At 41.1% G+C, this 245,211-nt stretch overlaps 5 protein-coding genes across 5 annotated transcripts; 2 read left to right on the top strand and 3 right to left on the bottom strand.

The window, feature by feature from the left end:
- The first annotated feature begins 7,320 nt into the window (after positions 1-7,320).
- On the top strand, positions 7,321-57,006 carry CAPN9 (calpain 9). Its single transcript, XM_089529953.1, has 21 exons — positions 7,321-7,393; positions 9,379-9,617; positions 18,390-18,459; positions 19,638-19,756; positions 20,217-20,350; positions 23,401-23,569; positions 26,357-26,440; positions 28,125-28,210; positions 29,518-29,595; positions 32,109-32,269; positions 34,472-34,629; positions 36,567-36,775; positions 38,652-38,688; positions 38,937-39,017; positions 39,540-39,597; positions 47,417-47,481; positions 49,446-49,514; positions 51,652-51,730; positions 52,580-52,696; positions 53,612-53,670; positions 55,441-57,006. The coding sequence occupies exons 1-21, from the start codon at positions 7,363-7,365 to the stop codon at positions 55,465-55,467; spliced, it is 2,130 nt and encodes a 709-aa protein (XP_089386079.1). The 5' UTR covers positions 7,321-7,362; the 3' UTR covers positions 55,468-57,006.
- Positions 57,007-69,464: 12,458 nt separating this feature from the next.
- CUNH1orf198 (chromosome unknown C1orf198 homolog) lies at positions 69,465-104,643 on the bottom strand. Its single transcript, XM_089529954.1, has 4 exons — positions 104,255-104,643; positions 86,747-86,797; positions 75,819-76,364; positions 69,465-73,099 (listed from the first exon to the last, which is right to left on the bottom strand). The coding sequence occupies exons 1-4, from the start codon at positions 104,603-104,605 to the stop codon at positions 73,043-73,045; spliced, it is 1,005 nt and encodes a 334-aa protein (XP_089386080.1). The 5' UTR covers positions 104,606-104,643; the 3' UTR covers positions 69,465-73,042.
- Positions 104,644-108,071: 3,428 nt separating this feature from the next.
- On the bottom strand, positions 108,072-157,588 carry LOC149310887 (tetratricopeptide repeat protein 13-like). The gene is made up of 23 exons (XM_089529456.1): positions 157,378-157,588; positions 151,995-152,089; positions 150,510-150,585; positions 150,144-150,214; positions 146,781-146,846; positions 145,699-145,791; positions 143,965-144,081; positions 141,576-141,686; positions 135,777-135,859; positions 134,923-135,064; positions 132,406-132,580; positions 131,379-131,535; positions 129,390-129,520; positions 128,878-129,010; positions 127,502-127,594; positions 123,477-123,560; positions 122,115-122,199; positions 116,915-117,021; positions 114,638-114,773; positions 113,508-113,587; positions 112,051-112,129; positions 109,794-109,873; positions 108,072-108,220 (listed from the first exon to the last, which is right to left on the bottom strand). Exons 1-23 carry the CDS (start codon positions 157,586-157,588, stop codon positions 108,109-108,111), a joined length of 2,517 nt encoding a protein of 838 aa, XP_089385582.1. The 3' UTR covers positions 108,072-108,108.
- Positions 157,589-157,760: 172 nt separating this feature from the next.
- ARV1 (ARV1 fatty acid homeostasis modulator) lies at positions 157,761-181,464 on the top strand. The gene is made up of 5 exons (XM_089529955.1): positions 157,761-157,959; positions 166,602-166,721; positions 169,320-169,473; positions 173,433-173,657; positions 177,159-181,464. The coding sequence occupies exons 1-5, from the start codon at positions 157,852-157,854 to the stop codon at positions 177,263-177,265; spliced, it is 714 nt and encodes a 237-aa protein (XP_089386081.1). The 5' UTR covers positions 157,761-157,851; the 3' UTR covers positions 177,266-181,464.
- A 9,925-nt stretch (positions 181,465-191,389) lies between these two features.
- On the bottom strand, positions 191,390-203,953 carry LOC149310889 (protein FAM89A-like). Its single transcript, XM_089529956.1, has 2 exons — positions 203,643-203,953; positions 191,390-194,765 (listed from the first exon to the last, which is right to left on the bottom strand). The coding sequence occupies exons 1-2, from the start codon at positions 203,931-203,933 to the stop codon at positions 194,607-194,609; spliced, it is 450 nt and encodes a 149-aa protein (XP_089386082.1). The 5' UTR covers positions 203,934-203,953; the 3' UTR covers positions 191,390-194,606.
- Between the last annotated feature and the right edge of the window lie 41,258 nt (positions 203,954-245,211).

Consider the following 245,211-nt stretch of genomic DNA (forward strand, 5'->3'; position numbering starts at 1 on the left):
ACCTGGGCACAGAGACATGCAATAAAATCCATGCTTAAAAGTTTTCATCCCACGCAGAGGTCAGGACAGAAAAGGGCAGTGCAATAATCTCCTATATCATGCTGGCCCCCATAAAGTATTACACCGGTGTAAGTCACCAAGAGGGTCCTGGCCTTTGAATCTATTGAAATGGCATAATTTAACTAAGTAAGTCCTCTTGAACTCAATGGAGCATTATGTGTAGAGTTCAGGGATTCCACCTAAATATTAGGAAGAACTTCCTGATAGAAGAGCTGTTTGAGAGTGGAATAAGCTGCCTTGGGGTTTGGTAGAGTCTCCTTCTCTGGAGGTTTTAAAACAGGCTGGATGGCCATCTTCCGTGAGTTTGTTGATTATGTATTCCTGCATGGTAGCTGGTTGGACTGGATGGCTCTTGTAGTTTCTTCTAACTCTATGATTCTATAAGCAACTACAGAACTGCACACTAAGTCTTTGGAACACTTTCCCCATTCCATTTTAAGACAATTCCTTACCAAAGATTTGGGTTGTTCCTGTTTTTCATTTTGCCTTCACATATCATTAACTTCACATATCATTAAATTGGGTCTAAATGCTTAAGATATAAAATAAATGCATGTGCACAACTGTCAAGCCTTATAGTAAGTATATAAAGCAGAACTGGAGAAACAAAATGTAACAACAAGGTATTTGAGAAAGAGATAGCATATCATTTTTTATCAGCAAGATGAAATAACAAAAACAGCACCTAGGAGTAGTTGTAGCTGAACAATTAGTAATAATTGATAGCTTAATAATTATATTATATATTATATAACATATTATGTAACATAATAAAATCATTATTCTATTATATAAATATTACTATAAGTAATAGTAGCTCGACAAGTAAAATGGTAGAAAATGAACACACACCTCTCTTAGATTTGATATCTTGGGAAGACAATCTTGCCCTGTTTCTCGTGCTCAGAAACTGATTCCAAGAGACAATCTGGGTCCATATTTATTTATCCCCCCTGATTGCCTAACCTAAGTTACACATTAGCTGTCCCCTCCACTGTCTGACTTCAGTGCACAGTGTTCTGGGCTATGTGTTTTTCCATGTATTGGTAATCATTGCTCTTTCCTTTCCCAGTGAGAAAAGCAAATACTAGCCTGGGAGATAATTTCATCAGTGCTCTGTTTGCTACCTCCTCCAAGTTCTTGTTCCTCATATGTTCACACTTCTCTAAAATGGAAATTACCTAATTGCAGACCTCATTCTGCATGGCAAACAGTAAATTGTACCTGATATCAGGATGTTATATAAATAGTCTCGAGTACTCCATTTGTGAAGTGTAAATAGAAGACAGGAGAGATGATAGTGAAAGGGGTAGGGTGCCATATGGCTTATTATGGAGGTTGATATCCCCTACCAACCATACAACAAGAAACTCTCACCCCCAAACCGATCTTATAACTGCTGCAGCACCTCCCAACAGAGCCATTTAATGGCTGGTGGAGAAGTGTCTGCCAGGACAGTATGTATGTATAACTATATGCACAGGAATGACACAATCTTCTGGGGACTCCAGAGGACTCCTTAGGGAGGTCCCAAAGGATGTCTGCCACTTTGTGGTGGAGGCTTGTTGGGAAGAGGGCTGCAGCAGCTAAAAGAGGGGAGGTCAGAGGAAGATATTGTGTGGTTCTGCCTGTGGAACTTGAACACTACATCTCTGTTTTAACACAGTATACTGACTTCACTGGTCAGACACAGAGGAGTCCCCATCCCAAAGCAGATCTGAATCTTTGGGCAGGTGCATACAAGGAAAAGCACTTCCTCAAATTCTGAGGTCCCAAGCTACTGAGGGCTTTAAATTTCTAGGTTAAGGACCATAAGGAGGGAAGAGCAGGAGCCCTAAAGTTGTCCATTAGCACTTAGCACTCAGACAGCAGACTGAGCAGATGCATAGTTGGACCTGGTCACAGTCTTCCTCAAATATTGTAGTCAAGATCCTGCATCTCAGATTATGATGTGTAACTTCATGATGACAAAGCTACATCACTGATAAAATATACAAAGATGTTAGAGAACTGTGGTAATGTGCAACAGGGCACTTCACAAGATGTCCCATTGCACAATGGGGCTACCACTGCACAGTGGGACACCACAAAAGGTTGGAGACATTTTTACAGCTGGGTGTAGGGCATCTGTGGTTTACACAACTGTTCTGAATTACCAATGCCCTATGACTATGTTGGGGACCATTGCGGATCACTGAGCAAGGGCAGCTTGTCCCAGCTGCTCCCAGGGTGACCAGATGCAAGGGAGAAGCTTCTCCCCAGAGAGGAGGGACTCAATACTTTATCAAGGCAGTGAAAGATGCAGCCAGTGTGTGTGTAGGGGGTTTACAGAGGCCACATGCTCTGGTCTGGAGACTGCTATGGACTGGGAAAGGGAGAGATTTTAATTACAGGAGCTGCTCCAAGACAAAGGACTCTCCAATAATCTAACACAGATACTCCTTCCCCAATACATCATCATCATCCTTATCATTATTTATTGTATTTATACCCCATTCTTTAGAAATGCTCTCAGAGCGGAAAACATGTCTTCCCCACACAGCTTCAAGTGTTCACTCTCCCACACACACAAAACAGGTTTCTTCTGCTACCTCTTCTCTCAGCCTGTCTGATGAAAGAAAGCAGGAGCAACAGTGCAACTCCAACCTGTCAGCTAAGTCCCAGAAAAGCTTACAAAGCTTAAGCAGGGTCTCAAATTTGAAAACCCCTTTTTGCTGCCACTTCTCCTATTCCACAATGTGCTGTAACTCTTTATCCCAATCTGTCCCAAAATGGTGCTGTTCCGAGCCACAGAAGCGATGCCCTGTGCCAAGGCCTCATGAGAGTTTCCCAACTGCTATACTAGTGAAAGACGCCTGTAAGGGAATGAGCTCACATGGACAGGCAAACAGCAGAAGACACCACCACACGAAATGATCAGCAAGACTGTGTGGTGGTTTTTTGAGGACCCTGAAAAAGAGGTTTCATACAATCCTTATCCCCACTGTGGTTCTAAAGGCTGCTGGTTCCCCTTGTCTTTCTTGCACACCAATGCTTTGACTCAAGGCTCCCCTGCCACCCCATTTTTCCCTCATTACCCCCCTGGAACCTTCCACCATACCCTGGGGGAGGCATACCACCCTCTTTGGGCATCACTGTTTTAGATTATTTTAATTATTTCTCTGTTTTCAGTTTTTAGTTTTCAGTAGTATATGATTTTGCCTGAGATTCTTTGATATAGGGCAAGATGGAAATACTTTAAATAAACAAAGAAACAGACAAACGAACAGATCAGATGTGAACCAGAAAGCATTTTCAACAGATCCCTTTCCTTTGTGAAACAGGACATGTGGCCTCTCTTCTGTTAAAGTTTCCTTTTTAATTCTTTGGGGTTCTTTGGAGGAGAGGCTGCCAGAGAGTTGAAGCCTTTCTGAACAGTTAAAAAAGGTTAAATACATATATCTTAATAGTAATACCAATACATATGATTAATACATATTCTGTATTATGTGTCTTCAAGTCATTTCTGACTTATGGTGACCCTAAGGTGAACCTATCATAGGGTTTCCTTAATAAGATTTCTTCAGAGAAGGTTTGCCTTTGTCTTCCTATGAGGGTAAGAGAATGTGACATGCCCAAGGTTGCCCTGTGGGTTTCCATGGTTGAGTGGGAATTTGAACCCTGGTCACAAGCTGTGTTCTCTCTTTTGGCCCTTCTTCTCTTCCTCTCTCATCTGGCTCCATCTTTTCTTCCATTGTGGGGAAGTTGGGAGGAGGGAAAGGTTTCATATCAGACAAATGAGAGAAAGGATTGGGGAGAGAAAAGGAATGAAGGAGAACTCATGCACCAAAGGGGAGGGAAGGAGGCAAATTCCCAGCCACAAAGTCCATGTTTTATAGTAGTACCACCTCTTCCCTTTCAGGTACATTCCCGCTGCCACTTATCCCCTGTGGCTTGCTGCCACCTCCTCAGCTGCTCCTTGCTTGATTGCCAGAGCAAAGGCCCTGGTCATTCTGTGTTTGTGTGTGTCTTGTTCCCCTACGAGGGTGGAAGAAGAAGGAAGTCCAAGACCTATGCCACCTCTGCTATTGGGAGGGCAGAAAGAATGGACTTTAGGAGGTGTGTGTGTGTGTGTGTAATAAGCTGTTGTATTAATCTCACTTTTTATGAGATAGTCTTGCATGCATAAGGACAGCGAATCCAGGTGCTTTTAAACTGCTTAACTCCTGTTAGGCGTGGGTATTTTTATTTTTGTATTAACAAGGAAAAAGAGGGGCTTGCTTTAGAGTGGGTGAATGCCACCCCACAACACTCCTCTTCTCCTCTTTCTTTCATGGCAACATGCTCAAGATGGTTGTGCTTACAAGTTCTCTTAACTCCTCCCTGGCTTAAACTCTCCTTATTGTAATAATGGAAGATTTTTTTCCATCATTTTTCAATGTACATTTGCTGCTCTGAAGTGTGATTTTCTGTTTGCATAGTTCTAACAAGTAGAAGTGTTTGTAAAAGTATTTTGTTTTGAAGGAAAAGGTGAATATTGTTATCCTAAGAAACTGTAGGGCTGCCCTTGTACTAAGGTCAATGTTGTCTAGTTGTTTTATTCCATAAAAAAGTAATAAAGTATATTTTTTCATAACACCTGAAAGAAATCTACTTAAAAACCCATTTGGATACTCCAGGTATGTTGGTGTACCACACATATCTCATTAAAGACATTAAAATACATTAAAGGTAAGTTTCTGTTCATTTTACTTAACTTTTGTGTACGTGTATGTGTGCATACACACAAAAAATTATATATAATGTGCAATTTACATTTTCTGGGAAACAAAATCCATTTTCAAAGTAAAAACAAACAAACCCTGGGTTCCGCTTTTAACCAATTCTATCCCATGAGGTAAAGAGAGGCTTCCTGTACCTGGGTTAAATGAAGACACACATGTGAAGTTTTTAAATTGGATTTTAAAAAGTGTTATTACAGAGAAAGGATACAGAAAACATAGAAGAAAAGAAAGAGGAAAGGAAATACATAGCATATGAACACGGGCTAAGCCTATACACTAAGGACCATATTCCCCAAAATACATTTTCTGGAGAATGAGGTCTATAAAATATACCATCTAATGCAGCATGATCTTCTGAATACTGAACGATGGAGCGTGAATATTTGTCTTTCCAACTTGGAGAGCAAGGCTTTTTTTAACAACAGTATAAGGACACAAGATCCAACACCTTTAACCTTCAGTTAAATTCCACATCACAGGAATTCAGTTTAAAAGAACATGTGCATTTACAAATTTTTCTAATACAAATTTAATACATTGTAACACATCCAAAGGAATAATCTAAAAGGAGTAATCACTGAACATACCCGGATCATATGCCACTGTGAAGAATTATCTGCATTACACTGCCAATTTTTAGTTAAGTTGTAGAAAATAGTATTTTTCTAAAAGGGTGGCCAGTATATTCAAAAACATCATTTTTTGCAGGATCCAAGTTCTATGTCTAAAGATGCTTTAGATATTGAGGCTAGGAAGAAAAGCTACTGTTTTGTGGCACAAAAGATGATAATTAACAAATTATTTTGAGTGTGCAAAAATGCACATTTGCAATGGTGCTATGATGCCAGAACACCAACGACGTCATGTGATAGGGCATGACCACTGGCTGTGTTACTGCATCACTATGTCGCTATAACATCATGGTGTTATAGTGTACTGTACATGAGGTTGCCTCAAGAACTAAATATCCATCTCCACCTTTTTCTATCTGACACCAGGTCTCACTGGCTCATGATAGTGGTGGTTATATGCATGTTCTGTTTATACAGTATCAGCTCATAAAACTTCAGGAGCAAGGGAAGGGGGCTGGGGGGAGAACTGTTGGGTGCATACACTCAGTCACATAATGTCATTTGGAGCAAGGGAGGGCAGTGCTGGACTCACAAATAGTTATTTGCAAGCCTGATAAGAATAATTAAACTGAATAGTAATATTTGTAGTTACATCTGACATTATCAATATCAGTGTAACTGTGCATGTCCTTCAAGAAGTGAAGGGCATGTGGAACTTTTAAAATGTTGCATTACATGTTGTGAAAAAAATATGGACAAAAATAGGGCACATTATAAAAGAATATGTAAACAGATTTAAGCAGACTCCAACAGAGCACTGTTCAAAGGGATACAGAGAGATACTGGATGGAATTAAGAATTAAGTCAACTTGCATAAACACAACCTGGCATACTCACACACACATTCATTTATGCACTGATCTACAGAAAACAAATCTGATATAATCTCTCTCTCCTTCCCTCCCTCCTCCTCCTCTGTGGAGCTACAAGGGATACAAGTCCTTATCTTTTTAGCAACCTCTTCTTCTTAGATGAGACTGCCCCCTAGTGAAACTGACTTGTAAATACTGCAAATGGCTTTGTAAGTAATATGCCTTGTATAAAATTGGCAATTGCTGTGGCTGCCACACATTCACTATCTGCATCATGTTGAATGTGAGCATCTTTGGATATTATTTTTTTTAACCATTAATTTATAATGTGCTGAAAATTGATGTTAGTAGTAGTGGTGGTATTGCTATAATTTCATGGGGTCACCATAAGTCAGTAGGTGATTTGGAGGCACAGACACATAACACTTTGTGAAAAAAGACTTAAGGCTTTCCCCTGTCCAAGAGAACATGTCCTCTTTTAAAGAAGGATCCTAACAGGATCTGCTCGCCTCCTGGAACCAGCTCTGTCAGTGTAACCAGTCAAGGCTGAGCACAGTCTGCTCTGATCTAATGTGAAAGACAACAGTAAAATGACTCAGCAGCATGCCTTAAAGTTTATTGAGTTATTGTTAAGCCTCTCTAATGCTTACTTCTGGTGGGAGTTAGAGGTGAAGCTTTTCTCTGAAATTATTCTGTAATAACTGGCTTTCCCACATTGTCTAGGTCATTAGTGCAACTGCCACAGGGCTCTCTTCTTCTGCTTTAGAAAGAGGCAAGGGATGGTAGGAGTGGCTGAACCCACATTGGGGGCTAATGATGGCCCAGTTCTTCCTGATTCTTGGTTGATGTGTTGTAATGTAATGAATGTGACACACCCAGGTCTGATATGAATTAAAAAAAAAAAGCTTGCATAGTTAATCTGGCTCTGTTCCAGCCGTGTTTCTTTTTGTTTCTTACAGGGTAGGAAGCATGTGTGGCCTCTAGCCCCACAACAATCCTGATGTCAATCTTCTCAGAGATGCTGCATATAGCAGGAACACTATGGGATAGGAGGCTCATGAATCACATATTTCTCGGAATACAAAACTGGTACTGATGCCAGTGCTTGTTTCCATCAACAGCCAGGGTAGGCCACATGTGTCGTCCTGTCTATTTTGCATCCCTGCCATCTTATATATGAATCCACAGCCCAAATTTAGCAATGTTATAGTAGCAATGAAGCTGCTATTTCCTTTGAAGACAAACTTAGATAACATCCTGTTAGCAACCTATGCAAACACAAGTAGGTCAATGGATGTGGAAGTGATTTCCCCCCCTTTGCATAATGGTCATATGCAGCTGATGATGCCATTATGTTACACACGAGGTGTTAGAAAAACTCTTTGTTATGGGTGATGTCTCTTGCCCGGTGGTTCTGAACTGGTACCAACTGGAACAGATGCAGTCTTCCCTGGAGCTCAGGAACAAAGTAACTTCAACACAGATTTTCACTCATTTGAGGGTTTATTGACTTTGTTGCTATTTACACATTCACAGCAGGCTACTATACATCTATTCTCTTTCAGAGTCCATGCTAGAAGAAAAACTTGAATATGACATTGTTCTCTCAAAAGATCAACTTTCCCACCAAGTGGACACACCTCTTTCCCATGAAGTCACCATGCAACACAAGAATATAACAGCAACATATTTTGCTTATATTTTGTCTACATCGTTTGTCCTTGAACACTTGTTCTTCCAGGCCTAGACTTCCTGGCTTTCAACAGGAACCATTTTAAACTTTAGTTAACCATTGACACATCTGAACATTTTCAATACAAATAGAAATATATTTTAACATGAGGGACTGTTGGAAGAGTTGGAAGACATGTCAAGGGCCATCAAGTCCCATGCAAGAGGGTGTGCTATGTTGGTATTTAATATAGGAGTTGCATAACATAATTCTGCTGGTGGATATTTACACGGTGCTGAAGGGATGTATGATATTGCTTAACTTGCTTGATAACTTGCTTAATTTTGTATAGTTTATATTTTTCGACTTTTAGATTATATGCCATCGGCAGGTTATAAACTGTTTTGATAATGCCTGTAAAATGCCATGCATCATCATCATCATCATCAGCAGCAGCAGCAGCAGCAGCAGCGCAAACCTTGTTTTAAAGTGGGATGGCAGTTCTAGAAGCTGTCTGGAGGGGAAAACCTGCTTTTATTCAAGGCACATTATCTCTGGATGGCTTGTTTTCAAGGAAATGGAGGGCTTTCGGTTGCTGTCCTGTTGCCAAAATACTCTGCCACATAGCAGCATATTTAGCACTAGCATAATAAAAAGGTGTGCCTCTTGTAGATTACCACTACCCCCAGCTCCCAAGAAAATGTCAATCCCAGAGCTACATCTACAGTGTAGATCAGGGACTGAAGAACATGTTGTACTCCAGGCATCACTGGACTGCAGTTCCCATCTTCTCTAGCCAGTAAAGCCAGTGGTGCAGGATGATAAGAATTGCAGTTCAGTATCTGAGGTCTTGCATGTTCTCCAGTCCTGTTGCTGACCACACTGCTCATCCATGCCTCTGACAGAAAATGACAATCATGTAATGCCTACAAACACCTGAGACCTGAGATTTTCATGCCCTGTCACATTTTTAAAGTCAACCATCCAGCAAAGACAAAGACACCACGCCCTCCCTTTATCACTTGAACCTGAAGGCCTTGGGAGTGCCTCTTTTCTTGGTTTGGACACAGTGGACTCATAACCATGGTCAACAATGGAGCTATCTCTCTGCCACCCATTGTGGTTTCTGAGTTAACATGCCAGAGGGCAAGCATCCAGCAGCCAAACAAGTTTCCTTTTCTGTTTGTTCTCAGGGTGTTCCTTTTTGTTTCCTGTGGGTGAGACTATCAGCGTGCCATTCAGGTGCAAATAGAGAGGGCTGCTTGCATAGAGGTTTATGTGTGTGTATGTTTTTCTCCTTACTTCCCTGACAGTCTAGATCTTCTTGCTTGCTGCCTGGGGCAATTTGATCCTATCTCCCATTTTTTGGTTCTTGTTGTTTTCGAGAGTTGTCATCTTCAGTTTTTCTCCTCTCAATTTTTCATTCCCTGCCTCTTCAGTTACTTGCTACAAGTGGAGTACAGCAATGCCATACACCTACCGAGATGCCAATCCACGGGCTCTCCCATTGCCACAGAGTGCCCGTGCCACACATTCTACTGGCCAGACGTACAAGGAGCTGAAACTTGAATGCCAGCAGAAGGGGATACTGTTTGAGGACTGTGACTTTCCAGCCAATGACTCATCCCTCTTCTTCAGTGAGAAGCCTCCTGTCCCCTTTGTATGGAAAAGACCTGGGGTGAGTATAATAAAGATTTTTCATTTTCTTTTTGTCCTATCCTGTAGAATTTGGTTCAGAATCAGACAAATTTGCCTTTATTTTATTTTATTTTATTTTATTTATTTTAACTGCTCAGGTCATCTCTCCCAAGATAATAGTGAGATAGATTGGTGGCATTCACAAGCAGTGGCTTGGATCTTGTTGATTAGTCTGAGTTAGGGCAGATCCATTCAATTAATTGTGGAATGATGAGTCAATAAATAGGTAAATCCAACTGACTCAATGGTTCTACTCCTAAATGGCAGTGAATTGGGCTGTATGGCCCTTGTGGTCTCTGTCAATTCCATGATTCTATTCTAGTCAGGATTAACAACAACATTGACAACAAAGATCTGGAAACCATGCCTTATGAGAAGAGGCTTAGGGAGCTGGGTATGTTTAGCCTGGAGAACAGAAGGTTAACAGTTGACATGATAATCCTGTACAGCGCGCCCGCGCCATATGCGGGTGCGCCATACGCAGCCTTGAGCATACGCGCTCAAGCCACGGGCACGCGCGGGGCGGAAGGGGCGGCACGTCCCATTCAATTGAATGGGTGCGCACGCCCGTTGCGCCCTGCGCGCATCCGCGCCACCGCGCACGAGCCCCATTGTTTCCAATGGGGCTCGAGCATAGGCAGAATTCACCTTACACGGAGGGATCCAGAACGGATCCCCCGTGTAAGGCGAGGACGGACTGTATAACTATTTGAAGAGGTGTCATACTGAGGATGGAGCAAGTTTGTTTTCTGCTGTTCCAGAGAATAGGACGCGGAACAATAGATGCAAGTTACAGAAAAAGAGATTCCACCTAAAATTAGGAGGAACTTCCTGACAGTAAGAGCTGTTCGATAGTGGCACACACTGCTTCAGAGAGTGGTGGAGTCTCCTTCTTTGGACGTCTTTAAACAGAGGCTGGATGACCATCTGTTTGGAGGTGCTTTGAATGTGAGTTCCTGCATGTCAGGAGGTTGGACTGGGTGGCTCTTGTGGCCTCTTCCAACTCTGATTCTATGGGGCCAATGCCTCCTGTGTGACTACTTCTTTCACTACAGTATTTTGGTCACTATTCTGTACCCTTCACTTCTCTCACCCTCTGTCTTGCAAATATGTTGACCCTTGCCTTGTTTGGAAAATGTCCCAAATTCTATATTAACATGACCATCTCCCTAATTATTGTGCAAAAATTGAGCTTTCATGGTGTAGGATATGTATTATAGATGGTAAAATAGAATATACCTTGACAATGTTCCCAAATTTCCCAGAAAGATCAGGTATTTATTTATTTGCTGAAATATTTGTTTATTGCCTGCCAGCCTGCCAGAGAACTCAGTGTGATGCCCAGAAGATGAAAAGAGATGAAACTATCTTTAAAAATTAATCAAAGCAATAGGTTTTTTAAAACCCTCACCAAATTAAAGCAGTCCCCAAGCTAACCCTGCTTTTAGGAATCCCGCTCTCAAACTAAATAATATAATCCTGGCTGCCTGATGGAAGTCCAAGAGTTATAGAGCCAACATGACTTCGCTTGGGAAAGGCTTCCCAACTGAAGTGCTGCTCTTAAGAAAGCCCTATCACCTGGTAAAGAAACTGGACATAGTTGTATAATAAATGGGAGTCCCTCCATTTATCAGAACCTTCTCAAATAACAAAGGGTTAAATGTGGGAGGAGATACAGTCACATTTTAATGATGGTCTACATCACAGGTGATGAGATAGTAATTGTGCCATGATTGAGAAGAAACACGAACCTTCAAGATGGTTCTGAGAGGAAGTTTTTAAAGAGCCGAAAGCAGCACAATGCTTTTGTCAATCTGCCTTTGTTTGTGGCTCATGCCAGACAAACCATGAGGGGCTTCTAACCAGGAGCTCTGAAACTGGGAGGCTATGGAGCCAGAGAATGGAGTCCAGACTCCCAACTATCCAGAATAATAAGGACTACAAATCCAATCTGAGATGTGAGTAAGACTGGGAAATGTACCAGCCAATGGTGTTAGGATTTTTTTGTTTGTTTTCCTGGTTTGGCTGAATTGATTTGGCTCTGTAATCTATACTTTCTATCTGTGCCTGGAGGACAAGTTGGTCCTTCATGTAAGTGAATTGTTTTGCTATAGGAGTCCTTTACTTAGAATAAAGCCTTTCTTTAAAGTACTCTACCTCTCTTGCACTCCACTTTCACATGCCCTAGCTTGGCCTGGTTCTTCATTACGGTTGGCAAGGGAAGTACCAGTGAAATTCTTCAGCAAGGTCCCAATGCCATTGATAAGGTGGAAGCAGTGGAATCCCTTCCCAGGGTGTCACCCAATGTGGGGAAGCAGGGCTTCTGCAGTGGGGCCAAAAGGGCACTTCCTCCCTTGCTGCCACAGCACATAGAATCACCATTGGTGATGTGAAGTGAGGTATCTGCTTGGCCCTCTGAGCAGTCCCCTTGGCCTTCCAAGTCTTGCGTGGCCATGGCCGCATAGGACCCAGAAGGCAGCCACCTTCCACCCACCCCAGCCTTCCGAGTTCCATGTGGCCATGGCCGTGCGGGACCCAGAAGGCAGCCACCTGGTCCCCGCAGGGTGTACAAGTTCACCAGGTGACACCCCCCCCCCTCTGAGGTGTCACCTGGTTCAGTCCACAACATTGCATCCCCTAATAATGCCCCTGGCTGGAAGAAGTCAGTCATGGGGTGGTGATAGCGAGTTCTTTAGATAAAAGGTGGTCTCAAGGAATTCCATCCAGCTCAGGTAGGAGAACAGAGGGCGGCCCAGAGACCCCCTCACTAGCTGTGAAAGCCAACCCAATATTTGTATACAGTAGGCCCTCCCCTTACACAGGCGATCTGTTCCAGATCCCCCATGTAAGGAGAAATCTGCGTAGGCCTGTGCCCCACTGGAAACAATGGGGCGCGTGCTTGTGGCTGTGCAAGCCGTGGGCACACACGCCATTGCTTTTATCATAGTGTGACTTCTGTGTAAGCTGGAAGCTGCGTAAAGTGTGCCCATGTATGATGCGAGCGCACTGTACATTTCTTTTTATAGGTTTTTTTCATGCTTGTTTTATAGCTTATTCTTCACTGATTCTCAGTTGTCTTTCTTTAGTTCTTTCCTGGCCTTATCGGTCTATAGGCAAAAGAGATAAAGGAGACATAAAGGAATCCAATAGCATCTTTCAGACTAATTGGTTGATTATATCATTGGCTTTCACATGTATCAACCCACCTCCTCAATTGTACTGAGGGGCAGCCAAGGCAGTAGGGATTGTGGCCAGAGTGTAATAGGATCACAGAGATGCTCATCCTAGAATAAACCAGTTAGTCTCAAAAGTGCTACTGGACTGCTTTGTGCCTCTTTATGGTGAAATAGCTGGATTCTCCATCTCAAATAGGAGAAAGAGGAATAATCATTCAGTGCAAGAATAATTAAGGTATGAGGGAGGGCTAGATGCCTCGCTTCAACCCTCTGTGGCCTGGATGACATCCATGGGTGAAGGTATCCCTCTGACACCAGTGGTGTAGTCATACTCAGTGATGTCACTGCTGGACCCCTATGTGTGGAAAAGAAAGAAGGACAAAACTGTTCTCCACTGGCACTTGTGAAACACCAGCTGAGTCCCAGATTCAGAAAGAAACTGCCTCTTTATTAGGATAGCTTTTTCAGAATACACTAAAAGACCCTGGATTCCATAGAAAGGAGTTGTTATTATGTAACTTCAAGTTACATGGTAACTCTGTCATAGGATTTTCTTGGTGAGTTTTATTCTAAGGAGGGTTGCCAAGGCCTTCTTCTAAGGCTGAGAGAGCGTGACTTGCTTAAGATCACTCAGTGGGTTTCCATGGCCAAGTGGGTATTCAAACCCTGTTTTGAATCCCAGAGTGCTGGTCCAACATTCAAGCCACAGAAAGCATATTCTGGGTAATATATGCATTGTGACCAATTTCTATGGGTATTATATGCCCCCCCAAAAAAGAAAAATGAAATAGATAATAATCCAAGGGTCCAGAAAATGTGATGTAGAGGTAGAATAATAACTTTTCCCTTGTGTGAAGTCATGCTAGTAGGTTCCACATGTAGAGAGTGGTTGGATGTTGCCATTCTCTTCTGCTTGTTCTTGCCCACCCCTCTTGTTCTCACCCTTCCCAATGTGCAGTAATGGGCAAGACCCCAACAAAAGAAGGAAGGTGGGAGACGGACTGAAGGAGAATAAACAAACAACAACAACAAAAAAAAAAAACCCTGCAGCTCCCTTGTCTCCTGCTGAATCTAATTGCTGAAAGGCATTATGCAGACTGCTGAGTCAGAAGCTGCCAAATTTAATGGCCTCTCGTTTCCACAAAAGAGCTGGGATTTTAATAGCCCTAAACAGCGTAGAACCAGGTTACCTCTGAAAGCATCTCCTATGAACCTGCCTGGCCTTAAATATCAGCATCACCTGCTCTCCACCCTCTCCCTATGTGAAGTTGGGTGGATGCAGAGCTTTGAAAAGTGACATTTTTAGATAGCAATATCTTGAATCACCCAGCCTGTAGCACGGTGGTGACTATAATGCATAGATGGGCAAAGTAGAGCCCAATGGTATCATTGTGTGTGGGTGCAATGGTGCAGCCGACACTGAATAACACCCCAGAAGGGGGGTGACACCCAGTGAGGCACTCCACCCACACTCCCCCCTTGCGCCTTCCCCATGCATGCTCCCACCCTCCCAATGCTTTCCTATGGTCCTCCATGCATGCTCCCACCTTTCCCACACTCTCCTGTGCATGCTCGCACCATCCCCATGCCATCCCACACTCCTACCCTCCACACGCTCTCCCATGCATGCTCCCACCCTCCCTGAGCCCTCCCATGCTCTCCCATGCACACTCCTATCTTCTCCACACTCCCCCATGCATGCTCCCACCCTCCCGGTACCATCCCAAGTTCCCCCGTGCATGCTGCTACTCTCCCCATGTTCCCCCCCACACACTCCCACCCTCTCTGTGCCTTCCTCACACTCCCTCACAAGGTGGCATGGGGGAGGGAGTATACATCCCTGGAAGCCCTGCCCCCAAAAGCCCCACTCCCCGCATCGGGTGACACCCAGTGCCGGGACGCCACTGGTGGAGCCTTGTGGACCACTTGCACCTCTTGGGACCCCTAAGTGACTGGAAATTTGGAAATCTGAATCTTCAATTCTCTCATTGACTCACACTAGGAAACCAAAATAGGCTGAAACTTTTTTGCAATTTTCTTTCCTCCCTTCCTCCTCCCCATGTACCAGAACTTTAGAAATGTTTTATAACAGTGTAGTGTGAGAGACCATAATATTTCTTCAGAGCAAATAACTGCTGGCAAACTGCAGACAGTTCCAATGGAATTTTAGTTAGCTGCCTTGAAAGTTTGCTTTTATATTTAAAAAAATGAAAGTTGTTTTTAAAAGCATGTACAGTCAATTAAGAGTTCGATCTGCCAATTTATGCTACTTTCTGCACTCTTAAAAAAGAAAGAAAGAAAGAAATACAGAGAGACAGAAAGAGCTCTATTATTCTACACAATTATTGTGTTATGGTTCCATCCTACAGGACACAGGCATTTGCAGTTTAGGGAGGAGCACTCAGAATTCTTAGCCAGAGAGCTCTAATATTTCCTTACAAATCCCAGGATCCCATAGGATACAGCCATAGGAGTTAAAGTGGAATTGTAGTACTATAAATATCTGTGTGAAAGAAACCACTTTCCATATTGGTCCTGATCCATTTTGGATTGGAATCAAGTGAACTCAATCCAATTCAGATCTGATAAGAATCTATCAGACACAACCTTATTGGTTTCAGAATTTATGATTTATCGGAAAACATTCCACAATCTTCTTATGAAGGGTTATGGGAGTCATAGTGCAGAACATCTGGTAGGCACCAGTTTGCAGGAGGCTGTTATAGAAATGCAAAGCACCAGTGCTAACTTAATCCCTTCCTTATCACAATCTTCCCACATGATTATATCCTCAAGGCAAACAAGCACTGCCTTTGCATTGTACAGCTCAGTTACAAGCTCCACATGACTTGGTGTGTTGAACAAGCAGGTAGTGCCAGTGATGAGGACCAGGCTGGTTCACTTTGTCTTTTGTTCTCTCTCTCTAATCAAGACATGCCCAGCATGGTCATGTTCTCCCCCAGAAAAGGCCTAGAGCAGCAGGAATGCAGCAGGTCAACCAGCCCACCTGCTCTCTGACATTTCCTTTGAATCATTCAAAGTGCTCTTGGTCTGGAAGGGCAGGGAAAATGCCAGTCGCTGCCCCGTAGTCATTTCTTAAATTATCCATGGCTAAGATAAAGCTGGCAGTCTCCATCAACTGCCTTGGCTGCCAATGGACATTTCTCTGTATCTTCTGTTGCATGGCCATGATTGCTCTTCCTTTTCAACCACAGTGAGGAAGGTTCTAGCCCACAAGCAGGTTCCTTCCTATAGTCAGTCCACCATATCCATGGATTTAACCATCCACAGCTTGAAAATATTCAAAAAAGTTCCAAAAAACAAACCTTGATTTTGCCATTTTGTTTAAGGAACATGCCATTTTATTATGCCCTTGTATATAATAGGACTTGAGCATCCTTGGATTTTGGTATCCACAGGGTGTGCCAGAACCAAATTCCAGTGGATATCAAGGGCTCACTGCATATTGCTCACTTGGGATATAAAAGTATCCCAATCTGAATATTGTTGTATTCTCCAAATGACCCCTGAAGTTTTTCCCCAGCTTTGATTCATATTGGGTTGTGAGTCCCCTCCCCCCCACCCCCTGTTCACAAGGAAATGTATGTGCATTCATTTTCTGAATTTTTGTTTTTAAATTATATATTCATGCATATTTTTAAACACCAAGGATTGTATCCTTGTGTAGCTCCAGAATATTTTTGTAGTAATAGGGATCACCTACTGCATTCTAACTTTTAAAGTGATTTTCTTCATATTAAGTACCATCTCAGTATATTTTGGAACTAAAACCCCAGCTTGGTCCTTGATCTGGGCTGCCAGATTTACATCTGTCTCTAAATCAGCAGATAATGATTTAACCATGGTGTGGCTGGGAAGTATTAATTAGTTGCCATTGCTCAGCAGTGGCCAAGTGAAAGTGTGACTCATGCCATAATTCAAGAGAAAGCAGCAGAGCTTGAATCAATACGACGCAAGTATCTGGCACCGCACACTGAGGTTTGTGCCTGGTGTCGATGCATGGCTGGTCTTTAATGTTTAGGCACCTCCCAGTAAAAACCTGGGGCACATTTTCCCCATTGCTTGTTTTAGTCAGCAGTGGTGCCCAAGATCCTGTTTGACACTGGTGAAGCATAATATCTACCAGGCTACTTAAGCAGGAGGTTCTGAGGGTGACAGCTGCCAACCAATGGCAGCTCAAGGTAGCTCTCCCATCACACACCACTGCCAAGCAGTAGCTGTCTTGGTCACTTGTGGAGTGGTATCCCTTTGTTGTCCAGCAGCTATTGCACAGCTAGAGGAAGGCGATACATACTGAATACCTCCTTGCACAATATTTTAAACAAGGATTTCTGCTAGTAGAAATCACCAAGAGAATTCCAGCCATTATGTCCCAGTGGATCAGTGGATTCAAAGGCAAGGGACTGGGTCCAGATTTAAAAGAATATAGCTGGACATTAACCACTTAATGTCCCTACAGGGTGCACAAATGTAAGTTGCAACAGAGATTCTGAGGTATTCTCTGTTTCTACTAAAAACACATACAACTTTATAGGAGGTGCATTGGGCTGTTGTTTTTTGTAAAACAGGTTAAAAACCTGTAACTAGTGTGAAGCCATCAGAACAGCAAGAACAAAACTAAATAAAGGTTCTTCATCCTATATTACTTTGTTTTGGAGACTGATAGTTCCTTCTAAAAGTGTTGACACTTCATTTGCCACAGTAGAAGTGTATGCACTGTGACATTCTCAGTGGAAAATCCAATAATTCAGGATCAGGGCAGTAATTCTCCATAATCTTCCAGGGCAGAGAACAGCAACACAACACCCACCATTAAGTAGGTGGAAGTAAGGGTGGAAAGAATATTGAAATATATATATATATATATATATTGAATGATTGGAAAATATGTTTCTTCAATATCAAAAAACCCTGATGAGAAAAATTCTGGATTGACTAGAATCTTTACAGTTCAGAACTTCTTCTGTGTGTGTTTTGTGTGTGTGCACGCACATGCACAGAAAACAGATTTTTATGTGCAAGAAACAGGATTTTCTTGCACATAACACTTTCTGTGCAGTAAATAGTATTTGTGCTTGGGCAAGTCACATGCTTTCAGTTTCAGGGGAAGGCAGTGGCAAACCTTCTCTGAATAAATCTTGCCAAGAAAACTCCATGATAGGTTCCATAAGTCAGAAACAACTTGAAGGCACACAACAAAAACTACATGCACAAAATGCTGTCCCTTGCACACAGAATGTTGCTTTCTGTGCAAAATACTACATGTGAATTTTGTACAGAATAAGTCCTGAAATGCACAGTTTTCAAAGACTTCCTCACAGCAGTAAGAATACCTATAAAATTGTTTCCATTGAGAAAGAAATGAGTGAAGAATTACATCTTTAGTCAGAATGGCTTTGTAAATTGTGCCATAGAAGAGTTAATAATAGAGCTTTGCAGCGGTGAATGACTGTTGATGACCCCTGGTATGGCCTGCCTCTAGGATAGATGTTATGTTCTAACTAAATTAGACTATATTCTGTTGGGATGACTTTTCCTCTGTTATATTTTTCAAGGAAATTGTTAAAGATCCAGAGTTTATTCTTGGAGGCGCCACAAGGACTGACATTTGTCAAGGAGATCTTGGTAAGTGTTTTCCACTGAAATTATTCCTGCGTGAGGCAGGGTAAGGACTTTGAAAATAATGTTGCTACTAATTGTGTTCATCGTTGATATTATGAGTAGTTTTACTGTTTCAAGGCAATAAGACCCTCCCTGCATTAAGAACCAGGCTGAGTAAAAAGAGACAAACAGAATCAAGACTGAATCCAGCAGCCAGTCTCAACTACTGTAGAGCCATCAAAACAGTGGTAACTTGGAAAGTTAATTCTTACATAAGTTCCATTGATTCTAAGGGTCCACTCCAGGAGGGGTTGGCAATTGGGTTTGGGCCATAGAAATTTAGAGTGGGAAGAACCTTAGTGGTCATCTAACTCAACCTCCTGGCTCAGTGCAAACATTGTACAACTGCAGCCTCACTGGCATGCCATTTATTTATGTATTTAGTTTCTTGCTTTTTCATTAAATATATCTAATGCTGTATGCATTTGCATTTCATCAACAGGGAGGGGGGGAAGGGTGTGCAGGATCCCACACTGCACATTCCACTTTGACATACACATGGCCATTTATCTATAGTTCCTTGGATTTCCCCTCCTAGTTAAAAAATCACTTGCTTTGTCTGTGCAAAACTACATCCAGCAATGACAAAATATAGGCACACTGTAGAGTTTTATGAGTTATCGCTTTTTGCCCAAGAAAGTGGCAATCATTGTGCAAAGACTTGTGTGGAAGAATGTGAAGCCTTCTTGTGTAAGGCTTCTTTCACAGAGCTTGGTAAAATTCTAAGGAGGAATCTGAAATGGAGGCCGAATAGAATGGCTCTCCTTACCCGTGAGAAAACACAATCCTATCCATGTCTCTTCAGAAGTGAATGACATTGAGTTCAGTGAGAATTATTTTGAGATGAGTGAATAGAGGATTACAGCCTAAACCTCCCAAATAAGGTTCAATATACAGTGGGCCCTTAATATCCACTGGTGTTTGGTTCCAGAACCACTGCCTCCTCCATCACCCCGTGGATACCAAAATCTATGGGTGCTCAAGTCCCATTATACACAATGGCATAGTAAAATCAAGGTTTGCTTTTGGGAGATGATAGATAGATAGATAGATAGATAGACAGATAGATAGATAGATAGATAGGATTGGCCTTTTTAGTCATCGACGCGCTAGAAATTTTCATTGCTATATTTGATTTCCAGGTGACTGTTGGCTATTAGCAGCTATAGCATCACTTACCCTTAATGAAAAGGCATTAGCCAGAGTTGTGCCACAGGATCAGAACTTTGGACCAGGTTATGCTGGAATATTTCATTTTCAGGTAAAGCAACTCTAGTTTTTAAAACAAATCTTAATGTTCTACTGTGTGGAAAGTACTGTACCTAAATCTTCTTATGATTTGGAGGCAATGGTTATTTTATAGTGTCTAATAATATTATTATATTATATTGAATCTTTGGACCTTTTCAAACTACACAGACATAGAACTATTATGCTGCTTTAATTGCCATGGCTGTATCTTGTGGGATCCTGGGTTTTGTTGTTTGGTGAGGCACTTGAGCTCTCTGTTTAAGAATTCCAAATTCCCCTCCTGAAACTGCAAATCTCATAATTTCATAGGATGGAACCATGGCAGTTAAAATGGAACCACAGTGCTATAATTATATAGTGTGAAAGGGCCCTTTGTCTCCCTGGCACTTCCAGCAATTAAATGGTTCACATCAAGCAACATATCAGAAACAAATACTTTGTTAATATTATTCCCAATTTGTTTTTAATAGTTTTGGCAACACAATGAGTGGCTGGATATTGTTGTCGATGACCGACTGCCCACCTTCAAAGACCGTTTGGTTTTTCTCCACTCAGAGGACCACAATGAGTTCTGGAGTGCACTGCTGGAAAAGGCTTATGCCAAGTAAGTCATGCAAACCATATTGTTCTTTATTTTCCCAGCTATAGTAACTTTTACTTTGTTGCTATCTAAATTCTTCTTTTACATATGATCTGTGTGACAGGTGAAAACATTCTGTCAGGAGATGGATCAGGACCCAACTAAACCCTGGTTTGGTATCTGTTGTTAAATACAAGTGGAGGGAGTTAAAGATGTGTAGGAAGCTAAACAGTTTTTTAATGTGAAATTTGCACCATATCAGGGGAGCTCCACATGTCCCTACATTAATCTTGGGATTACATCAGTGTACAACTGTTTCAGTAGAGTGCATTTTTAGTTCAGGAATGCTTTCTTTTCCTGTCATGTTGCTTGTAAGAAAGGCACAAATGATATGTTCGATTGATATTGAGATTTCTAGTTTAGATCAATTGATAAGTCCAGATCAAGAATTTGTGCCATTTGTAATACTGCAGTCCAGTTATCAGTTATTCATGGGTTGTTTGTTGTTGTTAACTTCCTTTGAATCAACACTGACTCATGGTGACCCCGTGATGAGAAATCTCCAAAAACCACTGTCTTCAACTGATCTGCTTAGGGTCTATAGACTCAGGACCGTGACCTCCCTGATTGAGTCTATCCATCTGGCATGTGGTCTTCCTCTCTTTCTAATGCCCTCCATCTTCCTTAGCATTATTGTCTTTTCTAGTGAGTCATTTCTTCTCATGATGTGGACAAAGTACGACAGCCTCAGTTTAGTCAGCTTGTTTTCCAGGGAACTTGTCTAGTTCTTTTGTAGTTGCCCTCTTTAATCTCAGTCTTCTTCTAATTTCTTGACTGCATTCTCCCTTCTGATCAATGACTGATCCAAGATATGGGGAAATTTTTAAGATCCGTGAACTTAAAAATCTGTGGTGTGCACACCCCCGTCAAACCTATAGGGCTTGAATACGTGCGAGCCTCCGTTTTTGCGGGGGTGGTGGTGGTAGTGGTAGTGTCTGGAACGTATCCCCCAAGAAAACAGAGGACCAACTACTTTTGGAAACAGCCCTTGAGTTCTCGGGGACTAGCTAGTTCCCTTGGAACAATTACTAGGAAAAGTTAAAGAAGAAAGTGCAAAGGCAGGGTTACTGCTGAACATAAAGAAAACAAGAATAACGTGCATGGAGGATCGATATAAATTCAACCTAGACAGTGAGGAAATTGAAATAGTTAAAGAGTTCCTGTACCTTTGTGCAAACATTGATCAGAAAGGAGATTGCAGTCAAGAAATCAGAAGGAGGCTAGGAATGGAAGGGCAGCTATGAAAGAACTAGACAAGATCCTAAAGTGCAAAGATATATAGCAATAGCAATAGCAAGTACATTTCTATACTGCTTATCAGTACACTTAAACACTCCCTAAGTGGTTTACAATGTGTAAGCTAATTGTCCTCAACAAGCTGGGTAATCATTTTAGTGACCTACACAAGGATACAAGGCTGAGTTGACCCTGGAGCCCTCCCTGGGATTGAACTCACAACTTTGTGGCTGTGAATGCCTGCAGTACGAGCATTCAACCATTGGGCCACCAGGGCTCCTGGTATACAACTGAATACTAAAGTTAGAGTCCTTGTATCTTTTCTTTGGGGCGCCCCTCTTACACAGACCCGTGGCGAGTTCACCATAGAGTATTATTTTTGGGAGGCGGTGGTCCTCCATCCTAGAAACATGTCCTGCCCAGCGCAGCTGTGTCCTCAATAGCATGGCCTCAACGCTGGTGATCCCTGCTTGCTCAAGGACAGCAATATTCGTCACATAGTCAGTCCAGTGTATATTTAGAATTGTGCATAAACAGTGCTAATGAAAGCATTTGAGGAGTCGTAGGTGTTGGCAATAGGTGACCCATGTTTCAGACCCATAAAGGAGAATAGACAGTACAATGGCTCTATACACACTGATTTTTGTGCTTCGCCTCAAGTGTTTGTTACTCCAGACTCTTTTGTGAAGCCTTCCAAATGCACTATATGCCTTTGCTAATCTGTGATCGATCTCTTTATCAATCTGGGCATCTGAGGAGATGATACTTCCCAGGTAGGTGAACTGCTCAACAGATTTAAGCACAGATTTGCCTACAGTGATGTAGGGATGATAGTGTTCTTCCTGTGGTGCAGGCTGATAGAGAACTTCCATTTTCTTCAGACTGACTTCCAGCCCAAACAGCTCTGCTCCCTGACACAACATCCCAGGCTTGGCCAAATTGATCACCAACAATGGTCCGCCCTGGCCTTGCATCAGGAGGCATGGAGACACACTATCCACGATGCTGCAGCCTTTTTTGAAAACACACGCCGAACGAGTCTCGAAGAGAAACAACAACGCAGAAAGAACCACAACTTGGAAACATCACCCAAGGAGACATTTTGCTGTGCCTTCTGCAACTGGACTTGTTTATCTCATATCGGCCTTTTTAGTCATCAGTGCGCTTGTAGAAAGTGTGGGATGAGTCCTTCCTGAATCTTTGTTTGCGAAGAAAAGCCAGAGAGAGAGAAAGAATAGTCCAAGCCAGTGTATTCCCCATCACCATGTATGGATGTAAGAGATTGACAGTGAAGAAAGCAGATGAGAAGAAAATAATCTCATTTGAGATGTTGTGCTGGAGAAAAGTGCTGAACATACCATGGACAGCCAAAAACAAATGGGTCCTTGAACAGATCAGGCCTGAAATCTCCTTGGAAGCCAAGACGATCAACTTAAGTCTGTTGTACTTTGGCCACATCATGAGAAGTTAGGATTCATTAGAAAAAACAATAATACTAAGAAAGGTAGAGGGTAGTAGAAAAAGTCTACATGCCAGATGAGTAGACTCAATCAGGGAGGTTATGGGCGTGAGTTTACAGGACCTAAGCAGAGCAATGGGGAACAGGGAGTCTTGGAGACATTTCATTCATGGGGTTACCATGACTTCAACAATTTCCCCAATATTATAAAAAATGGATACTGCCATTACAATTTTCCATGATACTTGGATGAGTACAGGAGACCATGTTTTGTATGGATATGTGAGCGCATTTTTAAAAATGGCCATTGTTACTGTAGGTTGAATGGAAGTTATGAAGCTCTAAAAGGTGGAAGCACAATCGAAGCCATGGAAGATTTCACAGGAGGTGTTGGAGAAATGTATGAAGTTAAAAAGGCACCAGAAAACTTGTATGAAATTTTGGAAAAAGCTCTTAAAAGAGGATCAATGGTGGGCTGTTCTATTGATGTAAGTAAAACAGTAAATCTGGTTTTCAGTTTTGTTTTTTTGTTTGTTTGTTTGTGTTCAGAAATGCAAATCTCAGTCTTGAGCAAATTGTCTAATCCCAAGACTGCTTTGCAAATGTGATATTATTTAATGTATCATAACATTTGTTGGCATGCTGCTATGAAACATTAGTGAGGGCCAATGGGGAGAAGTGGCTTGATTGCTGGACTGCGATTTGAGAGATACAGGTTCCATCCTCTGTGGAGTCATGAAATTCACTGGCTAATACCGAGCCAGTCATCTTCTCTCAGGCTGATCTACCTCACAGGGTTGCTGTGAGAATAAAGTAGCAAGGAGCGCAGCCATAGACACAAGCTAAATGGAAGAAGGCAGGATATAAACATAATGAATATGGGGAACCAAGAGCCCTTCCATATAGCCAATTCATTTCTTATACTTCATTTAACACAGTCCTGTTATATACTAAGAATCAGTTCTATGTGCTTCCCAGACGCAGTGAAGAGAGTGTTTTCTTGCATTCTCCTTAATGTTAAATGTGTTTGCCATCTGAAATTTATAGCATAGCTGTGACTTAATTTACACTGCCTAATGTGGCAAATACTATTCAGATCTGTGCAAGAGATTATTTCATTTGATCTGTTGCTACTCTGGAGATTAAAGAGCCATGCACAGAGCTAAAGAGACTAAATGCATCCCTTTTGCTCTTTTCTTTTTTTATTAATGGAAAATAAATTTATGTAGGACAACAGTAGGACTGCAAGGCCAGTACAGAAATTAAGTACAGTACTATTTAACTCTATTGTCATTGAACCACTGGTTTTAATTTATTTACAAAATCAAAACTATTAAAATTAATCACACAAAACCAATAAGAAATACCAGTTAAAAATGAGTCTTGTTAATTTTGATGGCATTGCCATATCCATACTATAAAAAGGAACAGGTTACAGAACAATTCCATAAAATCAAAAGTTATTCCTAGGTATTCTTTGTACAAAAGAACAAAAGAGGCTTTCTCTCAGTCCCACCAAGATAACAGGCTTTCCTGGTAAGAACACTTGAAAAAGCCTTCCTGATGGTTGCTCCCACCCTCTGGAACATGCTTCCTCAGGAGGCTAGGCTGGCCCCCTCCCTGCTGGCCTTTCACCAGTAAGTAAAAACATTCTTATGCAGGCAAGCATTTTGTGTATAATGCATAGCAAGGTGGTTTTTTTATGGAGCAGGTGGTTTTTTAGTTTGTTTTTAACTTTTGTATATTTTATGTTGAGTATAGATGTTTTAATTGTTTGGAATTTTATAGAGATTTTAAATGTTTTATCTGTGAGCCGCCTTGGGTCTCTCCAGGGAGAAAGGCAGCATATAAATGAAACAAACAAGCTGTGGCGCTAAACTGAGAGCATTATGCTCTCAGGAAAAAAAAAATATTTTAAATGTTTAAAACACTACAATAGCAAAAGAACAAATATCAGTACCTATGTTGGAAAACATATCAAACTGGCCATGTTGGATGTAGGAATCAGGGAAAGATAATCCACAAAATAAATTTTCACATTGACTGTTGGTGAAAATTATTTATTACTGTTGTTGTTATTATTGTTGTTCTTATTTCTTACCTCCCACTCTCCAAGGCTCAAGACAGGGTATAACATGGATACAACACATAGTTTGTTGTTATGAGTAACTAAGGGTGTATTCACACTACAAAATAACCTGTGTGCAAACCAGGTTATTTGTGTGGCATTCATACTTGCCCCGACTGCAGTTGGGGGGGGGGGGGGCTCAAAAAACCCCACTTAACCTGAGTCCCTTACTGTGTCTTTTTTTTTTATTTTTGGTGCTGCAATGATCTGGATCTTCAGTAGTGAGAATGCGCTACCAGATTGATCTGGATCGTACGGAATCATTTCCAGAAATAGAGGGGCCTCCATTTCGAAATGATCTGGTGCCAGTAGGAATGCCAAACTGGGTTTAAATGCCACAGAGAGATCCAGACATTTAAATCATAGTGGGAATGGTGAACGTACAATGAATTTGTTTCAGAATTTAGGATTCTATCCCATCCATGTTCCCTACTGATGAAACAACTTCTCTTAGTTGAGGGCAAGTCCATACTCACAAAGCATTGGCAGTCACCTTTAAGTTGCTACACTGTGTTGGAAATCTCTCTTGAGGGTACACAATGATTCCCAGGTCTTCTTATGAAAGGACTTATTTGCAAAGTCATTGGGTGACAAGAATTAACAGATATAATGGACCCTTGGTATCCACTGGCATTTGATTCCAGGATCCCCTGTGGATGCTAAAATCTATGGATGTTCAAGTCCCATTATATACAATGCAATTGTAAAATGGTGTACCGTATATAAAATGGCAAAATCGTGGTTTACTTTTTTGGAATTCTTTTTAAAAATATGTTCAAGCTGTGGGTGGTTGAATCAATGGATGCAGAATCTGTGGATACAGAGGGCTGGCTGTAACTGAGTGTTATGCTTTGCATGTTAGGTTATGTTCTAATATCAAATTATGGCCTAAATCTTGCTGTTAGTTTCAAATAGGGTAGAGCCACTCACTCCACTGGGTTTACCTGTGTGTTCAGCTGTTGACTGAATGTGTTTACTTTGGTTGGGACTAACCAACAGGTTTCTAGCATATTTGCATCTCCCATTCTTAGGTGAAATACCCATAAGTTAATTCTATAGTCAAACAAACTGTTAATTGCATAATAAAGTTAATTGAATAAATTAATTCAAGAGCTGTAGTGTGTTGAAATCTATTTCCATATTTTAGACCAGAAGTGCAGCTGAGACAGAAGCTCGAACCCCATATGGCCTTATAAAGGGTCACGCATATTCAGTAACAGGTATTGATGAGGTAAGTGGTTTTTTGGTGACTTTTCTCACTAGTAAGAGAGAGGCAAAATAAAACAAAATAAGAGGAAATGTTTTTAATTGAATAAAAGGAATGGTTGGGGGTGTCACTGAAGCCTGCCTCTCCAATTCTGTTATGTCTCTGATTTCTGTCATACTATCAGAGAAGTAATATTATATCATGCTTTAAAATTGCTGAGGTGTAGAAACAAGTTTTATTAGATTACTCATAGTGCATGCAATTTCTATAGAGTAGGAGCTCAGATGATCTTTGACTGTAATCCTGCCGGGGCATTATGCTAGCAGATGCACTTTCTTCCAGATCACACAGTGGTGACAAGGAGAAACAGATAAAATCTGTTGGCTCCAAACAGACTACTTCACCAATGTCTCATTTTTCTTCATTGCTGCTGTACCCACAGTCTTTATCATCCTGCTATAATCTCAAAAAAGTATCTCAGAAATGAACCATAGAATTTGAAAGACTACAAGGGCCTTCTGGTTCAACTCTTTCTATGCAGGGATATACAAAAGCACTATTAAGTAGAGGTCATCCAACCTCTGCTTAAAAACCTCTCAAGAAGGAAAGTTCACTATCCTCTGAGGTATTATATTCCACTCTCAAATAGCTCTTATGGTAAAGAGGTCCTTTCTGATGTTTCTGTGGAATTTCTTTTCTTGTAGTTTGAATCTATTGGTTCATGATCCAATCGCTGCAGCAGCAGAAAGCAAGCTTCCTCCAACATCTACATGATGTCCATTTGGGTACTTAAACGGAACTATCATATTACCTCTCTACTTTCTGTTCTTCAAGCTATACACACCTAAATCCCTAAGCCATTGCTCACAAATCTTGGTTTCCAGGCCTTTTTCCATCCTAATTGCTCTCTTCTGAACACATTCCTGTTTGCCAATATCCTTCTTGGTTCCCAGTAGTGGCATCACTAGGGAGGGGGTGGTGAGGCCTGCACTGGGTGACCCCTTTTCTGGGGAGTCACCTGATCAGACCTTCCCCTCTGCGCATACCCCGCATGCTCTCCTTCCCTGTCTGCTCCCCTGTCTGCCATCCCTGCGTGCTCCCCCCTGCACACTTTCCCCACACACTCCCTGCCATGGAAAAGGACAGGGCGGCAGAGGGGGAGGGAGTGTGTGCTGCCCCAGAAGCCCCTCCACTGGAAGCCCCACCCCCTGCACTGGGTGACACCAAGTGTGGGAACACCACTGGTTCCCAGCATATGAAGGTGACAACGTGGCACTGCCAAAATGTCTCAAACTCTTTCACTCCTTTTTACTGTGTGCCACAGCTGCCACCACTTATTTGAAGGTAGGACTCACTCACCCAACTATTCTTCTCTGATGGCAGTACAATGCGTCTTTTTACCCCACTACTGTCACCAATATGGTGAGACTTGAACTCAGTTCTCACCTATAGTGCCACCTACACTAGAACTCTATTCTGATGCCAGCCCTTTGGGATCCAAACTTCCACCCCAGCTTGGCACCAATTATTCGTTAACACCCTATCTGGTTTGTCCTTATTAAGAAAGAAATTATTAACTTTTGGTAGCATTTTACAGACGTTTCTTTAAATCACTTCAAGCAACTACACATTGAACCAAAACAACGGAAAATTTTATCCACAAGATAGTTGCTTGCTTATTGATTCGTTTTGTTTTGGTTCTTCCTAGGTCAACTACCAAGGACAAAAAGTGAAGCTCATTCGTATTAGAAATCCATGGGGTCAAGTGGAATGGAACGGTGCTTGGAGTGACAAGTTAGTATTTTGAGAACTTTTAAACTGATACAAGCTCTGTAGAAGTAGTTCATGTTGTATTGGGTGTTGTATTGGAGGGAAAGCAGAAACTGTCTCCTCCTAGAATTTCTTTCATCAGATGTATCTAACTGGATTCTGATCTGTGTTCATAAATACATCTTTTAAGATATACAGAGATAGAAAAACTCTTGAGTTTCTTAGCAGACTTGTAACTGTAGAAAAATCAGTGGGATTTACTTCTTGATATCAGTCTGGTAAGGGAACCATACTTCATAACTAATAGGTTGGATCTAGTCTAGTGTTGCACATTCATACCTCACTGAACATTTTGCTAGTGAAAAACAAAGTAACCAAGGTTACTTGGGATATTATCACACAGGGAAAAGGACATCCTTTTCCCATTCTTTTCCTATCCTTATTGCACAATTGTGCAAAGATTATCAGACAATGTTGCACTTATCTGGTAATTATCCCATCTGTCAAGTGGAATTTCCACGATCGCATGAAAGATTATCAGATGACGTCATGCTTATCCCATCATTATCCCATCAGTGAAGCGGAATTGTCCTGTCATTTTTCATTAACAGGTATTTTCAATATTCAAAGGTGACAGGACAATTCTGCTTCACTGACATGATAATGATGGGTTAAGTGCAACCTGTGTGATAGTATTTCATGTGATCGCACAATAAGGACAGGACAAGGATGGGAGCGATCCGCTTCACTCCTATCCTTCCCTCCCCTCGTCTGATAATCTCATTGGAGGATTTGAGCTTTCTGAATTTCAAGGCCAACTGATCCAAACACACTTCCTGGAGAGAATGTAATTATCCTTTGGATTGTGCACTTCTCTAAATTTTGCTGCACACTTCTCAAGTAAAAGAAAATGTACCCAAACTGTATTTCAAAGAGTATATGTTAGGGTAAAAATCTTTCAGCAGTGCATAAAATATTTTTTATAAATGGGTAGCTTGTGAGAAGATATAGTTTAAAAATACACATTTAAATACAATTTTTGCAGAGTTTTAATATTATTAGCACAGTAAAGCAGTGGACCTATGAATGAGCACATGCAAAACTGACAACGAAAAGAAATAGATCCTCATATCCCTCTCCAAAGCTAGTAAAATGAGACTTCCAGTATTTTGTTAAAATATGAAGATGTATAATGTGAAATATTAGAACCTCTGTGCAGAATGAAATTAAGTATATCAAGTTTGCAGAGAAAGGCAGACTATATGCAGCAGAAATTTTTATTATTATTAACTAATTAATGAATGAAATAAGATTGCCTTTTTCTCTTTAAGTTCTCCAGAATGGCGTTCTGTCAGCCCATCTGAGAAAAAACGTTTGTATCAGACAGCACTAGACGACGGAGAGTTCTGGTAAATGAATATGCTCATTAAAATGATAAATGTGTTAAAGCAAATGCTCTCTATTGGATATTTGCTTAACTAGATCAGGAGACATACAGAAGACTGATTTAAATCCTTCATTACATTCATTATAACAAATCATTTTTACCATATCCCATATACTATCAAAAGTACTTTCTTGGCCTGTATTATTTATCAGTTACTTAAGTATACTTAACCAAGTAATCTGGCCCAACCTCCCCAAATGTGAAGAAAACATCATTCACCGGCACTCCCCATGCAGCTGATATGCAGTAAAGTAGGTTGGTGGAAGAGACAGTTATGACCATGGCAGTACTGTACTATCAAAATTGTGACTAAGTAGTGACCGTGAATACAAAACAGTTATGAATGAGTAAATCTTTTAACAGTTTCATATTCATGATCACTATATAGTCACAACGTGACTGCCCACCACACCCCCCTTTACCAGCATTAGCTGCTTGGGGAAGAAGGAGATTCATTCTGCTGGTGATTGGAGCATGGGTGAATGACAGTTCCGTCATATTTTGCGGAGGTGGGGTCAGGTCAAGAGATGTTTCTTAGTTAAGTATACTTAATTATACTTAACTAAGTAGCTGGTAAAGAATATAAGCCATCATTTTAAATTTTAAAATGTTTTAAATTTGTTTTTATTTTCTTAGGTTTGTAGACACCCCCCCCCCTTCCCACTCTCAGCCAGAAGGCTTAGCAGTAGCTCTACTAGTATTGGAAAGCAAATATGAAATATTTTTAGCTCAATTTCTTTTAGATCTGGAATACTTGAATTTTACATATCGTTAGTGGGCAAAGAAACTGTAAGAAAGCCTTTTAAAATCAGAATGTAAATTCTAGCTAAATTAGCTTTTAATTCTCATGCCATATTGACAGTACTGTCATACTGAGGCTAGAACAAACTTGTATTTTTCCACTCCAGAGAATAAGGCCTAGAGCAATGGATTCAAATTACAGGAAAAGAGATTCCACCTCAACATTAGGAGGAACGTCCTGACAGTGAGAGCTTTTTGACAGGGAAACACACTCCCTCAGACTGTGGTGGAGTTTCCTTCTTTGGCAGTATTATTATTATTATTATTATTATTATTATTATTATTATTATTAAAAACATAATGGCCATCTGGCCAGGGTGTGTGTGTGTGTGTGTGTGTGTGTGTGCTTTGATTGTGTATTCCTGCATGGCAGGGGGTTGGACTAGATGGTCTTTGTAGAAATATTGTTTCAGTTATTTAAGTTCTTAAGTGATATAAATGATTGTGCTCTTGAAGACTGTACTTCTTAACAATGGTTGGAAGGGTAATTTTTTTGGTCTCAGTGGCCATGCCAATTTGAGAATAGTGAGAATTGAAGTGAAAATTACTATCAAGTTGAAGGAACTTTCTCCCAAACACTGTCTGAATTCTTTCAGTATGTTTTAGTCACCAGTACTGTTTGAATTAAAGTATGTGTATGCAACACACAGCCTCTGGAGGTGTGTCATTGTTGGAGACTGGAATAGAAGTGTGCCATGATTTGGCTGCACTACCAACCCTCCCCCATCTCTTGTTCTCGCTTCCTTTTCCTTCTGGAAGGTAAACATTTCTCATGCTTTCTTTCTTACGCTCTTACACTCTTCTGTATCATAGAAATCCACCACAGTTCTTGCCAAGTTAAAATGGCAATTGAAACAATAGGGGAAACCTCAATGATGGCTGCCCATTTCCCCCCCTGATAAACATACGCATTTTCCAGTCACCATGAAATTGCGCACTCCTATACTAAAGAGTGACAAATTGAGCAGAATAAGGGTTATTATTAATAACCACTGTCAAAATTCCTTACAGGTTGAAGTGAGGATTCTACCCTAGGGAAGCACACTGGACAAGACTATGCTTTCACCCTGAGATTCCTCCCAATCACCCTGAGGAATGGAAAAGAAAACCTAGGCCCTGATTTCTGGGAACTCTACTGAAAACCCGAATGGGATTTCTCCAGATCAGTTAATTCTGGAAAAGGAACAATCTTTTGAGAAAAAGCCCATTGAGACCTACACATAGAAATTACACTATCATAATCAGTCTTTAGGGGTGAGAATGTGACACCCATGTAAACTGCCATAATTTTTTTTCTTAAATACCATCAGAGCTAACTTACAGACCCATAGCTAGTTGAGTGACCTTAGTAGTTTGGAAATTGATGTATGTTGCTGTTCTGTGCCTTCAAGTTGTTGCCAATTTATGGTGACCCTATGGCACCCCTATCACAGGATTTTGTTTTTTTGTTTATTGTCTTTGCAAGACTTGTTTAGAAGGGGTTTGTCTTTGCTTTCCTCTGAGGCTGAGAGTGTGTGTTGCCCAAAGTAACCCCACTGGATTTCCAGGGAGGAGCAGGGATTAGCACTCTGGTCTCCAGAGTCCTAGTCCAGCACCCAAACAACTATGCTTTTATGGCTTGTATACCTGGACTATAATAATTCACAGAATGATCTCTCTTACCATATCACATAGGATGAAGTTTGAGGATTTCCAGACCCATTTTGATAAAGTTGAAATCTGCAACCTCACACCTGATGCCCTTGAGGACAATGTTACGCATAAATGGGAGGTGACAGTCCACCAAGGCAGTTGGGTCAGGGGTGCCACTGCTGGAGGGTGCAGGAACTTCATAGGTATGGACATATATATTATTATGATGCACTTGTACTCATAGAGAAGATGCTTGAACTAGACAACTGAGGGAAGCAGGAGGGCTGGTCCATTCTTACAATCCAGGTTATGTTCTAAGCCAGGGATGAAGAAAGTGACTGTTTCTCCACATATAAGACTACCTATGTTTTGAAGTTTCCTGGGGAAGCCTTTGTCTCTATCCCATCATCGTCACATCTGGTGGGAACATAGTAGATGGCCTTCTATGCAGCTGTTCCCCAGCTGTAGAACTCCCTTCCAAAAGAGGCTAGACTTGTGCCCTCCTCAAGGACTGACTTTCAATAAGCAGGTGAAGACTTTTCTCGTCAAGGACTTGTCAAGGCAAAAGGGCATTTCATACTGTGCTGTAATCTATCTATTTCTTGTTTAAAATGGACATACAGTATTTTAATTGTGTTTAATTCTACTTATATTTTAAATTATATTTTAACTCTTGTATGATGTGCAACTTTTATTTGTATCTATTTTAACTTTTGTTAAATCTCAAGGCTGAGAAAATGGTGGGACATCATCATCATCATCATCATCTCCCTCTCTTTGTCTTTGATCCTGTTGTCTCTAATGGTTGTTATACCTATAATGAGACTTGTGTAGTGGTTTGAGCGCTACACTATGACTTTGTAGATCAGAGTTTGATTCCACCTCTCAGCCATGGAAACCCACTGGGTGACCTTGGGTGAGTCACACACTCTCAACTCCAGAAACCCCCATGATTGGTTTCCTTTAGAGTCACCATAAGTCAGAAATGACTTGAAGATACACAAAAAACCCAATGAAAACAAAAAGGAGGAGGAGGAGGGTCTCAGTCCACAGTCTACCAAGTCTTAATGACAGGAGTTTTGGACCATCAGTGATATGGATTCTGTCCAAGAACCTAGGAATCAGTGAGGTATTGTCAGATGGGAGATGTCCCAAGTAGTTACAACTTGTAATTCTGCCATGGTGATCTTATCTATGCTGAATTAATGCAGGCATGCTGTCAGTATGTTTGGAATTGCTCCCACAGCCCTGATCACAATTAGAACAATAGTTCCAGTTTACTTTGGATAGTAATGCCATCTATGTAAAAGAGAGAGAGAGAAAGAGAGAGATTAAATTATTGATAACCTTAGTTTGTGCAGAAAGATTTCACAATATGAGAAATGCTGCAGTACAAGGATACATTGGAATTGATGCAAAAAATATGATTTACCATCTGTAAAGAACTGATGGGAACTGACTCCTCAAAAATGGTTCAAAATAGTCAAAAATTTATGGGACTCTAATATTGAAAGTGATAAACAATTAGAGATTACTATGCCAGATATAACTGGTTGAGTGAAAGAATGTTTGGATTACATGTGACATGCCTGGGGATAGCAGACCTGAAAACTTTGAGGGGAAAGATGGTCCAAATTGCCATGTACACTGAGGGCATTATATGAGCACATGGTGGTGGTGGTGGTGGTGGTGGTGATAGCTAAAATCCTATTGGGGAGTTACAGATGTGTAAGGACTGTAGTTGTGGTGCTATGAAATGAATCCATCCCCATCCCCCAATCTCCACTTTGCAGGCATCAGCTGCTGTGATCAATTGAGGCCTGTTCCTCTATCACTCAGGAAGCAGTGATTGACATTCCCATCCCCTCCCATGAGCAACTGTGGTGTGACAGGGAGAACCAGGGTCCCCATTGCAATTCTCTCTCATGCCAGAAATTGCTTAGGGGCAGGAGGGAGACTGCCAATCTACTGCTACCCAGTTGGCAAAAGAACAAACCAAGACTGCCATGGTGATCTTATCTATGCTGAATTAATCTGAATTATCTATGCTGAATTAATCTGTGCTGAATTAATGCAGGCATGTTGTCAGTATGTCTTAGTAGCTGCTTCCCAGTAAGTGGGGATTGGGGGGACTTTTGTGAGCCCTATGTATCCCCTAAACTAGGGGTTATGTAGAGATTGTGAGTACAAAAGAGGTATAATTGCCTAACTCTAGGTTATGCATTTGTATCTGCCCAACAGAATTTGGCCAATAATAATAATAATAATAATAAAATCAAGATCTACAAACTGAGATTCAGCTCCTCTGGAAAAGAAAACAACTATAGTTCACATGCTGATAGGTCCTCTGGGAGGAATTCCAAATTAAAAGCAAAACAAAAAACTTTTAACTTTCTTATTTCCAGAAACTTTTTGGACGAATCCACAGGTCAAGCTCCAGTTAACTGAAAAAGATGATGGAAAAGATGGCTGCACATTTCTAGCAGCTCTCATGCAAAAAGACCGCCGTAAACTAAAGAAACTGGGTGCTGAAATGCTAACAATAGGATATGCTATCTATGAGGTATTTCTTAATGTATGAGGCTTTTGTGTGTGTGTCTTCATGTCACCTGTAGACTTCTGGTGGTGACCCCATGAAAACCATAGGGTTTTCTTAGGCAAGGAATACTCAGAAGTGGTTTTGCTATCTTCTCTCTAAAATATAGCCTGCAGTACCTGGTATTCATTAGAAATCTCCCATCCAAGTACTAAGCAGGGCTGGCCTTGCTTAGCTTCCAAGTGGAAACAGATCTGGTGCCTTTAAGATATTTAGGCTATCATATGAAGATTATTTCTGCAATAACAGGGTTGACCAGACACCTGATAAGCTATGGCCTTGCATAGTGGTGGTCTCTGAGTCCCTTTCCCAAGGTCAGTACAAGATATTTTTTATTGCCTATGGCAAAAGGCAAGATAGCATCCCTGCCCTTATTTACACATGCAGAAACTGTCCAGACTACAAGTTGAATTGTACTTCAGTATTGACTATGAAATAGCAAGACAGAGAATAGTTTTTTGTGGGTTTTTCAAGCTATGGGGCCATGTTCTAGCAGAGTTTCTTCCTGACATTTTGCCAGCATCTGTGGCTGGCATCTTCAGAGAAAGATGTCAGCCACAGATGCTGGTGAAATGTCAGGAAGAAACTCTGCTAGAACATGGCCACATAGCCTGAAAAACCCACAAAAAACTATGGATGCCAGCCATGAAAGCCTTCGACTTCACGAAGACAGAGAATGTTGTCCCATTAAAAGAATTGAGGTAAAATTTAACTGGCCAGTTCAGTCAGGCTGAGTGACATACAAAGCTCTGTCTTCCAAAAGAGGTGATGAGCCCAACGGCTCAGAAGGAACAGCCAAGCAATTGTTCCTGTTACTTCGCTGCCAACATCTGTTGTCTTCCAACAGATGCTTCACACTACAATGGGCCCACTGTATCTGGGGTGTTTGGTTCCAGGGCGCCTCATAAATACCAAAAAAGTCCTTGTACATCAAATGGCATAGAGCGGAAGTTTAGGCAGTGCTAAACACTGGCTGCTAGGCACACATTCTTTGTGTTCCCCTCCATCCAGGTAGCCTACCATCAAACCACTTCTGCCTTCAAGGCTGCAGCTGCAGTATTCCTGCTTGTTTATTCTCAAGGTGGAAGTGGATACCTTGTGGGTTCCTTGGAGGTGGGAAAGCCCAAAAAGCATGTGCCTGGTGGCTGGGGCTTGCCACCACCACTGCTGGTGTCCTGGGACTACTTCTCAGCCTGGTCACATTAGATCTCTTGTATTTTTTCTCCACAGTTGGTTAAAGCTGTGGATCCAGTACCCGCAGATATAGAGGGGCTATTGTATACAATTATAGCACTTTATATGATATCACTTTAAAACAGATATGACTGCATTCTATAGAATCCTGGGCTTTGTTGTTTGGTGAAACAGTAGAGCTCACTGGCAGAGAATTTGCAATACTTTACGAAACTTCAAATCCTCCAATTCCTTAAGATGGAGTCATGGCACTCAAAGTGCTATAACTGTGTACTGCACTGTGAAAGAAACATTTCAGATTACATAATTATTTATAAAAAATTGTGCCTTCATGTGTTCAAAAAGGATATCAGCGATGAACAAAATTCTAGTAAATAATTCAGCACACTGGATGTTGAGTTTTCACATGTATCTGTTTCCCACTTAATGTAGAAATACATATTTCCTATTCCTTGTGTTAGATTTAAAATCAGTGTATGAGAATACAGCAGTCTACGGGCCAATATAGGTGGGTGTTTTGGTGGGGTTGGGGACACAGTGCAGGCTGTGGAGGTCACATGTGGTCCACAGATCGCACCTTGCCCATCTGTTGCAACACACAAAAAATAGTATTTGAACTCATATCAATATATCCTTCAATCCAAAAGATAAAAAATATTATCAAGTTACATATGCCAAGCTGACAGATGCATCTGATCATCTAATTGCAGAGCCCAGAAAAAGATGAGCAGTTGACAAAGGACTTTTTCCGCTACCATGCGTCGAAAGCCAGGAGCAAAACGTATATAAACTTGAGAGAAGTCTCTGACCGATTCACTCTACCACCTGGTGATTACATTATTGTCCCTACCACATTTGAGCCACATCAGGAGGCTGATTTCTGCCTAAGAATTTTTTCTGAAAAGAAAACACTTACTAAGTAAGTATTACCAGCTATCTTATCCAGCTAAGAGACAATTTCACAGAGAAGCATGCATTTGCAAGTAACTCCCTGTTTCCATCATGGCTGTCCATGATGGAAACAGAACCTGGGAAATTTATTTTCACTTGGAAAAGTTACATGGTCAGCAGTCAGGCTGGCTGGAGGATTCTGTGAGTTATAGTTCAAAAGATTAATGTTTCCAAATTCTGGAGGGAAATTCTTATCTGGAGGCCCTTTGAATAATTTAGCCTCCTGGAGTATAGTGTCATGCTGTCTGCTGTCTGACTAGGTGAACAATAGTCCAAACAAGTAACTTTTCTAAGCTATGTCTTGAGAGATGGTGTCTAGCTTATTAGCTGTCACACCCTCTTGTCCTGTTCCTACATCCCTGTTTTTCAAACTCAAAGTGAAAAAGAAGCCGAAGAGCCATTTGAAAAGAGAACTTCTTCTCTCACTAGGCCACCACTCTTAGCATCATGCATCTTGTTGCATGAGGCAGAGCAGCAAATGCCTCCCCACTGCCCATTCCAAACAAGATGCATAATATCCAAGTTGTTTTAGCACCTAAGCTAGAGAATCTCACAAGTGCCTCTTCCTCTCCTTGTTAGTAAACACCCAATTAAATTAAATAAAAATAACTTACAATGTCTACCTAGTAGTGTAGCTACAGTAGTTCTGGTCCATCCATTCCAATTGCTTTCTTTCTTGGGAGGCTGTGTATTAAAAGAAGGTAATGCTTGGTAAGGTGGGAGACAGTAGGAAAAGACTGCATTACAAGTGGATAGACACAGTCAAAGAACTATGGCTTTGAGTTTGCAGGATTTGAGCAGGGCTGTTGATGACAGGATGTCTTGAAGGTCTTTCATGAAGCTGACTTGATGTCAGTTAACAAGAAGACCTGCTCTTGGATTTGTGATGTGGTGGCCATGGCCCGATAAACATGATGACCATGTAGTGCTTCCCAATCTAACTACAAGAAGGGAAAGGTGTGAGAAGAAAACAATGGAGTCAGTGTAAATTGGACTAATTTCTTATGGTGGTTTCCTTCGTTTGGTTGCCCTTCTATGGGTGCATTCCATGCTGATCCAGTAATGGAACAATGGAAACACCTAATGAGACTTGTAGGCTGATATTGAACAGGAATGAGAAAATCTCTGGGCCTCCAAATATTTAGGACTATGACCCCCACAGTGCCTTCCCATTAGCCATACTGGGAGATCATAAGCCAAATATCTAAAACATCTGAAGTTCCCCACACCTGGTGTGGGATGAACTTTAGTGCTGCCTGTTCTGGCATCTGCTATTAATATGATCCTGCACTTGCCACCTACTTTCCACAGGGTGCCACAATTACACTCTGTACTGAAATGAAGGGAGGGGAAATGCATGTGGTTCTAAACTCTACTTTTGCAGAATGCAAAACTCCCTGAGTCCCCCATCAATCTTTTTAGCCTGATTATCAGGTGAGTTTTCTCCCTGAAATGTCAGAGAACATCCAGCAAATGTGGCTTTTCCACTCCCAGACCTTCCCACCCTGTTGTTTTTGGCCAAAATGATGTCGAGAACTGATATGACCTCCTGTACACTGTAAGGCACTGGTTCAGCCTTCAGGAGACAAAGCATCAGTCTCTGCCCCTCACACTGTTGGCAGAACCCTCTGTGATGTGAGAATTGGGCATGGGACACACTTACGTTCATTTCCCTTCTGGACAGTGTACCTGATTTTATTTTCATGTATTTACTTACAAAAGTTCAAAACAGAAAGTGTGATTTATTTATTTATCTATTATTATTATTATTATTATTATTATTATTATTAACCTTTATTTATATAGCACTGCAATTTTACTGGGTTCTTGTTTATTTTTCATAGGGAGATGGATGGAAATGTTGACATTGATCTGCCAGAGGTAGGTCATGGAGTTTAAAACAAGCGTTGGGCAACTCATCACATTCCAATTCACTATTTTTGTACTGAGATTAATTAAGATGACTTTTTGTCATCTGAGTATGACAATGCCAATTGAAAATAATGACTGGGTTTATGACACAATATTTTAATAATGTGTGTCTTAATAAGAAGCAGCTGAATTGTAGTAATCAGAAATACTAATTTACTACTTTAAATTTCCCCATTCATAATTTCTGAATTGTTTAGCTTCCAGAACCAACACCACCACAAGAAGAAACAGATGAAGAGAAGCAGTTCCGAACATTATTCAAACAAATTTCAGGAGAGGTAACGTTTCACCAATAAATTAGAAACAAAGCCATAACCCAGAAAATAACAACAACTCTGGATGACTGGCTAGTACAAAGTTCCATATGGGACATCTCCAGATAAGACTAAGAAAGATATTTGCTTGAAATCAGGAGAGCCACTGCTAATCAGTTTAGAAACTATTAAGCTAGAAATCCCTATGGCCTGACTTAATTAGAGCAGGGGTGAACAAAGCCGCAAAAGTCAAAGCCACAAATGTGGAGGGCCAACTGTACTTACAAAACTTGTGTATAATCAAATGCAAGATCTAATGAAGGAATGTGGGGAGCAGAAAGTGGCTGCATGTTAGACTGATGCAAGAAAAAAAAGGGGGGACTAATCTACAGGGACTCACCATAACTATATGCTGTGCCTATAGACTGACATGCAAACTAGCAATTAGTAAATATAGGTATGAAAAACTTGTTAGCTCAAACAAATTTAAGCAGAATGAATGTCAAGCCCACAAATATGAGAGCTATTTCCTTTCTTCAACTGCAGGACATGGAGATCAGTCCAGAGGAACTTGAATATGTTCTGAACGCTGTATTGAAAAAAAGTAAGTGCCATAAACACCTGTTTCCCAAATGACAAGCAATTTCTCATTCCATATTGTGATGAAACATTGATTGGCAATTCTGTACAGAACATATTAAGCAGTGGTAATTGCATTTAAGATTAATTACAGTCCCATCATATTGGTACTTAGAAATAAATTTGGTCAAATGCAATGAGATTTACAATTAAGTGTGTATGTGTCAGATGATGATGGGGACAGTGGGGCCTGGAGCCTTAACCCCTGATGAAATCTGGCCAATCGATTGGTTCTAGATAGGACCCTCTGGCTTCCATTATGAAAACTAAATCAGTAGTAGTATCACTATAAAATCCCTGACTTAAACACTACCAAAACACAGGCATGCAAAAGGAAACTCTATGCATGCATAGTTATGTTGCAAGGAATCCTTGTTAAGGATTCACTCTAACCTAGACTCCTATCTAAAGTCTTGTGACTAAACCACATAAAGATTAATTCAACACAAGAATGAGGCTTTTTGCTTTGGTGTGGGACAGTGAATTCTCTTTTATTTTTTTTTTTTTTTTTTTAAATTTTATTATTAAAATCAAATACAATTATTTACAACACAAAACACCATTAACTCTCATACAAATTAAACATAACAACAAGAGAAAGCAAAATTCAAAAAAAAAAAAAATAACTAAAATAAAAATAAAAATAAAAATAACCTCAACACAACACATTCTATATTACACTATACATAATGCCTAATAACTTATACTAAAGTATACACACAAAAAACTGAACTAAATCAAAAAATAAAGAGAAAAATAGGAAAAAAAGGACCATACACAACCATACACATTTAAAACATGACCTTCCCGTCCTTTAAGCTGAATATTTATAATATTTCACATATTATGACTTTCCTTTACTTATTCTTATATTTCTTTACAAAAGTTACTTACTTTTCTTTTAATTAAATCTTCTATGTCTTTCTTAAATGTGTAAATATATAAATAGTATTGTTTATACTTTTGATATCTTTCCTTAGTGTACTATTATCTTAGTAACTTTTATTGAGTTCTTAACATTATTTTACTTTTACAATTACCAGTATATTCATAACATCTTTTTTCCTTAGCACTTTAGCATCTTCTTAACAATCCTAAATACATCATACACATCTTGAGCAGGTTTCATTTTTTCCCCTTCTCTGATAAATATTTCATAATTGGTTCCCATTGCTCTTCCGCTCTATTAGCAAAATCATTCCTAAGTAAACATGTCAATTTATCCACAATCATCATATCGTAAATCTTGTCGTACCATTCCTCCACTGTTGGGTTTTCTTTACATTTCCATTTCCTTGCAAAGACCATTCTTGCCGCAATTATCAAATAGAATATCAGTTTCCCATACTGTCTTTCAATATGCTCGTCTGCTATTATTCCCAACAAAAATAACAATATATCCTTCTTTATTTTAATATTTAATATTTTCTCGACTTCCAGATGTATTTGTTTCCAGAATTTTTTTGCTCTCTCACAATCCCACCACATGTGTTTGAATGATCCTACATTTTCTTTACAGTTCCAACATTCTAGCCTCTGCTCTTTGTTTATCTTACATATTTTCTCTGGTGTGAGGTACCATTTATATTGCATTTTATAGTAGTTCTCCTTTATATCAACACAGAGTGTATATTTTATTCTTTTGTTCCAATTTTTCTCCCAATCATCTAACATTATTGGCCTGCCGATATCTTGTGCCCAAGTTATCATATAGTGTTTTATTGTTTCATTTTCCATTTCCAGATCTAATAGTAGTTTGTATAATTTGGATATTTTATGTTCATCATCATAGATTATTGTCTTTGCCAATTGTGTCTCTTCCATTTCAATTTGTGCTAATTTGGAATCTAATTTATATCTTGCCCCCATTTGCATATAAAGGAACCAATTACATTTCAGGCCTTCTGCTAGTAGTTCTTCCATCGTTTTTAATTTATATTGTCCTACCTCCTTTTTTAGTAAATCTTCATATGATATCCAATCTTCTTTTTTCATTTTTTCTCTCCTAAAAAAAGCTTCGTTAATTGACGTCCATCTAGGAATTTTTTGTATAATGTGGGGCTTATATTTTGTCCAAATTTTAAATAAAGATTTTCTTACCAGATGATTGTTAAAATTTTGATTTACTTTAATTTTGTCATAAATTAAATATCCATGCCACCCGTAGACATTATCGAATCCCTCTAGTTCTAATAATTCATGATTTTTGATTTGTATCCAATCTTTTATCCAATTAAGACAACATGCGTAGTAATATATCCTGAAGTTTGGCAATCCTAGTCCTCCTTTTTCTTTTCTATCTTGCAAGACTTTCAATTTGACTCTTGGCTTTCTGTTGTTCCAAATGAAATTAGATATGTCCTTCTCCCATGTTTTGAAGTGTTTATCATTTATAATTATTGGGATATTCTGAAATAAAAAAAGTAATTTAGGGGTTACATTCATTTGTATAGTCGCAATCCTGCCTAACCAAGACACATTTAAATTATTCCATTGTTTCAAATCTTTTTTTATCTCTTTCCACAGTTGTTCGTAATTATTTTTGAAAAGGTCTGAGTTTTTTCTTGTAATTTGTATTCCCAAATATCTGATTTTCTCTTTTATTTCACATCCCGATATTCTTTGAATTTCTTCTTTATCTTTTTTAGTCATGTTCAATGCCAATATATTTGTTTTATTTTTGTTGATTTTAAAGCCCGCCAATTCGCCAAATTCTCTAATAGTGTTGAATACTAAAGGTATTGTTTCCGAGGGATTCGATAATGTCAAGACTAGGTCATCTGCATATGCCTTTAGTTTAAATTCCGAATTTTTAACTTTTACCCCAGTGATTTTTTTGTTTTTCCTAATTTTATTATTCAATATCTCTAACGCTATAATAAAGAGTAGAGGTGAAAGTGGGCAACCCTGCCTGGTTCCTTTTTCAATTTTGATTATTTTAGATTTTTGTCCGTTAATTAAAATTTTTGCATTTTGCTCCTTATATATTGCTTGTACCCAATTTATAAAGTTTTCCCCCAATTTCATTTCTTTTAACACGCTAATCATATATTCCCAATTTAGGTTGTCGAAGGCCTTTTCGGCGTCAAGAAAGACTAAAATTGCTTGCCTGTCCTTTCTTTTTTCATAATACTCAACTATGTCTATAATAGTTCTAATATTGTCTTTTATTTGTCTTTTTGGTAAGAAGCCCGATTGATCCCTATTAATCCAATTACCCAATACTTTTTTTAACCTTTCTGCTAAGATTCCTGTAAAAATTTTGTAGTCCGAATTTAAAAGAGATATTGGCCTGTAATTTCTAACATCCTCTAGATTTTTTTCTTCTTTTGGAATTAAGGTTATATATGATGTTTTCCATGTCTCTGGTATTCCCTTTTGCAAGATTTCGTTCATTACAATTTGGAGTGGTCCTATTAATTTCTCCCCTAATTTCTGATAGTATATAGCCGGCAGTCCGTCTGTTCCAGGTGACTTCCCTTTTTTCATCTTATTAATCATATCCATAATTTCTTTTACCGTTATCTCCCTGTTTAGCCCTTCCCTTTCTTCCTCCTTAATTTGATTTACTGTCTCTTTTTTCAGAAATGCATCCAAATCGTCCTTGTTTATCTCTTTTTTTGAAAATAATTTTTCGTAATATTTTTGAAATGCTTTCTTGATTTGATTTTGTTCTGTATGTATTTTTCCACCCTCCTTAATCTTCCAAATTGTATTTTGTTCCTTTCTTTTTTTTAATTTCCAAGCCAGCCACTTTCCAGGTTTATTTCCAAATTCAAAATATTTCTGTTTTGTAAATCTTATTTTAATTTCCATCTCCTCTACCATAATTACTGAGATTTGTTTTTGAAGTTTGGCTATTTCTCCTATTATTTTTTTATTATTTGGGTCCTTTTTGAGTATTTTTTCTTTTTCCTTTATTTCTTGTAAGACCATATCCATTTTAGCGCCTCTTTTTTTCCTCTTTTCAATGCTTTTTTGAATAAAGAATCCCCTCATGTATGCTTTGGAGGCATCCCACACTGTCCTTGTTTCTACCTCGTTATTTAAATTGAGTTTAAAAAACCATTCTAAATTTTCTTTAGCCTGTTTTAATACCTTTTCATCCTTTAATAAATTTTCGTCTAATCTCCAATTGAAATCTTTGTGGCTTCCTTTCATTTCCAGAGATATAGGGCAGTGGTCTGAAATTAATCTTGGGAGTATATCTACTTTATTAACTCTAGGCGCCAATGCTGATGTAATAAGAAACATATCAATCCTAGACCACGATTTGTGACAGTCCGAATAGAAAGTAAAATCCTTTTGTGTACCCGCTTTTTCCCTCCAGATATCAATTAGTGCCAAATTATCTTTCATGTCAAAAAAAGTCTTGGGTAATTTGCCCTGATTCTTTTTTATTAATTTGTCTGACCTCCTGTCTTGTTGTGGATCTATTACCCCATTCCAATCCCCTAACAGAATCATATTTTCATAGTCCAATTGGTCTATCCTTTTTTTTAAATTTTGAAAGAAATTTTCTCTATTTTCTGTTGGTGCATAAACCCCCACGATTAGAATTTTTCCCTGTTGGCAGTTTATTTCTAACCCTAAATATTGTCCTTTCTGGTCTTTAAATATTTCAGTGGCTTTTATTTTTTCCTTAATATATATCACTACTCCTTTTTTTCTCTTGTCCCCACTTGCTACATATTCTTTTCCTAATTTATTACAAATTAAATATTTTTCTTCTGTTTTTTTTATTTTGGTTTCCTGCAAACATATTATATCACTTTTTAATTTGCCCAGATAATAATATACTTTCCTTCTCTTCTGTGGACTGTTAAGTCCTTTTATGTTCCACGATATTATTTTCATACAACTATCCATCTTCTACCCCGTTTTCTTCTGAGCTTAGAGCCTCTGCTTCCGGTTCTTTCGCTTCTTCTCCTGTCAGTAGATTTGTCTTCGAATTGGTTTTCCCTCCTTTATTATCTTCCTCCTCTTCTTGTTCTTTATCTTTTGCTAGGTCTTCCAAAAATTCTTTTGCTTCCAATAGTGTTATAATTCTGACTCTTTTTTGTCTGTAACGAAACGAAATCCCTTCTGGTACCTCCCATCTATATCGGATTTCATTCTCTCGCAGTGTTTTTGTCAGAAAAGCGTAATCTCTCCGTTTCCTCAAAATTGCACCAGGGACATCTTTCAGTATTTGAAGTTCCACCTCATCAACAACAAGCTTCGCTTCGAAATATCTTTGTAGTATCGTTTCTTTCATTTGGGTCCTCACGAAATAAATAACAATGTCCCTAGGGAGCTGCTTCTGCTTTGCCACCCAAGAGTTCACGCGAAAGACTTTGTCCAGTTCCCTTTCCATCGATTCTTTGTCTTTTCCAATGAATTCTGCTAGAATTTCCGTCATATTTTCAAAGATTTTTTCACCTTCTATTTCTGGCAACCCTCTGATTTTCAAACATCTTTCCCTCATCTTCTGTTCCCATATATTCCTCTCTTCTTGCATCTCTTTCCTTTTTTCTATTTCTTGTTTTAGTTTATCTTCCAATTCCTGATTTTTCTTTTCCATGACTTTCATTTTTGTTTTAACCTGTCTTACATCTGAAACAATTGATTTAATTGCTTGATTAATCTCTCCTATCTCTGTTCTGATTCCTTGTTTTATTTCTGTCTTCATTCTTTCCATGTCCTGTTTCAAGTCTTCCTTGTCCCTCTTCATATCCATTTTCAGATCCTCCTTATCCCTTTTCATGTCCTGTCTTATTAATCTCATTTCCTCCAATAACAATGTGTTTGCATCTTGAATTTTTGGAAGCTCCAGAGATGGCCTTCTTTGTATTTGAAGTTGCTGTTGCTGTTGTTGTAGTTTTAGTTGTTGTTGTCTTGTTCCTGTGGACATCTTCTCTTGTTAGATTTTACTTACTCAGCAAACTCTTTAATTCAGTGGAGGACTTCTACCCTACAGTATCTATCAATTCCCTATCTATTTTTTTTCCCCCCTATTTAAGTCTTTACTTATTTTCTGTACTTGCACCTTCACGCCACCAGGGGTCGCTGCTGAACTTAGTTTCCTTTTTCCTTTGCTTCACTGGTCTCTTCCTTAATCTTTGTTCAGCCTTTTCCTCGCTTTCTCTTCCTGTTAGTGTTTTAAAGGGGAATGGTCTTTACAAGAAAATGGAGTGCAGGAAATAAGATAAGTAAATACAATTTACAGGATACAATTTATATCACACCCGCTTTCAAACCCTTCCCAACTATTCACTCCACCAACTTCTTCAGTCCCTCTTCCCCCTTTTATGCAGGCTTCGTTTAAAGTTTAAACTGTTCTCCGTTTTACTCTCTGCTTTTCCCCTCAAGCCTCTCCCTCTCAGTCTTCTAATTCCTCTCCACGCTCCCCAGCCTTTCTCTCCTCTCCACCCAGCCCTTCCCTCCCTCACAGTTCTCACTGCTCTTCACTCTCTGGATGTCTTTCACGCCGTCCAGCCCACTCCCCTCTTTTCTCTCTCAATCCTCTTTGCTCCCCTCCCTCCAAGACTCCTCTGCTTCTCCCTGCCCAGCCTTCTCCCCACTTCCCACCAAGCTGGCCTCTTTCTTCGTGTCTTCTGCGTTCTCTGTCGTTCTCCAGTCCAGGCTCCTCACTCCTCTTGGGCCTCTCTGTTTTTTGCCTTCTGTCTCTCCTTCGCGTCCTCCAGTCCAGTCCCTCTATCTCCAACCCTGTCTTTCCTCCGCACTCTCCAACTCTCAGGCCTCTCCACTCCACTCCCCGTCTCCTCCTCGCATTCGCCGGTCAGGCACCTTGCTTTCCCCAGGCCTCTCTGCACCTCACGTTCCGTCTCTCCACCACTCGCACCGTCCTTGTCTCCTTGTCCCTCTCCAGTCCCTCCACTCGTCTCTCTCTGCTTCTCTTACTCTTCTCTCCACTCAGGCCTCTCCAGTTCACCTCCACGTTGTTCCCCTTACACTCTCTTCGATTGGTCTGTCAGTCCTCTTAAACTTCTCCTTTCTCCACTTTCACCGTCCCAATCTCAGCCACTGTTCCCTTTTCGGTTCCAGCAGTCCTTCGCTTTTTACAGTCCTCTATTTCCTCAATTCAGATCTCTAATTGTCCTCCACGTCCTCCACGTTTTTGAGCACGTCCTTGTATTCTAATCCTTTGCAGGCTTCAGTAGTTTTCCTTTTTCCTCTTTTTAATCTCTATCTTTCTCAGTCTGCTCTGTCTAAAGCATCCAAAACACTCTTTTCTTTCTGCAAATCCTTATTTCTCTCTATTATAGACAATTCACTGTATGGTATCCTGGTATTTTTAGTCCAGTTCGTGTATTCAAGAAATAAAGATGTATCAAATTGCAAAAATGTCTCAGGCAATTTTTACAGTTGAAAGTAAATGTATCAGCTTCAAGGTTTTCACGATTGCTGTGGATTACCGTTCACTTATAGTTGGCTGCGTCTGTGAGCCCAATGGCGGCATCAGCGTGGTCGCAGTTTGTCCTTCGGTCTCCTCCACTTCTCTTGGCAATTTAGATGTTTATCCTGCCTTTGAAGTGGGAATCTGACCCCTGTAGGACCCGTCCGCGTTTCCCCTCCGCAGGGATGCAAAAATCAGCTGTCTCCTGTGTCTTTTTGACAGCTCTTACCACGCTGTGCGAGCAGCTCTCAGCAGGACGCTAAAAGTTTGCTCTTTTCGGCGCCATCACCAACCGGAAGCTCCGTGAATTCTCTTTTATATTATTATTATCATCATCATCATCATCATTATTATTATTATTATTATTATTATTATTATCTTCCAGCAAACAACATAAAATTCAAGAAAATAAGTCTCCTTTCATGTAAAAATATCATTTCCCTAATGGATGTATCCTTTTTTGTGTGTGTGTGCTTCAATGGTGAAACAGATAATTTTTATTTATTTAATTTTGCAATATTTGCTGCCTCAAATGCAAAGAAAATAAACTGTCAGCTATTTCTATGTTTTGGCAAAGGACTAAACAGGACATGCCACAGAAGACTAGACAGCTTTCTGGGAAAATTATATAGAAAGATCTTGTAGCACTTTTGACACTAACCAAAGAAAGAAGTTGGCAGCATGAGCTTTTGTAGACTACAGAATGCATCTGAGGAAGCTCATGCTGCCAAGTTCTTTCTTTCAGTGAGTCTTTAGGGTGCTACAAGTTCTCTCTACATACTGATTCTGCAGACTAACATGGCTATATCTTTGAATTCGGGAGAAATTGTTAATGTGTGTTTGCTACACCTCCAAAATTGTGAAACTTAGATACCTGCAACTTGATGTATATACTAAAGGAACTCTTGAGGGTTCACATCTTGAGGTTATTTTGATGTTTAAAAAATGATTTATGTTAAACTATTAAAAAGTCTGTGGCCTGCAGTATTACATTAAGTCTGCCAGTAGATGGCAAACCCCAGACACTTCAGAACTATGAGAGTTCATCGAGATTAAAGATTTTCTCAACAGCAGGAAACCTTGACAACTTTTCCTTTGTGGGGTTTCAAGTGAACCTAGAGCCAGACACACACACACACACACACTCAACTACCTATTGGTTTGTATACCTTTCCTGTGTATATCAATCAGAACTCGGAAAAGATATTTGTCGTATAACTCCTAGAATCCCCCATCCAGCATGAGTTCTGGAATACAGTTTCAAAAGTAATGTTTTTAAATTATGTTATTGATGTGAACCTGGATTTGGAGATATGGATATGGAAATGTGGCTACCTAAATTTGTGGAATTAGAATATGGCAACCCAGAGAGAAAAATGTGAAAAAGAGAAAGCCATTGATTGACTAGAGATTATCAGACAAGGGACAAAACATCCTTGTCCCATCTTTTCCTGTTCTTATAGCACGATCATGAGAAGATTTTCATATGATGTTGCACTTATCCCATGATTATCCCATCCAGAAAGTGTGATTGACCATGATTGCATGGAATGACTTTCAAATGATGTTACACAGATCCTGTCATTGTCCCGTCATTGAAGCGGCATTGCACAGCATGTTGCACTAATGGGAGTTCGCATTAATGCAATGCCATTTCAATGATGTGACAATAGTGTTGCAATCTGAAAGCTTTTCACAGGATTGCAGTCAAAGATGGGCTAAGGATGGGAGAGAGATCCCATCCTTATCCTATCCATGTGTGATAATCTCCTAAGGGTGTATGCACACTATAGAAATAAAGAAGCTTGACACTACTTTAATTGCCATGAATCTATCTTACAGAATCCTGGGATTTGTAGTTTGGTGAGGCACCAGACCTTTCTGACAAATCAGGCTAAATACTTCACCCAACTATGAATGCCAGGATTCCACAGGATGGAGCTGTGACAGTTAAAGTGGTGTGAAATTGCTTTATTTCTGCAGTGTGAATTAGCTCAAGTGACTAAGGACTTTATCTGACTGGCATAAAAGACGGGAGCATCTTGGTATACTCCCGTCAATATCGCACAATAATGCAAAGATTATCACACAACTTCATGATTATCCCACAATTATCCCATGAATAAAGAGGCATTCTAGAGCTTCTTTTTTGGATTTGTTTTGGATTCCTACCAGGGGCCAAATGACTCCATCATTTCACTGTGAGAGAAACCCTGCTCTAGGATACAGGGTATCCTAGTACCAAACTAAGCCAGATATGTATAGAATGCCACTTTAGGTGACGTAGTAGGAAGGTATTTTTTTCTGCAGCAGCAGCAGCTAACACTAATCCTTAGCAGCAGCTTGGATAGTCATGAAATGATAAATATAGGTAGATATACTGTACTTGTTTTCCTTAACATGAACTACATCAGTCCAGTGGAAATGGAAAATTAGATTTTGGCGAATTCAAAATTTTCTGGGACAAATTGAAAAAGTGGATTGTAAGCATGTTCTTCCTTTTTTTCTTGATAAAATTATGAGAATGTTTGGGAAAATGATGAGACTAAAACTAACAGAGTTCTCCTCTTAGATTTTTCTTTGGTTTTCTTAGGTACTTTTGGAAACAGCTATTTTTTGAAGCCTAACATTTTCAGTGTGAATGTTCTTAAAAAGTTATTTCAGGAAACATGTTTTGTTTTCTATAGTGCAAACTATAGTAACTTACAAGAAATATTAACAACACTTTTTACCACTTTTTTTTAAATATATATTTTTGAGATACTGAATGTCAGAAATGTTCCTTAGGGTGAGGCCTAGTAAAATCAACCTTGAATGTATTACATTACTGTTGGTACAAAATAGAAGAAAATGCTGATTCATGATTAGGAGAAAACTCTTGAATTCTCAATAAGTGACTGGGAGCCTATACAGACTGGCCTGAAAGTCCAGCCTGTGGGCGAAGTTGGGGCGTCGCGTCCAGCTGATGCATGCACTGACTCAACCCGCAGGGCGCCATAATGCCATGCGCTACTCCACATGGCGCATGGCATCATAGAGCTTCTCTACCACTACGTCCAAATGATGAAGTGCTGAAGGAGCGCCATATAGCCACGCTGCTATGGCTATGGCGCCCTTTTGAGGGTGCAAAAAAGAAGCCGCTCTTGTGGCTCCTTTTTGCTCCCTCCAAAGGCCAGATCCTTTCTAAAGGATGAAGCAAAGGAAAACAATGCCAAATAATTTACAAAATTCCAGCAGGTATAACTGTTTCTGCTCACACTCGAGGCTGGATGGATGTGAGAGTAGACGAGGGTCAGTGCTTCCAGGACAGAATACATTCTTGCTTTTCACTAGGGGATGGTTCCTTTTTAAATAAGAGTTAAAGTACAGTACTTACAATGACCATGGATAAGTTGACTCAGGTTTTGGAGGAGGGGGGTCAATTTTTTGACTAACATTTCTAGACTTATACATGAGTATATACAGTATTTCTATCTAGTAAGTTAGCAATTACATATTTTAATGGATTCAGTGGGTGTATCCTAGCTGGGACTAATACCTGTAGTTGAGTTTAGCTGTTCTGAGCTGAATATTTCAAAACAGTATTGCATGATAATAAAACAGTTCACAGAACTAAAATAGAGTATTCATATTGCCCATTAAATAGAAAGTTGGGTTGTACAAGGAAGACTTGCAAAAGTAGGTAAGTGGAAAACATAAAACAGCCCTAGTAACCATGCTTGGGCATGCTTGGGCAACCACATAATAGTCCCAATGTTTCAGCTTCATGACAGTCACTATGTTCCACCTCGTGTTGTAAGAAGAACAATGTAAACAATATTTCCAAATGATGATAGCCATTATTCCAGAGTGCCCTGAGTCCACTGAAAACTGTATCTGGAGGAGGGAGAGAAGGGGCACTTCAGCCAGAAGAAATAGATGGTTGTTGTCTCTATTAATGCATTATATGTGGGGTTGTTGTTTTTAAAGAATGCTTTTTTTTTTGGTATACTTGAAAATGTAATATTTGATCAACATGTAAGGGCAAACATTGTTCTAACACATGTATCATACACTCATTAGTCATGGCTCCCTGTTAAATGTATGCTCAAAAGCAGAGTTGATATGGTATAATATATTATGGTTCCCAGGTCCATGAGATAATTAAATGTTTTGCAGATCTACTGTCCTTCACCCAAAACAAATAAACAAACAAAAATCTCAGCATGGCTTTAGTTGATGGTCCCCCAATTCAAAAAAAGTAAAGATAGCACTTCATATATTCTAATCCAGAATTAAGGTAGAAAGAGTTTGAATTTGGGGTGCTATGTTTTGTAATGCCCAGCCTGATTAAGAATTCTGAAGATAAAATTGTCTTTTAAAAAAAAGATAGTTTCCTAGTCCAATAAAGAATTATTCAACTCTGAGTTTTGAGTTAATTAACTTTTTATTTATTAACCGTGTGTGATGGGATTTTCCAAATCTATTACCTCTGGTAAAGCCTCTACTGTTATTAGCAGATGCTACGAAAATGCAATTTCTGAAGAAAGTCCCCTAGAAAATGAAAATATCTTAATTCACTTGCTTCTCACTTATATGTTTATCACTTGCAGAATTGTTTTCTTTCTTTCTTTGGTTCAGGGTATCTACCTCCATTTTGATTCAGATCGCTCTGGCACCATGTCTTCCTATGAACTTCGTCTTGCTTTAAAAGCAGCAGGTATCATTTTTCTTAAAATCTGGCCCACCCAGTCAGGGGTGACAGCCACCCTCTGGATATTGTTGAATCTATTAATTCCTGTCATCCTAGCCAGTGATGAGAGTCATGGGAGCTGAAGTCCAACAGTATCTGGGGGGTCATATGGTCCCAGTCCCTACATGAAGTGAATGCTTAGGACAGCATAGTGTTAAAGGCAAGAGAAGAATCATAGAAGCAAGTCTACCTGCAAGAAATTCTGGGGATCTAGTGAGTGATCAGCAGCAAGCTTTTCCAAAATGACTCCCACTAAAAGATAAACTAATTGTAACTTAACAGACCCATTTATGGCCCATCCATGTATTTCACTCCTAAACTGGATAGGAGTTATGCCACTGGGGAAGGGGGTTAATCTGTTTCCTCATGCTGCTTCCACAATGTAATATTCACCATAGAGAGGGAAAATGGAAGAAAATGCATCCCCTCCATAGCTAATGGCTTCTTTGGGGAGGCAAAGATACAATTTTATCTGTGGCATAGCACAGGAGAAAATCTTAAGCATCCATTGTTTTTGGAACCAGAGCCTGGAAGACACAAGCTTGGGAAATCTTAGTGGATTGCAGCTTCCAGTATCCCACTGCCAGAATGGCCACAGGTCTGCTCTATATGGCTCTGATGTTTCTACAAGGCAACACAAGCAAGTTTCCCCTGAAACATGAACTTAGGCTCATTTTCAGAATGAGAAACAAGGTTGTCAGGATGCTGAATTGTTAGTAGAGCCTAAATTTAATTGAGAACATGTTAAAACTCTTGCCTGGGAGACTGGCAGATGCAAGAGCTTAATAAAGAAACTCAGATTTCTCTTTCTTTAAGGGTTTCAGCTCAATAATTATCTGCTTCAGTTGATTGTTCTCCGGTACGCTGATGATCAGTACCAGATTGAATTTGATGACTTCTTAAACTGTCTAATTCGCTTAGAAAATGCCAGCAGTGAGTATTCTTTCATGCTACCTTTATTAGTTCCCTTGAAAGCCTTTTAATTCCCATTAATATATGATGTCTGATGAGAAATAGCTGTGATTATGGGGTCATTCTAACTGTTTTGGCTTTGTTCATCTTTTGCTTTTGTAAGACTTTCATCTCCTACTAAATATTCTACAATTATGGGCTATGAGTTTGAAACCATGTTTACCTCTAAATCTCTGACAATATGATCCTTATCTTTTAGTGTCATTGGGCCTGAACAGACAGGTCAAAATAAAGCTGCTTCGGGCCACTTTGGAGGTATGCTGTTTAAATGACACATGCATCTTAAGAGGCCCACAGCTGCGCCAAAGCTGCTCTCCAGTTTGTAGGACTGGAGCGTGGTTTTGGTGCAGCTTCCAGCCTCTTAGGATGCATGCTTCATTTAAACAGTGGCCTGAAGCAGCTTTATTTTGGCCTGTCTGTTCAGGCCCATTGTTTCCTCAAAATCAGTGTTTTTACTCTGCTAAGCAATTATATATGGAGTCACTAAAGACAAAAATTTGACAAATGCTGATATTTACATGTCATACTTAAGATTTAAAGAGTTCCATCAGGAAACACTAAGAAAATTCACGAGCTCAAAGTAAAGCCCAAAGCCAAATCAGATCCTTCAGAAAATGTCCAAATATCACCTTCATGTCAATCATTTACTGGAGCATAACATTCATCATGTGACAAATATAAGTTATAAACAAACCTCCAAGGCATAAATATTTCTCAGAGATCCCACCAGGAGTACTAAACTCTCCCTAGTAAATGGTAACTGTCCCCATTTTTGTCACAGTTTCTGAAACAGTTTAGCTTAAAACCATGAACATATCAGTGCTGAAGATTGTATTAGGGTAATATATATCCATCGCATTCTCATTATTATTTCAGGAGTGTTCCAAGCATTAAGTATGAAAAACAGAGACTTCATTAACCTGAATATAAGTGAGGTAAGCATCTTAAAGCATAAAATACTTTGGAAATCTTGGGGGTATAGGGTTTTCACTTTTTCAGTTCTCTTTTCTTTCTTCTACTTCCCTCAATTCACTTTTTATGGGATGATTTTGCTATCAGTATAAATGAATGTAACCAGCAGTAGAAATTTGCTTCCTGGAGCTTTAAATGACAAATTACTTGACTCTTGGACAAATCTACCTACTTTTCTTTCTGTCTAAATAACTTTAGGCTAAACAAGTGACAGGGGACAGGGAAGGCTCACATGTGTCTGACGCTAGACATAAGTATCCTGAGTGGAGGCAGGGCCTCGTGGGCACCATCTGGCTGCCAGTTTGTTGTCAGGAAAAGGGAGGAGTCTTGGAGGGTGACAGCAGTTTTTCCTTTTTCTGATGGAAACTGGTGCCTGGGAACCCTTCCTCACCAGATCAGCTGTTCTAGGACCAAGGAACTGGGATTTTATGTAGAGGACAGAGAAGAAGCCCCATGGAAGAGAAAATCATCCTTTGCGTCTAGCCTGTTTGCATGGAAATCAGGTTGACATATTGCTTTCTCATCAACCTGGTGTAGTAGATTAGACTGAGAGTGATATAGGCAAAAGCAACCCAGTGAGCTTCAAAAGGAAGCAAGGGATACAACTTGGGTTACTCTACCCACTCACCCCCGCAGAGTATGGCCATCTGGTCTGACATGCCACTTTGATCTCATGGACAAGTCTGTCTGATCTTTGGCTGTTTTCTTGCATCAAAGCCAAAAAATATATATACAAAGAACTCGGAAGGTCACACAAACACCCCTGCTGTGAACAGCAGCAGACTTCACAGATTACATACCTCTGGAGTGGGAAGGGGAAACTGCCCATAAAGGGATAAATTGGATAATATTAGGAAAGTCCTTTCAAAGCCTCTACTGTTATTTACATGTGTGTCAGCAGATAAACCCAGCCAAACCAAGGCTCTAAGTTCATTGTGCCAGTGATGGCAGGCAGACAGACTGTGAATCATTATGTCGAGCATGCACATCCTAAATAAACAAAATTTTACTTTATTACATAACAATACCAACCCTAATATATGTATGTATGAAGTGCATGCACAGGCATATACTGTATGAAAGAAAAGCCCTTGTCTTTGTGAAAGCAGAGCTTGAAAAAGTTTTTTGAACTAAACTGATTTTTAAAACCAAACCCAAAAAAACCCCATCTCTGTCAAAGACAAATGGCAATGTCGGATAGAATTATGGTACAGTTTGCCTTAAGTTTGTTAAGGTGATAAAGTGCAGAAAGGATCTTTCTTTTGTTGTTGACTACCGTCAAGTTCACTTTGACCACCTTTAATCTATAGCTCCAATCATACTGGCATTTTATCAACAGAGAGTTTTGTGTACTGTAACTCTCTAAATCTTGAAAATGCCGGGAAGTGGGAACATACTTAACTTTTCAAGATCTGTGATGCATCATCCATAGCAAAAAGTGGGTTGCACCCCATAACTCCTAGACCCTACTGAATAAATAACTGTCAGTGCTTCTGCTTCAGTGTGCCTAATATTTCTGTGATTCTAATCTGAGTCTTTATCTTTGTCTTTCTTTTATTTTCCTACTACAAATCAATATATACTTTGTAATCATAATACCTCCCCATACCACCAAACCACCCCATATTAAAGAGAGAATATGTAGAAGCCAAAATCTTGGCACCAGAACTGTGACAAATTGGCATCATCAGCTATAACATTTTCTCTCTCTCTCTCTCTCTCTTTCTTCTTAGTTCATCAACTTGACTATGAACATCTGAAGAAATCCAACCTGTTTTCAGCCAAATCCCAAGATGCCTCTCATATCAAGTCTGGAATTTTTCCAAGATCTCTTGGAAATGACTTACAACATTTTGCTTTTGTGTCTTCCACCCTTTGATATTTACCTTGGTATCAGTCCTGTTAAAATGTTCTTTTATTTAAAAAAATATATATAGACAAGTACTTAATTGAGAGATATGTTTACTAAACTGATATTTAAATAGATACTGGACCTTAATACAGTTTTGATTACACAGAATGAATAGTTCTAAGCAATCACTGCCATTTTATGAAGCATGGTTCTATTGATACCCAGTAAATTTGCCAAATAGATAAATTACTTTGTGTTCTCATTTTGTCCCCCCCCCCCCCCATCTTTTGTATAGATGTTAAATAGTAAAATGAACTGTAGATGGGGGGAGTGGCCCATTCATTATGGGCTAGTGGATTTTGATGCCACTGAGGAAAATAGCCAGATGAAACAAGGTGATCATGTGATTGCACCTAGTCATACAAATATAATGCTATTTTGGTTTCTTTAGGTAAGCCAAGTTCACTTGATCAATCAATGGGAATTCCCTATCTGGTTTGTCAACTTTTCTCATGACACATGTCACTGAGCTTGTGGACAACCTGTGGCACTCTAGGTGTTGTTGAACTGCAATATTCATAGTTCTTTGGCCTTGGTTATGCTGCCATGCCAACATCTGGAAGGCTGGAATTTGTGTACCTTGTTGTACAGATAGAATTAGCAAGGGTTTTTTAACTCCTGATGTATCTTTAAGCACTTAACTGCATGCACCTAGAATACTTCAGTTCATCCATTCTTACTTGTGACTAAATGCCCCAGACGTTCTATTGTTCCTTTTCCTAATCCGCAATCCTGGGCCCTAAAATTGGCCCCAGACCGCCGCTTTTAGGCAGTCTGTACCGGGCCATAGAGAAGGGAATATGTTCCAATATATCATAGAATTAAAAAGAAACCCACTTGAATGTGGGAATAAAATGTTGCAGCTGTTGCCAGGAACTCCCAGAAAATAGTCTGAGAGAACAGAAATGTTAGGATATTTTTTTAAAACAACAAAAATCAAGAACTGCAACAACAATATCACAACCTCCTGATACATTTGCCCATACAGAGGAGTCAGAGAAATGTATGGTGGAAAGATTTCCTTTATGACCTGCTTGCAAGAAAGTGAAAATGTATCTCTTCATCAAAATTAGGATCAAGTCTTACTCTAGAGTAAACAGAGAGCCCCAATTCATGGCAAAGAATTCATATATGGTCAACTGACAAATATGGATCACTTTTTGGCAATAAACATTACAGGTGTAGTCCATCCAATTTGGGTAACGGTGGAGAAGAGTTAGAGAGTCCTTCTACTCTGTCATTAGAGTGCCAATCTTGATCAAGAGTTTCTGCTAATTATTGATAGAAAAGAAGAAGATAATGCTTCCAGTTACACTTTTAAAGTCTAGTTTTGTCCTCAGTTTGAAGATTATTGGAAACTACATTTTTAGTTTGTATGAACCCCACAACAAGCAATACAATGATACAGTCTTCTGGATTGCTAATGTTATGAAATAAAACTCCCAGAGTAAACTGGAATATGATTAGTTCTTTGTGCTTTCAGTAATGAACTTCTGAAGCACAGATTACAGACAAATATCCAGGCTGGAAACAGATTGCCTTGTGCCCAAAAGAAGTGGATTTGCTCATAATGCCAATCTGATTCATTTCCTAGAGGACAAGTGTGACTGAAATAGAAAGAAGGTCAGATTAACAGGTCATGTCAAAACCACAACTTCCATGTGTTTATGTTGCTGGCGGGCAGGATCATATATTTCTTCTAGGGGAAAATGAACTGAAAGTTCTGGCGAGCAAATTTCAATGATAGGCTGTATAGAATAAACAGCCAAAAACATGTAAAATGTGGCAAAACCTTGTATTGAACATTTGAGCATTATCTCTGTGTGAATGTAATTCAAGTTGTATGAATACTTATGGCAACAGCATGAATTTCATTAGGGTCTCTTAGGCAAGGAATTTTCAGATGTGATTTTGCCAGTACCGTCCTCAGCACATAGTATTCATTGATGGTCTGCCATCCAAATACTGACCAGGGCTGACCCTGGCTAGTTTTCAAGATCAGATGAGATCTGAAGTCTTTAGCATTAACATTTGTGAAAAGCATTCTCATCTTTGTCAAAATGCCATCAGAATTGTCAGCCATATACAATCCCAGTAGGCAAATTCAGCCTTTAACTGTATCGTGTATTTACCTATTCCAGTACCAAATATGTGGGTTTTATGCTGGATGAATGTGTACCACCATTGAATTCTGGCTTTTGTGCTGTGCATTTTCCATTCTAGAAGCAGTATGGGAATCTAGGCTGTTGTTTTGCTTCTGGCACAACTGGCACACACACTGAACCCAGGGATGAATCTATCCAGCCTCAGCCGCTATAGACCATAAAACAAAGGATTAGGCAATACATTCTCAGTTCAAGCATTTGGCCAGCCCACTCACGAAAAAAATCACGCAGAAGACAAGCTCATTCAAAGCAGGGGTGGGCAATTTCCAGGAATTGAGGTCGCATGGGACCCCCCCCCCCCCAACTTGGGGCTATTCCACTGCCATGGCCATTCAGCAGTTTCTGCTGTCAAAATTTGGTGGCATCAGCAATGACAACTAGTCCCAGGCCCTGGGACTGAAGGATGCCCCTGGTAATGTCATTAAATATTATGAATCAAGTATCAGCTATTATTGCTCACAGCTGGTCATTCAAACACAAGCACACACACGCATGCATGCACACAGTGATACACAGGACGTATTTTTCATGTTCAGAAATTAAGATAGAAATCTTAACTAAAGTGTATGTTCCCAGATCAAAGTGAAATGAGATTTTTACCTCTCATTACTTTGAGAGATGGGGTAAAGAATATTTCATCTAGCTTACTTGCTCCTATCCAGAAACTGGATGCAGAACCGAGTGGAGATTGAAGCCTGGTGCCACAACAACTGGGAGGAAAGGAGGAAGCTAACTAACTAGATACATAAGCCCCTGGTCTTTTCAAATTGCAGCAACAAATCATTTAAGCCCTGCAAAACTGTAGCAAGCACAGCAGCTATCCTAGTTCATCTGTAGATTTGCACATAGCCTTTCCTTTTGCCCAGAGCTGAGCTCACCAAAACTGGAGAATTTGCACTGTTGTGTGCCACCTGGAGATGACCCATGAAAACTGGAGATCCAGGGCAACCTGTCATGCCCTGTCTCCAGGACCCTGGGATGGATTCTGAGTCTAAGAATTGAGACTCTGATATAGAGTCTGAGAACCCAGAGGACATGCCAGGTCTGCACTCATAAGAGGAGAGGCTCAAGCAGCCACAGGAGTAATGTTCCCAGCAGTCATAGAAACAGAGTTTCCAGTAGTCACTGCTCTCAGAGGAAAAGCCAGATTTACTAATACCTACCCCTGCAGAAAGACAGCAGGACAGAGAAAGAAGCAGATGTTCATAGCATTTATGTAGGCAGTATGCAGTGATTATGGCACACCTATGAGACCCAGATGAACTATAAATAACTGAGCACCTCCTCCAGACAAGCCTGGCTGACAACCAACCTTTGCCTTGATTTTCAGTAGTGCAGGTGTCAGTGGCAACTTGGGAGGTAGTAGGGCTCTGCAAAAGCAGCTGGAGGCTCAGCTGGTACCCAGACCTACATACTACCTGTTACCCATTCACGAATCCCTTCCAAACTACACAATTATAGGTCTATGATTCCACTTTAACTGCTTATGAGATTTGCTCTATAGGGAGGGGAATTTTGAACTCTTGTGCCTTACCAAACTATAAACTCCAGGAATCCATAGGATGCAGCCATGACAGTTAAAGTGGAATCATAATAATAATAATAATATGTTTTATTTATAGACCGCTATTCCGCGATGATCATAGCGGTGTACAGTAAAATCGTAATACAATACAAAATACAGTTAAAGGAGGGAGAAGTCTCGTCCTTCAGGCAGTCCCTGATGTTGCTGGGTCTGCCTGATCGCTCCCTCTGAGGCTGAGATGACAGTTGAGGAGGGAGGGGCCTCTTCCTTCAGGCAGTCCCTGATGTTGCTGGGTCTGCCTGATGGCTCCCTCTGAGGCCGAGATGACAGTTGAGGAGGGAGGGGCCTCTTCCTTCAGGCTGTCCCTGATGTTGCTGGGTCTGCCTGATGGCTCCCTCTGAGGCCGAGGTGACAGTTGAGGAGGGAGGGGCCTCTTCCTTCAGGCAGTCCCTGATGTTGCTGGGTCTGCCTGCTGGCTCCCTCTGAGGCCGAGATGACAGTTGAGGAGGGAGGGGCCTCTTCCTTCAGGCAGTCCAAGATGTTGCTGGTCTGCCTGATGGCTCCCTCTGAGGCCGAGATGACAGTTGAGGAGGGAGGGGCCTCTTCCTTCAGGCAGTCCAAGATGTTGCTGGGTCTGCCTGCTGGCTCCCTCTGAGGCCGAGATGACAGTTGAGGAGGGAGGGGCCTCTTCCTTCAGGCTGTCCCTGATGTTGCTGGGTCTGCCTGATGGCTCCCTCTGAGGCTGAGATGACAGTTGAGGAGGGAGGGGCCTCTTCCTTCAGGCTGTCCCTGATGTTGCTGGGTCTGCCTGATGGCTCCCTCTGAGGCCGAGATGACAGTTGAGGAGGGAGGGGCCTCTTCCTTCAGGCTGTCCCTGATGTTGCTGGGTCTGCCTGATCGCTTTGAATCATAGGTTGAATCATAGTGCTATAATTGTGCAGAGTGAAAGAATCCCTGATTTGGAAGGATTATAGTCAAAGCTTGAAAATATACAGTTTCTTCTCATAGTGGTGAATGAGTAAAATTATTTATTTGCCACAGTGAAAAATAGCTGTTACTAAGGTAAAAGAGTTATAGACAGAGCCGTTGAACACATCCACCATTACTTTTGGAGTGCTCTCTTAAAGGCTGTGCACAGCAGGAGCATCAATTCATGAAAGATGTGAGATGATTTGGTATGATCCAAAATACACGTTATTCCTAAAGTAAGTATTTTTTTTTTAAAAGTTTTGCATTTACAGCTCTACCAGCATCATGTCAGTATCCTCTCATTTAAAATACCAACTGTAACCCTGCAGTAACATTTCTTTTGCCAAGAGTCTACACTTTCTCCACCCCTTCCAAGGGTTTATCCAAAGTGAACTGTGACTCATTTGTTCAGAGAAGTGGGTTTTACACCTGTTTTTGATCAAGCAGTTTAAACTCAGCTCCCTTTGGCTCAGAAAAAAGCTTTTTATGTGCTCAAAATTTCCGGTATCTGGAAAACATAAAAACTGCTCTGTAAGACAATACAGGCAATCCTTTGGGGAGAATAATAACTGCATTCACCCTCACAGAGAGACCTTTCAAGAACTTGAGACTTGGTTAAAAAAACAAACAAACCACATTTGTATACTCTTACAAGTAATAGCATATTGTGGGGATGGGAATTGCTGTCTCTGTAGATGTTACTGAAGTGCAACTACCATCATCCATTACCAGTATAACCAATAATGAGGAATGCTGGCAGGTCAACAGGTTGAATGATGCCCACCACCAATGGCTGGATTGTAGACTAAGAAATACAATACTTCATGAAGTGACTATATTTTTGTTTCTGCTCAGATAACACAATTGTCAAGTACTTCTTTGTGTTTTATTGTTCTGTGCCAAATGGATTCCCCAAAATTCTGGTGATCAAAGTAAGTCCATGAACAGGCTTTCAACATGCAAACTGCAAAATCATCATCATCATCATCATCATCATCATCATCATCATCATCATCATCATCATCATCATCATCATCCCAGCTGTAATGGGAGCAAAAGGAGATAGATTAAACCTTTTATTAGAGAATGTTTAGAAATACAGTTTAACATAAAACAATAAGTAATACATATCAAATCCAAAGAATGCAATTGCAAATAAAAATACGTAGTAATATGATAATATATAAAGAAATTAGATATAAAGGCAAATTTCATTCCTAGGATGTGTTAAATTATTAAAACATATTTTAAATAAAACAGAGCATACTAAGGAGACCAAAATATATATCCTTTGCTTTCAAATCACCAATGGCAATCACTAATATATTCAAACTGTTGCATACCATAAAGGGAAAGAAGAGAAAAAGAAGAAGAGGAAGGAGGGGAGGAAGAAGAGGAGAGGGAAAAAAAAGAAGACTGAAACTTCACCGTTCCTTTTCTACCAAAACTGTAGCTGGTTCCTCATATTGGCGATGGCCCAAGATGTGCTCGATGTAAATGTCTCTGGACCATCTAATGGTATCTGACACCATTAGCTTGTGCATGAGTTTTGCATAGTGCTTTCCTACTCTGCAAACTCTCAGCACAGCTTCATTTTCTGGATCCCAGGTACCCAGGGCTCCAACAAGCAATGCATGAACAGAAGACCTCATACCCCTTTTGTCTCAGGACATCAGCCAGAGGGGTGCACTTTTGATGTTTCTGTTCTCTGGCCTCCCTCATGGCTGGCTTCCTGTTTTCAAAGGGGATGGTGACATCCACAATAGTAATCTTGTGATCTTCATCTGTGATTACTATGTCAGGTCTTAGTTGATTGTCTGTCCAAGGCACAGTTCGATTTAGAGAGCTGGTGCTCATTGAAGCTGGGATAGCTTTGGCCAGTCGATTTATCACAGCATGTGCCGATGTTTCCAGGATGTCAAGTGTGGAGGGCAGTTGCAGAGCACATGTGGAAGTGTATCGTTTGGATGGTCACAACGGCGGCAACGTTTATCGTGGTTGCCAGTTTTAACAGCACCGTTGAGAGGCACAACATTCAGGCGGGCTCGGTGAACAAAACGCCAGTCAGCAAAACGGGTGAAATCTCCGTGTGGTATAAAGTGATTGCTTGAGTCCCATTGCGATGTCACCTCGAAGACCTTGCCCTGGTTAGGCTTGCTCAGAAGTGCGATGGTATATTTCTCCCTTAGGAGTTTTTTCAATGAACTTTCTAGCAGATGTCTTATTTTATGGGAGAAGCTCTGGACCTCTGGGGGGTTCCCCTTGGTGACAGTGAGCTGCATTCCGGGTGCGGGTGAAGAGGGAAGAGAAGTCACTGCCATCATGTCCAAATTCATTTTCCAGCGAACCAGAAAGATAGGTTGCCAGGTCACTCTCAGATGGAATTCTAGCAATGCATTTTTGGACAACTTCTTTTAGGGTATCTAGAGCAATAGATTTTACAGTCTTGTCAGGGCAAATGAGAAGACGATATGCATGAATGATGGTTTCAGCATCCCCTGAATCTCCCAGCTTAGGGATTCCTATTCCTCCATGTCGCTGAGCAATGTACAGAATGTCATTGGTAGCACGCTTAGGGAGGCTAAGCCATTTCTTCAAGGAAGCCGTAATTGCTCGGTCGACTCTATTAAGTGCTGTTTTCTGGACTGACGATCCTTGAAGAGCAAAGTCAATCCTTGGGAGGAGGAAAACCCTAAGCGCGTCGATCTTTTGTCATGGAGCTAAGAGAGATGCATCAATCTTCATGGCATCCATCACAATGGCATGCAGTGTAGCCTCAGGAGTCTGGCAGCTTCGGAAGCCCGTTGGAGTCCCTAGGTGTTGGTAGATATCTCCTTCTTTAAGATGGATCATGGGTTTCCCTTGGATGGTAAAAGCTGTTGGCAGAACTCGATCCTTCAGGCTACATTAATGTGGAGCGCTGCACAATTTTAACATTAAACTGCAGACCCATCCAATCTGCCGCATGTGCAGTCGCATTTATCATTTGCTAGAGTACAGATTTTTCAGCTACCAAAACTAGGTTGTCAGCATAGGCCAAAATGCTCACTTTATTGCCATATAGCTTGAAGCCACCAGGACTGTAGATAATATAGCAGAGGAGAGGCTCCATGGCCAGGTTGAAGATGATTGGGCTAAGTGGACAGCCATTTCACCCCACGGTGAACTCGGATTTCCGCTGTCTCGCCTTCTGCAGTCTGCACTGTGGTGGTACAGTCGTTGTAAAGTTCACGGAGCAAGTCAAGAAATGTCGAAGGCATAACTGTATTATAAAATTGTGTTCGTAACATTATTGATTACAATAATCAACATTCCAAAACCAGGAGAAAAGGATAAGGATAAGGATATGTACAATAAATATCACAACAAACTTTATTAACTTTCCTGTTCCACCATCTTTTGTTTGATTTGTAATTTCAGTTCAGACTCTGTTGGGGCCATTTGCAGGACGCATGTCAAGTTGTAGGTCAAAGGCATAATGAATCCATTCCAGATTTTAATACGAACTTTGAAAGACTGATTATTCCAGGCAGTGAACCCTTCCCCCCAAAATATGCAACCCCACACCACCATTGCTAATCCCTCTCCTTAGTTTGTTGAAATTTTCTGTAGGAAATTATCCTAAGGAGAACCAAAGACTCATGGATTTGGAAGGGCCTGATCCAGCTGCTGTTCTTAAAACCTAGTGATCTAGTGGCAGCGTGTGTTTAAGTTGTGTTTATTCTGTTCCAAATGACCAGAAATGTCTGGATGCTGGTGTTAAGAGCAGCCTGATTGCTACTTGGATGGCAGACCACCTACCATGACTGTCCAGGTAAGAAAGAATCCTGCTTGAGGTCCTGCAGAGCTGCTGCAGGTTGACAATACTTAAAACACAGGCATTGTGTATTCTTACTACTACTACTACTACTACTAATAATAATAATAATTTTATCCCTCCTCTCTGTGTAACACAATCGAGGCTTACAGCAATTAAAACATACATTCCCACATCTCAAAATCCCACCCCCATTAAAATACAATTAAACCGTTTGGAATTAAAATGCCTTTTTCCATTTTAAAGTATTTTTCTTGGACTCTCTCTGCCTCTCTCTCTCTTAATATATCAGTAGTTCTAGTTCACATATGGTTGGCACTTGGCTTTCTTGCAGGCTGATGCAGATGTGTTTTTGTTCGACTTGAAAATAAGCCTTCTGAAGTTGCTAAGGAGGAAGAAAGAAAGAGGAAAGAAGCCTATAAAATATTATTTCAATCGTAAGGTCACAGTCTGTTTAATAGCTTAGACGAAACACCATCTTGTAAGCTGCAGGCTATTCAAAACTGAGATTTTCTAAATCCCTCGTGCTCCAATTTTGTTATTATTGATAGAACTATTTCAATATCTAGCCTGCTATCCTTATTGGATAGCAATAATGTCTGACATTTAGAATAATGCTTCCATTAAGTAGTAACAATCATACAAAATGGAATAACACAACATGAATGGAATGTGAAGTCGAAGGCTCTCACGGCTGGCATCCATAGTTTTTTGGGCTATGTGTCCATGTTCTGGAAGAGTTTATTCCTGATGTTTTGCCAGCATCTGTGTCTGGCATCTTCAGAGAATGCTGGCATGGAAGTGAGTGGGGTATATGGACAGGTTGCTTACCTGTAACGGTGTTTCTTCAAGTGGTCATTTGCAAAGAAGAAATATATATATATACTGTGTGACCCTGGGTTGAGAGTAAGTGATTTACATGTTAATCTGTGTGGTGTTCTGTTGTTGAATGGCAAGGCCTCAGAGTGTCCATTTAATTAGTGATCCATTATCTGCTGGAAAATCCCCCTGACCCTGGGTGGTTTTCATTTGCATTTGCTGGGTGTTGATTTTGACTGGTAGTCAAACTTCGAGCCAAAACAGACAACCCTGAAGGAGCAGCTTCACGCCACCCCTTTGATTGCTGGATTGGGGCTGTGGCAACCACATGCCACAACCCCGTTTCAGCTTTTTGCCAGCCCCAAAAGAAGTGGCAGCAAACCACTCCTTTTTGAGCCAGCAAAAAGCTGGTTTTTGCACCACCACTTTGCAGTGCTCCTGCGTCATGTGGTGTATAAACACTGCACTGCTGGAGTGCCACAAAGCTGTCTGCCGTGTGGTCAGGTGGACGGCTTCACAGCAGCTTCTTGCCGGCTTGGGTGTGTGTGTCATCTAAACGACACACACCCCAAGCTGCTGGAAAGCCGCCGCAAAGGAGCCATCTGTTTTGCCCCTATGTTTACTTTAAGGGCTTCTTCTTTTCTGTTGAAGTTGTCTAGGTGTTTGTGGATTTCAATGGCTTCCCTGTACGTTCTGTCCTTATAGTTTTTGGTATGGGCCAGAATTTCAGTGTTTTCAAATAGCATTTTATGCCCAGAATGGTTTATAACATGCTCTATTACTGCGGATTTTTCTGGCTGACCCAGTCTGCAGTGTCTCTCGTGTTCCTTGAAAACTGTGTTTGATGGTCCCTATATAGACTTGTCCGCAGCTGCACTGTGTTCAGTAAACAGGGATGAGATTACTTTGGATACAATCCTTTCCTTACTCAAAGGACCCGAAGGGCTTTTGGCTTTTTGACTACAATAACCATAGTCACAGTTTTCTTGTGATCTTCTGGGCATTGTAGTCCAAAAATATTTCCAAGCTCAAATCCCATGTCAGACTATTTTTGTAATTGTTGTATGTGTATCTATGTACCTTCAAGTCATCTGTCGACTTATGACAACCTCATGAATTTCATACCATGTTCTTAGGCAAGGAATACTTAGAGGCAGTTTCCCCTGAACTATAGCCTACAGTATCTGATCTCCCATCCAAGTACTAACCAGGGCTGACTCAGGTTAGCTTTCAAGATCAGACAAGGTCTTGTGCCTTTACGATACTTAGTGCCATAACTTTTATTCTGACATTGGTTGTCAAGGGTTTCAGGCTTGTTCTGTATTTAAAGCAGGTGGCTGAAATCTAAGGGCTTTGGAGACTCTGTTACGATCATTACACTTTAAAATGCCAACAAATTTAAACTGACAAAACTCAGCACTGTCTCCTCCTGATGTAAGCAGACCACTGTGTTTTCTTTCCTTAAATTTATAGAGTGGTTTGGTCATTTTGACCAGGATGTTATTTTTATTGGAAAGCAAGGAGATAGATTAACAGATGTGCATTTGTACAACAATCTAGAAAAAATAATTAGCCATGTCTTTTTATAGGTTGAAAACAAGTATCTTGCTTGCTTTAACGTCTGCCTTTTCCACTAAAGGCAGACTAATACAGAATCTTCATGCAACACATGTCCAAATAGATTTTGGTTAAAGAATACACTAAAACAATGGTTCTGGCATCTGTACTGGCTCCCTATTAACGTCTGGATGCATGGAAATGCTTGACTTGCAGTGTTCTACATAGTTTAGTCCTCTCCTATGGATTGACTGCCTTGTTTTCTTGTGAGCTTTAGATTCAACTTAAGCAGTTTCTTGATTTTATCTTCTATGAACCAAGTCAAAAGAGAAGGCAATGATTTGAAGGCCAGTGGTATTCATACATTTTTGAGCTAAGTGAGTCTGGCCATTAAGCAGACCCACATAAGTTACTTGGGAGTATAGGTGGTATAAAGGTAAAGGTATTCCCCATTTACAAGGGTGTCGTGCCTGACCATAAGGACGGTGCTCATCTCTGTTACTAAGCCAAAAAGCCAGTGTTGTCAGATACTACTCTGATTGTGTGGCCAGCATGACTGCACAGAACACTGTTTACCTTCCCACCGGAGTGGTACCTATTTAGCTACTTGCATTTGCATGCTTTTGAACTGCTAGGTTGGCAGAAGCCAGGTCTAGTGAAGGGAGATCACCCTATCATATGGCACTCGGGCCTTGAACCCAATGCTAAATGTAAGCCCCTAAAACATAGATAATGAGTTCAGGAGATATTATATCTATTATAATTATATATATAATTATTCTAGGACTGGAGGATATTTTAACTGAGGGTATAACAGCTGACACATGAAACTAGAGAAAGAAAAATGGAATTACCACTGAAGAGCCAAAATAGCACCGGAAGTCCATCTGTTGCTCATGAAAATACCATTGTACCTACAGTCCTGTGTATATTTACTTATGTTATGCTAAATATAGCAGGGCTTACAGCTGAATGAACTCACATAGAATTAAGCCAGCACTCTGCAGTTTGGACAGCCTTTACAGCTAAGGCCTTCTAGAAGTTAGTGGACTCCCAACATCCCCAGAAATAATGCCCCATGCACAGGGATGGTGGGAATTGTAGTTTAATGTTTAGAAGGGACAGGTTCCCCACTGCTGACCTGAAAGTTTATGCTGGATAGTCTAGGTGCATGCATTGAATTAGAAACTCTGTGTTCAGAGCCATCTGCAGAAGCTTCTTAGAATAATCATATTTCTGCCCTTTTTCCTCAAAGGTAGGAAATATACAGGCCTGGGAAGAACTTATTAAATATTTTTCATAACATTAAAGATTTGTCACGTTACAAGGCATCCAAGACTGCAGTTCTCTGAAGGTTTACTCTGGAGATCTGCTCATCTATTAGACAAAAGACTGAAATTGTTCCCCACTTTTCTTAGAACCATTTAAATGCAATAGTCAGTCCAAGCTAGTCCTGCCATATTTCCTTTATGTTTGTTTTTCACCCTTTCACACACACACAAACACATACACCAATATATGAGATATAGGCTGGAATCCTCTATCATGGTATATGTTACATAACTTTACATATGCTTGGATCCCATTTTAGGGAGAAACTTTTCCCAATACCTCACCATGACGCCTTGAAATATAGTCGGCAATGGCAATTTTTGGATATAAGTGTAAATAAATAAATAATAAAAATATACTACATAGCTAAATAGCAGAGGTGCTAAGAAATTAGGGCGGGTTATAGACTGCCTATTTGGGGCGGTCTGCACCCGCCCCTTTCCCCGGTGTATCGGGGCCTCAGTGTGCAGAGCGGCAGCCGCTGAGGCCCCGATCCGCCGCTTTTCAGGCTGCGGGGAAGCAGCAAAACGCCGCTTCCCCGCAGCCTGAAAAGGGGTGTCCCTGGGGCTTCAAGACCCAAGGACACCCTGCGGCAGCGGGGAGAAGGATAAAGGGGCCGCTTGGCCCCTTTCTCCATTGCTTCGCTGGGCGCAGCCGTCTGAAGGCTGTGCCCAGCAAAGCAAAGCGCCGCTGCAAACTAGGAAGGAGCTCCGAAACGGAGCTCCTTCCTGGTCCGTGGAAAGGGCGCCCTAGGCGCCCTGGTGCGGACCGACGACGTCACGTCCGCACCGCCCCATGTAGAGGCGGCGCGGTCGTGACGTCGTCATGGCGGCCCCCATGTGGAAGGGGGGCCACCATTTTGTACGGACTCAGTCCGTACTAGGGTTAGTGGGGTGCGGAAGCACCGCACCTTCCTAACCCTAGTACGGACTGAGTCCGTACTTTAATGGCGGTTTGTAACCCGCCTAGGTTAGTGAATTGCAAAGATGTGGAATGGGACACCGGCAAGATTGTGCCAAAGAGCATCAGCAGCCTCTAGCCAATGTCCCAAAGCTTAATGGGATGCTTTGGGACACTGACTGGGGGCTGCTGATGCTCTTTGGGACAATCTTGTTGGTGCCCCATTTGTGCATCAGTTCTGCTTTGCATTAGTCACTTTGCTGGCTCTCCTATGTAGTAATATAACAGCAGCCCTTTACTTGATATGGATGTTACAGAACTGTCTAATTTTAATTCCTGTGCAGGCATAAGTCCCTAATTCTAGTCCTTATATCTAAATTATTTGCCTATCATGAACTTAAGAAAAGCCAAAATGGATCAGGTCAAAGGCCTATTTTGTCCAGTATACTCTTTACAGTTATGCTGATGGAGAGGACATATTGCCCAAAGAAAGATCACAAGCTTCTGCACTCTACCAACTCATATACAGAGACACAGTCCGTAATACTAGAAGGAATATACAGCCATCATGGCTGACAGACATTGATGACCTTATTCTCATCTTTATTGCCTATGACTCTGACAGCTAATTAAAAAAATCCTATTTCAACCTGAAAACAAACCATGGGTTACCAGTGAAATAAAGAGGCCTTACAGTACCACATCCAGAAGTCAACATCACAATCAGGAATGAGATTGCAAATACAACATGAGACAGATAGTGAAATTGGTCTATGTCAGTTTACTTTAATTAAGAATCATATATAAAATGTGACCAAATACAAGTATGAATAAGAATGCCAGTAAAAACATATGTAAGAAAGGGAGAAGCATCAGATTTTAGTCAAAGCACAGTAAGGAAGAGTGAGCACAGGTTCTGCAGCATACTGCTGGCTTGTTCCAATGGGTACAATCCATCAAGACATTCTCCTGCACTAACTTCATTTTCATGAAAAGGAGCTACAGGCATAATAGCAACAGGTGTCCTAATCATTTAAGATAAAATACATAGAGAACAAATGCTGATCCCATCTGTTAATTAATTTTCTGTGTGTAAAGCAAAGAGCTTAAAAGATGCTCCCCCTAGGCTTAGGGCATTCTTTTCTGTGAGTCAACAAACATGGATAGTTTACTGTAGTGTTTGTCTGTTGAAACTGATTCTTGCATTTGTTAACACAGAGAAGAGTACCTGATCTGGAGCATTCATGTTTTTTTACATTATTCAGCTTTGATAAGATTGTAAAAAAAGGCTTCCTTCCAAACCTCTAAAAGTGCAAATCAGAAATGTTTTCCATAAGGAGAACTTGTGCTCAACCTTAACCTTTTTTAAAAGGATAGATTTGTTGCTTTTTAAACAGCAATTTATTTAAATACAATCTCTTTGAATGTCTTTTACAATACTAAAGTGACTGGGGGGGGGGACCTGTAGCATTAAACTATGTTCTCAAACTTCCACCCACTCTAGGGGTTTTATTTTGATGAAAATCTCTCTTCAAAATCATGCCGTTTGGAACTGTCAGTTATGTACATCAAGCAACCCTAGCGATGTGAGATTGTCACCTGCATTTGTGAGCCAATTCACATTTACACAAACCCACAGTTGAAAAGCACTGCAGACGTCACTACAGTATTCACAATATATTGGCTCCAAAAGTATATCATACTAGCGTAAAGCCAATGAAATCAATCAAAGTTAAGTGGGATTAAGTCATGTCTAAGGATGAAAAGAGTACTCACAAATTTTCTTGTCCTTCATAAGAAAGGGTGTCTTGACACAATGAGACGCCCTTTTTTTAAAAATGGACAACTACTGTGAAACATTCCAGGACTTATTGTCAACAACATTTTTGAACCAAAAACATGGCATTATCCATAAAAACTGTTTTCTCCCCCCAAAATTACATTTTTTTTTGCAAAGAATCATCAAAAATATATAAAACCTGTTAATCACATAGAGGAGGGAAACTTTAGAAATTCTTTGATGTTGCATCCAATACAAAGTCAAGTTTTACATCTGGACTTAAGCTCCATTGATTTCAAGATGCTTACACTAAGTATGGCTAGGTTTGGATCCGATCCACTGTGAGGATGAGATCTGCCTTCAAACATGCCACAAGGAGCTCACGTTCCTTGCTAAGTGTCCACCACATACATGAATGCTTGGAGAGACACCCAAATCCTGTCCGCTGCTTTACTACAAACACCTCTGTGTGCACAAACATGAATTAGTGAAAGTATATAAAAATGTGATTCCATTCAGCCCTAAAAAAAAAGCATTTATTCACTTATCTGCTACTCCCCCACTTTATCTTCTGTTAAAACAGAGGAAACAAAGAAATTGCCTCTTAATTCACTGGGAGCATTACAGGAACATATATTGCTTGACCAAAGAGTACAATTAAGAGAGCAGCAGTATAACTAGCAAGTGGACTGAAATGGAAAAGAACACAAAATTTAGGCAGATGTAACCTGAATCTTCAGGTTTTAGTCACACTAGTCAAAGGTCCAGGTAATGGAAACCTTTTAAAGTTATTATGGCCTTATCTTATAGTAGCTAGGGAGGAGACTGCTAGTAACTAACAAAGACAAGGCATATGCTTTGCTTTTTGACATACAGCATAATTCCCTGACAAGGTGCCCCCCAGATGTGTTGGACCACTGCTTCCATGACCCACAACCTACCTAGTCAATTTACACACATGCAGACATGTGCACCTGTACATCCCAAAGCAAACTCCATCTGGCACTGAAAACCACCATGCTCAATGAACCACTAGAGCAGATCACTGAACTGGAAATCCCATTCTCAAGGTTAAAATCCTGAACGTTACTCACCTTTGGCACTGGGTAGGATGGATCAACGTTTGTGCGTAAAAGGGAATTAAGGCGTGACGGTGTGGAGGACTGAACTAAGTCATGATGGAAAGCTAAAGTACACTTTTCAAGATGGACTTTCAACCGACATAGCAATAATACTTGTATCTTAAACATTAAACAAAAACCAAACCTGGTCTACAAACGCAGCAGAAAAAGGTGGTAGAAACCTGAGTGGTAGGTTGGTAGTTTTTTCAAGCTACAGCTGGGAGGGTGCCATATTTGCATGTTCCCCCTCATGTAAAGAACTCTCTGTAAGTAAAATCAAGAACAAAAATAGCACACCAGGGTACATGTGACAAGTTGGAGTTTTGCTCCTAGAAGTAGCACCAGAAATTATTCATGCCTTTTCATGCCTTCAAAAGATGCCATTTTTTAATGAAAACAATACCACCACATGATGGTGGAGGGCAATATATATTCTTGTAAGGGAGAAAAGGGGAAAATCTACTATCCTGGAGATTATGGTGCACTATTGCAATGACACTGTTCTAGGAATTTCAAGAGGCACAAAGACTATCAGTTATCCTCTGAAGTTTTGTTCCCCATCACAGGATTTTGTTTTGTAGTGATCTTTTCAGTCTGTACAAATAAACAAGTTGCTTTGCCCTATATATTTCTTTTTTTAGGTCCTTCTTACCGTTCTCGTCCTCAATTTGCTTCATTGTTGGCAAATTATTGTCCCAAATACAGCCATGCTTCTGTTTTGAACATCTCCCTTTAGCTATGCCATTTCCATATCAAAACTATTTTTACTACGCTACCAGGTAATTCTGCTCAATTTTAATTTTTTATTTATTTTTTGGTAAACCAGTAAGCAGCAACAGAAATAAGCCTGGCCAAACTAAATATGCATATACAAAAATTTAAAAATGTAAAAGGATGTCCAGCCTTATTTACTGTATAATTTATTTGAAGCAAACATGGTGCATTTTGGTATTTAAGCATTGTGCTTTAATAAGTCGAGTTCCCCCTCCCTCCTGCATTCTGCCCCTCTTCTCCTCATTGTAGTTCAACAGCTGTTCTCATGAGTGTACAGAAGAAAAATGGGTGCTGAAGAGGCATCTTCAGACTCTTTCTCTCTCCAGGGTCAGCTATCCCACCTTGTCCTTAATACACATACAGTTATAAGGAAATATATCCTGCCCATCCTGATCATGACTAGTCACCATATAGAGTAATAATAATAATAAAATAATTAAAAACACTTCTAACACTTCACCATTTCAAAATACAAATACCATCTGGTTTTACAAAAAGTGTTAGTACAAAGGCAACATTTAAAGAGAGCTGGAAAAGATATTATTTTTTAAAGAGAGACTAGAAATCAAGAATGAAGCAATGAGAAAGAGAGAGAGAATAGAATAGAAACAGAGATGCTCCTTTTCTTTCTCAAAAAGTGATCTGGCGCTACTTCAGTTTTTCTTTACCAGTTGTCCAGAAAATCAAATCCCGTCTTCAAGATAACATTACTTGTATTGCTCTGTAGAGACACAAAATTTAGACAAGTTGAATATCTGAAAGTAAGAAAGGACTAAACTTAAAATTAACCAGTTAAGAGAAACTCCAGTACAAGCAATAAGATCCAGGCCCTGTCTTTCCTGAACAGAAGGTATTTTTCTATCCAAGAAAGGCTTTTGATCTAGCAGAGTATTTCTGTTGGTTGGATGGAGAAAGAAGGACAGTTGTTATTCCACTCCCTTCACTTGCATATCATATCTGCATCTGATCCAGATAGTTGGGAAATCCTCTGACAAAGCATGGAAAGTGAAGGTCAGGGATGAAAGAAATAAACAAGGTATGTGTGTGCCTCTATAAATCTATCTGTCATTAAGGCAGGTGTAGGCAACCTTTTTGAGCCGGGGGCCGGGTTGCTGTCCCTCAGACAACTGGGGGGACGAAGCCAAAAAATAAATAATTAAATTTTAATATATATATATATATATATATATATATATATATATATATACCAGGACAAATGTAGGACAAAATTTTCAAATGGAAGACACTTTTTAAAAAAAATGGAGGACACGTGAAAAAATTTGCTGATTTTTAAAAAAATGTTAGTATAAATGCATGTTTCTGAGGCTTCTATAGACAATTGCCCCCCAAAAGGCCCCGGCGGCAATCGGCGGCAGGACCGGGCTGGGGCCGGTCCCAAGGCCTTGCCGGGCCGCATCCGGCCCGCGGGCCGCAGGTTGCCTACCCCTGCATTAAGGAGAAGAAATAAATTCTTATTTAGAGTGTAGATATAACCAGCCTCACAAGGGGGTATAAAGAAAAATTAGAAACCAGAGAGCAAATAGAGGCAAAACAATTTCATTTGCTGGTAGGCAAAAAACTTTTGACTCCCCAGAATGGAGTTTTATGTTGCAAACTCTGAAATGGTTTGGCTTCAGCTTATGATTCTATTATCTGGCACAGTGCCTGAGGACGAGAGGGAGTCAACATAAATGTAAAATTCTGTTATATGCCTATGATACCCTGTTCAGAATCTATAAACATTAAATGTTACTGGTCATCAGAAACAAATTACAATAGAGGTATTTACCAGAGTTTCAGTGTATAAAAACTAAACTAGGGTAATGTTGGTAGCTGCTTAAGTTCTATTGGCAAAAGCTTGGGAATCAGTCCAATACTATTAGTAAACTAATGGGAAAGATAGTTATGGACAACTGTTAATTGTTTCCCAACAATTATAAATGTGGTGAGTATATTGCCCTTGTGCCCTAATCATGTCTCAGAAGGCTCAATTGATCAGATAGGTATTTTAATTTTTTTTTATTGCTTCACACATTTATTTTATGATATTCCATCTTTCTCCCAGGTTGGATGACCCAAGACAGCTATATTCATGAGATTTGTGCATCTGCATTAACATCAAAATGATGAGCTAGTAACAAACTTTGCCTATAAGGCAGCATTGTCCTCAAGTGCCTCACATTAGGTTTCCCTCCGTTCCAAATGGCTACCAGTTGAACATAATCAAGGGGGATACAAATCAACTTTTTCTTCTGGGGATCACAAAAGACACTGTACCCAAGTGATAACATGAACCCAAGGGAGCCCTGGTGGCACAGTGGTTAAATGCTGGTACAGCAGCCACAACAATGTGAGTTCAATCCCAGGGCTCCAAGGTTCACTTAGCCTTCCATCCTTTTGTAGGTCAGTAAAATGAGTACCCAGCTTGTGGGGGCAATTGGCTTACAGATTGTAAAAAGTGTAAAGCAGTAGTCCCCAAACTGTGCTCTTTAAGGGATTTTGGACTTCAGCTCCCAAAATCCCAGACTATTGGCCATCATGGCTGAGGCTTCTGGGAGCTGAAGTCCAGATTCTCTTAAAGGGCACAGTTTGGGGACCACTGGCTTAGAGTGCTGAGTTCACTGATAAGCAGTATAGAAATGTACATGCTATTGCTATTGCTAATGATCAAACCTCCAATATACAAAAGCCTTTTCTTTTGGAGACTACAAAAAAATAAAAAAGGGGAAATAAAAAATTTAAAAAGTTTTTTAAAAAAGTGGGGGAGGAGATTCATAGTCCCTGCAGAAGATCAGGTAAATTGTCAGATACAATTAAAAATCAACTTATTCCACACCTTGATTAGTCATACAGACATGAATAGTAGTGCCTGGTCATGCAGAGAAACCCTCTGTAGGTACATTGCTATCTGCACACAGGAGATTTTGTTGCAACCTCCAGCCCTGCACATTTGGCCAGGACATTACATGAAGTTATGCTTATGTAACAGGTTAAAGGATTTCATGCAATTTAAATTCAGCAAATACATGCATCCATCCAATCAGCTACTTATCTATATAGGAAGTGGGAATGATGGCCCTTCAGCTGTTGTTAGACTGCCTATTTGAGCTTTCCTCACCACTGACTGTTCTAGCTAGAGGTGATAAAAGTGCATCATTGCCTGCCCTGCCCTGACCTATATCTCCCTGTCTAAATAGGTATCTCAGTCCCACTCCACTCCAGAAATGGCAGTACTGTACATTGACAATAATGCGAGGACTAGATTATTTCTCCAATCGACAGACAAAAAAAGAAAGAAAAGAAACAAGATTAGTTAGGTCTTAGGATGCTTCAGTGTACCTAATCTTCTCAAGCAGGATTTGGGAAAGGATGCATTTTTGTTGCTGTGTTTCATAAAGCACTCTAATAAATAAGGCAAGGGATTAAATATTGGCCTTTACCTGACCAAGTGTCTGCAGGTCTGAAAGAAAACCACTATCAGTGTCTTCACTTTTGGTCTCAGTAGCTGATGGTGTTTCCACTGATTCAGGAGTATCATCAAGGGCACTAACTGAAGGTGGAGCAGGTTGGAATTTTTCCCATTCTACTGACGTTGCAGCAAGAACTGGGGTGACCCCCTTTTCAGATTTATTAGCACTCAGCTTCTCTGTTTTAGTTGCCTCTTTCGGACCAGATTCTTGTCTGTAGTAGGGCTGGAGGATCTTCTCTCCTTTCTCCATTGATTTGATCTGGCTTGGGGTAAGAGAATAGAATGGAGACTGTTCTCCCTCACACTTGGAGCGCTCAGCATTTATCTTCCAGAATGAGGATTCCTCCTCTTTCCTAGCTGGTATAAGCCCATCTGAGCCAGGCGTTTTGCCACCTTGTGAGGATTTGGGGGCTGGAGGAGCTGGAGCAGTTTTGGCAGGTTGTTTCTGTTCATTCTGTAGTGTCACTCCACTTGGTTCTTGTATTGACAGAGAAGCAATGCTGAACTCCATCTGACTCTGTTTGGAGATTAAAACAAATAAACAATGAATTCCTAATATTTTTCTATGGGAAAAGTACTTGGACGATAAGATCAAAAAGGCAAACACAGGAATTGCAAGGGTCACAGATGAGGGGGATGTATCTGGTTAACTGCCTGGCTGACTTAGAGTCTGCTGTAGGACAGTTGTGGGCAAGATTCAACACCTGGTAGATTATACTAAAGATGAGCACAACTTGAACTTTACATATAGAGAAGGGGAGAGACATTTATACACAAGGTGCAAGTAACACAGATTTGTAATATATTTGTTTATTAATGTTGTAATTCATTATCCTTATTTTATGGTCATAGGATGAGAAACCAAGCAAATTTATTATAGAGAAGGTCTTCTAGAAATCCTTCTAGCTAATTTTGACATATGGTCCAAACTATTACTGTTACTTTAAAATATAAAGCACACATTCACTAGGAGCAATTACACAGCAACGTGCAACAAGCACATCCTATATGAAAATACATAATATTTTTTCCAGTAGTAAATTCCTTCACTCACAAACCTATTTGATCATGTGTCTATATGTTCAATCCAGCCCTCACACTAGTCTGAACATCAGGACACACCCCACTAGGCCATAGCTATAACAATTCTCCATAGAAACTTTCCAACGGGATCCCATCTTGCCTCCTTTGCTCTTTAACATGTGCTTGTAAGCTGCCTCGATTGTCATTGACAGAGAGGCGTGATATAAATTAAAGTTGATCATCATCATCATCATCATCATCATCTTCTTCTTCTTCTTCTTCTTCTTCTTCTTCTTCTTCTTCTTCTTCTTCTTGAAACTGCTAGGTGTGGTAATTAAGAAACTTGGGGCATGGTGCAATGAAAATGTTCCTGACACTCAGCTCTATTTCTCATTTCCATCTAGATTTCTATGGCTTTCTCTCTTTGAGCCCCAGGCTACATTGTTTTTCTTTCTCAAATTATGGAGCAGAATCAAGAGGCAATTATTTACCTGAACTGATTTATTTCAGATCTCTAGTAGACAGCCTGATTGCTTTGAAGCTACTGTGCGGAAAAGCTTTATGACTGCCACTGAGAAGGTTAGGGTAAACCTTTCTTCCTAAAATGTTACATGGAAGGACAGAGTTTCTGTCCACAACAGGAAACTGTACAAACACACCAACCCCCATTTTCAAATGATACAGCAAACGGGGTGGGGTGGAATTTGGTTGGGATGTGATTTAGGATGTTTGACAATTATTTACATAAAATAAAACTGAATCAGGATAATGTCATTCTGTATAACTTGTTTAAAAAGCAGTTGAATTAAAATATTTTGCCAGGTGGAAAAACCCCCGCAGTACACTTAATTGGCTAAAAACAGTACTCAAAACAGAATACGGAGTTGAGACTTCCTTTTCCAAAATGCTTGGTATCATACATGTGTTAGATTTTGGAATATCTGTACTTGCATATACAGTGTGCCCTTGCCTTACGCGGGGATCCGTTCCGGACCCCTCCACATAAGGCAAATCACGCGTATGCTTGAGCCTCATTGAAAATAATGGGGCTCGTGCATGGCAAGCTGTGTGGTGCGTGTGCCATTGTTCTGAAAGCCACATAAAAGGTGCCGATGTATAACGGGGGCACACTGTACATACATAATGAGATATATTGGAAATGAGACCCAAGTCTAAACACAACATTCATTTATGTTCCATATAGACCTTATATATGTATAGCCTGAATATTTTATACAGCGTGCCCATGCTATACGTGGGCTCGCCATATGAGGACGGTGAGCCCTGGTTTTATCAGTGGTGCATGTGCTTGTGGTGTGAGTGCAGTGCAGCACACAAGAGTGCACCACCATTGAAAACAATGGGACTTGAGGTGCCGTGGTATTTCTCTTATGCTGGGGGAGTCCGGAACAGATCCCCCACGTAAAACAAGGGTCCACTGAACAATATTTTAAATAATTTTGTGCATGAAACAAAGTTTGTGTACACTGAACTATCAGAAAGCAAAGGTATCACTATTTCGACCACCCATTAAAATTTTTTGGTGTTTGGAATATTTTGGATTTCAGAATTCTCGATAAGGGAGACTCAACCTGGACTCAAATCAGATTCAAAATCTGTAACGGGAAGCTATTTTACTCAAATACTTGATACTTGGAGAATATCTGAAAACACAACAACTCAATAGCACAAGCCTCCTTTACAATGGAGTGAGCAACTGAAGCCCTTGATCTCTCACTCAACTTCCAAGTCCCCTCATCAATGGCTCTACTGACTAGAGTTGCAGTACATGTACAACCAACAGCCATATTTGCTCATGCTGGCTTATATGGTATAAAAAGAAAAGATGAACACATACCTATTTTAAATACAATGCTCTTGGGAATGGTAAAAAACATGCTTCCAAAGATAGTCACCTGAAAGGTTTACATGACAATTTTGAAACTACTTTACTGGACTGGCATTTTATGCACTCATGAAGTAAGTGCCATTATTTTCTGGAAACTTTTCTACCCCACGTCATTGGGTACAGTGTGGGTAGAGCTGATTTGATCCAAGCTGACTTTGAACATATAGTCGGCCCTTCTTATAAACGGATTTCTTATACACGGATTCAAGCACATATGAAACCTTGATTTTCCATTTTTACCATTTTGCTATGTCATTATATTTAATGAGACTTGAGCATCCCCAGATTTTGTTATCCATGGGGGACCTTGGAACCAAACCCCAGTGTATAACAAGGGTCCACTGTACTAGTGTTACCCATGCTGCTTTATATAAATTTTGGAATCAATGATAACCCTTGGATGACCCCTGGCCAGACTCCAAGCCTGTCCACCATTACTGGCAAGGCGAGAGGACATGTACACCTCCCCTGAGGAGAGCAGCCACATTAACATCTTAGAAGGTCTGGGAAGTCACATGAAGGGATTATCTTAAGCAAGGAAGAGTAAAAAGGTTTGCCTTCCCTGAAGCTATCACCCCCTCCTCAAGTTTGTTGTCCGAACAACTTAAGTCATTGGTATTATCAGATCCAGACATCCAGGTGAAAAGAAAACAATTTAACACCTTTGTTCCGGCCAAGCCAGCCTCTTTGCCTCAGGCCAGATTTGGCCTATAAAAAGTCCCAACTTTTGCTGCTCAGCGCGCCACCCCAAAGGTCTACTTACTCCACGTCAGTTAGACCTCTGTTCTGGTAGCCGGCATTTCTGCTCTAACCCAGGTTGCGGAGCAGACTTGTCCCACTATCCCACATCCCATTCGCTTCCCGGAGGAAGACTACATCTTGGTGAGTATACCATTAGCAAAGCCTAAAAACATCTTTTCCATATTTCCAACCTGCCTTCCTGAGCCTTGAATGTGTGAGTGAGTGTGTGCATTGAGTGTGTTCCCCCTGTTTCCAATAAAGTAGACATCTAGTTATTGCAATCTGTCTCAGCTTCAGTTATTGGGACACCCTGGTCTCTTGGTATAAATATCGGGAGGGCGATCCTGGAAGGGGCTGTCGTAGCAGGCCCCACTCTTGCAATATTTGAGCTAAACCATAATAATAAAATTCCCCTAAACGGACCCTTGGCTACACTTGGATGGGATAGATTGTCAGGGACTGCCTTAGACCAACAGAGAGATGGCTACCAGTGACCTTCTTAACAAGGGTATGAGTCAATAATTCAGGAGCTATTCATAGTTTTGGAGAAAAAGCATGCAGAAAAGATTGTTGAGGGAAAGTAAAAAGAGTCAACGAAGCCTCAAACTGCTCTTCCAGACCAAAGTGTACTAAAACTAATAAGTGAAGAGGGGGTAGAATGCTTTCAACCTAGAATACCTGGGAGCTATTTGTGTCTCAAACAGATTGTGTGCCCTGTTCTACTCTATATAGTTAGGCAGTAGGAGGTAAAGTAACACTTAAGGCATGAACCTTCCAGCCTACTAAGATTTTCTTAGTAAAGCAACTGGTAAAATGGAAGATTACCACACAGTGATACAGTGGGTTTCTTCCCAGACTGGATATTGATAGACAAAACATTTGGCACACTGGTTAGCCAAGAAATTACCAAATTTAAATTCACTGGCAGGAACCCAATCCAGTCCTTTCATAGGCACTCCAGTTCCAACAGTGAAATGGGAAGAGACTGCCACTTCTGCCTTCCTCACACCCCAAAATGGCTTCAGATGATTGTAGAATGCTACAGGGTTTTTGAAGGGCTTCATTGTTGAGGGGAGAGGAAGAAAGTCCTATTATGTGTTGAGACTTTTGCTTAGTCAACACTGGATTTCATCCACTGTTCTGTTCTTTCTCAAAAATTTCTGCCTGAAATATTTATTTCATTAACTTTACTTGCTTCCACTCATATTTTAGGATAAGACTCTTTAAATTTAAACACATTTCATCTTGTCATAAACTAGCTTTGAATGTTATCCAGATATCGTCACTCCCCAAAGCGAACACACAGCTTGTAAAAAAAGTCATTTCACCTTTGGAGAATTCACAATGGAAACAGCTTTTCTATCTTCCAAAAAGTTTCCATCTAGGTATATTTGTATGCTTTAGACAAGGCCAAAAAAATCCAAGGGATCTAAAGATTAGTGTGGGTTACTAGGAACTATATATTGTTACTGCTGCTCTTTTTCCTCAAAGATAATTCAGGGATCTTCTGCAGGGGCCTGGTTGATAAAGAATGATGGCTATCTGAGCTCTAGATCTTGTATTATGCATATTCAAATGAGCATTTACTATTAAGATATAGGCATATTTCAAAATCTGCATGTATAGCACTAACGTTAATACACTGGCTCACCATGAAGACCAAGGGTCCATTCACATTACATAATTATAGTGCTATTATTCCACTTTAACTGACATGGGTTCTGTCCTATGGAATTCTGGGATTTGCTGTGTTGTTGTGCACTTTCAAGTTGTTTCTGACTTATGGCAACCCTAAGGTGAACTTATTTTCTTGGCAAGATTTGTTCAGAGAAGGTTTGCCATTGCCTTCACCCTTGGCTGAGAACATGTGACTTGCCCAAAGTCACCCAGTGGGTTTCATGGCTGAGCAGGGAATCAAACCCTGGTCTCTCCAGAGTCCAACACTCAAACCACATTCTTAGCCAGAGAATTATAGTGCCTCACCAAACGAGAATAACAACTAAAGTGGAGTAATAATGTTTTAACTGTGTAGTGTGAAAGGGCCCAAAGATTTCTCTTTTCTGTCTCTCTTAGAGATAGCTTCAACCACCACCAGAGAACCAGTGTTAATTTAATTATCACTATTTTCATACCACATTTCAATAAAATTATCAGCAGTACTCACAATCGAACTAACTCTAGGCTCTCTCATTTCCATGTAGCAGTTACCTAGCTTACAAAGGATAGCTCAGCTCCATATAACAGCTTCCTAGTTTTAAAAATCTTCTTGTTTCTGACCAGATATACAGCAGAAGGAACTTGTGGGCCAGATGAGGACACCCATCAAAACGTATTTGTCCCTCCAGCCAGAGGATCCCCATCACTGCTTTAAGAGTTACTCAGAAGAAGCTTCTGGCTTTTCCAGAAATGCCCTTTGGAAGCTATGTGCCCAACTTCTACTGCCACTGCAAAGAGGTGGCAAAGGCCACATGAAACCAAGCAAGTATTAAACTGACATGGCTGAGTCCCCACAAAATGAATCCAACTAGATCTGAACTGACAAACACTTGACTCTGCACTAAAAACAGAAAGGACCACAAGAATCCACAGAGTTATTTTTGTATCTTATTCACTTGTTGGGAATGTAGAGTATTTCGTTAAGCAGATAGCACACATAGCCAAAACAAGCTGTTTGGCTTGGCAACCTTAAAATAGGAAAAGTGTGAGTGTATAAATACTGAAATAAAGCTTCTAGGATAAATTTACCAAAAAGACAAACAAAGAAATCATAAGCTCCAGCAAATCCTACTGTTTCTAGAAGCAAAGTCATATGTAGTTCATTCAAGAGATAGAAAATAAAAGTTTATACAGCTGCTAGCACTGATAGAGTATAGCATTAGGTTTTGGCCTACAAAACAGTCATTGAGGTCTGAAGAAGATAGCGAAAATTCTAAAGCAGAGTATGCTCTGCTTTTAAAAAATCCTAATAAGGAAAAAACTGAAAGTTCAGTTAGAACTTAGATGTTCACAGGAAAACAAGATGTCAATGCATCACTAAAACAGTGCACAGAACAGCTCCTGACTCGCTCTTGGTGCCTTTTTGATACATGGCCTATTTGGTTGCATCTGCACTGCAGAAATAATCAAGTTTGACACCACTTCAATTGGCATGTCTCAATGCTATAGAATTCTGGGAAATGTAGTTTGTTGTAGCACCAGAGCAGAGCAGAAACTCCAGTAAATGAGTGCCAAACTGGATTATTTCTACAGTGCTGATGTAGCCTCAGTCACAGCAGTGAAGAACAACATAGCCCAACCTTTCCACAGGTGGTATGCTTTGTAGACATGTTGGTAGGTGCAGTCAAATCACTTCAAAAAAGCATGTATAGATTCCTGGAAAATCTGGAAGTCTAGTAGCTGGATCCCTAGATTCTAATAGTTATCATAGTAATGCTTCACATACTGTTTGCATTCAGATCCCCAAACTGAATGAGATGTTGAAGTCTCTCTCTCTGTGCTGAACTCCGGTTGCTCATGCAAATGCAAGCTTGGGGATAAGCAGTGAAGTGAGAATGGGGATCTACAGCTATGGATCCTGCTCATACATGTGAATCTAAGAAATGGTTCTGTCAATACAACTGTCAGACTAAGACCACTTCAAACTGCCTGTACAAGCTATAAACTGGTTTTATGTTCCAATTCTTCATGCAGTCTGAATACCAGCACATGGTTAGTTCCATACTACTGCAAACTACTGCTAAGAATGATCAACAGCAGCAGAGACAAAGGCTGATCTACATGGCTGGTGCTTCAGCAGATATCACATTCTGAAACCTGAAGATGCTAAGACAACATAGTCTGAAATTTTTTTCAGTTACTTTACTCAGAAATGCTTCATCACTTTGTACAGTCCTCTCTCTGTTCTTGCGGACATAGGATTTGTGCCCCTTGATTATCCGCAGGTGGCGAATGGAGAGAGTTAAAATGGGGCGCCTGCCCCCCCACACACACAGCAGCACGCCTCCATTCAAACCAATAGGGCTTGAATATGCACGTTTTTTTCATTTTCACAGGGGGTAGTGGTGGTGGAACAGATCCCCATGAAAAAGTAGGGGTGACTGTATATAGTTTTCAAACAGATTCAAAAAAGTCAGGGAACTGCTTGGATCCCATGTACAAATGCGTAATGCTGTAGAGAGAGAAGTTTCCATAAACAACTACCACCGGTCCTCTGTATCCATGGATCCAATCATCCGCGGCTTGAAAATATATTTTTTTAAAAATACAAAAAGCAAATCTTGATTTTGCTGTTTTGTAAAAGGAGCACCTTTCTACTATGGCATTATATATAATGTTACTTGAGCATTTACAGATTTTCATATTCACAAGGAGTCTTGGAACCAAATCAAACCCCAGGAATACCAAGGACCCACTGTATATATAAACTCTCTAGGGTTTGTGGCAGTGGTCTTCCTCCTTACCTGCTTCAGTGCTCTATTAAACTGAGAGAACAGCAACTGAACCTTCTCAAGACTAGAAATGGGTGCCATCAATGAGCTACAGACTGTAAAAAAGATCCCTTTTTTCTATTTTCTATCCAACCTGGCAGTCACTTCCTCTTTTACAAATTTCCATTTATTCCTGTAGCACGGTCCACCCGAAATGTTAATGTCACTGTGTCATCTTTGACATATATAGCAATCTCTTAACTATCAGGCGGATCAGCCATTGAGTTTTGGGAGCAGTAGCACAGCCAACAAGGAGCAGAAGTCCAACAGCATGTTTTCTCAAATGTTAAATAAAAATGCTATCTTTAGTCCACCCTATTTTGAAAACTGCCAACATGACAAAGCTCCTAAAATATGGAAAGCTAGCAGTAATTATGGCTTTGAGATCACGACTTTGTTACCTTCTCAGACCTACGTTTTAGGACCATAAACTGGAAAGCTCTGGAATACACAAACAGTGGACCCTTATTATACACTGGGGTTTGGTTCCAAGATCCCCCGTGAATAACAAATTCCATGTAAGTCCCATTAAATAGAATGACATAGCAAAATGGTGTCCTTTATAAAAAATGGAAAATCAAGGTTTGATATTTGAAATGTATACTTTTTTTTGAACATTTTCAAACCGTGGATGTTTGAATTCATGTATAAAAAATCTGTGTATAAGAAGGGCTGACTGTATAAGGGTAATAGCCTGGTAATACTGCCAATAAGTGGCGTACCAGGGCCGATTCTAGGGTTAGGGCCCGCACGGCAACCACATGGTCCCTAACCCTAGTACATACGTACAGCGTAACAATGGCGGCGCCCTGTGACAGGGGCACTGACATTGTTACGTAAGTGCCGCATGGCATCTGCATGTCACTTCACGTCACTTACATAATGAATGTGCCACTGGAACACTTGTTATGCTGCCCCTGTGGCTTTAAAATAGCCTGCTTTTCTCGGGTTCTTTTTTCTCCGCAGGGAAGCTGCACGGTTTGGCAGCTGCGGCTTCCCTCCAGAGGGAAAAAAGAACCAGCAGGCCGCCATTTTTTGGCGGTCTTTACTGCGCCGTAAAGTTGGCCTTCCCTCCCTGCTGCACTTTTATTCCAAATCCCAATTGCTGTGGCTGTTTCACAGAGGATCGTCATCTCACAAGAAAAGCAATAAATAGCTGCTTGTAATGTTCAGATGTTGTGTGCCTTCAGGTTGTTTCCGACGTATGGCAACCCTAAGGTGTGGTTTCCTTGGCAAGCTCTGTTCAAAGAGGGTTTCTCATTGCCTTCCTCTGAGGTTGAAAGAGTGTGATTTGCCCAAGGACACTCAATAGGTTCCTATGGCTGATTCAAACACTGGTCTCCCAGTGGCCTAGACTATGCTAGATTCAGAGCATTCTAACACTGTCTCAGCTTAGATCTAGCTATACAGTTTCATGTCACCTCAAGCAAAATTCATTCAGGACAAGCAAGAAATACATTCAACAGTACTAGCCACAAAGCTACACTAACACACACACTCAAAACGCCTTAGGAAAGATGGGGGAGAGAACAAAAAGAATGTAACATAACAGATGAAGCTGTTACATCCACCCTAAGACCAAGCAAAGATGAGGGAAGAGTAGAGAGTGAAAAAGAAGGGGAGCTCTCAGCAAAATACTGTAAAAATGTCACTGAGATAAGTAGCATGGAGCTTTTCATATTGAGTAGACTTTTGGATTCTCCCTGCCAACACCACAATTATTACAATGCTGCATGCAAATATTCCAACAAGATGTGTTGGGAGATTGCAAATGCAGAATTAACGCTTCCCAATCTGGTACAGCCTACCCTCTCTTCCCCCAGATCTTTCTCTCTGTCCTCACCACTGGCTTCTTCACCTGTAGTGCTGCTCTTATAGCAGGTAGAGGAGAAAGACATGCAGAGTAAAAAGGACTCAGGGAAGAAGTTAGGGGCAGAGTGAGGAAGTGGGATAACATCTGTTCCTGCTGTAGCAGGAAATTCAAGGCCCTTCTACAAAGAGCATCCTGGAAACACATGGAAATTTAAACTGATGATCTTCTCTAACTAATTCACTAATTTCTTCCAGAATTAAACCCACTGGAGTGAGCTGTTACTTTATAAACTATATCACTGGCATTCTAGATACCTTCTTTCAACACTATGGCCTGTTACAGACTGCCAAAATAAAGCTGCTTTGGGTCTCTTTGGAGGTATGCTATTGAAATGATGCATTGGTCCTAAGAGTCCGGAGGTCGTGCCAAAGCCACACTCCATTCCTAAGCACTGGAGTGCAGCTTTGGTGCAGCTTCTGGATTCTTGGGATGCATGCATCATTTAAATAGCATACCTCCAAAGAGACCCGAAGCAGTTTTATTTTGGCAGTCTGTAACAGGCCTTTTCCTAACTGGTTCAAGATCCTTCTAGTTACTGGAAGAAAATTTCACAGAAAGGACAGCAGATAGCATTCTACCACAGGAGCTATACAGTATTTTCACTTAAAAAAACCCAGCTGCAATATTATCACCTTTTAATTACTGAAAAAGTAATGAAATAGGCTACAGTTACACAGAACTTTGACTACAACTCCCACAATACCTCAGCCAACATGGGCTTCGGTATTTACTTTGTATTATGTATTCACTTTGAACAATTGATACAACATGACTGTGGTGTCAAAACTACTAGTGTTAGTCCAGGCTGCTAAAAGTCCCAAAGTGAACCAAAATCACAGAGGAATAAAACAGATTAGCAAACTTACTTTGGTTTCCCATGAGAAAGGAGCAGAGTGCTCATCTTGCCAGGTGATATCCTGAAATAAAAATAAGGGATAATTATGTACAAATAAGCACAATACTTGTAAAGACCAAAGAGATGGAATTGTACAGTTGTCTGTAAGACAGAAGGATTTTACGGAACACAGTTTATTTTGGATAAGAGTCAGGAAATGTAAGGTGGAATAAAAGTGGGATAAAAGTATAATAAAAATTTAAAAGCAACACTTTGGGATGTGGAATATTTCCCAATCAGTCCCAAAATCTACCCAATGAAAGTGATTTCAGTTTCCCTTAAATAGGGGCAACCAACTGACAATGAGAATGGTTCACGTCTTTGCTGCCTCATAGGATATTTTATGTTCCAATATATAATATTGGCTGGGACATAAAAAGTATCCCGATAGCAAAATGCAATAGATTTTGGGGGAGATTTTCTGTCCTAGTCACATTTTGTTTGTAGGGGAAAACAAATGTACATGGCAAGCAGTTTAAACTTGTAATAGTTCACAACTATGCAGATTAACATAGCTAAAAAGAATGCATAAATGGTTAAGTCTAGTTCTGTGTGAATTCTGAAATATAGTATCAGATTTGCCTCATTACAGTGGACAAGGTTTAATTAGCTAACAGATGAAGATACTGAAGGTAGGAGACCCTCTTAACAGGCAAAATCTAGAAGAGATAGGATCTTACTATGTACATGACCTTAATAAATAAATCCAGAATTTAATGCAGACTGGAAATCCCTGAATGATGAGACACATCTTTTTGGAATAGTATATCCACTTTGTTCTAAAGCTGATGATATATAAGAAGACAGTTGACATCTCATTCTATATCAAATAACCCTTACACTGAAGGACTGTAGGATTTATGGACATGGACATTTGAATAGCCATCATTTCATGTTTATTACTTCAAATGCCTTTCAGAGTTTGCTCAGTAAGTGAAAAGGTTTTGCCTTTGTTTTTAGCCTCTTTAAGCAGAATCCTTCTGTGTTATATGTAACTCAGAGGTCATCCACAGGTGAGCTAGTCAGAACCGATGATAATGATGATAAATGAAGCTAGACTGAATTCTCCTCTGCCCGGTGCTGAAAGGAAGAAAGCCATTTCAGATTTATATTTTGACTCTTCAAATGTTAGAATGCTCTGAATCTAGCATAGTCTATTGCATTAACATGCAGAAGCCTGCTAGATATCACAGAATTACAGTACATCACAGTGAAGCTACAACTGCTGAAGAACACTTTCATTAGGTGCATACGTATACACAGCAAGACAATTTTATTATGGACACTGCACAAGTCCTTTTTTGTATTACACATGAGGATTTTGTTTGGTTTTGTTTTTAGCACATTAGTGTATTATTTTAGAATTTTAAAACATTTTTAGTGTGGTGTTTTATCTTTCATTTTTGATTGTATATGTTCTGATGTATTGCCCTTTGGTGGAAAGGGGTTATAAATAAACACTGCAGAAAATATGCAGGAGTAGCTGTGTGGCCATTTAACAAATCAAAACAAAAATCCATCAGTGATACTTTTATTGGCCAACCGAAATGCACATTATACTTGCTGCAAGCTTTCGAAGCTCCATGGGCTTCTTCATCAGACAAGATGTTACAAACCAAACAGGAAGGAAAAACCAATTGGAGAGGTTAGATGCCTGCATGTTGTTTCAATCCTTAGTAAAGATGGTATGCTAGGGAGGATGCCTTTTTTGTTAAATGGCCAACACAGCTACCCCTGCATGTTTTCTGTATTGTGAGATACCACATTGTAGCTGCAACAGGGAGTCATGAAGAGTGGCCTGTGGACTGGGACCTCCAACCAAGGTAAAACAATTTTTTTCTTCTTAAATTTGGTCTTAATTCACATGTTTTACCTCTACACCACCAAAATGTTCCTCATGCAAAAACATGGAGACCCAGAGGAGTGAAGACAAGAAACCACCCAAAGGGAAGGTAGAGTGAAAAAGACCAGTGAAAAAGTGCATCACTCAAAAAGGGAGGAGAAAGAGACTGAAAAAAGTAAACAGAAGGAAAAAGAGCACCAGTATTGCAGGGCTATGGGGTTTCTAACCCTTGTTGAAGATGGATACTTTAGAATAAATCCCTTAGGATATTTGAATAATCAAAATGGGTTTTTCTCTTGTCCCCAACATGCAAGAAGTGGAGCCAAGGAATTTCGCTTTTGTTTATCCAGCAGTGTATTTAAGGAGCTGGAGCCTCCCTGTTGGCTTCTGCGCATTTGAGTTCATGACAAAAATGCCATGCACAAACAAGAATTCAGTCACAGCGCTAACCTCAGCAGCCAGCTGTAAAACATAAAAATTCAGAAAAGTATGCATTTAGCACCGACATCCAGCAGCCTGTAGGGGGAAAGGCACTGGAATTTTAAGCTGAGGGAAGACACTGGTATCTTTCTTTCCTGATAGCAGATGACATAAATCCCAATCAGATCAGCCATCACAGCACTGAAGAGCCAAATAGCTGCACTGTTATCCAAATCAACACAAAAGATTTCTCTGTTGGCAGCTCCACAAGCCTTACAGTAGCAGCTCTATCATGAAACAGGCATTTTCTAATCATATTGTGGAAAGAAAGAAAATACAGAGACAAAAAGAAAAGAGATGGAAGCAGCTTTAACATGTCAAAATCCTCAAGAAATTTTTATTTGGGGGGGATGGGGTAGGGTGGAAGCATCCTCAACATTTATTTCAAGACATCTTTTTTTGTCAACTGGGAGGCATTACAAATTACTATAAATAACTATGTATATGAATACATTACTGCAAATGTGCAGTGGGAAATATGTAGCTCATGCATTATATGCATGACATACAATTATGCAAGCACTTGTGTGCCAGGAATATGCCTGTTACAATCATGTGTGGGGTTCCATTCTTTTATGTTCCCATAGCAGTCCCACACATTTTGGAAGGCAAACCTCCAAAACAAACATAGAACCTTGATTATACAGAGGTGATAACCAACAGTCTCCCTGTTCTGTCTGCCTTCCAACACATGGAGCACAACAACATGGATGTGACAGGAAGTCGAATTAACTTGAATGCCCCCATACTCCCCTCAAACAATCCTAAATGCACAAGGAAGGAAACACCCAACCACCCAGGTTTACTGAGTTTTAATAAATGCTCAGTTATTAGAACTTCCCAACCAATACTTGTTTTGCCAAAAGCACAATCTGCACATACAGCAGAATATACCTGCACTGAGCCTTTGTGCGTGAAGATAAGGCAGTAGTACTGGGAAAATTACAATACAATGATGATATCATCTGGCCTTCTCCCCCTAAAATTCTGCAAATGGCGAATGAGAATTGTGTATTAAAAGCCTCACCCAGAAGCACACTAATTTGAGATAAGGCTTCCCAGCCAAGCCAAAAATGAAGATCACCAGGTTCTTGTTCCTGCCCCTTTTCTTTCAAGGAAGACCTCTTTCCCTCTCTCCTTTTGGATATAGCAGATCAGGAACAAGCTAGAAAAGGTCAACTGTTTGCCAGTTTGGTAGCTCAAAGACAAGGGGGGCATCCACACTATGCAATTATAGTGCTACGATTCCATTTAAACTGCCATGGTTCAGTCCTGTGGAATCTTGGGGTTTTGAATTTAGGAAGGAGCACTTAGGTCCAAAACACACTGCAGAAATAATCCATTTTGAGACAGCTTTAGCTCTCCTGGCCACTACAGCACTATAATTTCTTAGTACAAATAAACCCAAGCTGTGCTGACTGACATTTTACCTCCAAAAAGACAAGGCAGTGTGATATAAGAATGTCTTCAAAAGGCAGAGACTACAGGGATATTGGTCAACTTCAGCTTTCCTACCAACTGGGATCTAAGGAGGGATTAAGGAAGATTTCTATCCACCTTGGCCACCATCCAACTTCTTCAAATTAAATACAGTTGTCCCTCCACGTTTGCAGCTTTAACTTTTGTGGATTTGATTATTTGCCGTTTTGATTAATATGTTCTCTCTAGGAATCTCTAGGTCCTCCAGCACAACTCTGTGAGAAGTTGACCATAGAGTTGTGCTGAAGAACCTAGAAGTTCCTAGAGAAAACACTTCTCTAGGCATTTGTAGGTCCTCCAACATGATTCTATGGTCAATATCTCACAGATGTTGACCACAGAGCTGCACTGGAGGACCTAGAGATTCCTAGAGAGGTGTCCTTTCAGGTAAAAAAAAATGTTTTTTTTAATTTGCGGTTTTCCACATTCACCCCAACCCCAGCGACTGTGGAGGGACCACTGTACAACCTTTTAGATAAATGATGAAAGCCAAACCTTGACTGAATTAAAGGTGCTGGTGATCACATTTAAAGCCATAAATGATTTCCATACTTGAGGAAGCCTCTCTCCTCATATATATATATATATATATATATATATATACATACATACACTTGGCCAAGAACTGAGGTCTGCTGGAGGACTCTTCCTTTATGATTTTCTGGTGGGGCAGCACACTGTGGGAGGACATAATGGGGTGCAGTGGCACCCCATTAATGGAATATCTTCCCCTTAGAAGGATGCCTGAAACCAATGTTGTTGTCATTCTGATACCAAATCAAATCATGTTTTTTTATGAAAGCCTTCAGGGTCTAATACATTTTATCCTACCTACAGATGTGCTATGGCTGACAGTATTTTAAATATTTTTAACTGGTTTTTAATAGTCTTTAAGTACTAAATTTAGTATATTTTTAGCATTTTTTACTATCATTGTTATTTATTGTCCTAAACAAATGTTAATGTTCAGTGTTTTAACTTTATAAATTTAACTGTTTTTAAAAACAACTTTTATATTTATACTGTACTTTTTATTTCAGCTTTTAAACCTGTGCTGTTTTAAAATATGTTGTTAACTGCCTTGAGTCCCATTATTGGGAGAAAGACAGGATGGAAATGATATTGATAATAACAATGATTTTAATTGTACACCATCCTGAGATCCTCAGATATAGAGTGGGATACAAATATTTTAATAAAAATAAATAAAACATTGACAACAGAGAAGGAAAGTGACCAGTCCATAAGATGCAAATGGAGTTCAGTGTTTTTGCCATCTGTGAATTCTTGAAAATTTAGGTAATCTGATGGAGAAGCCTGAAAAGTAATGGCAAGCAAGAATATCATTCAACATGTTGACAGCATGGGACAGGAGAGATGCAATCTTACCCTAAAGCAGTGCTTCTCAATTATTTTCTGTCATGCCCCCCCTAGGAAGAAGAAAACATTTCGCGCCCCCCGCACGACTGTAAATAGTATCATTTGTCTATAAAATTGTTATAAGTACACCTCTGCATAACACTGTATCCTGAGCCTCGTGCCCCCCTTTACGGAGCCTCACGCCCCCCCTGGGGGGCCCTAAAGTAAGGTTCAGAAGTTGCACTTCCCATGTGCTTAGATCAATCTGGAATTAATTACAAGTGTCACTTCTTTCAAACTGTATGTGGTTGCAAAATTCAGATGGAGCTAGCTTGCCATATGTCTGGATACTCAGGAAAGCTGTTTTGACAGCCATTGCCTTAAAGGAGTGCAAACCTATCACAATGATGCTGCATAACATGAATCTCATCATAGTTTTCCTCCCAAAACCCTGCTTGACCATATTTTTAAGCAGGATTCTGCAATAACAGAGAGGGATGAACCAGTCTGTGGTGAGAAAGATGAGCACAAGGTTCCCTCCCAGTGCTTGGAATTGAAGGAGAGATGGGGAAAGAACATTTTAAAAGACTATAGTTCCCAGAATCCTCAGTGGCCATGCTAGCTAAGTGATTATGGGAGTTGTAGTCCTAAAAAGTGTTTTTTCCTAAGCTCTAAGAAAAATATCATGAAGGGGACAGGTAATCTCTGTTCCCCAGCCTGTGACTGGCCTTAGCTCTGTGTCTGCTGGATGGAGGCAGTGCCAAAATACAGCTCTACTCCTTTCTGGTTCCAACTATAAGGGAGGGCAGGTACAGACTGGTTTCTGCTCCTGTAAAACTGTAAGACTGCTCTGGTAAAGTCAAGCTTTTGTGCCTCAGCCACCTTGCACTGCCTGTGAGCTAGAGGGTGAGTGGTAAAGGCAGTTTGGTTTGTTCTGGTCAAACCTGTCAGGCTGTTGGAGCTTCAACCACTTGGTAGATGCATATACAAAGAAAGTCAATCCTGTTTGCCACCTCATACTAGATCTGAGCTGGAGTGAAATGGTTAGGGTGCATGCCGCTGTTCTGAAACTTGTACTATGAGGCAGCCATGTGTCCTGGGGCCCTTTCATGCTACATGGTTCTAGTGCTATGATTCCAATTTAACTGCCATGGCAATATCCTATGGAATCCTGGGGTTTGCAGCTCAATGAAGCAAACCTCTTTGGCTAGGAATTCTAAGTTTGTCCATGCCTTCAAATCACCAGTCAACGTATAGAGATCCCATACATTTCATAGGGTTTTTATAAGGCAAGGAATACTCAGGAGTGGTTCTGCCAGTTCCTTCCTCAGAAATATAGTCTACAGCACCTGGTATTTGTTGGTGGTCTCCCATCCAAGTACTAATTTGTATCTTCCAAGTTCAGATGGGAATTGGTGCCTTTAGGGAATTTAGGCAACTGAGAATTCCAAGTACCCATCCCTAAACTGCAAATCCCAGGATTCCACAAGATGTTTCCTTAATGGAATTATAGCACTACAGATGTGTAGTGAAAGGGCCCCTGGTCACCACAAATTTGGGTTGTCCATCAAAAGTTTATCAGGCCTCAGTTTTTATTTTATTCAAATGCGCATTTCTCATCTGGTGACTACACAGAATCATAGAGTTGGACGAGACCACAAGGGCCATCAAGTCCAATCCCCAACCATGCAGGAAACCACAATCAAAGCATCCCTGACAGATGGCCATCCAGCCTCTGTTTAAAGACCTCCAAGGAAGGAGACTCCACCACACGCCGAGGGAGTGTGTTCCGCTGTTGAACAGCCCTTACTGTCAGGAAGTTCCTCCTAATGTTGAAATGGAATCTCTTTTCCTGTAGCATGTGTGTTGAAAAATCATCCTGACCAAGGCCTCCAACACTCTGCTCTAAATCTGTTAAGTTTCTGTAACAATCTACAGGCATACCTCAGTTGATTAAATAAATGGAGTTCCTTGGTGTTACTGTTTACAAGAAAAATGGGTGCCAGAGGCAGAAATAATATGGAAAGAATAAGGATAAGATCATACACTACAAAAAAGAAAAGCAGTTGAACATGTTTTATTCAAAACTAGCAATATGCATGTGTGAAATAAAACCATCAGGTTAGGTAAGCCTTGTAAAAGTAAGGAAAACAATTTAAACCATCTGGAGATCACTTAAAAAGCTTCTTCCAAAATGCATCCATGATTTTTTTTCTTCACCAGCCTCTATTTTACTTATTTTCATTTTGGTAGGCAGAACTATAGAGCTTTGCTCCCTTAACAGGCTGGTCAAGCTAGTGAGGCAGGCTTATTCGTTTTTCCCTTTCTCTGTTTTGCTGTTCACATATACTCAATAAGGAATTCTGGAGCCATCTCCTGTTTACTTTGCCTGATGTAGCGGGACACATACAGCTACTGTAGGATCAGCTAGAGAAGAACCCCATCCTTTCCCAGGTGATGATCAAGCTTTATTGCATTGCTTGGTGCAGACATGCTGCTGCATCCTAACACAGAAAATATGTGCTTCTCCATGTTTCCTTGACCATCTTCCCAGTGACAATACTGCTATTAAGAAAACAAAAACCTTTCAGCTAGACAAAGGACAAGGAGGAAAAAAGGGTGGGCAGATGAAAAAAGACTATAAAAAGGAGCTTCTTTGTCAGAGTTAAAATAATTGTGATTGTCACCAAAACAAACTAGAGTGACCTCACTTTGTCTGCATCTGCACTGCAGAAATAATCCAGTTTGATGCCACTTTACTATGGCTCAATACCATGGAATTTTAATTGTAGTTTTGTGAGTTTAGCCTTCTCTGTCAGAGAGCTCTGGAGCCACAATAAACTACAATTCCCACAATTCCACAGCACTAAGCCATGGCAGTTAAAGTGATGTCAACCTGGATTATTTCTGTAGTGTGGAGACAGCCCTTGTCTCACATTGTTACTGGATAGTTCTTTCTGACCTTTCTCCCTGGAAGCATTTCAAGAAATTGCAAAAGTTTTTCTTTAAAAACCAAACAACAGTCCTTTCCCCACTGATAGTACTGTCTCACACTCTCCCAAGAATTCCAGTCAGGTAACTAACTACATTGCCTCATGGGAATCGTGGTTTAGTTGCTGAACCAGCAGTGTGTCAGGCTTGGAAAGGTTACCTTTTCAGACCACAACTCCCAGGAACACTCAGACAGTATGGTCATTGCTGTTGAAGGATTCTGGGAGTTGTGGTCCAAAAAGTCAATGCCAACATACTAATGGAACAGTAAAGACATGGAAAGCTTGTTTCTGGTTGCTGATACATGCTAGCAATAGCATTTACATTTCTACATAGCTTCATACTGAACTAAGCACTCCCTAAGCAGTTTGCAACATATAAGCCAACTGCCCCCAACAAGCTGGGTACTCGTTTTACCAACCTACAAAAGGATGGAAGGCTGAGTCGACCAAGGAGCCCTTTAGGATTAAACTCACAATGTTGTGGCTGAAGTACTAGCATTTAACCACTGTGCCACCAGGGATGCTACACATTCTAGTTTGCTCATGTGTTCATTCCTGATTTTAAAACTGTGCTCACCTTTAAGGAAACAATGATTTCATCAAGCTTGATATCAAATTTTGTTGATCAGAAGTACTGTTTTGTATCATTAATTATTCACTATGCAGGCACAGGATTACTGTATATATTCATGTATAAGTCTAGAAATTTTAGTTAAAAAATGATCCAAAGCACTGAGTTGACTTATCCACAGGGCAATCTAAATACTGTACTTTAACTCTTTTTTTTTAAAGGAACTATCTCTTGGTGGAAGACAAGAGTAATCTGTACTAGAAACACTAACCCTGCTCTACTCTTTCATCCATCCAACCTTTAGTGTGAGAAAAAACATTATGATTGCTGAAATTGTTAAAGTTCTTTGGCATTGTTTTTCTTTGATTCATCCTTTTTAGGGTTTTTTGTTACACGCTCCTAGGTTTTACCCTCAGGTTATCCATGGGTCATATCAAAATCCTTAATTTTGGTCCCCAGAATCTGCTCTCAACTTATGCATGAAGTCGATTTATAGTTGCGTATATACGGTACAAATGCAAGGCAGAAATAATTGAGACAATTCTCTCCAGCCAGTTGTTTTACAGAGGTTGTGGCAAGTCTCACAAGGCTTTAAAGCAAGCTTTAGGGCAGGGGTTGGAATCATGCACCCACTCTCAGGTCAGGCTGCAAGCTTTAACAGCTCTAGTTAGCATAACCAAAGGAGGAAAAATGCTGGAAGCTACGGTCCAATAAAATGTGGAAGGGTGCATAATTCTAACCTTACTTTATAACTTCCTACAAAAAAGGAATGCATTATTTTACCATTATTCTATGGAGAGGGTTTGTAAAATACCCACACTCTGTGGCAGGACAATGGTGCAAACATGATTTGCTTTTAAATCAATACACACTATCATTGGGTAAATTACATGGTCTTGCACACTTTGAGAGAAAGAGAGAAAGCAAGCAAGTCACTCATAATGAAGCCTGGTGTCTGTTCATCACAGCTCATATAAAGAGCTGTGTGAGATGTAACACTGCTCCTAGTAAATAGCTGGTTTTGAACTTCTGGTCTACTGAAAGCAGGCAGAGAAGCATATTAATATTTCTAAATATTGGGGGGGGGGTGACAAGAGGGAATACATGCTAAACTTATGCAAGTTCATATTCTGAAGTTTGGTAGCACCACTGGAAAAAAGTTATGCTATAAAATATACAGTGTCGTTTAGTCAAGGAATGGAATAATAAATTAAGAAGCCTACTGGGGGAAATTACCTGGTTTTCCACAGTGGTAGAAATGCAATGTGCATGATATTTCCATAGCGATGTCTCAGATTGCCCCCTGAAGGGAGCAGCTATGATGGTGGGTGGGTGTGCAAAATGAGGGCACTGCTCCCAGAAAGTAAGAATTCCTCTCCCCTAAATGAATTTCCCCCAAATTTTCTGCACTGCAGTAACTTTAAAGGCTAAGTTATGGAGGGGATGCAAACACAGCAAATATAACAGTTCTATGTGTCGATTATTTTTAATGTCCCATTCTCTGCAATGCAAGGTATGAAAGAAAATTTCATTTGGGGACACAGAATTCTTCCTTGAGAAGCAAAGCCCTTATTTTGCTCTCTCTGCAGCTTCATCCTTGCACCTTTCCACCTCCTTCCAAGAGCTAGAGCAGGGGTACACCATGTTCTGACTACTGGAAGGACATTTTTTTGTGATCTAGACCTTAGCAGGCCACACCAGTGTATTCGGCTATTCCCATCAGTCAGAAATCACTTGTAGACTGAGCTTTTTTGGAAGGGGGGGCATAGTCTGTTTTCACAAAAAGCCTCTGCTTTTTCTCAAGCAACTTTTGTTTTGTTTTGTTTTTTCAAAATGAGTTTCAGGAGATCCAGGGGGCAAGGGATGTACAAGCTCTACCCCAGTGAGCAGACATGGCCCCAGAGTCCCACCTCTGACTATAGTATGTATTCAGAGATAGCCATGATGGCAATACAGCAAATTAAAACAAAATCCAAAATCCACAAAACATTGATACCCTTATTGGCCTGCCAAAATGTATAACACACATAATGCAAGTTTTCGAACCACCACTGGCTTCTGCATCATGCAAAAGATGTTATGAAATCATACAGGAGAACGAGTGATACAAGTATATACTAATACACACACACACACACACACACACACACAAGATACACTCATACAAGATTGACAATATTAGAGTCACAGGTTCATATTTTGTATAGCTGTATAGGATATTTTGTATTGCTGTAGCTAAAACCTTTTTTTGTTTAGGCTATACTTGGCTGAGGTTTACCTATATAGTGTGTAAAAGTTTTTCCAGATGTAACAGCACAGAGACCGCTTGAAGAATTCAATGTTCTTTACGCAAGAAAGGGGCCTGTGGCTTCACAAGGGACACCGCAGATCCCAAGAGGAGTTACTTTACTGATGTTCATGGAGTTTAAATTTTATTTTCCTTTGTCTTGGTCACCACATGGGCAAGAAAGGCATGGTCTTGGCCTGCACTGAGATCCCTCCAAACCATCTGATGTACAAGAGAGACAAAATTTAGGCCTGTGACTCCAACGCCATCACTAATTTTTCCTCCTGTATGAATTTTAAGCATCTTTTGCCCAACTAAGAATCCAGTAGAGCTTCAAAAGCTTCCATTATGGGTTTTGTGCATTTTGGCTGAGCAATAAAGGTATCACTCCTTTGTGGATTTTGTTTTACTCTGACCTATAGGTTTACATCATTTTATAATCTTAAGGCAAAGATTCCACATCTGATGCCACATTCTAGTCAATGGTGCAACAGCATCTAGGGAGAATGCCAGTGACTATTATTAGTTAGAAATACTAATCTAACTTTAAAATTTTGCTATATCGGATCTTACACTTTGAATCTGACTTGCCAATAGAACACAGAAAGTCTCCTGCTCAATGTCAAAACATTGAAATCCTTCTAGAAGTGTATGTGTTGTGTTATGTTCTGGATAGGCCTGTATCTTAGCCAGTGCTTTCCTATCCAGGCCACAACTAATGCAAATGTGTAGCTGGGTGGGCTAATGAAAAACACAGTGGATAAGTTAAACATTTTTTACACACTTAGCAGCAAAGCTTGGCAATTCAGTGTAAGCCAGCCTGTTGAAGAAGTGGCCACCAGCCAATTCACAAGCTCTGGTTCAGTTTCGGTAAATTGAACAGAGTAGGGGGGTTAAACTACAAGGGCAGCATCATCCTTAAACCAGTAGAACAGGCATAAAGACTTGTTGCATTATGCTAGTTGTTGTACAAGAACTATCAAAACACTTCACCTAGTAAATTAATAGTGTGTAAGCAGAATCAAAGTCCTCGGTGTGACACCTGAGCAAAAATGAAAATGAAATTTCTGCATGCACTAAAACTGACATGATGCCAGCAAAACCCTATAATAATTCTAATGGAAACAAGCCCTGCTACAATACCAATGATATGTTAAGGAGAAATGGGCACACTGACAGTTATTTTCCATGAAAGCCGCTATGTTGGTACACTTTCAGCAAGAATATATAGCATCATCATCATCATCATCATCATCATCATCATCATCATCATCCTATATATAGAGGCATGTGTTCCATTTTCTAGTGCTTTTGATTCAAGGATCAACCACGAAGAGCTAAGAACAGGAAAACATAAAAACCATTTACACATAGGGCCATTACATTTTATTTTCCACACTCTTGTTTTTCCTGGCTCCAGAGTATCAGTGGAAAACGTGACTTATTTTTTAGATGATGTCTTAAAGAACATCAGAACCTAAAATGCTCACCATTATTAAACTACCAGGTTTTCCTGAAGAAGCACAAAATGGGATGCCAAATTCCTTTAGACAAATGTAAACATTCCGGCAACTCTAATTTTAGCAATAATTTCCTATGGTCTGTTGCAAAGTATGTTTGCTGTCAGTGGACCCTCTTTATAAGTTATCCTGTGGGTAAATGTTTTGGCTAATGAGAGTATATTCTTTTGTTCACTAGATTTCCTCCCAGCCTCGCCCCCCCCCAAAAAAAATTATCTATTCACATTTTTCATATTATCTTGAATGTTGTTGTTAACTGCTGTCAAGTCGACTTCAACTTGTGGTGACCTGTGACTTAGAGACCTCCAAGTCCCCCTATTCTCAACAGTCCTGATCAAGTCTTGTAGACTCAGGCTTTCTTGACTGTGTCTATCCATCTGGAATGTGGTCATCCTCTTCCTACGGCCTTCTGTCTTAACAATCATTATCGTCTCTTCTAGTAGATCATGTCTACTTTTGATACAATCAAAGTATGACAATCTCAATTTAGTCATCTTGGCTCTTAGGGAGAGTTCAGGCTTGATTTGGTTTAGGATCCATTTATTTGTCTTTTTAGTAGTGCATGGCATTCGTAGAACTCTTCTCCAACACCACATTTCAAATGAGTTGATTTTCTTTCTACCAGCTTTCTTTACTGTCCGGCTTTCACAACCATACAGAAAAATGGGAAATACAATGGCATGAACAATCTTTAGTATTCGATGATGTATCTTAACACTTCAGGAGCTTATCTAGTTCCTTCACAGCTCCCCTTCCAAGGCCTAGCCTTTTTCTGATTTCTTGATTGCAGGTCCATGTTGATTAATGGCTAAGCCAAGGTATGGAAAACCTTGAACTATTCCAATGTTTTTATCTTCAACATTTCTTCCTAGTTCACACCATCTGACTTATCTCACATTCAACAACTATAACTGGATATCCTATTTCTTGAACTCTGGTGGTTCTACTCTTTCCCAAAATACAACTACATATTGGGAAGAATATCCTACCAAATCAATTGTTGCAAGCTGTGGTTTGGGGAACATAGGGATTTGTAGGAATTGTATAAAGAAAAAGATCCATCCCATGGGATGACCAGCTCCTCAAAAGGTAGCTTACATGTGGCAACCCAATTCCCCTCACAACACACAGTCATGGGAGGGCCTCGTATATCAGGCTCAACAACAGGGGGGAAAAGTCCAGCGTCACAGCCAATATTGTAAAGAGACTGAGCACACCAGATAACAGTGTCAACATGCTGGAAAGTTTGAATTATGCTGCTCTAGTAGTACTGGACATTTAGAAATGTTAAAAAGACTAGCCATGCACAGGGTGTATTTAGCTATACTTGCAGTTTCATTTTACAATGTTTTTCTCTGCATCCCACAGATTTAAAAGGAAAAGGGGTGATAAAATTTGTATTTCATCTCTCAATAGCCATTCCAAGCCTTTATACAAGTTTTTACATAGCACAAATAGACCACCAAAGCACAAGGTAAAGGTTTGGGAAATTATTTGGAACAGTGGGGGACAGAAGGTCCCACCTGGGTGTAAACATGCTCAATGGACACAGATCACTGTGGAAAATTAACCCAGAAATTTGGAGAGTCAGGGAAGAGCTGAACAGAAGCACTTCACATGCAAGTTTTTGTTGCAGATCCCCTCCAATCTTATATGTAAAAATATTTTAGCCTGTCTTTGACTATTGAATACTGTACTGCAAGTAATCCCAAGCTCTTCCATACTGGGCTCTTTTAGATCAGTTGAAACTCCCGAAGCCTTGTTTTAACAAGCAGAGTAAAAATGCAGCACGCAAAACAACAACAAATATGTGGAACACTATCTTGTTAATGCAGCTTTTCTGCTCTGTTCAGTTTGGCTAAGCGACCTTTAACTCTCGTGCTAGAAATGTAGTTTGCTCCCTCTCTTCTCCTTTCATCCTCCGTCTCTTCAAACAAGCATTTTTAAAAAGTGTTAGAAATAGTCCTACCACATTTTTCAATGCATTTCATGTCTCTGATGCCTCTGAAAAGACGAATTCCTACATTGTGATCCAACTACCTATCTCTAAATGACACAGAAGTAGACTGAAGACTATGAAAGCTCATGCTGCCTATTTCTTTCTTTCAGTGAGTCTCAAAAGTGCAAAAAGATCTCTCCACATAGTTTACTGTGGTTTTTAAAAAAACACAGCATGTCTAGGCTGCCACTTTGTTCATTTTCAGAAATTTAACACATGGTCAATATCTTTGCCACTCTCAGAGGTGGCAATCCTAAAGAAACACCCATAAAAAACAATTTGCTCCTTCTGTTCTGATCATGACCTCCTTTGTACACAGCTCTTTTGTTCTGATCATGACCTCTTTCATACACAGCTCTTTTGTACAACTGGCTGAAAGTAACTTTCACAAGAGATTATTTACAATAACAGCTAAAAGCTATGATACACAAGAAAAGAGATCCTGTAATAAAAGTGAGTGTGCATCATCAGCAATAAAAGGAATAGTACCAGAAGAAGGTTTTCAAAACCAACAGCCTACACTTGCAGCTTCTATAATCTTTGTTGTTGTATGCCTTCAAATTTCCAACTTATGGAGACACTAAAGTGAACCTATCATAGGATTTTCTTGGCAACTTTCTTCAGAAGGGGTTTGCTATTGCCACCCTGAGGCTGAGAATATGGGACTTGCTCAAGATCACCCAGTGGGTTTCCATGGCCAAGCTGGGATTCGAATCCTGGTCTCCCAGTGTCCTAGTCCAGTGCTCAAACCACTACACCACACTGGTGCTTCTACAACCTACTGGGGAGGAAATTTGGAGTACTTTTAGTATCTGTATAAGTAGAAAGTAAAGTTACTCTATAGGCTCTGGAATCATCAAGAACATACATGAATTTGCAATCCTAGGCACTCTTTGGTCACAGTAAGTCCTTCTGTAGGACTTGTTTCCTCCAGAGTACCAAATAATGGTGCATGTCATCTACTCAAGAGTTGTTGTTGTGTGCCATTAAGTCCTTTTTGATTTACGGCACTGGGTTTTCTTTGCAAGATTGGTTCAGCAGGGGTTTGCCCCTGAGGCTGAGAGAGTGTGATTGCCCAAGGACGCCCAGTGGGTTTCCATGGCCAAGCAGGGAATTGAATATTGCAGTTGAATATTCACATCACTGCACCACGCTGGCTTGGTGTATATGTGTGTGTTGTGTGCTTTCAAGTAGTTTCTGACTTATGGCAACCCTAAGGCTAACCTATCGTGGGGTTTTCCTGGCAAGATTTGTTCAGAGGGGATTTGCTCTTGCCTTTCTTTGAGGCTGAGAGTATGTGACTTGCCCAGGGTCACCCAGTGGGTTTCATGGCCAAGCGGGGAATTGAATCCCAGTCTCCAGAGTTGTAGTCCAACATTCAAACCGCTACACCACACTAGCTCTTTAAGCATCTCTTATTAGTGACAGCACTGTTGCACAAAGAGTGTGTGTACAGCACGCCCGCGCCATACGCAGGCGTGCCATACGCGGCCTTGAGCATACGCGCTCAAGCCGCGGGGCGCGCGCAGGGCGGAAGGGGTGGCGCGTCCCATTCAATTGAATGGGCGCGTGCACCTGTTGCGCCCCGTGCACTCCTGCGCCGCTGCGCACGAGCCCCATTGTTTCCAATGGGGCTCGAGCATAGGCAGAATTTGCCTTACGCGGCGGGATTCGGAATGGATCCCCTGCGTAAGGCGAGGACGGACTGTATATGTGTGTACGTATGCATGTATATACACACACACAGAGATCCCTAGAGTTGTGCTCCTATATATATATATATATATATATATACACACACACACACATACACACACACACACACACACACACACACTTGTCCCTCCATATTCGCTAGGGTTAGGGAAACAAGACCCCCGTGAATATGGAAAAAACGCAAATAACAAAGGCACTATGTCTTTACCCGAGAGGACACCTCTCTAGGAATCTCTAGGTCCTCCAGTTCAACTCTGTGGTCAATGTCCAACAGACACTGACCATAGAATGGCACTGCAGTAGCTACAAATGGTCTTTCAGTGCAACTTTTAGTTAAAGTTGACCACAGAGTTGCACTGGAGGACCTACACAGTCCTAGAGAGAACATATTAATGAAATCCGTGAATAATCAAATCCACAAATATCAAAGCCGCAAATATGGAGAGATGACTGTATACACAAACACAGTACACACACACACACACTGGTATCTAGAGTTGTAGCCCAACACTGAAACCACTACATCATACTGGCTCTCTATATATCTCTGACAGCACTGTTGCACAAAGTGTGTGTGTGTGTATTTATATATATATATGCACATATAGACACCCTGGTCTCTGGAGTCATAGTCCAATGCTCAAACCACTATGCCATGTTGGCTTTCTAGACTTGTCTTAGCCCTGACAGCACATGTTGCACAAAGAGTGTATGTGTGTGAATCTATGTGTATATATACGTGTGTGTGTGTGTATAAATGTGTATATATATGTGTGTGTGTGTGTGTACACGCACACACTCACTGGCCCTGGTCTCTAGAGTCCTACTCCGGCGCTCTACCCACTGCCCCTGGCTGCCTCTAGTTATATTACCCCTAAGAGCCATGAAGAGGGGCTCTCTCTCGATGCTTGAGGCGGATTGGGAGACCCAGCACTCTGCATACGCCCCGGAGAACCATTTCTCGCAAGAGATCTTTAAAAGAGGAAACACTGGTTTCAAAGCGCATGGGAGAGATAATCCGCTTTCATGCCGGTTTAACTTACGTCTCCGCGCTCTGGAATTCTGGGAAGTGGAGTATGTTGTGGGCCCAGAGCGGAGCTCCGCTCCACAACATACTCCACTTCCCAGAATTCCAGAGCACGGCGACATGTCAGTTAAAGCGCTATGAACGCGGATTATCCCTCCAGTGCGGATGCAGCGCCCCACTGGACCCCGGCCGGCCAAGGCCTCACCTCCTCCCCGAAGTGGACCACCTTCTGCCCGGTGTCGAGGCGGAGGCTGGGGAAGGGGTCGGGGGTCGGGTCCGGGTCGGAGGCGTCGGGGCGGTGTTCGTATCTGGCCCGGACGTGGGGCTGGACGAGGCTGCGGTCGAGGAGGCGCTCCTGCTGGGCGGGAGGGAGGCTCTCCCACTGGGGCCCGTATCGCTGGCGGACGCGCTCCTTCTCGGCCATGATCTTCCTGGCCATGGGGCTGAGGGAGGAGAAGTAGCTGAAGCGCTTCCTCTCCCGCTCGTCCAGGGGACGGTTCCCCCCGGAGAGCACCGCCGAGCGGGACGCCGCGATCGCCGCCGCCATGGAAGCCATCGCCAGCAGAGCAGAGCGGCTCCGACTGGCTCCCTCCCTCTGGCTCTGAGGGAAAGAGGGACAGGGCGGGAAGAAGGAGGGCGCGCAAAACAACAGCGCCGACCGCCTTCGCTCCTCCCTCACTCCCTCCCTCTTTCCTTCCTTTCCTTCCTCCCTTCCTAGGCACCCTTTCTTTGCATCCACACGGGAGAAATAATCCGCATTGACACCATTTTTAACCGCCAAGGCTCAATAGGCTAATAAATTCTGGGAATTTCTCTCTCGAGGTTCCTTCAGAGCTGGGAGGCTGAGAGAGTGTGACTCGCCCACAGGGCTCCTTGGTGGGGCTGGGATTCGAACCAGGGGCTTCCTTAGGGCTGGCGTCACACACACACACATCCACACTGACCTCTTTCTCACTCTACAGGCTCCTTAGTAACGTTTTTTTGTTCATGAACTCAAAGACATAGCCATGTTAGTCTCTGGAATCAGTACTCAAGAGAGAGATCTTGTAGCACCTTTGAGACTCACTGAGAGAAAGACGTTGGCCGCATGAGCTTCCCTAGACCTCACTCAGATGCATTTGGTGGAGTAAGAAGCCAAGAGGCCAACTTATAGTCGAGTATATATGGTAGGCTAAACTTCTTAGGGCTGCAGATAGATTTTATTAGCTATTGATGTCTTCTTCCTCCTCCTTCTCTGCCCAGCCCTCTCCTCAGGAGAAAGCCAAGCAGTAACATACATTACAGATTCACAGACACTGTGAACTAAAATGAAAATCAATTTATTTAACAAAGACATCTTGACAGCTTCCACATCAGGACTCTAAAGGCCTCTAAACTCAATGAGCATCTGAGGGAAACTGTTCTCTCCCGAGACACTTGAAGAAGCCACTTTTAGGATGAACATGGATTTAGCCAATTGAATCAATAATTTAAAGAGGATGTCAATCGAGTCAGTCCTTGCCATTCCACCTTTGTTTTATAGTACTACTTTTTAAGGCACATGTGTGCTGGTTGTTGCAGTTATTCCATAGGTCAGCCGATGGCTACAAAACATACCTCTAAGAACCTTTATTATTCCAGATAATCAAAAAGAAATTCAGAAATAAAGTAGCTACCAGAAGGTAAAACTGCATTGCACATGTCTGCCACAGACTCTGTGCAGTGAACCACAGTTTTACTGTCTGTTTCATCCTCTGCCTTAAATACCACAAAGACACACAAGAGAAGGATTTAGCAAAATAGATCATCACATAAGTCCGTTTTTGTTACTTGGATACAAACATTAAATATCCACAGGTAGCAGCTGCAGTCTGATAGTTTGCCCGAACAACAAGTGAAGATCTGTTCAAACTACACCTTGCCTTTTAAGAAATGGTTAGACCAAATAGAACTTATTTTTGCAAGGTGTGCATGAGGATAGACTTGTATTTTCTCCTCTAAACTGCTTATGTGTACATTCCAGAACAGAGTAGAACAATTTGTTCTACTATTTGTTTATTTCAAAACTTGAGCATTCATAGTCAAAATAAATAATCCCTTCCAGCTGGTACCAGTGAGATGCTCACTGAACTATGCAAGGATAGCTGTGTGGGCCATTTAGTAAATTCAGACAAAAATCCACCAAAGTGATACTTTTGGTGGCCAACCGAAATGCACAATATACTTGTTGCAAGCTTTCAAAGTTCCACTGTCTTCTTCATCAGGCAAGGTGTTACATACCAAACAGGAGAAAGATTGGAGATGTTAGATGCCTGCATTTTGTTGTTTCTGTCCTTAGTTAAGATGGTCTGGCCCCTCCTCCTCTGGCCAAGTGGCAATAGGGAGATTTTCAAAGTCCAGGAAATTTAAAGGTCACTTGCATATCAACAAGAACACTTCAATATGTGTGTGTGTGTGTGTGTGTTGCCCCAAATGATTGCGTCTTCATATACTCCAAAAGTCAAGAACACTCCCTCCCCCTATTTGCCAAAGCTGAAAGTGATGTGATGTCAATTCTGCTCATGTCAAGTGTTTTGGTGTAGCCCACGGGGGGGGGGGGGGGAGGTGCATTGTTGAAAAATGGCCCCTATCCCTTCCACCTGCACATTCCCCTTTTAATTAATAGTGCTTCTTCTCTCTATAATCTGAGCTAGTCAGGGATCACGTAGACTGCACATAATTTCCCAGAACCACTGACTGCAGTTTGGAATACTTGGTAGCCTCAATTGCGGGCATACCAAGTCCACACTTTGTATGATGATACAGCCATTGTCCCAGCAACCAGACCAATATTCCCTCTTTTGCTACACTGTGCTAGTGGCTTCATTGCTCTCTTGGCATGATGAGATTCCCCACAACCACCAACCCAACTCTAATTATGCATGGCAAATTAAAGAAGACAATGGATGGGAAAACACTTAGCTACCCAACTAGGGTAAGGGAGAGTCAACCATTTTACTTCAGTAACAACTATGCAATTCCTATTAACCTGCAGACTTATTACAGTTTTTTGTGGGTTTATTGGGCTATGTGGAGTTTCTTCCTGACGTTTCGTCACCATCTGTGGCTGGAAAATTCTCTCTCTGAAGATGCCAGCCACAGATGCTGGTGAAACGTCAGGAAGAAACTCTTCTAGAACATGGCCACATAGCCCGAAAAACCCACAAAAAACTATGGATGCCGGCCTTGAAAGCTTTCGACTCTTATTACAGTATTAGCTTTGATTGTGTAGGGCCCCAGAAAATTGCTTAAAGAGAGAAAGTATGTACTATGTAGAGGGAAGGAACATTAAAGAAACATCCTCTCTGACTCAGAAATGGATTACAAACTTCCTTCCAAAACCTAACTGTTGCAGCTACCTTCTAAACATACCTGTATTATTTTTATTTTTGTAGGCAAAAGTTAGAATTTTTGTCTGTCATTTGTAACTAACATGCTTTTTTTTACAAGAAAAGTACATCGTATGAACATCTGCATATTTCACTCAAATGTATAACACTATATTTTCATAAGCTAACTTTTACAGCTTTTATGAATATGTACATGGGGAAAAAGTAAGAACATTTTATCTGAAAACAAATACTTGCTACCATTCAAAGATATAGCCATGTTAGCCTATAGAATCAGCATCCATGTCAGGGTAATTCATATTTCTGTGATATTCTCAGATTTGCCCTCCTCTCCTACTTTTACACAGAGACGTCCCAGTGTATTGCAACCCCAATGTTTGATTTCATGAAGAGGTGTAGATTGACGGTAACAAATTTAGGAACACATCACTCTGTATAAGGTAGGGTTGTTAATATTTTAAATATATATGTTATTAGAAACAACCTTATACATAGAACAAATCAGGTTACTATCCATTCTTCAGTAATTATTACTGGGAAAAGTACTTTTTTCTGTTTAATTTGTAAAAGGAAATGATTGATGCATTCAGCTTTTTCTTAAAAAAATCAGAAGAGTCATCATAATATTGTAAAAACAACAACATACAAAAAAAGTGAACATTGCTCTTTATTGCAATAAGTCACACAGCAACTAAAGCCTTTTCAGGCAATGCGATGAATCTGTACTTAGTACTTCAATCATGGTTCGTAATGTTGGGAAGGATTCTGATACCAATGGAAGACTCTTGTAGGAAAGTGAAATGCTGACAAAGAAAAACACAAAGATCACCATCCATAGATTTTTTGAAATAAATTAATATTTTGCATTTTTGTTAAGCACTCCAAAAATGTTAATTTGACACATCAGTACTCAAATTCAGTGTCAGTGTCTGGGCTAGAGATGAAAAGATCCAGGGGTGGGGGGGGGGGAGTAACACCCTTGAAAAAAATCGGGGGGGGGGGAGTTTCATCCCATTTTTTCTGAAGCTTTATTTTTCCAGAAAATTGAAAAAGTGATTTATTTCCTCTTAGAATGAAGTGAGTGGGGTATATTTTGTGTCTCTGCAGCACAGCAGAAAGGTTAATGAGCAGAGCAGATATGCTCTCCTGGTCCAGAGTTTTTCCAGTCTGCGGGTGTCCATCTCTACGGGGAGAAACTGTTCCAAGACACCGGAGACTAGGAAAACTCCAGATCAGAAAAGCACATCTACTCTGTTCATTAACCTTTCTGCTGCGCTGCAGAGACACAAAATATATCCCACTCACTTCCATGCCACCACCCTCTGAGGATGCCAGCCACAGATGCAGGTGAAACATCAGGAATTAATTCTTTCAGAACGCGGCCACATAGCCTGGAAAAACCATAGAAAATAATGCTGTACATTGTCAGATCATTGTGATTCCTAGTCATGATTTGCTTTTCTGTTATTAAGGGATTGAGCACTTTATGTCTGCTTGACACTATGTAATTATTTTCTGAATAAACTGCATTTTTAACATTTCCATCTCCAGTCTGCGTTTGTTGGTAAAGTAGCCATAAAATGGTTTTGTTTTCAGAATGAAATAATGGCATCTTCCATCCTTAGGATATGGAAACTTGCAAGAGTGTAACACTCCTCTAGTGTTTAATGGTGTTAAATACACTGCTATCGTGAACATCAAGGAAGGAATCTATAAACAAATGCTTCTAATCCAGAGTACCATAAAGAAACTCAAACTCAGGTTCTATTTCTTTCCCTTAATGTTTAAAATTCCAAACATACTAATCTCAATTATGTCTTTTAATTCAATGATGTCCTGAGCTCGACTCAGGCTTGCATCCTTCCGAGGTCGCTAAAATGAGTACCCAGACTGTTGGGGGCAAATTAGCTTACTTGCTAATTAGCTTACTTGCTGTTCACCGCTATGATCTTTGGAATAGCGGTATATAAATAAAACAAATTATTATTATTATTATTAAATGTTTATCATTCTCCTTAAGTGAGTAATGCTTTTTCAGGTGCATAGCTTCTTTTATGTTCAGCACCAAAATCAGAGTGAAATTAGAGAATGGTATGTTTTTTTTAATACCCTACACTTGAGTCATCTCACAACCATCTGACTATATATGCATATCTGCAGTGAGTGAAATATGAGAACTGCAATGTATTAGAATTGTTAAAAATCTAGATTATACCAACAGATAATTGCACTAATGGAGTGTATGGAAAGAATAATTGCAAGAATTGAAAGTTTCCAGTGAAACAAATTTTCAGCTTGCCTGTTGAAAGATGTAAACACTTTTCTAGGACACAATGACATAAGCATAATCAATATCAATACTACATTTCTTTTTACCTTTTTAGATTCAGCCAGTCTTTTGCTTCTTTACTGAAGGCCTCTGAACCAGATGCTGTCATGGCTTCGAAATCAACCAACTAGAACACATAAACAGTTACTTTTAATCTTAGTTTTTAAATGTAACTCCCAGGGTTGCTAGAGCATACTCATACATTAAGCACTATCAACGATGTATACTAATGAGAGTTGGAAGATCATTGAGTCTGATGCTACTGTCTGTCTCATGTAGGGTGCTACTTTAACCCCTTGCAGGTTAACAGTGCAGATCAAAGCTTCTAGTATAATTGTGGCAGGAAATGTCTTTTAGATTTCAAGATCGCTGCCACCAGAAGGAAACAATTAACTAGTAATTCTGTGGCAAGGTACCAAGAGAGACCATTTGAAGTTTTCAAACTATAGAAATGCCATCTGATAATAAACAGAAAATGTCATACTACTGTCACAGAAGCTTTACAATGAGGCCATGCTCAAACCCTGCATCATTTCTAGCATTAGCTGGAGTATTACAGAAGCATTTCCCAAGAGCTTGTAGAATGATGGACTATGACGGCAAATACCACTGAAGGACTGATAAGTACACATTCACAGTGCAATCCTAGGTATATTTACTTGGAAATGAGTCCCACTATGTTCAGAGGGGCTTTATGTAAAAAAAAAAAATAGGTTTGAAGTCATTTAGCTGTTTCCTGGGGCTGCTTTTCACCTTGAAAAAGGAATGTCTTTAAATCTGTATCAGAGAAAAATATGTCTATTTTTGGACAGGTCTAAGTACTTGCAAACAACTTACAGGCTCTTTGCCTTACTTCCATCATAATCATATACTTTGAGAAAGATTCTGGACACAACAGTGGAGTCGTTCCCACTTACCTATAAAGCGGGTCATGATCCGAATTTAGGGTGCATCGTTCCCACAGAAGCCCGAATTAAATCTGCCTTACCCCTCATTCATTCCCACCGCATTTTGAATCAGAATCGAATTAAAATGTTTAAACCGGATTATCATCCTATAATTTGGTTTAAAATAATAGTAGTTTATAACGCGGGTTATTTTTGAAAGCGGGGTACAATTCGCTGTATCTGAATGGGAATGAAAGGGTGTCTGATTCGGGAACCTGGAGATGGGAGGAGCAGCGCTCAAGGGGCTGGCCTGGGGGTGTAACCCTCTTTGTTCTCTTTCTGCATCGCCAGCGCCATTTTCTTCAATTCGCATAGACTTTCCCCCAGTGGATTGCAAGCTCCCCTCTGCTCCTCATTCATAGACCGATGTGTGAGGAGAGCCATTGAACACCATTTTAAACTATTCTTTTTTCTTTTTTCACCTCTGCCTGAGCAGCAGATGGGCTTTGCAGTACATGCCTGCTTGATCGCCCCACAGAAAGCCCAGTGAGCAATGGGGGACACAAAGCGATTTTGGGAAAAGGAGGCTCCTTCCAGAGGAACTATGGGATGGGCTTTGCAGTACACGCCTGCTTGATCGCCCCACAGACAGCCCAGGGAGCAATGGGGGATGCAAAGCGGTTTTGGGAAAAGGAGGCTCCTTCCAGAGGAACTATGGGATGGGCAATGGGGGACGCAAAGCGATTTTGGGAAAAGGAGGCTCCTTCCAGAGGAACTATAGGATGGGCTTTGCAGGACATCCCTGCTTGATCGCCCCCCAGACAGCCCAGAGAGCAATGGGGAAGGCAAAGCGATTTTGGGGAATGGAGAGCCTGGACGCCCAGGGACCTGAGGGGGGGGGCTCGAGCCTTATCTTCTCTCTTCCCCAAAGATTCTCTCCCCAATAATGAAGCCCGCTGCCTTCTCCTCCTTGATCCGATTTGCCAAGCCTCATTCTAGTCTGGGGAGACACAACAGAAGAGCCTTGGATGCAGCCGATTTTCATTGGCTGCCCCCCCCCCTAAAAAACCCAAGACTTGTGACGTCTGAAGCCTACACGCTTGATTGACAGCTTGTGGACACAAATGGGAATGGGGAGCAAGTTAATCCGCTTTAAAATAAAGCGATTTCAAATAAATGGGAACGAAAACAGGGTCTAAATGAATTGAGGTAATTTGCCCCTTTTGGTAATGGAAACGATGGAAAAAAATTCGAATTATTCCCGGAACATAATCCGAATCAGAATCGCGACAATATAATCCATTTTAACTGCCAAGTGGGAACACCCCCAGTGAGATGTACAATTATTTGGGTGTTGCAAATCTAATGCCAGAAGCTGCTCTTACCTATATTTCTACATGCTTTTTGCAGATCATACCTTTCCTTTGGGAATTTTTCCTGACACTTCTTTTCCACTTGCCATCAGTGCTCCCATGACTACTGAATAAGCTACTACGCTACAAAACAAGAACAAAAACAAAATAAACACAAAGCATCACAGTGTTTTGAAGCATCAACACACATTTTACAGTTTCATACACAAAAGTGAATGGACAGCCAATGGAAGAGGAAATCACTCCTCTCCTCCACTGGCAGGTCAGTGTGTTTCTGTGCTGAATATGGGAACACAGCATGATGAACATGCAGAAGGAGAGCAATATGCTTTGGCATTGCCAGCTCACCTCATGCTCTATGCAGCACAGTCACAAGAAAGGGTATGCAAGGATGTGAAATAAAAAGCGTATGAAAGGGCCCATACAGACAGGCCAAAATAAAGCTGCTTCGGGTCAATTTGGAGGTATGCTGTTTCAATGATGCAGGCATCCTAAGAGGCCATAAACCATGCCAAAGCCATGCTCCAGTCCTAAGGACTGGAGTGCAGCTTTGGTGTAACTTCTGGTCTCTTAGGATGCTTGCATCTTTGAAACAGCATACCTCCAAAGTGACTCGAAGCAGCTTATTTTGGCCTGTCTGTATGGGCCCAAAGCAAGGAGAGAGGTGATGGAAGAAAGGTAGCTGCAGCCTTCTTTTTACTCCTGAAGAACCTAGAGTAAGAAGAACAAAATTTAACACACACACACAGCAAAAGTCTCTTTTTCCTGGAACAATTTGGCACAAATAAGCTCTGATTATAAGACTAAACAGAATCTTGGGCAGAATAATTGTCATTCAAGACCATTCAGGGCTTTCAGGCCTACTTTATTATTATTATTAACCTTTATTTATAAAGCACTGTAAATTTACTTTCATGCATTTCACCAGTTATCCCAACATTCCTTGGTCACATCTGGCTTCTGCTATTCAGTCCTAGTTGGGCAGGAAAAGGTTCCTGATGTATAATGTATATGACTGCAGTCCAAAACAACATTTTAACTTCTCAAAAACAAAATGAGAAATTGGGGTACAGTGCTACCTCGGGTTACGAAATTAATTCGTTCCGCGGTGCCGTTCGTAACCCGATAAATTTCGCAACCCGAAAAGGCGCTGGAAAGCCGCTAGCCGCCCACTAGCCGCGCTTTCAGATTTGAATTTCGCGCCGAAAAAAAATTCGTAACCCGAAAAAATCTTCGTAACCCGGAACAGTTTTTTCCTATCTAACTTTTTCGTACCCCGGAAATTTCGTAACGCGAGCAATTCGTATCCCGGGGTACCACTGTATTTATTTTCTCATGAAAGATCCAAACAATAGTATGACTAACAGTTTTCATGTCCAATGTTAAGAAATGAGAGGGAAGGGAAAGCCTGCAGTTATTGATAAGGTGAAAGTTCATGCCAATCCATGTACAGAATGTGGGCAGCTAAAGATACATATTACCTATGAAGAAAGATACTAACCTGGAACCTCTGGATAGAGGCATTAAGTTATAGAAGTAGTATGCAAGTGACAGGATTAGATTGTACACAGCGTCAGATTCCTAAGTAGAACAAAATGACATATGTAACATGTTTTTTAAATGAGACAATCATGGATCTTATCTAGTGTTATGGGAAAATGTACATGGTTTTCAACAAACAACATTTTGCTACCTGATTTATTCTTTATTTTTAAAAAAGTAGTTGCAGCATGACAAGAAATAGTTGGAAGGCAGGATTAGCATTGATGCACTGTACATAGTTTAAGGTAAACCATGTAAAGACCTTTTCCATTTCCCCCTTTAAGGGCTTTTTGTTTTCTAACCAATACTGTTGCCTGTTGAAGCTGTGGTCTATTTTTTGAATGAAATCTGTAAATTATTTACAGTTTCAATATTATGTTTAACTTCTGCTAGGTTTTGGACCACCACATACATTCATAGAAAGGAAAGAGATTTTTTAAAGATGAGTTGAATCTAGAGTTCCTATGAATAGAACTACCACTGGAAATAGTGAGGAGATAATATTTCCCCAGTTCCTCCTTTCCTCTGCAGCCCCATCAAAATCTGCTCCAGAAGTTTGGGGCAGTGTCATGGAACAATATGAGAAATGCATTTGGGAGCCTACAGGGGGGAACTTCAACTTCCTTCCATTATTCCAGTAGGAGCATCCAGCTTCCCTGGATCTTAGTATGTTACATGAATAGGAGAAGCCCTTCCTTTCCCAGAAGGAATCAAACCCAATAAAAGAAAGATGCAGTCTAAACAATAAATTAATAATATTTAGGAATTATCACTTAAATATTATTATTGAGATTGATTTTTAAAATCTTAATTAATGTATTTAATTGATATACAGGTTATGGACAGAAACCAAAACATTGCTTAGTTTCTACAAGTCCAGTAGTGTTTTTTAAACATTTTTCTTTTAGTAGCTGACCTCAACCTACACCAAGGGCATCTGAAATTTCCCTTTCAAACACAGATTGACAAACAGAATAAGAAATAGATTTTGGAGAGGGGTAGAGACTGAAGTTCTCTTCAGTCTGTGGAACTAGTTCCATGCTATTTCTGTCTTGGTCTTTAAAATAATTATATGACAGAAGCCTTTACCCCAGGTTCTGTAGATGACACAAGTAATTTCCCTTTGGCAGTTAAGTCTTTATAAAGAGCATCTATTTCTGCATGATACTGCTGTGTTCTTTCTTCTGTTGTCTGTGTTTCAATTGAAAACAAAATGCTCCCAATCCTAAAAAATAGAAAAGTGAGAATCAACATATAAGAAAAGCCCCATATTTAATATTAAAAGGATACAAACCACTCAAAAAATAATTTCAACAAATGAATTCAGCATAACTAATCCTTTCCCTTTAGGGCCAAAATACCAACATTCAGAAATATAAAAAACAACTTTAATAGCTTGATAAAGTATGATACATACACATACAGACACTATAAAGAACAAATAGAAGTGTGTGTTCATGGACTGCAACTTACACAGTAATACTGTGTCCATATAAAAAGAAAAATATAGTGCTATCACTCAAAAGGGGAAATGCATGGTGTAGGGGGGGAGGAGGAGAATATTAGCATGCAATAGTAAACTACTACATGAATGGGTCCTCCAGTAGGTCTCAAAACTGATGTAATCATTTTCCTGCTGGCTATGGGCATGCATCCAGATCCCCAGAGGCAGATTCTGCAATCCTACTCATTCCACATGAAGTAAGGAATGGCTGTGTATGGGGGCTTCAGAGGCCATTCAGTAAGACAGAAGAGGGCAATATGGTTCAGCCTAGCAGAGTTGTGCCTGAAGACTTTACACTACTCTAAGTCAAATAAGATTACAGCCCTCAATTGCTTGTGGGAATCATTTAGTCCTCCTGGTGTTGTTGGACTACAACTCCTGGCCGCACTATATTTCTCTACGGAATAAGAGTCCACATGAGGCTAGACAAAAAGTATTGTACAAACATATTCATTGATGAGCAGTATTGTAGTCAGTACAGTCTATAAGTACTTAATGAAGTCAGACTTGAATGAAATGTTGGAGCACTTAACATAGTTGTGTAGTTGCATGGTTGTAAAGAGATTAATTTAATACTTCATTAAAGCACAAAAAATGCAGCTTTGCAGTGGGAGAAGTAGACATTGGTGGGATACAGACTGGCAAAAAGGGGTGTGTTCATGACGTCATGAAGGTATAGCCTTCAGACAGCCCTTACCTGAATGCCGCCATGAACACGCCGCCCGCACGCCCCAAGCGGGAAGCGGCATTAAAAAGGTGTTGCTTTTCCCCGCTTCTTTTCTATATACTGCGCAACTGCGCAGCTCCGTCTATAAGCTGCTGCACCGGTACGCCAGAATTGTTACGCCGCTAATTTAAGTTGCCCATTTAAAAGCTCCATGTCTGCTGCGTCGCATAATGAGTCGGGGTCCTGGAACATGCACAGTTTGCACCGAGGCTCTAATTAGAGCGTCAGATGCCATGCAGATGTGGAAGCTGCAGCACAGCTGCACTCTATTTTAATGCTCGTAACCCTAACCCTAACCCTAACCCTAGAGCAACATGTACGCATGCGCTGCTAGAATTGGGGAAAGTTTGGAATTTAAAGTGAACCCCTACACACATTCCTGTGCCATTTTCACCTAACAGTAAAAACCCCTAAAACTTTAAATATTTACATATGTACAAGGGAGGTGATGGGGGATGGCAGGGGGACAGCGGTGGCAGCGGCGACAGCTGTGGCTGTGCATTGCAGATTCAGCAGGAGCGTGGGGACCAAAGGAGAGGAGGCATCCATGATGCTGGTGACACTACCAACGTGCAAGCGGACAAGGATGCCAACACCAGCTGATCACCAGCTGGCAGGAGACCACCATTGTTCTTGGGCAGGGCGAGGGAAAAAGTTTAAAGGGGCCTGGGCGCTTTAAATGTGCACATAGGCTTTCTGCCGTCAGTGCTGAGCGCCGCAGCTGCGCAGCTGCGCATCCGCCAGCCGGCAAAAGAAAAAAAAAAAAGCCCCGTTTTTGGCCACCCGTGCAGAAGCTGCCTCTCTCTTTGCAGAGTCCTCTGAGGCGGCGGTATGGAAACTGCGGGTCAGAAACGGCCCCAGGTGAGGCGTCTTCACTGCCCCCCATGTGGAAGCCCCATACACCTGAGCCACGCCCCCGGGGCGGTCGGTCTAGAGGCTCCGTATTCAGCAGAATACACCTCCAAGACGTCTTCCCCTGCCCGTCTGTACCCCGCCATAGAATCTTTGAAATTTTACATTGGCTGTAAAAAAAATTGCTCCGATTTTTAAAACATTAATTAAAATAAAGGCTACGTGGTAAGCATCTCTCTTCTTTACCTACAGTTAAGTGACATAAAATGAAAGCTTAACATACTTATCTCCTGTTATGGTAATAGTAAATCCATCACATTCTTTCCCTGGCTCTTTGAGACTTGGGACTTTGGTGTTGACAGTGAATCCATCTCTTGTTTTACTGCTAAGCTGCTTTCAAATCATCAACAAATGGAAAACAAAGTTGACATTTAATATATATTACAATCATATTTAATAGTTTCAGCTATCTTTATACAATGTACTACATACAGTGATGCCTCATTATCTGCAGGCTTGCCATCCACGGATTCAACCATCTGTGGAGGGCAAGCTCCCATTGTCGCCAATGGCAGCACATGCACACAGCCGCACCGCCATTAGGGACTATGGGACTTCGGGTAAGCCCCCATCCCATTGTCCCTAAGGGCAGTGCAGCCATGTGCATGTGCTGACTTTGGGGACAAGGGGATTGAGGTCTCGCAGAGTTTGGTATCTGGGGTGGGTAGATCCTGAACTGATCCCCCATGGATACTGAGGTCCCACTGTAATTAAGGTGAAAACAATCTAAAGAGGAGGCAGTTTCCTTTCCTTAGTGGGGTCTGAATTATGGTAACATCCAATGGGTATTTTTCCCCTCACAGCTGGGACTATTTCAATTTCAATATCTTTAGGGCATCAACAGACAGAGAATCTGCTACCTTTAGACAGGATCATCCTAAATAAGGGATTAGTAGTTTATGGCTCTATGCATGCAGCCTAAGACCTAATTTCTAAAGTTCCCTACACAGAAAGTCTGTGGACTGCTAAAAAGACAGATAAATGCATTTAGAGCAAACCAAGTCTGAATCCTCCCTAGAGCCAAGATGATTAAACTGAGATTGTCATACCTTGAACACATCAAGAGAAGGCATAACTCACTAGGGCTGCATCCGCAGTGCAGAAATAATACAGGTTGACATAACTTTAACTGCCATGGATCAGTGCTATGGAATTCTGGGAGTTTTAGTTTGTTGTGGCACCAGAGCTCTCTCACAGAAAAAGCTAAATGTCTTACAAAACTACACTTCCCAGAATTCCATTGGAGTCATGGTAGTTAAAGTGGTGTCAAACTGGATTATTTCTGCAGTGTGGATGCAGCCTAGAAAAGACAGAAGACAGTATGAAAAGAGGAAGGCCACATTCCAGATAGATAGACTCGGTCAAGAAAGCCATGGCCCTGAGTGCAAGATCTGAGAAAGCTGTTGACAATACGGTGACTTGGACGTCTCTCATTCATAGGGATGCCATAAGTAGAAGTCAATATGATAGGAGTTAACAACGACAACAACAACAATACTTCGTTTTCTTATTCAATTGTTTCTTCTATGTTGAAGTCAGTATTTGCACAGGAAAATGTAATTTATATTATTATACAATGAGTGGTTGATACTTACCGAGAATGCTCATTCTCATGAGACTGAAGGAACAGTCCACAACACTTGGGTTTATTCCTTGTGCCAACCATGATCCTCAAAATTTCAAGCCATTATTACCATTGCTTCCAACCCTTCTCTTCTCAATTTTGTTTCATAGCTTTGTTAATCATTCAGGACAACATTCCTACTGTTACATAATCGGGGCACTACTTTCTTAAAACAATCACTACTGTCATTACCAACATTAATACTACTATTATTTACTTTGAAAATTACTACTTGCAGAAATGGAAATTTTCCTATTTATTTAACACTATCATACTTAGCTTTTATGAACTGTTTGTATCTCCCTGGGTGGGGGTGGATCATTCAGTCTCACGAGAATGATCATTCCAGTAAGTATCAACCATTAATTCTCTGTGAGACTTAAGGAACAGTCCACAAGGCATCACACTGTTGACTCATGTTCAACTTGTGGTCTACTAGGACTCCAAGATCACTTTCACGTGTAGTCTTGTTAATCCAGGTGTCCCCCATCCTATATCTATGCATTTCATTCCCCCTCCCTCCCCAAGTACTGTACCTTACATTTCTCTGAGTTGAAATTCATATTGTTAGCTTTCTAATCTATTAAGGTCATCTTGAATTTTGATCCTGTCCTCTGGGGTATTAGCTGCGGCCTTTGCAAGGCTTAAAAAGAACCCACCATGCACGGGGCACCATTGGTGTGCTTGTGTGCAATGATGACATCCGTGTGGCGCTGTTTGGGTGCTCCGCTGCATGGATGTCATTGTTGTGCACCCCGCATGGACGCAATCATGGTGCCTGCGCGGCGACTGTAGGGCTGGGAGTGTGCAGGCACCCAGCCCTACAAAACCCTAAAATCAGCCTAGGCCAAATATGTTAAATAGCACTGGACCCAGGACAGAATGCTGTGGCACCCCACTAGTTGTGTCCTTGTCTTCAACCAGCACCTTACTTAATGCCTTCTTGACCAACATCAGCTTGTCTGGGAATGGTGCATAGGCCAAATTTGTTCTAGCTTTGTGGTCTACATTTCAGTGTTTTAACCACAGAGATCACCTTGTAACTGCTACCGCAGCAACTGTCCTTGCTGAATATGTCATAGAATCGTAACGGATATCTTCAATATACTGAAGCAGCTTGTCCATCCTACACAATATTTTTTGCAATGAGCACAGTGATAACTCCTCAGAATCATGAACATTCTGCACCCACAGCATTCCTGACCTCACTGAGGCCCTAACAGTCAAAACTGAAGTTTCATGAACTCGCCTTGAGGCTAAATCTATCATTTTTTTAACTTGCTCCTTTAGAGCATTGTCCCCTTCATCTTGAGGTAGTATTTGCTTCAATACTGCAGCCAATTGACCAGCATTTTCCTAATCTAACAAAACTTCCTGTTCAGAATGTTTGCAAAGAATTGGATTTAAGTTATCACCACCAAAGTGTCATTGAAGAAGCCTAGCAGCACAGTGGTTAAATGCTAGTACTGCAGCCACAACGTTGTAAGTTCAAGCCCAGAAGAGGGCTCCAAGGTCCACTCAGCCTTCCATCCTTTCGTAAGTTGGTAAAATTAGAACCCGGATGCTGGGAGCAGTTGGCTTACACATTGTAAACTGCTTAGAGAATGCTAGTTCACTGATAAAGGGCAGAGAAATGGTACTTGTTATTGCTATAGTGTGCTTTTTTTTGTCCACATTTTCCCTGAAGATTTCCTGTTACATCTTCTTTCTCTGTTCCTTCACATTATCAATTTGATTTTTATCTGTAGAATTTGCAACATAAAATTCATTAGCTGCTCCATCACTTAAAGCATGTATTACATTAGAATTAATATGCTGAATCAATGAATCATTTCGCAGTAACGTATTTGATTCTACATTATGCCACATGCTAAATGAATTCATTCCTTCTTCAATCTCTGCTCTAATTAAAAAACATAAAATTTCCAATGAAACTCTCTTAAATTTCCAATACTATTAAATCGTAACTTATTTGATTGTATTGCCCCAAAGGTGATGACTATTTTATTCAGTCCTTGGTAAACTTAGGGCCAGTACACACTGGCGGTGAAACGCCACCTCTCTTTGTGGTGCAGTGTTGCCGTAGCAACCAAACCGCGGGGCAACGCTGTGCAGCAAAAAAGAAGCCACTTAGAGTGCCCCCATATGCCACTTCCTGCCAGCGATGTCTGGTCACTGTACAGCGGCGGTGGCATCATGGTGGCCCCCATATGGATAGGAGGCTGCCATAATGCTGGCATCCATATGTATTAGGGTTTGGGAGCATGCAGTTGCTGCGCGCTCCCAAACCCTAAAATCGCTGCTGCCACGCCGCAAAGCACCCGTGTGTACCAGGCCTTAGATACCATCCCTCTATTTCTTAATGCTAATTTATCGTCTAGTTAACTGAGAGGAGGGAAAGCTTAATGCCTGACCGATTGGCAAGGCAGGAAACCTAAAACTGAGGAGAGGGCTTGGAAACAACTTGAATTACCTGTAACTTTGGAATTTTGAGGATCCTGCCTGTCAAGGATGACACAAATGATAAAGCCAAGTGTTGTGGACTGTTCCTTAAGTCTCGTGGGGAACTAGTGAATTCTTTTGCTAACTCCCTTCCACAAATTGCAACAGCATTCAGTAAATGAAACACAATAAACCTCAGGGGGAGGATAATATTTCAGTTAAAACTATCTCTAAGTTGGAGAAGTTCTCCCTCATTTTAACATCACCATCCATTCTACGAAAAAGAAGCCACTGAAGTTTCATTCAGATAGTTACCTCTTTGATTCCTTGCTAATTATATTTTGGATTTATAAAATATAATTAAAGGAAATGTTCTTGTTAACGAGTAATAGGTAAATAGAACAGGCTACTGAATAAATCCCAGAAAAACATCTTACTATTTCTTGTAAAATAGACTAATATCAAATACCTAAAAAACTAGCAGAATAGGCAAGTGAGAATTTGCCTTCAATATTACCTTGCCAATCAGTAAAGCCCCATACCTTCTGTTCTAGTTTAAAATAATAACTTTGGGTCCATTTCTCCTTCATGATGAATTTATTACATTTGAGTGTCTATCTATATATTATTTGGGATGCCACTCATAGTAACTGTTAAAATTTTACCAAATAAGGTGTTCATTTACTGACTTACAAAGCAGCTTTTCACATCCCTTTTTTTCAATTTTGTAATTGAGAAGTCACTGGAAGTGTAAGAATTGCATACTGATCATTGGGGGATGAAGGCAGAAGGAAACTGTTTCCTGGCACACTACACACATTTCAACACTATCTAATTCTCCATCCTCATGACCAGTTATCACATCTCCTCTCCAGGTTCCCACACAACATTCCAATACTCACTCATATGGTTATCTACTGCCTTAGGCTTTAGGCAACATCCTTCCTCTTGCCTTTGTCCCCTAAGGACCATAATCAAAACTTAACTTGTCACCTCATCTCCATACCCATAAGGATTTGAATTTCAACTGACATTCTCACTCATAACCAGCTTATATAGGTCTGAAGAAGTAACCTCAAGTCTACAGTTTCTTTCCAAGGTCCCTTCCCATACCATTTTCCAGACTAACATGGCTACGTCTTTGAATTCACTCTTTCAAAATATCATCATGTCCAAATGCAACCAATATGTGTCTCTTTGTGGCAGTATTGGAAAGGGCTCATAGGAAGGGAATTAATATCTGGTAAAACATTATGGGTAGCTTTTCATCTGTCATGTTCACCGTTACGCTTTCATGATCTTACCTCAGATATTACCAAAAATGAGCTGCAGGTGAAATGGGGTGGCAGGAGATTACCTTCATTATTGGGAGAAGGTCTTCCACGTTATGCACCTGTTCCAGTGCTTCTCGTACTTCCAAAAGTTCTTTATGGTTATTTGCACTAAAAAAAGTTTAAACCATAGGTTTTATTACAATTTCCCCTTAAATATATAACTTGGTGGTACCTTTACATTAAAAAATAAACACTAGCTAATATTTTTATATTAAGTATTGTAACCAGATGGCTCATAACAGATACTCTTTAGCCTGCCCAAGCTAAGTTGTTGATATGATGTCTGTATTCAGATGCCAAACTAAACCATAGGTCAGTGCTATGAGAACAAGGCTTGGCCTTGAGCTCATGCATGCTTATCTCCTTTTAATCCCGATGCATCTGTGAAGTGATGCAAGCATTTGTTTTTGTTTTCAGTAAACCAGTTTATCATTATTGACAAAGTGGGCCAAACAGCTGTTAGCTTTCAACTGAGTTTTAAATCAGTTTATTGAGATGAATTATAATTAAAAACTACCGGTAAATGAAGCTTGTTCTGATTCAACCATAATGTTTGCTGGGCTAATGTTTTTTGTTGGGCTGCACTTAACAAAAACTATAAGAAGGCAGCAGCTGAAATGCTTGTAGGAGCTAGGCATCTGGATTATGTTACATTTATTCTGCATTTATTATTTTCTCAGTCCAGTGGCATTAGTCTGTGTGTTTGGACTTTAAGATCTGCATCTAAGGTTCTGCATTTCAATTCACTGGAAAGAACGGTGAGATTCCCAAGCATCAGGGCATTGTCTGTAACATTTTGCTGTTCCTCCTAGTAGCTAGTTTCATTATTTAAATATCAAATATTGTTTTAGCGTTTGATTATGTATTTTGCATTTTTAGCTAAGCTGTAAACCATTTTGTGAGATTTGCACCTTGAAAAGTAGGCTATAAATACAACAGGGTTAAATGAAAACACTGTAGAAGCAAATCCTTCTAATCTTCTCATAGAAAAGAAGGGCAGAAATGCAAGCCCAAGATTTTCCAAGGTTCAATCTATGGGACAGTATAAGATCCTGCCTGTCTTTTTTCAGCAACTCTATCCTATCTGCATTTTCTTGTGTTATATTCTTTCATTTTGTTATTGGAAAGAAGGTGTGTTACTACTTCTCTTCTGAAAGTTCTTCACTCTTTGCTTCCTTCTTGTCCATACTTTTCTCTTTTTCCTCCCACCTTTCTCCACCTCCAGTGGTGGTGGGGTTAATGCAACTTCCTAGCCTCACATACTTGCCTGCCTCTTGTTCAGACTGTAAACTAGTAGATACAATTTTAAAATACCGACAGTTATTAAGATGACTTACATTTAAAAATTCCAGTATTAACAACACAAAAATGGAAATGGTTTTTACCTGTGATAAATAAGAATTCTTTCTTTGATAAAATGAAGCATCTTTTCAAAATATTCAAGGTATCTCATGTTAATCACCTGTCCCCTGGGGATATAAATATTTTAAAAATTGGATAGTGAACATTTTGATAACATTTATACAGTGTTAATCTAAGTATATCCACAGCTCCTATGTAGCAATAGACTGGAGCACACACTTTATGCAAAGAAGATATTTCAACACATCTCTTTGCTTAACACAGATTTCCTGTGCACTGCAAAGTATTCAAGGTATGATACAATACACATATTTGCTTTGTATTTACCCATCATCACATATGAATTAGGTATGTACTTATGGGCACACCTGTGATTGTTAATTGTGCTGAACATTGATAATGGCAAACTATGTTGAGTATATAAATGGCAAACTATGTTCACTATAGCTAATTAACTTGCAAATCCTGTGATAAGCCTCCAGTCTGAAGAAAGTAGCTGACAAAGCTCTTATAACACCTGCTGGTGTTAGAATGGAGAGGAACTGCTGCTTTGCTGATGAAGAGGCGCTCTATTCATGGGGAAGGCACATTATCCTGTAGGCCCCCTTATATATCCAATATTCTGTGACCATAGTCATATCTGATGCTGAGACAAAAGTATTCATGGAATGACCTTGAATCTGTTGGATCGAAAGCCTCTTTGCCCCCTATGCTAACCTGAACCTGCTACAGTTAATTTCTCTCCAAATGCACATCAAATGCACATGCACCAGCCAGTTAACACACCATTGTATTGTGCTGTATGGAACTGTATTGTATTAGGTATGTTTGACATGTGTGATGACAGAATGTACATTTTTATAATTTGTTTTATATGCATTAATAAAATTAAAACAACAACACACACACCCCAGGTATTCCTCTTTTCCCACCCTTCTGGCACAGAGCTGGCAGAGCTTAGGAATAACTCTTCTGCTACATAACTCTCCCCACTGCTGCAATCCAGGACCATTCTATATTTTCTGTCTCCAAACTTTAAATGTACTTGGTAAGAAGGAAGAAGCACTAGGAACAACAGAACATATGTGAGTAAATATACATAATTTTGCACTGTTGATCAAATGCTTTTCAAAATAATAATAAAAGAGGATCAGAAGATTCTTAAAACTGGCAAATTGTGCTGATCACATACTACTTTCAATAATGGGTGTATTTAATAAATACTGTATAATAAAAACAGACAGTATGTCTTATTGTTTAAAAGAAAATATAATTGTAGGCATTTATTTTAAAATATTTTTAAGCAGCCTTCCCCAACTTAGGGAAGTTCATCTAACCCTCCAGATGTTTTAAACTTCAATCTCATCATCCCCTATTAGCTTAGTCACTACTAGCTTAGTCCCATTGGTGGGAGTGACTGGGACGCAGAGAGAGTGAATGGCTACTTCCTGATTTTGATGAGAGAAGCCTTCTGCTGGTGAAGACAATATTAGGCAGATTTCATCCAACCATTCCATATAACTTGTAATTGAAGTTATGGCAATTTCTGAAAGAAGAGCTCTGAGTGGTGATTTGAACCCTGGTCTCCTACTATTCTAGCACTCAAATCACTATACCACACCGCCTCATACATCCAGATAATGTGGTTAAATAAAGGCACATGAAGGGAGAGTAAAAACAAAAACAAAAGAACTTTACTGGGAAAAATATTAAGTTAATATAACATCTTGTACATTGAAATTCACAGGATTGCCATAAGTCAGCAGATGACCTGACATGTACACACTGAATGGCTCTTTTAGTAAAAATTACCCCACAGTACTATTAAAAATACCACAGGAATGTGTTATATGGTTAAGATAAAGATGAAAGAATTGTTGTGATACTTTCTGTTCAGTCCCTCAGTTCTGACATTACACTTGAGAAGTATTTTTGTTGTGTGCCTTCAAGTTGTTTCCAACTTGTGGTGACTCTAATATGAACGTATCATGGGGTTTTCTTGGCAACATTTGTTCAGAGGAGGTTTGCCATTGGCTTCTCCTCAGGCTGAGAGAATGTCACTTGCCTAAGGTCACCCAGTGGGTTTCATGGACAGGTGGGAGAGGGATCGAACCCTGGTCTTCAGAGCTGTAGTCCAATACTCAGATCGCTATGCTACGCTGGCCACTATTCTTATATGATCTAATCATAGAATCACAGAGTTGGAAGAAACCCCAAGGGCCATCCAGTCTAACCCCCTGCATTCACGAACTCACAATCAAAGCATCCCCTCACAGATGACCATCAAGCTTCTGTTTAAAGATCTCCAAAGAAGGAGACTACACCACTCTCCAAGGGAGTGAAAGCAATGAAAGTATGAATGAAAGTAATGAACCATCATGCAGGTTTTGTATCATTGTAGGTTGCACCTATAGGGATTATATAGTATCTTCCCTAACCCCACCCCTACCCCTTTAATAACATTTTTATAAGTAATATTCAAAGCAAGGATTCAACAATTCTAACTAAGAAAAACAGAAACTTTGTGAGCTTATGCATACACCCCTCAGCCTAAGCTCTTACAATTGACAAAAGCATTTTGACTTACCAGAAAGTGCTTTTTGCAGCTCATGGCAGCAGGTGGGAACACGTTGGGCACCATGTTCTCCTAGTGTCAGCACCTCCTCTTTCCCAGAGTCCTACATGGTTTCATGGGCTCTGGGAAAGTGTAGGGAAATCATCTTATCAGGTGCATCCTGGTTGGCTGTGGGGCAGGATCTGGTGAATCTGATGTGCATATTCTGGCAAGCCTCAAGGTGTATATTCTGGCAAGCCTCAACCTCAGCACCAGTTCTTTTGGAACTCAATCCCACCCACTCTTGCTCTCGCGCGGTATGTTGTTTGTATTATAATCCACATGCCACAACATTGGGTTGGTTTTGCCATGGGCCTGGATCTAGTTCATTGAGAAACAGGACTGGTATGCATACCATATCTGGTTAGGGGACCCTCTATAGGACTTCTTCTTCTTAAAGTTTATTTTTATAGCGTCGTAGGTTTACATGGCATTTTACATAATGAACAAGCAAAATAAAAAAAATAATAAAAGCCTGCCTACGGCTTATGTTCTAAGACCTTAAATCAAGACAATCAGAGCAGGCCAACCTTAGGGGAAAGACATTGCTCTGCACTCAGGTAATAGATGAACCACACAGTAGCTTTTCCCCATGAGTCCCACGTTTGCCATTCCAGTTTCGCCCAACAGTCGGGATGGATATTTTGATTTTCACTGATTATCAGGCAGGATGGCCAATACATGGATTGGAACCCACGCAAGAGCCAAAATTAAAGGTCTAAGTGTTTTATTCGACTTCTGAGAGGAGTCTAGATTGAACCTGAGCCAAGAATAAGTTCTCCATCTTTATTCCTTTGTGTTGCTCCAATGCATGCAAAGGTGTTTTGTTCCACAGGAGAAGAGGAGATATATGGCAGTTGCTCAACTGCTCTTCTTCTTATAATGAAGCACATAACAATACAGTGGGGCCTTGCTATCTGCGGGCTTGTCATCCGTGGATTTAAGCATCCATGGACGACAAGCCCTGTTGCCCCCCCCCCCATGGCAGTGCATGCATGTAGCCACATGCATGTTGTGCTGCCATTAGGGGACCTTGAGGTCCCCTTTTTCCATCGGGGGGGGGGGGAGATCCCTGCGGATATGCAGGTTTAACTGTACTACATTCTCTATGCTGGATGTATTGTCCACTAATAGTTAAGGAGTTGCTGGCAGAAAAAAAACGTACTTTAGTTGTGAAGAAAAAGCAACACAAAATATCTTGAGGCTAATTAATTGAGATCAGTATTAAGGTGGCTCCAGCCTTTCTATAGTGGGGCGCTCTAATTTAGTTATAGGTTGCAAAGACACATTAGTTATTCATTGCTAGAAAAAATGTTACTGACAAGATTTTTTTTAAAAAACACATACAGATATTGTGATACAAATGTCATAATGCAAAATACACAATTCCAGCACAACCTCTGATGACAACAAGATGTTACTGAAGTGCCATACCTGATTAGATTGATGTGATTATTAAAGCCTCTACTAAGACTTCGAGTTGGCATTTGGTCTAACCATAGTACTGGTTGGTCTGGGTCAGCTATCCTGTAAAACAGACACCATAAATTGTATAAATTGAGATTTGCAGCGAGGGGTTGGGGGGAAAATTTGTTTCTTTCCATCTTCCATGTACTAACTTTTGGAACTGCCTGAGTGAGATTACATGGGAAATAAGAAGGACTGAGATTCTTTTGGTAATATGTTTTTACAGACTGGACCATAAAAGAGGTAATTAAGGGGAACATAAGGGCAGCCCTGTTGGAGCAGGCTGAAGGCTTATCTAACCTAGGATCTTACTTCCCACTGTGGCCAACAGAATGCTGAAAGAAAGCCCACAAGTAGGATGGAAATCCTTTCCAGTATATGTTCTCAGAAGTAGTATATAGCGAGCATGAATGGCAGCTTTATGTTCCAGGAATGTGTCTAATATCCTTTAAAGGTCTGTAAATTAACAGCTATTGCTACTTCCTGTGGAAGGGAATCCCATTTAACTAAGTAGTGTAAAGATATACTTTTCTCTGTTCCAAACCTGTTCTTCTCCCATCATTCAGTTGTACTGCATGACTCAGGATTCTAGCCTTATTTAAAAAAGAGAAATACTACTCCTTATCCACTCTTTATTTTATTTGCTCATCCTTTTCCCCCCTAAGCTAAAATGCTACAAATGTTGTAATCTTCCCTCGCGGAGAATTTGCTCACTCCTGCTAACCATGTTCTTTTCCAACTCTACGGAGTTTATCACGTGAGGAATTTCTCTTAATTTCGAATGAAAAGAAAGTGAGGCCAGAACGCATTCACGTAAAGTTGCTAGTTTAGTGAAATTACATGAATGCTCATTGCATTCAAACTGGCTCCTCATTGCCCAAAAACAGCATGCCATTGCCCGAATTTGCGTGTGGGAGTCTATCACGCAATAACATGAAACCCCATGATTGCGCTCGGACTGATTTCCCATTGCCCGAATTTGTGTGTGGCGGTCTATCATGCAATAACATTAAACCCCATGATTGCGTTCAGATTGCCATTGGTTTATACTTCCAGTTTCCCTTGTCTGATAAACTCCTACAATATCTTTTTAGAAATGCAGTAAACAAAACTGGAAATATAGAACCACAGGGTTCTATATTTCTAACCTCCTCAATCCATCACAGCTGCGTTTAAAAAATATTCTACAGTTTAGGCCTCTTAGTACTGATAACTTATTATTATTATTATTTATATAGCGCTGTATATTTGCACAGCGCTGTACATACAAACAATAAATAGATAAGAGTAAACCTGACCAAGTCCACAAAGTAACAGTTCAACAAATTTCCTTTTTTTATTACCTTCGCCATTTCACAGCAATGTCAAACATATCTCTCCACTGCATCAGCCTGGTTTTCCCATTCATCCGTACTTTTGAGTTCACCCATGTTCGTTGTAGAGCTTGCATTACTTCTAGCACAGCCAGACCCATTGCTAGACAAACAAAGCAAGTTACCACCAAAACCCCATTCACCTTTATACTTCATGTTTAAAACTCACAACATCATCCTAAACATGTTTACTCAAAGTTCCAATGTTTTCATTAAGGCTTTCTCTCTATGCACAGGAGTGCAATCCATAATAAGAGATGCAATTAAGATATCATTATTTAATATCGACATCTTGGTTTTTACAAATTATGATAAATGAAAGCTTATTAAAAAATATAGCATGTTTATTTAATTAATGAAGGAGTTGAACTAAAAGTCAGAAGAAAATTGGTGTTATAGATGTACTTAAAATGTCCCTGTGTAGTCAGAGACAGTAATACCATATTTTATTTCCATATTCAAATAAAAATTTCCCAGCATACCTCTATGTATTCTCTTGTTTGGAAGAAATCCAGGCATCTCATATTGCATTAGTGACCCCAGATGATCAGATATACATATCATCTCTTGTATTTCAGGTTTATAATTTTCAAATTTCTGAAGTACCACATCCCTTAAAAACATGAACAAAGCTCTGATGTTAAATAATAAAGTCATTCATGGTAGTGTGCCTTCAAGTTGTTTCCAACTTATGGCAACCCTAAAGTGAACCTATCACAGAGTTTTTTGGCAAGGTTTGTTCAGAGGGCCTTCACCTTCCTCTGAGGCTAAGAGAGTGTGGCTTGGCCAAAGTCACCTGTGCGTTTCCATGAACAAGTGGGGATCCGAATCCTGGTCTCCAGAGTTCTAGGGCAACACTCAAACCACTACATCAAACTCTCAAGGTCATTCATATGAAATTTTAAATCTTTTTTTTTTTGGTCTAAGTGGCAGTCAACAACACGCATAAATTAAAAAAAAGGTTTAAGATTGAGTGCTTTCCAGGAGACGAAGTTTCCAAGAAGCTTTTGTGCTTTCCCCCCATGCATTCAACTACTATTTGGGAGAGTTCATTAGTGTGTTCTGTGGTTATTTCCTTACTCAGGGGGGCTGACAGCTACCACAGAAGGACTGACTGCCCCCAGCCACCTAAAGGACTATGAACATTGATCCTTCTAGCAAGAACACCAAGAGCACAATTTTGCAGCACCCTCTCAGTAGCCAACTGCTAAGAAGCTATTGAAAATCAGTCTAATAAATTCTGTTTGAAAAATCAGCAGCTTACTTTCCAAGAAGCTTTCCTTAGTATGAATGCAATGAACTAGTTGGCCCTCCGCTTTCGCGGACTTAACATTCCCGATTTTGATTATTCATGAATGTTAAGCCCGAGTGGGTGTACACTCCTCCTCTTCCGCCTCTTAGGCTTTTTCCCGCAAGAGAAAAAAGCACAGGAGAGAAGAAACAGCCAAGAAGAGTGTGCACCTCTGCCTCTTCCCTCCTACCCCTTTAGCTGGCTTCCGAAGCCAATTAAAAGAATGGAAGAGCAGGTAGGGGTGAGGAGAAGGAGGAGCATGCCTGTGCTTCTTTCCCCCAGCATTTCCAGGGCGAGCGGGAAGAAGGAAAGGAGCATCCCATTCCTTCACCCCTCCCACCCTGAAAAGCCTTGAGGGATGATTCCCAGGGTGGGAGGGGTGAAGAAAAGGAGTGCTCCGTTCCCCCACACCAACCACCTTGGAAATGGCTGCCATGGGGAGGTGGGTTATTTGCGGTTTTTCCACATTCACAGGGATCTTGTTCCCCTAACACCCGCGAATGTGAAGGGACAACTGTACAGAGATCACTCAGCTTCTGTCTACTTCTAGAAACAGAATTCTCAGCTAAAGTAAAAACAACCAAATAATTGTTTTTGTTTAGCAAAATACCAGATCCAGATCTATGCTGCATGCTCAAATTTGAAATACTGTGAAATAATGACTTATTTGCAAAAACTCTGTAATACATACTGATATACCATAAATCAGTACAATTTCTTTATGTGCTAATTTTTCAGTTTTTGAACCACTAAGCACAGCTAGGACAGTTATTTTAATGTTATACATGGCTTTCCAGAAAATATGCCATAAAACATAATATACCGTAGATTACACCCAATAGCCAAGCTGAAGAGGTATATTTGAAATACCCTTCCATAGCCTTTATTCGTTATCCACAGATTAAACCATCCGTGGCTTGAAAATATTCCAAAATATATAAATTCCAAAAAGGCAAAACTTGATTTGCCATTTTACAAAAAGTGACACAATTTTATTATGCCATTGTATTAAATAGAAATGGAGGATCCACAGATTTTGGTATTCACGGGAGGGTCCTGGAACCAAACTCCATCTGATACCAAAGTCCCACTGTAGTATAAGGGCTTCTCCTACATGGATTGTTCCAAGATTATACATTCCAGCATAGCATGCTCAATAACTCATGTTTTACTCACTCACCTTATATGCGGCTGTAGTCCTGGCTGTTCTTCATAATCTTCTATAAGAAAAGGAAGATTTTTTGCCCAATGATCTTTAAATTTTCCAGGAAGATCCATGTCTATATTGTATTCAGTAAGTGGGGTATCAAGATGTGCGTGCAAATAGCGAGAATACTCTGTGAAGGAAACAAGCAAAGTGAGCCATTTTCCCCCTCTAAGCCAACACTCAAGATTCTCCACAAAACATGATATGATTACAGAAAATCATGTGTATAATTACCAGTGACTGTCACTGTTCATATGTCATTTCTAAGTATTCCCATCCAGCAAATTCCTTACAGCTGAAGAAAGTGTTTTGCAACAAATAAGTCTCTCTCTCCCTGAGTTCTTCCCAAACATTTCCCTCAACATTAGCTCCTATTTGTAGAACCATTTTAGTAAGAAATGTGCACCACTGCAGCTATTAAGGTTTGTTGTTTCACAAGACCACAACAACAACGTCCTTTCTCAAATCATACACTTTCACTTGTCAAAATGCATCAAACCTTTCCAGGTACATATGGATAACTGAACAAATTCAACCTTTCTTAAGGAAAAAATACCTCAAACCTAAAGCCACATGTGGAAGTGTGTATGTAGAAGAAATGCACAAAGAGTACTATTGACACAGCAATGAAAAGAAATCTGAGTAATGACAGATTATTATACCTTACTCTTAAAATAAGTAGATTTTATACATCATTATATCTTTATTTTTAAAAACAAATATACAGAAAATGGCTGGACAGTTATATCAATAATAGCAACCATTCCCTACAAAAAGTTAAACAGATGTCTCTCTCTCTGTGTTTAACATACATGTGCAAAGATCAAGTTATATTTCATATTTCTTTTAGATGAGGCCCAAGATAACTGTAAAGAATATACACAGAACAACAGAGGCAAAAACAGAAAGAACAAGCTTCTTTTTAAAAATGTTTGCACACGTGATGCTTAACTGTATGCACATCTGAACACAAGAGAAGCAATATTTGTCTGCAACTTACCTCGGAGGTATTTTACTTTTAAGTATTCTGTGCTGGCTTTCTGACCAGGCAGAGGGTCACTCAGCATGGCTTTTGTCTGAGCTTTGATTCCTTCATAAAATTGGCCCATGGCAACGTGACTGAGACCTTTCATATACTGACACACTTCATTATATGGCTCCAGTAGCAGACATCTCTAGAAAACGGGGTGGGGGAAATAAAGGGGAAAGAGATAAATAACAGATCGACTAGATCAGGGATGAAATAATATGGTCAGCCAAATGTAGCCAAACTGCCACTCCCAGCATTCCTTATCAATGGTTACGCTTACAAGAAGTCTGTACTATTCCCACTTCTATAAGACGTGTTTAAGATTTCAGTTTTAAGAAACACACACAGAAGTTATAGTCCACACTGCAGAATTAAAGCAGTTTGACACCACTTTAACTGTCATGGTTTCATCCTGTTGGGATTTGTAATTTGGTGAGACATTCAGACAGACATGTCAGAGAGCTCTGGTGCTTGACCAAATTACAAACCCCAGGTTTTCTATTATGTAAGATAGAATAATGGCAATTAAAGTGGTGTCAAAGCACTTTACTTTTGCAGTGTTGATACAGAGAGACAACCTTTGTTTGCTTCTTATTCATACACATTTCAAAGAAAGAGAAAAACAAATTAATTATTAAATGAAGTTGATTTCCTGAAATCTATTTCAAACAACCTTCTTTCCATTTATAAATAAAGCTTTACCTTATACAATCAGGATTATGCCTTCTATAAACCAAAGAAAGACCTGCTCACAGACAGTTTCCATCCCAATAGCATAAGCAATCTTGCTGGTTCCAATCAGGGGTCCATTTACTCTAGCATCCTGTTTCTAGATTTTGGCAGGCAGAAACCTCTTGGAAGATCCCATAGAATTAATAGTTCATCTCAGAACATAAGCTATTTTAAAATCAACAAACCTGTTTCATCATGAATTTGTCTAATCTCCTCTGAAACTAGAACTTGGAAGCTTCCCATACTAGCTGAGAGACTGTGGGACATGTAGCCAAAAGCTCTGGAACTCCCTCCCTAGGGCTCCATCCCTGCTGTCCTTCCGCTGGCAGGCCTTTGTAAACTGATAAGAACTGGGATTGTTGTGCAATGTAAATTTAAGGTTTGTATTTTTAATATATTCTATTTTAATTCATAACTGTTGTAACTTTTTAAATGGTTTAATTGTTTTTTTAACTTTCATATTTATACATTTTAATGTTATGTTTTGAAATTATATTGTTTTAAATCTGCTGTTCGCTGCTTCGTGTCCCTATATTGGGAGAAAAGCAGGATAAAAGATAATAAAATAATAATAATTAAAAAAAACTTTTCCAAACCCTGTTTAAAACCATCTAAGTGTGGTCTTCACCACAGTGTGGCCATGAATTCCACAGAATCATGCACTCTTTAAAGAAGTAGTGTCTTTTTCAAATATTGTTGTTGTGAGACTTCAAGTAATTTCCAACTTATGACAACACTAAGGCGATGTTTTTGTGGCAAGATTTGTTCAGACGGGAATTGCATTTGCCTTCCTCTGAGACTGAGACAGTACGACTTGCCCAAGGGCAACCAGTGCATTTCCATAGCTGAACAGGGATTCAAACCCTGGTCTGTACAAGTCACAGTCCAAACCATTACACCATGCTCAAACTTCTTCATATATGCCAGTTTCATTGAACAATCCTGTATTCCATGATTATTCCACATATTTTGGTTGATCCCTTTTCTGTACTACATTTTTAAATATCGAAGTTTCAGATATCATAGAGAGAGTGTTTTAATAGCTTGATAATTTTGTTTGCTTCTTTCTCCAAATTTTTTCAGTTTACAATATTATCTTTTTTTTAAGACATAGCACCCAAAAAGTGAACAAACTCCCCTCCAATTTCATACAAAGGATAAGTATATTGGTATTGTTATATTAAATCCTTTTCTTTGCTTCATAATTTGATTTTTGTCAACAAATGTAAAACATCATGTGCCTGATGGAGTCTAGTTCACCAAAGCTTATGCCACAATAAATTTCTTAAGTCTTTTGTACAAGGCTTTCTTGTGTTCAGTAGCCATGAACAGTTTCCTTTTGTGGGTGTGTGTTTTTAAGTTGCCTGTCAACTTATGGTGACTCCGTGAATTTCATACAGTTTTATTAAGCAAGGAATACTCGCAGAGGTGGTTTTGCCAGTTCCTTCCTCTGACACACAGCCTACAGCATACCTAGCAACCAATGGTTCACAGATAAGCACAAGTCCACAGTGCATTACTTTAAGTAGCCCTGATTTCCATGCTAGACTATGGTTTATCATGGCAGCCAAATATGAATACTGTGTGAAAGACTTTACAAGGCAGAGCGTACATATGAAATATAAAATATGATAACATATAAAGTTTCTAAGTATCCACATAGGGTACCACCAATACAATAACTATTTATAAATAGATGTTATTAGTCAGTATTATATAGAGGTTGTAGTATGTCCCAAGTGCACATGTGCTCACTTTAAAGTTCTTCAGAGCTTCATCTGGGCTTCCATGATGATATAGCATCATTCCCCCAAGTTGTATGGTCTGAACATGGTTTTGATTTAGCATCAATGCCTTCTGGAAGTTTTCTGTAGCAGCTTCAAAGTTACCAAGTTCCCTGATGTCAAACATAAGTGACAAATGAACAGCAAAAAGCAATAATTAACCTACACAAACAAAAATTCAGTATTGTATAGATGAACCCAACAGTACAGTTTTAATTATTTCAGTTGGAATCATATGCATCAAAGGAAGATCTGTCTAATTCAGGGGTCGGCAACCTACGGCCCGTGGGCCGGATCCGGCCCGGCAAGGCCTTGGGACCGGCCCCAGCCCAGTCCTGCCACCGATTGCCGCCCCCGCCGCAGCTTCCGCACCACTCCGGGCGCCATTTTGAGTTTGGCCCCCCAGTTGTCTGAAGGACAGCAACCCGGCCCCCGGCTCAAAAAGGTTGCCTACCCCTGGCCTAATTCATTGGAGCTCACTTTTGTTGAGATTGCATCATACTGCTTTATCAATCTAAAATACCTAAGATTTATAACAGAAATACAAAATACAAAAACAAACCTATCACAGAACAAACTTCTAAATACAAAATTATTTTAACCATTATTTAGTCATCATAAAACATAATTCTGCATTCAACTGTTAAAGGTAAGTTGCAAACTCATGATACAAAGGTTCTACACAAAAACTGATATAACATCTGAGAAACAGAGCATATCAGTGTAATGCAGTCTGGCTGAAAATCACCATTCTTCATATGACTCAGGTAGTGGATGGACTTTGCCAAACTCATATTGAAATTAAATGATTTTGAAGTTGCTTACCGATATGCCTGCCCCAGACTTTTATATGCATCTACAAAATCTGCTTTCTGCTTCAGGGCTTCTTTGAATGACTCAATGGCTTCCTGTTTAAAACACAATAGGTAATTATTGTTAATTATTTCAATTGAGATAAACTACTCCTTATGGGATTTAAACACAAGGCAGCCAGGACTAGCCAGGATTTTGGGAAAGGAGGGGGGGTCCAGACTAAGTGCCACCATTTTGAGAGGCTAAGAACCCCTCCCCCAAGACACAAAAGGAGGGCCGAGCGTTTACCTCATGATGGCACCACTTTAACTTCCGTTATGGCTCCGTGCTATGGAATCTTGGGATCTGTAGTTTTGAGGAGCTGTTTAGCCATCTCTGTCAGATGCCACAACAAACTACAAATCCCAGCACTCCATGACATGGAGCCAAGGGCAGTTAAAGTTGCATCAAACTGGATTATTTTTTCAGTGCAGTTGCAAACTGAGTCCTTCCTCTGAAGGTGTTTACATCAGATAAATTCAGCTTGATAAAGCAAAATGCAGCTGCTCAAGCAATGAGTGGCAGCCACCCTGTTCATGCTCAGAGACACTCTGTTCATGCTTTGAAACACTGCATTCCAACTTCTGAGCTGAGCTAAGAACTCAGGCTGCATCCACAAAACATTTCATTCCCACTTCCAAGAGGGATTTTTAATTCCAAGACACACACACAATTTTTAATTCCAAGACTCATCTATCTATCTATCATCTATCTATCTATCTCATAATTTTAAATTCCAAGACATTATACCTTCCTTTCTTTTTATGAAAAACAAACCCCTTTAAGAGAATCCTATTTTGGGAGAAAGGCAGGATATAAAAGCAATCAATAAAAAATTATAGTGCAATAGTCCATCAGTGCATGGCTTGCATTATAAGACTTTATAATTTTAAAACTTTATACATTTAAAAACAATTAAAATCACAGTAGGCTCAGAGTGCTATAGAATCATGGAATCGTAGAGTTGGAAGAGACCGCAAGGGCCATCCAGTCCAACCCCATTCTGCCATGCAGGAAATCCAAATCAAAGCATCCCCAACAAATTATGTAATGGGGGTGTCTACCTACATTGTAGAAAGACATACTTTATATTAATGCTATGGAAAATCACTGCCTTGAGTCTGTATATTGGGAGGAAGGTGGGATATAAGAAAATAATAATAATAATAACAACAACAACAATGTCTGGATAATGTAGTTTTGTGAGACATTTAGCATTTTTTGTCAGAAAGCTCTGGTGCCACAACATACTACAAATCCCAGGATTTTCCATAGCATTAAAGTGGGGTTGAACTGGATTATTTCTGCAGTGTGCAGCCTTATTAGACTGCAGTTCCCAGCAGTCTGTGGTGCTGCTGGATGATGGGACCTGCAGTCTAGCATTGCCTGGAGCAGGGCCATAGGACTCAACAGCCCCGATTCATCATCTGGCAGAATTTGGGGGGAACCCCTATAAAAAGGTGAAAATAAGGAAAATAAAAACTCCTTGCAAAGTAAAACCCAGAGGTCTGCCAATGGATTTTGCTTCCAAGGCAGGAGGGCAGAGAGGCCCAGACCTTTGCAGCCAACCTTTCATTGGCAAACCACTTAGATTGATTCCTTATGTTAATGAATTAATCATAGAATCATTGAGACCCCAAGGGCCATCCAGTCCAACCCCATTCTGCCATGCAGGAACTCTCAATCAAAGCATTCCATTGACACACTGAAAAGGGGCCAGCTAACTATATTTTATTTGTCTTTTAAAAAAGAGAAAAAACAAGGCTGGAAGGAAGCCTCTTGCTTTTTGAATCACAGACCCTCCTCTTTTTTGTTGTTGCAAAAATCCAGAAATGACTGTTTTGAAAACCTGAGTTCATGATCAGAAGAAATGTACATAGTAGAGTCCGAGTCTCCTTTATCTGGACTTCTGAAATCTGAATTATTCCAAAACCCAAAACTGACCATGAGAGCATCTGGTCTCACCCCACCTCAAAGAAACTTGGGAATCCTGAAGGTTTAGAGAAATTACTGGATTATTGAATTATACAAGGAATAGTTGTCTCAGGGTTTTGCTGACTGCTCAGTGTACAGAAGCACAACATTATTTAAAAAATATTGTGTATTAAATTACCTTCAGCTTATGTCTATGAGATGCATAAGAAACATTCATGGCTCTAAGGGCTGGACTTGGGTCCCATCTCCCATTATTTCCATATACACACACACACACACACACACACACACACACACACCAAACTCTGAAAAACTCCAAAATCCAAAATACATCTAGTCCTCAGCATTTTGGGTAAGGGAGACTCAAGTTGTAGTTGATAAGATATTATTATTATTATTATTATTATTATTATTATTATTATTATTATTATTATTAAAAATATTCTATATGGATATAACTGCTGAAAGTCAGAAGTCACCTTTTCTTTCTTTTATATTTCCTTTTAGAAGCTTCTTTTCTTCCTTTTCCTTTCTTTCTTCCTTTCTCCCCTTCCTCTTCCTTCCTTTCTTTTCCTTCTTTTCTTCTGTTCTCCTTTCCTATCATTCTTCCTTCCTTCCTGTCTTCCTTCCCTTCTTCTTCCTTCTCTCCTTCCCCAGGAAGAGAATTTTATTCTGGCAAAAGCACAGGGGAGGAGGAGGAGGAGGAGTGGAAGAAAGACTCCACGAAAGGGAAAGAAATCACAGGGACCCCCGCCCACTCACTCCCTCACCCTCCCTTCCTCTGAGCCTGCAACTTTTGTCTTTCCCATTTTCCCTCTCCATCTGAGCCCTCCGTGCTTTTGATGGAGGGGAGGAGGGGGGGAAGGAAGGAGCTTGAACGTCCCCAGGGCTGAAGGGGGGTCCAAGCCCCCCTACCCCCCCCCCCCGGCTACATCCCTGAGGCAGCACAGAGATGGAAAAGATTTCTGAATTTCATTTTGAAATGAAATTCTCTTTAAAAAGTAAAATAGAGAATGTCAACATATAGTTTTTTAAAACGTTTTTCTTAAAGACATTTGCAAAAAACATTACACATGGACTGAAATATACATGGCTAAGCTAATATAACCCAAGTATAATAAAGTTAATACCTTTTTCTTTACGCAACTGCAATATTTGTAATTCAAATGTGTCATAATATTTTTTTCACTATGTTTTAACACTATAATTTGGGTAGCGAAGGAGGGTTGTATCTGTTTTACATCCTGTTGTAACAGTTGTGAGTACCAGTTATGGCAGAAAGATGGGATATAAATTAAATATACACATTTCACACATTTGCCATAAAATCTAATGATAAACTTACTAAAGAGGTCACATCTAATACAGGAGGCAAATGGTCTACTAAGTACCCATATTATTTTTGTACACTTCACTAAATATATCTGTCAGTGATGTTTTTATACTGGACCCCAAATACTCAAATAGAAATAATGCCAACTGAAAAATTACATAATGTCATATTCCAGTAAAATTTCTATAATGTATCTCAGGCAAAAGCTAAAGTAATTACTAATGAAACATTCTGAAATGTTTGATACTTTCCATCTTTCTTCTTCAGTTATATTACAATTAAGAAAACTAAACATAATTGCATAATCCAAGTGAGGGAAACACTAAATGCCTACACACATGGGCCTGTTATAGACTGCCAAAATAAAGCTGCTTCGGGTCTCTTTGGAGATACGCTGTTTAAATGATGCATGCGTCCTAAGAATCCGGAAGCTGCACCAAAGCTGCCCTCCAGTGCTTAGGAATGGAGTGTGGCTTTGGCGCGACCTCTGGACTCTTAGGAACCATGCATCATTTAAATAGCATACCTCCAAAGAGACCTGAAGCAGCTTTATTTTGGCAGTCTGTAACAGGCCATTGTCTCCTGAAATGAGTGGTACCCAGTGATGTTGGAAGGAAAGTAACACAAGCTGTATCCAGACTGCAGAAATAATCCATCTTGACACCACTAACTTGTTAAGGAAAAAGCAACATGGGACATACAGTGATTGAAATAAAACATGTATGTGAGAGTCAAAGTGACTCAGCAGAAGCAAATCAGAAGCCACACAGGTGTATAAGGTAATGCAATTAACAAGTCCTGCATGCCAAGGACAGAAATGTAAAGTGGATAATTGAAAACACCTGAGAATTGTTAAGTGGTCAAGGCTGAGATGATGAAATCACTAATTCTGGATAGAAACAAGAGAACCAATGAGAGTGGATGTACACGCCCACTGGGTGGATACTGACAAGAGTGGGTGGTATGATCCAAGGACTATAATAATGACTATGATTCCCAATGTATTTCGTGGGTAGTAGTTGGGTAGTAGTAGTGGATAGTATTGTTGTGTTGGATAGTGTTGGAGCTGTATATAGTAGAATAAAGTAGATCTTTTATATAAGACTACTGAGTTGTCTGGTGTCTTGAGACAAGAGCCAGCTGGATCCTGAAGAAGTGGGAAGACTTCTGTGGAAGCAAGAGTGAGAAGGCTTGGAGAGTTTGTCAGGGTCTTCAGCCTATTCTCTGTAACTCTGCTGCTTTAGAGCAAAGCTTTATCCACTGGCCAAAACTGGTCAGCGCCGGTGCGTAACAAGGTGGTGAGTTCGAGCCAGAGGTGAAGAGCTACAACTCCCATCATCCCTGACATAACTGCCATGGCTCAATACTATGGAATTCTGGGATTTGTAGGTTGATGTGCCTCCAGAGCTCTCTGACAGGGAAGGCTAAATGTTTCAGAACTACAATTTCCAGAATTCCACAGAATTGAACTATGGCAGTTGTGTGGTGTCGAACCAGTGGTGTCGAACCAGATTACAGTATTTCTGCAGTGCGGATGCACACATAGATGACATATCAGTAAACTAGACACACAGCAAAAACTAAATAAACACTGTGGTAACAATGAGATTAAAACAAAAACAGTAGTTTTGAAGCAAATGAATGGCAATTTTTTTAAAAAAAAAATATTAGGTAATATACACAGTGGGCCCTTGGTATCTGCTGGGGTTTGGTCTCAGGACCTCATGTGGATACCAAAATCTGTGGATGCTCAAGTCCCATTATGTACAATGGCATAGTAAAATGATTTCCCTTACACAAAATGGTAAAATCAAAATTTGCTTTGTGGAGATTCAAGTATATTCAAGTTTTGGATGGCTGAATCAATGGATGCAGAATTAGTGGATATTGAGGGGGAGGAAGGCAACTGTAATTTTATTTTTCATTGAGCATTTTAAGAAGTAACAATAGACACTTGGCTTCAGCAACTCGGTTCATGAACATAAATCATATACAGTGTGCCAGTAACAAGAGCCTGTGTAGTGTAGTGGTTTGAGTATTGAACAAAGATTCCAAGAGACCAGGGTTTGAATCCCCACTCTGCTATGGAACCTCACTGGGTGACCTTGGGCAAGTCACACTCTCTTAACCTCAGAGAAGGCAACAGTAAACTTCCTCTGAATAAATAATACCTAGAAAATCCTCTGATAGGTTCGCCTTTGGGTTACCATAAGTCAGAAATTACTTGGAGGCATACAGCAAGCCATCTAGTGACAAACATTAAACAGGGAGCACAATTCAAGCATACAGCTTGTGTTTTCTATACAAAAGGCAAACCTCCAAATTCAATCCTTGGTATTGCCAGCAAAAATAATTTTGATGGAAAAGATCCCCGACTGGATCCTTGGAAAGATACTGGTTTGGAAAAGCAAAAGAAATACATAAAGCAGACTCTACTAACTTCAACATTATGCAATTGTATAAACACATATGGTGGAAATTCCTCAGTCATTCAAAATGGTTACCTTTAGAAGTCCTCGGTGAAAAAATGTTAAACCTTTGTACAGCATAGCTATAGGCTGGTTTCTGTTTAACTCAAGTGAATTTTGAAAGTCTTCATAGGCTGTTGCATAGTCCTGTTTCAAATAAACAATTTTTATCACATGAAGCTGTTAGATCTGACTCATAAAGACAAATCCAAAGTTCAAAAATCATACTTTGTCTGCCATAAAAATCATAAAATTACTAGCAGTCTAACTATATACTAATTTCAGACTGGAAATGTGGAACCTACATTTACCAAGGAGTTGCAGAAGACAATATATCCCATTTATTCTTATATGTGCTGAAAAAAGCTGTAGGCTACAGTTTTAGCAACCCAAAAGAGCAGACTGATAAGTTATGGAACATCCCTAATAATAATTGGTTGCAATAGTAGGCATTTGCTATTTCTCAGATTTCTGAAGTAACAGTATTTGGAATGAAGCCACACAGTTGTATCAGGGGAAAAACAGCATTCATGCTTTTTATTTGCCTAACTACCTTTGTTGTAAGCTGCCTTGAACATTTTAATGGACAGGTGGAGTATAAATGCCTTAAAACACAAATAAAATACTGATATTTTTGCAAATTTGTCCTAATTTTAATTAAAATGCCTTTTTATACCTTTCCTGTAAAAACAGGTATTCAGCTGGTGCTATTTTTGGACCTGAAATATTATATTCTTTTTTCAAGCAGCCTTATATGTAAGTTGTATAAGTAAACGTCTCTGCAATATATAGGTCAGAAAAGAAATATCTGCTCTAACTCCCAAACAAGCTTCTCTATAAGGATATACAGTGGGCCCTCTCTATCAGCAGGCTTCTGATCCACAAATTTGACCACCTGCAGATCTCTACACCCCATATTAATCAATGGTGGTGATATGAACGTACCAACACTGAAGAGTATGTATTCAACTCATACGGAATAATATGGGGTGCAATTGTATGTGTATTTTGACATCTGTGCAGGCCTCTGGAACTGAATTCCTACTGACATGAAGGGTCCACTGTATGCATTAACTCTCAGCAAGATTATGATATGGATTACTGAGACTGATTCATAGAATCATAGAGTTGGAAGAGACCACAAGGGCCATCCAGTCCAACCCCCTGCCATGCAAAGCATCTCAGTCAAAACATCCCCGACAGATGGCCATCCAGCCTTTGTTTAAAGACCTCTAAGGAAGCAGACTCAACTACACTCTGAGGGAGTTTGTCCCACTGTCAAACAGCCCTTACTGTCAGGAAGTTCCTCCTAATGCTGAGGTGGAATCTCTTTTCCTGTAGCTTGCATCCATTGCTCCGAGTCCTAGTTTCTGGAGCAGCAGAAAACAAGATTGCTCCCTCCTCAATATGACATCCCTTCAAATATTTAAACAGGGCTATCATATCACCTCTTAACCTTCTCTTCTCCAGGCTAAACATCCCCAGCTCCCAGAATCTTTCCTCATAGGGTATGGTTTCCAGACCCTTCACCATTTTAGTCGCCCTCCTTTGGACACGCTTCAGTTTCTCAATATCCTTTTTGAATTGTGGTGCCCAGAACTGGACACAATACTCCAGGTGAGGCTTGACCAGAGCAGAATAGAGTGGCACTATTACTTCCCTTGATCTAGAGACTATACTTCTATTGATGCAGCCTAAAATCATATTGGCCTTGTTAGCTGCCGTATCGTACTATTGACCCACGTTCAACTTGTGGTCTACTTGGACTTCCAGATCTCTTTTGCACATAGTCTCATTCAGCCAGGTGTCCCCCATCCTATATCTGTGCATTTCATCCCCCCCCCCCCCCCCAAGTGCAGTACCTTACATTTCTCCGTGTTGAAATTCATTTTGTTAGCTTTGGCCCAGCTTTCTAGTCTATTGAGGTCATTTTGAATTTTGATCCTGTCCTCTGGGGTATTGGCTACTCCTCCTAGTTTGGTGTCATCTGCAAATTTGATAAGTATGCCCCCAAATCTGTCATCCAAGTCATTGATAAAGTTGTTGAATAGCACTGGGCCCAGGACAGAACCCTGTGGGACCCCACTGGTCAGTTCTCTCCAGGATGAAAAGTAGCCATTGTTGAGCACCCTTTGGGTTCGGCCAGTCAACCAATTACAAATACATGTAACAGTTACGTTGACTAGCCCACATTTCACTAGTTTGATACCAGCCAAAAGAAGAAAGGTGATGCATATACAAAATGCTGTGTCTACAGATAGGGTTTTTACAGAAGGTGTCATGAGTGCTCCTAAAGAAAGACTTATTTTGTAATATCTTCACAGTCTGAATAAACCTTTTCCCTCTTCATTTGGACATTTCATCTATTCTTTCCCTTGAGACCTCTCCTAACACAATGACTAGCAGTGTCTAATTGAAAACTAACCTCAGATATGAAGTAAAGAGTACCTCTATGCCGGTAAAGTCGTGCCGAGGGCTTTAGCTGAATAGCTTTAGTAAGATCAATCAGTGCTTCCCCAATCCGACCCAGAGGGGACAATATCTGTACATTCAAGATAGTATTTTAGTCTGGCAAGAACACAAAAGTAACTTTTCCTTTTTCAAGATAACTGAAGATCATAATATGTAAGATCTGTATACAGACCTTTAAATTTAAGTTGAGAACACAAATAACTAATAAATCCATCACTGTGTAGAGAGTGCTTTACTTTCACCAATTAATTACATCTCTTTGATCTTTAAAAAGTAGACTAACATCTCTTAAATATATCAGACATTTAGGGATTCAGATAATAAAAATATGTTGGGAACTTTTGAAAAGGCATTTCTTAGAACACAAAATTGTTTTCTGCAATTTATTGAAAAGTCTTGTGTCGCTTATAATATGCATATTTCATTATAACAGCTAAAAACAGTCTCATAGTCTTTGAACTGGTAACTACAACCACATATTTAATTACTGGTATGCTGTTCAGTTCCTTCACAAAACATTTTTAATTAAACAGACTTCATGGCTAACATTTTGTGAGGATTAAAAAACTATTTTGCAGACAACAATATTCTTCCTTAGTGCACCGAGAACTGTATATCAGCTTGAATCAAAACGTAGTTCACAGTACATTTTGGGCCCGAAGAGACAGTCCAAAATAAAGCTGCTTCGGGTCACTTTGGAGATATGCTGTTTAAATGATGCATGCGTCCTAAGAGGTCAGAAGCCACGCCAAAGCCACACTCTCATCCATTCATGAGCTTGGACCAGAATCTAGATGAAAAAATTGGGGGGGAGGGAATTGGGTGATGTTGAGGAGGGGTTCTGGGGTATTTATGGCAAACTGCTGTGTTGGGGACAATCTGGCAGGATTTTCAGGCAAAAATAATCACTCAAAAATTGTGTCACAATTGGGGATCACAATAGTGAAGGTCAGTGGCCACATACGGCCCATGGGACAGACTTTTCCTATCCCTGTTTTAAAAATAAAAACTTTCAAGAGTAAACATACAAAAAAAAATAGCTGGAAATTATTAGCAAGCAGAAACAAGAGACCACCTATTTGCACCATCTTCCGGGTGACTTCAAAGCGCGGTGTTTTGACGTCACATGCTCTGAAGTCACCTGGAAACCGGTGTCATGCTTCCCACCCGCCCACCTGCCTGTACACGGGCCAGCTTCAGGGCGCTCAAGCGACACGGCATTTAATAATGATGATGATGATGATGATGATGATGATGATAATAATAATAATAATAATAGGATTTATTTATATGCCGCCCAATAACTGGGAATCCAGGCGGCTTACAACAGAGGGGATAATAGACGGTTCCCTGCCTTCAGGCTTACAATCTAAAAAGACACGACACAAAAGGAGAAGGGAATGGTGGGGAGGAGGGGATCAGGTCCAGCATTCTTCTCTCCCTCTGAGGCCTGGACCAAGGCAGATGGACCGGAGGGAGGACCCTTCTTTTTCAGGTGGAGCTGGGCCTGCCTGGTCAACTCCCTCATAAGCCGCAGGAGTGCCATAAAGCCACGGTGGGCAGAGAAAAGACGGCTTCTTGACAGCTCAAAAAGAAGCCGGATTGGGGCCAAAGAATGCAGTCTATTTCACCCTTAACTAAATGAATATAGACAGCAAAACGTCTTTTAAAGGTGAAAAAAAGTTACCTCTGCTCGCTGCTCAAACACTTCAGGATGATCTGGTGCCAGACTAATTACTCTGCTTAGGTCAAACAATGCAAGCTCTGCATTTTTTACATCCTTAAAAAAATGAAAAAATAATCTATGTAAGCAGCAGTACATGTTTGATCAGAGTGAGGCTACAATTTAAATTTAAATGGAATAGTGCCAAGTAAATCAAACCAAATGCTTTTATCATGAAATATTTTGGTGCCTCTAAGCACAAATATAGCTCAACAACTTGGTTGCAAAGCAAGGGAGAAACTGAAAACAGCTCTTTTTTTGAGAGGTAGCAGTTGTCAAACATGTTTTCTTCAACTGAAATGTGTTTATTTTTTGGTGGCTGTATGGATGCAGGAAAGGCCAATGCAATGCTGTCAAACATTGTATATACAGTGATGTTACAAGGAAAAGAAAACAAAGAGACATGGAAATGTAATTTTTACTTAAGCTGTTACATACATCTGGCTTCAGGAACACATCTGACCAGTGATTCTAATCTCAGAATTCTAGCTTTCCTGGGTGATCCTTATTTTTTATTTCTAGTATTGCAAGAGAAGTGGAGGGGGGGGGGTTCCCCCTATTCACTTCCTGCAAACTAGGTTTGGTGTTATACACCACCCCTCACTCAAACACAGTACTGCATGATGTAGCAGTTCAACACTGCATCAAAAGACTATGCTTTCCATACAAAGATTAGTAAAGCTTTGTACAAACAGCATTTTTGCATTTTCCCCTTGGAACTTCGTCAAGGGACTGGTAGCTGGCACCTATAGTTCTTACTTCATTTCCTCTTGCTAATTCATCGTGCAAAAATCTTGCATATTCATTATCATAATGATAACTTAAAAATTTCAGCTCTGTATAAACAGGTCCCACATAGATCTTAAATTGTACCTCATCAAAATCCAATAGCTGTGGTTTAAACACAGTCGCAGCCACAAATACAAAAGACCAGAGCTAAGGGCAAACTGTTTCAGTTGATCTGGGCCTATATTAGATCTCATTGTGCTTTTGACTTCAGTGTATTAGTATAATATTGTATAGCTTCAAAAATATTAGATACTCACATGTAGCCCTTTCTTTCCATATGCTATCCCTCGCCCATAAATTGCACTAACAAGCTCTGGTTGTTCCTATTCAGAGAAAAATAAAAATTACCTAAGAAGGTTCAGTGCTCTAGTTTTAATAACAAATATCAGATCTTGACCTGCCCAGTTTTTTGACCTTGGGGAAAGTCCCGTCCCACCTTTGCATTCTGTCCTGGGGACAGCTGGACTCCTGGTTCTTGCCTCTCCATCTCAGCCTCCCCTTCCCAAAGCAGCCTCCGTTTGTGTTGGAGAGGCTGCACCCAGGCTCCCAGCTCCTCCATCACCACTGGCCAGGCATGGAGGAGGAGGAGCTGTTCATTCACCCCAGCAGAGACTACAGAGAGAGCTGTGAAGGAGGCAGGCGGAAGGCATGGTTTTTTCAAGGCTCGGTAGGCTTCTCTCTGGAGGGTGAGCACAGGGGAAGGAAGGGTTTGCCATTGCCATCCCCTGAGGTTGAGTGAGTGTGATTTAGCCCAGTGGGGTATTTTTATGTCAAAGCAACAGATCGAACCCTGGTCCTTCTCTACCACTGCCTCCTAATGTCCCTTAATTCTATTATTATTATTATTATTATTAACTGAAAGAGTCTGCTTCCTCAGATACATTTAGTCTTAGAGGTGCAACAAGATCTCTATGATATAAGGATTTATATTAATGTGTTTTTTAAAAATATATATTAATGTTTTTTTTTATTTTAGTTGGTTGTGTCCTCCATTTTTTTGAATGTCCTACATTTTGGCCTAAATTTTGTCCTACAATTTGCCCTACATTTTATTCTTGATTTTGTCCTACATTTTTCTACGTTTTGTCCCGGTTTGGTGGTAGTGAATTATGGCAACCCTATCTTGGAGTCAATACAGATTTGTGTGTGGCTGGGTTGGTTGGTGCATCTATCCCTTTTACCTTTGCACTATAATATTTCAACTGCTTATTAACTTCAGAATATTTTCTACCTGATGGCAATTGATTATTTCAGACTATTTCTTTGCAATGCTGCAGGTGCAAATCTCATGTCTTTAAAATATATGTGTATATTTAGAATATATTCCGGTAATTTTAATACATTAATCTTTTAATCATAATTACACAGAATTCCCATGAGGCAGAAGGAACCACTGTCAGTATTCAGGTGCAAAAGCAGGACAGTAGGTTTCAAGTCAGATAATTTCAACTCTTTAAATCCCAAATTATATGTGACACGTTAATAATGTATTTTTCTGTTGGTATTCTATCCTGCTTCCTATCTAGTAGCACAAAATCACCTTCAGGAACCTGTGTGTTTGAGGAGAGGAATGGAAAGGTTATCCAACTGTTTCGTTTACAACCATTTTCTCCCATTGAAATAACACAGAGAGACAAACACAGCTACTATTCTCAGGGGAAGGACAGACACAATTACTCAAATTTTTCCCTATTGGAAAAAAATACGGTAAGCTGAAAGCTTCTCAACATATAAATGGGGGAGCAGGAGGGCAGCAGCATTCATCATTTCCAACCCAAGGCTGATTGTTAATACTGCACTGGGGGTGTATTGTAGGTTTGATGATATGCCATATAGAGTTCCAACAAGAAATTTTACACCTATTTGTTATAGCCTTTATAATTTGTTATAGCCTTTATAATATTTTTATCACTCTCTTTTTTTTGTCTGTGATTCAAATTAGACATATTTTCCCATTTATAGTTTGCAGTTTTCCAGCTTCCTCCAGAAGCTGAACTGATACCTTCCATAACTTTTTAAACTTCAGTCTGTAATATTCTGGGGATTCTGAACTTCTGAAATCTTCTAATGATGGTGTACTGCTTTAACATTACCAACAACAAATCCTACAGCTATAAATCACCAGTTCTCCAGCTGAAGGCTAGGTTTAATAATGTATTTACATTTTAAAAGTAAAAGTAACCTGAGTTTATTCACATACAAAAAGCTTCAGTTTGGAAAGAAGTTAATAAACAGTAAATATTTGATTTTTCTTTGGCCAGTGAACTCAGACTGAACTAGACCATGTGAGATGGACAGTAAATGTATGCCTAAATAATGGTTAAATGTCTTTTAAATCTCTGAATCCACCACATGGATGAGGCCAAATGTTTTAAATCTTCTGATAAGACACTGCTTTATCTAAATAAAAGATTTTGTGCTGGCAGAATATAATACTTTTCTGTTATTTATTTATTTATTGTAACAAGAATTCTCTTTGACCAACTTTTTCAGGCTACCCATGAGATGCTCCCAGTCCATAATACTACATCTTAGGCACAAAGAGAGGTGACATCACTGCTGTTGTTAAAAGAGTTTTGCCCCATCAATCCTGCATTCCTGTCAGTTTAGTGAAAAGATCCTTGTATGAACCTATGCTATATTGAGCCATACAAACTCTCCCTGACTTACAGATAAGCATTTAAAGCCATTCCATGCTTCTCAGTGAACAGGCAAGCTCACAGAATTCTGTGGCTACATCCTCATAGCCAAATGTGAAATAATCAAAGCAGCACTAAGAACCCAGAAGGATTCTGGCAGATCATTTATGTGTTATGTATTTTATGTAATTTTGTAAACCGCTTTGATCTTTTTGGAAAGGCAGCATATAAATAAATTTATTATTATTATCTCAGCACTGATATTATTTCATATTTGGCTACGGTCCTCACATAGTGAGGCACTTCTCCGATCCTGCCTTGTCACTGAGAAGCATAGTATGACTGTGTGGAGTTGGCATGGAGGGCTCTTCAGTAAGGGGGGTGTTGAGCACTGACGAGGGAAGGGAATACCAAGCCCCATGATAACTAAAAAGGACATCTGTACATATAAGGGACACTTACATACAAGGATGTCCCTAACAGACATCTGGCAATATGTTTTTGAGGGTTGGACTATGATCCTGGAGATCATGGTTCGATTCTCAGCTCGACCATGAAACTCATTAGGTGACCTTGGACAAATCACATGCTCTTAGGCTCAGGGAAACACAAAGGCAAACCTCCTCTGAACAAATCATGCCAAGAAAATCCCATGATAGGTTCACCTTAGGGTTGCCATAAGTTGGCAATGACTTGAAGACAAACACAGACACATACAATTATTACTATACTGAAGGCACTGGAAGCAGATTAAACAGTTTTCCCCTTCTGTCATTCTTTCCTAGGAAAGTAGGCCTACTGTTTTGGGAAGCTCCATTACATAAATATAGAATGCAGTGACCTTAGGGATTATAGGATTTGTGTTTGTTTATTGTTATGTCAAAGTCTGTGTCTGTACGTGTTAACTTTGAAAATTATTAATCAATATAATTTTAAAATATAAATATAGAATTACAGTGTTACAAAGAAGTGGAAAGTTACCTGGAGCATTGTTGAGAACTGCTGTATTGCTTCATAGTAAAGGCCACTGCCAATTAACACATAAGCGATAGCTGCCAAAATAGTGCTATAGGTTACTCAAACAAGCTTCCATGAATTTCACTTTTGTCATGTATATAAGAATGGAATATTCGCTAGGAGAGCTAACTAGGGATATCTGTGTGCCGAAAACTAAACTTTAAGAAGACCTGATTTCCTAAATTGCCAACATTACTACCACAAGACTCTTTCTAACCTCTCCAGGATAAATCTATCCAAAAATATGTATGAAGAAGAAATGAAAGAGGGGGTGGGAAAATGTATATCGCATCATATCCATTCCTGGTCTATAACCACTTCTCAACTTACCTAATTCTTCATTTGTATCGTCATCATCTGTTGCAAATGGAAATCTTTTTTGTTCTGCAAGTAATTTCGCTTGGCTCTGGAAAAAATTTAATAAATTAACCTGACAACATTGAAATAAAAAATAAGGCAGTGAACCTAACTAAGTTGCATCATCAGTTGTAGTGCATGAATTCTTAATCATGTGTTTGGCACCATAGCACAAACAAACATATCTGAAAACTTAACTCTAACTGGCTTTTGTCCAAAATTCATAGCTTATCAAAACTGAGTGCTAGACAAGATAAGGCTTGACTCCTCAAAATATTCAGATTTTGTATTATCTGTGAAGTCACATTTATTTTTAGAAAACAGGTTTGTACAGTTTCGGTGACACTCACATGCTGAAATCTTTTCAGTACTGCAATACGTATGCTCTTCAAATAGTCCAACAAATCAAATAAGTTTAGATTTCCATAGTGATGATAATATATCTCTTAAAAATCAAGTTCTAGTGATAAATATTGAACTGGGATATAGTGGTGCCACTGGCAGGGTGGATCACACTGAGTGACACCTCAGAGGAGGAGCAACACCCCATTGGGTCTTCTTCCCACTGCGGGAGTGGGGGATGTGGGTGGGCAGCCAGGCAAGTGAGAGAGTGAGTAAGGCAGAAGGGGATGAGAGCCCTTATAAGGTCTGGTGAGGTGGCGGGTGGCTGGGCAGCTGGGGAGGGGGTACAGGTGAACAAAGCAGCAGGGGGTAGGGCAGGGCAGGCTGCCACCACCCCATCCCTGGCTGTCCCCTGCACCAGGTGTCACCAAGGCTAGTGACACCACCACTGGGGCAGCTGTATCATTAGGCAGGTTGAGACATCTATTTCAGTCAATAATAATTTGAATATCCTTGAAGGACAGCAAATTGTTATTACAGCCAGCCCTCTGTATCCATGGATTCTGCATCCATGGATTCAACCAACTATGGTTTGAAAATACTCACAAACAAAAATTCAAAACCCCCCAAATCTTGATTTTCCCAGTGTATATACAGTTGGCCCTCAGTATCTGCAGAGGTTTCGTTCTGCCTCCCCCCCCCCTCCAATGCAGATGCCAAAAACCACAGGGCCTTGTCCAATGGTATTTAATGGCCATGTGCAAGTGCCACCATTAGGACCAATGGGGCACCCATGGTTGGGGCAGACAGGCTGTAACCCCAGTAGATACTGAGGGCCCTCTGTTTCCTATTTCTGATAAAACAGGATTATCTGTCTCAGGTGCCAAAACAAACTGACTATTCCTACTTACTAGGAACTTGACATGGATGAGTGTAGAGTACTGTCTGCTGCTCTGACTCAGGCTGCAAAATGTTTGGGGTTGTCCTGAATGTATTATAATTAACACAAAATTCAGTTGTCACCAATAAAATTAAGATAAGAAAAACAGCAAAACAGCTACTATTCTAGCTATACTTTGGCATTCTTTTCTCTAAATAGTGAATAGATAAACATACCAAAAGCTTTTCAGTATTGAGAGAAAGCATGGATTCACACGACAGAGATCCGTGCAGATCACAGTCTGACTCATGAAAGTGTAAAAAAGGAGAGTCTAAAATGGAAATATTTTAATTGTTAATTGGTATGTATGCCTTAAAATAGTATCAATTAAGCAGAATTTAAATGAAGAAAATACAGTAATGTTGATTAACAACAGATTACATGGAAAGAACATTTCCATCAATTGTTAAAACACTGATCACTCCCTTAAAAACAAAATTATAACACTGCATTTGTTCCAAGGGTAAATTAACACTAAAGATGTTCCAGTTTTGAAGACTGTAAGCCTGCTGGGAATAGACAGTGTGTCACTTGCATTCTACTTATGTATCTATTTAATATTTACAATATAGTATGTATAAATCACCCAGAAACAGTTATTCTTTGTGTGATATTTAAAAAAATTAACAAAAAAGTAATAAATGAACAAAACACAGTTCAGTAAAACAGCATAATATCATTATAAGTGAGAAAATTAAAAGATTATACCAAGCAGCAGATAATGTAAAACAAAAAAATTCCAATGGGGAAAACAGCCAAATTAAAAAAAAACATAATATTATGGGCTCGATACTATATTTTGTACATATGTTGAGAATGTAAAGCCCTGAAACTTGCATATTAGATGATGAAAAGGAAAGAACTGTGCCACGATCTTCACAGAGTGAAACATAAAGAATCTGTATGCCATACATCAAAGTATTAATTGAATGGGTGACTGCCAATGAATCCTATGTGCAGCATACTACATTTCAGAGAAAAGAAATGACAAATCACCTCAAAGTAATCCTTGCCTAAGAAAACCCTATGAAATTCATTGGGCAGCCATAAGTCAACAGGCGACTTGAGGGCACATACATACACACATACTACACACACCCATATATACTATTCTAAGTTACAGTAGTCAGAAATGCATCAACAGCTGGAGCAGGTGGTGCAGATAGTTATCACATGGTACAACTGCTATGCCCTACCCAGTGCATGGATGGAAATCCAGTTGGTGAAGTTACTAGGTCTTCTTTAAAGACAACCCTGTGTAGAATATGAGATAACAATCCAACCTAGACATCATACAAATAACAGATGCAGCATTCATCGTTTCAAACAGATTTTCTTCTAATGGCATACTAACCTATGCTAGAAGAAGCACATCTGATTACTACCACCAGCTGAGTTTTCCCATTAGTGCAGAATCCAGGAGAACTTGCAAACAGCCTACAGGACTTTCAACATACCTTATATACTTGACTATAAGTTGACCTCAAGTATAAGTCGAGGGCAGGTTTTGGGGCCAAAATTATAGAGTTTGATCTGACCCACGGATAAGCTGAAGGTAAAACTTAAAGGCACGTAACAAAGGATATAAAGGACGAAGCTAAGGAAAACGATGCTAAAGAACTTACAAAATTCTGGCAGGCATAAGTGTTTGGGCTTTTCCAACCCAGGCATTCAAAAAGGTCAGAGGTAGAGCCATGGTGGAAAGAGTAGAAGGGGCTGGTGCTACTTTTAGGTGCTCCTGGGATGGATTAAGCTCTCACTTTTCGCCATTCTACTCAGAGAAAAAACTGGTTCCTTTTTTTGACCCGTAGCTTTTGGAGATCAATTTTTGACTAAAAGTTCTAGATTTATACATGATTACTGTATATACAATAAACTAGACCAGTGATGGCAAACCTTTTACAGACCGAGTGCTCAAAATGCAACTCAGACCCCACTTATTTATTGCAAAGTGCCACATCCTTCTGGCTTTCTAGTAAGAAACTCTGGCAAACTCTGTGCTAGGGCGACAGCATGTGTGCCCACAGAGAGGGCTCTGAGTGCCACCTTTGGCACGCGTGGCATAGGTTCGCCACCACTGAGCTAGACAAAACAAATCTCAGGGTAGTCACTCTCATCCATCCTCAATGTGTCCCCCGATACTGATTCAAGAGGTCCACAGCCTCTTGTCTGGAACAAGTTGAAAGAAACATAAGGAAGAGCCAAGTATCATTTCTTGGAGACATTTCAGTCAAACCTCCAGTTGACTTCTCCCAAGAGCTTAATTTATATGTGGAAAGGCATGTAGAACAAGACAGAATTTTGTGACACACTTTGGGATGAGTGCCATGGGATGTGGAGCAAAAGTTTCCCATGCTCTACCTTCTCAGATCATTCTTTCAGGGAAGATTAGATCCACTGTGACAGTATTCCTCCCGCTAGAGCAGCGGTCGGCAACCTCCGGCCCGCGGGCCTAATGCGGCCCGCGGACGCGGCGGGACCGGCCCGCGCTCGCTACTGCCGCCGATTGCGCCGCCGATTGCTGCTGCTCCGGGCGCCATTTTGTTCTTTAAAGTGGCGGTGAAGTCTAGCGCGATGGGAAAAGTCGCGCAAGAGTTCGCCGCCATTTTGATGAACAAAATGGCGGTGCCCATCTAAGAGGCCCGGTGTGCTCTCTGGAGCCTTGTTTGAGGGCTTCAGGGCCGCACCGGGCCTCCAAATGGGCACCGCCCTCTTCCCTCCTCCTCCTCCGCCCTCTCCCTCCTGTCTCTACCCTCTTCCCTCCGCCCTCCGCCCACCTCCCTCCTTCCTCCTGGCTCTGCCCTCCTCCCTCCACCCTTCTCCCTCCTGGCTCTGCCCTCCACCCACCTCCCTTCTCCGTCCTGGCTCTGCCCTCCTCCCTCCTGGCTCCGCCCTATAACCCTCCTTCTGGAATCTGGAAGAACGGAGGAGAAGGAGGAGGAGGCGGCAGAGAGCCAGAGCGAGACCCAGAGCGAGAGCCAGACCCATAGCCACAGCCACGAGAGAGGTTGGTTCATTGGGGGGAAGGGGGTTATCGGAAGAGTGTGTGCATGTATTTCCTCATTCTTTTGTGGCTTGCTAGTAGCTTCCCTGATGCAAAAACTGTTGTTATTATGCATGTGCCTTGGTATCTCTTTCCAAAACCACCCCCCCACAATGGGATGCTTGCACCTTTGTGGGTTGAGAGAGTGTGCATGTATTTCCTCATTCTTTTGTGGCTTGCTAGTAGCTTCCCTGATGCAAAAACTGTTGTTATTATGCATGTGCCTTGGTATCTCTTTCCAAAACCCCCCTCCACAATGGGATGCTTGCACCTTTGTGGGTTGAGAGAGTGTGCATGTATTTCCTCATTCTTTTGTGGCTTGCTAGTAGCTTCCCTGATGCAAAAACTGTTGTTATTATGCATGTGCCTTGGTATCTCTTTCCAAAACCACCCCCCCACAATGGGATGCTTGCACCTTTGTGGGTTGAGAGAGTGTGCATGTATTTCCTCATTCTTTTGTGGCTTGCTAGTAGCTTCCCTGATGCAAAAACTGTTGTTATTATGCATGTGCCTTGGTATCTCTTTCCAAAACCACCCCCCCACAATGGGATGCTTGCACCTTTGTGGGTTGAGAGAGTGTCGCCCCGCCCCAGAGGCTGGAAGCTCCGCCCTGGTGTGTGGCTCCGCCCCCAGAGGGTGGAAGCTCCACCCCAGCATGCAGCTCCGCCCCCGGAGGGTGGAAGCTCCGCCCCAGTGTGCAGCTCCGCCCCCGGAGGGTGGAAGCCCCACCCCTGACTTCGGCCCTCCAGTTGTCTGAGGGACAGCAACCCGGCCCCCGGCTCAAAAAGGTTGCCTACCCCTGCGCTAGAGAAATGATTCAGAAGAATGCCATAGTTTAGGACTGGGGAGAAAAGAACTGCAAATTAGAAACTATGTCAGTCCACCTACTTAATCCATGTTCTCAAATTGCACAAAGAGATTGCAATCTCAGGTTGCACAAATTAAAAGATATTCATGATAATATGACTAGATGGTGCACTAGTCTCTAATGGTCAATACAATGGCATGTAGATAAGCATGACCATGAAATCCTTTATCTGCACAATGGTTCACAAAATCATCATGATGGACTTTCAAGGATTTAGGCTATTGTATTGTAGAGTCTACTACATCAAGGAGACTTCTTCCAAAATTCTGTTGGATGACACTGAGCAAATATGACAGCAGAAGACCATGGCTTCCCGCATGCACTTAAGACTGGAAAACCTGCATATTCTTTGGGGAACACTGTCCAAACCTTTCCTGTTATCAGATATAAAAACGTTCGAACCTTACATGTGATATATATTAAAGCGAGTGTGTTATTTATAACTTTGCTCCCTTTCTGTTTATCGCCAGCAAAAACAAGTGATTAAAGTGTATACGTTACAAGCCTGTTGTGACAAACAAAATCTAAGATGGTGGATGTGGCAAATCATGTTGGTAATACTAGAAAGACATGTCTGATCGTTATTCATTGGATAATGAAAAATTAAATGGTTTCTGTACATGTTTAATACTAAGAACAAAAAATGACCAGAGAGGCCAAAATAAAGCTGCTTTGGGCCACTTTGGAGGTGTGCTGTTTAAATGACACATGCGTCCTAAGAGGCCAAAAGCCATGCCAAAGCCATGTTCCAGTCCTAAAGAGTGAAGCACAACTTTGGTGCAGCTTCTGGCCTCTTAAGAGGTGTGTGTCATTTAAACAGCATACCTCCAAAGTGAACCAAAGCAGCTTTATTTTGGCCTGTCTGTTCAAGCCCTAAATCATCATGGTCTGGTCAGGCCCCACCTGGAATATTGTGTCCAGTTCTGGGCACCACAATTCAAAAAGGACATTGAGAAACTGGAGCCATGTGTCCAGAGGAGGGCGACTAAAATGGTGAGAGGTCTGGAAACCTTGTCCTATGAAGAACGACTCAGGGAGCTGGGGATGTTTAGCCTGGAGAAGAGAAGGTTGAGAGGTGATATGATAGCCCTGTTTAAATATTTGAAGGGAAGTCATATTGAGGAGGGAGCAAGCTTGTTTTCTGCTGCTCCAGAGACTAGGATGCAAGCTGCAGGTAAAGAGATTACACCCCCCACATTAGGAGGAACTTCCTGAGAGTAAGGGCTGTCTGACAGAGGAACAAACTCCCTCGGAGTGTAGTGGAGTCTCCCTCCTTGGAGGTCTTTAAGCAGAGTCTGGATGGCCCTCTGTCAATGGGGATGCTTTGATGTGGATTTCCTGCATGGCAGAATGGGGCTGGGCTGGGTGGCCCTTCTTGGGGTCTCTTCCAGCTCTATAATATAGCAACCTATTCTTGCAGAGAGGAAGGCTTTTTCTTCCTTGGGAAGCGTTTGATTCAGCAGAGTTTTCTCCTGACTTACTGTGGGAAGGATCCAATGCCTGCTGCTCCCTCCCTCCCTTCCTCCGGCCACAAAGCCCTTTCTTCCCTGACAGCCTGCTCCTGAGGAACGGGAGAATGCTTCAGGGACACAGTCGGAACAGCTACTCAAGATCCAGCCATTGTAACCGGAGCCTTTGCAGTACTCACCGCAGTCTGCCGCCAGGAGCTCGGGGCCCGGCTGGCGGTGGATCTCCTGCTGCCGCCTCAGCAGAGACAGAGGCGGGTATCGCTCGCTCAGGGCCAGCGCCGGCCGAGTCCTGGCTGCTGCTGCCGCCGCCCAGAGCCACAGCAGCGCCAACCGCCATCTCCGCAGAGAAGCCCCGACTCTCAGCCGGCAGCACCTGGCGGCAGGGGCCATCTTTCTACCGCGCATGCGCAGCTTCACTCCTCTCCTTTCGGCGTTCTGGCGTAGCGGCGCGTTGCTTCCTGGGAACTGTAGTTCCGACGCCCCTGGAACGTTCCTGTACAGTCTATTGGACGCGGGACTACATATACCAAGATGCTCTTCGGCTTTTCCTTCCTCCTCCTCCTCCTCCTCTCGGAGGAACCCGGAAGTCCGTTTCCGTGGCAACGTAATTGAGGCCTACTGGTCCCTCTGAAGCCTAACTCCGGCTTCGAAAGATGGAAAAAGAGCCTGGGGCCCCCTACTACAGGTGTATTGAGTGCAACGGGGAGGCGACTGAGCTGTACAAGGACTACCAGCGCGGGGTGCTGCGGCTCTCGATCTGCGTGAGTTCGTGGGGTGGGAAAGGCCTTTAAGTTAAAGTTAACGGGGCGGGAAAGGACCGCTTTAACTCTTTTCTGGCTCAAGGCTATGGAATTCTGGGAACTGTAGTTTGTTGTGGCCCCAGAGCGCGCTCTCTCTCAGAGAGAAGGCTCAGTGTCTCACAGAACTACAGTTCCCAGGATTGCCTAGCACTGAGCCAGGGCAGTCAAAGCAGTGCCAAACTGGATTACTTCTGCAGTGTGTTCTGGACCTAGGGGAGTTGGACTGGATGGCCCTTGTGGTCTTTTCCCACTCTATGGTTCTAGGTCTTCTTTAAAGACAGCCCTATGTAGAACATGGCAGTATAATTCAAGATGGCTATCATACAAATATCAAGTGCAGCATTCATCAATTCAGACAGATCTCTTCTTTTTTATTAATCTTTATTTAACAAAACATTTTAAAATACTCAAATTTACTTTACACAATATACAAAAACATACCTTCATAAAATGCACACCTAGCACAACTTCCCTGGCACACCAACAGGAATTAAATCAAACAAACAAAGGAACAACAACAAAACAAATATAAAAATAGACTTCCTTGTCCTGAATTTCTTCTCCATATATAAACTTCTTAATAATATAATTTATTTCCACCCTGCCTCTCCTATAAGGTCGAGGTGGCTTGCAATAATAAAAGCCATATAATACAATCAAATAAATCCCATTATCCCCTCCTCCTTAAAACAAATCAAAACCATGATTCCAACATAATGATAGCTGCAATAAAAATACAATTAAAATCAATTAAAACAATCAGAGACAGGGAACAGAACATCTTGGGATAGTCACTAGAGTAGCCCATATCTATCCATATCCATATGCAAAGCTTTTTGATACACAATGATTGTAATTTTATTATTACCATACCTAAACAGTCTAGCTGAAATCTTATCTTTTTCAATGAAACGAATGTGTGTTTGGAATGTCAACCCTTGATCTCTTGCAAACCACAGTTTCAAAACAGGGATCTTCAAACTATTTTTCCAACATAACAGGGCATTTCCCCTTGAAAACGGGACAAAATTGACATATTAAAATGACGTGACAGTCTGGAAATATAAAACAAATGGTACTGTCCTGTTTAAAACTATACGTATGGTCAGCCTAGTGAGACATCTCCAAGCCCTCCATGTCCTCCACAGCTCTGCTCAGTTCCTGTAAATTGATACCCAGGACTTCCTTGATAGAGTCCATCCATCCACATGCAGCTTTCCTCTCTTTCTACATCTCTCCACCTTTTTCTAGCATTGTTGTCTTTTCTAATGAGTCATTAAAATAGACAAGAGGAAAATTAACTCATTTGAGATGTGGTGCTGGGGAAGAATGCTGAGGATAACATGGACAGCTGAAAAGACAAGCAAGTGAGTTCTTAAAAAGATAAAGCCAGAAATTTCCCTGGAAGTCAAGATTACCAAATTAAGGCTGTCCTACTTTGGCCTCATCACTAGAAGGCATGACTCATTAGAAAAGACAATAATGCTACGATAGGTAGAATGCAGTAGAAAGAGAGGAAGACCACATGCCAGATGGCTAGACTCAATCAAGGAGGTCATGGGCTTGCACCTTCAATACTAAACAGAGCAGTGGAAGACATGGGGGCTTGGAGAGGTCTCATCCACAGGGTTGCCATGAGTCAGGGACAATTCAAAGACAGTTAACAACAGCAACAGTTGGTGATGCCTTCTCATGATGTGGCTGAAGTCCAACAGTCTCAGTTTCGTCATCTTTGCATCCAGGGAGACTTCAGGTTTGATCTGTTCTAGCACGCATTTGTTTGTCTTCTTGGCTGTCCACAGTATTCTCAGTGCTCTTCTCCAGCACCATGTCTCAAATGAGTTGATGTTCTTTCTGCTTTCTTTACTGTCCTGACATCCATACATGGTGATGGGGAATACACTGGCTTGAACGATTCTAACTTTAGTTCAAGGAATACTTGCACTTAGGCAAGGAATACTCAGAGGTGGTTTTGCCAGTTCCTTCCTCTCATATCAGCCTACTGGAATTAGTTGGAGATCTTCTAGCAAAAACCAACAAATACTTGGAACAATTACTAAGGAAAGTTAAAGAAGAAAGCACAAAGGAAGGCTTACTGCTGAACGTTAAGAAAACAAAAATGATAACCATGGACGATCTATATAAATTCAAATTAGATAATGGAAAAATTGTAATAATTAAAGATTTTTCATACCTTAGAACTGAGATTGCATTAGAAAAGTCAATAATGCTGGCTGGAAAAGTTTGAGGGTAGTAGAAAGGGAGGAAGACTGCACCAGATGGATAGACTCAGTCAGGGAGATCATGGTTCAGAATTTGCAGGAACTAAGCAAATAATAAGCAGGAACTAGTGATCCTAATAAGCAGGAACTAGTGATCTTGACAGTGTCTCACTCCTGGAGTCGTCATGAGTTGAAGTTGATTCGAGGACAGTTAACAACAAGAACAACTCTCATTCAAGTATTAACCAGAGTTCACCCTGCTTAACCTCCAAGATGAGATGGGATCTGGTGCCTTTAGGGTACTCAGGCTACTATGAGGATGCTATGCAAGGATGTCTAAAGGGATGAAGAACCAGGCAAGGCCACTCCACACTTTATCTCATGGTCAGTCATGAGGAGGATTTGGAGGACGATGAGGAGGACTTGGCCCCTCAGATGCAGGGGGAACCTGAGGCTGAGCCAGGCCCCAGCTCTGCCCGGCCAAGTCCCAGCTCTGCTCTCCCAGTTCCTGGAGAGTTGGCTGAGCCAGGCCCTAGCCCTGTTGTATCACCTCCAGTGGATCTTGTGGTTCAGCAGCCCAGCCTTTCCCTAGCAGAGGTTCCAGGCATGGGAGAGATAGAGGAGCAAGATACTGGGGTATCTACCTTCAGCCAAAGAAGGACTGAATGGGCATGCCTTCGGCATTCCCGAAGGTTAGCTGAGAAACGCTCATTAATCACTCAGCAGCTGCGATAAGGAGCTGGTCTAATATAAACACCTGGCAGGCACCGAACCTCTTTGTCAGAGTTTGGTGAGTGATTAATGGTTTGGTTTGCATTCTTTTGGTGAAAGCTGCTCTCTCTGACTCCTTTGGACTTTCTTGGTGGATTCCTTGCTTCCTAGGCCTCGGATAGACCTAGATCTCTTGACCTTGACTCATTGACCTGTTCTCTGGCACTCTTGACCCTGGACTGGATTTGTGGATCTGCCCTCTGGAACCCTGGACTGGCTTTTGGTTTTGCTCCATCCATCGGACACTGGACTGATATTTTCATTTCAGAACTGCTTCTTTGCTGCTATAAAGCCTTGCTTTTGTTTACCTTTGCCTGGCACACTCTTATCAGCAGTCCGTTGGCAGCTTTCCAGGACACTTTAGCTACTTGGTAGAACAAGGCAGCGGTTTTGAGGTGCTATGAAAAAGTATTATTTTATTTATTGTTTTGCTGTCACAGATGGCTCCCCAAAATTTTTGTGAATTATTTCCTGTAGGGGAGGGCTGTGGCTAACCATAAAAGCCATGCACCCTGTGTTCTGTGACAGGGGCATGGTTCTTTTGACATGTTTCTGCTTTCCCCCAGGTAGTTCTTGTTCCAGAAGAGACCTGTATTAAACAAGAAATCAACTTCTGGTTAAATCTAAGAAACACCAATAGAAGCCAAAAAATGGCCAAATGTCTCCTAGGGAGTTGTGGGCAGGCAGAGCTGTTTGGGAATCTATTTTTTTAAACTCTGGAGTTGGGGGTATATGGTCCTCTGAGGTCCTTTAGGGGGCCTCCTCCCTAGTAGTTTCCCACCCATGTTCTGGAATGATGGTAACTTATTTGATAGTAACTTTTCTCCTCCCTCCCACTCCCTGCCCAGTACTATAAAAGTGCCCTGAATAATCTGAGAACATTGGGATAACTAAAATTCTGTCTGCATAGGATTAAGCTCACACGTGACTTAGCAGGAATAGACAGAAAGAAATTGATAATTAATTTTGATAAGTGAGGTTTAGCTAATGTTATTTGATATTAATGTTCTTGTTAATTGTACAGTATTTACATTTTAAAAATAGGTTTTTTTTTCCAGTTTTGTATAAATGATTGTCTGTACAGTGAAGATAAGATCTGAAGATGAGTGGAGGGGGGCTTCCTTGGCGTCTTAAATCCTATGCCTGTATTTGATCTATGTTTTTTCACAGCAGCCTTCTAATTTTGGAAAGTCAGCACAACAGTATGACATTATCATTATAATAATCTGCTTCTTCACACTGTGTTTAACATATCTTTTGCTCTTCTCTCTTATTCTACTTTGATTCTGTACAGACTATTGGCTAACTGACTTTATCTTTTTCAATTTTGTTTTTAACTTTTTCCTAGATCAGCCTTCCAGGCTCTCACTACTTTTTAGTGGAGCATGTGTTTGTAAGCTCTTTGAGTCTGTCATTAATATTATCTCTTTCTAGCATTCAGATCTCAAAATGTCCCAGTTCTAGCCAGCATCGCTGATTCAGTACATTGATATTAGTGTCAGGGCATCTCTTGAGCATCTGAAGAGTAGCTATGGGAAGAAGAGGAAGAGGCTGAGTGGTTATATGAGCTTCTTCCTGTTTCCACTGCCATTGAAGACCACTTTGTATGTGCTTAAAATATGAGAGAGAGAGTTAACTTTAATAACTACAGCACATGGCATAGTTGATGAAAGAGCTAGATGGGCACTGCAGTGGGAATAAAACGTTTTAAGTGCTGTTACATCTCTTCAGTTTTAGACTATCTTTCAGCAGCCATTTATTGTCGTCTAGCCAGTACATCTTCTGTTCCTAGTGCAAAAAAATAAAATGGAGGTGATATTTTGTAGTCTTCACTGTATGTTATCTGTTACCTGAACAAAAGCAGTTTTTGCACCAACTGTGGTCAAACGCAGCAGTTAGTTTTTACTTACATTTAAAAATAGCTGGCAGTTGGAATAAATGAATGAGTGGAATTGGAATACATGAATGAATACTTGAACGATTTGTTCACATGGTTTTCATTCTCTAATTAGAAGCAGCCATTTTTGTCTATTTTGTACAATGTCAAATGCAATTTTAAGATTTCAGCCAAATATTACATTAGGAAGTATTGAGTTCGTTCCATTCAATACACATTGCAAGGTGATTGTGCAATGTGATACTATCCAATTAAGCATTAGTCTCAGAGTAAATGACAGGCTGGCTGTTCTTGACATTACAGTTAGTTTGGGGTTCTACTTGATGAGTATTTCCTGTCATGTTTTAATTTATTATTTCGTTTAATTTTTTAATTCACTAATATCCATCACATCCAGTCACTTCCTGTTTCTTGAAAAGAAAAAAGAAAATAAAGGAAAGATTACATTTAAATAGCAATTTGTAGCCCCCAGAGAAGAGGGTATTGTTAGAACAGAATATGGAGAAACAGAATGGTTCCCAATTGGCATAGGGGCAGGGATGTAGCCAAGGGAGGGATTTGTGGGGTCCGCCCCCCCTTCCATTAGATACAATGAATGGTGCGTGCCGCCGCGCTACTACACCCAAGACCCAATATAATGGTGGCATTTAATCTGGACCCCTCCTTTCCAAAATTCTGGCTATGTCCCTGAAAGGGGTAAGGCCCGGCTGCATTCTATCACCCTATTTATTCAACTTGTACGCAGAAAATATAAGAAGAGCAGGTTTAGATTCAGAAAAAGAAGGAACATCAAGAATCTAAGATATGCAGATGACACCATACTACTAGCAGAAAATATGAGAGACTTGGAACAATTTTTAAGGAAAGTTAAAGAAGAAAGTTCAAAGGCTTAATGTTGAACATTAAGAAAACAAAAATAATGACTACAGAGAATCTACATAAAATCAGCCTAGATACTGATGAAATCAAAATAGTCAAAGATTTCCCATACCTTGGATCAAATATTGATCAGAATGGAGCCTGTAGTCAAGGAATCAGATGACTAGGAATTGGAAGGGCAGCTATGAAAGAGCTAGATAATATATACAACTGAGCACTAAAATTACAACTGTCCAAGCCATTGTATTCCCCTCACTATGTATGGATGTGAGAGCTGGACAGTGAAGAAAGTGGATAAAAAGAAAATAAACTGACTTGAAATGTAGTGCTGAGAATACTGTGGACGGCCAAAAAACAAACAGATAGATCCTGGAACAGATCAAACCTAAACTCAAAGCCAAGATGACAAAACTGAGGCTATCATACTTTGGTCACATCATGAGAAAGCAAGGCTCATTAGAAAAAATTCTTGGAGAAGTAGAAGGTAGTAGAAAGAGAGGAAGATCACATGTCAGATCAGGGAGGTCACAGGCTTGAATCTGCAGGACCTAGGGCCTGGCAGAGCAGGGGAGGATAGGGGTTCTTGGAGATGTTTCCTCCACAGGGGTGCCATGAATCTGAGCCATCTCAAGGGCAGTTAACAACAAAAAGCCCTCAGAAATTTTTCTTTTCTGGAGGGAGTGCTTTGACATTTGGGAGGCAATTTGTCAGGGATTGGACAGATGTATGGCCACCAAGATCCAAGGAAGAGCAAAAATGACTCTTGGATTTTCTATTACAGTTGCCTAATTGGCCTTTTTCATCTTATCATATAGGTAATAGTCATCTCCTTCTATCTAGAACACACCCATTCTCCAAAGACACAACATCAAGTAATCAGTAGGCAGTATGTTTACCAGCCCTTTCCATCAGCCTGTAACACCAATAGTACATCAACACAAGGATTGCTTGAAAGATTTTTTCAGCTTAAAAAAAGGCACTGTCTACTCCCCTTCCTTACCAATTATCTTTTATAGGTATATTATTTATGGCATATGGCAGGTTTCCTTTATAGGTGGTCAGAATTAAATTTCTGCACATGACTAGCAACCTGGTGGCTATATTTGTGGATTTCAGGCAACTGTACAACAGCATTCCATAAGCAGGTGTATTGTAAACCCAAATAAATAGTCTATATTGGCTATTATCAATTGTCAGTAAGTCTTTATATTTCATCACATTAACTTTTGTGTATATTTCTCTCTTTAAAAATGATTCCATTGGTGAACACCAAAGAGACAACCTTGATTAAATCTGGCTTTGTATCTGTTTTAAATATGCAAAAATTTCATCTTTTATTTTTTAATACACTGTAATGACATGATGGAATTTGTGCTGATCCAGAAGTTGATGGATCAGGATTATCAAATCCCAGAAACCCTGGAAACTAGTTGGAAGTAGTGTTTATGTATTTATAATAATAATGGTTTGATTATTTTATGTGGTGATTCATTTTTCGGTATTATGATTGTTGTGTATGTTTATATGTAGGGTAATGAATTTGTATATGTGTGTGTATGTTGTTCTTTTTTTTACTTTTTGGAAAACTTTGTTTTTATAAAAATATAAAATATTCAATAATGATATTTTCACATAGTGGTTATTAAAACTTGGATTGGCTTTTGATTTTTCATGTGTTTGAAGTTTCTAAAATCCCTTCCTAATCCTGTCTAATTATTTTTCCAAGTTATTCTTTCCACTAAGGAGTAACTCTCAAGGCAGTCTTCTAACACTGAGTTTTCATTTCCATTGTTGCAGATGAGCTGTGACTGGTGTATGTCTGGAAATCATCTGCATTACTTAGTCCTTGCTATTGAAGGGCCCAATAATAGTTTTAATAGCCTTTCCGATCGTCTTGTAAACCACATAGCTCTGTTTCTATTTAATATATAGTGTGCAGTTAATCCTAAAATGCCTGTCTTCAGATAGTATGTGATGAAATACTGAAATTTAAATGCAAGATCATTTCATAAATAGAAATTAGTAATCATAGCAATAAGACTTTATGAGCTTTTAGCACATTCCTTGATGTGAGACATTTCACAAGAAACTCTGGAAACTATTTATCTTTCTATGGCGGGTTACAGACCGCCCATTTGGGGCAGGCTGCACCCACCCCTTTTCCCCGGTGTATCGGGGCCTCAGCGGCCAGAACGGCAGCAGCTGAGGCCCCGATCCACCACTTTTCAGGCTGCGGGGAAGCGGCAAAACGCCGCTTCCCCGCAGCCTGAAAAGGAGTGTCTCTGGGGCTTCAAGCCCCAAGGACACCCGCAGCAACGGGGAGGAGGAGAAAGGGGCCGCTTGGCCCCTTTCTCCTTTGGTCCGCTGGGTGCAGCCGTCTGAAGGCTGCGCCCAGCGGACCAAACCAGGAAGGAGCTCCGAAACAGAGCTCCTTCCTGCTCTGCACAAAGGGCGCACTAGACGACCTGGCACGGAGCGAGGATGTCACTTCCGCGCTGCCCCGTATAGAGGTGGCGCGGTCGTGATGTCCTCATGGCGGCGGCCGTGTGGAACGGCCGCTGCCATTTTGTGCACGCTCCGCGCGTCCTAGGATTGGGAGCGTCCGGAAAGGATGCCCCTTTTTAACCCTAGCACACGCGGAGCGCGTACTAAAGTGCCCGTTTGTAACGGGCCTATGTGAGAAAACATTTTCAATAAAAACTATATAGGATGTAGAAATACTATTTCTGGACATTTTTAGGGCACTGTGGCCCCTCTCAAAAAAACTTTAATGTGCTTTTTAAACAATATTACAATTTCAGGTTTTAAAACTTGCCTTTGCTATCTTGTTTCAGAAATCCTGTCAGAAACCAGTGGACAAATATATAGAATATGATCCTGTTATCATCTTAATTAATGCAATCTTATGCAAAGCACAGGCTTACAGGCATATTTTATTCAATACAGAGATAAATGTAAGTTACAGGGTTTTTTTTCTTTTTCTTGTCTTCATTTACTCTAAAATACTTAGATCTTATCACAGATTGACAAGACATAATGAAAATATTGAATCTGGATCTGATTTTTGCTTCTTCCTTTCCATGTACTCCCTTTAGTAAATATTCTGAGTTTCCTATTCTGTTTCCTTAGAAAATAAGGTATCTTAAATCCCTGCTGTACTTATATAACTTATTCATGAAATGAATCATAATTGAGCAGTCTCTTCAATAGAACAGTAAGCAGCAGTGTTCTGAAAATAGTTCTGAATTTTAAAAGCTTGCTTAGGTAATATTGGTTTTCTTGCAGTCAATACTTGTTTGTATATGTCCTGGATGAACACTAATGGGAAAGAAGTGTCCCTTCTCTGGAGAACATTTAAGAGGCATTTGGACAGCCTGTTATTAGTCCTGGTTCAAGAACAGAAAGTATGCTTATCAAATTTGCAGATGACACCAAATTAGGAGGAAAAGCTAATACCCCAGACGAGAGAATCAAAATTCAAAATGACCTTAATAGATTAGAAAGCTGGGCCAAAACTAACTAAATGAATTTCAACACAGAGAAATGTAAGGTACTGCAATTAGACAAAAAAAAAAAAGAAAAAAAAAAGGGAAATATAGAATGGGAGACACCTGTCTTGACAACAGTACATGTGAAAGAGATCTAGGAGTTCTAATAGTCCTCTAGTTGAACATGAGTCAACAGTGTGATGTAGCAGCTAAAAAAGCTAATGTGATTCTAGGCTGTACTAATAGAAGTATAGTCTGCCCACGCCATATGCCAGCTTGCCATACGTGGACTTGTGTTCACGCGGATGGCAAACCCTGGTGGATAAAATGATGTGGGCACTGACGAAATGCAGGCACCGCTGTGCACCAGAGCGCACTGCTATAGGAATCCATAGGACTCCAGCATAGGCGGTTTTTCCCATACACGAGGGGGTCCAAAACGGATCCCTCGCATATAGGAAGGGACCACTGTATAGTGTCTAGATCAATGGAAGTAATAGTATCACTGTCTTCTGTTTGGTCAGGGCTCACCAGGAATACTAATAATTCTGGGCACCACAATTCAAAAAGAATATTGACAAGCTGGAGCTTGTCCACAGGAGGGCAACCAAAATGGTGAAAAGTCTGAAAACCATGCCGTATGAGGAGACACTTAGGGAGATAGGTATGGTTACCCTGGAGAAGAGGTTTAGAGTTGATAGGATAGCCCTGTTGAAATATTTTAAGATATGTCATGTTGAGGATGGAGCAAGCTTGTTTTCTGCTGCTCCGGAGAATAGAGTTCAGAGCATAGGATTCAAACTACAAGTGAAGAGATTCCACCTCAATATTAGGAAGAATTTCCTGACAATAAGAGCCGTTCGACAGTGGAACACACTCCCAGGGAGGGTGATGGAGTCTTTTTCTTTGGAGGTTTGTAAACAGACTGGATGGCCATATATCTGGAGTGCTATGATTCTGTGTACCTGCATGGCAGGGGATTGGACTGGATGGCCCTTATGGTCTCTTCCAGTTGTATGGTTCTGTGATTTTTCTGCCTTCCATCAGTGTAAGTCCTAATTGGAATCTGCTCCTAGAAAGCATCCAGGTGGAGAAGACCCTTGTAACATGTTGGAATCCAAGCTCCAGGTGATTAGCAAAAACACCTGTATTATTTCTATAGCTTTTTCCACTTGGAGAGAGGAAGGACTGATATTTCCTTCAGTAGCAAAATAAAATGAAGTGTAAGGAAATATTTTGTACCATTCAGAGCATTGAAATCATCAGAGACTGCAACTTTGATGCATGGAAGGTTCTCACACCAAGAAGAGCATATACAGAAGCAGCCCCAACAGTTGCTCCAAGTGGATGGTATTGATATGATCCATGTCTAAGCAGGCTATAAAGTAGGATGGGCAACTCTCAAGGGTTAGAGGGGTTACATTGTTCCTCTAGAGACTTTGACAGGTCTCTCTGTTTCTCACTGACATGCATATTTTTGTCCTAGAATCTTTCCACACCTGCCTTAGTGCTTGGCAATATGGGAAGGCTGTTTCACCATTTGTCCAGGGGATGCTAAGTGGGAGCCAAGTGGTTGCTGGGCTGTAATGAAAGGTGTACAAATGGTTTCTGCTTAGCAGTGTCAAACAGCCACTTCTTACCTGCCCAGCTACAGTACACCTGTATCCTGTTCTACCACACTTTGTCAAATCAGCCAACCTATCTGGAAGTGAACAAAGAGACTAATAGAGAATGTTAAGGGTGGTTAGCACTGGTGACAGTATTTGTGTTACAGTCGTCCCTTTATATCCATGGGGGATCTGTGCAAGTTCAGAACAGCACTTAAAAGTCATCTTTTTTTTTGCAAGATTATCCAGAACATTTTTAAATTATGAATTTTAAAGTTTGCATTGAATGTTTTAAAAATGTATCAGTTAACTGTTATATGTTTAATTCGCTGGTGTTCCCCATCTTGATCTGTAGTGTAAGAAATAAATCTCATTACTATTATTATTATTATTATTGCTAAAAAAGATTTTGAATGAAGTGTCTGCCTCTGATGCTGATCGTTTTTTCACACTGCAGATTCATAGCAAGCTCTGCATATTCTGTTTGCTCTGTGAAGCTTATCTCAGGTGGTTGCAGCTACAGGATTCAAGCCAAAGTCCTGATCCTGATGATTTTATTAGATATGCCAAAGAATGGGATTTTTATCGAATGTTTGCAATAGCATCTATGGGTAAGCTTATTGGTGTTGCAAGACATTCTTTCTAGTCTTTAAAATGTATTACTTTAAAACTTTTAACTTGACTACTAAATGCATTGTAGTTATTAAGTGCAGAACATATGTATTGAGAGATCATTAGTCATAATTCTATCTCTTGAATTCTCTGAATTCACTGAATTTGTTAGCATGACACGCAGCAGTCAAAACATTACAGCATTCAATTGTCTGAATGGGCACACATGTGAAAATGTAAAGTATTTAATTGTCCAGCAAAGTATATTGATGGAAGCATTTTCCAACACAGTATTTTGAACTTGGGCCTGATTCAAATTCCTGCTCAATTATAAAGGCCTATCAAAACATTATGTTTTGCTATTTACTGGAACCCTGAAGTCCATAAATCAGAACTAGATACAAAATGGTGACTTGGGCTGGAGCCAGTTACATGTTGTATCCAATATACTGAACATTTCTATATGTGTATAGAAATATCTATATCTGTCCTAGACTGCAGCCAGCACACCCACACTATGCCAATAAGAATGGCTTAGCACAGCAAATGGAAGCAGTGCACAGACCTTGCAAAGAGTCAGCATTAGAGAGCAAGCCGAAAGCCAAGTCAGGATACCAGAAGTCAGAGCAGTCAAATCAGTCCAGGGTCAAAGCAGCCAGAAGATAACAAGGGTCCAGTCCATTCCGAGGTCAAAGCAACAAGGAGTCAAGATACAAGGAGCCAGTGCCAGCAACAATCACACCAAAGGATCATGCAATAAACTCTGGCCCTGAGTTGATGCCTCTCTGCACCTTAAGTAAGGGAAACTCTCCCCCGTGCCACCTGAGGCTGGTTTGCTAATTGCCTCTCTGCAATTCTCCTGGATCTGTGCCTGCAAGCACTCTCAACCCTTCTTTGTTTATAGGTAGGCACATCCAGGCATGATTCCTCCCCAGAGTCACCACTAGGCTGTTGCACCACAGGAGGCATCTCACTAGCACTAGGACCTGGTTGAGCCTCCTCCTCTGGGGCTGGGGAATACAGCTGTGACCTGGCAGAGCAGGATTAGCACCTGGTGTAGCCTCAATTAGCTCTTCCTCTGGAGGAGGCTCATCCTCCTCCTCCGAGAGCTGCTCTTGACAGGCCATGACAATACCTAAATCAGTGTAGATCAAGGATTGAAAGACCTAAGTTCCACAAACAAGTAATTCAAGCCTATATTTTTCAGTATCAAAGATAACATACCCATATTTTAAGATATAAACAACTCTCAGCCTGAGAGGAAGGAGACTCCGCTCTCCATAACTGCCATCCGCCAGCCTGAGAGTAAGGAGACTCCACCCTCCATAACTGCCATCCGCCAGCCTGAGAGTAAGGAGACTCCGCCCTCCATAACTGCCATCCGCCAGCCTGAGAGGAAGGAGACTCCGCCCTCCATAACTGCCATCCGCCAGCCTGAGAGGGAGTTCACCAGGCAGGGCCAGCTTCATCAGGGCCAACCTGAGAAAAAGGAGACTCCGCTCTCCATAACTGCCATCTGCCGGCCTGAGAGGAAGGAGACTCCGCTCTCCATAACTGCCATCCGCCAGCCTGAGAGGAAGGAGACTCCGCCCTCCATAACTGCCATCCGCCAGCCTGAGAGGGAGTTCACCAGGCAGGTCCAGCTCCATCAGGGCTAGCCTGGAAGAAGGAAGAGCCCTCCCTCCATTCCATCTGCCTTGGTCCAGGCATCAGAGGGAGAGAAGAACCACTGGACCTCATCCCCTTTCCCTCCACCATTCCCTTCTCCTTTGTTTCGTGTCTTTTAGATTGTAAGCCTGAGGGCAGGGAACTGTCTGATTAAAAATAATAATTGTAAGCCGCTCTGAGAGCCATTAGGGCTGAAGGGCGGGATATAAATACCTAAATAAATAAATAAATAAATAAATAGTAAAAGGCCAACTGCATCAGATAGTTTACTTGCTGTTATTAAATTACTGAACAGGGGAATATGCTGAATGATCTACTGGCAGAGCAAGACAGAACATTAAAGACATGTCATAGTAGGGGAAGAGTAATTACATCAAGGAAGGGCAACTGTGAGCCTTCAGACATAGTGTTGTTGACTGCAAGTTACTGTTCCTTATGCAGTATAGGCATGGGAGCTGCAGTCCAACAACAGCTGGAGCCATCATTGCTTACCTGTAGGTTAGACAGTTGAAAGCCAATCTCGTCTATGGAGGATTCCTTACTACCACTGGCCATATTTTTTATGGGAATCCATTTGATATTTAATGTCACGTTATTTAATCTGGAAGACTGCTATGATTGGGAATTAATGAAGAACAGACTAGTCTAGCATATGTTACAGGGAACAGCTTGAGGCAAGAGAATTTTTCCAGTTTTATCTCCTGGTTTCAAAAAACAGCAGCCAATTAGATGGGGAGGGGAAGAAGAGTATGTGTGGTGGTCTATGACAGTAGTTACCAACCATTGCACCATCAGATGATTTGGAGTTAAGCTCCCGTAATTCCTGACTATTAGCCAAGTTGGCTGGGACTTTTAGGACAGCCCTAGTGGTTAAATGTCAGTACTGCAGCCACAACATTGTGAGTTTAATCCCAGAGGGCTCCAGGTTCATTCAGCCTTCCATCCTTTCATAGGTAGGTAAAATGAGTACCCAGCTTGTTGGGGGCAATTGGCTTATACATTGTAAAATGCTTAGAGTGTGCTTAGTTCATTATGAAGTGGTATAGAAATGTAAATGCTATTGCTGTTGCTTTTAGGAACTGAACTCCAATACAAATGGAAGACCAAAGTTGGAAACAAGCCCATCCACCTGTCCACATGTCCTCTTGAGCATTAATTTAATTTAGAAGGTGTTTGTGATGATTTTGCAAAACAAGATGTGAATCAGTTGCTGTAAAATTCAGCTAATCTGAGCAAACTGGACTAGTATTGGGTTCTCCCAGGTTACTGGCACTGAGAGAATTTAATGTCTGTGAAGTGCCTCATAACATTCACACAATTGCTAATGATGCCTCTGTTTTCTTGCATCACAGAGATGATGGCAGTGAAATTATTTCAGAGATTACCAGAATTGTAAAGGAAAAATCAACAAATCCAGCCAGATGCAGACTAGAACCCATTTAGCAAATATTTTGCTGTCATAGCACCAGAGACCCTTCTTTTCTGCAACTATTATGCTCTCACACCGAGTAGACAATTTGACCTCTTCCAAGAAGTGTGACATATTTTGTGCTGGCCAGAACCAGTATCTATTACTTCAATCTTGGGAAAGTTTCTTGAGTGTGTGATAGCCACTCAGCTTCCAAGGTCTCCTGCATGAAACTGGTTATGTTACCAATTCAATCTAGTTCATACATAATTCAATATACGAGGTAGTTCCTACAAAGCTGTAACACTCAATCTAATTCAATCCAATTCCTACATAGCTGTAACACTCTTGGTCCTGAAAATCAGAGAAGAGAAGTACCTTTGGTCACGAAAACTACCAACTCAGTGATATGGTGTCAGCCTATTTGGGATGGGATGTGCTTCTGTTGAAAATTCAGATTTAAAGTCTGAGAGTCCTACAGAATATCGTTTAGCTCCTCAGTATTTAGGTGGTAACTGTAGCCAGAAATATTTTGCTTAGTTTTGGCTAGTACTCTGACTGTCTGTTCGACCTAGCATTGTTTATGTAAGCCAGTCCCAGGCATAACTAAAGGTTTTGGTTACTACCTTTTAAAGTCTTTAATGGCTTAGAGAATGCCTCCACCTTTATCAGTTTGCCTGCTGTCTCAATACTAGCTTCTACATCTAACTCAATCCAAGATATACTCCCTCACATAGCAAACTTCTCAATTACCCCATGTGAGCACATGTAGAAAAATATTGCAAATACATCTTGTTTATGATTGGCTTTTGAAGGACCGTTTCCTGATGTCAGTTGTTTCTCCAAATGACTTGTTTTCACCTATTTCTGTCTCTCATTCAGAACAAGCTGCCTTTTTGATTGGCATCTTCAGTACTTTGTGGTTAGCAAAACCAATAGCTCTGAGAACCAAAGAAAAGTTCATCTTTCTTTTGAAAGCATTGCTGTTATCTAGCTATGGAAAACTTCTACTGATTCCAGCTATTATTTGGGAGCATGACTATACTCATTTATGCCTCAAGCTCATTAAAGTTTTCGTCTTGACATCAAACTCTCAAGCAATTAGAGGTATTTTTCTAATTCTATTCTGCTAACACAATAAAGCTCCCAAGTAGATCAGGATTGCATATACTGTATTCATCCAATCCAGGTAAAGAGCTGCCAACAGTTGCAGGGCTTTACCAGTATGAAACAGACAGACTTTCCATCATTAAGATGTAAAATATTGCAGAAGGAAACTTTCAAGTGAACAGTTTTTAATCACAGGTTTTTGTGGGTTTTTCGGGCTATGTGACCACGTTCTAGAAAGAGTTTCTTCTTGACGTTTCCCCAGCAACTGTGGCTGGCATCTTCAGATTCCAGCCACAGATGCTGGGGAAACGTCAGGAAAAAACTCTTCTAGAACATGGCCACATAGCCCAAAAAACCCACAAAAAACTATGGATGCCGGCCATGAAAGCATTTGACCAGTTTTTAGTCACTTTTTATCTTTATAATTGCATTTTATTCTTTTAACTGTAGGTTTGAATTGTTTTAATACTGTAAATGTTTTAATTCTATTTAATGATTACTTTTTGTATCTTTTAGCTGTACTATTTTTAAAATTGTAAACTGCCTTGAGGCCCAATTTTGGGAGAAAAGCAGGATACAAATAAATATAACAACAACAACTTAATTCAGAGAATTACCTGACATTAGACCCACACAGATGTGAAATTTGTACAGTACACCAAAATAGCAAAACTAAACACTTAATCTGGTAGAACTGACATTATGGTGGAACTCAGAGTTGTAAAAATGTTCACATTTTGAAGCACTTGTGGGGAAAACAGCTTTTTGTGGCTTTTCTTTCATTAAAAAAATTGGAGAAAGTTGATATACATGCAATATATGCAGTACTTACTTTCACATCATACCCAAATGTATTCTACTGAATTAGCAAAGTAAAATGCTTCATGCAGAGCTTAGCATATAAAATTTGACTTTTTGGCATACTTATAAAAATTTAAAATAACAAGCCTTAATTTTGTACAAGAACAATTGTAAATATACTTATCACAACTCTATATAAAAGAGGAAGCTGCAGATTGATGCACTGAGTCCGATTTGAGCACATGTATTTTAATTTTGGTCATCTGAGAACTAAGGGAAAAATGAAAACAGAAATTTGGTCATAAACAATATTTGGAGTAAAACAGTCACCCTCTGGAATAAGCTGGCAGCATGTTTTGATTCAACATGTAAAGTTGAAAATATTAAAAATATTGACCTCTTCAATGCACAAGCAATGAAGCCCCCCATGCTCTAATCATTAAGACACAGTAATGGATTTGATTTTTGCTTTATGTATCTAATATATGCTCATGAATTAGTGTTCTCCATTTCTGAATAGAGTTTTACATAGATCTCTGCATTATGTGTCTCGGCATTTCATGTGTGTAAAATCTTAGCTTAAAAAGTATTTCCTTAAGGACAAAACAAAAAATATTTCATCAGCTTTTATTCCCTGCTTCACAACACTTTCAGTTTTTGTTTGGAATTTTTTTATTTTTGCAGTTCTTTCACAATGGGATGTTAATAAATTCTAGATCTAGTCTTGATGCCATTTAAACCTTCTATTGAGCCTTTAAGAAAGTCAGGCAAAATCACTTCTGGTTTTCCATGGGATTCAGTGTCTAATATTTCTCTGAATAAGTATTTACATTTATTAACAGCAAAGAGTTATGTCTCACCTTGCAAATCTGAACAGCCTTTCTAATAATTAGATTTAGAGTCAGTACATTTAAATCCCATTCCCAAAGTGTAAAATATTTCTGACTTCTTACAAGATTTTGCAAGCCATAATTTTGAAATAGTGTACCTGTCTTGGAAAGGAATTAAAAAAATATTATTAATGGAAACCCATAGCCTAATTTTCACCTGCCTTAAAAACAAATAAGACTGATAATACAAAGAACTACTCATAAACCTTATTCTCAGTTGTGTTGAATGAAGAAAGTCTTCCTACATACTCCACTGTGATTTTATGATTACCAGTGTCAACCAGTTATGGAATTTAAAGCTGATCTTATTGGCCTTTTTAACTGGTGAATTCATTAAATATAAATTAATTGATATCATTACATTTAAATAATATAATTAAATATAAATATAAGTTAATATATGTGCCTTTTTCAATAAGGAAGGAAGTTTAATGAACAATCCTGTAACACTTTCTCATTTATAGGAGGGTATAACAATGCCAACTGCAGAGCCTGTTTGGAGACATAGAGTAATACCAAGACTTAGGATCCTGCAGATTCACAGAATGCCTGCCCTAAAATGCACTCATTGCTGGTTAGGAATTGGTGCTAATGTTCTCCACCCCTCAGGGATGTAGCTAGGATTTTAGGAAGGGGGGGGGGGGTCCAGACTAAGTGCCACCATTATAATGGGGCTTGGATGTGGCGGCGCAGCAGCACGCACCATTCATTTTTCTAATGGAAGGCGGAGTCTGGACCCCAAAAACCCCCCTCCCCTTGGCTACGTCCCTGTACCCCTGGGGAGAACCTTTAGTAAAGTGTGTGTTGTTCAGTAGCCTTTCTCACCACTGGTGGAGCAGAACTCCCACTGCATTCAGGGGCCATTCGGTCCCCTTCCTAAGGATCATGCAGCAGTTCCTTAATCTGATTAATAAAAGCTATTGCTCAAGGTTAGAAGGAAAGGCCATCTTGAGCAATGCACCAGAACCAAGATAGCACTAAAAAACTTTTCGCCTTGCTAATTAGGACTGATGTCCCATTGATTAGTTAGGCTTCATTCGTAGCCATGAATTGTTAACCCGAAGTAAGAGGCATAGCTGTGTTAGTCTGGAATATCAGTATACAAAGGGATCTTGTAGTACCTTTGAAACTAATAAAGTAAGCAAAAGAAATTGTAACATAAGTTTTGATAGACTTTGGGGCGAAATAGACCATCCCTTTGCACTGGCTTCCGGGCGGCTTCAGAGCATGGAGTTTAGATGCCGCACACTCTGAAGCCACCAGGAAGCCAGCGTCATGCTGCCCACCTGCCCACACGTGAGCTGTCTTCAGGGCATTCTGGTGGTGCAGCAGCAGAGAGGGAAAAGACGGCTTTTTGCCTGCTCAGAAAGGAACAGCAATTTGCCGCTCCTTTTTGGGACAGCAAAAAGCTGAATTGGGGCCACGCTGTGTGGTTGCTGCAGCCCAGCTTCCCACTTGCATTTTATAGCCAGTTATGGGATGCAGTCAGGCATTATCGCAGGGAAAATGCTGCCAATGCTGCCGTCAAGCTGCATTCCACCTAAAACCTGGTTACAAGCCACATGCAGCTGACCAATTTGCAAAGTCGGAAGCTTCCTGGGGTAAATTGGGGGTTTTTTAATGCAATAAACTCTTTAGTCTGTGCATCTGAGGAAGTAGACAAAGTCTATGGAAGCTTATTCTGCAACTTCTTTCACTCAGTCTCAAAGGTGCTACAAAATCCCTTTGCATACTAACCAGAAGTATTTGTTAATCACTGTGGAAAATTATTTGAAACCTATTGTTGTTTATTTCCTTTCTTTTACAGTTACCTTGAACACAAGCCGAAAACTTTGTCTGGTGGCCATCGTGAATGGATTAATTTTGGAAAATGGCATCATCCATTTGTTCCAGAGGATAGGATGGAATGTTTGAAACACTATTGTATTTTGATAATGGTGGAAATGTTTGAAATTGCACAGAAAAAACTGCCTTACAAGTTACTTGTACCTACTAATAAGACTTTTCAGGAGATAGTAATATGAAAAGAATTTGAAAACAACCTAGGAAGTTTAGATACACTGATATTTAAGTTTTATAACATATTTGAGTGATCTTAATTTGTTAAAAAGATCTTAGAGTGGTGCTAGTGGTGGCCATGTTAGCTAAGAACCTGTCAGTTATGGCCCATTTTCATACAGTACTTTACATTAAAAGGGGAAAAAAAGAAATTTGATTAACTGTCTCATGGTGAAAAAGGAAGAAATTTGTTTACTGAGAAGGGAGCACAAAATGTTATCCTATTAAAACAGTAAAACATCATTAAAACATAATGATGTCAATGGCATTCTTAAATGTATGTCTATATCTGTATCCAGCCTTTTGGCTGTAATTTTATACTTACTAACCTCACAGTTCAGTTGGGGGTGGAATCTAACAGCACCTGGGAAATGAAGCATGAGCTTTTGTGGATTTCAATTCACTTCTTCAAAGATGCTGATACAGTGTGTTAAGCAGTTACATTGTTGTGACTGCTTACCTAAAAGTCAGATCTGTTCAAGTAGGAAAATAGTCTTAGAAGAATTCTTTTGTTATACTTGTAACTATTATGAAAGAATGTACAGTGGGCCGGATCCCCCTGCGTAAGGGAAAATCCACCTATGCTCGAGCCCCATAGGAAATAATGGGGTGTGTGCATGAGGTGGAGCAGTGTGTGTACGCCGCGAGCGCGCACATGCCATTTTTTGCCTTCCCAAGCAGCTTCAGCATAAGCTGGAAGCCGCGTAAAATGTGTTCGTGCATGGTGCGGGCGCACTGTACAGTGGGCCCTCTCCTTACACGGGGATCCAGTCCGGATCCCCTCACATAAGGGAAAATCCGTCTATGTTCGAGCCCCATAGGAAATAATGTAGTGTGCAAACAGACCATTGTCTCAGTATTTAGACTGCTGGAAATTATAACGATATCTCAGTTGAGCCATTTCTCTTTCCAGTCTTCCTTTGATTTATTTTATATGCTTCATTTTGTTTTTTATATTTTTATTTATTTCATATTATTTTTAAAGTTTTTGTTATTATTTATGGGTTGCACAACCAAATTAATGTTGTGAGTAATGTTATGAGGACCTGTAATGTTATTGCCAGAGTAGCTGTCAGAACAGTTTGCATCAGGATTTATGGCAGCGTCTTGTCCCTGTATTTCCATCCATGTTATATGTCACATTGTGGTGTGTAATTGTTTATGATGTGAGGGCATCTCTAAGTATGCCCTGCACAGCCTGTGAGAAGGCAGTATTATTTATCAGAACTGGTTATAAATCGCTGATGATGCATTTGGGTGGACTCAGCTGGGAACTATAGATGACAAACTAGTGTTATTAGACCATTTCTTGTGTTATAGTATCCCACCATTCTCTCTCTTGTAGTAGATTGTTACCAGGTATTAATCTTGCCTTGTTAATTTGTTTTTTCACTTCACTGGATAACAGTTACCATTTGACAAATGCCTGTTATAAATCCATGAGTTGAAAGTCCCTGTGCTGGAGGGCTTGACTGTAAACAGTAAATTTGATTATATGTTCTGGATGGAAGCGGGGAGCTTCCACATAAGCATGTATAGTGATCAGTGGGCTTTTGATACAGTGTGTTACTACAGAGTGATATCAAGAAAGTGAACTTGTTGTGTGGGTTGTTCCAGGCTTGGAGTGATGGTAAAGGAAAGTTGTTGAAATTCCAGCAGAACTTCTCTAGTGATTCCATAAGTCCAGAAAATAAAGCTGTTGTAAAGATGTAGAGAAAAAGTTTGTGGGTTCAGGAAATGAGGAAGTGTTGTTCTATGATAGCCTAATAGATGTTTACATACTGTAGCACCATGCATGTGCCTATAACAATGCCATTAATTTGAAAGGACATATTATTCCCAAAAGTGAATCGTTATGAGTCGGTATAAAGTGAAAGTTTGGTGGTTAGGTATGTGCAGCCCCTTTCAGGATGGTATTCTTAATGGCTTGTAGTCCATCTTAATATGGGCTATTGGCGTAAAATGATGCCCCATCTATAGTGGCTATGATAGTGTTCTCTGGCAATTTATGGCTAGCTCACATATCTTGAAGTATTAGCATCCTACGGTCTGAGAATTGAGTCCATATCTCCAGATGCCTTGACAGTGAAGGTTTTAGTGCTTGAGACAATGTATTGTATATATACTGCATATTTTAGTAGTAGATAGAAGGTACTTATTTGAGGCTCCCAGAGTATGTCAATGTGGCACTGGTTCTGTACATCAATGGGGAATTCTCTGAGTAATTTCTGTAGTTCTTTCTGATATTCATCAGAAGGATCTGTAGATGGGATTCTGTAAAATGTGATGTTGGACACTTGTCTCTCAGGTTTCTATATGTGTTCCATCTTGTTTGTGATTACTATGTCCCCGTTCGTCAGCCTGTTCAGTGCCAATAGTGGGATTGTTTCTGAGACTGGATAGTAAGGAGGACTAACCCCTGAATAGACTTGTATATTTTTTGTAATTTCTTTTTTCTGATAATTTTACATGACAAATATCTGAAAAACAGAGGTGTATCATTTTAAAAATTAGTTATAAAATATTTTATCCCATCCAGTTTGTGGAAACCATCATCAACAGGGATGCTTGGCACCTGACTTGTGTCAGAATAGGTATTGCACTTCAGAATGATTGTGAAGTAGTTACTGTCAGGAGCATACTAATCCAGGCAAAAGTGAGGAATGTAATGATCATCTTATGATTCTGATGTTGTTTTCAGTCCTCTGATGCTCTTGAACTTCATATTACAAAAAGAGGCAAAGTCGCTGCAGCAGAAGCTATTAAAAAATAAATTAAAAATTCATGGGGTCACCATAAGTTGACAGGCAACTTGAAGGCACACACAATATAAAATGTGAGGATGAAAAGCCATAATGTAGGGAAGCAAGGAAGCAAAGATACAAAAATAGTGTCTTAGAATAGGCATCAAATTAGCCCAATATGAATGGATCATAGTCTGTTTTAACACTGTCACGTTCATGATAAATGATTACCATGTTTTGATGTGCAAGAATATTTCCAGGACTTGCTTCCTCTATCTCCCCACCACCCATCCTTCATAGTGGAACTGAAATAGAAGTTGCCTAAAACAGAGACAGTTAAATTCAGGAAACTTAAACCATGCGCTATAGTCCAATTACAACTAAACTATAAAGTTTTAGCAGGGTGCTACTTGTACCTCAGAATAAAAGGCACTTGTTTTGAAGTTGCATTCAGGTTAATGTGTTCACATATGTATGTATTGGTTTTATTTAATACTTAATAACAGATATTTTGTTTCACTTTGTTATTGTGATAACATTGCATAATAAAAAAAATACTTAATTACAATAGTATGAAAAAAAATCAGGGGTAGGTGTGTTGGCCATTTAACAAATACAAACAACAATCCATCAGTGATAGCTTTATTGGTTGGCATTTTCTAAAAATGCTTCATTAACAGTATGTGTGATTTCTCAACATTTCCATCATGGATGGTGCAGATTCTGCAGGACATAGATGATCAGGGTGAATCCTGGTGAGCAGTAACTAACTAATCAAAGCAAATCTCCCTATGTATTTTCAGTTAAACTAAAATTGCAGTTCATTGACATATGGAGATATTGTTAATAGCATTTTTAAAAATTTATTCTCATTGGAAACCTCTACAAGGTGTGTTTTTTCTATTACTATTTGCATTTTGTTTTACAAAACATTATATTTTGTATAAAGTGCATTCTGTTTTGTTCCAAATATGTTTTTGTGTAAAAATACATGGAAAACAGGGCAGAAAGCCCTGGAATTTTCATTCTTGCTTAATAATGACAAATCTTGGAGTGACTGGTAATTTTTTTGGATGACACGCTTTCCATTGTGGATAAGTGGACTTGTGAATATTCTTTACATTCCTATCATAGAATTGCAGCCAGAACAAATTGTACAGAAGACAGAACAATGACTGACAATTCAAACTTTTTGCTGCTTTTTTTCCTAACTGTACCATCTTGGTTGTGATTTGTATGACCTAATTTCCTCCAGCAGAGACAAAATATCACCAGTGGCATAAAACAGCATATGAATACTTTTTTTCCTCTTTAAAATTTGGTGCTCAAATATTTGGGGCATCAAGTTTCTATATAGATGAGCTGATTCAGTAAAAAGTCTTGTGTCACTTCGTCTGTATCTTAGTTTTTTAAAAGGGTCACTTTTAGTATAAAGCCACTCCAGTTCTTCTTCTAATTCATTCAAAGGACTCTTCTTTGAAACAATTGAAGCAATAGTTGGCACAATGCATAAAGGCATAATTACTGTTTCTCAAAGAATCCCACTTTGAAAGTGAAATGAAATGTTAGAATATTACTTAGAATAAGGTCTGTTCTTGAAGTTTAATGATAACTTGGCTATTGATACAGTGGCTTCCAAATGTTCCTATTCAGATTGCAGAACTGTATTGCCTCCTTGTTACACTGAAGAGCTAGGGGTGACTGGATTGAAAGCTTAGGACACTAATGGTGTGAATACAACCAAATGTATGTATTCTTTGACAGGAACAATGGCTGGAAAAAATTAATCTTTTCCATCATGTCACTGAGCTATCTATTTGGCACAGTGAGGTGGCCACTTCAAACACTGGAGCACCAGGAACAACATATTGTGCTGTTTCATTCCCTCAGGATCCTCTCAATCTTCAAAGTATTCCAGACCCGAATGCCTGGCTTAGATGGATTCCTGTTGTTCAGAACCATCTAGGCCCAAATGCCAGGCTTTTAATATAGGATCGGGACACCTGGCTTAACAAGACAATATATCAAAGGGATCTGTGAGTCCTAGTAGATCACAAGTTGAACATGAGTCAACTGTGTGATGCAGCAGCTCAAAAGGCCAATGCGATTTTAGGCTGCATCAAGGGAAGTAACAGTGCCACTCTATTCTGCTTTGATCAGGCATCACCTGGAATATTGTGCCCAGTTCTGGGCACCACAATTCAAAAAGGATGTTGACAAATAGGGGTGTGTCCAGAGGAAGGCCACCAAAATAGTGGAAGGTCTGGAAACCATGCCTTATGAGGGAAGATTAAGGGAGCTGGGCATGTTTAGCCTAGAGAAGAGACGGTTAAGAGGTGATATGATAGCCCTGTTTAAGTATTTGAAGGGGTGTTATATTGAGGATGGAGCAAGCTTTTTTTCTGCTACTCCAAAGACTAGAACACGGAACAATGAATGCAAGCCACAGAGAAAGAGATTCCACCTCAATATTAAGAGGAACTTCCTGATAGTAAGAGCTGTTCAAAAGCGGAACACAGTCCCACAACAGTGGGGTGCTTTGACTGAATTTCTGCATGGCAGGGGGGTTGGACTGGATGGTCCTTGTGGTCTCTTCTAACTCTATGATTCTATGATTTCAATGATCTTTTGTGGCTTCCTGTGCACACTGCAAAGATAAAGGGGAGAGGGGTTAGGACTTTTTATCTGAACTAACTTCCAGGGAAAATTAGAATAATAAGACATTTCACCAAAAGTTCAATGAAAAAATTAAATGGCAATTCATTGTGCTCCAGTTCCTGCCATTTGTCAGCCCTTTGGCACTTGCCTTAGCTATTTTCTCTTTTGTTGCTCTGCTACTACTCTAACAGTGGATTTGTGTGTATGTTATTCAGAAGTAAGCCCTACTGTTCTTAATGGATTCTGTTCACCATGTAAAGGATTGCAGCATGAAGGGGCTGGTTTTCAGGATGGTCTTCAAAATTAAACTAGGACTAAATGATATATTTTCCCTTCCGGGGTCTTAGCTATCAGAGGCAAGGTGTGAGGATTATTTCTTTTTTTTTATTTTTAAATTGCAGTTTCTTTCAGAGGTTGCCACAGACGACTGTTAAATGCAGTTTGCCTCAGTGAATTCTCTGGCGCTTGTTCCCCCCAAAATTAGACTCTTTTTACATACTGACATAAGAGGTATTGACATTTTTGGAAAAACAGAGGGAAATCCACAGCAGGAAGCCATTTTCTTTGCTTCCTGAGTCCTTGCTGTAGTTCTGAATCTGAAAAGAATGCCAGATGAATGTGGAAACAGACCAAAACAACTAGTTGAGCAATGTGAACTTTGTGTAGTTTCATAGGAATGTGTTCTCAGCAACAAGATTTACATTTTACAGATAAGTTGGTATGTCATTAGGGAGGATAATTCCGTTTTCTTTGGCAATACCTAGGCTACTGGGTCGTTCAAGACTCTGCTGAGTCAATAGTTTCATAACTTAGCCTAAAACATTTAATCTGGATAGAAAAACTAGCATGTCTACATTTCCCCATAGGCTATTGGATCCACATATTTAAATTAAAGCAGATTCCCAATTTTCAGTCCTTATCAACTCAAAGGAAAAGAGTGTGGTAGGGTCTCTTTCTTTATAGAGGTTTTTAAACAGAGGCTGGATGGCCATCTGTCGGGGGTGCTTTGATTCTGTGTTCCTGCATGGCAGAGAGTTGGACTGGGTGGCCCTTGTGGTCTCTTCCAACTCTATGGTTCTATGATTTTGTGAAAAGGGGTACTTTATATATAGCACTGTAGAATATAGCAGAGGAAGCAGAGAGCAAACATTCCATTTATTTTTTATATTCAGTAGTATCAACTCTTAATGGCTTGTAGCAGGGGTAGCCAAACTTCAGACTTACAAAATGTACTCTGGTGTTGTTGTTTTTTTTGTTTTGTTTTTACTAAAACTCCAAGACAAGAGACAAATATGTTGAATTAAAGATACGTAAGCCTAGGAATTTGTTTTGAATTCTAGTATCAAATGTAGATCCTACACTTTCCACCAATAATAATAATAACAACAACAACTTTTGGCTTACTCCCCATCCTCCCTGCATCTTCCCCACCACTTTCTAAAGTTCAGCATAAATATACTTTGTGTGCAGGAGCCCTGGTGGCACAGTGGTGAAATGCCTGTACTGCAGCCACTCTCTCAAAACCATAAGGTTGCGAGTTCAAGACCAGGAAAAGGGCTCAAGCTCGACTCAGGCTTGGATCCTTCCGAGGTCACTAAAATGAGTACCCAGATTGTTTGGGGCAAATTAGCTTACAGTTGTAAAACGCTTAGACACTGCTTAGGTGGTATGAAGCGGTATATAAATGAAGCTTGTTTGTTTTGTGTTTGCAAAACCTTTAGTAACATCCTACGGCACAGTGAAAAGGCTTGTGGGGAAAGGAATTTTTAATTTATAGCAATAGCCAAGTACATTTCTATATCACTTATCAATAAACTAGCACTCCTTAAGCAGTTTACAATGTGTAAATCAATTGCTCCCAACATCCAAGTACTCATTTTACTGACCTACGAAAGAAGGCCAAGGACCTTGGAGCCCTCCTCTGGGATCAGACTTACAATAATAGTAATAATAATAATAATAATAATGTTTATTTATATACCGCTTTTCCAAATTAGATCAAAGCGGTGTACAACAGGAAGTACAATACAAAGTAAAAAAACAAACAAACAAACATAACAGGCCTCTCTCCCCCTCAAGATGGTGGTCGGAAGAGGGCTCTTAGTCTTTCAGGCCAGGCCTGAAATGTTGTGTCTGTAATACCAGCTGTAGCAAGGTGGAGGTGAAGGAAGGGAGAGTTGGGGGAGGAGAGAGCGATCAGGTGGGGGAAATCAGAGGAGGAGACCCTGGGGTGGAGCCAGCAGGAAGGGAGGTGGAGCCCCCGGGGGGTATAAAGAGAAGGGAGCAGCCGAGCGCGGGGAGAGGGCTGAGACGCGGAAGAGGAGGGCGCGGAGAAGCGGTCGAGACAGGGATAGCCAAGGTAACCCACAGCCCTCGGAGGGTCGGAAGGCCAGTCTCGTTGCAAACGAAACTCAGCCCTAGACCTCCTGGCCCTCATGAGGCCCTGAAGTTAAGGGACCCTAGAGAAGAGGGTGACTTCCCGTACCCCGCGGACGAGGGGTGGGGAGAGGTGGAGGTCCCAAGGCTAGTGAGCGAATGGTGGGACAGTAAGGGCCAGAGGTGGGAGCAAGGACCTGAACCGCAGGAATGGGAGAAAGCCGACCGGGAGCGTCTGGAGAAGCATTCGGGTGGAAGAACCTTGTCTCCTAGCTAAACTCACCTGCGCTGGGGTTGGAAACCCTAAATGAAGAAGGGACACGTGTTGTCTTTGAGACTCAGTTGTTAACTTGCATCACTGTGTTACGTTACTTGTTGCCAATAAAGAAGGCCTTGTTGCAGCACCGGTAACTCAGGGTTAGTTTGTTTCTCACGTGCTGCGGCTGACAACAACTACATTACCCATCATGCAACCCGCCGCACCGGCCACGCCCACAGTGGTGGAGAATGCGGGGCACGCCCCAAGGGCGGGGCCACCGACGGGACATGAACAATTGTTTGTTTGGTTCGCTGAGCAGCAACAGCTCATGTTACAACACGTGTCGGCTCAGCAAGCTAGGGTCCTGGAGCAAGTGTGTGCGGCTCAGCAAGCTGCTCAAGCCCAGCTGGTGACCCAGATGACGAGCTTATGGAGGTCACCCCAGGCTACCGGACAAGAAGAGCGGGGCCTGACGTGGTCGGTGGGCCTGAACCCACTCAAGCTCATGAAAATGGGGCCGCAAGATGACGTTGAGGCTTTTCTCAACACTTTTGAACGGGTTGCGGCGGCAGCCCAATGGCCCCAAGAGCAATGGGCCTTGATCCTAACGCCTTGCCTCACAGGACCTGCACAGGAAGCGGTGGATACTTTGTCCCCAGAAGAGGCCCGGGACTATGCAAAGGTAAAAGGGACAATTCTGCAGACTTTAAACATCTCGGAAGACACCTACCGTATGAGGCTGAGAGAGCTCCGATGGAAGCCGGGGATGCATCCGCGGACCCTTGGTCAGAAAATTAGGGCAAGCGGATTGATGTGGCTGAAGCCGGCGGAGCGGACTGCGGGCGAGGTGGCAGAATTGGTCTTGGTGGAGCAGTTTGTAGGGGGTTTGCCTCCTCAGGCTCGGAATTGGGTCCGATGCCATAGACCTAAGGATTTGGAGAAGGCGGTTACGTTAATGGAAGCTTTCGCGCTGGCGGAGGAGAGTGAAGGTGGAAGAAACCGCAGAGGCTTGGAGGGAATCCCGCTGCGAGGGGGAAAGAGTGGTGTAGGACCCTGGAGACCGGGGGGAAAGGTGCTGTCCCCAGCAAACCCAACCAAAGAAGAGGCCAACTCTCAAAAGCCAGGCGAGGGGCCCCGGAGCAGTCCTGAGGCGGGGGCCAAGGAAGGACCGCGAAAGCCGATAGTCTGCTTCACCTGTGGGATGGAGGGACATGTGAGAAGGGAGTGCCCCGTGATGGAATGCTCCTGGGGTGACACGTGGGACGCAGCCCAGGTAAGCACTGCGGAGTTAAGGGGTAAAGTCCTCCCCATCCGGGTGAATGGAAGGGAGGTACGAGCCTTGGTGGATTCCGGGTGTAACCAGACGTTAGTGAAGGAGAACCCCGGGGGTCCGGTGGTGCACAAGGTTAATGTTAGATGCATACACGGGGATTTAAAGGCTTATGACGTCGTACAGGCCTTGGTAGAGGTAGAAGGAACCCCGAGGTGGATAAAGGTGGGAGTGGTTCCTACCTTGAGGTGGGAGGTGCTGTTGGGACGGGATTGGCCAGGGTGGCGGCAACTTCTAAAGGAGCCCGAGGGGATGGCGGCAGAAGTAACAGGGGCGATAGAACCTGATATAGGAGGGGTGAAGAGAGCCCAAGTGGCGGCCTGGCAACAGGATGACTCTGGCCTCCAAGAGGCCTTGCGACAAGCCCAGGCAGGTGGGGAAGGACCAAGACCACGGTTTGAAATGAAGGGTGATTTATTGTATCGGATTCCTCCCGAAGGGGGTCCAGGGGCCCCAGAAGAACAGTTAGTGGTCCCGAAGGTTCTCAGGAATGTAGTGTTAAGATTAGCTCATGAAATACCATTGGCAGGGCACTTGGGCATAGACAAAACGGTACAGAGGGTAGTTCAACGATTCTATTGGCCAGGGGTGTTTGCCGATGTAAAGGCTTTTTGTCAGTCTTGCCCTCAGTGCCAATTGGTGCAGGGAAAAGGGGCTCCAGGAGGAAGATTGATACCTTTACCTATTGTGGAGGAGCCTTTTTCAAGAATTGCGATGGATATCGTCGGGCCCCTGGAGGTCGCGGCTGGTGGGTATAGGTATTTGTTGGTAGTAGTGGACTGCGCTACTCGATACCCTGAGGCTATCCCGCTGCGGACCATACATGCCACCAGGATAGCCCAAGAACTGATTAAGCTCTTTTCTCGGGTAGGTTTCCCGCGGGAGATATTGACAGATCAAGGGTCTAATTTTATGAGTCAGACCTTGGCTAAGATGTGGCAAATGCTAAAAGTTAAACCGTTTAAGACCTCAGTGTACCACCCCCAGGCCAATGGAATGGTCGAGAGATTTAATAGGACCCTTAAGACAATGTTGAAAAAGTTTGTAACTGACCATCCCAAAAAGTGGCCACAGTTGGTAGAACCACTACTTTTTGCTTTCAGAGAAGTTCCCCAATCATCATTAGGTTTTTCCCCTTTTGAGCTGATTTTTGGGAGAAAACCCCGAGGGATCTTGGACATTGTGAAAGAGGGGTGGGAGGAAGAGGCGCCCAAATCTCAGTCAGAACTACAATTTGTTCTACAGATGAGGCAGAGGCTGAAGGACATTGGGCAGATAGCTAAAGAGAATTTGTCCCGAGCTCAAGAAGAACAGAAAAGGCTGTATGATCGTAAGGTGCAGGAAAGGGAGTTACAGGTGGGGCAGAGGGTATTGGTGTTACTGCCCACGCAAAAGGCTAAGCTATTTGCCCAATGGCAAGGACCTTTCGAGGTAGTGAGGAGAGTAGGTCCTGTGGATTATGAAGTACAAATGGATGGGGAAACACCTAGAAAACAAATTTTCCACATTAATCTCCTGAAGGCTTGGAAGATTCGGGAGGCGCTGTGCACCGAGGTGGTTAGTGAACCTGAGGATGAGGAATGGATGATAGGGCCGCAGACAGAGGAATTCTTGGAGACAGGAGAGGTGCCAATTATGTCCCCACTTACCGAACAACAGCAGGAACAGGTGAGGGGGTTACAAAAACATTTTGAAGATGTCTTTACGGGGAAGCCCGGTTGCACGGAGGTCATCCAGCATGCCATTCATACTGATCCTCGAGTGATTGTGAGGTTGCCCATCAGGCCGTGGCTTTGGCGGGTCCAGGAGATGATAAATAAAGAAGTGGAAACTATGCTAGCACTAGGGGTAATTGAGCCTTCCAGAAGTCCTTGGAGGAGCCTCCCGGTTATGGTCCCAAAACCTGATGGTACGGTGCGCTTCTGTATAGATTTTAGACAGATAAATAAGGTATCCAAGTTTGACGCGTACCCCATGCCCGGGGCAGTAAATCTATTAGAACGCTTGGGCCAGGCAAAATACTTGTCCTCTATAGACTTGACTAAGGGGTACTGGCAGATTAAACTTCGTCCCGAAGATAAAGAGAAGACAGCTTTTGCAACCCCAAAGGGTTTATTCCAGTTTACTCGCATGCCATTTGGCCTGCACGGGGCAGCCGCCACTTTTCAGAGAGCAATGGATGTAGTCTTGAGGGAGTTGTCTAGTTTTGCGGCTGCCTACATAGATGACATTATCATCTTCAGTGACTCATGGGAAGAGCACATGAAACACCTAACAAGGGTGTTAGTGGCCCTCAGGGAGGCAGGTTTAACGGTCAATCCTAAGAAATGTGCCATCGCCTGTGACCAAGTAAGATATTTGGGGCACCTGGTGGGACGAGGAGTTATAAAACCCCTAACAGACAAAATAGTCAAGGTGCAGGATTGGGGCATACCCCAGACTAAGAAACAAGTACGACAGTTTCTGGGGTTGGTAGGATATTATCGTCGCTTTATTCCCCATTTCGCCCACATTGCCTGCCCTTTAACTAACTTAACAAAGAAAAGCCAGCCCCGAAGGGTTAGATGGGGTCAGGAAGAACAAGAGGCTCTGGACAAATTAAAAGCCCATCTGTATAGTTACCCGGTAGTGAGAGCACCGGACTTCTCTAAAACATTTATTTTGCAGACAGATGCCTCAGAGGTGGGATTAGGGGCGGTCCTGTCCCAGGTGTGGGAAGATGGAGAACATCCAGTTTTGTATCTCAGTAGGAAGTTAAAAGAAGCAGAAAAGCGCTATGCGGCTATTGAGCGGGAAGCTCTAGCTATCAAATGGGCGGTCACAGAGCTCAGATACTATTTGTGGGGGGCCCCGTTCCAGCTGGTCACAGACCATGCCCCACTAACGTGGCTAGCGTCCATGAAAGATACCAATCCCCGCATAACTAGGTGGTACATGGCATTACAGCCCTATGCATTTACAGTACAACACAGACAAGGTTTATTGCATGCTAATGCGGATTTCTTTTCTCGACAGGCCACCTGAACCGCTCCACCACCGCCAACTCTCTTAACGGGGGGGTTATGTAGCAAGGTGGAGGTGAAGGAAGGGAGAGTTGGGGGAGGAGAGAGCGATCAGGTGGGGGAAATCAGAGGAGGAGACCCTGGGGCGGAGCCAGCAGGAAGGGAGGTGGAGCCCCCGGGGGGTATAAAGAGAAGGGAGCAGCCGAGCGCGGGGAGAGGGCTGAGACGCGGAAGAGGAGGGCGCGGAGAAGCGGTCGAGACAGGGATAGCCAAGGTAACCCACAGCCCTCGGAGGGTCGGAAGGCCAGTCTCGTTGCAAACGAAACTCAGCCCTAGACCTCCTGGCCCTCATGAGGCCCTGAAGTTAAGGGACCCTAGAGAAGAGGGTGACTTCCCGTACCCCGCGGACGAGGGGTGGGGAGAGGTGGAGGTCCCAAGGCTAGTGAGCGAATGGTGGGACAGTAAGGGCCAGAGGTGGGAGCAAGGACCTGAACCGCAGGAATGGGAGAAAGCCGACCGGGAGCGTCTGGAGAAGCATTCGGGTGGAAGAACCTTGTCTCCTAGCTAAACTCACCTGCGCTGGGGTTGGAAACCCTAAATGAAGAAGGGACACGTGTTGTCTTTGAGACTCAGTTGTTAACTTGCATCACTGTGTTACGTTACTTGTTGCCAATAAAGAAGGCCTTGTTGCAGCACCGGTAACTCAGGGTTAGTTTGTTTCTCACGTGCTGCGGCTGACAACAACTACATTACCCATCATGCAACCCGCCGCACCGGCCACGCCCACACCAGCATTTAACCGCTGTGCCACCAAGGCTCCTTTATGGATGTAGAAAACTTCTTTGGTTTCTGGTTTATGACATTCTGTCTATTGGTTCTATACACAAGGGCCTAAATGTTCTTAAGGCAATCTGATCTTGGAAACTAAGCAGTGCCAGTTCTGCTTAGTATTGTACTTGGATGGGAGACCACCAGTGAATACCAGGTGTGGTGTGCTATATTTCATAGAAAGGAACTGACAAAAACTTCTCTGAGTAAACCTTGCCTAAGAAAACCTTATGAAATTCATGAGATTGCCATAAATTGACAGGAAACCTGAAGATATTTACATACATGGCGCTTCACTGCATACTTTAGTTGATGTGTACAGCATAGCAGCAGCTGCTTCTATGTATGAAAGAGAAATTAATATCTGAAGAGTTAAATTCAGGAAGGCTTGTACAGCTTTGCATGTGATGTATAATGAACGTCCCACAAAGTGCAAACAATATGGTTTGGATTTAACTCCCCTGCTGAGTTGGCTTCCAATTTCAATATTTTTAAAGAAACATGATGGCCGGGTTGCGGGTGGGAGATGTATTCAGGCATGGGTTTTTTTCCTTAGCCCGCAAAACTGCAGATTGCAGTAATCTTAACATTTTTATCCTTTGAAGGTTGCCTTCTGTTTTCATTTATTGGAGTTTTAAAATACCGTATTTTCCGGCATATAAGACGACTGGGCATATAAGACGACCCCCAGCTTTTCCAGTTAAAATACAGAGTTTGGAATATACTCGCTGTATAAGACTACTCCTTTTCCAACACACACCAAATAAAAATTTAAAAAACATCAGATTTGATTTCAATATGGTAATTTTAATTCAAATGCTTATGACATGCAGATACTTAGCAGGCAAACTTGCTGTATACAAAGCCTGCTTGGATTGGTTAGCTCTCCCTGCCTGCCCAGCCCTCCCTGTCTCCAAGACTATTAGAGCGGTATTGCAAACACGGTTTTCCCCCCATATCCTGGGTGTCCCGGACGCCTGCAGCTTGCTCCGCCCTTCAGTTACATATGCGGCGACTGCAGATTCTCCACTCTGGCTCAGAAGTTTCAGCATCTGCCCTATAAGATGACACCCGGCATATAAGATGATCCCCAAATTTTGAGAAGATTTTTCTGGGTTAAAAAGTAGTCTTATACGCCAGAAAATACAGTAATTAAACTGAATCATCCAGAGGATTTTAACTGTGTTATAGCAAAGCTCCGAAGGGTGACATTTTTAGACTACAACTCCCAAACTGCCCAACCACATGACTACTGGAGTTGTTGTGTTGTTGTTTTTTCTAAAGTATTTTTTCAAGTTTGCATCATATGCTGTATAGATCAGCCTCCAGGCTGAATAGCAATAAGTCAACAGTGAATTATGAATACAAATGACTGTTTCCTATGATGCATCGATATCTTCTCTTTGTAGTAGTGTTTGGCATAATGGAAGGCCTGATCTTGGACACAACAAAACAAAGTGAAACTACACGATATTGCTACACTGCCAGATCTAAACCATGCAGCATAAATCTGGACTTGTCTGAAACTTTAGCTGTATATACCTTTTAAGGATATAGTTGAGTAACTCCCCACTGTCATTTACTCTGTGTTCTCTTAATAAAAGAAGTCATCTTATCCCCAGCTTTTTTGTTTTAAGAACAGGTTACTGCTTGTAAACTGCTTCATGACTCCAGGCTGTCAGTACAACACATGCTCTGCTCAGTGGGTTGGACCCAGTCTAAGTCAGCTAAACTTAGTCCCCTTTGAAGTCACTGGGACTTAAAGTTAATCATTGTTTAACTGATTTCACTACAACCCAAGTTCAGCAAATACACAAAGCAATTGTATACATTGGCCTAAATCCACTTGTTAGATATCCAGATATTCTTGTAGATTGGCAAAAACACAGCGCAGTCTCATATAGGTGGGCTCAGGGCTAGTAGCTCTGAGCATTTGCTCTGCTTGTTTGGGTTCTTTGTACTGTGAAATTACAGAGATCTCACCATACAGAAGTTTGATAGGTAAAACTGGTAAAATATATGAGGCATAGAAGTGCGAGCTGTTGCAATGGTACTTACCAAGACTGGCATATTAAGACAAAAAACGCAGGGGGTAGTTCAGAAGAATCAAAGCCAGAGTATTTGTCCTTGCAGCACATCTCCTATAGATTTAGCTGGGCCCCAAAGTTGCATCTCTTGCTTCCCAATCTGGAAACTACTGTGGTCAGTGTGTGTCTGTGAATGCCTTCGCTGCATATAGTGGCCTATTACTTGACAGAAAGTAACTTGGCTGTTTCGAATTGCCCTGCCCCCTACCCAGAGGTTTCTCTCCATTCTCTGCTGGTATTCCGCCTACAAATATTTCATTTTGTGTCAGAACAAGTATTTGGGGAGAATAAAACAAGACTTATTACTTTGCCAGAATCATTGCAAACTGACCCACTGGGGCTAAAAGATTGGGAGCATTATGGCATTGCTGGGTGTTTCCTCCATATCACAAATTTACTGGCTCCCTCAGTACATGGGCAGTGAGGCTAGCAGCCTCTGACTGGCAGGCTTTGGCAGTATTTCCAGGTTTCTGGATATCCTGTGCTTTCTTTCAACTCCCCACATTGTATAGTGTTGGTTCTGCCAGTATAGCTTCCTCATTCCCAGTAACTGTTTCGATTGGCTCTTTTCTCAAAGCTACATATGCACTTGTTTTGTTTTAAAAGAATAGCAAGTGCCCTCTAATTCTAAAATAAATGTTCCCTCCATTTTAACAGTAAGAAGTTTATTCATGGATTACCACATTTCTGTATGGGAAAAAAACCACATTCTTGCAGTTGTTCTTACTTTCCCACCACATCTTCAGATAAAATTACTTTCATTTGTAAAGATGTCCCAAATATTTTGATGTGGCAGTATCTCCTGAGCAAAGATTTCTTGAAACGAGTTTGCATTTGGCTTTGTTTTTTGCTTCAGTCTGCAAGGCAGACAGGCTGTCTCATGTCCTTAGCTATTTTGGAGCACCAATTTATACAAACATATGCATTACGTTTCTTAAAAAGTTTAATAAATTACAATTGAAAGTTGAAGTTTCAGTTATAATAGTATAAAAACTAAGTTGTATATAATACCCAACAAATTATTTGTGTTGATGCTTCTGATCTGTACAAAACAAGTTCATAGCCTGCCTTCCAAGCATTTTAAGGAATATAAAATATTGCTGTTCTCAGTTTATATGAAAATTCCTCAGGTTATTTATGCACTGAACAATCAGCAGCAAAATACTTGTATAAGCTTGTAATACTGCAAGCCACACAGTGAGACAGACTGGTTTCCTTCTACTGTATTAAAGTAAAATATACGGTGTTTCTAAACACTTTATGTTGGCTTAAATAGTTAGAATACATACAAAACTTGTAAGGGAAGGTGAGCTGGATAATTGGAGGGAAAGACTAAAGTCCCTGACAGGTATAAATTTTGGGCTGGAAAAAAAGTGAAAAATATGCTTTTAGAGTGATATGAGACATTCCAAAGTCCATTAAAAATGTACTGGAGTAGATAAAGACCAGATCAACTGATCTAGGTTTTTAACATGTCTTTAAAAAAACAACAACAACAGAACACCCTTCCAAAAGGAGATTCACAGTGTTTAAAACTACATGGCGTCTATAGTTAGAGCTACTGCCATATGTATCATTACACTCCAGGTGGCAATGCATTCTTGTATCATCCCAAGCTACAGTTTACAGAAAATTATGTGCCAACACGTGCAGCCCAGAAACACCCAGTGCACAGATTAAACTGACATGGCCTGTCAGACGAGCTTGAGAATACTTCAGAAATTTGTTGCACGTTGCTTTCCTAAAGCGGGATTCACATAGTGTGTAACTTGATTTGACAGCATGCCAGAAGTAAATAGGTTGCAAAGTAGCAATGTATCTTTTCGTCAGCACAAGGCAGAGTTCTGATGAAAGACTGATGTTCTCACAATTGCAAGCTCATCCACACACTGCTCTTGGGAATGACTCTCTTCCTAGAAGTACTCCTCTTCTTCATCAAAAAACCCATTTTCCAGTGCATATGCACAGTCTGCGCTTGATACAGCTTGGCAGGCACCTTTGTATTCTTGAATTGACTCATAAAGGGAATATAGTTGACACAGTAATGACATATCTAGCTGCCGGAGGCCAACCTTGTAGGAGAAAAAACACATAAGTCAGTATAGATATTTTAATTTTACTCCTATAATACTAGTCCTTGCACATATTTTTTTCTCCCTTTGGTGACTAAATACAGAAGATCAGTGTTGTACCTGACAATTATTCAGTGTAGCAAGATGATTAAATTACTTAGGAGATTCCACCCAGCTGAAGAAAGAGCTGTGAGGGAGTGTTTATTGTTTTTGCCGTGTGGCAAAGCATTCCTGATGCCCCAGTCATGGCACATGTCCCTTTTAACAGCAAAGGATCCATATAATCAGAGGCTGATAAACTGCACCTAGTAGGAACAAAGTATTATCCAACAGAACTGTGTCATAGTCGGGTCACTGGTGAAGCTCTATAATATCAGTGAATGGTTATTATTTAAAGGGCAACATCAGCCATCAGGAAAGTGGTATTGAATCCTTTGCATTTTTACTTTACAGCCATTTCCTTCTGGTGGGGATCCTAATCACAGAACCTCCTGGGAGAGAAAGAGTTCATGGGAGGGGACATACACATTTAAAAAAAGAAAAAATCATTACTCCTACTCCACCCATCTTTAAATTTCATGTCCCCATGGAATCATGGATATTCATGTTCATGGATAATAATGATATAGAATATAAGGACATCCTGATTTGTGAAAGATCCATCATGTTTTGCTGTCCTTTTGAAAAACACTCCAGATTGATAACACTTGCTGAAATGGCCATGGAAACTGTTTATCACAACAGTTTTGTATCTTTTACTACATCCCTTTTCATAGGCATTTTAAGGAATAGTGATGTTCTGCTATGTTGGGCTTTTGCTATCAAAGTGTTCTGAACACAGACATTGAACTAAATACAGAACTGCCTAAGGTTTAACTGAAGCCTATTAGCATGTAATACCTAATAAGGCAGCTTCATATGTTGCACAGTTCCCTCTATCCTGTGCAGGCTGTATGCATGTGGAAAGTTAAGACTGCCATGTGTCAAAATATACCAGTTGTTCCATAGAAGCTAAAATTAAGCTAAGTGTCAGTGCTGTCTGGAGAACTCTAGTTTTAAACCCATCTGCAACAATTTCAGCTCACGTGGACAGTTTTATCTAAGAAAATACAAGAAATAATGAGGATGGAACTAAAATATGATCAAACACAGCACCATATTCCTCCCCCCCCCCCACACACACACCCTTCCTGCACATCTCTTGCCAAGCCAAGCTTTTCCTGTGCTCATTTTTTAAAACTGTCGGAAGCAAGGGGGGGAGGCTGGGCAAGTCTCCTCTCTTGAAATTTAAAACTATACATTGCAGTGCCCAAGGTCACAGCACAGTTTCATTCTACCTTGCAAAATATGATACATTACTACCAGACATTAAGTCTGCTTTTCCTGCCTGAAGGTGGTTCTAGAAATGGTTTTATTCACCCATCGAAACAAATCGCTTGCTTCCTGCTTGTGGGCAAAATTAACTTTCGGGGTTGGCCTTTTTACAGAAGTGCATTAAGGAAGGCAAGCTAAAATTACTGTATCAGAGAAGAACAATTAGTAAAAGTTTTTATGATGGGTAGTTTAATTAGAAAAAGAGTTGGATATGAGATAAGGTAACTTATGAAGGGTAGATAGTTCGTACCTCTCAAGAAAACATAAAAGTGTCCTTTACCAACCAAATGATATAATTAAGATTGATGGCAGAGGGTGTGATCCATCTACTGACTTTCTTGCTGCAGACATAGAATCTCTGAATTAAACAACTAGATCTCATAAACATGTATGTGCTACTTTTACTATTAGGAGTATTATTGAAGTAAATACTGTCTACAACTCATCCTAGAGCAGATAATTCTGGTGAAAGGAGAACCTGCTTGTTACATTAAATATATTTGTCTGCACTGTTGTTGTGTGTCTTCAAGTTGTTTCCAATTTATGGCAACCCTACCATGGGGTTTTCTTGGCAAGATTTGTTCAGAGGAGGTTTGCCATTGCCTTCACCGGAGGCTGAGAGCATATGACTTGCCCAAAGTCACCCAGAGGGTTTCATGGTCCGTGCTCTGCATATGCACATTTTAGAAACGAAACCACCAATCTGGCCAGTGGGGTAAGTAGAGAGAGGGTGAGCACTTTCTTTGACAAACTGCAGTCTAAATGTGGGAATACTCCTTCCCACACTATGAAACTACTGTTTGTCCTAGGAGCAGTTTTCCTTCAAGATGAATAATTTTAGAAGTCTTATGTCTGCCCTGAAGACATACAGATATACACACTTAACCTGCTATGTACTTTGATTGTAACTTGAGTCAGTAAAGCCAATCTTGTAGATGAGGGCTTTGCTGGCTACCATTCCATGTCTTTTGTTGTTTTTAATTTATTTCTCTTAATGTTATGCTTTTAATCAAGATTTTGCTGTTAGCTCCAATCTTATTAGCCTACTTGAGTGCAATTTTGGGGGGCATATTTGGCATAAAGGTGGAGTTTAAATTAAAGAAAGGAATAATAGACTGTGTGGCTACATACTTCACGACTGATGATTTTAGAGCAGTGCTATTCAAAGTGGTGGTCCCGGGACTGGTGCCAGCCCCAAGTTATTGACTGGTTTTTCCACAGGGGGAAAAAAAACAGTTGTAGTCAATGAATACAGATGTGATGCTGGTCACTTGCATCAGATAATCTGAGAAATGCTGCTTTAACGTTGACAAGTGGGTTGTTGTTGTGTGCATTCAAGTCACTTCCAAGTTATGGTGACCCAAGTTGAACCTATTATGGGGTTTTCTTGGCAAGATTTGTCCAGAGGAGGTTTGCCGTTCTCTTCCCCTATGGCTGAAAGCATGTGACTTGCCCACTGTTTTCTGGTGGATTTCATGGCCGAGAAGGGGATCGAAGCCTGGTCTCCAGAGTCACAGTCCAACATTCAAACTACTACATTATGCTGGCTTTCTGACAACTGGGTATCCTTGTGGAAAACACACGATGGAAAAAGGTAGACAACATGCCACAGTCTAAGTAGATTTTGAAAGGACGTATTGCCAACACTTAGAATCCTAAGAAACAAAGTATCTTGAGATTCCAAAGAAAACTACAGTGGGCCCTTGGTATACGCGGGGATCTGTTCCGGACCCCCCCCCCCCGCGTATGCCAAAATCCGCGTATGCTCAAGTCCCTTTTGTCCCCAATGGCGGCATGCGTGCACACACGCCGCCATTGGGGACAAAAGTCCCTCTCCTCCCTCCCCTCCCTGCTTACTTGCTCCTTCGCCGTCCTCCTTGCTGCTGCCTGGAAGAAGGACCGGGGGCAGCCTCTTGGCCTCCATGAGCAGCACCCGGCCTTTGCCGCGGCGACGGAGGAGTCGGCGGCAAGGAGGAGGCAGCGCGGTGATGGAGCAGGTAAGCAGGGAGGGGAAGGGGGAAGGAGGGTAGGTAGATAGATAGGTAGGTGGGAGGGAGGGAGGGACTTTTGTCTCCAATGGTGGCACACATGCACGCGTGCCGCCATTGGGGACAATTTCCCCAGATTTGCCATGCGTGTATGCTCAAATCCGCGCATGGCAAATCCGCGTATAAGGAGGGCCGACTGTATTTAAATTAAGAAGCTCAACTCCACTCAAAGAAGCAAAGGCTCTATTTTATAGAAATATATATGGCAGGGGGATTTTGTGCCTCCCAACTACGAAAGCTGTAGATGTTTTTCCTGCTTTTCTCTCATTCACTCTTATCTGAATAGCCAATCCTTTTGCAACAGCTATTACAGCAAGGGTAGGCAACTGTGGCCCTCTAGATTTTGGTGAACTGCAACTTCCAGCATTACTCACCAGTGGCAGTGTTGGCTAGATAAACTGGGAGTTGCAGCCCAACAACTTCTGATGGTCCACATAATCTCTACCCCTGCAGTAGAGATATGTCTCCTGGAGGAGATATATTATTACTATTAGTGTGATAAAGCCACATAGTTGAAATGTAAGAAGGTAGAATGGGAAGAAAATATGTAATGAGTGTCAATGTAATAACAAGCAACACATTTAGAAAAATCAAATGTGGAATATGATTGGACAGAACAAAAATGGCTATGCAAGCCAGTAGGCATCGTAACAAGTTCACCTTAAGGTTGCCATAAGTCAGAAACAACAACAAGAAACCACTGATTCCAGAGTACTCATGTGCAGGCCCCTCACTAGCCTCTCTTGTTGGATGACTGAAGCAGGGGGTGTTCAATCCAGGATTTGAACTTGTGACTTCCCATGTACTTAGCCAGTGGTATTCACAGATTACAATGTCTCCTCCATCCCCTTCAGGGCTCTAGAAATGTCTGGCTCTGTAACCTGAGCCTCTGGGGCATTACAGATGTCTCATGATGCATGTTTGTTTCTCTATCTGTGTCTGATTGGTTAGAGATCTGCTCTGTGAAATGGGAGCAAAATATTCTAGGCCTCTTTCTTCCCTCTTTGTTTGCTGCTGCACTAACATCCCAAAGGTGAATGTTGCACTATTTTCCTCTTGATGGGACTCATTTCTCCTCTTCCGTTCTCTCTTTTTCCATCTAAGTGCTTCTTCCTGTTGAGCTATTAAAGAGGTCAGAGGGATATTTCCTAGGGTTTCATTCCTACCAGTGCCACTTTGCCCAATCCACCATCCTCTCATGCAAAAGAACTTTTTCCTTTCAAAAGCACTGTTGAACAGGGCTTACATTTTTGTCCAGAGGAGGCCATGGGGTCACCATCCACACCTCCTCTCAAGTAAGGCTGGATAACAGTCAGGAAGGCCCATCCTTCCTGACTTGTCAAAAGATTGGTTGGCTGTTTTGAAACTGTATAAAACATTTAAAGACTTTCAAGTCCCACCTGCCAAAGATCTTCTAAACACACATGCATCTCCCAGGTTGCCTTTTATCTGTGTGGTGAGACAGAGCGATGTCACAGATCTATCTCACCACCACTGGGCACAGTATGGGTTCTTCCAGGATGGGTATCAAAAGCTGTGATGTTTTGTGTAGGCAATGTTTTCGTGAAATATGTTTGGCAGGTGTGGGGAGAGAACAATATTACAGCTTTCTCTGTATTTTTCTGTCTACTTAGCTTCTGCAGGCACATAGGACCATAATACATTTATAAGAACCATGGGATCATAGAATCATACTTGGAAGAGACCCCAAGGGCCATCCAGTCCAACCCCCTGCCAGGCAGGAACACAGTATCAAAGCACTCCTAACAGATGGCCATCCAGCCTATGTTTCAAAACCTCCAAAGGAGACTTCACCACTCTCCAAGTGAGTGTGTTCCACTGTCAAACAGCTCTTAATGTCAAGAAGTTCCTCCTAATGTTGAACTGGAATCTCTTTTTGTGTAGCTTGCATCCATTGTTCCGGGTCCTATTCTCTGGAGAAGCAGAAAACAAGCTTGCTCCATCCCCAATATGACATGTCTTCAAATATTTAAACAGGGATATCATATCACCTCTTAACCTTCTCTTCTCCAACTACAGCCCCACGTAAAGACATGATGCTTTCACATTAATTCTTGAAGGAACATGTTCAGCAAGGATAGGAGAGACATGGCCCTTCAGATGTTGTTTCCCTGCAACTCCCACCTTCTCTCACCATTGGCAATGCTAACTAAGGCTGATGGGAGTTGCAATTTAACTTCTTCTGGATGGCTGTGCATTCCCCTCCCTGTTGCACAGGCTAGCTGTACCATTCCACAACTCTGCAAAGATAAAGCTCAAATACCTTTTAATCACATCCTGAAATAGCCAGACTGAGAGTGATGCCTTCGCACTCAGGAACTGACACTAATTTGAAGGAAACTTATATTGGTTGCTACAACTTCCTTTCACCTAAAGAATAAGGGGAGTGGGGGAACCATTCCACAGTACTCAATCTGTGGCGGGGGGGTCAGATAGGTATAAATCATTGTTGCCTCCTGGAATTTCATTATGGCACATCCAACACAAAGTGTTTGTATACCTACTTATTAAATCTTCTTTCACTGTGGGCAAAATTAGCTTGTTTGCCTGGAGGCAGCTCTCATTAAAAACACATGTACTGTACCACTTCAAATAGGAAAACCTTTCAGATGGTGGAATTTTCAAAAGCTTTTGTGGGACAAAGTTGTTTATTTGTTGTTCATCAGTGGCAGTTTAGGACAAATGAAAAAAATGGGTTTGGGTGCGTCTTTGCTTACATTGCTGGATTCCTAGCAGCTCAATTTTCCATCAAATTTAAAAACCAATGTAAATCCACTGCTCTAAGCAGTCCAAGGCAGAGCCCAAGAAAGACTCCTGTGTGAAGCAAATGCCCATTAAGCCAATTAACCTACTTTTCAGAGAAGAAGTCAAATCAAACATGGGAAAGAAACAGCCTGCTTGTTCCAAGTCACATCCCCCTCTCTGGACCAGAACTAAACATTTCTAATCCAAACTCAGAAGACGTGTTTCTGGCATGCACACAACATACAACTTTTACATGAGATGGACAGGATGAAAAATGTGCTCCAGCCAAAACAGAATTTCTAGAGGAAGTCCAAGTTTAAGATATGTCTCTTTATTTGAGGAAGAAAAACAACCTTAATGTTATCTTCCAAGGAAATAAAGGGAGAAGGATGAAGAATGAGAAAGGGGCTTTAACTGGAAAGAGACTGGCAGACTAACAGTCCCATTTTCAAAACATACCTCAGATGTTATCAGGAAGCTAACTCTTAATGAGCTTCTTTCATTCCTGTTACAGTTTTCTTTCTCCTCCATAAGGAATGTTTCCAGTCACAATCTCTGGATTGGTTTTAGATCGGATAACAGCAAACTCATTGGGCCTAGGTCCAAAAATGGCTAATTCAAGATACCTTGAGGCGGCTTTAGGGTTGTGTTTCCTGAACAGCAGTGATCTCCTTGCAAATATCTTTTGAGACTGAGAGTTTTTAAAGCTGTTTCTGTGTGGTAGTGAAGTGTGCTGTTCAAGTTAAAATAAAAAATCCCACTGGGCATAGCCAAATTCTTCAGCAATGCTAGAAGAGTTCTTTGGACCTTACCTTATTATTATTATTATTATTATTAATGTTTATGTTTCTTTGTACCCCACTTTCCCCCCAAAATTGGGAGTCAAAGCGGCTTACAGTCTAAACGCACAGTATAATTAAAAACTGAAAAAATCAGCTATAAAGGATTTAAAATGCTACCATTTTAAAACAGACCATGGGACATAATTTAAAAAGATAACATCACTTAAAAACCATAGACTTTAAAACAATACAGTGGGTCCTTGTTATCTGCTGGGGCTTGGTCCCAGGACCCCCGTGGATAACAAAATCCGTGGAGGCTCATGTCCCATTAAATACAGTGGCAGAGCAGAATGGTGTCCCTTATATAAAATGACAAAATGAAGGTTTGCTATTTTGAATTTATACTTTTTTGGACTATTCTGAAGCCGTGGATGCTTGAATCTGGGGATAAAAAATCTGTGGGTGAAGAGGGCCGACTGTACTCTTTTGTTCTGTTTAAGCAAAAGAGTCTTCTGATTCCTCTTACTGTTTTTGTAACTGCCATCTTTTCAGCCCTAAACAAGATCAATTTTTTTAGAACCTTACAGTTGAAATGCAGTATCAAAACAAGCCAATACTAAATGGCTTTTAAAAAAAATGGGCCTGCAACAAGATTAAAATAAAGACAGAGGGAAGTGTCTCAGCTCAGAAACAGGAAAGACAAAGTTACACCGCCGACTGTGTTTGGATGGCGATTCAACCTTTTATTCCTGTGTTGCCTCAGTTTTTGAGCGAATGTTGATGCGCTCAATAGTATTTTCTCAAATTTTCTGCAAATACGGCTTAGCCGTTAGATTGCAAAGCATCCGCCACACTTCTGCTAATTTCTCCTTCAGAACAGCTCTGCAAGGAAGGACAATGTAATGACTCCATGAGTCCATCCACACTGCAGAAATAATGCGGTTTGATGCCGCTTCAACTGCCATGGCTCCAGGCTAGAGAATTCTGGGAGTGGTAGTTTGTTGGGGCCCCACTCTGGTGCCCCAACAAACTACCTTTCCCAGAATTCCACAGCCTGGAGCCATGGCAGTTGAAGCAGCATCAAACCGCATTATTTCTGCATTGTGGATGCAACCCATTAGTCCCAATGGAGGCTTGGCCCATAGGCAGCAAGGTACTTTTAGGCATAGAAAACCCAGCACTTTCCTTGGGTTTACTCTCTGAAGACTTCTATTTTAGTCCAAGGCGTACTTGGCCCCATTTTATGTCCCAGGATGTTTCCAAATACAAAGACAGGGGCACACAACTTACCCAATGGGTGCCAGCCAAGAAAGCCAACGTTTCCCAGAACCACCCGTTTCTCTTAAAATTTTAAGGTAATTTCGTATTGGGTTTTTTGGTATTTTAACTGTTTTAAATTTTATTGTAACTTTATCTATATCTATCTATCTATCTATCTATATATATATCTGTGAGTCTCCTTGGGTCCCTTCGGGGAGAAAGGCGGCACATAAATGAAGTATTTTATTTATTTATGCCATTATTTCATTTATTTCTTAAAATAATGACATAATTTGTTATTTCATTTATTTAAGCAAACAAAAATATCGTTTATGTATTTATTTGTTATGTCTTTATGTCATTTATTTTTCAACAAACAAATAAATAAAATATTATTTATTTATTTGTTATGTCGTTCTTTCATTTATTTATTTCAATTAAAAATCAATAAAAATATGTTATTTATTATGTCATTATTTCATTCATTCATTTCAATAAACGCTCTGGGCCCCACAACAAACTCCAACTCCCAGAATTCCATAGCAAAGAATCAGAGAGAGTTAAAGCGCTGCCAAAGCGGGTTATTTCTGGAGTGTGGCTGCAGCCTAAGTGCAACCCAGGGAGGGAGAGGAGGGCGAGGCACTGACCATCTCCTTGCGGAGGAGGGCGAGGGCGGCGTCGAGGTTGGGGGGCCTGGGGGGGTTCCGGGGGGCGCCCCCTTCTGCGGAGCCTGGGCTGCTGCTGATGCTGCTGCCGCTGCTCCGGCTGAGCTCGTCCTGGATGCGGGACTTCTGGGCGTAGAGGCGCTCCAGGGCCCGCCAGCGGCCTCCTCCTCCTCCGCCAGGGCCCCCTGCTCCGCTCGAGGAGGAGTTCAGGAGCCCGCTCAGGCTCTTGGGCAGCGGAGGGAGGCCCCCGGCCCCCGGCACCGAGCAGCTCATCCTCGGCCAAGGAGGGCCGCCTCCTCCTCCTGCTCCTGCTGCTGCTGCTGCTGCTCAGAATGCAGGGGAAGGAGGCGCTGCTCTTTCTGCTCTTTCTCTCGCTGGCTCTGGCCACGCCCCTCCTGCAACTTCGGCCCCGCCCACCCAGGCCCTTTTGTTGTAACCCGCCCTGATCCCTTGGGATTGGGCGGGCTACAAATAAACAAACCCTCATTATTATTATTATTATTATTACATTATTTAGAAGGAGAAGGAGGAAAAGGAAGAGGAGGAAGGAGAAGAGAGGAGGAGGAGGAGGAAGGAGATGGAGAAAAAGAACTAAATGAGAAAGAGGAGGAGGAGGGAGGGAAAAAAAAGAAGAGCGAGGAGGAAGAAGAAGAAGCCACAAAAGAGAAGGGAAAAGAAGGAGGAGGAGGAAGGAAGAGAAGAACAGAGAGGAGGAGGAAGAGAAAAGGGAAGAGGAAGGAGAGGGAAAGGAAGAGGAACGAAAGAAGGAGAGGAAAGAGACGAGGAGGAAACGGAAGAAGAAGAGGAAACGGAAGAGGAGAGGGAGAGGAAGGAGGAGGAGGAAGTGGAAGAACAAAGAAGGAAGAAGAACAGAGGAGGAGGAAGAAGAGAAAGAAGAAGGGAAAAGAAAGAAAATGAAAAAGAGTAGAGAGAAGAAGAAGAGAAGGAAGGGGTAGAGGAGGTGAAGCAGGAAGAGGAAGAGCAGAAGAAATGGAGGAGGAGGAAGGAAAAGGAGGAAGAAGAAGAGGAAGAGGTAGTAAAAGGAAGGGGGGGTCTGCCCAGGAGGGAAAAGTTTAATGCTCCTGGTGGTGGTGGTTGTTGTGGTGGTGGTGGTGTTGTGTTGTGTGTGTCAAATTGTTTCTGACTTAAGGCAACCCTAAGGCAAAACTATTGTGCTATCATTATTATTATTATTATTATTATTGCTGCAAGATTTGGTCAGAGGGGTTTGACATTGCCCTCCACTGAGGCTGGGAGAGTATTTCTTGGCCAAGGTCACCCGGTGGGTTTTATGGCCCAGCAGCAGGGTCTTGAATCCTGACCTCAGAGTTGCAGTCCAACATTCAAACCTCAGGCTGGCTCTCATAGGCTCCTGTGCCTTGGATCAAACATGGATCAGAATGAGGACTGCAATCAAGAAATCAGAAGAAGACTAGGAATTGAAATGGCAGCTATGAAGCAACTAGAGAAGATCCTAACGTGTTAAGGTTTACAACCAAGCACTAAAGTTAGAATGGTACAAGCCATAGTATTCCCCATTGCCATGTATGGGTGCGAGAGCTAGATAGTGAAGAAAGCGGATAAGAGGAAAATCAACTTATTTAAGACGTGGTGCTGGAGAAGAGTGCTAAGGATACCATGGGCAGCCAAGAAGATAAACAAATGGTCAGATATTTCCTTGGAAGCCAAGATGATCAATTGAGGCTCTTGTACTTTGGCCACTTCGTGAGAAGACATGATTCACTAGAAAAGGCGGTAATGCTAGGAAAAGTAGAAGGTAGTAGAAAGAGAGGAAGACTGCATGCCAGATGGATAGACACAGTGAGTGATAAAGATATACTGACAAGAGCCAAGTATTCCTGCATGGCAGGTGGTTGGCCTGGATGGCCCTTGTGGTCTCTTCCAACTCTGCCATTTTATGATTCTATAATAGGAAATAAACAGGTCCAAAATAAAAGAGAAGTGGCACAGTCAGGAAAGGGGAGTATGGGCTGTCTACTATAGGGGTATACAGCCTTCTTGGAACTGAGGGCTGTATTTGGTCTTGGTTGTGGGCTACACACATGTGAGTACACAGGCACAGGGGAGGGACTGAGATCTGAGTAATTCTGCTTGAAGTCAAGTGTGGAAAGGCTCTTTCACATGGGGTCAAACTAGAGGACATACTCAGCACAGTTTTAGAGCCCTAGTGGCACAGTAGTTAAATGACTGTATTGCAGCCACTCACTCACAAACCATAAGGTTGCGGGTTCAGTCCCAGCAAAAGGGCTCAAGCTCGACTCAGGCTTGTGTCCTTCCGAGGACCCTAAAATGAGTACCCAGATTGTTGGGGGCTTACACTTTTTAAACCGCTTAGGGAGTGCTTAAGTGCACTGATAAGCAGTATAGAAATATACTTGCTATTACTATTGCTAGAAGAGGTGCTCCCTCAAGTGGTGAAAGACATCTCTTTGTCATAGCACAAGATTTTCCTTACCTGCCTATCTTGTAATCAGTGTTCTTTGTTTTGCAGTTGGTCATCGGAAGGGGGGAAATTGAGCTTAATTTTTCAAATCTGATAGTTGAAGCACACATCTCTTGGGGAAGTCCTGTTGTGGAAGAGCAATCTTAGGCAATGATCCTAACAGCTTGTTAGACCAGAGGTGGGTAAAGTGCAGCCCTTGGGACCCCTAAGTGCAACTGTTGAAGCCCTTGAGAAACTTCCCAAAGCTCCCAGACTAAAAAAAATAATTGTGCTCATATGCAGGCAGCTGTTTTTCTCCAAAGCACCCCAAATGTACCCAAACCACAGCGATTTGCTTCCCTTCACCCTCCAAAGCCTCCAAGCAATGCTCAAAATTTGGGTAATGGAGAAAAATTTAATTGGAGCAAGTAAAATTGTTACTTGGGAGGGCAATAATCTCATTTTTACCCCCAATCTGACTGTTCCCACAATTTGGATATAAGGACATTCTTGGTAAATTAAACTTGAGTCCATTGTTCTAACTAGTGAAGGACTATCTGGTCTGGCTGCACCTCTGAATGGACGAGAGTGGCAGATAGCAACAGAGCCTTCCTAGTTCAACTGTTGGATCACAGATGATGGAGTTGTGCTTGGACACCACACAACAGCCAGTACACTCCCAAGAGATGTGAAAGCCTGGGGATAGGGAGAATGGAACAATTTGGAGGAAAAAATGTTTTTCTCCCTGTTTTTTCCCCAAAGCTATTTTTTCCTTGGGAAAAAAAATCTTGTTTTGTTGCAAAATAATAATTGAGTGATGTAAGTCCAGCAAGAATTATTTCTGTCAGTCAGCTGGACTGTTCTCTGATTTGCCCCATCAATATATATAAAGAAGGGGAGCTGTATGTCTAGGAAAGAGTCTCACTTTGAAACTCCATGGAGGAGTCTGTCATGAAGTGTAATCCCCTCTGCTGATGCACTCTTCCACAACTTTTCAAAACAACACTGAATTGTCAAGACTAGGCACAGACTTCTAGTGGTCTATTAACAACAGTCAAGCTGTACTTACCATTATGCTTGGGAAGTATTTGTAAAATATCTGCCCCTATATGTTGTCTTGGAGCATTAATAGTGCCTTTTCCTCAGCTTTCTTACCTAGCCTAATATACTTGCCTAATTTTCCCAAGAAATCTTAGGTCTAATTGCTACGTCCTGCATTATGCAGACTATATGGTCTGTCCAAGTCCATCTACAGTAGCCATCTTCAGATTTGCTAAACACATTCGGGATAGCCATTTTGGCTGTGCAGCAAAATACAACAAAATCCACAAAAGAGCAAGATCTTTACTGATCAACCAAAATGCATAAAATTCATCATGGAGTTTTTAAATTGGATTGTATTTTGGGCATTTTAGTTGGCCATTAAAGCTCTCGCTCTTTTGTGGATTATTTTATTTTATTTTGTATTTCATCTTCGAATTACCTAGCTAGATAAACAGAGAGAGTCTTTTGTTCCTGTAGGTCATGAATAATAATCAGATGAAATGAATCTCTATTGTGTTTAAAGTACTGTGCAATTCCCCAGATTTTTGAGAAGCAAACATATGCAATTACACTCTGGAAGCAGTGCCATGAAAATATTATTATTCACAATTGTGACAATTATTGGAATGTATTTGTGTAGAGAGATGGCATTTTGACGTTCTTTATTCCATCAATAGCTAGGTGTGCAAAGCATCTCACATTCACAAATTAATGTAATGATTATGTATCCCAATACTATATATGCTTTGGGTTTGGTCTAACATAGCCATATATATATAAATTAACAGATCAAGTTCCTTCAGTAATATAAGAGGTACAAAGATAATATTACGTGATTTCTTATTTTTCTTTTGAAGACCCATGTAAAAATTCTCTTTCTCACCACTACCACCACAAGAATAATAAGAGCTGTGCTTATGAAGTCCCACTTTCCTGAAAAGACATTCAGAGTGATATACAAATTTATACCAAAATAAAATAATTAAAATTATACACACTATAGAATAGAAATTGCAGCGCTAAAAACATAACTGCTTGAAGCAACCATTTCAAAATGACAGATTACATAATCTACAACAACAGCAGATGATTAAATATTAATTGTCTGTTGCAGTTGTAAAAAATAGAAAAAAGAAAAGGCCTTAAATAAATGTCTGAAAACAAAGAGAGACCAGTATGTTTCTTCACCTGGTATTGATCACACCTCTGAGAAAGTATCTTAAAAGCTAAAATTATTTTGTCTGCTGTTTGGCTTTTAATGCTGCTGTTTTTAGAAGTTATTATTCAGTTGCAAGCAAAATATTATCTGTTTTAGTGATAGTACAGTATTAGTACCCATAGTCCAGACTATGAGTATCAGACTTGCCTAGTTTATTTCCAAAATACATCATGCTTTATTTTGCAACAAACAGTTCTGGATTAGGTCACGGAAAGGAATCACAAAGACAGCCGTGACAATAGTCAGTCACAGGAAACAGGATTTCAGTGACAAAACTGAATGTCTTATAGCAGGAAATGGAAAATGTGCAGGAAACCTGTTTCTGAGGCTCAGAAGAACATGTTTGTAACAACTTGGATGTTCCAGAAATGAGCAGTTAGAATTAACAAACATTATAAAGCTAATGGAAAGAATATGCAACGCGTTTGCAAAAGGTGAGACATGCTGTTACAAGGAAAGAAATAGTGAAAGGATATGAGCAGAGAATTTTGAACTTAGAAATCAGGAAATATTCTTGGAAATTTGGAACAGTGGCAATCTGTCTGCAGAAGTAGCACTCTCCACTTCCACTTCCAATACCCAAAGGGAATTTCAAGACTGAGGAAGCTTTTCAAGCACATAGTTTTTTGTGGGTTTTTCGGGCTATGCCGCCATATTCTAGCAGAGTTTCTTTCTGACGTTTCGCCAGTATCTGTGGCTGGCATCTTGAAGATGCCAGCCACAGATACTGGCGAAATGTCAGAAAGAAACTCTGCTAGAACATGGCCGCATAGCCCGAAAAACCCACAAAAAACTATGGATGCCGGCCATGAAAGCCTTCGACTTTACATTTTCAAGCATATATTTTTACACTGTGTGGGGATTGCTAAACAGATGATCAGCACAACTCCAGCTACCCAGAACTGATGGAGGGGGCAAAGAGAGACTAAGACTGAGAGTGAGAGACAAGAGAGCCTTATCACATGAGGGGTTTTGCAGCTCAGATCCGGAGTCACTCCTGGTCCAGCCATGTAAATTCACGTTAAAACGTGATATATTATCACACTTCATTGCTTTCTATGGGGAGGTGATTCCGAGGCGGATCCACAGTGAATCCAAAGTGACTCCTCATTTTTGTGAATTCAGTAACAAGCGAGTTCACAAAAATTGTTTCCAAGCTCACTTCGATTTCAATCCGAATTGGTCTGGTGTGGAATGCAACTTTGCTTCTGTCCTCGTACGCCCCCCCCCCCCCAAACCTCCAAGGTGGCAAATTTCCTGTGGTGTGGCTGCAATTTGCTTCTGGTGCTCCTTCAAGAAAGAAGGGCACATCTGAATGGAGGGAGAGATGGGAGCAATGAAGGGGGTGATCAGAGGCTGGGGGGGAAAGATGACAGGAACAATTCATGTGAGGCTAGCATTCACATGAAACAGGAACCAGGAGGCTGGGGGGGGGGGGCAACGAGGGAGGCAATCAGAGGACTAGGAGAGAAGGAGGGTGACAGTCCACAAAGGCTCTTTTTGTAACAAGAGTTTGAAGATTTTAAAGGTGCCTCCGCTGCAGGAGATTAACAGTTTCCCCTTGGAAACTGAAGCTGCATCAGCACTGCAGAATTAGTGCAGTTTGACACCGCTTTAATTGCCATGGCTCAATACTAGGGAATTCTGGGAATTGTAGCCTTCTCTGTCAGAGAGCTCTGGTGCTACATCAAACTGCAAATCCCAGGATTCCATAGCATCGAGCCATCTGGAAGTCAAGAAAGCAGATGGGGACGATCAGAGGCTGGGGGGAGCGATAGGAGCAATGGCAGGGGGCTGTCTGAGGCTGGGGGGAGTGAAAGGAGCAATGAAGGGGGTAATCAGAGGCTGGGGGGTAGAGATAGGAGCAAGGACAGGGGGCTGTCTCAGACTGGGGGGGAGAGATGACAGTAACAATTCACGTGAGACTAGCATTCACGTGAAACAGGAACCAGGGAGTGGCCCCATTCTTCGCCCCAGAAGCGTAAAAGATCACAATGCGTTCATACCCCACTGAGCCTGCGAAAGGGTGCCAGTTCAAATCATTGAATCCTCATGGTATGTACCGGTGTGGTAATTCAATGTGCACTCGCTCCACTTTGCCCCAGTAGTGACCACAATTTTATTCTTCACATGTGATAGTTCATCACATGAATTGCCTTGGATTCAAACTGACTCTGCTTCCCCCTCGCTACGGAAGTGCTTCGAATTGGGGCTACTGTTTCACGTGTGATAAGGCTCAGAAAGAGCCAGACAAAGTCTATCCTTCATGTGAAGTCGAAGGCTTTCATGGCCGGCATCCATAGTTTTTTGTGGGTTTTTTGGGCTGTGTGTCCATGTTCTAGAAGATTTTCTTCCTGACGTTTCGCCAGCATCTGTGGCTGGCATCTATCCTTCATCTCTCTAAATCCCTTCAGTTTTCTTAAATACATCCCTACTCTGATGTAAGGTGAGATGATATCTTCCAGGCATCAAATCTTAGGGCCTCTGATGTAAAGGACAAATTATTACCAACTGGCAATCGTAAATTCTATAATTCTGTGAATTTTGAAAGTGCCACTGGTCCTTGATGTCTACTAGGATGAAGTTACCTGTTCATTTAGCTCAGAATCCCATCCTGAGCTAAAGTGAAGCCCATTTGTTTCAGGAGAAAAATAAAGCATTCCTACTTATGTTCCCTTAACAACATGAAACGGTGTCAGTGTGGGCAAAATAAGCCTTACAATCACATGAAGTCCTCAAGGCTGTTTTTCTAGCTCTTAACCCTCTTTCCACAGTCCTGCTGACTGACCCTTTTTCATCGCAAAGGGGTGAATTTCTTCTCTTGAAAGCTCCCAGAAGTGGGGGATACAGAGGATACATATGTATCCCCCAACTGTCCAATTTTGGCAGGGAAAGTCCTGATTAATCCTCTGTCATCCCACATTTTCAGTTGCTTTTAAAATGTCCTAAATTCTCTCTCCTCTCACTTTCTCCATTTGTCCACAGCTTCCTTCAGTTACTGCAAACTGAGTTCAAAGTGCAAAAACAACTTACATTAAGTTAACCCAACAGGAGGGAGAGAGCAGAGTCTTGTCCTTTTCAGGAGATTCAGACATATAGGTGTAGCTCACCTGGGGGAGGTAAAAATGTTACCTTTTCACTGGGAAGTGCCCAGACTCTGTTCTAACATAAAGACCTGAGATGGTATAAGATATGGCATAAGGGCACCTTTCCCCTGCCCTCATTCCACTTATGATGCTCATCAATTTGAGTTGCTCCATCAGCAGCTAGCACGATAGTTCCATACCTTCCAACTGTCCCAGTTTGACAGGGCCAGTCCTGGTAAATCTTCTGTCATCCCACATTTTCAGCTGCTTTTAAAAATGTCCCTGTTTCTCTCTCCTCCCACTTCATCCTATTGTCCTCAGCTTACTTCAGTTACTACAAACTGCGGGCTCGGGCAAAAGCAAACTGCTGCATCCTCCCCTAGCTAGCATGTTCTTTCTCATTTGTAACTTTTGTTATCCTAACCACACTCTGATGTTGCTTGGCCTCAAAACATCCCAGTTTTCATCTGTTAAATACTGAGGGTTGTGTAGTTTCACCGGTAGATTATCCAAAGTGTTGCATGGTCATGGTGCCATATAGGTACTTCTGTTATATGTACATTTGACCTCTTGATGTGTGAATTGGTTTTTATGAGCCACTGATATAAAGTAGAACTTGGCTGAAGTGCATTTATGACAGCGCTGTTATGTCCTTTCAGCTACAAGTCAAGGACAGAGTATGAGATGCAGTGCTCCTTTAGTGAATAACACAGTATGTATGGTCCCTCTTGTCTTGGTTTTCCTTTTAGTCTGCTGAACAAATGCAGAATGTAGCTGTGGAGAGGCAGACAGTGATACAACTGTGCCTGAGATTAGGTCTCCAGGCCCTCCTGCTCAAATAATAATAATAATACATTTTATTTATTCCCCACATCTCCTCAAGGCTTGAGGTGGAGTACAACATGTTACAATACAAAACACAATGAAAAAAGAAAACATAAAATCAGTTAAAATACAGTACTATAAAACCATTAAAATGCATTAATATAATACATTATTTAAAATATGTAAATTAAAAAGTCATGTTTTAAAATTCACTGGGTAGGCCTGCCAGAAGAGAAGTGTCTTTAATGTTGTTTCAAATGCCATCAGCATTTTCAGCTGTTGTATCTCTTCCATCAAGTCACTCCACAGTCTACAGGCAGCAGAGGAAAAGGTCCTCTGAGAAACCATTGCCAGTCTAGTCCTGGCTTTTTGGAGCAACCATTTCCCAGAGGACCTGAGTGTACAGGGTGGATTGTACGGAAGAAGGTGATCCTGTAGGTAAACTGGACCTACACTATGAAGGGCTTTAAAGGTAATAACCAACACTTTGTACTTTGCCTGGAAACTAACTGGCAGCCAGCGGAATTATTTTAAGATCAATGTAATGTGATCACTCCTTGATGTACCTGTAATCAGTCTAGCTGCCATATTCTGGACCAGTTGGAATGTCCTAACTTGGTACAAAGGTAGTCCAATGTAGGTTGCTTTCTAGAAGTCCAGCCTTGAGGTTACCAGTGTGTGTGCTACCATTTTTAGGTCCTCCAGTTTGAGGAAAGGGTGCGGTTGGCAATATCAGCTGAAGCTGAAAACAGGCATTCCTGACCATCACATCTATCTGAGCTGACATTTGGAGAGGTAAATCCAGGAGCAATCCTAAACTGTGAACACAGTCTTTCGAGAGAGTGTAACCCCATCCAGAACTGGTTAACACACCTCCAGTCCCAGATTAGGACCCTTGAGAGTAGGCACTATGTCTTATCTAGGTTCATTTTCAGTTTGCTTTTCTTTATCTAGCCCATTACCTCTTCTCATGAGCTAAAAATTGGCACTGCTTGTTCTATTTGTTGCATCTCCGTTGCAGATTGGCCATCCAGGTACATTGTCTCTGATGTCAGTTTAAAATCCTGTTTGTTCCTACAGACCAAGAATAGTTGTTAATGAAACCTGAAGAGGGAAAAGTTATACTGTATTTCTGCCCATAGAAATAGGCAGCTGAGCCCTCTCCTCTATAAGATGTAGTATAATTTGCCTCATGTGAAGATATCATTACAGAATGTGTTTTCTCATTCCTTCTCCACATCAGTGGCAGTCACTGGCAAGTGTAGGGAAAGGCTCAAAGGTAAGAGCAGGAAATACTAGTAGTGTTTACTAATCTACCTGTGGCTGTCCTTTTTAGCAGCAGCTCTCTGTTGCGCCTTTGTAGGGACTGTTTACATTAACAGTGTAAGCACAACTGTTTTGTGGTTTAGCTCATTCTTGACAGAGTAGGTGAAATCACTGAAGCAATGCGGGGGGGGGGGGGGTAATAGCATCCACTATATTATTTCACAAATGAAAACCAGGTGATGTGGCCAAATGGCATCTGAAGATGGTCAAGATGGAAGAGACAATCTAAGCAAAGCTGCAGAAGTTTGCTTTTGCCTGAGCCTACTGGGAAAGACAAGCTCAAAATGGTGATACAGGGATTCCCTCAGAATAGAGATGTGAAGAATCCTCATAAAATTACTGAAATGAAATTGCAGGATCCATTGAGTAATTTCAGGATCCATATAGAACTAAGCCCTTACAATTCACACTGGACTCAGCATTTGAAATGGTGGCCTGCTGGAGGGACCACATTCTGGGAGTAGGGATCTGGAGATGTTTGAGGTGGATCCCTTTCTGTTATGGTGCCAGGATTGTGCATTATTCTATTTTAAAAGGGCTGCTGAATCTTTCTGAAACTTGTCATGGCAGGCATCATCATTGTGTTACTCATGCTTTTGCTGCTTTCTGTCCTGGCAAAACGTACAACACTTGTGTCTGCAAAGCCATCCAGAAGGCATTTTGATGCTTGCTTGTGGCAGCTGAGAGTCAAAAGCAAGGACAGCTTTGTTTTAGACATGTTTTTTGCAACAGAGAGGAAGGAATTACCAAAGCTCCCCAGGGGGATGTTAGCAAATCTGTATCCTTCCTGTCTTTACCCCATCTTTTCCTGCCTCCCCCCCCCACCTTTGCACAGCATGACTGACTTGGTTAATGCCAAGTGATACAAAGTGGATATGAGGTCACTTTAAAGTGCAAACATGAGCAGGGTGGGAGAGTTACATCTTCCCTCCGTTCTCTATCTCCATTCACTTTAAACAGTTTGTTTCATGTTCTGACAATACTGTGCCATATAAACCAGTTTGAACTTGTTCTTTTAATTTTTCCTAATGCCCTAATTCATGCCAAGGTGCTTGTTCAATGATTAAATTGGGTTCCTTTCTCATAATATTCTTTGCTGGTTTTTAATATGTTTTCTGGCCTGTTTGCACTGCTCCCATTTCCTCGCAACCCTTAAAAATTATTATTATTATTAATTATTAACCTTTATTTATAAAGCGCTGTAAAAATGCTGCTTACCAGTCACTCACTATCAGTGTAATCAATAGTCTTTTTAAATGTAGCGTGAAGAGGTGGATGGTTTCAAGGAGGACACTTTAAAGTCCAATTGAGTTTCTTTCCTGTTTTAATAGTAAGCTAGTAGCAGGTCTGAGTGGGTGCAATCCATATGGGTATCAGAGCAGAACTATGGCTTTAACTACTCAGAGTAGGCTAAGGAAAGAGGAAACTAAAACTGAAAAAAAAATGAACAGCAAAAAGTAGGGAAAGTTACAAAGCCATTGTCTTGTAATACTGTACAGGCATAACTCAGTTGATAAAGTCCCTGACAAAGAAGCTCTTTTTTACAAAGTCTTTTTTTGCCCACCCAGCCCTTCTTCTTTTCTTCCTTGTCCTCTATCTAGGTGGAAGTTTTTAAAAACAGCATTAGTGTGAGGTTGATGGTCAGGGACTAGAGGCAGACATTCAGTTGCCAAGTTGTAGCAGCATGTCTGCAGTAAACAGTGCACTAAAGCTTGAGCTGGGAAAGAATGGGGTCCTTCTGAGCCAATCCTACTCTCGTTGTCTGCGGCGGCCTATGCTACAACAGGCAAAGAAACAGCAGCTGGCCCTAGAATCCCTTACTGAACCAACAGGAAAACAGAAAGAAAGTAGGGAACGTGAATTATCCTGCCTCACCATCTATCACCAGCATGTTTAAAAATCATATATTGGCTGCCAAAATAGAAATCATAAGAAAAGTGGAGGTTACTGAAAGTTTGGACAGTGCACTGTCACCAATGCCCAACTTACTTCTTCTGAATTGGGCTCAAATTCGGAAGTTACACTGATTTTATCACACTGACATTTTCCTCAAAATGGCTTCCCATTCCCTCCAGTGTTGAATTTGGGTCCTGTAAGTCACTTTGGCAGCCATTTTTTTCCAAATCGGAAGCTTTGGAATTGGAAAAAATGGCTGCTGAAGTGACTTACGGGTCCTGAATTCAACACTGGAGGGGACTGGAAGCCATTTTGAGGAAAATGTCCTTGTGATAAAAGCAGCATAACTTCCGAATTTGAGCCCAATTCGGAAGAGGTAAATTGGGCAACAGAAGCGGTGCGATAAAGTTCTAAGTCATCCCTGGATGCACTTTGAGGGAAGCTTTCAAGTAATCTGTAGAAGATTCAAAACGTTTTTGTTTACTAATGCAAGGCTTGCCTAACTTGGTCATTTGATTTCATAAGGGCATATTGTTAGTTTTGAATGAAAATTGAAACATACTGAACTGCTCTTCCTTTTCTGTGGTATATGAACCAAGCCCTATTCTTTCCATGTTATTTCTACTTCTGGTACCAAATTTTCTGATGGAGAATATCCAGATACACATCTAATTTGTTAAGTCAGGTATGCCTGTATTTGATTATTCATGAACAGCAAATACTGAAGCAACTTAGTGCAGGTAGCTAATGAAGTAGATATTCTTTAACAAAAAATTTGGTATCAAAGGTAGAAATAACATGGAAAGAATAGGAATAGGTTCTTAAACCACAAGAAGGAAAAGCAGTTCAACATGTTTCAGAAATCCTGGCCTTCAGAACTAACAAAACAGTGGCCTTCTGGATCTGTGGGCTCTGCATCTGTTCATTCCACCAACTGTGGATCAGTCATCTCATATTATTAAATGGTGATAACATGAACACAGACACACTGAAGTATCCATGTTCATGTTGTCACCATATACTAATATGAAACTTGACCACCTGCGTTTTTTCCCCCTCTATGTGGGATCCCTTACCAATCAAGCAGGACCACATGTGAAATGAAACAACTGGATCATATAAGCCTTTATAAGTTAAATTATTTGCACTCTCTACAGGTTACTTGAAGTCTTCTTCCAAAATGTATCCAGGGAGGGCTTTTTCTTTCAGTAGTCTTCACTTTTCTTTTGATTTCTATTTTGGTGGCCAGCTTATAGATCTATGCTTCTTTAACAGGTTTGACATAGCTGATGAGGCAGGCTTATCTGCTTCCCCACTTTCATTCAGCTCTGCTGTTCATGCATGTTCAGTAAGGGATTCTGGTGGCAGCTGCTGTTTACCTTGCCTGTTGTAAAGACTGCATACATTTCTGTGGCAGGACTGGCTAGAGTAGAATCCCATTTTTTCAGTTTAAGCTTTATTGTATTGTTTACTGCAGATATGCTGTTGAAGCCTGACAAAAGTCTGTATTTCTCCAGCTCTCCTTCACCATTCGCCCAGTTGGTACCCTGGCTTTTTATTGCAAGGGTTTCAGGTTTTATTGGAGCTTGGTTATTGTTCTTGGGGTGATATTCTACTTCATGACTTTATGTGATTGGCATACTATTTTCTGTATTAAAAAACAAACAAACAGAAAAGCAGTCCAGACCTTTTAAGAATATATGAATACTTGTCCTGCATACATGAAGAAAACAGGACAGACCATGATATAATTGCAGGAAACAAAAGTAGCAGAGACTTTTAACAACATCTAAACAGTCTAAAGAACAAGCCTAAAAAATCTTGTATACAGTATCTGTTAAGGAAAATGCATCATGGGATATACAGTAAATGAAATAAAACATGTATGTGAGAGTCAGGGTGACTCAGCAGAAGCAATTAAGAGCCACACAGGTGTAGAAGGTAATGTAATTAGCAAGTCCTGAATGCCAAGGACAGAAATGTAAAGTGGATAATTGAACACACCTGAGAATTGTTAAGTGGTCAAGGCTGAGATGATGAAATCATCAATTCTGGGTAGAAACAAGAGAACCAATGAGAGTGGATGTACACGCCCACTGGGTGGAAACTGACAAGAGTGGGTGGTATGATCCAAGGACTATAATAATGGCTATGAATCCTAATGTATTTTGTGGGTAGTAGTATTGTTGTTCTGGAGTTGTGTTGGATAGTTTTGGAGCTGTATATAGTAGAATAAAGTAGATCTTTTATATAAGACTACTGAGTTGTCTGGTGTCTTGAGTGAAGAAACAAGAGCCAGCTGGATCCTGAAGAAGTGGGAAGACTTCTGTGGAAGCAAGAGTGAGAAGGCTTGGAGAGTTTGTCAGGGTCTTCAGCCTATTCTCTGTAACTCTGCTGCTTTAGAGCAAAGCTTTAACCACTGGCCAAAACTGGTCAGCGCCGGTGCGTAACAAGGTGGTGAGTTCGAGCCAGAGGTGAAGAGCAACAACTCCCATCATCCCTGACAGTATCTAGTTCAGCATCTTTCTGACAGTGTGTTTGGGTTTTGTGAAGTCTGCTTTGACAGTTTCACTGGGTCTCATTTCACAGTTTTGTAAATGCATGGTAAGTAACATTTTAGATGATAAAATGGGTTCCCTGTCCTGTTATTTCTGGAGATAAACTACCCATTTGCCCCCTCAGAAGGACAGCACGGGTTTAGAATTGTTGCAATGTGGGGTCTAGTTGACTAGCCATGGGGCAAGGAGGATTTTTTTTTTTGCTGTCAGCAAGGCAGTTTGACTTACAGTAGCAGGCCTGGAGAATGAAGCTGATTACTGAAAGCAGATAAGCCAAGAGATAGGAGATGCAGGGTTTAAAAAGGTATTTGTCTCATTATCCCAGTGACACTGAACAGACCTTTCTCTTCGGGGAGGTCTGTAACAAGGGCCAGACTCAGTAGAGGTTATCTGAGGTAGAGACTTAATCTCTAAATCTGTAGATAAATTACATGCCAGAAATTAAATTCTTCTGAACAAGGTAAAGGCTTGACCCATAAAGGAATAGAAAGATGATTGATGCCACATATAGACAGAGGTTCTTATCCACGATCCACTTATGCTTGAGCACACTTGATTTTTGTTGGTTTGTACCCATACTGTAGAATGAATACCATGATCCTAAGACATTCATTTTTGTAGACCACCAAGTGTAAACAACGCTTCCTAATATGTAATATTTATTGAAGCAAAGCCATTAAAAGGAAGGTGAGAGCCCCATGAAGTTCAGGTATTTCAAATCCAAGTGATTTCAGTCAATGAGATTTAAGCAGGGATTTCACACAGCCATTACAATAGGCAAGACATAAAAGGACTCAGATTTAGTTAAAGTGGGCTCTGAATATGGAATAGTTAATTCAAAAACAGAGTGTTTGTGATTCAAGACCACTTGACTTGCACATACTTTTCTCAGTCTCAACAGTGGGGAAAGACTGTGGTTACATAAGGGTGAGGGGAAATGCACACTGTACAAGCTCAGAGGCACTTTTACAATCCTGACCGTCAGAGTGCTCTTGGGCATATCCTTAGGTCCTCTCTGATTATTGATCATCATTCATTCCCCCAACTTTTAGAGAGAAAGGCAAGGAACCAATGAGGACTGAGGGGCTGCCTTGACTGCCATGGGATGATAGGGGTCAGCTGTCCCCACCATTGTACCCCTCTTTTTGTTTTCCTTTTTTGACTTTGTTTTCACTGAAAGGGACTTTTATACTGCCTAGGAGCAAAGTGGGGCAATCGTATTATGTTTTGTAGCCTTTGGCTGTTTTAGGCACAAGAGGGGCTTTTTAATATAAAAGAAAACATACTCAAAATCAACTTTCAGTATACTTTTTGACTGAAAAGAGACATCTTCTGGGTGTGAAACAGCCTCAGCTTGTTTTTAAGGTTCTGCCCCTCCAGGCTTCAAAAATAGCCTTGGGGCCACATGTAGACCACAGACCACACTTTCCTATTCCTCTGCTTCTAGAGCAATATAAGAGGAAACCCAACATTTTCCTCCAAAACATCTAAACAAACCTTGTTTTTTTAAAAGGAGTAACTTTTACAAATTAAAGAAAAATAACTTCATTTTTAAACAAAAACTTCCATCATTTAATATTTACTGTAAATAATTTTAACTATTTGGTTATTTAAAGGGTGAAGGTTTTTTTAAAACTGAGTTATAAATATTTTTTTAACATAGCCAGCATGGTGGTAGTGGTTTGAGCATTGGTGGTTGTTAGTGGCCTGTAAGCTTTGGAAACGTGCCAGCTTTGGAATCCTGTCACAGCTGCTGAGCCTTTCCCTTCACAGGGGAAGCCAGCTAAAGTATTTGCATCAGCCGTCTTTGGATATGTTATGCCTTCATGGCTATATTTGTCCCAGAGAACAAACAGCACCAAAAAAGTAAAAGTATGTTCACATATGTGTACACATACACACGCACATGCACACACAACTTTTTCCATTTCAACATTAAAAAGTAACAAATGCCTAACTGCAGCCCCTTGGGTATTTAATGGAAAACACTTTTTGCTGCTAGTAGTAATGTGGGATTAAGTACTATAGTTGTCCTGAGACAATAGCATCTGGAATAGAGGCAAGCTGTCTTAAAAACCAGTGACTTGTCTCTTCAACAGTGCTGGGATAAACAGGCTTTGGATAAAACATCTAAACTCCTATGAATAGATTAGCTTTCCCTATGCTGACTGCAGGATTATGGGAATTACAGTCACACATCTGGGTACCAGGTTGGAGAAGGATGGTACAGATCAATTTCCTGGAATGCTGTTTTTACCTTTAATTTGATCAGTTTTAGCTGGACTATGGAGTGCAAATTTATAAGTAAGTTAGGTCATTGTGCTGTGTAGAACAGGTTTAGATGCAGAAGAAGGGGGAGTGAAGGTAGGTGGAAGGAACATCAACAGTCTAAGCTATGCAGACGACACCATACTACTAGTGGAAAGCATCACAGACTTGGAACACTCACTAAAGAAAGTCAAAGAAGAAAGTGCAAAGGCAGGTCTAATATTAAACATAAAGAAAACAAAAATAATGACCATGGAGGATTTACATAAATTCAACCTAGATAATAAGGAAATAGAATTAGTTAAATATTTCCCATACCTTGGATCAAACATTGATCAGGATGGAGACTGCAGTCAAGAAATCAGAAGAACATTAGGAATGGGAAAGGCAGCTATGAAAGAACTAGATAAAATCCTAAAATGTAAAGATATGCAGCTGAATACTAAAGTTAGAACTGGCCAAACTGTTGCATTCCCCATTATGTATGGATGTGAAACCTGGACAATGAAGAAAGCAGATAGGAAGGAAATTAATTCATTTGAGATATGGTGCTGGAGAAGAGTGATGAGGACACTGTGGATGGCCAAAAAACAATTGGGTTTGAGAACAACTCAAGCCTGAACTCTCTCTAGAAGCCAAGATGACTAAATTGAGGCTATTGTACTTTGTTCACATCATGAGAAGGTACAACTCATTAGAAAAGACAATAATGCTGGGGAAGGTAGGTGGCAATAGAAAGAGAAGAAGAACACATGCTAGATGGATAGATTCAGGGAGACCACAGGTTTTAGCCTGCAAAATCTGAGCAGAGAGGCAGAGGATAGGGAAGCCTGGAGGTGTCTCATTCACAGGTTTGCAGTGAGTTGAGGTTGACTCAGAGGCAGATAACAACAACAATAAGAAGAAGCTGTTAATTTTAAAATGTTTAATTAAAATAATTTTGAATGATTTTACAGAGCCTTTCCCTTTGGATGTGTACAACTTCACTTATATGAATGTGTTAATTCACCCACATTCTGCTTAGGAACCCTTCTTCTTATCCATTAGGGTGGGTCTTGGACATTTGTTCAAAGGTGTGTCCTTAAATCCACCACTACAAGTAGGATTCTGTATTAGTCTGACTTTTAAACAATGTGTTTAAACAATGTCAGTGATCTGGACCAGAAGTGAAATGCTATCGTATATACTCATGTGTACATCAACTTCATGTGTAAGCAAGGGCAGGTTTTGGGGCCAAAATTATGGATTTTGATATGACCCATTGATAAGGGTAAAATTTAGAGCCATATAACAAGTATGTAAAGGATGAAGCAAAAGAAAACATTGCCAAAGAACTTATAAAATTCCAGCAGGCATAACTCACCCTAAAGGTTGGATGAATGAGGAAGGAACTAGGGTAAATAATGGCTTTGAAATGTGTGGGGAAGGCGGCCAGATATAAACAGGGCTAGGAAAATGCGACATGTCAAAAGGGATGTAAAGGTAAGAGTTTGACTCTTATTAGCTTTCTCTCTCTCTTTTTATTTTTATATTTTGACAGACTATGTGCATGTGTTTTTCTACAGGTAGATACATATATAGATAGACTGTGCGTCTGCATGTGCTACTTTCCCTTTCATTTCCTTGCTCCCAGGACCGCACTTTGCAAAAGGCTTTTTTTCTAAATTACTTTTTATATGCAAATGCTACAATGCGAATGTTACAAATGTTTCTCTTTCAGTTTGGTAAATTGATACAGAATGCTTTCGCTACATATGTGTATTCTGGGGTGGCAATGTGAGGGAAAGCAAAGGATGCAGAGATGGCATTTGAGTTGAGGAATTAATTATTATTATTATTAATAATAATATTATTGTATGTGTATGAGGCATTCTGGGATGGCAAGGAGGGAGGATGCAGAAATGGCATTAGATTGCATTTTGGGGTTAAAAAGTGGAGGCAAGGGAAGATCCATAATCTGTAGTGACCCAAATACACACAACACACACACACACACACACACACACCTGGAAGTTTTTAAATTTGACAAAATATGTGCACACTCCTGCCTGTTTTTTTTAAAGGAGGGGGGAAGCACACATCCGATTGCCCAATGGCTACAGGAAACATCATCCTGACGAAAGCGGAACTGAACTTGATTGATAGCAAAGGCACCTTCATTTTAAACCGGTACCTGCAAATGTGAACTCTCCGGAAGAGCTGCAAGGGCATTCAGGGTTTAATTCTGGAGAGATTCAGGAGGGGGGACCCAATTCAGCCCAGTTCCATCCAGCGCAAATAGGTGAAGGTGAGTCTGAATGGGGCCTCAGTTTGCAGCAATTGAAGTAAGCTTGGGACAAAAGTGAGAGGAGAGAGAAACTGGAACATTTTAAAGCAGCTGAAAAAGTAAGATGACAGAGCATTAATTGGCACTGTCCCTGCCAAATTAGGACAATTGGAAGGTATGGGAATGAGCAGAGTGCAGCTCATTGGTCACATGCAGTTTCAACGCTCTTTTAGACTACAGAGGTTCCTCCTTGGGGAAATCTGGCCAGCCTGAGGATGGTCAGATTTTATCATGAAACCAAAAGAAATCAAAATTCCCTTCTTTACAAAACTGTTAAAGATGCAGGCATACTTTTTAGTTCTGGACATCCTAGGCGGGTTACACACCGCCATTAAAGTATGGAGTCGGTCCGTACTAGGGTTAGGAAGGTGCGGTGCTTCCGCACCCCCCTAACCCTAGTACGGACTGAGTCTGTACAAAATGGCGGCTCCCCTTCCACAAGGGGGCCGCCATGACGACGTCACGACTGCGCCACCTCTATATGGGGCGGCGCAGATGTGACGTCGTCGGTCTGCACCAGGGCGCTTAGTGCACCCTTTCCGCGGACCAGGAAGGAGCTCCGTTTCGGAGCTCCTTCCTGGTTTGTGGCGCCGCTTTGCCTCGCTGGGCGCAGCCTTCAGATGGCTGCGCCCAGCGAAGCAAGGGAGAAAGGGGCCAAGCGGCCCCTTTCTCCTTCTCCCCGCCGCCGCAGGGTGTCCTTGGGGCTTGAAGCCCCAAGGACACCCCTTTTCAGGCTGCAGGGAAGCAGCGTTTTGCCGCTTCCCCGCAGCCTGAAAAGCGGTGGATCGGGGCCTCAGCAGCTGCCGTTCTGGCCACTGAGGCCCCAATACACCGGGGAAAGGGGCAGGTACAGCCCGCCCCAAATGGGCGGTCTGTAACCCGCCCTAGTTTTGTACTTCCAAGCATGCTCTGCAGGAGGGCCTTTTATTTCTTTTTAGCCTGGATATGCAGGCATGATTTTAGAAATACATTTAGCTTTGCTCTTTTACATTATATACTGTTGGCGCAGTGGTTAAATGCCTGTACTGCAGCCATTCACTCAAAACCACAAGGTTGCGAGTTCAAGACCAGCAAAAGGGCTCAAGCTTGACTCAGGCTTGCATCCTTCCAAGGTCGCTAAAATTAGTACCCAGATTGTTGGGGGCAAATTAGTTTACAGTTGTAAACCACTTAGACACTGCTTAGGTGGTATGAAGCGGTATATAAATGAAGCTTGTTTGTTTGTAGTCTAAGTGCTGTTGCATAAATGATCCAATAACATTGTTATTGTTGTTATTGTGTAGCTTTAAACCATATGTAGCACCTCCAGTTTCTTCACACACAAAAAAAGCATAAAATAGCAGCTATTAAATCTGTGAACAGAAAATTTGTCCTACCAGAGTTGTTTGGGAAATGGAGACATGATAAAAGGAAGGACAACTGCCTGGTGCTTTCCTGTCTGTGCATTTCTATTTCTTCTTTTAAATTCATCTCATATTCCATTTTTCCCATTACTACATTAAAACCACAATGTTACATGAGCTTGCAATTAACCCAAGGTGAACTCACAAGGGATTGCCCAGCATGGCACCAAAGGGTCATAACAGTCTCATTGTTTGTGTATCACAGCACCCAAGATCCTATTTCATAACTGGAGTTACACATTGTGCTGTGCAACTCTTGTTCTAAGCAGCAATACTGAGCAATTAAAGGCTCAACGAAATGAACATGTGCATCATTGCACATCCCATGACCCATCCAATGGGCATGCTGATGTACAGTGGCACCACATGCTCAACTGCACTTCTTTGAACTTGAAATGAACTTGAACTGGATTGAAACTGAAAACTAACTGCTTCTGTAGGAAAAATTAGTCATGCATAAGATTCCAAGAGGATTACAGCCATTGTATTGTACTGAAGGAAAAATATTCCTAATGTGCATCTTATGCAGCTGGCACTACATGTTATGGGAGCAATGCAGTTGGTGGAAACTTTTACTTCAGTGCAAGTTCTTTGGGACAAGAATCCTGTATCTTTATGTTTTGTATTTCCTGGCAATTTATATGCCAGTGGTAACTAATGCACAATAAAGTATCCCACTTCCACAACTGAGGTGCGTTACAGACCGCCTGAAAGTGGCGGTCTGCCACTGCCGTCATTAATGGTGCCGAGGAGCCCCAGTGGCCAAACTGCGAGGCTCCCCGGCAATGCAAAACGAAGCGCCAAAATGGCGCTTCTTGTGGCGGTGTGCTAATGATGCCGCAAAGCGCCAATGGCACACTCGCGGCGTTATTAGCACCACATGACGTGCAGACGCTAAGCATCTGCTACGTCAAGATGGCGGTGCCCGTGTAGAACAGGCGTCGCCATTTTGTACATCCCCGGGATGTACTAGGGTTAGGGGTGTGCATAAAGCACGCTCTTTCCTAACCCTAGTACGTCCTGGGGACGTACTTTACGCCCGTGCGGAACGGGCCTATATAAATATACTTTATGCCTGAGGCTTCAATATAACTCTGTACTGCATCTGAAGAAGTGGGTTTATATCCACAAAAGCTCATGCTAAAATAAAAAACATGTGCTTCTGTGAGGCTTAAACACTGAACCAAAGTGTCTCCATTTGGTATGCTATCAGCCTTTTGTAGCTTATATTTTCTATGAGCTCTTTCTGTGAGCTCTTTCTGTAGAACATAGACAAGGCAACTATAGTGATCTGGTTTTGGTCAATTTATGAAGCAGCCAGGGCCCATACAGACAGGCCAGAATAAAGCTGCTTTGGGTCACTTTGGAGGTGTGCTGTTTAAATGACACACACACCTTAAGAGGCCAGAAGATGTGCCAACTCTTTAAAAATTCCAGTCCTTTATGTCAAGAGGTGTGACATATGTAATATGTAGTTTCTTTTAAATTAATAAAATTTGTTAAAAAAAATTCCAGTCCTTTCAGGAAATTCAAAAATTCTAAGTATCACACTGTGGAGTACAAGTGAGAGATCCCAGCTTGTGAAGCAGCACACTGACCAAACAAAAGACAAGAAAGAAAAAGAGAATACAGTACACACACACACACACACACCTCTACACTTACCTGCTTGTGGAGATCTTAGTTCTTTTGTATCCATTTTTCCCCTCCCCTCACTATTTTTTCAGCCATCTTCACTAATGTGATATGAGAGGGGACAGCTTGAGCCAAAAAGCCTTCAGTCCCTCTGGCAATCCTTTTAAGATGGCTGTGTTGGTTCGCATTGGCACATCCCCCCTGCATCCCTTCCCAGGTCCTCATAGATGACAACAACAGAATGTCTTGGCTAATTTCAATTCCCTTTAGGCAGCTCCTCTCATCTCAATTTGCAATAGCGTTATGGACCGATAGTTTCAGTTGAGGCACCATGTGTTAGCTCTCTCAGTAGGAATGAGGCATTTTTGTGCCTTTTGTTACTGAAGTCAGAAACAAAGGGGGGGGCACAAATGACTTAAACAAAGTAAGAAATGCTAAATTATAATTTTAGTGATGAAAAAATATGGGAAGAGAATGAGAGAGATGTGTGAGTGTGCTAAAAGTCATAGATAATCTGGCAGTTATCATGCTCAGTGTTAATCGAGTCCAATTATTTTTCACATCTGATATCTGTTTAATGCTTGATTTCATTTAAAGATCTAAACTATGCAAAGAATTAAAATGCAGCAGCAGAAGCAGCAAGGAACAGATGTGTATGTAAGCATATTAAAATCTAAAATGAAGAAAAATTATATCTCAATGGGATGTTTTAAAAAAAATACAAATCGGGACTTGTGAAATGATAAATTAATTTTTGTTCTCACCTAATGGAAGTCATTGTATATTCTAGCTGAAAAGGGACATTTAAGAAAAATATTGGACACTCTTTGAAACATAGAATTTTGCATTGGGTTTTCCCCCTAGGTCATCCTCATAGCCCATTAGTTGTTGCATGCCTTCAAGTCATTTCTGAGTTATGGCAACCTTAAGGCAAATCTATTGTGAGGTTTTCTTGACAAGATTTATTCAGAGGCACTTGGTCTTGCCTTCCTTTGAGGCTGAGAAAGAGTAACTTCCCCAAGGTCACCCAGTGGGTTTCTATGGCTGAGCAGGGATTCGAATCTTGGTCTGCAGAGGCCTAGTCCAAAGCTCTAACCATTATGCCACTCAGGGAGGCAAAGGCAACCCTCTCTGAATAAATGTTGCTAAGAAAACCCCATGGTCATGCCTTGTTCCCAGGACCCAGGTTCAGACTCTGAGACAGACAGGGTAACAGAAGGACAGGGGGACACACCAGTGCTTGATATGACACCCAGAAGCCACAACACACAAACATGGACTCAATACAGTTGTCCTCTGTATCAGCAGGGATTCCATTCCAGACGCCCCTGCAGATAGTAAAAAGTGCAGGACCTCAAGTCCCATTATTATCAATAGATGTACGATGTGCACACAATTGCATTGGCCTGACCGCGTGTGTATGCTGGCCTTGATAATAATGGGGCTGGACCATTCATGGATGCTCCAGTGTGTGGATGGTTAGCCCACTGCTATAGAGGGCTGACTGTAATACCTACCACAATGGAACATAGAGCAGAAAGAGAGGGTTTGCAATGCTTAGGGGTTGTTCTCACTAGGTGAAACCCCGCGTTCTGAATCGAATCCAAGGAGTGGCATTCCTATTAGGATCCGATTTAAACCTAGAACGGTTCTAGAGCAACCCGCAATCGTCCCCACTACAAATCGAATTGTAGAGCGGGATAGAAATTTAATTCGAGCTTTCCTCATTTAACGCGTGTTAAAAAAACACTAGGGTCTGACCTACGTTCTTCCATTGATTCGAGTTAGGAACCGGAGTATTTAAATAGGAACGACAGCCTTTGAATCATGTTAGATGGATGGGAGGAGCGGACTGCGTTGGGGCTGGCCTTGGGGGAGTTGCCCTTTCTGTCCCCATCTGTCATGGCTGTCGCCATTTTTGCTTCCCTCACCCCTTTGTCCGCTGTGGTCTTTCAATATGAGATAAGGATTATTTTTATTTTTGCAACCTCCCCTCTGTGTGGGGAGAGCCCATTTCTAACGGAGGAGAGGCAGGAAGGGAAGGCTCCTCTCAAAGAGGCATTCCATGCCCGCTTGGGCTCTGATCTCGCCCAGACAGGGAAGGGAAGGCTCCTCGCGAGGAGGCATCTGATCTCGCCCAGGCAGGGAAGGGAAGGCTCCTCGCGAGGAGGCATCTGATCTCGCCCAGGCAGGGAAGGGAAGGCTCCTCGCGAGGAGGCATCTGATCTCGCCCAGGCAGAGAAGGGAAGGCTCCTCGCGAGGAGGCATCTGATCTCGCCCAGGCAGGGAAGGGAAGGCTCCTCGGGAGGAGGCATCTGATCTCGCCCAGGCAGGGAAGGGAAGGCTCCTCGGGAGGAGGCATCTGATCTCGCCCAGGCTGGGAAGGGAAGGCTCCTCGCGAGGAGGCATCTGATCTCGCCCAGGCAGGGAAGGGCTCTGATCAATGGGGGGGGGGGGGGATAGAGCCTTTCTCCCTCCCTTTCTCAAATGGAATCTGCCTTCTCCTCCAACCCTGGAAAGAGAATCTTTGGGAAGAGTGCTCCCTCCCTGCTTTTCCAGCAGCCTCCTTCATTCTCTGGGCTCTCTGAAGGGATTCTCCCTGGCTGTCTTTTGGGAGACATGAAGAGGGGATGCTGTCATGCAAAACCTATCCCATAGTTCCTCTGGAAAGAGCCCCCATTGATCTCTGTGCTCTCTGAAGGGATTCTCCCTGGCTGTCTTTTGGGAGACATGAAGAGGGGATGCTGTCATGGAAAACCTATCCCATAGTTCCTCTGGAAAGAGCTTGGGTTTCCTAAATTCGCTTTCCTAAATTCGCTAAATTCACAAACAGTCAATGAAATGGAAACGATGCCAAAAGATAAATCGCTTCCAAATATTCTGGATTAACGTTACGTCATTCTGACGTACTATTGATTGACAGCTCCAAATAAGGTATGGAGGAGAAGAATCGCTTTATTTAAACACCGATTTCATGCCAAGTAGGAACGCTTGCAGGTAAAAACTTCGATTTAAATAACCAGATGGGAACGATGAACAAAGCGATTCGGATAGCGGGATAAGAACAGTGTTATTTTGAATCAATTTTATTAAAACCGTTGTATCTTAAATCGTTTCAAATCTTAAGTGAGAACAACCCCTTAGAGTGTTTATATAGGAAACATTCATTGATCAGGCAACAGCTGCAAGAGGCTGCCAGGACATTAATACTCCAGCAACTCCCATGGGAGGTCATTGCTGACAACTGTCCATTCAGGAGGTGTTTCCAAAGGACCTTGATCCCTGCATTGTAAATTGACACATTACCAGATACTCTGTGGGACTGACACCTTTTGCCTTTCTTGCTGTACTCTGCTAATTTCGACTGCCTGAACTCTGAAAATTGTAACTGGCTGATAAGCTTCTGTACATGACTGGAGCTGCTACTGTCTTGTCTCAGGCAAACATTGCTTGGTAGTTTGCCCCTGGCTGGCCTCCAAGAACTGACACTCTTGATAGGTTCACCTTAGGGTCACCATAAGTTGGAAATGACTTGAAGGCACACAAGAACAACACTATTACTAATCCTGAAACTGGCAAATGGCTCACTGGCAGCCAGTACATAGATTATAAAACAGGTGTAGTATGATCACCTCTCTCCACTTTGTCCAACAAACAAGGAGCAACATACTGTACCAACTGCAGTCTCTGGAACAACTTTTTAATCAGCCAAGACCCCTGTTTCTTCTCTTTCTCAGTCTAGCTGCAAGATGCTTTTTAGTAGCAATGACAATGGAAAGATGGTAAAGGAATGCCGGAGGAACACAGATTTTCAGTGCCAGGTTGCAGCAGCATGTCTGCAGTAAACAATGCAATAAAGAGTGAACTGGGAAAGAGTGGGATAGCATTTTAGCTGATATCTATATGCTGAGTCTCTGTATCACTGTCCAAGAGCTGTACCACAACATATTCTGTGGCATTATAAGTATTGCTGAAACATTCCTGTTGGGCAGTTTGTGCCTAGAAATATTGTTCCTCTACCAGGTGCTGCAGGCTATATTTCAGAAGAAGGAACTGATAAAACCACCTCTGAGAATTCCTTGCCTAAGAAAACCTATGAAATTCATGGGTTGTCATAATTCTACAAATGACCTGAAGACACACACACTCTCACACACACATAATTATTCAGGTTAATAGTTTAGCCAAGCCCGTCCTGTACATCAAGTATGGTGTCCACATGAAAAAAACCTCATGGTTTCTGCACTCTTAATAGTTTCATAGGTGATGACATTTCAGCAGCTCTATGTTATGCAAGCTTCAGCAGCTGAAATTCCATCTCTTATGCAACTCCCATGCAACTGTTGGATACACAGGATACCTGCCCTCTTCTTTATGTAGGCTTCCTAGGACCAAAGGTTTTACAATTGGCCCTCTCTACCCATGGATTCTGCATCCACAGATTCATCCATGGTTTGAAAATATTCAAAAAATATATTTTTACAAAACAAACCTTGATTTTGCCATTTTATATAAGGGACACCATTTTATGACTCCATTATATATATTGGGACTTGAACATCCATGGATTTAGATATCCATGGGGGTCCTGGAACCAACCCCAATAGATACCAAGGGCCCACTATACCACCATACCACCCAAACTCTTCTGATTTTGAATGCTAAGCAGGATTCAGCCTAGTTAGCACCTGGACAACAACCAAGGAATATTAATAATCTCCAGGTGGGCCTTGGGAAAGAATCCTGCCTGAAACCTTGGAAAGACTTGTACTAGTCAGCATTGACAATGCTAGGCTAGATGGATAAATAGTCTGATTAAATATAAGACAGTTTTCTATGCTCACCTTAGCACTTATTTTAACTGCATGCTTGAAATGTGTAGCTCTTGACAATGATGTAACCTAGGGCTTTGATTAGGTTGCTTCAGACTCCCTCTAATTATCGGTGCTATTCCACTTGGATCCTTCAATTGAAACTTTTTTTCAAAACATAAACTACTGTGGGAATCCTTCTGGTCCTTGTTTTCTCCATAGGCATCCATGTACAGTGTCTGTCTGCTTGGGATTCCTGTGGCTCTGCACAGGATAAAAGCCATGGGGTGGTAACATTCTGAGAATCTCTCTGTTGTCACTCGTTCTCTCCCTCCTTCCCTCCCCCATTCCTCCCACCCTTCTTCCTGCCTGTCTCTTTTCAACAACTGTACATGAACATGCAAATAAAGTTATTGCAGGATGGCTTACAAATGGAGGATTTTGGCAGGAAGCAATCAAAAGATGGAACCAAAGTCATGTGGGAGACTTCTCAAGCAGTCTTTTCTACTTAAAGTTGGTTTCTTCACTTGCTACACACTAAATTGCCTCTCCAAAAGCTGGTTTCATTTTTCTTTAGGTCAAAGCATTTCCCCTGATGCATGCTGAACAGTTATGCCATGGGCTATGGCAATTGGTCTAGAAAAATGTGGAATGGATGATTGCCCATGGTTGTCCTATATTTCTCTGGGTAAAATGCCCGAGGAAATTTGAGTGAAGGGTACCTGTATGAGACCAAACTCATGATCCATTTCAAAATCATGCACAATTTGAAGAAACAGTTACCTTTCAGTACAAGAAATGTTATTCTTTCATGATTTGGTTGTGACAGGACTTCCAATGTCCCAGTAGACAGTAAGAAGGGTGACTATGTTTAGTTGATGCCACCGCAAAACTACAGAACACCTTGTAGAATCTTAAAGGCTAACAAATGTATTGATGCATAGGTTTTGTCATATTATGACCGCCCCCACTTTTCCCCTGCTATACGTTTCCCTTGGCAAGTGCTTATGACACCAGGCACACATGTCCTCAGAGGCATTTGAGCTGAATGGTGGGAGATCCAGGCCAGATAAATGCAAGCACTCCTTTACACAGCAGTGGGGATTTTATTATCACACATTATAGTTGTAACAACCAACCTGAGGTTTTTTTTAAAGAAGATTAGATGAATTCAAGGAGGATAAACTGTCACTGGCTAGTAGTCATGATTGATATATGTGATCTCCAGTGACAGAGAATGTATGGGTACATAAACAATTGTTAGAGTACATTAGTGGGAATAACAGCCATATCACTTGCAGTGCCTTGTTCTGAGGAGGATCTCCCTCAGAGTGAGGCATATGGGCCTGGCAGGCTTTCTTGAACACATGTCAAGTGCCTCACTCTGAAGAACTCTGGAGTGAAGCATAGGAACAGCCATATTGGAAAACCACAAGCGTTAATTGCCTGCTGGAAAGAGGACCCTTCAAGTGAACTACTTTTCATTCAGTTAATTCAGCAGGCAGGAGGGGAGGGGAAGGGATTAAGTCTTGTCTTTCCCCATAGGTTCATGCAAAAGCAAACTGCTGCAGGCTCTTCTAGTGTGCATGCTCTTCTTCATGAATAACTTTTGCCATCTCATCCAAATCCTGATGTTGCTTGGCTACACATGTCCCAGATTTCCTCTGTGAAATGTTAGATGGTATGCTCTCTGAGGGAAACATGGGGGACAAAGAAAATGATGTTACTAAGCTGGTGGGACACCTTGTACTGACCCCATTTCACACTCTTTTGCTGTATTGGGCCTTTGGGAAAGCATGTCTCTGATGACTGTGGGAACAAAATGCTGGACTGGAGAGGCCATTGGTCTGATCCAGAAGAGCTATCCTTATCATCTTAAGTGAGGATGAAAGATAATAGAGATTAGGATTGGGCATCTTTAAGTAACTTCTTAAGGTTATCTTCCCACATACAAACCAGCCTGTCCATCAGTCTCTTGTGACCTCATTTGAGACCCTATTTGTTTTGTCCCTCCCTCCAGTGCAGAAGAGGCAGGGATGTCATAAAGCCTTAAATGGCTTGGGCCCAGGGTACTTGGAGGACCGCCTCTCCCCATATAGTCCGCCCCGCACTCTCAGATCAACCGGGCAGCATTTTTTGAGGGTTCCCAAGACGAGATATGTCTCGTCTGCGCAAAGGGCATTTTCTACCTCAGCCCCTCAGATTTGGAACTCGCTTCCCGAAGAGCTCCGCTCTGTCTCCTCTGTAGATCTATTCAGGAAAAATCTCAAGACCTTCCTTTTCCGACAAGCTTTCCCTCATGTGTCCTAATTCCATCTTGTTTTCCCCCCAATACACAACTGTTTCTATCCAGCTAATTTTGTTGTCTTGTAAATAGTAATGTTTTTAACGATGTGTTGTATAGTATGGGTTTTTTGGGATGGGGATATTTGTTGTTGGGGATATGTATTATCTTTTTTATTGTATTAATGTTGTTAACCGCTATGATCTAATGTTGGAATAGCGGTATACAAATAAATTTATTATTATTATTATTATTATTATTATTATTATTATTATTATCTTCTGATTATGACATTCAGGCTCTGCAATTCTCTTCTTGGGAAGCTCACTTCGGCTCCCACCAACACCAACACCATTTTATTGTCACTGGTACATGCTTGGTATGGTCTTTCCAGAGGGTATTTGAGACCAATGTATGTGAATATTCCCTAGCTGTTTTTGAAAAAATAGTTTCTGATATTTGGTTACACTCATTCATTTTCTGCTTAAACTTGTCTGTTTTTCTTTAATGCTTATTTTGATTAACCCTGTCATTAGCCAGAGTATGGCTCCCTTAAAGTCCAAAAACTAAGACACATTTGGGGAAGGGGGAAATGAGTCTATCTCTTGAGCTCCTTTCCAAGAAAGCTGCTGTGGTCCTCTTGGTCCTAATTCCCTGGAGAGTGTGAGGGGATTATTGGCTACAAGCAGCATGTTTTCCCTACTCAGTTCTGTGCCTTCTTCCAGCTTCCACCTCCTCATCCATCAGTCCCATTCATACAGCAGTTATCTCCTTTTCCGATAAAACCAACACTGAGCGTCCATATAGATACCTATGTATTAGTGTACAAGAGGTTTCATTTTTCCTTCCTTTGCAATGTTGCCGACACCCCAGATCAATGCCTCATCTCAATCAATGGGCAAAAATCAATTCCTATCTCCTGAATCAGTCCATCTGCTCCTGCTGCTGTCTCTGTATAATACCCAACTGCTATTTCTTCCTCACATCACGCAGGAAAAGATCCAGGTTTCTCTTTCTAAAACAGCTATTGTTCCTTTTAACACTGAAACTATTCTGGGATGCAGAAGGCTGCCTCTCTTCCACCCCCCTCTTTTTTTTCTGGCTAGGTCAGACCCTGGAGGATTGCTTGGCTCTTGTTTTGAAGCTCCAGGATCCATTGTGAAGAGGATTTATAGCCAAAAGGCAGAAGCCCATCTGCAGACTGGAAAGGGTTTCCATTGTTTCCCGCCCCCCCTCTCTGCGTGTCCACATACGTGTACATACCCTACCTTTACTCTATTTCTGGTCTAAAAGGGGGGGAAATTCCAATTACTACAGATGGATTGTAAAAAGAACTGGCAAGTAGCTAGAAATCAAAAGTAGAGGCTAGTAGAGAGATTAGAGAGAGGGAAGAGGAGAAAAGGGATGCAGCACAAGGGGATGCTTGTCCATGACACAACAGCTGGTGGCTCAGAGAGGGGGATGGACTGAAATCACTGCTACTGTGTAACATTAATAAGCACCAATGATATATTGGATGGGGTGCAAACTGAGAACACAGTAAGGTGGAGAAGGAGAATCAAGTGGTGATTATGGCTGGAAAGATGAAAAGGGATATTTCTCCCCATTTCCCCCATTCTTAGGCAGTTCTGAGTGTCCAGGCCATCCCCTACCCACTGTGCAGTATTATAGCATAAAGTGCAACACAGTGTGTGACTAGTCAGAAATAATCTCTGAACTGAGTAAGTGGGTATCACTTCAAGGTACGTAAATGTAGGATTTTGGCCGCAGCCCTTTGTCTTCTTGGCCTGAACTTAGACCTGGCTTTGAGCCAATGGGGGTGTTGCCTGGGGATATTGGAAATTACAGTTCTGCCAAACAACTTTTCCTTGTGACATGCTCGGCGTAAGGTGCTGATTTGCAGTGGCAGCCGTTGGCTTCATTATCTCAGTTTTTAATAAAACGTTAAACAAGCTACCCATGAAGCTGAACCCTGTCCCCCTAATGTGTTGAGCACCTTGCATAGTTCCTTCAGAATTTATGCTAAAACCTGCAGGTGATTCCCTGCCCACTGAAATGGGACTCACACCAGTCCTCATTGTTGTTTTGTCCTAGTTGGATTCAGTGTTAAGAGGATGGGACACGACAAGACTATCTGGGTGTGAATGGCTCTGCTGTCCCTTCACTACTGTGGATCTTTCTGGCCAGTCATATAAGCTACCTTTGACCCTCCTAAACTAGCCTGATACCCATTGATCAGGGTGGTAATTGTGCAGCACACAGGCTAGATGTGGCTCTTTTGGGAAGTAGAGTGCAGCCCTGCAGAAACCCACCAACCTGCCCAGTTCTTGGCATTCCTCAGAAAAAGTTTCAGCCCAAAATCCAGGATGTTAGCCTCCCTACAAAAAGGCTCAAAATTGTTGTAAAGGGCCCATTCACACTGCATTTTAACTAGGGCTCCATTTCGATTTAAGTGAGGGTCATTCACACTTCCATCAGGTTTTCAGGACCCAAATCAGGGAGTCGTTCACACTTGCGCTGGATTTTCCTGACCCAAATCGGGGGTCGTTCGTACTTGCACCAGGGTTTTCTGACCCAAATTGGGGGGGGGGTGTAAATCCCCCTTAATCTGTGGTTTTTTGCCATGGTTTTGTTTTGTTTTGTTTTGTTTTGTTTTGTTTTTTTTGCAGTTTGCAAAAACAAACAACTGTTTTTTCCCCAATGGGAACTTGAAAATCAATCTGATCTGATCCAATCCCTTCCTTCTTCTTTCTCTCCATCAGCCTCCCCCATCCTTGCCACCCTCCAGCCACCTCCGTTTGCCACCCCATTCTTGCCTCCCTTTGCTCCCTCCATTCTTGTCATTCCTCTTCCTCCTCCTTCCTCCTTTGCCACCCCGATTTTGTCTCTGATTTCCCCCTCTGTTCTTCCCCTTGCTCCCAGCCATCTCTGATTGCCCCTTCCGTTCTTGTCATTCCTCCTCTTCCTCTACCTCAGCCACCTCCACTCTTCCTCGCCTTCCTCCTCCCCCCCTTTTGCCAGAATCATGGCGTTTTATCCCGTTGCCAAATGTGAACAGAATCTTGGGGTAAAATGACACAGTCGTGGCAAATCAATGCCACTGATAGAATCGATCCTTGCAATCAATGCCATGGAGAGATTCGATCATGGCATTTCTGGGAAATAACCCAGTTCCCACACCAGGTTATCTTTTCAGTGTGAATGGGCCCAAAGACTCTGCAAAGTGGTTTTCTTGCTGTTTTGGTTGCCTTCTTCCCAAATCAGCAAGAATCCACCACAAAATGCTCCAAAACATATGTAAGAGTCACACAGGTGTTTCTGATAGCCTGGAATGGCACCTACAGTGTCATAGTATGGCTTGCCATAGCTCCAGGACATACCAAAACAGGACAGTGTGGCCCTTTGGGAGTTGGACCACACCTACTTTTTCTATAGTTGCAGCAGATGATTCTGCCCATTGCTAGTGTTGACAGCAGATTCAGTTGCCAGACTTATCAGCTTCTGTAGGTGAAATGTGTGCACCTGGTCTGTTCACTGACCAACCACAGTAATGGTTGGGCTCTGGGGTCTGGCTCGGAGGCTCCCGGTACACAGCCTCCTACAGTGGCCAGAAGAGGACAGAGATCCTGGACTTTTAAGACAGAGGGGGACATTGTGTGGTGCTCCACATGTTGATGAATTGCAACACAAGCATTCTTCACTATTAACTATGATGATTATGACTGCTGGGAATTGCAATTCAACTACACTTGGAGGACCATGCAATCCCCACTCTACGCTAAAAAGTTGGGTAGATGAAGGAGGCATCAGCAGCCCTTTGCAGCCTACATTTGCACTACAATCTGCCCCCCTCCCCCCAACAGTGTTTCTTCTGCTGTTTCTTCTTTAAGCCTATCTGTTGAAAGAAACCAGGAACAACAGCACAGCTCCAACCTGGCAGACAAATCCCAGCAAAGCTTAAGTAGTATCCCAAATGTGAAAGCTTCTTCTTCTTTTTTTTTTTGCTGCCACTTCTCCCCTACTATCATGTGTTCAGTCAGTCTGTCTGTCCCAAAATTGCACTGCAGGAGTGACCTTGAGAGGGCAGGTAAAGAGAAGGCACCAACACCACATGATCTTTCCACTGCCCCCAGTGGCTGGTAGCATCCACTTTGGGAAACACTGTGCTGTGGATTATTGTTGTTAAGATTTATTTATATCCCACTTTCCCTCAAAAAATTGGGACTCAAACTGGGTTACAATTAAAAAAAACAATACAATTAATAACATTAAAAAGTAAGCATTAAAATAGAATTAAACCATTACATTATTAAAACCGATCACTCATTAAAAGAATAAGTGTAGTTTAAAAAGATAAAATCACTTAAAAGCAATACAATTAAAACAGAACAACATCCCCAGCCCATTATTTAAAGATTTTCTGTTTTAAGAAGGGTCACCATTGCACTGAGTGTTTCACTTCCCATTACCTCTTTTCCACATGCAACATTTTACTGTCATTGGATGCCAAACACACGCTTAAATGGGGTAGGGTTCAGTAACTCTGACAGCCCCTTTAAAGTTCAGGCCAAAATATAGAGTGTATTCATTGGCCCACTGACAATGGGGCCACCAGCTGCCATGGATTCTGTGCCATCTAACAGTTGTAATTTGAGGGTGTGTATATTGCTACATGATACCTACCAGGATTTTCCAAAATTGGGAAAAGTAGTTATCCTCTCATAATAGCACTGGAAGAGATCAAGTAGCTGAATCCTAACTCCTGCCCACTGCAGGGAAAAATGTCTAGTCTCAAAATCCACACTTCTTCCCTGCCCTACTCCCTCATGCATTCTATGAAATGTATTTTCCATTTAGTAGAATTATGTATCTGAGGATGTCTGAAGGATTTGCAGGCTGCTTGCCAGCCTGCACAGTCTGGGGTAAAATGGTGTCAGGTGGCAATTAAATCTCTTATCTCTCCCCTTCAGCAGTTTGTTCATTTTCTGCTATTCCTGGCAAACATGCAAGTAAATAAGGAATGGGAAACATTTTAAAAGGAGGAGAGCCTTGGTATAAGAAAACAAGTGTTTCAAAGGAATATCCCAGCAGAGGACAGGTGAATTTTAAGGTATTCTTTTTGAAGAGTATATTAGGTAGAGGACAAGCAAAAGGTCAAAGTAAGGCAGTTTGGTAGTGGTGAATTTTGAAATTATTGCTAAAGGCTGTTCTTAGTTAAAAATAAAGCTGAAATAATGTGAAATATGTACTTAGTAGAGAGGTAGAAATGGATACTTGGACCTTCATACAATGGTACCAACTGATTTTAAAGCCTGAAACTAACAAACAATTAGAACATAATGCACCAGACATAACTGTGGCTAAAGGGGGGGGGGGGGAGTTTGAATTACAGATGATGCTCTGGAGACAACAGAACTGAAAACAAAGAGATGGAAAAGATTGAGAAACATCAAGACCTACAAAGTGAGATTTAGTTGTTCTTGTTCAATGGTTGAGAAAATGATTCTGGTTCCAGTAATAATAGGTGCTTCTGGGCTCAGTTCTAGACAAACTGATTAAACATCTGAAATGGCATTGTCAGAAACAGGACCACAATAGTACAGTTATAAAGAGTGATTTTACATGGAACTTGCCACATTATCTGACAACACTTCATGGATTCCTGGATTCCTGGACAGCATCTGCTTCACTGATGGTCCAAAATTCCAGTTAGTAACATGTAGACTGTGAAACTGAGAAGAATGCCTCTAGCTAGTTTGACCCTTGGACAGCAGTACCACATTGATCCCACTTACATTATCTGAATTCCCAAACCAGGGGGAGATTGCAGGGTATAATACAAATGCCTTCGCTAGAATTCTTTAAGTTCTTCGCTTGATCAGCAGCTCTGGCTGTTCAGGGAGGCAGTATGAGTTCAGTAACATCTGCAAACAATTTTGAAAGTGGAGATTTCCTTTTAGCAGCTGATTTCTGCTGAACAACAGACATGGTTTTCAACTTTTCTGTTGAACAAAAATGTCTGAAGCTTTTTTCTTGATCTAGTCAGTGAAGCTCTATATGCTTTTGTTTTCTGATGCATTTCATTGAGAATTATCAAAGAATCATAGAGTTGGAAGAGACCACAAGGGCCATCCAATCCAACCCCATTCTGCCATGCATGAAATCACAATCAAAGCATCCCCAACAGATGGCCATCCAGCCTCTGTTTGAAGACCTCCAAGGAAGGAGACTCTACTACCCTCTAAGGGAGTTTGTTCCACTGTCGAACAGCCCTTACTGTCAGGAAGTTCTTCCTAATGCTGAGGTGGAATCTCTTTCCCTGTCGCTTGCATCCATTGTTCTGGGTCCTGTTCTCTGGAGCAGCAGAAAAAAAGCTTGCTCTGTCCTCAATATCACATCCTTTCAAATATTTAAACAGGGCTCTCATATCACCTCCTAAACTTCTCTTCTCCAGGCTAAACATCCCCAGCTCCCTGAGTCGTTCCTCATAGGGCAAGGTTTCCAGACCTTTCACCATTTTAGTCGCCCTCCTCTGGACACGCTCCAGTTTCTCAATGTCCTTTTTGAATTGTGGTGCCCAGAACAGGACACAATATTCCAGGTAGGGCCTGACCAAAGCAGAATACAGTGGCACTATTACTTCCCTTGATCTAGACACTATACTTTTATTGATGCAGTCTAAAATTGTATTGGCCTTGTTAGCTGCAGCATCGCACTGTTCACTCATGTTCAACTTGTGGTCTACTTGGACTCCAAGATCCCTTTCACACATAGTCTCATTCAGCCAGGTGTCCCCCATCCTATATCTGTGCATTTCATTTTTCTGCCCTAAGTGTAGTACCTTACATTTCTCCGTGTTGAATTTCATTTTGTTAGCTTTGGCCTAGCTTTCTAGTCTATTAAGGCCATTTTGAATGTTGATCCTGTCCTCTGGGGTATTAGCTATTCCTCCTAATTTGGTGTCATCTGCAAATTTGATAAGTATGCTCCCAATTCTGTCATCCAGGTCATTGATAAAGATGTTGAATAGCACTGGGCCCAGGACAGAACCCTGTGGGACCCCATTGGTCAGTTCTCTCCAGGATGAAAAGGAGCCATTGGTTGAGCACTCAACCAATTACAAATCCATGTAACAGTTACTTTGTCTACCCCACATTTTACTGGCTTGTTTGCAAGAATGTCATGGGGAACCCTGTCAAAGACCTTACTGAAATCAAGATATCCTATATCCACAACATTCCCTTCATCTACCAAGCTAGTAATTTTATCAAAGAAAGAGATTAGATTTGTCTGGCATGACTTGTTTCTCTGAAACCCATGTTGACTTTTTGTGATTATGGCATTGCCTTCTAGATGTTCACAGACTCTCTGTTTAATGATCTGCTCCAGAATCTTTCCTGGTATTGATGTCAGACTAACTGGATGATAATTGTTGGGATCCTCTTTTTCCCCCTTTTTGAAGATGGGGACAATGTTTGCCCTCCTCCAGTCTGCTGGGAGCTCTCCTGTTCTCCAGGAGTTTTCAAAGATTATTGCCAATGGTTCCGATATTACATTTGCCAGTTCTTTTAATACCCTTGTAGATCATCTGGTCCTGGAGACTTATATTCGTTTAGGTTACACAGGTATTCCTGTACTATCTCTTTACTTATTCTGTGCTGAAATTCCCTTTTTCTGTCCTCTGCTCCATTATCCTCAGGTTGAGCACCCTTTTCCTTTTCTGAGAAGACTGAGGCAAAGAAGGTGTTGAATAATTCTGCCTTTTCTCTGTCTTCTGTTAGCATTTTGCCATCTTTTCCATACAGTGGCCCTACCATTTCCTTCTTCTTCCTTTTGCTGCAGACATATCCAAAAAAGCCCTTTTTATTGTTCTTAACCTCTATAGCAAGCCTGAGTTCATTCTGTGCTTTAGCTTTTCTGACTTTACCCCTACATGTGCTTGCCATTTGTTTGAATTCCTCTTTGGTGATTTCCCCCTTTTTCCATTTCTTATACACACTCCATTTAATACTTAGCTCAGTTGAAAGTTCCTTAGGCTTGTTACAGACTGCCAAAATAAAGCTGCTTCGAGTCTCTTTGGAGGTATGCTATTTAAATGATGCATGGGTCCTAAAAGTCTGGAGGTCGCACCAAAGCCACACTCCATTCCTAAGCACCGGAGTGCAGCTTTTGGTGCAGCTTCCGGATTCTTAGGTTGCATGCATCATTTAAATAGCATACCTCCAAAGAGACCCGAAGCAGCTTTATTCTGGCAGTCTGTAACAGGCCCTAGTTTCTGGTTTCTTGAGACACTTCCCATTTTTCTTCCTCATTGGAACTGTTTCAAATTGTGCCTTCAGTATCTCCCTTTTGAGAAAGTCCCATCCATCCTGAACTCCCTTCTCTTTTAGTATTGCTGACCATGGGATCACCCCCAGTATTTCTCTAAGTTTACTAAAATCCACTCTCCTAAAATCTAGAATGTATGTCTGAGTATGCCTGGTTTCTCCTTTCCATTGTATAACAATCTCCAGGAGAACATGGTCACTTCCCACCACTTGGACCCCATTAACCAAGTCATCCTTGTTGGTTAGGATCAGATACAAAATAGCTGACCCCTTTGTTGCCCCTTCCACCTTTTGGACAATGAAACTGTCTTTGGTGCAAGTGAGGAATTTGCTAGACCTTGAGGATTTGGCTGAGTCTGACTTCCAGCAAATATCAGGGTAGTTGAAGTCACCCATCACTACTTCATTTCTCCTTTCTGACTGTGTAGTCATCTGTTCTAGAAAGGCATCATCCAATTCCTCAGTCTGACTTGGGGGTCTGTAGTAGACTCCCACCGTAACATCCTTCTTGTTTCCCTCCCCTTTGATTCTTATCCAGATGCTCTCCACCTGGCTTCCATGATTGATGTCCTGGATCTCTTCACTGGTGTAAATATCTCTGACATATAGTGCTATTCCTCCTCCTTTCCTATTTGGCCTATTTCTCTTAAAAAGGTTTTACCCCTCTATTTCCACATTCCAATCATGAGACTCATCCCACCAGGTTTCAGTGATGCCTATTATATCATATTGGCTTTGTTGTGCTAGGAGTTAAAGTTCAGCTTGCTTATTTGCCGTACTCTGTGCATTAGTGTAGAGACATTTAAGACCATGTGTTCCCTTTACTTGCTGCCGTTGCAAACATTTTTTCCTCCCACTGTGGGGTCCTTGCACTGTTTGTCTTGTTCCGTCTATGACAGTTTGACTATTTCCTCCAGCCCTTTTGCCTTCCAAAATACTGTCTGGAATAATACCTTACATGCTCCCCTATTTGAGAAGATGGATCATCACTACCTTATAACAGCCAATACATTAAAAAATAGAAAGACTTTAGTGCAAAACACTAACTCCAAATCAAAACAGTGCTAATTTACAGTGTTTTTCTCAATGTATATGCAGTCAAGCAATGCAAATTAAGCTAGTGCCAAAATGTGCAACACATGACAGTCATTGTCAAGAGCTCTTCTGCATAGCATTTTAAATTCATTCTTGCAGCACAGGATCTAAGATATTTGCTCTGAGTCTGTTCTTTTCTGTAGTGAGAAGACTTCAGAGTCAGGGAGATGCTTTTGTGCAATACTTTGGGGAATGTTTTCACTCTTCCAAGGAAGGGATGCCACTGTTTCCATCACTGCTAGTGCTTAGCCGGTAGGAGGGACCCCACTTACAATTCCATTTCATGAGTGATAAGCAGCAATTTTCTATGGATCATCTATCTACTTATTTGCTTTATTCTGTCTGCATGGCTACTCCTTCAGCATTGTATTGTTAAAGACCCCAAATGCCTTTATATGTGTTTGTTTTCACTTGTGAAAATTGTAGGTTCAAAAAGTACGCCAGGAGTCCAGATCGGGTTCATGATGTGGCTGAGTTGGCAAAAAGACATGCAATAAGAACAATTTTCACCTGTTGAAGCCCATGCCTAGCCCGTGCCCAGATTGGGTGAAAGCAGATGTGCGATAATCTCTATAGAGTGATATTATCAAACCTGGGATGCAATATTTTGAAAGATTGTGGAAAGAAAAGCTTTCCCCTACCATCCTTATTCTATACATATTTTTTTTTACACATCTGTCTCCCCTTACTTGCTTCTCCCTCATGTAAACAAGGTCTTTATTTTGCCTCATAGAGTGAATTAATGTTGCCCTTTTGTTGCCTTTTGGTTACCCTTTTCTTCAAATTACCTTTCTGATCCAGGACACATATACACAGATCCATCCAGTTAGCAAGGCTAACTGATGTTACATATCTTAGAACAGAGACTTTACTGAAGCTTCTAATTAAGACTAAATCCTTATTTGTCCCCTTAACAGTTACTTAATCTGAACCAATGGTGTGAAGATTATGTGCCTTCCCCTCATATATAGCAAGCAGATGTTAAAAGAGCATTATAAAAACAGCATAGTGGACATATCTTACTACCAAGCACTCAAATCTCAGATGAATATTTAAATGCTGTGCCTGAATTAGCATGCATAGACTTTATTTTTCAGAGAGTTACTGTTGTTCCATAAAACAGAATGAATTAAGGCTACTAACAATATATATCATTGGTTGATATGCACTTGCCTACCACCATCACTGATATACACCATAGATTACACCATGGGCATAACAGTATCAACCCAAATCATTTGAATGGCTGAGGAGAATCAGCCCACTCAGTTCAAGATGGATATAGAATCCCAACTGGATGTATTATGTTGGCATGTGAGGCACAGAAATTTCTTCCCCTACTTGATACTAAAAATACAGTTCTGTCCATTTGCTGCCCTTTCATAACAGGCAAAATCTGCTTCCTGTCTCACTTTGCCTAGTGGTAAGGTCAGCTATAGAGGCAAGCCCCAGTTGTGCTTTTTCACATTTCAGTGGAGTTTGTGCAATAAAAATGTTGGGGGAGGAACACAATAGTGCTGGCAGTGCACAAAAGGCCTGAGGGCTGTTTGTGACCATTGGGACACCTAGTTCCCCACCCAACCAATTGGTATCTGAATAACTTCCTGGTTGAGCACTTTTTGATGGGTATCTGAAAACTCTGATAAATGATATTGAAAGAGGAAGAGCAAGTCATCAGTATGACATCCTTTTAAATATTTAAACATGGCCATCATGTCACCCCTTAACCTTCTCTTCTCCAGGTTAAACATACCCAGCTCCCTAAGTTGCTCCTCACAGAGCATGGTTTCCATTCCTTTGACCAGTTTGGTCACCCTCCTCTGGACATATTCCAGACACATGCCGTTATTCAAGGTTTTGGGCCCTATATTGAGAATAAAGTTTACCACCTTGGACAGATCCTTAAAAGTTATGAGTAAAATCTAGATTCACAAATATAAGAACCACCAAGTGCCACTGAATAAAGCTTTCTCATTCCACTCCAGTTCTGACACGCAGCATTGGAGTTTAGGCACATGGTAACGCACTGTTCTCTTGGCTGCTTATCTATGAGAAGTCATTATTGTAGACCTACTATCAGAGACAATCTTTCTCAGCTTGTCCTAACCTAATGCTTTCCTTGATGGGCTAATGTGATAAGAAAGAATAATCCTCGGTAATGGCTTCGCGTCAGTGATAGCTGATCATGCAGAAGGCTGTTAAGTCCTTTTCTGTTAACTGATTGTTCAAGTTGCCGCTTTGCTCACTGGTTTCCTAAGTGAATGGGCACCAATGTGCTCAGCAAATAGGTATGTATGCTGAAACTTGAAGATTTTATCAAAGACTGCGGTGATGAAGAATTTATATTCCTGGTAACTCTTTCGAGGACAGAAGCCGGGGTGGAAACAAAGTGTGGAGAAATAGAGCAGAAAAAGCAAAAGTCAAGAAGACAAAAATAGTAAAAGAGTGAAAGATGTGATAGAAAGGGGTGGAAAATGCTGATAGGAGATCACAAGGGATGGCAAAAAGGAGGGAAAAGGACAAAACTGAGCAAGTAAGACAACTGAGTTCTTAGGCTCTGTAAGTATGAAATATCTTGCCTGATACATATTTGATCTTTTGTTCAAATAGGAATATCACTTCTATTTCTGTCCTTTTGCTACAGTTTTCCCATTGTGTGTATGTGTGTGTAACTGTGCAAATGTAACTGGCTTCATCTGGTGTCACTAATCTCTCAATAGCAAAGCATTTATTGAACAAGGCAGAGTTTCAGGATCAAAGCCTAGGCTGCTAGAAGAAGGGCATCCTGGCAAGACATCAGATCAAAGTTACTAAAAGAGGAAAGAGGAAGTGTAGGTTCTTGTAAGGAAACTAATAAACCAAATGGAAAGCCTTCTTCTCTCCGCCAAGTCCCAGCTCATATCCTAGGCTAAATCAACACTGCAGAGTTAGTGCAGTTTGACACTATTTTAACTGCCATGGGTCAATGCTATGGAATTCTGGGATCTGTAGTTTTGTGAGATATT

The sequence above is a fragment of the Sceloporus occidentalis genome, unplaced genomic scaffold (genome assembly GCF_023333645.1).
Source record: "Sceloporus occidentalis isolate IW3139 unplaced genomic scaffold, rSceOcc1.0.p SCAF_6, whole genome shotgun sequence".
Lineage (NCBI taxonomy): Eukaryota > Metazoa > Chordata > Lepidosauria > Squamata > Phrynosomatidae > Sceloporus > Sceloporus occidentalis.

Bases quoted from the DNA above. Each gene is read 5' to 3' on its own strand.
- CAPN9 (XM_089529953.1), top strand. From the start codon at position 7,363: ATGCCAGTGCTTGTTTCCATCAACAGCCAGG. The intron at 26,441-28,124 runs GTAAGTGGTTTT...GGTTCTTCCTAG, and splicing joins CAGTAACAGGTATTGATGAG to GTCAACTACCAAGGACAAAA. The intron at 39,018-39,539 runs GTAACGTTTCAC...CTTCAACTGCAG, and splicing joins TCAAACAAATTTCAGGAGAG to GACATGGAGATCAGTCCAGA.
- CUNH1orf198 (XM_089529954.1), bottom strand. From the start codon at position 104,605: ATGGCTTCCATGGCGGCGGCGATCGCGGCGTCCCGCTCGGCGGTGCTC. The intron at 76,365-86,746 runs GTAAGTTTGCTA...ATCTCCAAACAG, and splicing joins CTTTCTCATGGGAAACCAAA to AGTCAGATGGAGTTCAGCAT. The intron at 73,100-75,818 runs GTAAAGGCCAAT...GTGTCTCTACAG, and splicing joins ACCTGCAGACACTTGGTCAG to AGCAATACAAGTAATGTTAT.
- LOC149310887 (XM_089529456.1), bottom strand. From the start codon at position 157,588: ATGGCCCCTGCCGCCAGGTGCTGCCGGCTGAGAGTCGGGGCTTCTCTG. The intron at 152,090-157,377 runs GTGAGTACTGCA...TTTCCATTTTAG, and splicing joins GCTCCTGGCGGCAGACTGCG to ACTCTCCTTTTTTACACTTT. The intron at 135,065-135,776 runs GTAAGCAACTTC...GTTTGACATCAG, and splicing joins AGTCTGGGGCAGGCATATCG to GGAACTTGGTAACTTTGAAG.
- ARV1 (XM_089529955.1), top strand. From the start codon at position 157,852: ATGGAAAAAGAGCCTGGGGCCCCCTACTACAGGTGTATTGAGTGCAAC. The intron at 166,722-169,319 runs GTAAGTTACAGG...TTCACACTGCAG, and splicing joins TATTCAATACAGAGATAAAT to ATTCATAGCAAGCTCTGCAT. The intron at 173,658-177,158 runs GTATTTTTCTAA...TTTCTTTTACAG, and splicing joins AAACTCTCAAGCAATTAGAG to TTACCTTGAACACAAGCCGA.
- LOC149310889 (XM_089529956.1), bottom strand. From the start codon at position 203,933: ATGAGCTGCTCGGTGCCGGGGGCCGGGGGCCTCCCTCCGCTGCCCAAG. The intron at 194,766-203,642 runs GTCAGTGCCTCG...TTCTCCTACAAG, and splicing joins CCCTCCTCCGCAAGGAGATG to GTTGGCCTCCGGCAGCTAGA.